The sequence below is a fragment of the Elephas maximus genome, chromosome 19 (genome assembly GCF_024166365.1).
Source record: "Elephas maximus indicus isolate mEleMax1 chromosome 19, mEleMax1 primary haplotype, whole genome shotgun sequence".
NCBI classification, from domain to species: domain Eukaryota; kingdom Metazoa; phylum Chordata; class Mammalia; order Proboscidea; family Elephantidae; genus Elephas; species Elephas maximus.
In genome coordinates, this window is record NC_064837.1 from 69790686 (window position 1) to 70036982 (window position 246297).

The window sequence follows — 246297 nt, forward strand, 5'->3', positions numbered from 1 at the left end:
GATGCTAAGGGCAGGTGGCAGGAAGCCTGTCAAGGTCCCCACGACACTGCTGGTCTGAGCTTTTTCTAACTGGCTTGTGCTCAGTGCCCTCCCGCTTGCCGATCCCCCGCAGGCTGTTACCTCCCTGTTCCAGCCCTCTGATTGCCAAGCAGTAACTGCCAAGCATTCTAAGAAATCGCTCCTGGGGTTTTCTCAGAGTCCAGGCGAGGCAGGAAGTCCCCTGGGGCTTCAGGGAGGTGGTGGGAGGTGGCACCTGGAGCCCTGGCTGGCAGCTCTCTTGGGGTCGCTTGTGACCCAGATTGGGGAAATGGGGGCAGGAGCAAGAAGCCAGCCAGGGGCTCCTACCGGTGGCCCAGGCTCCCCCTGGGAGGCAGAGCTCCCCCTGCCCTATTTGCAGACCTTGACCCAGGGTCACAGAGTTAGGCTGGTCAGGGGCTGGGCCTGTCATGACCTAGTCCCTGATGCCAGGGACCCAGAGCTGGCTCCCCATGAGGCAGGCGGCCTCCCAGGGTGCATATCTGCTGTTCAGCTGAAGCTGTATCTACCCCGCCCTGCAGCCCAGTCCTACCAGCCGGCGACGGGAGGGCGGAGACATTATGAACCTATTTTGTTTTTTAATAATTGAAAAAAATAAAAACATTGGTGTTTTGACAAATAACCAGGTATTTTCAATCCCAGCCATTCGAGGTGATGAAATCTCCAGGTGATTTGTGTGGGGCACTGCCATTTAGTGGCCCTCATTGTCTCAGTGGTGACCCCTGCGCCCCCCCACCTTACCACTTTCCCTGCCCCCACCCCCTCATGCTGCTCAACTCAAGGGCCACACTCTCAGCAACTCAAAAGATTAGATAGGAAGCCTGGGGGTAGTGAGTTTATGTCAATGGGAACAACTCAGAAAAGGAGGGTGATAATGGCTGCACAACTCAGAGTGTAATCAGTGTCACTGAACTGTACACACAGAAACTGTTGAATTACTGTATACTCTCCTGTGTGTATTCTCAATGGCAACAACAGAATAAATTTTAAAAAAGAGAAAAGGAAAGGGCCATGCGCTCACCTGATTTCCCCCAATCACAATGGGGTCCGTTATAGCTCCAAAGCTACTAAAGGGGAAAAATGGGTGGTGGTGGAGGGGTGTCCAGGAATTCTGCCGCGCCCAGGAGAGTGGCACAATCAGCTATTGTGTGTCAGAAGTCCCCTGGTGATAAGAAGGCCGTCTAGAAAGGCCGCCTTCTCAACTGATTTCAAAACAGCTCAGAAAGTTCAAGGCCGTGAGACAGCCAACAGCCTTCAGGGAGCGGCCCCTCCAGAGAGCCCTGGGCCCCTGGCTGAGGACACGTGCGCCCCTTGCATTCTGTGTCCATTTTCACAGGGATCCCAGGAAGAGGGTGCTGGCTGAAGACCCCCAACCCATCCCTTGCTCCAACCCGGGGCCCAGGATCCCGGGGTTTGCTTCCCACCCAGAGACATCAGAAATTTGAAATTCTTCTCTGAGGTAGCTGCCGTTTATTGACAGTCTTCTAGGCGCCAGGTCCCACACAGGTGCTTTATTTACCTGGGTTACTCCACTTACTCTTGACACCACCCTGCACCACCTTCCCATTTAATAGGCAGGCAAACCAAGGCCGGGGGTCCCTGGGTGGTGAAGACAGTTAATGCACTTAGCTGCTAAGCAAAATGTTGACGGTTTAAATTTCACCCAGAGGCACCTCAGAGGAAAGGCCTGGCAGTCTGCTTCTGAAAAATCAGGTGTTGAAACCCCCATGGAGACCAGTTCTACTCTGACACTCATGGGGTCACCCCAACAGCAACGCGTAAACAGAGACCCAGAGGTGGATGTGAAAGTGGACTGGGCGGCCCTGGCCTCACTTCCAGCCTGGTCAGCTGCCTCCCATTTATTCCACCAGACAGCCACTTTGGGTCTCAGGTTTGTAGGGAGGCCTAGCCGTGGCCTTGGGCTTTTTGTGGCATGTTCTGTTGCTGACGCCTGCGTTCTCTCTGGGGCACCGTCTGACGTGCGTTCTCTCTCTCGGGACGCTGCCTGATGGTATCTGTGGGGCAAGACCACTTCACAGTGGGGCCTCCCCTACGCCCCTCGCCTCCTCTGGCTGCTCAGTGCTCTCTGGGTGGGACGTCCCTTCCCCCCTGTGTCTGGCCCTGAATTTGTTCAGCCTTTCCCAGGGACCCTATCCGTGAGCTGTCAACCTCCCTTTGGTCATCAGCAACCTAGATAGTGAGGGCTGGGGCAGCAGTGACCAGATACTGGCTGTCAGCTCAGCTCAGAGGTGACAAGTGTGGGCTCTGGGGCCAGGCCGTTGGGCTTGAATCCAGCCTGTCTGCTATGTGGCTGTGTGGCCTCAGGCAAGTCAGTTAACCTGTCTGGGCCTCAATTTCCTGTGTCTCAAAATGAGGATAACAGCAGCCCACGGCATTCCTCATGGCCATGGTGGGGAATAAGCCAGAGAGCCTGGCTCAGAAAGTGCCAGCTCCAGCTGAGCCCTGATACTGTAGATCAGCTCTGGGCCTGGGTCTGCTCCCTGGCATCCTGGGCTGCCTGTCAAAGCTGGCCGGGGCACCGTGCTGTCCCTCTGCCCTCCAGTTTCCTGCCTCTACCCCCTGCAGGCACAAGCCACTCCTCGGAGCAGGCAGAGCTGGGGTCCCCAGGCTGAAGGTACCTGGTGTCACTGCCACAGGTGCCAGGACCCCAGAGTTCCCTATGAGTCCCTCCAAGTGGGCATGATTGTGGGGGCAGGGAGGGTCTGCGGTCAAGTCTGGGGCCTTGGGAATCACCCATTGGCCCCCGCTGCCCGGCACTCAGCACTGTGGGCCTGGGCATCAGTCCCTGTCACGGGGTGTGCACGGGGGCCTCTCCACTGGGCTGGGGCCTGGCCGAGCATCCCCAGCCTTCCCCAACTAGGGGCATGAGACCCTCCCAAGGCAGCCTCCCTCACCCAGCCATGGGCTCTGAGACCCTCCCTCTCCCCCAGCTGCCTCCACCTCCCCCAGCCTAGTAAGGCCAGCTCCCCAATCACTCTGCTGTGAAGCCCTTGCACCTCAGCCAAAAAGAAAACAAGTACAAGACCCAAATCCTGTGAAACTACCCAACTGAGGCACAGTGGCAGGTGCTGGCCAGGGCTGCAGGGTCTCTGCTTCCCAACCACCCACGCTCTCAGCCAGAGCAGGGTACACGGGGCCCAGGGACGGACGCTGCCTTGGGGTAGGACACCTGCATGTCACAGGGGTGCAGTGGGCAGGCAGGTCCCAGATTCCATCCTCAACCATGCTTGCAGTGACTCCAAGCTGTGGCCAGGCCCAGCTCGGGGACTCCCACCCTCCCTGCCCCTGCCCTCTGTCTTCTCAGCCCTCCGGCCAGGGCAGGGCACCACCACCACCTATGGCCCAAGCCTGGCCTGCCCACCTGCGCAGGTTTGTCTCTGAGCTGGAGTAGGTCCCTCTGGGGTTCAGTCAGGCTGAGTGACCTTAGCAGGTTCTGCAAACTCGCAGTGACTAAGTTTGTTCATCTGTGAGACAGCCCAAGCACAGTGCCAGCTGACAAGGGCACCGTTAGAAGTGGATGGAGGAAGCTGGGCCATTGCCAAGGCCCTCTGTGCCCTGGTCTCCACCTGTCACACCCGCAGTGGCCCAGAGATGGGGCTGTGTGTGATGGGGGCAGTGTGGGGCCTGTGCAGGGCAGCAAAGATAGAGGGACACCTGCAAAGTTAGGTAAGGCCACTTTCCAAAGTGGCTGCAGCTGCACCTGCACTCTCCACACGAGGCCGATTGATAACACTGCTGCAATTTGAGCACTTCTAATGCCCAGGCACACGTGGCACGCTTTCATTGTTACCAGTGCTTCATGCTTTTCATTTAATTCCTGAAATGAGCATCAGAGGTGGGCGCTGCTCTGATCCACATGTCACAGAGCAGCAAAGGGAGGTTCAGAGAAGCTAGGTGACTTGCCCAAGGTCAAACAGCAAAAGAGTGGTGTGATGAGATTGGAGGCTTTGATGGCATCCAATGTGAAAGACTGAGGTGTACAGAGAATTCCAGTGAGCAGTCAGGTCCTTAGACTGCTGAGAGCGGGATGTTCCTCTTTGCCTCTCCAGCACCCTTGGGGACAGGTGGAGCCAGCCTTCTGCTCAGGGCCTGCTCTTATCTGTCCCATCAGAGTCTGTCACAGCCTCATTTATGATCTGTGTACTCTGATGGGGTCCACATTGGTGGTGGTGTTCCTTCATTCGGGCAATATTTGCCGAACACCTTGGGGAGGCCCTGGTTTATTAATTTATTGTCCAGCAAACACCCCTGAGGTCTGCACAGGCTGACACCATGATGGGTGTGGGGGTTGTGGGGGGGCCTGGTATGGCTGCCATCTCTGGGACCTGTCTCTGTGGCCGGGGACTTGGGTGTTGGTCTCAGCGTGGTGAGGGTCCCACGGGGATGTCCAGGGTACGGTGGGCACAGGCAGAGAAGCTGGCAGGGGTCTCTCAGGCAGGGAGAGCTGAGGCTGGGGGTCGGGGTTAGGCTGGGAGAGGGGCAGGTTTACCCCACTCTAGGCCCCTAACAGCTCGGAGGTGGAGTCAGTGTCTGAGTTGCGGTCACTGAGTTTCGGAGAGGTCACAGGAGAGGTCACATGATATGCCCAAGGTCCCACAGCCCGATAGGACACCCGGCCATTTCCTGACTACTTCTCATGTGATTTTTGTGATTAGATGGTCTCTCTGGGAGGGGCCAGGTCCCGGCGGGGCCACAAGGGGAGGGCAGGGTGCTGAGGGGGATGAGGTGGACACAGGGCGAAGTGGGGAAAGGAAGTGGGGCGCAGGGCTGTGAGGAGGCCACTCCTGGCTCCGGATCTGCCTCTGACTGTCAGCGTGGATGGGGCTGGGGGGCGGTTGGCGGCTCTCCTTCCCCAGCCTGTGTCTCATCTAAAAAAATTGCCCTTTCTCGGGCTAGGTGTTTGGTCGCTATTATTCTCCCTGAGTGGGGCCCAATTTTACAGCTGAGGAAACCGCCTCCTGGAAGGGGGGCTGAGCCTCCCACCCTGTTTCCCCCACCCACCTGCACCCTTCCCCAGGCCAGCACGGCTGGAAGCTGGGTCAGGTGAGAGGCAGGACCTGTGTTATTTCAGAGTCCACACCACAGCTTCCCCCACCATTTTGGCCCCCAGGCCCCCTGGGATTGGGTGGAGCCTATCCCAACCCTGCAGGATTCAGGGGGCCACCCTCCCTGTTAGCGGGCATGAAGCTAAGGGCCCTGCCTCATCCTAGAGCTGCCCTGGGGGCCAGGCCTTCTGCTCCACCCAGACCTCTCCAACTTGGGGTCTATCCCCCATCCTGGGACTGACAGCCTGGGGCAGGAGAACTGGGGCCATTTCCAATGGGTCTCCTGCAGACAGACAGGGGAAGGGGGGGAGGCGAGCACGCTCAGGGGCCCCAGGCCCCTGTGAATGTGTGGAAGGGGGCTGCAGGCTGGCTCGGAGGGGGTGCACAGGCTGAAGACAGGGGACTCTTCCTGGCCGGTCCTGAGGTGCTGCACTGCAGGGTGGGCTCTGTGTGCAGACGGATGGGTGGCTGGGCTGGGTCTGGGGGGGTGTCTCCCTCCTTTTGGGGCCTCCCAGGGGCTGGCTTGTTCCTTCTGCCTCTCCACCAGGAGCGAGTCCTTGGCAAAGCTGCCAGTGCGCACCATGTCCTTTTAATTAGATTCTCCCCAATTCCCTCTGTCTCTAGGTTATTAATATTTATCTGGAGCACACCCGACATAATTCCATCAGGGGGCCCGGGAGGGATGGAAGGGCCACCCCCACCCATCCCGCTCCATTCCCACGCATCTCCCCGGGAGCCCCCTAGCCCCTGTACCTGCCTCTAGCCCCCCTTCCGCCCGCGCCCCCCCCTCACCCGGCTTGGGCGGGAACTGCGCGCACTGTCGCTTGGTGGTGTGTGCCGGTTGCGGGCGCATCCCAGCCGCCTCCCTGCGCGGAAAGCCCGCTGGGTGTGAAATCAAAAGCCATGGCCACAAAGCAGCTTCCCAAGAAAATGGAGCGCTCTGGATGGAGCCGGGCCGGCTCTCCGCTGCAGCAGCGGCATAAGTGCGGGTCCTACTGTGCGTGCGTCTCCGCCTGCGGACCCCGGGGTGCAGACCCGCCTCCTGCAGGCCAAGGGGGCGGGGGCTCCGGAGGCTGCCCTCCCTCCCAGGGGACTGGTTCTGGTATGAAGCCCACGACTTGGCAGCAACGCGAATTCGCTGCTGAAGCCAGTTCTGTGTCTCCGAGCAGAAAACACTGCCGGCATTCATCAGGACGCTGAAACAGATGCGGGGGTGGGGGTGGGGGGTGGGGGTGGGGGTGGGGGTGGGGGGGTCGGCCTGGCCTCACCTGCAGACTCCGGGCGCCCCCCAAAGCGGCCTTGGGGGTACCAGCCACAACCAGGTGGGCGGGCAGGGAGCAAGGGAGCCCTCCTGCCGGCTCCCGCTTCCCTCCTCCAAGCAGGCCAACCCCAGCTTTCCAAAGGAAAACACCACAGGGTCCTTGGGTAGGGGTGGGGGAAGGGGTAGGGGCGGGCCTTGGGGGGAAACCCTCGGGATCTGTAGGGGTCTGTAAGGATCACTCAAACACTTTCTGGTGGTGTGCTCCCTCTAATCGAATCCATGGCTGGCCAGATGCTTGGGGTTCTAGGTCTGTCTTGGGCACCTGTCCCGGCAGGAGGGGAGTCAGCACGATAAACCACTGGTTGAATTTAGGACCCTGAATTTCTTCAGGGCTGCCCTGACAACGGCAATCTGGCCCAGAGGGCTGGGAGGGGAGGTAGTTCTTTTTGTAGGATTCTGCAGAATCGAGAGGGGTGAGTGGCAGCTCCGGGGCCACCACAGCAAGGAGGTGCAGAGCCCTGGGGCAGAGAGGCTGCAGGCAGGAGGTAGGGGAACCAACTTTCGGGTTTTGGTTCTCAGTTTCACCTGTGGGCAGGTACAGCAGGGGAACACCTGTGGGGTGTCAGGAAGGTTCCTCACTGGGACTGCATTACCCTAAACCCTGAAAGGCAGCCCCATCAATACTAAGAGGTGTGCATTCCACATAAATCTGGAAGGGCTAGATGTCCCGTTCCTGCCTCTGGGAAGCAGTTCATTCCCCTGTACACTGCCCCCCACAACCCACCCACCCTCTGCTTCAGGGTTTGTGGGTGGGATTCCCTACAGGACAGCTGGGCCCTTGCCTGGTGTCTGAGGGTCTCTGGCACTTTTTCTAAAGTTCTTCAACATAGGAAGGAGGTGGGGAGAACAGAGGGTGAAGGGAGGTATGCACCCAGAATTTGAGAGGGGGGTCATTGCAGCCTGAGCCACTGGCCGTTCTCCAGCTGCACACTCCCACCCGTGATGCACATTCCCCGGGTGGGTTCTTGTCTCTGCTAGCTGTTTTTCAGGTATACTTCAATCTCCTTGTGTAGAAGGAAACTGACCCCTTAACAGAAGGCAGGTTCCAGCTGTGCTAATAGAAGCTAGGACTTCCCCAACGTGGTTTTCGCTTCCTGCAGGTGAGTGGTCTTCTGTGGTCCACCTTGCCCAGGGCAGAGCTCCTGTTAGTGACAGGACTCCCCACAAAGGTGCTTCCTGTGCTGAGAGCCCCTACACAGACCCCTGGGTTTCAGAAGGCAGAGTGGCCAGGACTTGAGAGGTCCTCCTGATGCCCCGTCCCTTGGCAGTGCCTCACTCAGCCATCCCCACCAGAAAAGTGGAGAATGGCTAGTTGGTGCCCCCTTCATTAATTCATAAACCCACCCATTGGCTCCACAGGAGAAAGACCTGGTAATCTGCTCCCGTAAAGATTGCAGCCTTGAAACCCCTATATGGCAGTTCCACTTTGTCCTGTAGAGTTGCTATGAGTCAGAATCGACTTGACTGCAATGGGTTCGGTAGGGGTTTAGACCATTGTACTTGCAGCCACTAGGGCCCTCACTGTCCTTCCCTACTGTGTTCATCATGACCAGGAAGCAGTGCACTCTATCAGTAAACGTTATGTCTAGTCCTTACTGAAGACGCACCATTTTGGTCTCTTGTTGCCTGAGGGGGTTTTGACTCTCCTTCTGCCTCCTGAGGGGCTGGCTGCTAGGCCCACCTTGTGGCACTAGGCCCCCATTGCACCATCCTAATTCCTGTGTCCAAACATTGATGCCGGAAACCATAAGTAATTCTCCCCAACAACGCAAAATAGAAAAAGCCTGCCCTTGTTCAGTGTAGAAGAGCTGGCGGCATCAAGGCGGTGAGTTTTCCCAGGTGGAGACGGAATGGTGTGTTTTCAAGCCACTCTGTATGAGTCAGAATCACCTTGACGGCAAGGGTTTGGTTTGGGTTTGGTTCTGTCTACATTACACGGCACATGCCCCGGGAGCCCAGGATCCGGTGATTCTCCCTCCAAGCAATTTGGATAGGAGGTGCCATCCCTGGAAAGTGTCAGCATGCCAAACTTGGAGCCATGGCCACAAGGTCCCTGGCAGGTGTCCTCTGGTCTGCAGGGGCATGAAAGTGGCCCAGGAGTGAAGCTCCTGAGAGCTGGCATGTGTGCCCAGGACTTTGTAGAGAAGATTCGTGTTCTGTTCTCACTGTTGTCTTTCCAAGCATCTCCAAGCTGCCCATCAAGCACTATGCTCCTTTATTTCCAGGTTTGTGCCCAGAGGAGGAAGGGCCCACCACTGGTGCTGGGGTGCAGGAGAGCAGCAGCCTGGAGCCCGGGCAGGGGCTGGCTCGAGGTCTTCCCCTTCTGCATATAGTAGGGAAACCTTGAGGCTCCCCCTCCCTGGGACAGGGTGGGGGACCAGAGGCAGGTGTGCCCAGCACCAGAGTCCCAGCCAAGGAGGCAGACCAGACCTCACAGGACTCTTTCGGTTTGGATGAGGGGTGGGGAACAGATGCTCCCTTAGCGTTTTGATTTGCATAGGCCCACCCACACCCTAGGCTCACTGCAGGCCCTTAGGTGGGTGGGTGGGGAAGGACAGACACCAACAATCACTGCCAAGGAGATGGGTCGACGAGGGCTGCTGGTGGGATCCATTCTGACTGAAAGAAAATAAGCGAGTGCCATTTCTTGCTCACTTGAGTGTTTGGACTATGAGTCACATCTGTGGAGAAGGGAGGGACACCAAGGCTACCAGCACGCTGGGTGTTCAAGGTCTGCCTGTAGGCCCTGAAGGCGCGGAGGTCCAAGCATCCTTGCTGGGAGCTGGCAGGGCAGCCTTTGCTCATTTGAGTCTCGGTTTGCAGTGGAGACCCTGGGTGGTGCAAATGGGTAAGCCCTTGGCTAGTAACTGAAAAGTTGGTGATTTGAACCAACCCAGAGGTGCTTGGGAGCCCTGGTGGTGCAGTGGTTAAGAGCTATGACTGCTAACCAAAAGGTTGGCAGTTCAAATCCACCAGGCGCTCCTTGGAAACCCTATGGGGCAGTTCTACTCTGTCCTATAGGGCTGCTATGAGTCGGAATCGACTTGACGGCAATGGGTTTGGCTTTTGTGTTTAGAGGTGACTCGGAAGAAAGGCCTGGCAATCTGCTTCTGAAAAATCAGACGTGTAAAACCCTACGGAGCACAGTTCTACTCCTGACACACATGGGGTCACCATGAGTCAGAATCGACTCAACAGCAACTTTTTTTTTTTAGGGTGTACACCTGCCAACCCCAGAAACTTGAGCAACCCACACTGCTCCTGCCTGGCCTCCCTGGAGCCATTCCACTGCTGTGATGGCATTCAGCCTCCCTGCCGGATGCAGAGTCGAGGCTCAGCAAATGCCTATTGAATGAATGATGTAAAGAACTCACAGCCAAAATAGGACTGTGGACAAGGATGCTTGGTCTCTCCAAAGTGAACGAGAACGTCCCTCTGTAGCCTCTGCCGCTGGCAGGGGTATAAAGACTCTGAATCACAGAGAGTGTCCGTTCGGTGGCACAGGGGACTTTCTGCCCTGAGAATCACAGGTTACAGAGGGCTGGGCCTTCCGAGGGCCCACCCCTAAAAAGCCTGGCTGGCTAAGTGGCACAGCCCCAGCCAGTGCCCATGACCACACGGGTATGGTCATGATAACGTGATAATGTGACAGCTAGAGCAACGATAAACCATGGTGTGCCTGTATCCTGGTTGTCTGCATCCAGGGACCCAGCCCTTCCAAGTCTGGAGGCCTTTCTGGGCAGGGCCAGGGCTGTTGGCAGTTCTTGCTGAGATGGGATCCCTAAGGCTCTGCCCGTTTGCAGTGCTGCCCTACATGGCAGGGCCTTCCCATCCTGAGGACAAGCTGCCCCCTGCCCTCAGCCTGGCCTTGGAGGGGTGTGATGTTGGGGTGACTTCCCACCCCTTCCCAGCCTCCACGTGCCATCAGCAGCTGTGCTGAGCCCTGGTCATGGCTGGGCTTTGGTTTCCAGGCAAGGATGGGGTTCAACACGTCCCACCTCTGCATGAGATGGATGGTACTTTAAACACCTCTGGCATTTTTCCTGAATGAAGCCCATAGCCCTCCTGGGCCTGGCCCATGGCATCTGCTCAGCTGGCCTCCAGCAGGGGCCACCCTGGGCATGCAGAGAGGGGGCGAAAGGGCTCTCAGACACCTGAGGCTAGGGTGGCAGAGGGTGAGACAGACCCTCAGACAGGAGGCTTGCAGTGGGGTGGGCATTCAGGAGGGCTCCCGTGGTCCCACCCTCGTCCCCGAAAGAGCAGGCAGTACCTAAGACAGCTTCGGTTAAGGGCCTGGAGCCTGCTGCCCTGCTGCCCACGCTGCTGTCTGGATGAACCAGGAGCCACCTGCCCCTGCAGAGCCCCAGTCCCCATGTAGCCCCCTCCCATGGTCCCCAGGCTCGTGGCCACAACTTTGCTGCCTGAGTTGTTCCCTTAACACTCCCCACCTCCCCCCCTCCAAACAAAGTCAAATTCACCTGTCTGCCTCCTCACAAAAGTCCACAGTTGCAAGACTCAGTCTTTCCTGAAACCACAGCCAGCAGCCGGGGTTCCAGAGTGCCGTTTGTATTCCAGCCCCCGGTGGGCTCGGGGCTCCAGGGTCCTTTCCCACGTGACACAACAAGTGTGTCACCCACCCTTCATCAGCCTCCCCAATCGCTGAGGCGGCTTCATGGAGGCGCCTTCTCTCCAGCCTGGCTGCGGCCAAGGCCAGGGCACCTGGGCACGCAGTGGTCCCCAGCCAGCACTGCTCGTCCCCTGCCCCACGGCCCCCATGCCAGCCCCCTTTTTTATGACGGAGGGGCCGCGAGGCTGGGCAAGTGGCCATATCTGTGCAGCTTGCTCATCCATGGGGCCCCTGCTCAGCAACAGAGCTGAATGCCTTTGATGTGACACACCCAGGGGCTCCCCCGAAGAGCTGCTGAGTAGACGTTTGTTGTCAATGCTGAGTAGACGTTTGTTGTCAATGCCATTTTATTCGCCTTGCAGCAGGACTGGTGAGAGCCAGAGGCATTGTTGGGGTCGTGGTTCAAAAGGGACCCGGGGCAGGGCCTGATGGGTGGGCCATTGTATTAAAAAATAAAAAAAACAATCCAACGGGGAGACCGATTAACTGGCTGTGGTCATCAATAATCTGTGTCGTGGTGGAACTTTTGTTACATTTTCCCTTCAGCAACAACAGAACTGTCCTCTGCCCCCCAGATGCTGGAGAAAGGATGGCCGGCCGTGTGACATGACCTCCCTGTGAAATTTCAATCTTCCTTCCTACCTGGAAATCCAACCCAGGGTCTTTACAAGGGCTGCCGACTGCAGGCTGTCTCCACCCCCAGGGCCCAGCGCTCCCACTTCCTGGGCTCTGTAATGCTGATCCCCAGGGCCCCGGCTCCCCTCCCCATACTCTATACTCTGGCCCAGGAGCGCAGGCCTCCACCAGGCCTCTACATCTCTGACCCAGGAGCCCAGGCGCCGAGGGTGAGACCCAGCACTGTCACCCCTCCCTGTAAAGAGCTTCACACAGGCGCCATGTTGACATGCTGGCTCTTCTGGCGGGGGCTGAGGTTATGCTACCTGGCTGACATTTCCTCGTGGTGGGGTTGGGGGCATGCAGTGAGCTCTTTGCTAGGGGCAGACAGGTCCACCCACGGGGAAACACAGCAAGTGGACGTCTGGGAGGGAACGGGAGTTCTCGAACTGTGCGTCCGACGAGGCCAAGGCCCAGTGGTCTCTTCCCTGAGTGATTGGTGAGTCTCTGCGAGGTGGGGGACCTTCCTTGGGCAGTGTTCACGTGAGAATTCCCACAGCAGCGACGTTGCTCTGCTTACAGGTGGGGAACTGGGGCTGGCCACATCTGAGTCAAGACCACACAGCCTGAACGGCGCTGCTAACTGGGCGGAACCTGAGGCAGAATGAGAATCAGGCTTCTGATTCCTAGGGAATCTCACAGTACTGTTTCTGCCCACCTACAGGGGGCACTGTGCTCAGACTTCGCAGACACAGGGGAAATTTGCTGTCATTTCTGGGCTGTTCCTTGCAGCTTGCTTAAAAAACCCAGGATTGATGAAATAGGACAAGCGCCCAGCCTTGGCTGGATCTGCCTGTCCCTCCCTAGCCCCACCCCAGTCCTGCCGCACCCCTGCACTTGTGAGTTCCCAGGGAGCATCTCCTTCTCCATCCCCGGCAGGGCAGCTGGTTCCAGGGCCTCTGCTGGGCTGGCAGGTGGGGGTGCTGGTTCCTCCCTGCCCAGGAGAGAGGGGAGGTTGGACAGAGGCATGAGGCTCCCCAGGGCACGGCCATGAGCGGGCTCCTACAACCTGGTGGCTCCTACAACCCTCACAACCCAAGTTATTCCCGCCAGACAGGAAGCAGAGGAGAGAGCTGGGGGAGGGGGAACCTCATGCCAACCGGGGTGGGGGGGAGCGCCATCGAAGGCCCCCAATGGCCCAGTCACCACCTCAATATGAGGTTATTAGGGAGTGGGCACCATCCCTGTGTTGTGGCCTTCCCAGTGGCCACCCACTGAAGGTCAGAGCTGAGTAACCTCTGTCAGCTCGCCAGGCCACGCAGGCCAGTTGACCGCATGGCCAACAGCCCAAGGAGAGGCCAGTTGACCCCAGGCTCAGGCATATTTCAGAACCAGCGTCTTCCCCGTCTGGCTGCCCCACCTGCCCCCACGGCGCTGCAGGTGGGCTTTGCAGAGAACTCAAAGGGTCAGAGAACAAGTCCTTCCCCTCCTGGAATTACAGTTTCACTTGGTCTGGCTCCTTGGCTGGCCAGGAACAACTTGGCGATGTGTGCTGATGGCATTCAAGGCCCACGCTGCCTGTAGAGCTGCCCCTTCTGGACTTCAGGCCTTCCTCCTTGGCAAAGGCAGCGGGAGGCCCCCCTCCTTAACTGGCTCGCGGACACCAATTCCCACGACCTGGGGGGACTTGAGTCGGAACTGGAACACCCTGCTGTCCCTCTGCCCCTGTGGTGAAGACACCCAGTCCTCCTTCCAGGCTGGGCTTTCCTTTCTCCACGCCCCATCACTGAGCACTAACCTGGCCCCCACCCCTCCATCACCCCAGCTTTGCGTCCCCTGCCCGCCTGAGCCACCTTCCCCCTGTGGCCCCTCTTCCTGGGAGTGATGGTGAAGTCAGTGAGGACCCCCCTGACTGGCGGGCAGTGAACCTCAAACGTGGGCACTCAACGCTGGGCACTGCCCTCCCAGAGGCCCTGCACCGCGTCCGGCTGCACAGACAGCAGAGTCGGGTGGCACTTATGAGAGCGCATGCGCATGCCGGCAACAACATGAAGAGCCATTTGAAAAATGGGTTAAATAAGCCCCACTGTGGAAGATGGAAGCGCGGGCCTATTAGCCTGTATTTGCACATTCGGGTGGCGGGGGGCTGGACGGCTAATGATGGAATGATCTCCCTAATGCCTCTTGCTGGTTGGGAATAATCCCGGGGCAACAGCTGCTGTGGGGTCTTCCTCTAATTGCACCCAGATTACAGGCGCTCTGCAGGGCAGGTCTCTCATCCTTGGTGGAGCGACATGGACCCAGGACATCTGAGGTCCCACAGCCTGGCTGGTACAGAGCCACCGGGCATGGGAGCCAACTCACTGGGCTGTGAGTAGGAGAAATGGACTTGAAATGACGAATTGGCATTGGTTGGGGTCAGGTCTTGGGGATTTAGGGCTGGGGGAGCCAGGAGATCCTGAATGGATGCTTCCCACCCAGGCTGCTCTCTGGGGAGTGGATTCCCAGGCCTGCCCCAGACCGAGATGGCAGCCTCAAAGGCACAAGGTATTGTGTAAAACGTGGGGCTGACTGCAGGACACCCTCCTTGTGCAGTGAGTGAGGGTGAGGGTAAGGGGAGAAGTGCCCCATGCCCTCTTCCGGGTCCCTCCAGGGAAGGTGGGGCTCCTGGCAGAAGGTGGGTTCAAGACAGTTTTATTGGGAGCGAGACTTTCGGTGGCCCTGTGCTCCCAGCCCTCTGTCACCGGCTGTGCTGCCCATCACTAAAAAGGAGGGGACCATTTCCCCACCCGTCCCTCGATGCTGAATCCAGCCAGGTGACCTGCTCCAGCCGATTGTGCAGCCCAGGCTTGGAGAAGTGTTTGCACGCTTCTGCTTGGCGCCTTTGCCTTTGCCAGGGCTGGGAGGGATGAGCGGTGCATGGGGGTACCATCACCTCAGCCCACAGCCTCCCCCTACACGCGAGCACCCAGCTGACCCCTGACATGTGAGCAAGCCCAACCGTGACCAGAAGAATCTCAGCCTGAATTTGACCCGCAGACTCGTGTGCTAAATAAGCGCATACTGCTTTAGGCTGCTGAGATTTGGGGCTACTTGTTACGAAGCAGAACTGCAGCAATGGATGAATGACATGTCTGCTCATGGGTCATGGCCTCTAGAGGGGTCAGCACAGGAGGACACACCTGGTTAACCTCTAAGGGATGAAATCAACTCTGCTCAGTCATCAGGAGGCAACAAGGGAAAGCCATCCTCTCTTCCTGGAAGGGAATAGGATGAGAAGCTACCCCACCCAGCCTGGACCCCCACTCCTAGACTATAGTGGTCTCCCCAAGACCTGGGCATTGATGGGGCTCCAGGATGGTCTCCCCGGAAATGCTCTTGGACAGAGGGACCCAGAAACTGGCATGTGCCAGTCTCAGAATCCCGTCTGCTGGAGGGCCTGTGTCCGTGGAGGAAAGAGAAGCTGGGGAGAAGAGAGGGACTGGGAACTTCATTTCTTGTTGATGCAGTGTCCACCCTTTAGTGAGAAAAGCAGGAGGAGGCCTCTGCTGAGGATGTGTCTCTGGGACAACTCTCAGCACATCCCTTCCCCAGAGGATGCCCTAGAGGACCCAGACCAGGACGTCTCCTGCTCTGCCAGCTCAAGGAGTGGTTTTAAACAGACCTGGAGCTCACACATTGTAGGGCAAATGCCCACATCTTGCCATCTCTAAAATCCCAGAAGGAGCAATTGACAATCTTTTGGAGGAGGGAACGTGTATGGGAAGATTCTGTTCCCACACAGGAAGCAGAGATGTCCCGTGTGCTGGCTACTTAACTGTGGCCACTCCTGCATCTGATCACTTGAGAGGGAGACCCCATTCACAGCAGAGCCGGGGTAAGTCTTCCTGGCTATTTTCAGGTGCCTTTGTCTTGGCTGGTCAGTTAATATACTAGCACATCCCCTGGACAATCTGTTTCGTCTTCAGAGTACCCTGCACACATGCACATGAACATTCACACATGTCACACACGCACATCACACACATGTGCATACACTCACATGCACACCACACACATGCACACTCATACATGTGTACACACCTGCACACTCACATGCAGTCACACACATACACTCACCTATGCGTACTCATGTCACACAAATGCACACACTCACACTTATGCATATCACTCACACATGCATGTGCACGTGCACACACACACACCCCTCAATCTGTTCAGACCCCGGGTAGCTGCTATATTTAGAAGGGCTGACCCAAACCACACTGAGGAACCTCAGGTAGAAAACCCGCCAGCTGCAGGAGACACAGCCCACACTTCTCCAACAGTCAAACTGGCCCGGGCTCCAGGGCAAGTGGCTCCTTCCCACACCAGGCATGTGAGACATTCACACGGACAGCAGTAAAGCCCCGAGCTCCACAAATCTCCCCCTGATCTGACACCTCTCCATCCCCAAACCAGACAGGCCTTTTGTTTATGGCAGACATCAGCTATACCTGTGCTGGGGGAGCTGTGGGGCGTGTGCTGGGGGAGCTGTGGGGCATGGGTTAGGCTTACACCGAGGGACTGAGGCCCAGCGAGGGGTGTGTCTGGCTTGTGAAAATGTCCCTGGGCCTGGACAGGATGCTCTGTCCTGCATCCTTCGGTGCTGGTGGGTGAACGAGACCATCTCCTGCCCTGGCAGGGCCATTTGGGGGCTCAAGAATTGGCCGGAAAAGAAGTCGAGGATTCTGGGACACGCTAACACCCATTGAGGGCTGGCAATGAGAGAGCGGACCTCCTGCTTCTGGACAGTGAGCCCAGGTGTTTGGTTCCAGCGTTTCTAGAGCAGCCTTTTCTCTGGGCAGGTGGCGGGTCTTCCTTCTGTCACTTCCAGACTCCAGTTTTGCAGTTAATACAGAAAAGTTCCCTTACTGTGTCCCAAATGCATTTTTTTTACGTTCCTACCTTCCCCGTCCCCTCACGCCTACCCCCACTCCCCCCCCACACATTCCAGGACCTCCACCGGAGCCCCCTCAACCCTTGTCCAGCATGGGAGGCCTAGCCTATCTGCGGAAGACGAAGGGTTCACGAGGCATCTTCGGGCCCTTCTTGCCTTCTCGGGGGAGCTTAGGTGAAGGTGTCTCCACCATGCCCCCGTAGGGGCAGCCGTCTGAGCCCACGTGGTGGCCGGAGCACTCCACGGCGGGGATGTAGCCACTGTCCCACATACCTGGCCCACACAACTTGCACAGGTCATGCAGGCTGCAGGGGACTCGAGGTAGGAGGCGGAACTGGTACAGCAAGCTCCTTGCCTGCAAAGAGAGAGGCTGTGAGCCGGTGGGGCAGCGACAGGAGCAACACCAGCCATACGATGCCAGCCATACAGCACCTGCAGGGCTCACTGTGTGCCGATGGCCTGCCTGTTGCATCCCACCCAGCACAACAGGCTGGGAGCCTGGATTCACAGGCCACTGAGACAGCACAGGCGAGGGCCTTGGAGCTCACATGTGGCTGAAAACAGAGCAGGCTCCCCAAGTGGCCTTCACTGGGAGATGAGCAGGGCAGCCCAAAGAAGCATGGGCCCCTGCCCAAGTTGGCCAGGACCAGCCTGTCCCCAGCTGGCATGACCCCACTCTGCCTGGACCCCCGCCCATGCCCTCTGTGCCACCAGACGCCCTCGAGCAGTTCTGCTCCATGGCTTCCTGTTCAACCCTTGCGCAGTCTGTTTTGGTCCATCCTGTGCTGGACCACACCCTGCCCCTACCCTGGTACCACCGACCCCCGACCCCCCAGGGACCCCTCCTCAACTCTTCTGTAGGAATCCCCAGGGAGCCTTAGGAAGCCTCAGGAAGCCTCATCCCCAGCAGGGGCAGGGAGGGGGACTGGGAAGTGGCGGCAAGAGCTAACACCTCCCCTTTTGCCAACACCTCCCCGCTGTCCTGCTGACCTTGGTGAGATGCCCCCACCCTCCCTGTCCCAGCCTCTAGGTGAGTCTGTTCATCGACTCTGGGGAGCTCGTTCACCCCAAGGGCCAGCATGGGGTGCTTTTTAGGTTGGGGGCCTGGTTGGGGTGGTGCCCCTGAAGAGAGCCAGGTTCATGCTGCCAAGACTGCCAGGCCAGGCTTGCCTGTATGTGGGGGGGGGGGGTGACCTGTGCGCCTGGGGAGGAGAAGCCTGCAGGGCCCTTGAAGTTGTGGGGGGGCGGGGTGCTCACCTTCCGGAGAACCAGCTCCCTGGTCATGTGCACAGCACCCCCCTCCCGCGTGGGGACACCCCCTCCAGTGTGGGGAGAGGGGGGTGGGGCACTCACCTTCTAGAGAACCAGCTCCCAGGTCATGTGCACACCCCTCCCCCTCTCCCCCGCCATGTGGGGCAGGGGGGCAGGGCGCTCACCTTCCGGAGAACCAGGTCCCCGTTCATGTGCATGGCCAGGTTTCCAAAGTGCAGAAGCATCTGGTCTGTGGCCAGCTGCTGGTCAATGACATCGTCCCCGTAGATGGCCACAATGGCCACGCAGATGAAAAGGTGGAAGTAGTCCGTCTAGGGGGAAAGGGGCGTGAGATGAGTGAGATGAGTTCGTCAGCCCCCGCCCCAAGCCTGGCCTTGGGAGGCGGAAGCTACGTGCAGGGGGAGGGCTCCAGAGAGAGGCGGCCTGGGCTCAGAGCCAGAGTGGGCGGGTCGTGGCCCCATGTGGCCTCTCTTGTCCTCAGTTTCTCCCTCTGCAAATGGGGCCAGATGAGTGCTTGGGACCACCATAACAAACGACCACAGAGTGGGTGGCTTTAAACAACAAAACTTTATTGTCTCAGTTCTGGAGGCCAGCAGCCTGAGACCAGGGTGCTAGCAGCAGTGTTCTCTCTGCAGGTCTAGGGAAGATCTTCCTCGTCTCTCCCAGCATCTGGGGCTGCAGGTGCTTCTTGGCTTGCAGCTGCAGCATAACTCTGGGGTCATGAGGCCACTGTCCCCCCATGTCTGTTCTCTTCTTTATAGGACTCTGCTTGGATGGGATTAGGGCCCACCCTACTCCAGTATGACCTCATGTTAACTGGTAACATCTGCTCGCAGGTGCCAGGGGTAGGACTCCAACAGATCTTTTCAGGGACACAATTAAATCCATAACAGGGGCCAGGGTTGGAACCTGCACCTAAAGGCGGCAATGACAACCGAACCCGATGACACTCAGGCTGGGCACCCTCTGGCTGCCATGGTTCTTTGGGGGAGCTCTTTGGGTCACCTTGTGATTTGGGGCAAAGAAAACCTCTCCTCTCTGAAGACTGGCCTACGCTTACGTTGATGTCTTATTTGTAAAGGCGCAGTGGTTAAGAGCTACAGGTGCTGGCAAAAGGTTGGCAGTTCAAATCCACCAGGCGCTCTTTGGAACCCCTGAGGGGCAGTTCTACTCTGTTCTATAGGGTCACTATGAGTTGCAATCGATTCAGTGGCAACGGGATGGGTTTTCTGAGACATGGTTTGTGTGGAAGCCTGGGTCAGAACGTGCTTGGTGGGCCATGCAACACACCAGCAAGGAAGAACCTGCTGGCACAGCCACTACCCCTTCTGTGTGTCCTCCTGCCTTCAGACTGAACGACCCCGATTGACCATACAGTTAGTTGCCACATTAGTCAGGGGTCTCCAGAGACACAGAACCAACAGGAGATACATACGTTGTTGTTGGTACCTGCTGGTGAGTCAGCCCCAACTCACAGTGACCCCATGTACAACACAGCAGACCATTGTGATCCACAGGGTTTTTCACTGGCTGATTTTCAGAAGGAGATAGCCAGGCCTTTCTTCCTAGTTGGTCTTAAACTTGTTGGAAGCTCCACTGAAACCCGTTCAGCATCCTAGCAGCACACAAGCCTCCACCTGACAGATGGGTGGCAGCTGCACATGAGGTGCATTGGCCGCGAATCGAACCTGGGTCTCCTGCACGGAAGGCGAGGATTCTACCACGGAGCCACCACTGCCTTCATCTATACAGAGGGATTTAGTCTGAGGAATTGGCTCATGTGACCTGGGGGGGCTGGCAAGTTTAAAACGTGTGGCCAGGCCAGCAGGCTAGAGATCTGGGTAAGAGTCGATGCTGCAGTCTTGAGAGTGAAATTTGTAGGACAGGCTGGAAATGCAGCAGGATTTCTACATTGTAGTCTCGGGGCGGAATGCTTCCTTCTTAAGGAAATCTCAGCTTTCCCTCTTAAAAACCTTCAACTGACTGGGTGAGGCCCACCCATGTTACGGAGGGTCGTTTGTTTTACTTAAGGCCAACTAACTATAACCACATCTACTAAGTACTTACCTAGCAGCACCTAGACTAGTGTGAGACCAGACAACCGGGCAACAACACCTAGCCACACTGACACATAAAACTGACCACCCCAGTGGCTAACGAAGGAGCCCTGGTGATGCTGTGGTTAAGCACTCAGCTGCTAACCAAAAGGTCAGTGGTTCGGACTCATCAGCCACTTTGAGGGGGAAGATGTGACGGTGTGCTTCCATAAAGGTTTACAGCCTGAAAAACCCGATGGGACAGTTTTCACTGAGTTATAACTCACTATGAGTCGGAACGGGGTTGATGGCACTGGGTTTGGTTTGGTTTAGTGGCTAACGAAGGGAGAGGAAGATCTCATAGAGAGGAGGACAAGACCACCACTGCCCTCCCTATAGCCTCTCTGTCTCTAACCCTCTGTCAAAAGCCGATCGAAGACGTCAAGTAAGGGGTGCCTTGGTGGCGAGGCTGCTCCTGACCGAGGTGCTCTCCTGCAGATGCTTCAAGGGCAGGCTGCCTCTGATGCAGGCTCGCTCCTGGAGCATGGGGAGTCTGTGTTTAGTCTCGGATGTCCACTGCCCAGACCAGGCAGAACCACACTCCCCAATCCGCCCTCAGAGCTTCGATGCCAGCAGATGGGATGCCCCACGGAGCCCCCGGGAGGGACCCAGGAGGCCCTGGGCTGCCTAGCCGCTTTCCGCCAGCTCGTCCGGCACGGTGTTGCCCTAGCTCAGAATGATGCTTTTGCAGCTACTGGAGCTCTGGCCAAGGAGCCCTGGTGGTGCAGTGGTTGAAGTGCTCAGCTAGCCAAAATGTCGGCGGTTTGAACCCACCAGCTGCTCTGCGGGAGAAAGATGTGGCCATCTGCATCCATAAAGGTCACCGCCTTGGAAACCCTACGGGCAGTTCTATTCTGTCCTATAGGATCAGTTTGAGTTGGAACCGACTTGATGGCAGTAGGTTTGGTTTGGTTTTGGTTTGGAGCTCCGGCTAGGGTGAGGAGACGCTGAGGAGTTCCAGGATGGGCGCTCCTCTTGGAGAGGAAGGTGTGAGGAAAGGGCAAGAATGTTCCAAACAGGGTGGGGTGGGGCCAGGCTACTCCCAGGCCACGGGGAAGGCCCACAGCCCCCACCACTGTCAAGTCGATCTAACTCATGGCGATCCCATGTGTGTCAGGATAGAACTCTGCTCCATGAGGTCTTCAATGGCTGATTTTCCAGAAGGAGACTGCCAGGCTTTTCTTCCAAGGTACCTATGGGTGGACTGAAACCTCTAACCTTTCAGTTAGCAGCCGAGCACATTTGCCGTTTGCACCACCGAGGGGCTTACTCCATCAGCAAACTAGCAAATAGTATGAGGATAAAATGGAGACTTTTCTCACTCGGGGTTACTTGAAATGTTTATAAGTATCACCTGAAAGTGACACTGCTTCTCCCCACAGGGCTCACTTCCAGGCAACATTGAACTGGCTAATCGACCCACCCCTACCCCTTCATCCTTCCAGCTGTCCCCCCACCTCTCATGTCGGGATGCCCAGGCAATGACTCAGGGATTTCCTGCTTGGCATTTACTGGGTTAGGATGAGACCCAATGTCTCCAGACAACATTGACTTGATTGGTGAACTCCAGACAAGATGGCAGCCACAGAGCTCTGCCAGTGGGCCTCCCTCCTGTAACGTGGGCTAGAGTTCATGAAAGCTGGGAAGTGGAGAGGGTACGGGTGGGAAGAGCCCTGAGAATTGACCCCGTCTGTTGCAGGGTACTAAGAGTTTACTCGTAGCATCAGCTTAAACGCCATGTCATGACGGTGCCCACCTGGCTGCTGGAAAATGCACAGTGACACCCCGCAGAGCAGACACGGCGTCTTCTCCACAATCTGGGGTTTTGGTCTCTCCCCGCCCCCGCTTCCTTTATTAGCGCTGATATTCCACTGTCACAACGCTGACGTGCTCGACTGTTAACCTAAAGGTTGACAGTTCGAACCCACCCAGCAGCTCCTCAGGAGAAAGGCCTGGCTATCTGCTCCCTTAAAGATCACAGCCTAGGAAACCCTATGTGGCAGTTCTACTCTGTCACATGGGCTGCCATGAGTCAGAGGTGACTTGACGACACCCAACAACCACGACGGTCGGAAGCGAGCCCACTCATCTGGCCAGGGTCCAGGAGAGAGTGCAGCAGGTGTGAGTTGATGATTTGATACAACGACCACGGCAGTACCAGCTCAGAATTTCTCCTGGTTCACCTTCAACAGCTAGAATCCTCCCGTGACGTCAGGAAGGCCAGGAAATGCTGGCAGGTGTTTCACATCTTACGGAAAGGTTGGGCTCGTCAAAGCCATGGGGCTGCCTCGTGGAGGACATGAGCGGTGCTGCTGGCAGGAAGGGTTGAGGCGCCTCCTGGATGAGTCAATACTATTTTCTTCAAAGGCTGCTACAGTCAAAGAGACTTGCCCATTGCTGAAAATCGCCGGCGTGTCCCTAACCTGGGCATTAAGGCCACATGACAGGCCTGGTGCTCTACTCCAGGGGACTTTTTGGAGGGGACTCTGGGGGGGGGGGGTGGCAGGTGGGAATCGGTGTCACTTGGAGGGGACCACGGGTGGGTCTGGGGCTGTAAGTGCCAGAAGGCAATAGAGGGTAAGCTGGCCCCACCAGGCAGGGCAGGCTGGGGAGGAGGGGGCAAGGCACCAGCTCCTTGGGGTGGACCCCTGTTGCTCACCCTCAAGGCAGGGCATCAGCCCTGCCCAAGTCTTTCACATCCACCCACTGTGAGGCAGTGAGCTTGGCCCGAGCTGATGATGAGCAAGGTTAGAGGGCAGTTTGCATCCATTTCAGCAACTTGGGAGGCGCATCTCAAGGTCTGGAGCCAGCCATAGGGGACCACACGGCAGTCACTGAGCAGGGGGATACCGGAGGGGACTCCAGGGAGGACACGGGGACCCCGGGGAGGACACGGGGACCCCAGACAGGTGCAGGAGGAGACCCTAGGAGGACACGGGGACCCCAGGGAGGTGCAGGAGGAGACCCTAGGAGGACACGGGGACCCCAGACAGGTGCAGAAGGAGACCCTAGGAGGACACGGGGACCCCAGGGAGGTGCAGGAGGAGACCCTAGGAGGACACGGGGACCCCAGACAGGTGCAGGAGGAGACCCTAGGAGGACACGGGGACCCCAGGGAGGTGCAGGAGGAGACCCTAGGAGGACACGGGGACCCCAGACAGGTGCAGGAGGAGACCCTAGGAGGACACGGGGACCCCAGACAGGTGCAGGAGGAGACCCTAGGAGGACACGGGGACCCCAGAGAGGTGCAGGAGGAGATCCTAGGAGGACACGGGGACCCCAGAGAGGTGCAGGAGGAGACCGGACCCCAGGGAAGAGGGCACACACTTCTGCCCCCCGCTCACCTGGTAGTGCGCCCAGCAGGCCTCCCAGATGCGCAGAGCCTCGGCCTCGGGGAACTCGCGCTTGAAGCACAGCAGCAGCCAGCGGTGGCAGAAGAGCATCTGCAGGCCGTCCTCGCCCAGCGAGACCAGGTGCTGATAGAAGCGCAGGTGAGTCAGCCGCAGCAGCTCCCGCAGGTACAGCTGGTGGGAGGCCAGGCCGGTCAGCCCTGCCCCATAGCCCACCATACTGGGCCTTCCTCCCACCCCCAGCCCTGAAGGGGACCTGTCCTCACCCCCCAGCCTTGAAGGGCACCTGTCCTCGCCCCCCAGCCCTGAAGTGCACCTGTCCTCGCCCCCCAGCCCTGAAGGGCACCTGCCCTCACCCCCCAGTCCTGAAGTGCACCTGTCCTCGCCCCCCAGTCCTGAAGGGCACCTGTCCTCACCCCCCAGCCCTGATGGGCACCTGTCCTCACCACCACCCAGCCCTGAAGAGCACCTGTCCCTCCTCCCCCAGACCTGAAGGGCACCTGTCCTCACCTCCCAGCCCTGAAGGGCACCTGTCCTCACCACCACCCAGCCCTGAAGAGCACCTGTCCTCACCTCCCAGCCCTGAAGTGCACCTGTCCTCACCCCCCAGTCCTGAAGGGCACCTGTCCTCACCCCCCAGCCCTGAAGGGCACCTGTCCTCACCCCCTAGCCCTGAAGGGCACCTGTCCTCACCACCACTCAGCCCTGAAGGGCATCTGTCCTCACCCCCCAGCCCTGAAGAGCACCTGTCCCTCCCGCCCCAGACCTGAAGGGCACCTGTCCTCACCCCCCAGCCCTGATGGGCACCTGTCCTCACCACCACCCAGCCCTGAAGAGCACCTGTCCTCACCCCCCAGTCCTGAAGGGCACCTGTCCTCACCCCCCAGTCCTGAAGGGCACCTGTCCTCACCCCCCAGCTCTGAAGAGCATGTGTGCTGGTGGCCGTCTCTACCTGCCCATTGACTGCCCGGGCCTATTTTCATTCTGCTGCTGGACTGTGGGTCACACCCATCTCTGCCAGTTTATCCCAGATTTAAGACTGCTCTAGAGGCTGTGGTATGGCCCGGAGCATCGTAAACAGCCATTAGGAGGGGAGCGGGGCTGAGCAGAAGTAGAGGGACAGAGCCAGCGGCCAGCACCGGGACTGTTTCTAATGCCCTGTCCTGGCAAGGTGGGTGACCGTCCATAGGACCCCAGCCCAAATGGCCTCTGGTGCAACCAGACGAGACTAAGGCTCTTTCTGGCCAGGCCTGGTTAGACGCCTGGCTCAGCTTCTGCTTCAGCCCCCCTGGAAAATCCTTCTCCAGCACGGTGTCCCTGGCCCCGGAGCCATGAGTCATGTGCTGTGGGGCTCATCGGGGACCTGCGTCAGAGCCGGCCCTGCCTCCGCTGCCACTGCAGATGGCTGACGCCACCTCCCACGCACAGGATGATGCAGCGAGCAGCCGGCTCCCCAGGGTCCACCCATGGCTACAGTGGCAATTTGGGGTCACCATGGGGCAAGGACTCCCATGACCCCCACACCCACGTCCTGTTCTTGAGACACACCAGTGGATGCTGCAAGGCCCTGTGGGAATTCACCCTGGGGCCCATCCTGACCCTGAGACCCCATCAGCACAGGTCAGTTTCTCCATCCTGGGCTCACATGGAGTCAAGGCCATATAGGTGGGTCACCCCCAGCCCCTGCTGCCATGGGGCCTCCCTGCCCCCTTCTCCTCTTGTGCTGTCTGCTTTCTTACCCAGCGTCTCCAGTGCTCCTGCACATTAGTCTAAAGGACCCTCCTCACCCTGGCATTTGAGGGCTCTGCTCAGCTCCACCCTCACCCAAGTGACCCGCCTGGGCCAACATGGCCTGGCTACTCAGGGCCCAGCTCCCTCACCTGTCTCAGATGACACCCACACCCAGGGCACCCCTCATCCCCAGATGACACTGGGGCATTCCGCACTCTCAGACGACACCCGGGGTGCCCCTCACTCCCAGATGGCACCTGGAGTCCCCCTCACTCCCTGGCTCTGTTAGGGGACCATTTCTGCATTGCTTTGTGCACTGGCTTCACTGTCCTTATACTGTCAGCTCCCGCTGAGGCCCTCTCCCTGACAGGAGGCCGAGACCGCGTCCGGTGCTTGGTGCTCAACGTGTCACGCAAGCAGAGAAGAGGTGCCAGGACTCGGTCCTGGGCAGCATGTGGGCCCTGCCGGCTCCCTGGCCCTGCCGCCCAGCTCTCCTGCTTCCCCACACTCAGAGGTGCCTGGTCTAGGCAGGGCTGATACCTCCCAGGGTCTGTGAGGGGAGTGCCTTCATGCTCTGGGGTGGGGGGACGGTGAGACTGCCCTCTGGGTCCTGTCCCCACTCAGGAGCCCTGGCTGCGTGGTGCTCTGCAGGGAGCACCTGTTCCTGCCCAGGACAGGTGTGACAGAGGCTGCCTTCCTCACCCTGCGCCCTTGCTGGAATGTAGGTGCACGGGGGCGGGGGGGGGGCAGCCAGCCTGGGAGAGTCCTGCACAGCACAGCTCTGGGCCCGCCGGGCAGCCTGGAGTGGGCGCACGCCCCTTGACCCAGGAGCCACATCCCTCCTGGAGAGGCCGGGCTGTCCCTGGGCACCTGGCACTAAGCCGATCACATCCCATCCACCACACCCCCACCTGGCTTTCCTGATGACCACCATCCATGCCAGCAAAGCCACACATTGCTGCCCAGACCCTGCAGCCAGAGGAGGAGGGCGGTGAGAGCCCCTTTGCGGTGCTCTCCACACGCATGCATGCACACACATGCACCCACACACAGAGGCATGCACACATGCATGGGTACCCACACATGTACATGCACCTACACGCATGCACACACACACACAGTCACGCACACATGCATGTGCACATTCCCGAGCCTCACCAGCTGCTTCTCCATGTCCTCGTCCCGAGGGGAACTGACGAAGATGGTGTTCTGCATCAGCCCAACGAAGCACCAGAAGGTGTCAGACTCGTCCAGGACCTCGGCCAGGATGGGCGCCACCAGGTCTGACATGCCCTGGGAATAGCCAATGGCCGGGTTGTACACCGCGTAGTTCAGCAGGATCCTTCTGGAGGTGCAGGGGTGGGGGAAGCAGGGAGGTCAGCTGGGTGGCCACGACATGCCTCACCCTTGCTGTCTTCCGGAGGTGCGTCCCCTGGCCAGCAGAGCCCCAGGCTACAGCCCTGGGCTCCCCAGGCCCCTGTTCTGTGCCTTCATCTTGGGGCAAGTGGCTCGTGCTGGGCAGCTCTGGGGATTGTCTCCTGAGCCCGCACCTTGGATCTGGACCAAGCGGCTCTCACTTTGCAAAAGGTGTTCATTGCCATGGAGTCAGTTCTGACTCACAACGACCCCATGTGTTACAGAGCAGAACCGTGCCCCGTAGGGCTTCCTTGGCTGTGATCTTCACGGAAGCAGATTGCCAGGGCTTTCTCCTGTGGAGTCGCTGCATGGGTTCAAACCGCCAACCTTTAGTTAGCAGTCAAATGTAAACCACTGCTTCTAGAGACCTTCTGCAAAAGGTAATGACCTGTAATTAGCAGGAGGGTGAGCAGGAATGCGGGTCTGATTTCCTTAATGGGCGGCTGCCTGCGACCAGGGGTGGGCTAGCAAGGACATGTTTATGGGCTGCTATTTTTGTGCAATTACTTGCCAGGCTGCAGCAGACTGTCACAGACGGCAGCCTCCAGCTCTTTGTGGCTTCAGGGTGGAAACCTTGCTGGAGGACCACCCACTGGGAGCTGGGGAGGCTTATTCACGGCTGGTGTAAGCCAAGCCAGAGGCGTCTGTGGGTGCCCAGCAGAGGGGTGGCCTTTTGCTGAGCACCCTGGGGAGGGCTTGCAGGGTTCCCTGGGGCACTATTAGTAGCATTAAGTAGTTAATGAGCCGCTGCTTGTGGGCACTAATTACATGAACCTGGAAGAATGACCCCTGTAGAAGGTTGCAGCTGGGCTTGTCCACCTTCCCGAAGGGTAGACTGAGGCCCCAAGGGGCAAGGTGGTGCTCAGGTTTGCAGATCGGGAGGTGGTCAGGGCAGATGGGTGCCACACCTGCCTGTGGTCCTCACCACTCGCTGGCCTGTGACTCGCCTACCCGGGGGAATCGTGCTGGCTGGGGGGCGGGGAAGGGGTGCATACCTCATGCTTTCCACGTTTGGATTGCCCTCCCCTCGGAAGAACTGGTTGCTCCGATCTGTGCGAACCACATCCTTGTCCACAGTGAACTGCACGCTGCGCCAGAACTCTCTGCGCTCTTCGGGCTTCATTGAAAGTCTGCGCGTGGAGCACAAGGCCTGGTCACAACATCAGTGAGTCGGCACATGCCGTCGGCGAGCAAACACACAGCGTCAGCAGGCAGACACACGGTGTCAGCAGCCACACGGCATTGGCAAGCAGGCACGCGGTGTTGGCGAGCAGGTACACGGTGACGGCGAGCAGGCACACGGTGTCACTGAGCGGGCACATGGCTTCACTGAGCTGGCACACTCATTCTAGGGATGGGCCCTGCCCTGTGCCTTCCAGACCCTGGATGGGAGCTGGGATGCTGCTGCTGGTGTCACCCCAGCGTCCCCTGACTTGGGTGGGTGCTGTGTACCCCAGGCTTTCCCAACCCTAACTCGGCTTCACAGGTCACAACTTCCCGAGAGGAGAATTGAGCGCAGCCTGCAGAGGTGGAAGCTCCAGGACTTGGGGTCGACCCTGTAGGCCCTGCCCCCACCCCATTGCTCAGTGGAATGAAGGACAATTCTAGCACCCTGACGTCGGAGCTAAAGACCCGTGGTTGTCGGGAGGCGTAAGTGCTGGGGTCGTGACTGCACTCACTGGCTCCATCACTCCCGTTCCTGGGAGACCCATTTTCCAAAGAAACCATGGGTCATGAAACATGTTATCAATGCTGAATTGCACCTCAAATTAACTTTTCAAATGACACTTCCACTGCGGTCAGCGGGGAGGGCCTGGGCTCGGGGTGGGCGTGCAGGCGGGCAGCTGGGCTCTGGCATTACCGTTTCTGCTGGATCTCCATGTATTCCTTTCGTTTCCGTGCCCGCAGCGCCTCCCGCTCCTCCGACGTGGACTCGTGGCTGTAATAGCGCAGCAGGAAGGGCCAGACCTCCCCCCGGATGGACATATCAATGCCGCCAAAGAAAATGGCCTGCAGGAAGCCGCAGCGGTTGGGGAGGGGAGAAACCAGGGCCGCTCAAGGACCCCCAAGCCCCCGAGATGGGTGTCGCGGTGAGGCGGTGGCTTTGGTTCGCTCTCCTGACAACTGATGCCTTGATTCAGATGGCGGCAATTTGCACATGTTTAGAAGGGGAAAGGACCAGCCCTCCATTCCCATCCGTGCCACAAACCGGGCTCATTTCAATGTCAATAACCCCCCGTGGGGCAGCGTTCAGAGTAACGTGTGGTTCTCACGTCGCACCCTAATCCCTGATCTCGGAATTGCAGGCTGACACCGGGTCCCCCAAACTCTCTCAGCATTTTGTTTTAACGCAGTGGCTTTGATTGCTTACAGGGGGTGTTCCTTCACACAGTGCCTCACACCAGGCAACAGGACCTCCCGAGGTGGTGGCCCGTGGACTGGGAGGTGGCAGCCAGCCCCGCCCCCATCCCTCCAGCTCCTGCCCTCCCAGGTGGGCGCCAGGCAGCCCTACCTTGCGAAGCTTGTATTCTTCCTCCACCTGGCCCAGCTCGTTGAGGTGGCCAAGCCAGGCCGTGACGTCCAGTCGCTTGTACACACTCTCCTCGGGGTGGGTCTCGGATGAGGGAAGCTTGGGACGCCGGATGGAGAACCGCATGCAGGTCTTCTCATCGGTGACCTGCTGGACAGGAGGACAGCTGGGGACAATTGGCGTCTCGAACACGCGGCTGCCGGCGCTGGAACCGCTTTTCCCAGGGCTGAAAAGCCCCTTCTGAAAGGCGGGAAGAGCGGCCTCAATGCCTGCAAAGGCCTTGCTGGCAAGTGTAATTGGATGTAATTAAAATGAAAATACCTTCATCTCCAAACCCGGCTCCCCTTGCTGGGACCACCGCCCCCCTACTCCGACCCCGGGCCGCAAAAGTGGGATTCATGCCTGGTGGGGTCCGCCTCCCCTTGGCCAGGAGGACTGCAGTAAATTACACGTGATTGGCGGCACACAAAGGGTGCGCTGTTCTGTGCGGGGAGCTGGCCTGTCGGGCCCTCTCCGCAGGGGCAGTCATGATGCCGGGCACAACTGCAGCTGACATTTCATTCAGAAATCAAAGGTTGTTCCGTGGCGGGGATGGGGGGGAGAGCCACGCTATTGTAATAAGGGCGAGCCACGGGGGGCTCGGTGGGAAGGAAGGGAATGTGGAAGTCAGCCCCGTTCTAATAAGCACATACCGTATCTAAAACAGATAATTAAAGAGCTCTTATCACGTTTGTGTGTAGGTTGAGCAAAATATGGCAGGAGGCCTTGTCAAAACATGACTCTCAAGTGCCCAGCAGAGACTTTGCAAAAGGTCCTGGGGACCCTTTTCAGATCCAAAGCTGCTGCTCTGCCAGCCCCCGACAACCCTGGGTTCCAGGGGCCCTTGGGCATCCAGACTGCAGCCCGGGCCTGGGAAGAGGGGATGGAAGGGTCTCAGCCACTGATGTCTTCCTCCCTGACCCTGTGGCCAGCAGGAGAGGGTGAGGACTCTCCATTCCAGGGCAGTGTCCACCTGTCCGTCCGTCCGTCCGTCCATGCGTCCATCTGTCCGAGGGGCTACCTGGTCCTTGAGGTGCGTCTCGGTGCAGTATTTCCACTGCTGGAACACGTCCGCCAGCTTGTCCAGGCCACCATGGTGGAAGTGGAAGATCTTGTACTGACTCTCCCGGCTGGCCACCACCAGCTGGCCGCTGCTGCAGGCCTCGTCACTGAGGGCCAGGGCACAGGGAGAGAGAGCTTGATGAGTGTGCAAACACGGTTTGGTCCACGTGTGAGCAGAGGCACTGTCGACAGCAGAGGCAGGAACGGGAGGGCCCAGGGAGGTGGGCTGCGGGCGGGAGGGTGCAGAATGACGCCAGAAGCAAAAGCCGTTGTCCCTTTGCTGAGGAGGCAGAGTAGCCCCGTCTGGGGGGCTGCTACTGGGAAGGAGGGCTTGGTTCCCTCCTGTGGGTCCTCTCCAGAGATCTGCCCAGTGACCTTCCCCATCATCTGCCCCTTTTCTCTGGAAGACCCGGGGTGGATGCTGGGTGCTGGCCGGCATTGGGTGGGACTGCCGCTGAGCCCAGGAGACAAGGTGGGGCGCACCAGCACACAGTCCCTCCAAGAGGACCTCCTGGAGGGACCACCTCTATCATACCTGCTGGCACTCTGGGAGAACATGCCGGGAAATTTGCTAAACATCCGGCAGTGCCTGGGCCGTGGCTCTGGACCTGGGCCCCCCCGCCCCCGGCGTCGAGCCTCCAACCCTGAAGCTCAGGTGCTTTCTCTGTCAGAAATGGGGCCATCTGGGGTATAAAGGAGGAGGGATTCCACGTGGTGATTTGGCAGGAGCCAGGCGCCATCAAGTCCACTCAGACCCCCGGCAACCCGTGGATGTTAGGCACAGCCCTCGGGCGGTGCAAATGGTTAACCAGCTCCGCTGGTGCCTGAAAGGTCAGAGGCTCAAGTGCACCCAGAGGCACCTTCGAAGAAAGGCCTGGTGATCTACTTCTGAAAAACCACCCACTGAAACCCCATGGAGCACAGTTCCACTCTGACACCCGTGGGGTTGCCGTGAGTCAGAGTCAACTAATGGCAACTGGTTCCGTTAGGCACTGGTGGTTCTGTGGTGGAACGCTCGCCTTCCACGCGGGAGACCTGGGTGGGGTTCCTGGCCAGTGCACCCCTGTCTGTCGGTGGAGGCTTAGGGTGCTGCTGTGAAACAGATTTCAGTACAGCGTCCAGACCGAGACAGGCTAGGAAGAAAGGCCTGGTCACCTACGTGGGAAAACCAGCCAACAAAAACCCTGTGGATCACAACAGTCCCATCCACAACCAATCAAGGGGATGGCGCAGGACTGCACAGCGTTTCATTCTGCTGACACGGGGTCACCATGAGTCGGGGGCTGACCCGACAGCTGCTGACAGCAACAATGTTAGGCAGGAAACTAGGAATGACCCCCTGTGACGAAGAAAGGGGGCCCTGATCCAGAAAGCCGTGGTCCCTGTCCCTCTCTGAAGCCGCCTGTTGGGTTTCTTCCCCAAGTCTGAGATCCAAGCAACAGCTGGGTCTCATCACCCTGAAGGCACCTGGCTAGAGCAGACCGTGATTGTGGGCACCAGTGTGGCAGCGATGGAGGGGGCCAGCCAGCGCCCTGCACCCACACCGGGAATTAAGCAGCCATAAAAGGGACCAAGCCCCAGCCCCACCCGCCGGCCTGGCACGCGGGCGGACTACAGGCCAGCCTCCTTCCAGGAGTAGCCGAGGGTCCTGACCTGAAGAAAAGGCGGAGGGAGCGCATGTGCCCCAGGTCCACGCGGAAGACGCCACAGGTCTGCTCCAGTGCACAGCCCCTCTGCGGCTCCTCCCAGCGCGGCGGTGGCAGGAGCCCGTTGCTCTCGGGGAAACGCAGGCTGGTGTCCGCGCTGGACGGGGAGCTGGTGGAGCAGGTCATGGGGTGGTCACACGTTTCTCTACATGCCAACCACGGGGAGAGGGTAGCGGGGAGGGCGAAGGGGAAACCAGGGACTCGTTTTAACACACGCTGAGCTTAGCACACACACTTATGCAGACGCGGGGGGACAGCCTCGCACAGACACCCGCTGGATGCATGTAGGAACCCCATTGCTGGTCGAGGGCATTTATACTGTGATGTGGATGGAAAAGTGTCTTCATGATCCAGTTCTACTTCAGTCCAACAGATTCCTGCTGTGTGACCTCAGGCAAGTCACTGAGCCTCTCTGAGCCTTTGTTTCCTCATTATAAAGTGAGGATAAGAACAGGGCTTTGTGTAGAATAAATGACTATAAAGTGCTTACCACAGTAACTGTTTCCTGATAATTTTAGACAGCGCGGGGCTCCTGTATGGGCTTAAACTGCTTTACTGTTCTGAAAAATTCTTGATTCACTGGAGCCATGGAGGCTGCATGAAGCCCTGAAACTATTGCCCTGAGATAATCTTTAAACCAAAAATATCCCCTCGAGTCTTCTCAAAACCGAACAACAGTTTAGCTTAACTAGTAAAGAATATCTGCCTTGAGCACTGTGCTCTTTTAAGGTCTGTCTATAAGGGTACAAAAGGACAATGGGAACTCGAAAGGTTAGATTGGAAGCTTAGGGGCAGTGAGTTTATGTTAAAGGCGGAGGAACGACTCAGAAAAGGAGTGTGAGAACAGTTGCACAATTCAAAGAATGTCATCAGTGTCACTGAATTTTACATGCAGAAGCTGTTGAATTAGTGTATGTTCTGCTGTGTATATTCTCAGCAACAACAAAAATAAAATATAAAAAAAATGTCCTGGTTCAGTCAGGAAACCCTGGGTTGTTATTGGTATAATAATAATGAACATTGATTGAACACTTAGCATGGACCTGCGTTAGCCACTTTTCACGTGCTTTAACTGCATGTGATCCTCATGAATACCCCACGAAACGAGTAGTGTTATTACTTCCATTGTACAGAAGAGGAAACGGAGGCCCAGAGAGGTTAATAACTTGCCCAATGTCACACAGCTAACAGGTGGCAGAGCCGACTGGCTTTGTGGCCCATGCACTTCCTGGCATACCTTACTGCCTGGAAGTCCAAAGTTTGGCAATACCTCCCCATTTATTGTTTGTTTGTTTGTTTTAATTCATGAATTTGTTTAGACCTCTGACTGCGAAACATTTTATTACGTGGATTCAGCCACACCTCAGGTTAAGTTCCACCTCTTGAGGCTTACTAGCAACATCTAATGAACACAAGATAAACTATGATCGAGCCAAAAGGCAAGTCTCTGTCCTGGACCCGACCCTAGCCTTCTACAGGGGAGCCGTCAGGAGCAGCTCTCCTGCTTCCACCTGAGGCACCTCGTCCTCAGCCGGGCTCCAGACTCGAAACGAAGCTACTTTGAATGGTTCGAGCTCAGTACCACCTCACGTGGCACCTCCTCAGAGAGAACGACTGGCCTTTCTAGAGCCTTTGTTTCCTCTAGAGTGTACCGGACCTGGTGTGTGAGGCTCGGCTGTTCTCCTCGTCTGTCTGCGAAGTAAGCAATGCCAGTTCTCCATTTCCGTGGGCCACCCGGGCTCCCCCAGGGAACACACCAGTGGCCGTGGAGTCGACTCCAGCTCGTGGTGGCGACCCCGTGTGTGTCAGAGTAGGACTGTGCTCCACAGGGTTCTCAGTGGCTGGTTTGTGGAAGTAGATTACCAGGCCTTTCTTCCGCGGCACCTCTGGGTGGACTCAAACTTCCAACCCTTTGGTGAGCGGGGGAACACTTAACCATTTGCACCACGAGGGACTCCTAGAAACACTCAGGTGAAAACAGCTAGAGAGGGCAGTACGTCGATGGAGCGTTTGACTGCGGGACCAGAGCCAAAGCAGACCAAAAGGCCTGGTGCCTGACCGGGTAGCACCAGGACGTCATTGTTTGCAAAACAAGGCGAGAGGCAGGTCTGAAAACAGTCCCCCACCACGCCACTTCATGCCGGGCTGCATGATCTGCTTATTGAACAATGAGGTAGCCCTGAGGGGAAAGCACGGGCTCCCTGGGCTCAGGGCTGGCCCATCCTCGCGCCTCCAAACCCGGCCAGAGAGGGCTGCCTGAGGCTGGTGTCATTTTCTGCCTCTGCCTCCCGCCCCCGCCACCAAGCTGCTCAAAGCACAAGTTCCTGGCCTGCACAGTTCTCTTCATTCTGTCACCCTATGGGGCATGCGGAGGTGTCCGGAAGCCAGATTGCAGCCTGAAGCTCCACCACTGTGGCCTGGGAGGGGTCCACCCACACCTTCCTGAAGCAACCTGCTTCCGGGCAGAGCTGTCATCATCGTTGTTGTTGTTGTTGGGAGCCATCAAGTGGATTCTCTACTCATAGTGACCCCATGTGACAGAGTGGAACTGCCCCATAGGGTTTCCTAGGCTGTAATCTTAACGGGAGCCAGCTCTTTTCCCTCTGGAGCCACTGGGTGGGTTTCAACTGCCAACCTTTCGGGTTAGCAGCAGAGCGCTTAACCATTGCACCACCAGGGCTCTCCTTAACCCGTTTTACAACTCATTTCCCATTTCCTTAGGGGTAAATTATTCGCATTAATTACTTGATTGATTCATTCAAGACACTATGTATGCTCGGGAGCTTCAGCTGGGGTTCCACGGGTTCAAGGCTAAGCAAAGTTGATAGGAACTCAGCTTTGTTTATTTAAGGTCCACATCATAGCAGATACCGAAATCCCCACATGCTGCAAATGGTTAAGCATTCAGCTGCTAACTGAAAGGTTGATGGTTCAAATCTACCCAGAGGTGCCTCGGAAGAAAGGCCTGGCAATCTACGTCCAAAAGATCAGCCATTGACAACGCTATGGAGCATAGTTCTACTGTCACACTTGTGGGGTGGCCATGAGTTAGAAACGACTCGAAGACAACTGGTAACAGCAACTGTTAGAGCAGATCCACCCTGTATGGTAATCTAGGGCTATGTCTGCTTCCCCGTGGCTGGCACAGGGTTGGGGGCTGTATCTTTTTGTTTCTTTACCCTCAGCCGCCGGCACAGGCCTGGCAGGGCACACACAGTCATTTAAAACTCGTGGTTGGAATGGAAATGAAAAATGTCTGGGAACTTTGAAGTCATCAAAAGAAAACTTTCAAAAGAAATAAAGTCTGGGGAAAATTTGAAATATGTACAGTTTTTGGTTTTTACTATCTTGTCACATATGCAGAGCAATTTGGTTTTAAGAATACTAACGTGCTGCATAGAATTTGATCTGTTTGTAAAGTTAGTATGTGTGGAACATTACAATTAAAAGGGTGGTTTATTCAGGCAGTAACTCTGAACTTGCTAGAAAGTTACGCATGTTTTACAGATGGAACTCGAAGATGCTCAACTTTAAGAAATGTATCATTTCTTAGTTTTGGTCATTTTCTGAGAATCAACAAAATGCAAAAAAGAGAAACCAGCAATCTTATAGCACAGAAGGTGAGGCGGGCTTTCCCTGGGCACCTGGTAACCCAGGCAGCGTCAGGTGCAGTCACTCACTCACCCCATCAAGAGTAGGGCCTGTTACTCCCTCCAGTCTTCTTAACACCGAAGGATAGTTTATCTTAACTAGTAAAGTGTGTCTGCCTTCAGCATCGTGCTCCTTTAAGATCTATCCATACGGGATCAGGAGCCCTGATGGTGCACTGGTTAAGAGCTCGGCTGCTAAGAAAAAGGTTGGCAGTTCGAATCCACTAGCCACTCCTTGGCAACCCCAAGGGGCAGCTCTACTCTGCCCTATAGGATCGTTACGAGTTGGTATTGACCGGATGGCAACGGGTTTGGTTTTGGTATATGGGATCGAATTGATAATAGTGACTCGAAAGGTTAGACGGGAAGCTTAGGGGGACAGTGAATTTATGTCAACAGGGGAGAACCAACTCGGAAAAGGAGGGTGAGAACAGTTTGCGACTGGAGGAAAGTAATCAGTGTCGCCAAATCACACCTGTAGAAACTGCTGAACTGGTGCCTGCTCTGGGGTGTGTAGTCTCAGCAACAACAACAAAAAACAAAATACATTACCAAAAAAATGGTGAGTGAAAAAGTTGCAGAAAAATATCCACAGGTTACCACTTATGTGTATTAAAAAAAAAAAAAAAAACTCACAACAATAAAATATATTGTTGTAAAAAAAAAAAGCCTGTGTCTTTTTACGGCCCTCCCCCACTTTGGGGCCCTGGCACTGCTCTGACCTTAGATGTGGCCACAGTGATGTTACTTGAGCTTGGAGCCAGGGTCTCCAGAAGCCTTGCGGCTCTGCCCTCTTCTCGCCCTGGTACCCTCTTGCCTCCGTGTAATGACAAGAGACCACGGGGAGGGAGACCCAGCTGACAACCGCATTAAGGTCCCAAAACATGCAACTAGAGGCCATTTCAGACCCTCCTCCCCAGCTGAGCCTCCAGATGGCTGCAGCCACCTGAGTAAACCCAGGAGAGACCAGCAGAACAGGTAGTTCAGAGGTAGAATTCTTGCCTTCCATGCAGGAGACCTGGGTTTGATTCCGTCTGTCTGTGGAGGCTTGCGTGTTGCTGGGGTGCTGAACAGGTTTCAGCGGAGCTTCCAGACTAAGACTAGGAAGAAAGGCCTGGCGATTTACTTCAGAAAATCAGCCAATGAAAGCCCGATGGATCACAAGGGTCTGATCCCAACTGATCATGGGGACGGCACAGGACCGGGCAGCATTTTAGTCTGATGTGCATAGGGTTGCCATGGGTTTGGGGCCAACTCAGTGGCAGCTAACAACAACAACGTACCTACCTCAAACTGAAGAACTGTGAGAGAGTAAAAGGCGATCGCTCCAAGCTGCTAAATTTTGGACTCACCTGTTACTCAGCCATAGATAATAGCCACATGCAGGCACACTGGGGAAGAAAAGACCCCAAAACTTATTGAATTGTGGTTCTCAAGGTCAAAGAGACCTCAGGGCCAGATTTGAACCTCTTTTAAATACCAAACCTCTAAATTGATGTTTGCTTTTCTTCACCCTGAGCCTTGTGAACCATCTGAACAAGTTGACGGTCTCTAGGTTCTAGAAATGAGAGGATCTCTGGTGGGGGAGTGGACCCTGTCCACTCAGTGATCTAAAGTCCCATGAGGATGGGATCAATTGTCCCCTAGCCCAGCCCCTCTCCCCAGGTGAGCACTGGACAACTGCTGTCTCTCCATTTTAATAAAGCCAGTTACCATTAGTCAGTTCCAACTCACGGCAATCTCATGTGTGTCGGAGCAGAACTGTGCTCCACAAGGTTTCCAGTGGCTAGTTTTTTTGGAAGTAGGTTGCCAGGCCTTTCTTCCGAGGTACCTCTGGGTGAACTTGAACAGCCAATCTTACGGTTAGTAGCCTAGCATGTTAACGATTTGTACTACCCAGGGACTCCCTCTCCACCTTGTCGTTGTTGTCAGGTGCTGTCCAGTCAATTCTGACTCATAGCAACCCCATGTGACAGAGCAGAATTTCCCCATAAGGTTTTCTAGGCTCTAATCTTCACAGGAGCAGGTCGCCAGGTCTTTCTCCCTCAGAGTCTCTATGTGGGTATGAACCGCCAATCTTTCAGTTAATAGTCGAGTGCTTAACCACTGTGGCACCAGGCTCCTTCTCTTCACCTTAACACCGTCCAAACCAACCTCATCATGTCAATGTCTGGTCTCCTGAATGCTGCGCTTCCTCCTTATTTTTGATAACAGGACCACCATCCTTCCAGGCCCCCAGGCCCAAGTCTCCAGTCATAGCCACCTCCTTCCTTTTAGCCTGCCCACACCTGTTAGCCCATCATTACAGCTTCTGGCACCAACGTCTTCCTCTCTAGTCCTGTGTCCCAAGGGCTGGCCTAACCTTATTATCTGTCTGCAGGTTTCTGCAACAATCTCCTTCTGAATCTCCAGGTGCTCCATTGCCCTGTCTGTGCATCACTTCCTGATTTATCTTGTAAAAGCATATTTAAAAACCATTAAAAAAAAAAGAAAAAACAAACAAAAAGGCCAAAGAACAAACTGGGACATATATATAAAGATTGACATCTTTACTATGTAAAAAGCATAGAAATCAAATCAAAACAAAAAAAAGAATGCCCAACAAAAAACAGCAAAAAGGCAAGGAAAAAAAAAAAAAAAAGCTGATTCACTAGAGAAAAAGATACAAATAGCCAATAAAAATCTAATCTCAAGAATAGTGAAATAAATGCAAATGGAAACAAGGCGGAAATTTGGAGGAAAATCCATGAAATCGTCACCAATTTAAAAAGCTATAATATCTAGTGTAGGCAAGGGTTTGGGGAAACACACCTTTGCAGAGCTGGCAGGGCTGTCAACTGGTCAAATTCCTCTGAATGCAACTTGGAAATAGAATGCAAAAGGCTTACAAATGTTTATACATTTGACCCTTTCATTTCTAGGAACTGATACTAAGAAAACAGACAGAGGTAACCACAAAAATCCAGGCATGTATAGATGCAGAAAGACCATTTGACAAGAATTCCACACTCATTCATGATGAAAACTTGCAGCAAGGTAGGACTAGAAGGGAATCTCCTCAAACTGATAAAGCGTACCTACAAAAACTCCACAGTTAACGTTATACTTAGTGGTATAGACTGGATTGTTTTCCCTAAAATCAGGAACAGAATGCGCCCAGCTGCTAACCAAAAGGTTAGAGGGTTGAGTCCATCCAGACGTTCCTCAGAAGAAAGGCCTGGTGATCTACGTCTGAAAAATCAGCCATCGAAAGCCCTACAGAGCACAGTTCTACTGACACACACGGTGTCGCCACGAGTCAAGGTCGACTTGACGGCACCTGGTTAAGGTCAGGAACAAGGAAGGTAAGGATGGCTGCTTCGCCACCTCTCTTCGGTGTTGCCTTGGGTGCTCCAGGCCTTGCGTAAGGCAGAGGAAAAACACAAAAGGCATAATGATCAGAAAAGGAGAAGCTAAATGGTTCCCATTTGTAAATGATGCAATTTTTTACATGAAAAATCCCATGGAATCTACAAAAAAACTATAGCACTAATAAGGAAACTTAGCCAGATTGCCAGATGAACGTTAATGTATTAAAATTATATCCTTAAACACTACAAAGAACAAGTAGAAAATGAAATTTAAAAATTCCATTTACAATAGCAAAAAAAAAAAAAAAAACCCGCATAAAATACTTAGGAATAAGTCTAACAAAAGATATTAAAGACCTCTACACTGAAAAATAAAAAAACATTGTTGAAAAAAATTAAAGAAGACCTAAATAAATGGAGAGATATACTATACCCATAGACTGAAACCTCAACATTGTGAAGGTCTTGGCAGTCTTGCCAAACTTATCTACAGATTCAACTCAATCCCAATCAAGAGTACAGCAGGATATTTTTTTTTTTTTGTCAAAAATTGACAAGCTGATTCTAAAATTTATATGGAAATGCAAAAGACCTAAAACAACCAAAACGATTATTAAAAGGAAGAACAAAGTTGATGGACCTCTCTAATTTTAAGACTTATTATAAAGCCACAGCTTGGTACTGGCAAAAAGACAGACTTTGGAATCAAAGGAAAAGGATAGGGAGTCCAGAAATAGACCTACACAAATATGATCAACTAATTTTTGACAGAAGTCCAAAGCCAATTCAATGGAGAAAGGATAGCTTTTCAACAAATAGCGTTGGATCAACTGGATATATACATGAAAAAAATTAACAACAACCCTTTCCTCACGCCCTACACAAAAATTAACTCAAAGTGGATCACAGACCTACATACAAAACCTAAAACTGTAAGCCAAGGTGCCACTTTGATGACTGATGTGTGCCTGACCCCAGCTGTGGTCTTTCCAGTTGCCTCGTATGCATGTGAAAGCTCAACAATGACAAAAGAAGACAGAAGACTTGACGCCTTTGAATTGTGGTGTTGGTGAAGAATATTAAATACACCATGGACTGCTGAGAATAAAAAAAGGCATTCGACTGTGTGGATCATAAGAGATTATGGATAACAGTGAGAAGAATGGAAATTCCAGAACACTTGATTGTGCTCATGCAGAATATGTATACAATAAACCAAGAGGAAGTCCTATGAACAGAACAAGGGGACACTGCATGTTTTAAAACTGGAAAAGGAGTGCATCAGAATTGTATCCTTTCACCATATTTATTCAATCTGTATGCTGAGCAAATAATCCAAGAAGCAGGGCATCAGGATTGGAGGACAACTCATTAACAACCTACGTTATGCAGATGACACAACCTTGCTTGCTGAAAGTGAAGAGGACTTGAAGCACTTACTAATGAAGATCAAAGACTAGAGCCTTCATTGTGGATTACACCTCAACATAAAACAAAAATCCTCACAACTGGGCCAATAAGCAACATGATAAACAGAAAACAGATTGAAGTTGTCAAGGATTTCATTTTACTTGGATCCACATTCAACGCCCAAGGAAGCAGCAGTCAAGAAATCAAATAGTGCATTGCATTGGGCAAATCTGCTGCAAGAGACCTCTTTAAGGTGTTAAAAGCCAAAAATGTCACTTTGATGACTAAGGTGTGCCTGACCCAAGCCGTGCTCTTTTCATTCATCTCATATGCGTGCAAAAGCTGGACAATGAATAAGGAAGACCAAAGAAGAATTGACACCTTTGAATTCTGGTGTTGGCAAAGGACGTTGAATACACCATGGACTGCCAGAAGAATGAACAAATCTGTCTTGGAAGAAGTACACGCAGAATGTTGCTTAGAAGCAAGGATGGTGAGACTTTGTCTCATACTTTGGACATATTATCAGGAGGGACCAGTCCCTGGAGGAGGATATTTATTGTGCTTGGTAAAGTAGAGGATCAGTGACAGCGAGAAAGGCCCTCAATGAGATGGACTGACACAGTGGCTCCAACAATGGACTCAAGCACAGCAATGATTGTGAGGAAGGCGCAGGACCGGGCAATGTTTTGGTCTGTTATACATAGGGTTGCTATGAGTCGGAATTCACTTGATGGCACCTGACAATAACAAGCTAGAAATACGAACAAATCACTCTTAGACGAAATGTAACCATAATGCTCCTTAGAAGCAAGAATGGTGAGACTTTGTCTTGCTTACTTTGGACACATCATCAAGAAAGATCGATAGCTAGAAAAGAACAATCATGTTTAGTAAAGCAGAGGGTCAGTGAAAACAAGGAAACCCTTCATTGACGTGGATTGACACCATAGCCTCAACAACGGGCTCAAACATATCAAAGGTCATAGAGATGGCACAATCCTCGGCAACATTTTGTTCTGTTATACTTAAAGGTGCCATGAATCGAAGCTGACTCAATGGCAGCTAACAATAACAACAACAAAACGATAAAACTTCTAGAAGGATACATAAGAGAAAACCTGCAGCCTTGTAATAGGCAAAGGTTTCTTATCCCAAGAACATATCCTTATCCCAACAGAACACAAAAAGTACAAACCATAGAAGAGAAACATTAATAAACAGGACTTCATAAAAAATGAAAACCTTTTTTCTTTAAAATACACCACTAAGGAAACTAAGAAGCAAGCCAAAGACGGGGAAAAAATATTCACAACACATACATCCAATAAAAGACTTGAACCTAGAATATGCATAAAAAACCCACTGCCGTCGAGTGGATTCCGACTCATAGCGACCCTACAGGACAGAGTAGAACTGCCCCGTAGAGTTTCCAAGGAGCTCCTGGTGGATTCAAGCTGCAGACCTTTTGGTTAGCAGCCATAGCTCTTAGCCACGATGCCATCAGGGTGTCCAGAATATGTAAAGAATTCTTACAGCTTAATAGTAAGATAGGTATTTCTTAAACATGACACCAAAACCATGATTCATAAAATTGAACTTCGCTAAATGAAAACCTTCTGTTCCTTGTAAGACACTGTTAAGAAACATAAAGATAAGCTATAGATTGGGGAAAGATACTGGTGAGACAAGTCTCTTTTACAACATATAAAGAACCCTCAAAAATTAATTATAAGAAAATAAACAACACGATTAAAAAAAAGGGCAAAAGAACTAGAGAAATGCAAATTAAAACTACGATGAGATTCCATCTCACTCCAACAAGGCTGGTATTAATTCAAAAAACACAAAATAATAAATGTTGGAGAGGCTGCGGAGAGATTGGAACTCTTATACACTGCTGGTGGGAATGTAAAATGGTACAACCACTTTGGAAATCTATCTGGTGTTTTCTTAAAAAGTTAGAAATAGAACTACCATACAACCCAGAAATCCCACTCCTCGGAATATACCCTAGAGATACAAGAGCCTTCACACAAACAGATATATGCACACCCATGTTTACTGCAGCTCTGTTTACAATAGCAAAAAGCTGGAAGCAACCAAGGTGTCCATCAACGGATGAATGGTTAAATAAATTGTGGTATATTCACACAATGCAATACTATGCATTGATAAAGAACAGTGACGAATCTGTGAAACATTTCATAACATGGAGGAACCTGGAAGGCATTATGCTGAGCGAAATGAGTCAGAGGCAAAAGGACAAATATTGTATAAGATCAATACTATAAGATCTTGAGAAATAGTATAAACTGAGAAGAACACCTACTTTTGTGGTTATGAGGGGGGGAGGGAGGGAGGGTGGGAGAGGGTTATTTACTGATTAGTTAGTAGATAAGAACTACTTTAGGTGAAGGGAAGGACAATACTCAATATACAGAAGGTCAGCTCAACTGGACTGGACCAAAAGCAAAGAAGTTTTCGGGATAAACTGAATGTTTCAAAGGTCAGCGGAGCAAGGGTGGGGGTTTGGGGACTATGGCTTAAGGGGACTTCTAAGTCAATTGGCAAAATCTATTATGAAAACATTCTGCATCCCACTTTGAAATGTGGCGTCTGGGGTCTTAAATGCTAACAAGCGGCCATCTAAGATGCATCAATTGGTCTGAACCCACCTGGATCAAAGGAAAATGAAGAACACCAAGGCCACACGATAACTATGAGCCCAAGAGACAGAAAGGGCCACATGAACCAGAGACTTACATCATCCTGAGACCAGAAGAACTAGATGGTGCCCGGCCACAACTGATGACTGCCCTGACAGGGAGCACAACAGAGAACCCCTGAGGGAGCAGGAGATCAGTGGCTTGCAGACCCCAACTTCTCATAAAAAGACCAGACTTAATGGTCTGACTGAGACAAGAGAATCCCAGCGGTCATGGTCCCCAAACCTTCTGTTGGCCCAGGACAGGAACCATTCCCAAAGACAACTAACTCATCAGACATGGAAGGGACTGGACAATGGGTTGGAGAGAGATGCTGATGAAGAGTGAGCTACTTGTATCAGGTGGACACTTGAGATTGTGTTGGCATCTCCTGTCTGGAGGTGAGATAGGAGGGTAGAGAGGGTTAGAAACTGGCAAAATTGTCACGAAAGGAGAGACCAGAAGGGCTGACTCATTAGGGGGAGAGTGAGTGGGAGTACGGAGTGAGGTGTATATAAGCTTATATGTGACAGACTGACTTGATTTGTAAACGTTCACTTAAAGCTCAATAAAAATTATATAAAAAAAAAAAGGCAAAAGAACTGAAAAGACACATTACCAGAAAAGATATTCAGATGGAAAATAAGCATATGAAAGAGTGCCCACATCAGTAATCATTAGGGAAATGCAAACTAAAGCCACAATGCAGTATTTGAAACACCATGTGATACCACCACACACTTAATAAAAAGAAAATGGCTAAAAACAAGCAAATACAAGCTGACGGTATTCGGGGCTGGCTGGCTAGGATGTACAACAACTGGAGTTCTCACACATTCAGTGGAGTCAGTAGGGTTGGTGTCACCCCACCCCATGGGCCTCCTCCTGTACCAGACCATACAGAATCCTTAAAAATGTTTTTTGTACTAATGCTACCCGTAAGCCATAATTCCCGTATATCACTCCTCCTGTTCCTTTAATTACTACTTCATTCTCAAAAAAGTTATTGCTATAAGTTCACAAATACTAATTTCCACAATATCGTAGCTAAAACACCAGAAAATTCGACCAAGTCAGTGACTATAAAAATGCCAACGGCAACGAAAACAACAGCGTGTGCTTGTAGCGTGTGCAGATAAAACCACGTGATTTGAAGCGTCATTGTAATTGGGTAAGAATGACAGTTCTGACTGGAGGGCATCAAAACCCAGTGAGGGCATTAGAAGTTTCAAAAAATAAAATTAGCATAGAGATTCAGCCTTGGAGGTATATTGATACGTGTAAGCTGGGCTTATGAAAAATGTTTTTGTTGTTAGAACTACGGGGATATTTTTATTAAAAGAAATAATACATTTCTGCTGAAACGCTGCACAGAAATCTTATAGACAGTCACCCTGGTGTCACCCGTCTGACAGTGTTGTCCAGTGCGGTCCGTACCCACCTGGTGACACCACTACGTACATAGTGGTGGGAATGCCAAGAGCCACTTTGGGAACATAGTTTGGGAGTTTCTTACAAAATTAAACATACGCTTGCCCTACTTGTGCCTCAGCAATTCTCTGAAGTACTCACTCAAGAGAAATGAAAAATGCTAACACAAAAAACTGTGTGTGTTTACAGCAGCTTTACTTATAATTGACCGAAATAATACAAACGTCCTTCAGCTGGTGAAGGATAACCAAACATACACATTGTATGTACACCCAATAAATGGAATACTGTTGTAGTTAGGTGCCATCAGTTGGTTCTGACTCCCAGTAACGGACTCATGGTGACCCAATGTACAACAGAACAAAGCACTGTCTGGTCCGGTACCATACTCACCATCATCGCTGCGTTTGAGCCCGTTGCTGCAACCACTGGCATAGTCAATCCAGCTCATTGAGCGTCTTCCTCTTTTCCACTGACTCTGCCAAGCATGATGTCCTTCTCCAGGGACTGGTCCCTCCTGATAACATGTCCAAAGTACGTGACACGATGTCTTGCCATCCTCACTTCTGAGGAGCATCCTGGCTGTGCTTCTTCCAAGACAGATTTGTTTGTTCTTCTAGCAGTGCATCCTATATTCGATACCCTTTGCCAACACCATAATTCAAATGCATCAGTTCTTCTCTGGTCTTCCTCACTCACTGCCTAGCTTCCGCATGCATATGAGGCCATTGAAAACACCATGGCTTGGGTCAGGCGCACCTTAGTCCCCAGTCGGATACTACTCAGCAGTGAAAAGAACGAGCTACTGGATAAATCTCAAGCGTATTATGTGTAAAGTGAAAGAAGCCAGACACAAAAAGTTACATGGCAAGACGCTCAACACCGTGAACGATCAGGGAAATGCAAGTTAAAACCACAAGGAGATGCTCCTACCCACCGATTAGAGTAGCTAAAATTAAGATTAACCGCAGCAAGTGTTGATGAGGAAGGCTCACACGTGGCTGGTGGGAAGGGGAAGTGGTACAACCACTATGGAAAAGAGGTTGGTAGTTTTTAAAAAATTGAGCATACACCTACCACGTGATTCAGCCATTTGACTCCTAAGTATTTACCAAGAGAAATGATAACATATACCCACATACAAAGACTTACACACGAATGTTCATAGCAGGCTTATTTGTAATAACTAAGAACTGAAAACGACTCAGTATTTATCAACAGGTAAAAGGATGAAAATACTGTGGTATACACATATAGGTATCACAATAAAAAGGAATTGATTATTGATAACACAACAAAACCTTTACGCTAAGTCAAAGAAGCCAGACCAAAAAAGGGTACTTACCACGTTGATTCCACTGACACAAAATTCTAGAAAATACAAATTAATCTATAATGACCAAAAGCAGATAAATCATTTCAAGGGCAGGAAGGGGGGCTGGATTATAAAAGGACATAAGGGTCACTATGAGTTGGAATTGAATCGACAGCACTGGGGGTGGGGTAAGGAAACTCTTGGGGGACGATGGTTATATTTGTTATCTTGATCATGGCGATGGTTTCACAGGTATGTCTACATCTATATCAGTGCAGGAAGAAGTCCAAGCTGCACTGAAGGCACTGGCGAAAAACAAGGCTCCAGGAATTGACAGAGTATCAATTGAGATGTTTCAACAAACAGATGCCGCCCTGAAGTGCTCACTCGTCTATGCCAAGAAATTTGGAAGACAGCTACCTGGCCAACAGACTTGAAGAGATCCGTATTTTGCCTGTACCCAAGAAAAGTGATCGAACCGAATGAGGAAATTATTGAAAATATCATAAATATCACATGCAAGCAAAATTTTGCTGAAGAGCATTCAAAAGCAGCTGCAGCAGTATATCCACAGGGAACTGCCAGAAATTCTGACTGGACTCAGAAGAGGATGTGGAACCAGGGATATCATTGCTGATATCACATGGATCCGAGCTGAAACCAGAGAATACCAGAAAGATGCTTACCTGTGTTTTATTGACTATGCAAAAGTGTTCATCTGTGTAGATCATTACAAATTATGGATAATATTGTGAAGAATGGGAATTCCATAACACCTAATTGTACTCGTGAGGAACCTGTACATAGATCAAGAGGCAGTTGTTTGGACAGAGCAAGGGGGGTATTGAGTGGTTTAAAGTCAGGAAAGGTGTGCGTCAGGGTTGTATTCTTTCACCATACCTATTCAATCTGTATGCTGAGCAAATAATCCGAGAAGCTGGACCATATGAAGAAGAACAGGGCATCAGGATTGGAGGAAGACTCCTTAACAACCTGCGTTATGCAGATGACACAACCTTGCTTGCTGAAAGTGAAGAGGACTTGAAGCACTTACTGATGAAGATCAAAGACTACAGCCTTCAACATGAAGAAAACAAAAATCCTCACAACTGGACCAATGAGCAACATCATGATAAATGGAGAAAAGATTGAAGTTGTCAAGGATTTCATTTTACTTGGATCCACAATCCCCAGCCATGGAAGCAGCAGTCGAGAAATCAAAAGATGCATTGTATTGGGTAAATCTGCTGCAGAGGACGTCTTTAAAGTGTTGAAAAGCAAAGATGTCACCTTGAAGACTAAGGTGCACCTGACCCAAGCCATGGTATTTTCAATCGCATCATACGCATGTGAAAGCTGGACAATGAATAAGGAAGACCGAAGAAGAGTTGACGCCTTTGAATTGTGGTGTTGGCGAAGAATATTGAATATACCCTGGACTGCCAAAAGAATGAACAAATCTGTCTTGGAAGAAGTGCAGCCAGAATGTTCCTTAGAAGCAAGGATGGCGAGACTGCATCTTACACACTTTGGACATGTTGTCAGGAGGGATCAGTCCCTGGAGAAGGACATCATGCTTGGCAGAGTACAGGGTCAGCGGAAAAGAGGAAGACCCTCAAGGAGATGGACTGACACAGTGGCTGCAATGACGGGCTCAAGCATAACGACGATTGTGAGCATGGCGCAGGACCGGGCAGTGTTTAGTTCTGTGGTAGATAGGGTCACTGTAAGTCAGAACCGATTCACGGCACCTAACAGCAACATATCTATCCTGCTGCTGCTGTTTTCAGGTGCCATTGAGTTGATTTCTTCCACTCACGTGACAGAGGTGAATCGCCCATAGGGTTCCCTTGGCTGCAATTTTTACAGGAGCAGGTCGCCAGGTCTTTCTCCTGCAGAGCCACTGGGTGGGTTCAAACCACCAACCTTTTATTTAGCAACAGGTGCTTAACAATTGCCCCACCAGGACTCCTTCCTATATGTGTGTGCACATCTATACCTAGATATGTGTCAGAGCTCATCAAACGTACATTTTCAATAGTTCAGTTTATTGCCTGTTAATTCTACTTCAATAGTATTTTAAAAATATGCCAACGTTCAACTCAGTGTTATTCTAAATGTCCAACAAAAGGGGACTGTTTTAATTTATTGTGGCACGTTTATATGATAGAAAAACATTAACCACAAGCCAGTTACTGTTGAGTTGGCTCCGACTCACGGTGGCCCCATGTGTGTCAGAGTAGAACTGTGCTCCACAGGGTTTTTGATGGCTGATTTTTCAGAAGCCTTTCTTCCAAGGCCCCTTTGGGTGGACTCGAACCACCAAACTTTCAGTTAACAGCCAAGTGTGGTAATGATATGCACGACCCAGGGACTCCTGTTAAGATGGCCAAAATCCAAAACCAAACCCACTGCTGTCCAGTTGATTCCAACTCATAGCGACCCCATAGGGTTTCCGAGGCTGTAAATCTCTACAGAGGCAGACTGCCACGTCTTTCTCCTGCAGAGCTGATGACAGCAGTGCTCCTCAAATTGATCTGCAGTTCAAGGTAATCTCATCTGACCAGGCAAGGAATCTGTGCACAGGCCACAGGGACTGATGAGGGAGGGCGAGGGGCTGGAAGGAAGCCCTGCTCACGTGTCCCCTGTGAGAGACACTTTGATTTGCTCTGGGGATTGTCTTAGTCATCTAGTGCTGCCACGGCAGAAATACCACAAGTGGATGGCTTTAGCAAAGAGAATTTTTTTTTTTTTTTTTCCACAGTGTAGTAGATTACTTGTCCAAATTCAGGGCACTGGCTCCAGGGAAAGGGTTTCTGTCTGTTGGCTCTGGAGGAAGGTCCTTGTCTTCAGTCTTCCCCTGGTCAAGGAGCTTCTCAGGCACAGGGACCCCATGTCTAAAGGATGTGCTTTGCTCCTGGTCCTGCTTTCTTGGTGGTGTGAGGTCCCCAACTCTCTGCTTGCTTCCCTTTCCTTTTATCTCTTGTGAGATAAAAGGTGGTGAAGGCCCTGCCCCAGGGAAACTCCCTTCACACTGGATCAGGGATGTGACCTGAATAAGGGTGATATCACAATCCCATCCTAATCCTCTCAACATAAAATTGCAATCACAAAATGGAGGACAACCACACAATACTGGGAATCATGGCCTAACCAAGTTGACACATATTTTTGGGGAACACAATTCAATCCATGAGAGGGATGACGAAGAGTTTGTGGAATATGTTCAGGAATGTCGAAAGAAGGGGTAGAAAAGGCTGTTCATCTTGCCTACCAAGGTGGCCCTCTCCCTGTTCCTTTCAGCTGCTTTCCATCTCTGCACTATCCCGAACCACCCACAGCTGCTGCATTCTTTACATTTAAAGAAGCCTCTGGAAGAAGCTGGAATGTTCCACCGTTTCTTTACTGTTCCTTCCAGTGCGTCACTGGGGTTCGTGTCACCCAGTGTGGTAACTCATCGCGTCACCCCCATAGGTGACCAAAGGGCTTCAGAAGGTTCAAAAAGTAAATGAGCATAGAGATTAAGCCTTGCAGGTATATTGATACACGTGAGCTGGGCTTAAGGAAACTGTTTTTGTTGTTATAACTAATTAGAGGGATATTTGTATAAAAAATTATAAATTTCTGCACAAAAATTTTATAGATAGCTGTTTTGGTGTCACCCCTTCTAATGGTGTCTCCTGAGGGGGTCCACACCCCCACACCCCCTAGTGACGTCACTGGTTCCTTCCCCACTTACAAGGTCCACAGAGACCCAAACAATTTAGCTGTCTACATGGGCTTTCTCCCCCTGCAGCAGAGTTTTTCTCTCTTTTAGCTTTTTTAGGAAGCAAGTGGTTTTTGGTTTTGTCCTTTTTTTCCTTCCATTTGTAAACTCGTTGTCAGGCAAGCCAGCCTGAGGATTCCAGGGGGGACAAAACAACCCCGCTCTCCGGTAATCCGCCCAGATCGAGAGGCCGGCTCTTTGCGTGCAGCCCTGCACACACTTGGCCCCAGCTGGCCGGAAGCCTTCCTCCAGCCCTCACCTCCTGTGTCACCTACTTAAAAGGCACTTCGGAGCCAACCAGGTGTACTTGAAGCCCTTGGGAAGATGCCTTGGTTGGTGAGACAAAAGGATTGCTTAAAAGAATGAGACCTGGGCAACCTTAGTGCTGTGAGAAAGTCCCCGACCTTGGGAGCAGGGGTTACAAAGGCTCAGTGACAAAGGGAGGGGCTGGGGCATTCAGAGAGCTGCTGTCCACACAGGTCAGCCCTGCGGTGGGGGAGGCAGATATCACCCCATCTCCAGCCAGCCTGCCTTTGCAGCCAGCCCTTCGCAGCCTTGGCCCAGCAGCCCCAAATCTGCTGAGCAGCTGCCCTGGGCTGCCGTGAGCTGGGTCCCCGGAGCCTGTGGTACAATTGCAAGCAATGCCTGCACCTGCCCATGGTGGGAGGAGCCCTGCCACTCTGGATGGCCCGCAGGGTCTGTCTTGCGGCCATTTGGACTGAACCGGTCTGTGCACAGACCTTCAAAGCCTCTGGCTTCAGGGCAACCGCACCTTGGACAGGCAGCTCTCCCGCTCATGAAGGAGTGACCGACCTTCACCTGCACAGCTCCTGCCTGTTCCTAGGCAAGGCCAAGGCTTGGGCATTCAGGGCAGCCAGGCAGGGTGCAGGGGACACACAGCTGTAACACTGCAGTGACAGAAATGCCAGGCACCTCAGCGTTCTGTTCTGCAGGGCTAACTGGTCAACTGGTGATCTTGCCCCTTCTAATGGTACCTTGCCCAGAGAGAGCCTGGAGGGGGGCGGGGGACGGGTGGAATCAAATAAGAGCCAACACGTGCACAGCAGGTTGGTTCCAAAAGGTTTATACGAGATCCCCACTGTGGCTCTGGCGGCAAACCCACTTCTCAGATGTGAAAACTGAGACCCAGAAGCATTGATTGCTCAAGGCCATGCTGTGCCCTTGAGTGCTGCACTAAATTGTCTTTCTCGCTGTAGGTCAAAGTGTCTCTTTATCCTCTATCATGCTCCACAGCAAGGGGCCCTGGTGGTGCAGCAGTTAAGCACCAGGCTGCTAACTGAAAGGTTGGCAGTTCGAACCCACCCAGTGGCTCCGTGGTACACAGACCTGGCAATCTGCCCTCCTAAAGATTACAGCCGAGGAAACCCCATGGAACAGTTCTACTCTGTCACACACACGGGGTCACTCTGAGTCAGAATTGACTTAATGGCACTTGCCAACAACAACGCCAGCAACATGTACAAGGCATTTCCTACAAAGGGCTTCAAACGCTGACTGACCCATAAACGTATCAGTTGCCATTGAGTAATTCCAACTCACAGCGGCCCCATGTGTGTCAGAGTAGAACCGTGCTCCATAAGGTTTCCAGTGGCTGTGATCTCTTGGAAGTAGATTGCCAGGACTTTTTTCCGAGGTGCCTCTAGGTAGATTTGAACTGCCAACCTTTCAGTTATCAACAGAGCACTTAGTCATTTGTGCCACTCCCAGAAGTAGCCAACTGAAAATAGGAGAAGAAGAGTTCTAAAGAGAATAAGGATATGGGAGAGACAGGTCACGGGAGTGTGTGCACACGTGTGTGTGAGTGTAAATACCTGAAGCTTAAGTCTTGTATCAATCATGTCTGGGTAAGCCACACTCTAGGCGACACAGACAAGCCCCAAATGGCCAAGGAAACAGCCCGTGGCAAGACTAGCTTTCTAGTGCAAACAGAGAGATCCAAGTAGCAAAGCCTGTAGCTAGTTATCCAGCTATGCCCTGGAAGCAAAAAGCCGTGTCTTCTCTAAGTCGCCATGGCTGGGGGTCGACTAGGAATGAACAAGCCAGGGGTTTCACTTTCTTCTCCTCCCCTGACAGTGCTTCTCCATTTGTCAGGAACAAATCTCGAGGAGGCTGGGCTCCACGCCAGCCCCTCCCCTGCCCTATCCTCTCGTCCCGTCTACCATGGCTCAGGTGCAGCCCACCTGGGTAAGGGTGCTGCAACATGGAGCCCGGGACCCTTTGGCAGGAGGAAAAAACCAGTGTTCGATTCAAGCTTTTTTGCTGTTCACAAGTTCCCACTCATTGTCCCACCTGCTAGAACATTCTAGCCTGCCCTGGGCCAACTTGTTTCTTCCCCAAGTAGAGCCCAGGTTCTGTGTTCAAAGCTTACCTGAAACCCACCTCCTCTGTGAGCCCCCTCACTAAGAGCAGTGATGGTACATGGAGCATGGAGCCCACACTGTCCTCATGGGAGACCATCCTCCGCTCACAAGCACTTGAAGATCACACAAATTAGGACTCATTTCGGCAACGTGTTTGAGCGCCCCCTACTGCACGATTTTGCACAGGGCACTTTGGAGTGTGACAAAGATAAATGAGATCCAACCACAAGACGCTCACAGAAACATGAAGGCGAGACAAGACATGTGAACATGTAATCCACCCCAGTTGTCGGGGTCAGGGCAAGTCAGAAAGCCGGAAAGATTCCGGCTCAAGACAGATTCTTCCAGCAGGGAGTCACCTCCACATGCCAACGGTGATCCTCCTTGTCTGGCCACTTCGCCACCTTGTGTGACTGTGGACTGACCCGAGGAGGTATGTTTGGAGCCCTAACCCTGCGCATGCGACCTTGTTTGGGGGAAACGGGTCTTCCTTTGCAGATGTGGTCAGTAAAGCTAAGGAGGCCAGGCAGGAGGGGGGTGGGTCCTAAACTCTTCTGGGTGGTATCTGATAATAGGGACACACACAGGGACGATAGCACATAAGGATCCATCTACAAGCAAAGGAACGCCAAGGATCGGAAGCCAGGAGAGAGACATGGGACAGCTCCTCTCTCAGTCTCAGGAGGAATCAATACAACCGACACCCTGGTTTGGACTCCCAGCCTCCAGAACTGTGAGACAACACATTTCTGTTGTGCAAGGCCCTCACTTACGTATTTGGTTGTGGCAGACCTAGGAGACTAGGACACTGCCCCTTGCTTGGCCTCCGTCTCCTCATCTGTAAAATGGTGTGATGGGAACAGGGCAGGCCCCAGACACGGTTGGTGGAGACACTACTCTAGCTGTGCCCACTAGTCAAGTTCAGATTGCCCCTCCCCATCAACTATCCTTGCAAATGTGCAGTCAGGCCCGACAGGACTCCCTCTCTGTCCCATATGCCTCGAGCTCTCCCTGTACCACCTCCTTGCAGCTGTGGGCTCCAAACTGCTTGTTGTTTTCACCCCTGATCCTAGGCCTTTGTCTGTGTCACACATCCCCACCCCCGGAATGTCCCCATCACCAGGTATCTCTCTGGCCATGTTTTTCTTACCCTTCAGAGTCAGATCAAGCAGAGCCTTCTCTGACCCCCATCCCCTCAGCCCAAAGCGCTTTCTGAGCATCTGTGCTGACCCTGGCGTGTCTTTCTCCCCAGCAGAGACAGTGTCTTAGCCATCTTCTTACCCTCACCCTACGAAGGCCTGGTATGAGAAGGCACTCAACACCAAAAGAGAAAGGAAGTCTCAAACTCTTTGTACCTTACCTTCCGTTGTGGGTTGAATTGGGTTGGAAAATAAGATGTTGAAGTCCTAATCCCCAGTCCCTGTGATTGTGGCCTTACTGGAAATAAGGTCTTTATAGATGTCATCAAGTTAGGTTGGAGTCACAGTGGGTTATGGGGCCCTGAGTCCAATGACTGGTGTGCTTACAAGGAGAGGAATTTTTGGAGACAGACACACAGAGGTAAAATGGTGATAGAGATTGGACAGAGGCATCTCCAAGCCGAGGATTCGGGTCTCCTCCAGAAGCTAGGAGAGAGGCATCTCCAAGCTGAGGATTCGGGCCTCCACTAGAAGCTAGGAGAGAGGCATGAAGCGGCTTCTCCTTCAGAAGGAACCAGCCCTGCCAACACCTTGATTCCAGGCTTCTGGGCCCCAGAACTGTGAGACGATAAATTCCTGTTGTTTTAAGCTGCCCAGTTTGCAGTACTCTGTTATGGCCGCCCCAGGGCACTCTTAACAACTTCTTGATCTGAAAAACGGTGGTAAGGGTGGCTGGATTCTACAGTCTCTAAGACCCCACGGGACTCTAAAATTCCAAGAGTTTCTAAAATGCATACTAAGCTAGCTGTTCCAAGTAAAACCAAAGGCATGTCTGCCATAATTAATTCCACACATACATACACATGCACACACTCGCACACACACCACATGCACATACACACATGCACAAGCATGTACACACAACACACACACAAACACCTCATGCATACACATGTGAAATTACATGCATCACACATACACACATGCAAACACCTCACGCACACATGCATGCACTCACATGTCACATGTATGCATGCACGTCACATGCGCCCACCCACACATGTCACACACATACACACATGCACACACATGTCACGGCATTTGATCTGCCCAGGTTTCTGCAGCTGCAGCAAAATGAAGCAGCGCTGACCACACAGAACGCCACGAGGCCCAGGCTCGGGTTTGCTCACAGAGCCCAGCTGGCCATGCACGGATGACAGTCAATCAATGTCGCTTCCAGGGGGACCTTCGAGAGCAATAGCCTGCTCGATTGCAGCGACTCTCGCTGCCCTGAGGCGGGGGGGGGGCTCTTGGAGCCGTCAGTGTTGAAGAGTATCACAGAGCCTGCCCAGGATGTCCTTTCTGACACACGTGGACAAGAAAACTTACTAGAGCCCCACTGATCCTATATAGTATTTCATCCTGGACACCTGCCCCATGGCCGAGCTTGGCCTATCATCCAGCCCTCACCAGAGACCAGCCTGGCTCTCCTGTCCAAACGAGAACCAAACTCTTTGCTGTTGAGTCGATCCCGACTCATAGCAACCCTATAGGACAGAGTAGAACTACCCCCATAGGGTTTCCAAGGAATGCCTGGTGGATTCGAACTGCTGACCTTTTGGTTAGCAGCTGTAGCTCCTAACCACTACGCCTCCAGGGTTTCCTTCTCCTGTCCAGGGGAGCTCAAAAGCAGCAAAGCCCCAGGAAAGAAGGAAAGGGCCCTGCACAGCAGTGGCAGCAGCGTGTTCCGGGAGTAGGGACAGCTCTGAGCTGGGAGACAGCGCCTTGGCACGGTGAGTAGCTCTCCGAGTGTTCCCGAGACCACGTGAGCACGTGCAGGACTAATTATGAAAGGCGTAAATCACAGAGGCACAGCGTGCGCACATGCATCAGGTTTACGACCGATGCAATTTAGAAAAAGATAATCAGACCTCTCGTTTTATTCCCCTCGGCCTTCCCAGGGGCTGGTCACGGCCTTGCCGGAGCACACAGCAGGTGAAGGGAGAGGAAGCACGCACCTTTGGGTCATATTTTCATTTTCCCTTCATAAAATGGAATGACACTGTCAGCTTTCTGTAGAAGAATAAACAAATCTGTCTTGGAGGCAGTACAGCCAGCATGCTCCTTAGAAGCCAGGAGGGCGAGGCTTTATCAGGAAAGAAGAAACGCTAGAAAAGGACATCATGTTTGGTAAAGAAGAGGGTCAACGAAAACAAGGGAAGCCCTCCCTGAGACGGACTGACAGAACAGCCACAGCAATGGGCTCATCGCATCAAAGACCACGGAGATGGCGTGGGACCAGCAACGTTCCGTTCTGTGCACATAAGGTCGCCGTGAGTTAGAGTCAAATGGGCAAGTAGCAATGACATCAGGTTTCTAAGAAAAATTAAGAACTATTTTACGGAACAAACCCAACTGCTGTCATTAGATTCTGCGTCTCCTGACATATGCGTTTGTAACACTTGTAACGGTGATAGAGTTAAACTCATCCTGTGCGTGTATACTGTGCTGGGCTCTTCTCCTTATTGTCATTAGCTGGTTTTATTCATTACAGGCTGGAAACGCTGCTGGCAGCAGACATTTGTTTTTCTTTCTCCCTTAAGGCGTTTGCAAATATGCTTATGGGCCAAGGGATATGGGTACATCTAATAAATAAAGCCAAATAATTAACACCCTACGCAGTCTAGAGACCATTCCTCATTGATTCTGAACTAGGCTTTTGAGAGTCAGCTCTGTTTCCATTCCTTCCCGACTTCATCCTTGGAACAGAACAGCAAAGAGACTCTTCTGAACTCAGGAAGAACGAGAAGTAAAGGGTTAAGCACCTTTCCAGATTCCACAGGAGCACAGTGCGGATGAATAGGATATTCCTAAACCAACACCCCTCATCAGCTCCACGTGCCTGGCCCATTCATTTAGGGCTTCACAGAGGAAACCCCGTGCGCCCTTGAGCAAATGAAGAGAGATACAAGTTCGGGCAAGAGCTCTCCTTGGCAAAGGCAAGGTCTACCACGTCCGCGACCTTGGCAACACTCTGTAAGCAGGCCGGAAAAACAAGAGAAGTCACGGTCACGTGGGGGCACACACCCACACACCCAACACCTAGCTCAGCCACATGCAGGCCTCGCTGGGGTCAGGCCAGGTACAGACACGTGACCCTTTCAGGTTAAATCGATGCCTGCCAACACACTCAAACCCAACACTGCTGAAGAACAGCAAGAGTTGGCTGAGAAGGACCATGTTAAGGGCTGAACTCTTTCCCAGTAAAAGATATGTTGAAATCCTAACCCTTACGCCTGTGGATGTGATCCCTTATGTTAATAAGGCCACATCAGCGTAGTTGTGTCCTAAACCTAATCACTTCTGGGCGGTATAAACAGCAACACAGGCCGCAGAAACGGTGGTATAGAAATGGTTTGCATTCAGCTGCTGACCTAAAGCCTGGTGGTTCAAACCTGCCCAGCGGTCCTGCAGAAGATAGGCCTGGAGATCTGCTTCCAGTAAGATTACAGCCAAGAAAACCCTATGGAGCAGTTCTACTCTGTCACGTGGGGCTGTCATGAGTTAGAGCTGACTTGACGGCAACTAATAACAGCAGCTAGACACAGCAGAGGTCCCTGGATAGTGCAAACGAATAGGGCTGTTTCTGTAAGGGTCACCGCCAAGAAAACCTTATGGAGCTCAGTTCTGCTCTATAACACAGAGGATCCCCCTGTGGTTTAAAGACACGCAGACAGCGAGCACAGAGTAAGGACAGATGCCCTCCGATGGCGACGGAGGCAGGTGTATCTACAAGCCCAGGAACCTCAAGGACTGCTGCAGCTACTGGAAGCTGAAACTGATGAGCAAGGGCCTCCTCATAGAGCCAGTGCCCTGGATTCAAATTCCCAGCCTCCTGAACGTTGAGAAAATCAATGCCTGTTCTTTAAAGTCACCCACGTGTGGTGTTCGTGTTACATTGCACGAGCCGAAAGAGACAGGAGAGGGCATGGAGGGAGGGCGCGGCTGTCAGGAACGCACCTGAAATTGTCCCTGTGCCTTGCCTGTGTGCCCATGACACCGACTTAGGGTCAAAATGCTATGTGGAGACAGGAAGGAAATCTCCATTCCACTCACAAAGTTACGGTTATTTAATGCAATAAAAGGCGTCACCTGGGGTGTTCCCCTCAATGCAATGACTAAAACGAGCTGTCAGCCTCCAAAAGTGGCCCTGGCGACCTGCCAGGGCTCTGGGTCACCAGGAGGGGAACGCCCTGCCGCCTCTTTCACTGTGCCTTTTCAAGGAACTTTTCTTCATAGCCACTCAAATCCCACTCCAGAACCAATCAGGGGTTGAGTCCACTGAATAATGCAGTGACAGGGAGCAGATCTCAGGGGCGGTTGGGGGCATCTAGGATGTCGCTGGCCTAGGGCCTGCATGGGTGTGTACATTTAGGTGGTGGCCCAGGTGCCCAGAGTTTGGGGTCCAGCGTGGGTCAGGTTATGGTCAAACTGGAAGACCTTCATCTTGCCCAACACTGCTGTGGGGACGTGCCCTCCCCTAAGCCCTGGGTCTTGCATCCCCGGGCGCAGAAAACTGCTCAAGGCCCAGGCACTGCTGACGGACTCATCTCAGAACCACGTGGCCTCCCTGTTCTGCAGAGACAGAGTAATCACCCCAGACCAGTGGCTTCCCAACTTTTCTGGTGACGTTCCCCTAAGGCAATTTAAAAATGGAACGAATACTAATAATAATTTGACTAAATTTAGGTGTTCCCCTTAGGCAGCTGATTAAATTTCATGAACTCTTTTTCAGACTTTCAGCCCAAATTCCCCTCCTCACTTGGCTTCACGGCTAGGAATCCTTGACCATCAGGTAGGGTCAGTGAACTCCCCTGCTGGCTGGAACTCTCCTTCCCAAGGTGACAAGACACTCAAGAGGTTTGGCAGAAGGGGAGGGACAGAGGCATGTTTGCCGCAGGGTCGATTCTGGCTCATGGAGACCCCACGCGTGCCAGAGTGGAGCTGTGCTCGGCAGGGTTTTCAGTGGCTGATTTTTCAGAAGCAGATTGCCAGGACTTTCTTCCAAGATGCCTTCGGGTAGTCTCGAACCTCCAACCTTTAGGTCTGTAGTTGAGCACTCTGCTGTTTATGCCATCCAGAGGCTCATCCCTATCCCCAAGAGCCACAAATCTGTGCCCCTCACAGTGACCTGCCAGCACCTGCAGGCAGGAATGGGAGCCCAGAGTGATGACAGCCACACCACACCAGAGTGACCCAGAGCAGATGAATCAAGGGTGGGGTCAGCAACCTTGGACTGGGGGCTGGATGGTCCTGGGGGAGCCATTGTCTGCGCTTCCTGCTCCCCACCAAAAACTGCAAAAAAACCCAAAAAACAAAACAAAATCACCTGCATTCTTTGATGCGTTCTTGCTATGCATTTGCTCTCAATTTATATTCCTTGAAATTCCATCCACAGTTTGACAGCACAACCCTGAATCCTGCACGCACAGCCTCCCCACGTGAGCAATGCCAGAGCAGTGCTCTTTTCGGGGGCTTTTCCTTCCCACTTGCCACCTTCTCACCTTCCACTTCTGCTTCTCCTGGGCCTCGTTCCGGGTTGGCTGGCAGCATCCATGGGCACCAGGCACTCTTGCCTTGGTGCAGAGCAGTTAAGGAAAGGCAGGATTGCGCCCCCGGTCAAAGACGAGTCTTACAGCAACATGGCGCTCACTCAGCCAGGGAGGACGGGCCTGGAAAGTCTAGTTCCAGGCTGCTTTTCTGGGTGGTGTTGCCATCCTTTCTCCATGGAGACCCTGGTCGGGGAGGTCTTTGCTCAGAGAGCTTGATGCCAAAATGTGTTGTCAGGCTTGGGCTTCCTAAGTCAAGTGCCCTTCCTTGGAGATAGTTTACCAGGTAGAAGGAACGAGGACAAGGATGCCAGAGCACCAATGGCTAACAGTCCTTGGGTGGTGCAATGATTAACATGCTTGACTGCTAATGGAAACATTGGAAGTTTGAGTTCACCTAGAGGAGCCTCGGAAGAAAGGCCTGGCGATCTACTTGTGAAAAACCAGTCACTGAAAACCCTATGGAGTCCCATCCTGTCCAGAGCAAAGGACAATGAAGAAAACCAAAGACACAAGGAAAATATTAGTCCAAAGAACTAATGAACCACGTGAACCACAGCCTCCACCAGCCTGAGCCCAGAACTAGATGGTGTCCGGCTACCACCGCCGGCCACTCTGACAATGATCACGATAGAGGGTTCCGAACAGAGCGGGAGAAAAATGTAGAACAAAATTCAAATTCACGAAACAGACAGAGTTACTGGTCTGACAGAGACTGGAGAAACCCCCAAGACTGTGGCCCCTGGACACCCTGGTAACTCAGAACTGAAGCCGCTGCCAAAGTTCATCTTTCAGTCAAAGATTAGGTCTATAAAACGAACAATAACACGTGTCAGGAACAAGTGTATGAGACCAAATGGGCAACTCCTGCCTAAAAGCAAGATAAGAAGGCAGGAAGGGACAGGAAAACTGGACCAATGGACTCAGGGAACCTGAGGTGGAAAGGTGGAGAACGCTGACACATTGTGGGGATTGCAACCAATGTCACAAAACAATTTGTGTATAAATTTTTTTGAATGAGAAACTAATTTGCTCTGTAAACTTTCACCTAAAGAACAATAAAATTAAAACAAACCCCCATGAAGCACAGTTCTGCTCTGACACACATGGGGTCGCTGCGAGGTGGAGCCAACTCCACGGCAGGCAAGCGGTTACACTTTCCTGGTAGATGGTGGTGTGTCTTTTCTGCAGTGTCTCCCTGACAAGAATTCCAAGATGATGGTGCTGGGGGAAGACTTTTGGTGTCCTCAGATGGAGGCTTAACACCTTCTCCTTTTTATGAACTCTTTATATAAAAAGCACAAAGACCCCAAGAGGTAAATGTGCCAACGGCATGTACTTCACAAAAGAAGAAGCAAAGTGAATAAACACACAGAAATATATTTGAAACTGTGAGCTGTAAAGAAATGAGAGTTACATGATTTTTAACCCATCAACTCAGCGACGGTTTATTTTAAAGCCAGTGTTGAGAGGTTTGCAATAAAACAGGCACCTCCCGCTGCCGGGGACAAGGTACACGGTCTTTACCTGTGGTCATTAGCTCTTCTTCAATAGTAAAAGAAGTGCACGCTTCTTGTTAAAAGTTCAGACAGTCAAGAAGTGGGCAAAGCAAAACCCAGCCTCCAGCCTGGGCTCGACCCGCTCCTTCGTGGGAAAGCCAGGTGCCAGGCAATGGCGGGCACACAACTGTCATTCACAGGCTCACACGCGCCTGTGTGCACACTCAGTCGTTAAAGCAAAGGCAGAACCACGCAGAGTTCATGAGGCCTCTTCCCTCTCCGAGTCCGGAACTCACCACAGCTCTTCCCGGCTGCTGCAGGTTGGCGCACTTACACAAACAGTTCCCTGCAGACCGAGACTCAGGATGCTTCTGGAGTTTACTTTTTGGTAAAATAATGTCACCTTGAACCCCTGTGTGTCTGTACACACATACACACTGAACCTCTGTGTGTGCATGCACAAGTATATGAATTTAAACTGTGTATGTGTGCACACACGTACACACATTGAACCTCTGTGTGCACACATACGCTGAACCTCTGCATTCGTATGAATTTAAACTGTGTATGTGTGCACACATGTATACACATTGAATCTCTGTGTGCACACACATATACACTGAACCTCTGAACCTCTGTGTGCACTCACATATACACTGAACCTCTGTGTGCACACATACGTTGAACCTCTGTGTGCATTTGTGTGCACATACATGCATTGCACCTGCATGCACACGTATCATTGAATCTCTGTGTGTGCATTGAACATGTATATGTATAAACTGAACCTCTGTGTGTGTATGCGCGCACACAAGTTCACACTAAGCCTCTATGCGTGCATACATGCATACACTGAATCTCTGTGTGAGTGTGTGTGTGCGCCCATGTATGCACTGGATCTGTGTGCACACGTGTATACATTGAGCCTCTGTGTATGTGTACCAGTATTCACTGAACTTTTGAGTGCATGTACATAAAATTGAACTTCTGTGTGTGCACATGTGTGCACATGTGTATATACTAAATCTGTGTTACATGTGTGTACACACATATTTATATCTTTGTGCACACCTGTGAACATGTCCACTACAAAACTCCAGTCTTTAAAGCAGCACTTTGGCAACCTGTCTCAAGAACTGACAGTGTGCCCCTCTTTGATTCTTTTTTGGGAGCCCACGGGAGGAATAACCCTCCATGTGGGCAGGCACTGAGAACAAACAGGTCCGTTGTAGGGCAAGTGGAAACCTGGAAACAACTTTGTGTCATGAGAGTCAAGACAATGTCCTATGTCTATGTGATAGAACATTATGTGGGGATTAAAAATGATGGTCATTATGATGACATAATAGCACGGGAAGAGGTTATAATAGAAAATGAATCAAAAAAAACAAAACAAAACAGGGTAGAACGCACACGGTTCTGGGGGAAAAACAAATGGCCCAGCCCCCTTGGAAACGGGGGGCGCATCTTATGACGTTGAACACACACACTCTGTATGTACCCCCAGAGGGCCTCTTACCCACAAGGACCAAAGATATGTGTGAGAATTGTCATGGCAGCTCCATGAACTACTGCCTCTTTAGCCTTGAGACCAGAAGAACTAGATGGTGCCCAGCTACCATTACTGAATATTCTCGTCAAGGAATCAATCCTGATCAAAAGGGGGAAAAATATGAGACAGAATGTCAAATTCTTACAGAATCCAGACTTACTGGGCCTACTGAGACTGCAAGTACCCCTGAATTCAATGCTCTGAGAAGCTTCAAGCCATGAACCTAAATTATCCCATGAAGTCAGCTTTAAACTAAACAACTCTTCAGCTTAATTAGTAAAGAAGGTTCACCATGAGCATTGTGCTCTCTTCAAGAATTATCTATACGAGGTCAGATTGTCAACAGGAACTCTAAAGCATGGGTGAGAAGTTTAGGGGACAGTGAGTCTATGTCAATGGTGGTGAAACAATATGGGTAGAGATGGCAAGAACAGTGTTACAACACGAACAATGTAACCAACGTTACTGAATTGTACATGTATATTGTCACTGAAATTAAAATAAAGAAGATAAATAAACAAATAAAAAAGAATTGTGCATAGAGGGAAAAACCACAATTGTCCTGGCACGGAGCAGCTCACAGCAGGGACGATAAATGAACTTGTGGGTCTGGAACACGCACAGCTGAGTCATAGGGCCGATGAAGTACGATGAGATTTTACAACACTCAGAGTCAGACAAAACTACACGAGGCACTGCTTGAGAGGTGCATAACCCATTGCTGGTTAGTCGATTCCAACGCATGGCAATCCTATAGACAGAGTAGAACTGCCCCATAGGGCTTCCATGGAGTGGCTGGTAGATTCGAACTGCCGACCTTTTGGTTAGCAGCCATAACTCTTAACCACTGAGCCACCAGGGCCCCTGAGAGGTGCATTTATGTGTGGGAAACCTGCTTTAACAGAACAAGGGGATGGTACACACAGCATTCCAGAAAGTGGTTCCATGTGGAGAAAGGGTCATGGGGCGGGGGAGGGGGGGTGACTGGGGGAGGAGGGGCCTAGAGCGGCTCGGTAAGTTCTGGCTCATATAGCTGAGCCGTGGGTTGTGAGGTCCATTTTATTATTATGCGTCGTGGTTCACACATGTTCCATACATTCTTTTGCATGTATCAAATATAAAAATAATTAAAAAAAATTTTAAGCCAAGAAAACAGATTTTCTATACAGCATGACTACAACTCAGTAAAAATAATTTAGGCATCGGAAACAAAATAAATAAATAAATACACAGAGGCCCAAAAGAAATACACCAAAATGCTAACAGTGGTTGTGTTGGGAGTAGGATTATAGGTAGGATCTCACCCTGTTTCATTATTTTCATATTTTCCAAAATTTCTCTAATGGGGATGTGTTGCTTTTATAATTAAAAAACAAAAACAACACCAAACATTGAAAAAAAAATTAAAGCAAAAAACCATCTTCCACAGAACAAAACATAACCCCAAACAATCAGCCCCCAATGTCAACAGGGAAGTAAAGCAAGTAGGTCAAAGACCTTGGCTGAGCCAGTTCTTAGGCAAGTCCAGATGCATCCCTCGGCTTGGCAGTGGACTGCTGGTTCTCCCCGACCCCAAGTGCTTCTCCAGCCTCTAACACCAGCCCCCACGCTGGGCCTCTGTCCCTGTGGAAGGAGGCGAGGGCTATAATATGGTGATACTGCCCAAGCGTCCAGAGGCCATCGTGACAAATGACCACAACAGCAGGGTTTGAGCTTAAATAACAAATATATTCTCTCAGGATTCTGGAGGCCAGGAGTCCAAAGTCAAGGAGGACCCTTCCTTGTCTGTTCCAGCTTCTGGTGGCTCCAGGTGTGTCTTGGCTTGTGGTGCATCACTCCAGTCTCTCCCTCTGTCTTCACACAGCCATCTTCTCTCTGCGTCTCCTCTCACCAGTCACTGGATTTAGGATTCACTCTGGGTGGGTCAAATGGTTTGGGCTCAATTACTAACCTAAAGGTTGGTGGTTCAAACCCACCGAGCAGGACCATGGAAGAAAGCCCTGGTGATCTGCTTCCATAAAGATCATAGCCAAGAAAACCCTATGTGGCAGTTCTGCTCTAACGCATGGGGTCACCATGGTGTGAATTGTCTCGAGAGCAGTGGGTTTTCTTTTTTTTTTTCCTTTTGGTTTTCTAATCTGGAATGACCTCATCTTAACTAAATCCGTCTGCGAAGACTCCGTTTCCAAATAAGGTCACATTCTGAGGTTCCAGGAAGACATGGATTTTGGGGCACACTATTCAACCCACTGCAGACACGGTTCCCAATCACTGAACATGTGCTTAACTAATTTTGATGACAGGGACGCTTGGCTGCATGTGGAAGGCAGGACAGTCTCTCGCGGCCAGGTGGGGGGCTCGGGGGCATCACCCAGCCTGGTGGTCCCGCCGTGAGGTGGCCTGCGCCCTTCCTCTCGGAGGAGACAGCTCCTGGAAATGCAGGCTTGTCCACCTCATGTGCCACGTGGGGTTCCTCCCCTTCACCCCGCTCAGGAGCACCTGCCCTGGCCCTGAGACCCTGCGCTGAGTCAGAGAGGAGGGGTTCGGTGCCAGGCAGCCATGGCAGCCATTTCTCGCTGATGTCCGTTTGCTTTTCAGATGTGCATTTCCCCATCGTAAACTGTGCTAAACGCTATTTAGTAGCTAATTAACTTTCCGTGTGAAGCCCTCTCTAACTGCACACGCGCCCCTCCTCCGCCCGGGTCCTCAGGGACACGAAGCTGTCCGAGGGCATTTGTTCTGCTCGGTCCCCCTCACAGGCACAATGTCAGGCTGACAACGAACTGCCAATCATGAATGCGGAGGTCAAGGGGGACTACATCGGGAGCGTGAGTCTCCTGCCAAACTTGCTTGGCGAAGCTTCATTTAAATGGAAAGCAAAAAGGTTATGGAAAATAATTTTTCCCAATGAAACTCTTCTCCAGGTGGCAGAAGGGGTGCCATCCTCTACTCCTGGGAAGACCTGATTTCACCTTTGAAAGGTTCCGGTGGGAATCTGTTTGTATTTTGATGGCACTGGCATCTGCCATCCATCACACCGAGAGGTAATCAGAAAATAAAAGCTGTTGATTAGCACTGGCATAAATCACAGCAGTGCCAGTTACTGTGTGGGCGGACGCAGGGGAGATGGCAGCAGCAAGGTGGGCCTTGGGTCCAGACTCCCCCGCTTTGAGCAGGATGGCATCGCTGGCTTTATTAACTGGTGACCAACTTTATTTCTGGGGCAGGCTGGGGCGTCTACTTTCCTGCAGAAAGCCAAGACGGCTCCTGGTTGTCCTCGAAGATGGAAGTCCAACCCAAGCTGACTGAGTTTCTGATCCTCATGTTCTTGTTGTTAGGTGCTGTCGAGTCAGCTCCAGCTCGTAGCAACCCCGTGTGACAAAGCAGAACTGTCCCATAGGGTTTTCTTGGCTGTAATCTTTACGGGGAAACCCTGGTGGCATAGTGGTTAAGTGCTACGGCTGCTAACTAAAAAGTTGGCAGTTCGAATATGGCAGGTGCTCCTTGGAAAATCTACGGGGCTGTTCTACTCTGCCCTATAGGGTTGCTATGAGTTGGAATCGACTCCATGGCAGTGGGTTTTTTTTTTTTTTGTAATCTTTACAGGAAGCAGATTGCCAGGTCTTTCTGCTTCAGAATGCTGGGTGGGCTCGAACCACCGAGGTTTCGGTTAGGAGAAATGCGCTTAGCTGTTTCCACCACCTGGGCTCCTTTCTCATCCTCATAACCAAGCCAAACCAAACCCCTTGCTGTTGAGTTGATTCCGACTCATAGCGACCCTACAGGACAGAGTAAAACTGCCCCAGAGGGTTTCCAAGGAGCGGCTTGTGGATTCTAACTGCCGTAGATGCATGGATTTTCACAACAGAGGAGTAGATAGGCTCCTTGCACCGGCACCGTCATCAAGGTGATGGTGGTTACGCGGTCCCTCAGATATTTCCAGGGAGCCCTGGCTGCAGAAGAATACGTGATGTCATCTCAACACCAAGACCATCCATTGGAAGGAGTCCGTGGTGGCACAAACAGTGAACACACTCTCCTGCTAACCAAAAGGCTGGAGATTCAATTCCACCCAGAGGTGCCTCAGAAGAAAGGCCTGGCAATCTGCTTCTGAAAAACAGCCAGTGACAGTACCATGGCACACAGCTCTGCTCTGACACACGTGAGCTCTCCATTCATCGAGGCTGACATGATGGCAACTGGTTTTCCATCAGAAAAACCAACAAGACCAGTGTCACCTCATGCCAGAGCCAAAGGTGTTTTCCACCTGGGCAGCACCTCCTGGGGTTCAAGGGTGTCGAGCAAGGGCTAGGTGGCCCTGACAGAGCTACGGAGTCGCCCACCTCCCCCATTTTCTTGCCTCTCGCTAAAGGGTGGCGCCCCCACCGGGGGGGTGGGGGAGGCGGGGGATAAGCTTCATGTCGGAAACCAATATCCTGGCTGGTTTTCTCTTCACCAAGAAAGGCTGGGTCACCCTGCCCCTGCTAGGGGTGTGGCAGGGCCCTAATCCAGCCCTTGACGCAATGGAAGATGGCACACCCTGTTAAGTCAACGGGGAAGGCTGGGGTGATTGAGCCCCAAAGTTGGACCCGAGCAGAGCTCTTCCAGGGCAGGCTGCAATGGCTTGGGGGGGGGCGGGGGAGGGGGTGAGGGAGCGGGGGTGGCCGTCAGGCAGGACCAGCATCTGTAACAGGATGACCTTGAGGCCAGCTGTCCCCTCTCGTCCTATGGTCTCTGCTGCTTTGTTTACTGGCCTCCATTCCTGCAGCTGCCTTGGAGCAAATCCATCTGGGATTTATTTTGTTCCCATAGAAGGACCCTGCTACAGATAGACTAGTGTCCTCCAAAAAGATGTGCCACTGTCCTAACCCAGGTACCTGTGAATGTGACCCTGTTTGGAAACAGGGTCTTTGAAGATGCTGTCAGTTAAGATGAGGTTGTACTGCAGTAGGGTGGGCCCTAACCCTATAAAAGAGAAGAGACACAGAGGCAGACACAGATGGGATGGCATGTAATGCCCAGGAAAGCCTGGGCCACCAGAAGCTGGGAGAGACTAGGAAGGGTCCTCCCCTGGAGCCCTCGGGGTCCAGCCGACACCCCGAGTTTGGACTTCTGCCTCCAGAACTGTGAGACAATAAATCCCTGTTCTTATAAGACACCAGCTTGTGGAATTGAATTACAGCAGCCGCAGGAAACACACACACCTCAGACATGAGGTGGTCCAGGCACCTCCCCTGAGGGCCGGACCAGGATGTGGGGCAGGGGCTGTGGCTAGAGGGGTAGCGTCCTTATCCCAGGCAGAGTTGGGCCTCCAGCAGGAGCAGGTGAACAGAAGCCCCTTTGCCTGACCCCAGAGCAGGAGGGAAATTACCTCAGAGTGGCTTGATCTGGGGGAGGCAGTGCGGGGCAAGCCCCTCTGTAAGGCTGGTTATTTTTAAAACGGAATAAACAGGTGCGGGAATATGCCAGTGAGCAGCAGCCCTTACTTTTTAGGAGCTTGCAGGTTGGGTGGGTGGAGGTGGGGATGTCCCTGCAAAAGCCACCTCCCAGCCAGGCAGTTTTTCTCCCCTCTTTGTGACGGTGCCCTTCTCTGCAGCAGGACCCTCAGGGGAGGGGGTTGAGCGAGTACGCCAAGGTTTAGGGTCAGTGGGGGAGGGTGTTTAGGTACCTCTCCCCTGGAGGGCAGGGCTGCATTTGCACCAGGTAAGTCTGCACACCTGGACGCCTGTCACCAGCTAGGGACGTCAGATGGTGCTGCTGTGTCATGCGTAGGTTGGGTCCAGCCCTCGGCATGGGCTCCAGGGCCAGCAGCATCTGAGGTTCTCAGAATAGCCTCTCTCTGCACCCACCAAACCACCTGGGCAGACCCAGGTATAGGGATGTGGGGTGACCTTTGGCTGAGCCCCGCCAACCTCACAGGTGACAAGGTGCTTTCATGTTGCAGGCCCCTGGGCTGAGAACACAGGGAGACAAGCCTATGCCATTGGGAAGGCAGGGTGCCCTAGGGGCAGTTGGCCTTTGGACCAGCCTGTACTCCCCACCCTGTTCTCTTCCAAGGCATTGGTCAGCGGATGGGGAGGCCAGCACTCTGGCTGGAGGCCATAGCTGGCACATAGGTACCTGCTCAGCCCCTTCCTACACACCAGGCCAATTGCTCCAGTGGCACCTGCTCCTTTTGCCTGTGGGTCTGATGCCCTTTGCCCCAAGTGCTGTAGGCAAGACCAAGAAACTAGAGCTTTAATTAAAACACACCAACCAGCTGGCCTCACACGGCACAAGGTGGGACGTGAAACACAGGCCTTTGCCAGTCTCACTGGGACAGCCACTTGGAAAGATGACCAGGCAAGGGGGAGCGGGGGCGCCCTGTGCCCAGGACCCATGCCAGGGCTGCCGATCCTGCAGGCAAGGAGCTGAGAAGCCAGAGCCCCTGACGTCCCACTTCTGGATCCCCAAAGTGTGAGCTGAGGGCACAGTGGGCCAACCTCCACTGTCTTGGGGGAGGGGGCTCAGAGGCACACATTAGGGAGCTGGCCCCACCCATGGGTGGCCCACCCCCAACAGCAGAGCACAGCTGCAAGAACGGAATGATCATTTCTCAATTCCCAGAAGAAAATGGGTGAGCGTCTACTTGCAGTTCATGGAAGCATTGGGAAAGCGTTATCTCCGAATCTAAAATTGGCAGGTTCTGGAAACTTCTCTGCAGCTTGGCAAGCCCATCAGAATAGAGCCTCTGGAGGGGCCAGTCTTGAGGGGGCCAGCAATGAGGTTTTACTCTCAGCTGGTGGGAAGCTTTAGATCTGGACTGAGCAGAGTGTGTTGACAGCAGGCGTCCACTGCCCAGGGCAGGGGACAGTGACTGGTCTGGGCCTCCCCACAACTGGCCCTGTGTGGTGGGGCCCAGGCTCATGATGGGTGCTCGGCCATGGCGCCCCGGCTGTCCTGGGTGTGGATTTCATTCTGGCCCAGACAGAGGTGGCCAGCAGCCATGTCCTAGCTGGCCCGATGTGCCCACAGCCGGCAGCCCTGGATCAATCACACCTTCATGGTTTCCCAGGGTCCTGAGTTCAAGACCAATCACTGGGCTCAGGTTTGCAGGACCTCGTCCTAAAGAGCCAGCTCTGACAGACCTGGAGAGGTCTACACCAGAGGTTGTTTCTTGGCTCCAAATGCCCTGGCGATGCTAACTTCTCTTTCTTTCTGATACTTCTATGTTCTTGTTGTCAGGTGCCATCAAGTAGATTTTGACTCACAGTGACCCCACGTGACAGAGCAGAACCGCCCCGTAGGGTTTTCTTGGCTGTAATCTTCACGGGAGCCGATGGCCAGGTCTTTCCTCCTGAAAAGCCACTGGGTGGGTTCGAACCACCACCCTTTTGGTGAGCAGCTGAGCTGGTTAAATCTGTGCCATCAGAGCTCCTTACAACACTTCTGTACCGACCAGGTATGACTTATGTAATAATAATGAAAAATAAAGGCAGGGTCCAGAGAGGACGGTGAGCTTCTGTGAAGGGTGATGGTGGAATTTAGGGATGGATAAAGGTGACAGTATATCGACAGGGAACTGCCAGAAATTCAGGCTGGTTTCAGAAGAGGACATGGAACCAGGGATATCATTGCTGATGTCAGATGGATCCTGGCTGAAAGCAGAGAATACCAGAAGGACGTTTACCTGTGTTTTATTGACTATGCAAAGGCATTCGACTGTGTGGATCATAATAAACTATGGGTAACACTGCGAGGAATGGGAATTCCAGAACACTTAATTGTGCTCATGAGGAACCTTTACATAGACCAAGAGGCAGTTGTTCAGACAGAACAAGGGGATACCGATTGGTTTAAAGTCAGGAAAGGTGTGCGTTAGGGTTGTATTCTTTCACCATATGTATTTAATCTGTACGCTGAACAAATAATATGAGAAGCTGGACTATATGAAGAAGAACGGGGCATCAGGATTGGAGGAAGACTCATTAACAACCTGGGTTATGCAGATGACACAACTTTGCTTGCTGAAAGTGAAGAGGACTTGAATCACTTACTGATGAAGATCAAAGACCACAGCCTGCAGTATGGATTGCACCTCAACATAAAGAAAACAAAAATCCTCACAACTGGACCAATGAGCAACATCGTGATAAGCGGAGAAAATATTGAAGTTGTCAAGGATTTCATTTTACTTGGATCCACAATCAACAGCCATGGAAACAGCAGTCAAGAAATCAAAAGACGCATTGCGTTGGGCAAATCTGCTGCAAAGGACCTTTTCAAAGTGTTGAAGAGCAAAGATGTCACCCTGAAGACTAAGGTGCACCTGACCCAGGCCATGGTATTTTCACTCACATCATATGCATGTGAAAGCTGGACAATGAATAAAGAAGACCGAAGAAGAGTTGACGCCTTTGAATTGTGGTGTTGGCAAATAATAGTGAATACACCATGGACTGCCAATAGAACGAACAAATCTGTTTTGGAGGAAGTGCGGCCAGGATGCTTCTTAGAGGCAAGGATGGCGAGACTGCGTCTTACATACTTTGGACATGTTGTCAGGAGGCATCAGTTCCTGGAGAAGGACATCGTGCTTGGCAGAGTACAGGGTCAGCGGAAAAGAGGAAGACCCTCGATGAGGTGGATTGACACAGTGGCTGCAACAATGAGCTCAAACATAACAACGATTGTGAGGATGGCGCAGGACCGGGCAGTGTTTCGTTCTGTTGTGCATAGGATTGCTATGAGTCGGAACCAACTCGACAGCACCTAACAACAACAACAACAAGGTGATAGCTGAACAACATGGTGAACTTAATGTTGCTGAACTGTATGTGTGAAGTGGAAACGGCAAATGCTTCGTTACATATATGTTTCCTATAGTAATAATAGCAAAGCAACACATATCCCTTGTAAAAGGGTAAAGGAACATAGAAAAAGAATTATCATTGTTAAAAACAATAATAATAACAAGGCAGAGGACCCAGCCAGGTGCACTCCGGACAAGGCCCTGCTTGAGACTTAGCAGGGGTGTCCTGGGTCAGGTGTCCACACTGCAGGGAGGGAGAAGGATGAGGACCAGGGTGTGTCCAGCTAGCCCCCACCCCAGGTCTAAACAGTCAGGAGCTTTGCTTTGGGGCTGGGGGCCAAACCAATCTAGGATGTCTCTAGTCTCTGGGGGGAGGGGGGTCGCAGTTGGCATAAGGCAGGGGGGACCAGGTCACTCTGGTGACTCTCCACCCACCAGAGACCCAGAAAAGAGCTGGAAGTCATGGGGAGAAGGGGAGCTGCTGACAGAGAGAAGGGGTGCCTGCCTGCCCCCCACAAGGCGGCGTGGCGGAGCTGGGCCTGCATCCCCTCACCAATAGTGTACCCCCACCTTATACCTGCCCCAGCCTCAGGCACGTTCCAGTTACCCTCCAAGCTAGAAAGGGTTTTAATAAAAACGTGTGGTGCAACAGGAGTTCTCGTTCACGGCTGCTGGGAATGCAAAATGGCGCAGCCACTGTGGAAGAGTCTGGGCGTTTCTTACACACAGGCCTTTCATGCAATCCTGCTATGGTGCTCCTAGGTATTTACCCAAGTGAGACGAACACCTACGTCTACACAAAATCCTGCACACGGATGTTTAACCCCACTGCTGCCAAGTCGATTCTGACTCCCTGCGCGTTACAGTAGAACTGTGCTCCGCAGGGTTTTCTTTGTTATAATTTTTCCAGACGCAGATTGCCAGGCTTTTCTTCCGTGGCACAGCTGGGTGGGTCAGAACCGCCAACCTTTATGTTAGCAGTCGAGTGCAAACCGTTTGTGCCAGCCAGGGAATCTCACAAGTCTTCATAGCAGCTTTATTCATAAGTGCCCCAAATTAGAAGCAACCAAGGCGTCCCTCAGTAGGTAAACAGATGAACAAACTGCGGCACAGTCACGCGATGGAGACTTATTCCTCCATAAAAAGAAAGGAGCTATCACGTCACGAAAAGACATGGAGGAACCTTAAATGCATACTGCTGAGTGAAAGAAGCCAGTCTGGAAGGCTACATACTATATGATTCCAACTATATGCTATTCAGGAAAAGGCAAAGCTAAAGACACAGCGAGAAGATCGGTGGTTGTCAGGGGTTCAGGGGAGCACAGGGCATTTTTAGGGCAGTGGAACTATTCTGTATGATGTGGTGGACACGTGATATTATACAAAAGGTTGGAGGGTCCAGTCCACCCAGGGGCGCCTTGGAAGAAAGGCCTGGCGATCTACTTCCAAAAAACCAGCCTTTGAAAACCCTGTGGAGCAGAGTTCTACTCTGACACACGTGGGGTCGCCATGAGTTAGGACTGACCCCAAGACAACTGGTACAACACAGAGTGAAGCCTAATGTGAGCTATGAACTTCAGTTAATAATTATGTATCCCGATAGCTTCATCAACTGTAACAAATGTATCACAAGAATGCATCCATTGCCCCTAGTTGATTCTAACCCCTAGGGACCCTTTAGCAACCCTATAGGACAGGGTAGAACTGCCCCCCGAGTTTCCAAGTCTGTAAATCTTTACTGAAGCAGACTGACACATCTTTCTCCCACGGAGTGGCTGGTGAGTTCAGACTGCCAGCCTTTTGCTTAGCAGCCAAGCACTTAACCATTATGCTGCCACTGTGCCACCAAGACATTAATAATAGGGGAAACCGTGTGTGGTGAGGGGCATAGGAAGGATAGAAGAACTCTCTATACTTTCTGTGCAATTTTTATGTAAACCTGAAACTGTCTAAAAAAATTTAACTTAGTGAAATTAATTTTAAAAAAGCACCCTAGAGGAGGCAATGAGGGGGCTAGGTGGGAACTGGGGAGGTGGGAGGGCAGGTAGACTTGGTGTTCTCTAGCGAGCCTGGGCCCCTCATAAATGGGGGTGCTGCGGGAGGGGCTACCAGGCAGATCTGGGAACAGCCTGCCATCTGCTGGGCGCCCGGGCTCCCTCCTCAGCTAAGCACCACCTCCACAATGCAGGGATTCAAGGCGTGGTGTTCCCACAGGCTCCTCCTTCCAGGATGCATGGGGGTGGCTCAGGGAACCCCCCCTCCCCGGGGGCATATCCTGAGGGGGAGGGAGTTGGCCACCAGAGTGCAGAGCCCAGACCCCAGTGGCCCTCTGCCTGAGCCGGGCCTCAGCGACCATATGCATGCTCTTGCCAGCCGTGTCCTCCGTGGCTCCCCAGCACAGTGGCCTGGATCCCCCCACAAAGCCGCCTCTCTGCAGGCCTCCCGCAGCTGCATGGCACACAATGTATCCTTTCACATCCAGGTGGCCCTGGAGCGGGGGTGACCTGGGGGGGTGTCCCCAGCCGGGCATCTGACCGCACAGGTTACTGCTTTTCTTGGCCCATCACAGTTTGGAGTTCAGGCCTGTCACTTTGGGTCTCGTCAGGGAGCCCTCAGGCAACTCTGTATCTGTGTGCTCACCTGACCCTGGAGGTGAAGGCCCAGGAGCTGTTTTCCACGCTTCCCCAAGGGGGCGACCCACCCAAACTCCAGCAGCCATGGATGGTGCCCCACGATCACTGGGGAGCTGGAGCTGCTGTCACTTGACACCCGCCCAGCAGCCCGGCAGCCCGGCAGGCCCAGAGAGAGGCTGTGGCCACCAAGAATAATCCTCCCGGTGTTTAAATATTTACAGAGGCAGACAGATCCTGGGGCCTTCGTGTCTACTGGGCTTGGCCCTGGCTGCCAGCCCCTGGCCCCCACATTTGCCACCTCCCTTTTCCTCGGCGGGTCCTCCCTCTCCCCGATTCATGGGGGCTCCCTCTTAGAGTGACCCACCAAATGTACTAGCCCTCTCCCTCCTTCCAGAACATTCCACCTCCAGCTCTTCACTCTCCTGCTGCCCCTGCCTCCACTCCTCTCCCACAGCATATTCTGGCTCTAATGCCCCTTGGGAAAGGCCACCCATTCTGAAAACTATGGAACAAGCTAACAGAAGTGGTCACTGCCCATCTGACCCCTTGGGCTGGTCCCAATGTCCCCCTCCTGGGACTCCAAGGGTCGGGGTGGGAGAGGTCACTGAGAAGGGTCTACCTGAGCCACAGCAGATACAGGATACCAGGAAGCCAGCTGCTGGGCTCAGGACGGTCTCATGGGGGGGACCACCTTGATCCTGGTACCCTCATCACACAAGGAGAAACCGAGGCACTGGGGGCATGTGGCAGGTAGAGCTGGGTATGACCCAGGGGCTCGGCTCCGGGTATGATTGCCACATCTAGAGACTACCCGTGTTTTCGCCTGTGGCCAAAGAAGGGCAATGGCTTGCCCAAGGCCACCCCACCAGCACCAGCAAACAGGCCTGCCTCCACCAGGCCCCACGGCTATCAGAGGGCAGGCGGAGTCGATCAGGTGGCTGGTCATTCTTAGCTGCTCTTGATGGTCACAGGTAGTAGTGTCACTAGGGGGGTGCACGGGGTGCAGAAGGCACCAGGTGACACTGTCAGAGGGGGTCACACCAAAATGACGGTCTATAAATTTTTTGTGCAATGTTTCAGCAGAAATTTATGATTTTTTATAAAAATATCCCTGTAGTTAGTCATAATAACAAAATTTTTTTTGTAAGCCCAGCTGACATGTACCAATATACCCACAAGGGTAAAACTCCAGGGTCACTTACTTTTTGAACCTTCTAATGCCCTCCGGTCAGAGCTGTCATTCTTACCCAACTACAGTGAGGCTTCGAATCACGTGGTTTCATCTGCAGGCGCTACAAGCAAGCGCCATTGTTTTCATTGCTGCTGGTGTTTGCAGTGGGTTGGGGGTGTTTTTACGGTGGCCGATTTTGTCACATTTTCTGTTGTTTTAGCTACAATATTGTGGTGGTTAGTATTTGTGAATCTATAGCAGTAACTTTTTTGAGAATGAAGTAGTAATTAAAGGAAAAGACGGAGTGATATACGGGAATTACGATTTACGAGTAACAGCACAAAAGACAGTACTGAGGGTTCTGCATGGTCTGGTACGGGAGGAGGTCCTTGGGGGTGGGGGGAGACACCATGAGGTACCACACGGGGTGACACCAAGCCTAGTGACGCCACTGGTCACGGAAACCATATCTTCAGGTTCCCAAGTAGAGTCCCAGGAGCTGGGAAGCCATGTCTGGAGGTCGGTGGAGGGGCCACTGGGGCCCTTTGTCCTTGCTCTGTTCACTGCAGGTGCTTCACACACACGGGTTGGATTAAACAGAAAACACAGGGAAGGTGCTCTTTCTGTTTACTTTGCTGGAACGAGGTTAAGGCAAACAGAACCCATAGAGGCATGTTTCAACCAAAAGACAAAAGGTCATGTCGCCATCTCCTTCCTGCACTTGTAAGAGGATTTCATCAGATGTTGAGATGCATTGCAACAGCAAGGTCTGCATCCCCCGGGCAGAGCATGGGTTCCCCGGCTTGCCTGGGAGGCGCACCACATCGCTGCCTCATGGCACCTGTGGCCTTGTGCTCAGATCCTCAGACACTCACACGGGGCTCCAGGCTGTGCCAAGCCCCCACCTCAGCTGCTGATGCAAGAGCCCGGGGTCCCAAGGGTGGCTCGGTGCAGACGGAATCGCTCAGAGCTCAGCCCCTGGAGAGCACCCACAGGCGCCAGTGGAACAAGCTGTCAGGGTTGCGTCAAGGACCCGAAGGAGCAGCAGCAGGGACTGCTGGCAGTATGGTTTCCTGTCACCACCCTTGCACATCCACCCCAGGTGCTCAGGGCAGAGAGCAGAGCCCCCAGGGAACACCACCTCTGTGGGCACCGGAATTCCTTCTGCTCAGCTGGGGAGGTTGATACATGACTGCCCTGCTGCCCTGACAGCTTTAATCGAAAAAGGCCAGCTTTGTAAGGAGTCTTAGGAGGGCAATAAACAAGAGCATGATTTCAAGGCTAGCCATCCGATGCAATCGCTCAGCACTGTTCCATCTCTTCAGAATCTGGCTTCCTTGGGTGGCATGTTTGGCCCATGACTTCCAGAATCCCCTCTCAGAGCCAGGGAGGGGTCAGTGCTGCAGAAAGCCCCTAGCAGGCAGGGGCAACGGGCCCCTCCCCAGATCCTCCCCCTGAAAGCTGCCTGACCGTCAAGAATGAAGGAAAACACAAACTCAAAGGAGAGGCCACAAGAAAGGGCTGGCCAGTGGGTGTTAAAGAAAAGGCCAACACCAGACAGTACAGCTTTGGATACTGAGCCATGGCTATGAGCCACACGTGGCTATCAAGCACCAGAAGTGTGGCCAACTGAAATGTGCTGTAAGTGTGAAATACACCAAACCAAACCTACCACCGTCGAGTTGATTGTAACTCATAGCGACCCCATACGGTTTCCAAGGCTGTAAATCTCTATGGAAGCAGACTCCCACATCTTTCTCCCTTGGAGCTGCTGGTGGTTTTGAACTGCCAACATGGGGTCTCAAAGACTTACAACAAAAATAGGATGTAAAATGTCTCTCAGCAGTAATTTTTTACACTGATCACACGAGGAATTGATAATATTTTGGGTATACTGGGTAATTTTTAAAACGAATTTTATTCTTTTTTCCCTTTACTTTTTAAAATGTGGGTATTAGACCCACATATCCCTGGGTGGTACAAAAGGTTAATGTGCTCAGCTGCAAACCAAAAGGTTGGAGGGTCAAGTCCACCCAGAGGCACTTCCGAAGAAAGTCTTGGTGATTTACTTCTGAAAAATCAGCCATTGAAAACCCTGTGGAGCACAGTTCTGCTCTGACACACGTGGGGTCACCATGAGTCACAGTCCACTTGATGACAACTGGTGTATTAGACCCACACAAATATGGCCAGCTGATGTTCGACAAAGGATCACCTTTTTAACAAATGGGACTAGAGCAATTGGATGTCCACAGACAAAGAAATGGACCTCAACCTAAATCTCACACCTTACACCAAAATTAACTAAAAATGGATCAGGGACTGATAAAAGAACTATAAAACTTTTAGGAAGAAATCTGTTGCCATCGAATAGATTTTGACTCATAGTGACCCTATAGGACAGCGTAGAACTGGCCAGTAGGGTTTCCACAGCTGTAATCGTTATGGAAGCAGATCACCAGGTCTTTCTCCCACAGAGTAGCTGGCGGGTTCGAACTGCTGACCTTTCAGTTAGCAGCAAGCACTTTAACCACTGTGCCACCAGGGCTCCTTTTTTTTTTTTTTTAATGAGTCGATTCCGACTCATAGCGACCCTGTAGGAAGAAACAGTAGTGAAAATCACCTGGATCTTGATAGGACTAGGTGAGAGTTCTTAGACCCAATACCAAAAGCACGGTCCATAAAAAGAAAAATTACTAAATTGGACATCATAAAAGTAACAATTTTTACTCTGTAAATGACACTGTTAAGAGGCTGAAAAGAAAAACTACAGACTTGGAGAAAGGTTTGCAAACCATTTCTGACAAAAGACTAGTATCTAGAATATATAAAGAACTCTCAAAACTCAACTGTAAAAAAAATAATAAACAATCCAATTAGAAAATGGGAAAAAAGACATGAACATCCATTTCACCAAAGAGGACATATAGATGGCAAATAAGCACATGAAAAGATGTTCAACTTCGTTAGGCATTACTGTCTTAGTTCAGTGCCATGGGGTCAGTTCCAGCTCATAGTGCCCTACGCACAACAGATGAAACACTGCCCGGTCCTGCGACATTCTCACAATCCTTACTATGCTTGAGTCCATCGTCATAGCCAGTGTCAATTCATCTCGTTGAGGGTCTTTCTCTTTGCTGACCCTTTACTTTTCCAAGCATGATGTCCTTTTCCAGGACGGTGCCCTCCTGATTAACATGTCCGAAATATGTGAGGTGAAGTCTCACCATCCTTGCTTCTAAGGAGCATTCTGGCTGTACTTCTTCCAAGACAGACTTGTTTGTTCTTCTGGCAGTCCATGGTACATTCAATACTCTTCGCCAACACCATAATTCAAAGGCATCAACTCTTCTTCAGTCTTCCTTATTCATTGCCCAGCTTTTGCATGCTTATGAGGCAATTAAAAACACCACGGCTTGGGTCAGGTGCACTTTAGTCCTCAAAGTGACATTTTTGCTTTCTAACACTTTAAAGCCTTTTGCAGCACATTTGCCCAATGCAATACAGCTTTTGATTTCTTGATTGCTGCTGGGTTACTGTGGATCCAAGTAAAAAGAAATCCTTGACAACTTCAATATTTTCTCTGTTTATCATGATGCTGCTTAATTGTCCGTTTGTGAGGATTTTTGTTTTCTTTATGTTGAAGTGTAATCCATACTGAAGGCTGTGGTCTTTGATCTTCATTAGTCAGTGCTTCAAGTCCTCTTCACTTTCAGCAAGCAAGGTTGTGTCATCTGCATATCATAGGTTGTTAATGAGTCTTCCTCCAATCCTGATGTCATTTTCTTCATATAGTTCAGCTTCTTGGGTTATCTGCTCAACATACACATTGAATAAGTATGGTGAAAAGATACAAACCTGATGCACACCTTTCCTGATTTTAAACAATGCAGCATTCCCTTGTTCTGTTCAAATGACTGCCTCTTGGTCTATGTACAGGTTCTGTATAAGCACAATTAAGTGTTCTAGAATACCCGTTCTTCACAATGTTATCCATAGTTTGTTCTGATCCACAGAGTGGAATGCCTCTGCATAGTCAATAAAACACAGGTAAACATCTTTCTGGTATTCTCTGCTTTCAGCCAAGATTCATCTGACATCAGCAATGGTAAGCTTCATTCCATGTCCTCTTTTGAATCCAGCTTGAATTTCTGGCAGTTCCCTGTCAATGTACTGCTGCAACAGTTTAATTATCTTCAGCATAATTTTACTTGTGTGTGATAACGATATTGTTCAATAATTTCCACATTCCGCTAGATCACTTTTCTTTGGAATGGACACAAATATGGATCTCTTCCAGTCCATTGGCCAGGTACCTGTCTTCCAAATTTCTTGGCATAGATGAGTAAGCACTCTCAGCTTTGCATCAGTTTGTTGAAACGTCTCAATTGGTATTCCTTCGATTCCTGGAGCCTTGTTTTTTGCCAATGCCTTCAGTGCAGCTTGGACTTCTTCCTTCAGTACCATCGGTTCCTGATCATATGTTACCGCCTGAAATGGTTGAACATTGACCAATTCTTTTTGGCACAGTGATTCTGTGTATTCTTTCCATCTTCTTCTGATACTTCTTGTGTCATTCAATATTCTGCCCACAGAATTCTTCGGTATTACAACTCGAACCTTGAGTTTTTTCTTCAGTTCTTTCAGCTTGAGAAATGCCAGGCACGTTCTTCCCTTCTGACTTTCTAACTCCAGGTCTTTGCACATGTCAGTATAATACTTTACTTTGTCTTCTCGAACTGCCCTTTGAAATCTTCCGTTCAGCTCTTTTACTTCATCATTTTCTTTCTTTCACTTTAGCTACTCTATGTTCAAGTGCAAGTTTCAGAGTCTTTTCTGACATCTATTTTGGTATTTTCTTTTTTTCCTGTCTTTTTAATGACCTTTTGCTTTTTTCATGTATGATGTCCTTGATGTCATCCCACAACTTTTCTGGTCTTCTGTCATTAGCGCTCAGTGTATCAAATCTATTCTAAAGATGGTCTCTAAATTCAGGTGGGATATACTCAAGATCATAATTTGGCTCTGTTTTCCGTAGTCTCTTTCCACAGATGTAGTCAATCTGAGTCCTGCGTATTCCATCCGGTGAGGTCCATGTGTATAGTCACCATTTATGTTGTCGAAAATGGTATTTCCAAGGAATAAGTCATTGGTCTTGCAAAATTGTATCATGAGATCTCCCCTGTCATTTCTATCACCAAGGCCATATTTTCCAACTACCAATCCTTCATCTTTGTTTCCAACTGTCACTTTTCAATCACCAGTAATTATCCATGAATTTTGATTGCACGTTTGATCAATTTCAGACTGCAGAAGTTGGTAAGAATCTTCAATTTCTTCATCTTTGGCCTTAGTGGTTGGTGTGTAAATTTGAATAATAGTAGTATTAACTGGTCTTCCTTGTAGGCATATGGATGTTATCCTATCACTGACAGCATTGTACTTCAGAATGGATCTTGAAATGTTCTTTTTGATGACGAATGGAACACCGTTCCTCTGCAATTTGTCATTCCCTGCATAGTAGACTATATGATTATCTGATTCAAAATGGCCAATACCAGTCCATTGCAGCTCACTAATGCCCTGGATATTGATCTGTATGCACTCCATTTCATTTTTGATGACTTCCAATTTTCCTAGATTCATACTTTGTACACTCCACATTCCGATTATTAATGGATTTTTGCAGCTGTTTCTTCTCATCTTGAGTCATGCCACATAGGCAAATGAAGGTACAGAAAGCTTGACTCCACCCACGTTATTAAGTTCCACTCTACTTTAAGGAGGCAGCTCTTCCTCAGTCATATTTTGAGTGCCTTCCAACCTGAGAGGCTCATCTTTCAGCACTTGCTCTGCTGTTATTCAGAAGGCTTTTGCTGGGTCCTTCTTCTCAGTCTGTCTTAGTCTGGAAGCCCCACTGAAATGTGTCAACCATGGGTGACCCTGCTGGTATTTGAAATACCAGTGGCATAGCTTCCAGCACCACAGCAACACGTAAGCCACCACAGTATGACAAACTGACAGGTGCTGGCATTAGGTGTTAGGGAAATGAAAATTAAAAACCACAATTAGTTATTACTACACACCTATCAGAATGAAGAAAATAGAAAATAGCCACAATACCAAATGCTTGTGGTGATGCAGAGAAAATGGACCACGCACACATTTCTGGTGGGATCGGAAGTGGTACAGCCTCTCTGGAACATGGTTTGGAGATTTCTTTTAAAACTCAACACGCAATTACCATACAATCCTGCATTTGCATTCCTGGACATTTATCTCAGATAAAGGAAAACTTACTTTCAGACAAAAACCTGTACATGGATGTTCACAGTTGCTTTCTCCCTAATAGCCCAAAGCTGGAAACTACTCCCATGTCCTTCTAAGTGTGAATGGTGAAAAACTGTGGTATATCCACACACTAAACTCCTCAGCAATACAACCAAGCGAGCTGTTGATACAGGCAACAGCTTGTACGTACTCACAGGAATTATGCTGATGAAAACAGCCAATCCCAGAAGGTCACATATTGTATGACTCCATGTACATAACATACTTATAGAAGCAGAGAGCAGATTAGAGGTTTTCAGGGGCAGAGAAGGCCAAGGGGTTGGGTGTGACTTAACAAGTGGCAGTAGGTATCCCTGTGGTGATGGACCAGTTATGTATCTTGCTTGTGGGGTGGTTACATGAAGCTACACATGTGATAAATTGCATAGAACTAAACACACACACACAAATGGGTGCCTATAACACTGGTGATGTACTAGAACTGTGGTGTTGGCAAAGTATATTGAATATACCATGGACTGCCAGAAGAACAAACAAATCAGTCTAGAAGAAATACAACCAGAATGCTGCTTAGAAATGAGGATGGCGAGACTTTGACCCCCTTACTTTTGGTTGAACATGTCATCAGGAAAGACCAATCACTAAAAACGGATATCGTGTTTGGTAAAACAGAGGGTCAGCAAAAATGAGGGAAACCCTCCATGAGATGGACTGACATGATAGCTACAACAATGGACTCAAACACACCAACAATTATAAAGATGGCACAGGACTGGGCAACGTGAAACGTAAGGTGGCCAACAGTCAGAACCGACTTGATGACAACTACAGCCTGGATGTGAATCTGGATGGTTCCAACGTCAGTGTCCTGGTTTTGAGAGTGTATACGGTTCACTGAGAGATGGAGCCACGGGGGAGGCTGAGCCAGGGTGCATGGGGCCTCCAGTGTCCTGGTTTCGAGAGTGTATACGGTTCACTGAGAGATGGAGCCACGGGGAGGCTGAGCCAGGGTGCACGGGGCCTCCAGTGTCCTGGTTTCGAGAGTGTATACGGTTCACCGAGAGATGGAGCCACGGGGGAGGCTGAGCCAGGGTGCACGGGGCCTCCCTGTACATTTTTTGCAGCTTCCTCTGGTCCTATGGTTATTTCGAAATGCAAAGTTTTAAAAAACTGTGGCTGCGAAAATTTAAATTGTACATGTGACCCACATGATGTTTTCACTGGACAGCGCTAGTCTAAACCAGGGGTCAGCCAACCACTGCCCGGGGCCAAACCCAATCCAGCGCCTGTTTTTGCACAGCATACAAAAATGGTTTTTACATTTTTAAATAATTGAAGATAAATGACAAAATATATCATGACACCTAAACACTAGGCGAAACTCAAATCTCAGTGTTCATAAATAAAATTTCATTGGTACATGACCACACCCAGTCGTTTTGTGTCACCTATGGCTGCCTTCACACTACAAAGGCAGAGTGGAGAAGGTGAGAGATCGTATAGCCCACCAAGCCAAAAATACTACCCGGCCCTTTATAGAAAAAGCTTGCTGACCCTTGGTATAGACAATCACAACACCCAGTTCTGAAAGGGGAGACAGATCACAGCAGGGCTACAGAGATCAAAGATTATAAATATTTTCATTATGCCTTCTCTTCCAAAATTTTCTAAAATGGACACATAGTACTTTTGCCACTTTCAAAGCATATTCCCAGGTTTGCCTGAGCCCCATCAATCTTTCTGTGGGCCCCAATCAGACTCAGCTGCCCAGCTCCACAGGGGGCTGACAGTGCTGAGCCACAGGGCGCCACTGACTTCCAGGGATGGCAGAAAGAAGAGAGCTTCGCAAAGGCTTGATATACACATACATTAAATCGCCATTTTACTCTCCCCCAGTCCCAGATAACCACTTCATGGGTTACCTTCTGTCTCTATGCATTTTCCTATTCTAGATATTTCATGTGATTGGGATCATACAATGTTTGTTCTTCTATGTCTACCTTCTTTCGCTCAGCATGTTTTCAAGGTTAACTCATATTGTGCCATGTACCAGGACTTAATTTCTCTTTATGGCTGAGTTAATATTCCATTGTGTGGATATACCACATTTTATTTATCCATTCATCAGTTGATGGCCACTTTGGCTGTTGTGAATAGTGTTGTTATGAACATGGGTGTACAAGTATCTGTCTGAGTTCCTGCTTTCAATTCTTTTGGGTCTATACTCGGGAGTAAGGGTCAGCGAAAAGAGGAAGAGCCTTAACGAGATGGATTGACACAGTGGCTGCAACAATGGAGTGAAGCAGAACGACGATTGTGAGGATGGCGCAGGACCAGGAAGTGTTTCCTTCTGTTGCACATGGGGTCACCGTGAATTGGAACCGACAACAACAACAACATGGCAATTCTATTTTTAACTCTTTGGTGAACTGCAAAACTGTTTTCCACAGCCGTGGCACCATTTTACCCTACCACCAGCAATGCACAAATGTTTCAATTTCTCCATGTCCTCGCCAACACTTGCTATTTTTCATTTTTCTGATAATAGCCATCCTGGTGGTATGAAGTGGTATCTCATGGTGGTTTTGATTTGCATTTCCTTATATGACTTTTTTTTTTTTTTTATATGACTAATGGCATTGAGTTGATTGTTTATTTTTAACTTCACCTGGTACCATGTATCTCAGCCAGTACCCTGACCTTGTACAAATGACTTGAGACCTCTAGGCCTCAACTTTCTCTAAAATGGGATAATAACAGAATCAATCATGTGGTGTTGTTTCGAAGATTTAATGTGTCCATACCCATAAGCCATGTAGTGGGTTGAATCGTGTCTCCCAATGACTCATGTCCACTTGGAACTTCAGAATGTGACTTTATTTGGAAACAGGGTCTTTGCTGACATGATTAGTTAAGAATCTTGAGATGAGAACACTGTGGATTTAGAGTGGACCCTAAATCAAATGACTGGCACCCTTACAAGAAGAGGACAAGGCCACATGACGATAGAGGCAAAGATTGGTGTGATGTGGCCACAAGCCAAGGAGTCCCTGGCGCCACTAGATGCTGGAAGAGGCAAGGAAGGAGCCAGCATTTCTCATTTTTAACTTTTAGTTTTAGTATTGAAGCCTTTCACATCTATTGGTGAATTTATTCCTAGGTATTATGTCAGTGGAAACCCTGGTGCCATAGTGGTTAAGTGCCGCAGCTGCTAACCAAAAGGTCTGCAGTTTGAATCCACTAGGTGCTCCTTGGAAACTCTATGGGGCAGTTCTACCCCGTCCTATACGGTCACTATGAGTCGGAATCGACTCAACGGCAATGGATTCATTTTTTTGGTTTGGTATTATATCAATATTGCAAATATGTTTTCTCGTTTTCATTTCTGCGTTGCTAAACCTGTTGCTGTCTCGAGTTAATTCTGACTTTTAGCAACCCTGTAGGACAGAGTAGAACTGCCCCATAGGGCTCCCAAGGAGTGGCTGGTGGATTCGAACTGCTGACCTTTTGGTTAGCACCCAAGCTCTTAACCACTGTGCCACCAGGGCTCCTGTTTGGCTAGTATACAGAAATATAATTCCTTTTTTGTATTGACTGTAACCTGACAACTTCACAAAATTCATTATTAACTCTAATAATTCATATCTTGTTTAAAACTTCTTTTTTCCTTTTCACTCCCCATTCCTCCTGATTTCCTGTTTCCCTAAGTGCCCCGTCTGTGGCTGCTTGTCGCGGTGGCCCCGGGCCACCAGCGCGGAGCTCTCGGAGGCGGCTGGCACCCTGTTAAGAACCACAACTGTGCTACCTGTTACTTTGTTTTCACAGCAATGATTAGTCACTTACTGTATGCCCTTTGCCCTTGGCACCCTTCTCCTCAGTCATCCTCCAATGGCCCCTCCAGCAGATGAGAACTCTGAGGCACAGAGAGCTCAAACATCTGCCAGGCTCACGCCCTCGGGATCATGGCTGGGGCTTAGGCTCACATCTGGCATCTGACCACAAAGCTCCACAGGCTCTCAGCCCTGGCAGACCCTCGCAGCCTCACCCTGCCAACTGGGCCAGGCTCCTCCTCCCCAGACAGCATGTGTGCGCCAAGCAGCCATCCGGAGCCGGGCATCAAAGGGCTGGCGCTGTTGAGACCCAGCCTGGATGCTCTGGCAGCCCTTCCAAGCCCCTGGAGGACCCTGTGGCAGTCACTGCCTGCTAATGAGCTCCCAGACCGGGGGCAGCTGGCGAGGGGGGCCTGTCCCTGCCCTGGGCACTGCCTAGCAGTGGGAATCTGGCATGAGACTGCATTCATGGCTGTGTCCAGCCTGCCCGGGGGCTGCAGGCAAGGCCACAGGGCTGGGAGCCCGTGTCGGCCACCCTCCCGCACTGGTAGGGACCCCTGCTATCTGCTGCCTTGGCTGGCGGTGCCGGCAGCGGGGCAGGGGGCACAGGAGATGCCTGTGCAGAGCCTGCCGAGTGCTGCAGAAACATCAGCCAAGCCTCGTCTTCAAGAGCCATGAACAGATTGCAGGGTGTTGGGTGATAGGATGTTTTAAAGAAATAAATCTCAGCTCCCAGTTACAAAAGCACAAACAAACCCAAACAACAGATCTTTGGAAGCCGCCAGCTTCCCGGTGCCAGGCTGCTGAGGGGGGCTAGGAGGGGGCAACAGGGGTGTTGGAGAAGCACCCGGAGTGGGCGGTGTACCCAGGGCATCCAGGGACACCTGGCCCATGGCTATGAACAGAGATGCCTCCTGAAATTTGGGAGGGTGGCAGATGTGTCTCCTCCCAGGTCTTTGCTGATTCCAGGCAACTCCAGGCCTGCATCTCTCTGGGATCCGGCCTGTCTCAGCACCCCCAACCCACAAGGCTGGCCATGCGGGCCACCCCTCACCTGGTTGTGGCGGGGACCCGCCCTATAACCTTGACAGAAGCAAATCACCAGGCCTTTCTTCCATAGCACGGCTGGGTGGTTTTGAACCGCCCTCCTTTATGTTACTAGTCGAGTGCAAACTATCTGCAGCACCAGGGAGCTGTCTCCACCACTGGGTGCTCATCTTCTGGACAACCCTCTGACCCTGAGCAGACGGGAGCAGGGGGTCAAGTCCTCCCCCCTCACCCGGCAGGTCTAATTCCTTCGCTCATTTCTGGAGACTTCCCACTCACTCCTCAGGCTCTCCTGCTTGCCCTGAGTTGGGTAGACAGCAAAACCCCAGCAATGACAGCAATGACGGAGGGGCTACGGGCTGGGAGGCTCGGGACGGAGACCCCCAGGGCCCCTGTAGACACTCCGTTCTGGCCCACCAGTTCCTTCTCAGAGCCCAGGAGTAACAGAGCGCCCCGTGTCTGTCCTTCTTGTGCTGTGGGGAGAAGCAGGGCCATGAGGCCCAAGACCAGCACCAATGCCATCAATAATTTCTCTGTTAACTGTGACACCATGGTGTCTTAGCGCCTTTTCCTCCTAAAGACAACAAGCACTTAAGTTTCCATTTACTCCCACCTCGCCTGGCTGCTGGGGGCTGGGTCAGCGTTGTCAGCCCATCACATCGGGTGGACAGTAATTCAGGGCTCCTCGTCACTGTGCCCTCACTGGCTGCCCCAGCTTCGCCTGTGGCTCCTGTAGCCTAAGCCCTCCTGCTGCCTTCCTGGGGAGCCAGCGCCTGGGTGGAGGACACTTGTTTGCTGCTCTTTGTCTTCTCTTTATTTATTTTTAATTGTAGTAAAATATATATAACAAAACACTTGCCATTTCAACCATTTTTACATGTAAAATTCAGCAACACTGACTACGCTGACTGTGTTGTACAACCATCCAAATGTTTCCACCACCTGGACGGACACTCAGGGCCCCCCAAGCAATGACACCCTCTTCTCTGCCTGCCGCTCGTCGGAACCACTAATGAGCTTGTCCCCAGGTACCTGCCTAGCCTAGATATTTCACGTCAGTGGAATCATGCAGTATTTGTCCTTCATGTCCGGCTTCTTTCCCTCAGCATGTTTTCAGGTTCATCCCTGCCGTGCTGTGTATCAGGAGGCTCATCCCTGCCATGGTGTGTCTCAGGACTTTGTTTCTCTATATGGCTGTGTGATGTTCCACTGTATGGACAGACCACATTTTGCTTATCCATCCCTGTTAAAGGACACTTGGGTTGTTCCCACCTTTTGGCGATTGTGGACAGGGCTGTAGTGCACATGGGCGCACACGTATCTGTTTAAGCCACTGCTTTCAAGTCCTTGGGGCATATACCTGGGAGTGGAATTGCTGGGTCATATGGTAATTCTATGTTTAACTTTTTAAGGAACTACGTAACTGTTTTCCACGAGGGCTCCAATTTCTCTACATCCTTACCAACACTTAGGATCTTCCATTTTTCTGATATCAGTCATCCTAGTTGTGGGCGTGAAGTGGTATCTCATTGTGGTTTTGATTTGCATTTCCCTAGTGAAGCCCCGGAAACCCTGGTGGCTTAGTGGTTAAGAGCTACAGCTGCTAACCAAAAGGTCGGCAGTTTGAATCCACCAGGCTCTCCTTGGAAACTCTATGGGACAGTTCTACTCTGTCCTATAGAGTCACTATGAGTTGGAATCAACTCAACGGCAATGTGTTTGTTTGTTTTTGGTTTAATGACGAAAGAAGCCCTGATGGCGAAGTAGTAAAGTGCTCGGCTGCTAACTGAAAGGTAGGTGATTCTAACTCACTTAGTGGCACCATGGAAGAAAGGCCTGGCAATCTGCTTCTATAAAAATTACATCCAAGAAAATCCTACAGAGCTCAGTTCTACTCTGCAACACATGGAGTCACCATGAGTCGGAATTGACTCAACAGCAATGGGTTTGGTTTGGTTTTGGTTCTCTGTGTCGGGTGGGTACTGCCATTTCTAAGACCCACCTTCTATTCTTTCAAAGAATGCCTCATCTAGACCTGTACTACCCAATATGGAAGTCCCTTGCCACATGGGGGCTATTGACATTTAAATTCAATGAAATAAATAACATTAAAATCCAGCTTCTCCATCACATTGCCACATTTCAATGGCTCAGTATGGCCACCGTATCGGACAACATCCTTCTCCGTGGATGGTTCCGTTGGACCGTGCTACTACAGGCAGACTGGTAAGACCCTCAGGAAAGCAACAGCTCTAGGCAGAGTATTTTAGATGCCACATGAGGGACCTGCACAAAAGGAGGAACTCAGCAGAGGGAAAATCAGTCCCCAGCAGGTGCCACAGAGAGAATCAGCTTCTCCACCTGCAGGTAGAGGGGGCCAGGTGAGCCTGCCTGCCACGGAGCTCAAGTTTGGCCCAAATGCACAGCTACATGGGAAGGAGCGGGAGGGAGGGCTGGACAGACAGGCTGGGCAGTGCACGCAGGACCAGTGGGCAGGTCGCCCTGCTCACCAGCCCACGCCCACCTGTGGCTGCACCTGGCTCACCTGCCTAGAGCAGGGAACCAATGATGCCAGCGTGAGGTCAAGAGCCTGCGGGGGGGGGGAAGGGGAGGAGCCAACTTGGCACTATAGACAGAACAGAACATGCCTGCAGAGTGGGACTACCTGGTCCATTCCATAATCTCCTGCGCCACCTTCCACTGGGTCAGCCACCTGGAGAACACATGCCAAGAATGACTGGTGGGTCTTATGAGAGACAGACCTTAAAAAAGAAGCATCCGAGGACACAGCTGGGGACTGATGGCGGCAGAGTCATTAGCATTGTTCCTTTGTAAGAACCTCACTGTACTGGGTAGCCCAATGGCTAGCCCTCGGGGCTTTTTTATTACCAAGCGTGCTTCACAGCAGACCAGGCAGAGCCAGTTCTGAGCCACGCAGGGGTCTAACTGCCTACATAAAAAAAAAATACTGCATATGCTGTATTCATCCATTTTGAAAACATTTTATGATGGAATTTTTCAAACATACACCGAACTGAAATGAACCCAATGGGCCATCAATCAACTTCAAATTTCCCACTCAGCCATTCTGGCTTCACTATACCTCCATCTGCTTTCCCCTTCTCCACTGGGTTATTCCAAACTGGCTTTTATGCCAACCAGTGAGTCCTGGTGGCTCAATGGTTAAGCACACGGCTGCTAACCAAAAGGTGGGTGGTTCAGACTCACCCAGCAGCTCTGCAGGAGAGAGACCTGGCGATCTGCTCCCATAAAGACGACAGCCCAGAAAACCCTATGGGGCAGTTCCACTCTGTCACACTGGGGTCACTATGAGTCAGAATCTACTTGATGCCACCTAACGACAACAACTTTGTGCTAACCAAATAGAGATTTAATGTCAGAACAAGGAAGGGTCCCCCAGGGTCACATTCTGCACTATTACAGGTTTGCAGTTCAAACCTACCCGGAGGTTCCCCAGAAGAAAGGCCTGGCACTCTGCTCCTGTAAAGCTCACAGCCAAGAAAACCCTATGGAGCAGTTCTATTCTGAATCACATGGAGTCGTCATGAGTTGGAATCGATCCCACGGCAACAGGTTTGTCTTTTTTAAAATTTTTTATTACACCCTTGGCTGCTCACCAAAAAGTTGGAGGCTCGAGTCTACCCAGAGGCACCTCAGAGGAAAGGCTTGGTGATCTACTTCCATCAAGTCAGCCCCTGAAAGCCCTACGGAGCATAGTCCTACTGCGACACGTGTGGGGTTTCCGTGAGTCGGGGTCAGCTCGACAGCAGCGCGTGGGGGATATACTCAAAAAACCATTTTTTCATTATAAAGTTAGTATAATCCCAGCATAATATTTTTGAAAGTGGAGAAAAGGAAAAAAATTACTCATAACCACATGACTCTAACATTTGGCCTATCTTACCCTAGACCTGCGCTGTCCAATAAAGTGGCCACTGGCCATGTATGCTATTTGAATTTAGATTTAATTAATACTACATAAAATTAAAAATTCAGTGCCTCAGTCACTGGCAGCATTTCAAGTGCTCGCAGACACACGTGGCTGTCAACATGGCTACCGTATCAGATGACAGATATGGAGTATCTCCATCATGGAGGGAAGGATTCTATGGGGAAAATATTAAACGACGCAGGAAGCATCAAAAGAAGATGGAAGGAATACACAGAGTCATTATACCAAAAAGAATTAGTTAACATTTACCATTTCAAGAGGTGGCCTATGATCAGGAACCGATGGTACTGAAGGAAGAAGTCCAAGCTGCACTGAAGGCATTGGCGAAAAACAGGAATTGACAGAGCATCAATTGAGATGTCTCAACAAACAGATGCAGCGCTGGAGGTGCTCACTCGTCTATGCCAAGAAATTTGGAAGACAGCTAGCTACCTGGTGAACCAACTAGAAGAGATCTATATTTATGCCTATTCCCAAGAAAGGTGATCCAGCCGAATGTGGAAATTATAGAACAGTATCATTAATATCACACGCAAGCAAAATTTTGCTGAAGATTATTCAAAAGCGGCTGCAGCAGTATGTCAACAGGGAACTGCCACAAATTCAGGCCGGTTTCAGAAGAGGACGTGGAACCAGGGATATCACTGCTGATGTCAGATGGATCCTGCCTGAAAGCAGAGAATACCAGAAGGATGTTTACCTGTGCTTTACTGACTATGCAAAGGCATTCGACTGTGTGGATCATAACAAATTATGGGTAACATTGGGAAGAATGGGAATTCCAGAACACTTAATTGTGCTCAAGAGGAACCTGTACATAGATCAAGAGGCAGCTGATGGAACAGAACAAGAGGATACTGCGTGCTTAAAGTCAGGGAAGGTGTGCGTCAGGGTTGTATCCATTCACCAAACCTATTCGATCTGTATGCTGAGCAAATAATCTGAGAAGCTAGACTGTATGAAGAAGAACGGGGCATCAGGATTGGAGGAAGACTCATTAACAACCTGGGTTATGCAGATGACACAACCTTGCTTGCTGAAAGTGAAGAGGACTTGGAGCACTTACTGATGAAGATCAAAGACCACAGCCTTCAGTATGGACTGCACCTCAACATAAAGAAAATGAAAATCCTCACAACTGGACCAATAAGCCATGTCATGATAAATGGAGAAAAGATTGAAGCTGTCAAAGATTTCATCTTACTTGGATCCACAATCAACACCCAAGGAAGCAGCAGCGAAGAAATTAAAAGACTCATTGCACTGGGCAAATCTGCTGCAAAGGACCTCTTTAAAGTGTTGAAAAGCAAAGATGTCACCTTGAAGACTAAGGTGCGCCTAATCCAAGCTATGGTGTTTTCAATCGCATCATATGCATGTGAGAGCTGGACAACAAATAAGGAAGACTGAAGAAGAATTGATGCTTTTGGCAAAGAATATTGAATATACCATGGACTGCCAACAGAATGAACAAATCTGTCTTGGAAGAAGTACAACCAGAACGCTCCTTAGAAGCAAGGATGGCAAGATGGCAGTTTACATACTTTGGACATGTTGTCAGAGGGATCAGTCCCTGGAGAAGGATATCATGCTTGGTAAAATACAGGGTCAGTGGAAAAGAGGAAGACCTTCAACGAGATGGATTGACACAGTAGCTGCAACAATGGGCTCGAGCATAATAACGATTGTGAGCATGGCGCAGGACTGGGCAGTGTTTCATTCTGTGGTACGTAGGGTTGCTGTGAGTCAGAACCAACTTGAAGGCTCCTAACAACAACCATCATGGTGCAAAATTCCACTGGGAGATGCCGTTCTAGACTGCCCCATTCATGCATCTTTTAGGCCTTTTAATATAGTTTAATCATATTGTGAGAAGCCCTGGTGGCGCAACAGTTAAGCGCTCGGCTACTAACTGAAAGGACAGCAGTTTGAACCCACCAATGGCTCCGTGGGAGAAAAGACCTGACGATCTGCTCCCGTAAGGATCACAGCCTAGCCCTAGGAAGCCCTATGGGGCAGTTCTACTCTGTCACATGCAGCTGCTATGAGCCGGAATCGATTTGACGACACCCAACAACAACCATATTGTGCACATAATTCGCTAGCTTTTTTCTCTTGATCTACTGTAAATATTTCCAGGTTGTAGCAGCACAGTCTTTATAAATACTGCACCCTCTCCCACCTGGTAGTACAGAGGTTCGGAATCTTTTCAGGGTCACAGACCCTTTAGGGAGTCAAATGGGGCCCCCTCTTCAGACAATGCAGGCCCATGAGCACACACAAAGTGGCATGTCTTAAGGAGTTCATGAACCCAGTTAAAACCCCTTGATCTAGATTGAACAGGCCCATGGAACAAAACAAGACTAAAAGGAGGCACCAGCCCAGGGGCGGGGACTAAAAGGCAGGAGGGGACAGGAAAGCTGGTAATAGGGAACCCAGGGTTGAAAAGGGAGAATGTTGACATGTCACGGGGTTGTTAACCAATGACATGCAGCAATGTGTGTACTGTTTGATGAGAAACTAGTCTGTTCTCTAAACCTTCATCTAAAGTTCAATAAAAATAAATAAATAATAATTAAAAAACAAACCTTGATCTAGTAGATGAACCTTTATTAAGGTACCTACTTCTCTATTGTCAGGAGTCCCTGGGTGGTGCAAATGGTTAAGCGCTCAACTACTATCCATAAAAGTTGTTGATTCAAACCCCCCCAGAGGAGACTCAAGAAAGGCCTGGCAATCCGCTTCTGAAAGGTCACAGCCTTGAAAACCACATGGAATGCAACTCTACCCTGCGGCATGTGAGGTTCTCATGTGTTGGGATCAACTCAACAACAACTGGTTTTCTACTGTTGGATAGTTAGGCTCTTTTCCCTTTTACCCCCGTTACAAAGAATACCATGATGAACATCTTTATGCAATTTTTTTTTTCCCCACCTCATATTTGGACAATTTATTAGGGTGAGTTCCAGAAGAAACATGACTTAGAGAGTAGGATCTGTGTTTCAGTTCTTCACATATGTCACCAATGACTTGTCTCTGGTCACATGGGAGTGCCAGTTATATGACACCTTCACCCAACTGGACAGAAACTAATGACAGGCTATCCACCAACTGTCTGTGGTCATCCTCATCTTCATCACCGCCTTGGCCTCGGTGTCTGGCATTCTGGGAGATGCAGGCCAAGAGAACAACGGAAACCCAACCCTGCTCTTTAAAAGCTTGAGCCCTCGGCCACTGGGGGTCCATGATGATGAGCCTGCGGCCACAGCTCTGCCAGCCACCTAAATCGGCCGCTTCCTCCATCCCCCAAATACACCTGGGTGCCCACTGAGTCAAGGAGGACCCTGTCCTTCACTGTGCCGGGGCCACAGGGGACCAAGAAGGAGATCCAGGACAGGAGCCGGGACTCCGCCTGCTGTAACCCACCAGAGAAGTTCAAAAGGGGCTAGTGTGAACGTGGAAAGCCCAGGGCCCGCCGCCATTTTTATAAATCACTCAGTCCTCCTGGGAACCACCTGCCAGGAGACACATGCTGGGGTGACTCTGGGATCCCTCACCATCCCCAGCCTGATGCTCAGGCTCCACGTGTAGTTCTCCAGATCTGCCATCAGAGAGGTCCTGTGAGCCAGCCTCCTACTGTCCCCTGTGGTGGGGTGGGGGAGGGGGATTCAACTCTCAATTAAACTGCTGTTGCTGTTAGTTGCCATCTACGCCTCTAGTCGGCTCTGACTCATTAGGAGTCTCTCATTCCAGGAATGGAGACCGTGGATGGTGCAAAGAGTTAACGTGCTCAGTTGCTAACAGAAAGGCTGGAAGTTTGAATCCACCCAGAGGAGACATGGAAGAAAGGCCTGGCAGTCTACTTCTGAAAAATCAGCCATGGAAAACCCTATGGAGCACAGCTCTACTCTGACACACGAGGTCACCATGAGTCAGAGTCAATTCAATGGCAACATTTTTTTATTCCAGGAGTAGCTACAGTGCCTGCCAGTCTTCCAGGCCAGCACTCCCCACCCCCGTGAGGCATGTGGCTCAGCTGGAATGCTGGTGCTTGGGGACCTCAGCCCTGGCGCCCCTCTCTGCCTGTGTCACACAACCACACCTCCCTCCCTGTTGTCTGGTCCACAGTGGCAGTTCTCACCCTGGCTGTACTTGGAACCTCCTGGGGGGGTAACAAAGGCATAGATGTCTGAGCCCCACCCTCAGGGACTTGAATCTAATTGGTCTGGGGGGACCTGGTCACTGGGATTTTAAAAGCTGCACGGGGGTTTGCAGGAGCAGCCCAGGCTCGAGCAGCCCAGGCTCAAGCCCCCCTCTATGGTGTCCATGCAGGCAGCCCTCTGGTCCATCTCTGCGGAGGGGCTAGGGGTCCAGAAGGAGCCCAGGGGTGCCCTTTGCTTCCAGGGTTTGCTGCCTGGTGGGAAGACCAGCATCGCACATGCTGCTATGTGAAGAACAGGAAGTAAGTGAATGTGCCCTGCATGGACTCACGTCTGAGCACCCAGACCTGGCTCAGCTCACGGATCCATCACCTGGGAAAATGCAGATTCCAGGGCCCGCCCAGCCCCTCGGAAGCCATATCTTCATTTATTTGAAAGCTCCCCAAGGCCTCTCATCCTGGCTGGGTCCAGAAGACCCTGTGTCTCCAGGTGATACCCACCACATCTTGCCTCAGAGAGAGGCTTTTCCAAGACAGCCCCCCAGGAGGAGGGAGGCCATCTCTCTCCATCTTGCTCCAACACAAGGCTGCTCTTGGCCTCATCTAGCCAGCCCCGCACGGCCCTCGGTCTGAGGCAATCAGCACCTCTTAACAACGGATCATTCTTTGTGGTGGGAGCTGTCCTGTGCCTTGCAGGGGGTTAAGTGGCACCCCGGCCTCCATCCACTAGATGCCAGCAGCTCCCACCCCCCAGTCGCAACAATCAAAACTGTCTCCTGACACTGCCGCCCATCCCTTGTGGACAGAACTGGCCCAGGTGAGAACCACTGCTTAGGGGCAGCGGGAGATCCTGGGCCTCAGAACTGCGTGAATGGTCCCCTGTCCCGGGGCAAGTCTCACATGCAGCCACGGTGGGGGGAATAAAAACGGGATCTAGGGGTAAATTTTCATCACCCCATAAAATGGATAATCCTATTCTCATTTTACAAACAAGGAAACTGAGGCTCCAAGCAGATCAGTCACCTTCCCAGGCTCACAGCCACCCAGCCGATTCCCAATCCAAGCTCCTGGGTGAGGCTGGGCTGCTGTCCAGAGAGATGAACTTGAAGTCCACAGCCTGGGTTCTAATTCTGGTTCTGTCCCCTGGGCTCTCAGTCAGGGGGACCCTGAGGGTGGTGCTGGGCTGCCTGCAGGTACCCACAGTACCGCTGCACTGCCCATGTGGCACCACCAGGGGGCGCTCTGACAAAGCCAGCTGGCCAGACCCTGAAGGGCTGGAGTTTCATCCCCAGCCTGGGTCCAAACCCCGCGGCACAGTTCAGCCAGCCTCATCATGGCCCTGGGGTCCTCGGTTCCAGCTGACTGAATGCGCTCTCAAATACTTCAGGGAAATGTTACCAGTTCACCCTTGGGCTTTAATGGACCAAATCTTAAAGGGATAAAATCAGGAAAGACTCCATCTCGAATTCCTTCCTGCTGAGCCACGGAACGTTTCGGTGTCCCCACACCTGGCTGCTTGCTCTCTGATTGTCCTCAGTCGGGCGTAACATTATGTGCTCATCTCTGGCACTGGACCCAGAGGAGCTCAATCCCAGCTCCACTAGCTCAGCGACCTCCGACAGCTACTTAACTTCTCCAAGCCTCAGTTTCCCCTTCTATACAATGGGGACAACATTAGCACCTGCCACACAGGGATGGTCACTGAGACGGGTCAACACCGAGCACATGCCCGCCCATAGCTTAATGATTAACTGCAGACTGACTAATGTCAGCTGTTACTATTGTTTATTGTTATCACCACTGTTTGACTAAGGAGAGCCATGGGAAGGGCTGGTGGAGGTCAGATGTGGCCCCATTGGGTGCTTGTTCTGGCTGGTGAGCTGGTGCAACCCTGTGGTTAACAGCATTGGGGTGCCCATCTCTGGAGAACCCGAGCCTGGAGAATCGCTGTGATACTGGGTGGTGGCCACCATGACGCCATAGCTCCCAGGGAGCCAAGCAGGGCAGAGGTCAACCCTCCCCCTCCCAGCAAGCAAGCCAGCGTGTTCAGGCGCTCTGCGCCCCCGGGCAGCGTATGGCCACCCCGAGTAGGGCAAACGCTGCCAGCACTTCCTCTGGGCCATGTTCCACTGGCCCAGCAGAGGTGAACAGCAGAACACAGACAGGCTAAGTTTCCCAGGGCCTGGTAGGCTGGGCCATGTGCCTGCTGTGGCTGCCAGGGGTGTGCCGTGGGGCCTGGGGTGGACACAGCAGCAAGACTGGGCCTCAACCACCCTCGTAAGCCCTCAGGCCGCTCCCCGGGCCTCTGGGGCATTTGCTTGGAGGCTGTGGGGTAACCACAACTCCCAGTCCCCCTGTGATAAGAGTATTACCACATTTTTATGCAAATATGCCAATTTTTTTTGGCATGTGTGTAACCATCGTCCCCTGCCCCCTGCCAAGGTATTTTCATGAGCATACCATGCTAATTTTTTCTTTTAAACAGCAACATGTAAAAAAAAATTGGCATAGCAGAGTTTACAAAAATACCTTGAGGCAGGAGGGAGCAGTTGGCAAACAAACATAGAAGGCAAGCATTATTTGCGTAAAAATACAGTAGAGCCCAGGACCCCTGGAAGCCTGGCCAGGGGCTTAGCCTCGGTCATGGGCTGGTGGGACCTGGCAGTGACTGTTCGGCCCTCCGTCAGGGTGTGGGGTTGAGACCCCTGCCTTGGTAGGGCATGACATCACGGGTACAGTGGTGCAGCCCCTCGGCCACCCTAGGGAGACCTGGGGCCTGGCGACCTGAGCAGCAGGCCTTCTCAATGGCCCAACACCCCAAGGCCAGGCCTATGGGGCCCACTCAGGAGCCCAAGACCAAAGGTCAAGGAACTCACCTGCCTTCGCTTTCCAGAAACACGGAGCTGCTGCTCTCGGCAAGCGCAGCACTGATGGGTGAGAGGCAGAAGGGCGAGGAGAATGCATCGGAGTCGGAGTCAAAGGAGCTGTCCCCGCTCACGCCCTCGGCCGACAGCTCCAGGGAGCCCTCCTCCTCGCCAGTCTCAGGTCGTGGCCCCTGCCCCTCCTCAGTCCCATCCTGTGAGCCGACTGTGGACAGGATGCCAGAGTCGCTGTGGGTGGGCTGCGAGGCCAGGAGGGCACCATCCACGCCCAGGCCTGGGGCCAGATTCTCCCCATCCCCCGATAAAGGGCTGCTGGGCACAGCATCCCGGGTGCTCTGGGCCACCACCAGGACATCCTCATCTTTGGGGGTCAGGGTTGGCCGAGGCTCCATGGGCGAGGCCTGGCAGGGGCCCTCCGAGCTCTGGGTGCGCCGGGCCCGTGGTCGGGGGGCCTTGCGCACGGGTGAGCTCTCGGGAGTGATGTAGCGCAGTGCTTCCTCATCCTGCCTCTGGATCCGAGAGTTGGGGACCCACGCGAGGATGAGGGTGGTCCCCAGCAGCTCGTCCTTCTCCATGTACAGGCACAGGTACCCTGTGAGAGGCCAGGGATGGCAGTTAGGGAGAGTGGCGTGCTGGCATGGACATGCCAGGGCCCTCAGCTTGTTTCTGGTAGAGCCCCCGCCCTGTTTTGTAAACGCATCATAAGGGCAGAACACGCAGCTTCAAAGTGCGCCAAAGCCATTGGCGTTTTCTAAACATACTCTCCTGAGGGCTCCGTTCCAGCATATCCAGGCCTGGGTCCCTGTGCAGCACCCGGCCCGGGGTGGGGCGGGGCCACCCTGTGTTCAGAGCTCCCCCATCCTGTCTGGCCCACTATCCAAGGGCCAAGTCCTGCCTGCCGTCCAGCCCCCAGCCCTGGGTCAGCATTGTTAGGAGGGATGAAGGCTGGAGACTTGCTTTCAATTTCATAAAAAGAAGACATCCAGAATGGCAGCGTTTGGGCTTCCCAGTCGGCCTTGGCCATCTCGGAGTGTTTTTTGGTTTTTTAATTGCGGTTTTTGGAAGAAGGGGTCATTTTTTAAGGTTGCTTGTTGAACACCGATGTCACACCCTGGGTCACTGACAGACGGGAGAGTGAGCTATCCAAGGCCAGTGGCTAGTCAGGGGTCAGTGACACTGTCAACCCAGGTGGGCTCTCTGGGCTCCTGGGCGCTCCGTTCAGGGGAAAGGGGCACAACCGAGCCATTCCAGGACACCCTGACTCCTGGGCCTGTCTCACCAATCCCGCCTCATCTCTACAGGAGTGGGGCATCTTCTGCCACATCTCTTGGGGTCCTGGCTCTGGGGGTAACCCCAGAATCTCCTTACCGCCACTCCTGCTTCCGAAGAGGCTGGAAAGCCCACAGAACATAAGCCAGTTGTGCATAAGTGTGATGTGAGAGTGAGGCCTATGGGGTTTCCACACCCTCAAATCACAGAGCTTTGACATCAGGAATCAAGCCCCAGAGCATTGCTGCCTGGATCATTGCCCCCCACCCCATCGCCACCCTAAGACCACCGTAAGACCACTGCCTCTAGGACCATGACTCCCTGGACCACTGCTCCCCAGCACTCTCTCTCTCCATCCCTCCACCTTCCACCGGCAACATGAACACCTCACGAATGTCTCACGAATGTCTCAAAGTCTGCTACTCTTATTTTTTGTTTTATACTCAGTCACGAACCTGGGCCCTCTGGCCCTCCCAAGCAGCGCACCTCCCCTGGGGGTGAGGAATCCACAGGATTGAGGGGACAAGCCACCCAGAGCCTGCCCCCGTTCCAGAGCACATTGCAGGTACCCAGGACCCAGAATTCCCTGCCACACATGCAAAGTCAGCTTCCTGGTCCTGCGTGGGGGGCTTCTGCACCTGAGCCATTTGTGGGGGCTACGGACAGACACACAAGCCACTGTCATCACAGAAAACAGCTCCCCACCTGAGCTGTTTGTGGGGGCTGTGGACAGATACACAAGCCACTGTCATCACAGAAAACTTCTCCCCACCCCAGGGACTAAGCAGTCACCATGTGTGAATGTCCCAGGAACGGCCCAGGAAATAGTGAACCCCAGTGTCAAGGAGTCCATGGAAAGGGCCCTCGTCTGTCCCCATTCCTGCAGACCCGCTGGGAACTGTCTTCCCTCATTCAGAGCAGTGGGGTGACAGGACAGAGACGGACAGGACAGACCATCTCACCAGGAATTCCACCCATCCCTCCAGACTCCAGTCCTGGCCCTAGGCTCCACACTGTTCTGATCTAGCCCTCTAGGCCGAAGGGGGAGAGTGGGAAGATGGGGTGGGTCGTGACTCCAGAACCCAGCAGGTGGGCAAGGGTGACACAGTGTCCAGCAGGGGAGGGGTCCCACTTCCCAGGTCCCGGGGCAGTGGGGCAACCTGCCCGGCCAGCCCTTTGGTGTCTGGCACCTTCTTCCCCTGGCACAGCTGCTGCCATCCCGCATGAGTCAGAGCTCACCGACCCCCATTACAGCCAAGCAAGTGAGCGCCAGAGGGGCGGTGAGACAGGACCCTCCAAGCTGCCCTCCTCCAGGCCCTGGTTCAGGAGGTGCCCCGCTCACCTGGGTGGTGCTCGCCTGGCCCCTGCAGCCCCTCGGGCAGGTGCACGCAGACATTGTTCTTGGAGTAGATGATCTCGCCACCTAGGACGGAGGGGGGCCCGCTGCAGCTGCCGCCGGGAGTGAGGGTCAGGAGGTCCGAGGCTTTAGAGGAGGCCCGGCGGAGGAGGCGGCCCAGAGACATTGCCAGGGAGATGTTTCCATTCTCCGCACACGTCGGCCCAGGTGGGGCGCGTCAAGACCTGCTGGAAGGACAGAGGAGATGCACCCAGGTCCCAGGCTTTGGGTGATGTGCCCAGGGCAGGTCCGTCTGCAGGGCATCAGCAGGCATGTGACGGAGGCTGGTTAACTAGGGGAGGGGTCCTGCCAGTGCAGGGCTAAACATAGGGCCAGCAGGGCCCTCGGCCTCAGCTGTTCTCTGCGGGGGCAGAGGCTGTCCTGGGCCCTGTAGGTTGTTTAGCAGCATCCCTGAACTCTGCCCGCTAGCTGCCAGTTGCATCACCACCCTCCTTGTGACACCCAAAAATCTTCCCAGATATTGCCAAATGTCCCCTGGGGTGCAAAATCGCCCCTCACTGAGAACCTCTGGATTAGAGGAATCCTGTTACCATCGTTGCTGTTGTTTGTTGCAAACGAAGTTAGCTCGGACTCACGTCGCCCTCATACATAAGAGAACAAAACACTGCCTAGTCCTGTGCCACCATGGCAATCTCATAAAAACCTTCAGGTTTCCTCTGTGCTCAGTTTTCAGCACTGCGTCCATGCAAATAAGCCTTTCCTTCCTGAACTTCTCACCTCCATTGCCATGGTTCCTGGGGAATAATCTGGTTCTCCTTCCCGTCCTTCCCAGCCCTGCCTCCATCTGCCACCCACCCTATATGCTCTCTGCTTCCCAAAGCCCAGCCTTGGCATCCCAATACACTGATGGCTAGTATCAGCTAGGAAGTATGTCTCCTTTGAGCCAGTCACATTTCAGTACGTTGTGGCCAGGAGTGGCCCATGGCCTCCATATTAGGTGAGACACAAATATCTGAAGGACCCAAGTTTACATGCAATTCTTTTGTTTGTTTGTTTTTAATTTTTATTGTGCTTTAAGTGAAAGTTTACAAATCAAGTCAGTCTCTCATACAAAATTTATATACACCTTGCTATATACTCCTAATTGCTCTCCCTCTAATGAGACAGCCCGCTCCTTCCCTCTACTCTCTCTTTTCATGTCCATTCTGCCAGCTTCTGAACCCCTCTGCCCTCTCATCTTCCCTCCAGATAGGAGATGCCAACATAGTCTCAAGTGTCTACTTGATCCAAGAATCTCATTCTTCACCAGCATCTTACATGCAATTCTTTTAAAAAGTAAATTAGAAGCAAAAGGATTAGTATGCAGCATATATAAAGAACTCCCACAAATTCACTGCAAAAAGGAGCAATGTCCCAATAGATGAGTGGGTGATTTGCAGAAGAAAACCGAAGAGCTAAGAAACATTACAAAGACGCCCAGCCTCAGTAGCAATCTGGGAAATGACAACTCAACACCCAATAAATTGGGAAATTTTTTTTTTTTTTAATTCTAAAAAGTCACATGTCAGAGAGGATGTAGGGAAAGAGAAACTCTCACGCATGCTGCATCTACTGTGTGGTAGAGGAGTGGTCTGGCTGTATCTGCACCGCTGAGGATGCCCAACCCAGAAAGTCCGCTTTCGGGAAATATCCTAGAGTCATTCACACTGCAGGTTGTGGCCCTAGAGTGGGTCATGAAATCAATGTAATGGGTCAAGACCAGCTGCTATGGATTGAACTGTGTCCCCTCAAAAGTTATGTGGAAATCCTAACCCCTGTACTTATAAATATGACTGTTTGCAAAGAGGGGTTTTCTTTTGTCATGCTGGTGTTCCTGGGTGGTGCAAAGGGTTAAGCATGTAGCTACTAACTGAGAGGTTGAGGGTTCAAACCCACCCAGAAGTACCTTGGAAGAAAGGCCTGCCAATCTGCTTCCAAAAGGTCACAGCCATGAAAACACTATGGAACACACTTCTGCTCTGCATACATGGGGCTGCTGTGAGTCAGAGTTCACGGATGGCAACAGTTTTTTTTTTTTCAAAAGTCGCGAGGTCAGATAATAAAGGTATGCAAAAAGAAATCCCCTTCCTTGAGAACAGCGACATGCAATAGAAATATAAAGTGGGCCACATCTGCCATTGTAAACTTTGTGGAAGCCACATTAAAAGAAAAAGTAAAAAGAAACAAGTGAAATTCATTTTAATAATATATTTTATTTACACTAGTATATCCAAAATGTTATCATTTCAGCATGTAATCGATATGAAAAAGTCAGTAATGCGATGCTTTCTATTCTTCTTTACATCTTCAAAATCTGGTGTTTTGCACTCCCAGCACATCTCCTTGGGACCAGTCACGTTTCAGTGTGGCCCGTGGCCTCTGCATTGGGTAAGACACGAGCAGGCTGGAGCCCACCTCCTCTGCAGCCTCAGATGGTATTACTTAGTGTGATCGTCCTAATTACCAGCCATGGCTGCAAACAACTCTTGGCTGTTCCCCAAAATCAAAACCATCTTTAAGTGACGATGTTTTGCCACCACTGAAGATAATCAAAAGAATGTGCTGGAAGTTTTGAAGGGAATTGTAAGACAGAAGTGTGAAAAGCATTTCCCTGGTATCATCAGATTTGAAACCTCATGGCCCCTCTGTTGATTCATCCTAGAAGTACAGTTTTGCAAACAAGTAAGCTGACTCGGACAGTGAGTGGACCATGAGCCTTTGTCCTCCCCGGGCAGAGTTCCGGCTCCTACTCCACCCAGGCCCCCGAGTAGACAGGACAGTCCTGCCCTGTGAGTGTCCTAGAAAGACAACAATGCCTTCTAATAAGTCAGGTCGTGTTTATTACATGTGGTTGACTCATGGTGACCAATGTGTGCAGAGAAGAACTGTGCTCTGTAGGGTTTTCAAGGCTGTGACCTTTCGGAAGCAGATAGCCAGGCCTGTCTTCCAAGGCATCTCTAGGAGGACTTGAATTTCCAACCTTTTTGTTAGCAGCTCAGCACACTAAGAAGCCAAAAGTGGAGATAAACAGAGTCATGAAAACCACACTATTAATCCAAAAGTAGGAAGAAAAAGAGGGGGGAAGTAAACAAAGTGCAGCTGGAACATAAACAAAACCAGCAAGATGGCAGACTTTAACCCAACCAAGCTGGTAATTACGTTTAATGTGAGTAATCTAAAGTTACCAATTGTAAGATAGAGAATGACAAATCATATTAAAAAAGACCCAACTTTGTGCTGTCTACATGAAATCCACTTTAAATACGATCTGGAAGACAGGTTAAAAGTATTTAATGTAAAAAGATACACCATGCAAATACCAATCAAAAGAAAGCTGAAGTGGCTATATTAATAGCAGACAAAGAAGACTTCAGAACAAGGAACATTACCAGGGACGAAGAGGGACGTTACATAATGACGTTGTCGCTGTTAGCTGCTGTACAGTCCATTCCGACTCATGGAGAGCCCGTGTGTCACAGAGAGCTGTTCCATAGGGTTTTCAAGGCTGTGGCCTTTTGGAAGCAGGTCTCTAAGCCTGTCTTCCGAGGTGCCCCTGGGTGGGTTCGAACTGGCAACCTTTTCAGCGTACCTGTGCCTACCTTTTAGTTAATCGTTGAGTGCTTAACTGCCTACAACCCCAGGGACTCCTGTTAAAACTTAGCAACAATCATTTACTATTTTAAGACCATTCTCACACTTTTTTTTGTTTTAGTGTATTTATTGTTTTGTGAGCCTATTTTATTTAAATCAAACCTGGTTCCCAACCACTGGTCTCCATCAAACTACAAGTAGAGAATCCTTCACCTACTTTTTGAAAACTTTTTTATTTTGTTGTTGTTGTTGTTGAGAGTATACACAGAACATACGCCAGTTCAACAATTTCTACATGTACAACTCAGTGACGCTGATTACATTCTTCAAATTGTGCAACCATTCTCATCCCCTTTTCCAAGTTGTTCCTTCCGCATTGACATAAACTCACTGCCCCTAAATTCCTGTCTAATCTTTCAAGTTGCTGTTGTTAATTTGATCCCACATAGGTTCTTTAAAAGAGCACAAGGCTAAAGGCAGACAGTCTTTACTAATTAAGCTGAACTATTATTTGGTTTGAAGAAGACTTCAGGGGATATTTTTGGTTTAAGGTTAAAACTTTTTTTTAAATTATAAAACATGATCAGAGAAGTATAAAGAAAAAAAATGTACCTTAAATCTCACAATTCAAAAATATTTTGGTATATTTTCCACTGTCTTTTATCTTTTAAAAAAGAAAGAAAGAAAAAAAAACCATGGGAATTATGCCATATCTTGCTTCTATTTAGCATATGTCTATTTTCCCATGTCATTAACAAATTTAAAAATTCAAAATGCAAACCCTCCATCTTAATAGCTGTACGTATTACATGGATGTCCTATTCGTGAGCCAGTCACCACTGTTGGACATTTGGGTACCAAACAGTTATTTAAATAATAAACCTCTACATTTTTATATATAAATCTTCATCTTTAATCTCATCGTTTCCTTAGGATAATTCCTGGGATTCGTAATTATTTCCCTGGGAAGATATGCTGGACTCCCGACACAGAATGCAAGTAGATTTCCAAAATGGTACCAGAATCAGCAGGGATTTAAATCTTTTCCACTTCAGTAATTGAAAAGTGGTTTTTCAATTATTAGTTCACTTAATCAGATTGTCCTATGTTTATTAAATATTCATATTCATCCTGTGAATTGTTATGTTACTGTGCTTTCTCAATTTTTCTGCTGGGGTGTCTTAGTCATCTAGTGCTGCTATAACAGAAATACCACAGTGGGTGTCTTAGTTACCTAGTGCTGCTATAACAGAAATACCACAGTGGCTGTCTTAGTTACCTAGCGCTGCTATAACAGAAATACCACAAATGGATAGCTTTAGCAAAGGGAAATTTATCATCTCACAGTCTAGGAGGCCAGAAGTCTGAATTCAGGGTGCAGCTCCAGGGGGAAGCTTTCTCCCTCTGGCAGCTCTGGGGGAAGGTCCTTGTCATCAATTTTCACCTGGTCTAGAAGCTTCTCAGTGCAAGTACCCCAGGTCCAAAAGATGCGCTCCACTCCCGGTGCTGCTTTCTGGGAGGTATGAGTTTCCCCTGTCTCTCTCCTTGCTTTTCTCTTTTGTATCTCATGACACAGGGTATTGGAATTCTTATTGATATACAAGTACTCTTTACATAGCAAGGATTATAATCCTTTGCTATTGCTGCTGCATGTATGTTGTCATGGATTGAATTATGTCCCCCCAAAAATGTATGTATCAATTTGGTTAGGCCATGATTCCCAGTATTGTGTAGTTGTCCTCCATTTTGTGATTGTAATTTTATGTTAAAGAAGATTAGGGTGGGATCCTAACAGCATCCTTACCCAGGTCACATCCCTGATTCAGTGTAAAGGTAGTTTCCCCAGGGATGTGGCCTGCACCATCCTTTATCTCTCAAGAGATAAAAAGGAAAGGGAAGTGAGCAGGGAGGGGGACCTCATACCACCAAGAAAGCACCACCAGGAGCAGAGCGTGTCCTTTGGACCTGGGGTCCCTACACAGAGAAGCTCCTAGTCCAGGGGAAGATTGATGAGAAGGCTAACAGAGAGAGGAAGCCTCCCCCTGGAGCTGACACCCTGAATTTGGACTTTTAGCCTATTTTACTGTGAAGAAACAAATTTCTCTTTGTTGAAGCCATCCACTTGAGGTATTTCTGTTACAGCAGCACTAGGTAACTAAGACACAGGCTTTACCTAATTTGTTGTTTGCTTTTATTGTATTATCTGTTTTTAAGTACAGAAGTTTTAAACTTCTATGTAGTCAAATTGATGGTAACTTTTCCTTAGTGATTTCTGTTATTACTTGTATAATTTATATAATGCTTCCCAAGCCAAAGATCCACTAAGCATTGGCTTATATTTTCTTCTAATTTTCTTATGGTTTCAGTGTCTAGTGACCCATCTTTGATATTTCAAAAACTCAAAAGCACACATCCGTATGAAAAGGCCAAACAGGTTAACTAAAGAAGAGACCAGCTCGTTGAATGAGCAGGTTTATGTTGTTTTTATTTACTTATCTTTCTTCTGCTAAAAGTAGGGAAATCAATTGTAGTTTAATAAAAGCAGGCTGTTTGTTATATAAAACTTTAAAGGGAGTTTAAATTTAGTTGTGGCTTTCGTCCTGGGCTGCACCGTTTCAGCTTGCCCGCCCTGCACAGGTGAGAACGAACACGGATTGCATCCTGGGTTCTCCCCATCAACGCTGGAGAATAACTCACACTGCAGTTAGGTCTCATCCAGAAGTGGAAAGGGCAATCACCCCTACACCCCATTGAAAGCACCAGTAATAAAATAATTTTTCACAAATCCAGGGGTTCACAGGACTTCCTTTCAAACTATCAATTACAGAAGACCCTCCCCCTTATTGGAGCAGGCAGCCCCACAGGGTGCACAGGAAACAGGGCTCTCCTTATTGGCTGCTGGACATGGCTGCACCCCAAGCCAGCCATCCTGTCCCGATTGTCCAGCATTTCCAGGACCTAGAATCACAGATTGCCCATTACAGCCAGAGGCAAAGTGGGCCAAGCTCTCCAAAGGCCCTGCCCTGCCCACATCGCTCCATGCTGCAGGTTTATCTCCTTCAAACCCCACTCTTGCCCTGTTTTGCTACTGTTGAGAGACGGTGACTGCATGTTGCTATTTAAGACACAGGTCCATTTGTCCAGATGCTTCATCCCCCTGGTCTTTGCAGGGCCTTCTCACTTCCGTCTAGGCCAGGAGAGAGCCTGCCTTTAGTCCACTAGCTATGTGGGGCTGGCTACTAAGCTCTGGGGCTCAGGGTGTGGGCTCCGAATGGGCCTGCTCCCCTTGGCCTCCCACTCTGACTCCACTGGGAGCACCCCCTCCTGGGCCCCCAACTCTACCATCACAGCCTTGTGAGGTACAGCAGCCATATCTTCCACCTCCTGGTAAGAAAGACGGACACACAGTCAGGAGAAGGAGAAGGCTGGGCTCCCCGCTTGGGGTAAACGTCCTCTCAGTTCCATAGCCCAGAAGGGCAGCTCCCAATCTGGCAGTTCTAGCCCTCTCTTCCCATCGTCACAGTGTTCTAGGGGCTGGGGAAGATAGAGCTGAGTGACTCTCCCTGCTGGAACAGAAGAGTCACAAGGAGAGCTGCCAGCAACCCCCGTGGACTGAGGATGAGCGGGGGCACAGAGCTTGGAGTGATGCAGTCAGCATGGGAGCCCAGATGGCTCCAATGTTTAGCCAAGAAAATCATCTGGTGCCGTGGGCCCCCAAAAGGGCTGATCATCAGAATTTCTTGGGGAGCCTTAAAAATACAGAGCAGACAAATCGCAGGACTTTTGACCCAGTAAGCCGGGCAGGGAGGGGAGGCACTCCCCAGGAGACTGACTCCCTCATCAGCTAAGGTTGGGACCTACTTGCTCCCCTCAGTCAAGACTGGTAGCCATGATCTACCGCTCCCTACTCCCCACCCCTCAGCTGAGATTTCCCACTGCTGACTTACTGTTCCCTGCTTCTCCTCAGAGGTCTGGAACCACCACCAACCTGCCTCCCGTCCCCTGCAGCTGAGACTGGGACCACCAACCTGCCCCCCACCTCCCCCCCACCACAGCTGAGACTGGGACCATTGACCTACCCTCCCCTCCCCCGGCCAAGATTGGCACCCATTGATTTACTGTCCCCCAAGTGAGATTAGGAACGACTGACCTACTGCCCCTCCCCATCCCAAAGGCAGAGAAGCTGGGGCAGCTGCTCCACAGGAGACAGGCCAGGCTTTCTGGCGTCTAAGCTGCACGGTCATCAGTGATGACTGTTCTCCAACAGAACAGATTAATCGCATGGCTGCTGCTCCAGGGCCCCCCACTTGTCACCCACTGGATGTTAAACAGAACTGGGGAGGGGAGCACCAGGCAAGGTGGATCCAGGGCTGCAGAGCACCCCCGCCCCATGCGCTCATCTGTCACTGTGGTCCAGCCATGTGTCCACCAGGACGGCAGGAACACGTGGTACGTCCTAGGTCATGAGCTCCACCAGGAACGGAAGCCATGCCGTCCACAGCCGCACTCTGGGGGATTTGAGGAGCAGGCCCAGAAAACACTTCCTAACCAGAGACCCTCTGGAAAGCCCCCAAGTGGGCTTCTGCGCACCCCCTGGTCCCTGGCTTGGGGAGACCCCGCTTGTCCCTGTGTGCTCTCCCTGCCCCTCGGTGTCCCTGTGACCTGGGGACCATGCAGTCCAGGGCTGATCTGCACCAGTGTCCCACGGCCCCCGTCATGGATGAGGAAGCAGAGGTGAGACTAGCGCTCCTCCTCCGCCTCCAAGTTCCTGGGACCAGAGACACTTGGTGGGAGGCAGGCCCCTCAGGGCCCCCCTCTAAGTTGTCTCTTCGATTTCCTAGGTGCAGGCCATCCTGGCTTCTCTGCCCACCTCTGCTGCTGGCCGCTCCCCTGTGAAGGGGATGAGACTGAGGCAGACGCAAACGGCAGGACTGGACGTTGGTCTGGGTACCTGCTGTGGGCAGAGAGAGAAAAGGCACCCAAAGGCCAGGGGGTGCTGGGGAGGGGCGCTGCCCCCCACCAGGAAAGGTCAGGGGAAGCTGGGGAGGGGCATCACCTGCCCAGGAGAGGTGGGGGAGGGGGGTTGTCATTGGCCCAGGAGAGGCTGGGGAAGGGGAGGAGGAAGGGGTGTCATCAGCACAGGTGAGGCAAAGGTGAGGTGTGCTGCCCAGGTGTTTCATAGCAGCCAGGGTGCACAGCGGCTTCCTCTCCCCTCACTGGCTATCCCACCAGTCTCTCTGCCCACCCTGTACTTTCTTGACCTTCTGCCAAAACTGCAGGAAGCCACACATGGCTCAGTCCTCCAGCGGTCCGCAGGCTTCAATAGTTTGCCTAAGAGGACAAGGGTCTTGGCTCAAATGGGACCCCAAACCCTCTTCCACACAACCCGAGCCCCCCTGGACCCAGCCTGCAGCTGCTGTCTGACCCCTCTGCACAGACATGGTCTTGTTCTGATCCTGAGACAGGAAACACACAGACTGGAAGTACCACCTGGGAAGCATTCATTTCAGCTCACCATAGGTCAGCGTGCCTAATCCTAACCCTAGCCCAGAAGGCAGGGGGAGTCGTCTACACTCACATTTACCAAGTCCTTGCTCCTCCACACCACAGGTCCAAACACACACCCGGGCAGGTGTATGCTGCACCTCTGCACTCGGAAGCGGGGGCTGGAAGGTCCTGTGTGGAGCACCACATAGGAGGAACTTAGGGGTAGAGTTCAAATCATGGAAGAGGGCAGAACACTCTTGACATCCCAAAGGGACCCATAAAATGGGAAAAAGAGACTGGTGTGGGGGGGGTGGGCCGTGAGATAATCAAGGGCCTGATACTTGTGCTGAGGGCACTGACTGACCTGAGGGCGAATGCAGATGCCAGCACTGTTTTGCAGGCACCTTAGTAGGCAAGTGAGTGTGGAGGGAGAGCTCTGAGCAGGAAGGGTAGGGGAAGGAAAAGGAGCTCGAAACTAGGGCTGTGCACCCAAAGAGCAGATGGAGGTAAGGAAACAGGCAAGGAGCCAGAGACAGGGACAAAGGCAAGTGGGATGTAGAAGAGGGTGTTGGGGTCCTGGACTGTGAGCCCAGGCCACCAGCAGCAAGGCAAGGCCTGGCAAAGATGGGAGGTTCTAATGGGGGACGTTCCTACTATCCTTGAATTCACAAGAATATGGCCTTGATGGTCCTTGCTCACACAGGTACAGAGCAGACTACATCTGTGGCCTCAGGGGTCCCAGCCCCCTACAGGTACCCCAGGGAACAAAGAAGACCATTCCTTGTGGAAGATCAAGAGGCTGGATACCACAAAGACTGTCTAGTTACCAAAGTGGGGTAGGGAGAGGCCCAGGACCTTCCTATGGGCCAGACAACTTATTCCTGTTATAACATGGAAAGAAGTGGGAGTCCCTACCAAACTTTAAATGCTGCCTTGTGTGAGCAAACGCACAAGGACACACTTCAAAGGGAGCTGAAGGAAAACTGTAGCAACAGATGTCTAACTTTCCAATCCCTAGTAAAGACTCAGAGCCCTGGTGGCGCAGTGGCTAACAGCTTAGCTGCTAACCAAAAAGGTCGGCAGTTTGAATCTACCAGCCGCTTCTTGGAAACCCTATAGGGCAGTTCTACTCTGTCCTAGAGGTTCGCTATAAGTAGCAATCGACTCGATGGCAACGGGTTTGGTTTTGGGTTTTTAGTAAGGACTCAGAGTGGATTAAAAGAAAATAGTAATCCAAGATGCTCAAAGCACCTGGTAATTTCATTACTGTTCTCTCCTCAAATCCCGAGAGATGAGGGTAGATGAAGAAATCACTAAAAACAGAGCCTTGACAACGATAAAACATCACTCCACAGGACTCACTCACCTCGAATGTGTTCACTTAGTGCTTTCACTTTAAAACAGTCACGTGAGAGGAATGGAAGATGGTCGTGGTAGGAGAACCAGTGTGTGTGGGGTGGGGGAGCAGATGGGAACCCTCTGGAATGTCTACAAGTTTTCTGTAAACCTAAAACTGCTCTAAAAAACAAAGTCTATTAGAAAAATAGCCATGGCACTGAGTTTTGGTTTATGGGGATGGGAAATTAAATTGGTTAAGGGTAGGGCTGCACAGCCAATTAATGCAATTGCTTAATAAGTTGATCATCTGTCAAAAGTTGAACTGGCAAATGTGTGTGATATAACCATGACCAAAAAAAAAAAAAGTAGCAGCTGAGTCTGTTTATGTACAACCAAACACCTCATGGGATTTGCTTCCTTGGTTTGGAGGTTTAGGGTCATGGTTTAATGGGACATCCCAGTTAGTTGGCTTAATAAGGTGTTCAGTGCTTCTGTTCTACCTCTTAGTTCATTGCGTAGAGCCTGGAGTCTTAAAAGCTTGCAAATGGCCATTCAAGGTACAACAATTACCTCTATTCACCTGGAACAACAGAGCAAGGAGAGTCAGCAATAGGAGGAGGAAATGGAAAGTATGGCTAATTGCCTCCATGAACATCTGCTTCCTTTGCCATGAGACCAGAAGAACTAGATGGAGCCCAGCTACCATTACTGAACACTTTGATCAAAGATTCTAAAGAAGAATTCAGATCAAAAGGGGGAAAACGCAGAACTAATTTCAAATTCTCATGGAACCCAGGTTTTCAGGAGCCACAGAAACTGGGTGAGCCCCTGAAACTCTTGCCCTGAGATAATCTTTAAATCTTAAGCCAAAAATATCCCCCGAAGTCTTCTTTAAACCAAATAACAGTTTAGCTTACTTAACTAGTAAAGAATATCTGCCTTCAGCACGGTGCTATTTTGAGATCTATCTATATGAGATCCACTGACAGCAGCAACTTGAAAGATTAGATAGGAACCTTAGGGGGCGGTGAGTTACATTAATGGGGGAGGAACAGCTCAGTAAAGGAGGGTGAGAACGGCTGCACAACTTGAAGACTGTAACCAATGTCACCGAATTGCACATGTAGAAATCGTTGAGCTGGAACAAGCTGCTGTGTATATTCTCAACAACAAAAATAAAACAAAACCTTTTTTTTTTTTTTTTAAATAGTCATATCTATGACAGTGTCGTTAATTTTAGATTGTAAGGCCCTGGGTTCGAGACATCTCTGAGAAGTTCCTGCAATGATGAGTCCACCAGTTGCTTTGCCTGGGCAGAGAGGAAGGATGGGAGCACCAACCTGGCAGCTAGCAAAGACGAAGACAGAGACGGAGTGAGGCTGGAATCTAGAATGAGCATCAGCTTGGGTGTACCCAAAAAACCCAAAGGGTAATAGTTTTAAAATAATACAATAAAAATGCCAACAGCAGCTCTTACGGCAGAGCCACAAGTGGACTTCTGTGCTGCTTTCAGCCAGCAGAGAACATGCAGTGGGGCCACCTTTGCACAAAATAGGCCACTGTGAAATCTGAAAGGAAAGAACAACTTGGCCTCCACTCAACAAAAATATATGCACACAGAAAAAAGAAAAGTCTCTGCAGAAGCTCTTCCACATGAGAGTCCTTCTCCATTAACCTGCAACTCTTTCAGAACTAGGATATCATCAAGAACCTTGGGTTCTCAGCAGTCTGGAGATCGGGTGGGGGAAACTGGCGATGAGGTTGGTTGATGAGGTTGGTTGAATTCCGCTTCCAGGGGAGAGGGGTTTTGAGGTGGTGGAGTACAGGGAGCTGCCTGGGGTGGGGGGGGGAGATTTGAGAAACCACAGAAAAGGAAAAGCCCCCCCCAAAAAAGAGAGAGAGGGAGAGAGGGAGGGGATGATGGAAGGAGGGAGGGAGAGAGAGCAGGAGAGGAAGGAAAGGGAGGGAAGGATGGAGAGGGGCAGGAGAGAGAAAAGCAGAGGGAGGGAGAGAGAAGGAGAAGGAGAGAGAGAGGAAGGGAGGGAGACAGAGAGGGAGGGAAAGAGAGGGAAAAAGAAAGAGGGAAGGAGAGAAAGAAAGAAAAAGTGGGAGAAAAAGAGAGGGAGGAAGAGAGAGAGGAAGGGAAAGAGAGAAACACCCTCCCCACCCCCCCGCACACACAGGGGTGGGGAGCAGATTTCCTATTTCACAACCCTGTTGGGAAGTGCCCAGCCAATGGGTTGAGCCCAGCGCCTGCTGTTAACCACCCAGCTACCCGTCACTGAAACCAGCCCCAGATGTAGCCAAGGTTTTTGTAACTCAGTGGCGGGCGGGGCGGGGAGGGGGGAGTCACCTCCAGCACATATTTACAGGGTGTAAAATTAAGACACATATTACCCAAAATCCAACCCCCAAGATTTGGTGCCCTGTACCCTAGGAAAGTTCAGCGGTTCGAACCCACCGGCTACCGTTCAGGAGAAACGCCTGGCAATCTGCTCCCATAAAGATTACAGCCTCGGAAGCCCTATGGGGCTGTTCTACTCTGTCTTATAGGGTCGCTAGGAGTCAGAATCCACCACCTCCCTAGGAAAGGGTACTCCCAGACACAGAGAGACAAAGTCACTGAAAAACCAGACAGGAGCAAACACTGATTAAGAAATGACAACCTTTAAATGGGCAACTCATGCCTAAAAGCAAGACAAGAAGGCAGGAAGAGGCAGGAAAACCGGACCAACGGCCACAGGGCACCTGGGGTGGAAAGGGGTAGAGTGCTGACACATTGCAGGGACTTCAACCAATGTCACAAAACAATGTGTGTATAAACTTTTGAACGAGAAACTAATTTGCTCTGTAAACTTTCTCCTAAAGCACAATAAAATAACAAAAGGACTGACGGCCTTTGGAAAAACCACAACAGTCTCCCCTCTGCGTCTTCAGAATGCACCTCCATTCCTCGTATATTTGTTTCCTGTGGCTGCTGTAACAAAGTCCCACAGACTCCGTGCCCTAAAACAACCCCAATTTATTACCCTACAGTCACGGAGGTCAGAAGTGGGAAATGGGCCTCACTGGGCTAAAATCAAGGTGCCGGCAGGGCCACGTTCCTTCTGGAGGCTCAGGGGCAGATCTGTTTCCTTTGCCCTTCCCAGCTTCTAGAGGCCACCCACATCCTTTGGCTTGGGGGGCCCCTCCTCCACCTTCAAAGCCAGCAATGGCCTGTGGGGTCCTTCGCACATCGCACCTCTCACTCTTCTGTCTCCTCTTCCATGCGTAAGGACACTTGTGATTACAGAGGTCTCTGGCAGCACAAACAGCTAATGTGTTCAGCTGCTAACCAAAAGATTGGAGGTTCAAGTCTACCCAGAGGTGCCTTGGAAGAAAGGCTTGGTGATCTATTTCCAAAAAATCAGCCAGTGAAAACCCCATGGAGCGCAGTTTTACTCTGACACACATGGGGTCGTCATGAGTCAGGGCAGACTTGACAGCAACCGGCTTTGGGATGACACTGGGCCCACCCAGATAATCCAGGGTAGTCTCCCCACCTCGAAGCCAGCTGGTTAGCAACCTGAATTCCATCTACAACCTTACATCTCCTTGCCTTGTCACATAACCTAGTCACGGGTTCTGGGGACTGGAACAAGGATGTCTTTGGGGCCATGACTTGCTGACCTCACCATACCCTGGACACTGTCAGAAGCTGACTTCTAGTTCTCAGTGAGGTTTCCATCTGCTCATCCACTGGCCATCTAACCCCACGCAGAGCAACCACCCCAGAGATGACACGGTATAGACTGAGGAGAGGACACTCCGGCTGAGAGCAGCGAGCGGGTCAGAAGACAGCTCCATGCTCCAGACCCAACACCTGTCCTGGTGAGGCTGCCTCTGCTCCAAGCCTTGGCTTTCTATCATGACATAAAGGGCTCCATCAGCTCCCAAGCAGGAAAACCAGCAGGAGCAAGGGTACAAAGGTCTCCTCTGGAGCCCTCCTGGGAAGATGAAGAAGCAGGCAGCCTGGAGCCACGGAGTGAAAGGCACCGTGCCTGCCCCTTGTCTGGCCCACGCCTCCATCCTGGGCTCAGTGCTGGGATGCAGCAGTCAACCAGACAGATGGTCCTTGAACCTCTGGGAGCGTGTAGCCTGTGCCCAATGGTGGCAGCTACTCATGGCAGGGGTGGGGGGGGGGATAATCAGGTAGGGAGCTGGGCAGGGGGGACAAGTGGTGGGACAAAGTCCACAAGTGGTCACCCCTAGCCTTGGCACTGTCAGACTGCTTGGGGGCCAATACCTTGAGCTCCGGTCACCTGCCACATGGCCGTCAGAAACCAGTTCATCTGCTTTGCCCTCAAAGCCCAAGCCACAAAGAGCAGGGACAAGGCTATGCTTTGTTAAATACAAGCTGCATATGGGCAAACAGGGATCGCTTTCCTCCCCCGGAACAGCTGCTAGCACACCTGAGGAGGCCCCAGCTCCCCTGACCTTCGCTCCCACCCTCCCCAGCACCAGGCATGCACCCCACAATCCTTCTGGGAACCCCAGGTTTTGGGGGTGAAGGAGCTGAGTCCTGTAGGCAGCCCCAATCACCCTGTCTTTGGGGCACACGGTCCTTCTGTCTCATCATCCAGGCAGACATGTGGGCAGCTGACATGACCCCCCTTGGTTATGTTTAACTTCCAGTTGTGGCATCGTTACCCATTTGCTGTATGCAGATATCAAGTTGTGGATTCCCACGGGAAAGGATGTGGCCCAAAGACAGGGCTGCTACGGACACAGCCTCATGCAGAAGTGAGAACCAGACAGCCTACCTGTATTTAAAACTGAGGAACTGAAGTTTAACATGCTCAGCTGCTAACTGAAAGGTCGGAGGTTCGAGTCCACCCACAGGCACCTCAGAAGAAAGGCCCAGTGATCTATCTCAAAAAAAAAATCAGACACTGAAACCTCACGGAGCACAGTTCTCCTCTAACGCACGTGGGGTCACCATGAGTTAGGGTCGGCTCGACAGCAACTGGTTTAAGGTTTGGGGCATAAACCCTAGTCCTGGAGACTTGAACTGGTTCCCATAGGGAAAGGGGCCTCTGAGAGGCTGTAATTGGACAAGACAGTTAAAGAATGAGGGCAAAGGAACCTAGCGGCTGCTTAGCTGTGACTTTCCTCTTCCAGTTGTCCAATTACCACTAGGATCGTCACCCTCTCCCTGGAAAACCCAAGGAGGAAGCATCTGCCGCTGGCAGGTGCCACCTTCCCACCAAATATAAACATCCTATTGCTCCCCAAAAAAGCTGAGGAAGCAGGGTGTGGGAGAAGAAACTAAACTTAAAGATAAGGCCAGGGGTAGATCCAAAGGAAAGGTAAGGGAAGATATAAATCCAGCCAGGAAACCAACAAAACGGGAACGGGAACATCTGACTTCTGCCCTGGACTCATAAATGTAATACCTACAGGCTCTCACCGTCCGCAGTAAAGGAGTAATAGCGGCAGCACAAAACAAAAACCAGGGAAGGACAGTGACAGTGGCCCCTGGAAAGCTGCACGGTGGGACTCGCTTAGGGAGAGTTTTCGTTACAGAAATCAAAGGTAAAAAGGGGCCAATGACATCTGTCAGTGTGTCTTTTCCTCGCTTCCAGAATGCTAGAGGGTGTGGTGAGCAACTCTATCAGACTGGTGGTAAAGCAGCTCACCAACCAGAGCAGGGCAGATTATCTACCTGTAAGGTAAGCATGGTGCTTATCGTGCTTACCAGATCATCTGTAGCGAACAATTTCACTGCAGATTAGTAAGTAAGCACAAGTAAGCCCATGCTTGCCTTGCTTACTGAGTCAGCCTCCCTGTCAGGGATTGTAAATTTGAAGAGACACTTTGATTCTGTAGGAAGTTGCTATGGGGTTGGGAGAGAGACAGATGCCAGCCATACCTAGAAGCAAAGCCTCTGATGGGGTAAAAAAATGTGAAATTGTTCACTACAGATGACCTGGTAAGCAAGGTAAGCACCAAGCTTACCTTGCCTATTAGATAATCCACTGTGAACCAGGGCGTGGGAACCAGCACGACTAGGGCTCTGAGTGCCGTGACATTATCATGGTTTCCCCAGTGGCCAATCCGGAGTGAGGATGGAAAAGATACCACTCCACCTCAGCATCGCAGCCAGGTAAGGCCACAGGGTCACTTACCAGGTACACCCACGTTCAACACCTGCACAGACCACCCCCACCCCAGGCTGAGCCAGAGTACGTGCGAAATGATAACGGATTGGGGTTCTTTCTGTCCCCTCCCTTGTGCGATCCACACAACAGAAGCAACTGAGGGCAGAAATGTAGCTGAGTTTTCAAGAGACTTGATTTCGCTCTCCCTTGAGGGTGCTTCCATAAGACCAAGGCAGCTTCCTAGGGCCCTCCTTCAGAGCAGATCTCCCCGCAGCTCATAGGAGCAGATTTATCAAATTGCAAGACCAGGTACCTGGAGGGCCGGCACATGGTCAACAGGATGAAAACCACTACCACTGAAGTGAATGGAAAAAGATTTTCTACATCATTTCCCCATATTTTGGGGGTAAAGAGGGCAAAGTTGTGTTTCCTTTCTTTGCATTGGCCTCATCCATGGGCAGCATTATAACAAACACAACCCCAGGTGTGTGCAATGATACAACGTACATCAGCAAGATCAAGCTCTGCTGCTACAAGAGTCACCCTCCTCCACACTCCCACACCGTACAAAACAAAGTAGCTAATCAGGGCCACCAGGAGAGGGCTCGGGCCTGTGGAGAACCCTGGTCCCTCAGCCCGGGCAGACAAGCTGAAATCTTTACATGAGGTTGAGTTGTCATGGAGCCCAGTGGGCCCTGGTCCCCAGCACTTAACCACTGTGCACCAGGGCTCCTCCAAAAAAAAAAAAAAAAAATTGCCTTAGAGTCAATTCCAACTCATAGCAACCCTATGAGACAGAGCAGAACTGCCCCATAGGGTTTCCAAGGAGCAGCTGGTGGATTCAAACTGCCAAACTTTTGGTTAGCACTCAACCACTGCACCACCAGGGCTCCCTCCTGCAAAGAGTAACCAAAAAACAAAAACAAACCTATCGCGGTGGAGTCGATTTCGACAACTAGTGACCCTATAGGACAGAGTAGAACTGCCCATAGGGTTTTCAAGGCTGTAAATCTTTATGGAAGCAGACTACCACATCTTTCTTCCACAGAGCATCTGGCAGGTTCAAACCACTGACCTTTCAGTTAGTAGCTGAGTGCTTAATCACTGTACCACCAGGGTGCCTCCTCCCAAGGGTAGAGGGTAAATAGGGTAAATATTTCTAAACAGCAGATTCCACTTCTGCCCATAATCAGTTTTCCACCTGATGGACTACACACAGGGTCCAAAAACAAAATGTTTTTACCAATTTGGTAAATTATTACCATTAACAAATGTGCAAAATCCCAGTGATGGTCACAGATAATCATAAAAATGAGAAATGATAACAGCTCTGACCATGTACCAGGCACTGGGACTCACAACAAGCCTCTGAGGGAGCTAGTAGTATTAATCCCATTTTACAGATGGGAAAACTAAGGCACAATGAAATTAAGGAAGGAGCATGTATCAGGGCTGGGATTTGAGCCGAGGCAGTATCCACCTTTGGAGGCCATGTTCTTAACCACTGCACCATGCCACCCAAAACCAGGGCAAAGAGACCAGCCCAGTTGTAGGTAGGTCATATAAACTCAAAGGAGCCCTGGTGGTGCAGTAGTTAAGCACTCAACTGTTAGCCAGAAGGTCAGCAGTTCAAACCCATCAGCCGCTCACTCCACAGGAGAAAGATGTGGCAGTCTGCTTCCATAAAGATTTACAGCCTTGGAAACCCTTGGCGTCAGTTCTACTCTGTCCAGTAGTGTCGCTACGAGTCAGAATCAACTCACTGGCAATGGGTTTGGTTTTTTGATCTGTAACCTCAATGGCTGTCTTCTCAAATACCCTTCCTCACACTGGAGACTGAGCTGATATGAAACTCTTTGCCTCTGAATTGAGTCCGGCTATTAGCAGCCCCAATGCTGTTGAGTTGATTCTGATTCATATTGACCCTATAGGACAGAGTAGAACAGCCTCATAGGGTTTCCAGGGAGTGGCTGGTGGCTTAGAACTGCTGGCCTTTTGGTTAGCAGCTGAGCCCTTAACCACTGGAATCAGTTCTGAGTCTCTCACATTCTTCAGGATCAGTTGGTGGAGTGAACCACATTGCCTTGTCTGAAAAGGTGGGGGCGGGGGGGGGCGGGGGGAGCGTGTGTGTGTGTGTGTGTGTGTGTGTGAATGATGGGGTCTGGTTACAACTGGGAGACACTGTGATATAGTGGTTTTAAGGCTCTGGAGCTGGAACACCGGGGGTGGTGTAAACTGTTAAGTGCTTGGCTGCTCATCAGAATGGTCACAGTTTGAGCCCACCCAGAGACATGTCAGAAAAAAGGCTTGGCAATATTCTTCAGAAAAAATCACGCCATTGAAAACCCTGTGCAGTACAGTTCTACTCTGACACACATAGGGTCAACTCAAGTCAGGATCCACTTGATGGCAACTGGATTTCTGTCACTCCTAGCTGCGTGAACTTGTGGATTTTTTTTTTTTTATGCCTCAGCATTGTCATCTGTAAAATGGGGGTAATGGCAGGGAATTTTAATGCATGATGATCAGGAGCTTTTTAGACAACAACCATAGTTGCTAGAGGGTTAAGTAATTCCACCAGCAAGAACTTTCTTTAGCCATATGCTGAGACCCTTTGCTCACTCACGGTCAACACGCACACACAAAACAGTGCCACAGAAAACACAATACCCGTACTTCGCATGCAACATGAAGCTCGTAGTTAATACTAAAAGGCACACCTCTCTTTAATAATCCTTTATTTGAAAAAGTTTTCATCGTTCTTGAACATGCTTAAAATTCGCTAATCAGTTCTAACACCAACTTTTCTAATGAAGGATTTCTAAAACGAAAGCCCAGATTCTAAAAAGTTCTCTGATCAGTCCGTGACAGAACTGGAATAGAATTCCCGAGTCCCAGCGTCTGCACCCACCGCACCACATGTGGGATCACAGCCATTTTTGCGAACCGTTTCCCTGTTCTTTCCATGGAGAGGAATCAGGTGCCTTCAGGCGGTAAAGACAGTCAGCGCCCTAAGATCAAGTCCTAGGAACCGGACCGAGGCAGGAAAACAAACTCCGCCACCCGCAATGAGAGACTAACTTTCCATCATGTTGTTTTCCGTTTCTAATCGGATCTGAACTCGGTTGTGGCCAGCACATGACACCAACTTCCGAGGCAGTGTGGGAATAACAGGGTTTCAAGTTTCGCTGCCTTCTGGCAGGTTTCCTATTAGCAATCTTAAATTGTCTTTTTCTTTCTTTCTTTTTTTTTTAAAGGAAAGACCCAGGGAGAAGAGCGCAGGCCGTAAGAAGTGAGTTTGCGGGCATCTGGCTCTTCAACAGCCCAGACCCCCCAACCTAAAGGCCCGGGAAGGCTGTGAGCGCGGGCGTTGCTGCGGGGGAAGCAGACTTGGGGGGCTGTGAGCCACAAACGCCGGCCCCCCACAAGTTCCGGTTCTAGTGCGCTCACAATCCAGCCAGACAAAGACCGCAAGTTCTCGGGTCCACGGCTCAGGCAGGCGGGGACTGAGTCTTCCACGAACTGGGCCTGCTCCTGGACCGCAGCGCCCGCATCGCCGCGGAAGGGGTACCCAGGGCCCCCCTGCGTGACCCGAGTTCCCCCACGCCACCCGGGCTCCTTCTTGGAGCCCTGCACCCCTTGGGGCTGCGACCGGACCCCGGCCCTCCCGGCCCGCCGGTGCAGGCCCACGTGCCCTGCGCCCACCACCCAGTCTCTGCCGAAGGGGTGCAGCCGGGTCCCCAGAGGCCCCTCGGCCCCCGCCGCCTGTGGCTCCTGGCCGGACCCCAATACTCACCCGGGTCCCGCGGTGCGGGCCGGATTCGGGCCTGCCCCTGAGCCGCCGCCGCTGCTGCCGCCGCCGCCGCCGCGACAGAGGAGCGGTGGGGCGGGGACGAGGCGAGGCCCGGCCCCCGGCCCGCCCTCCCTGCCGCCCCGGCCCTTCCCGCCCCGCCCCGGCCCGCCCTTGGCTGCGGGCCCCGGCTCTCCGCCGCCGGGCCCGGCTCGGCCTCGGATCCGCCCGGGTCCCTGGCTCCTCGGCTCTCCTTGGCCTGGGCCCGGCCTCCAGCCCTGTCCTGTCCCACTGCCCGACCTCGCCTCTCGCGTCGGCTGGAGCCCCCCGCAGAGCCCCCGGGATGCTCCCCGTGCGCCCTCGCCCTCGCCTGTGCTTTTTATTTTGTGTGTTTGGGGTGGGAGGGTAAGAGGACACGCGCCGGAGGCCACTGGGCACCCTTTCTCCCAGCAGTCACCCGGGGATGGCGTCCGAGCCCGCAGGTCCCGTAGATGGACAAGCTGGCACCGGGCGTGGGAACGGAGACCCGGGCGCACCTCGGGGGTCCCGACCCACCCGGGGGTGCAGCTGGCTCAGGAGGTCCCCGCTTGTCCCACCACTACCTGCCACCCGGTGAGGGCACACTGCCGTCCCGGGGTCCCCACGTGCCCAGTCCTATGTCCGTGGCTGCCCTGCCGGAGGCACTTGGACACTCTTCTCTCTTTACAGAAACTGAGTTTAAGCGGGGCAGAGCGTGGACACCGAGACACAGCTATTAATCTTCTATGTATTTACATAAATGCATTTTGTGTTTTATGGATTTCTCCGTGGGTATCAATGGCACAATGTCCGGAGGCGCCCCACTTCCCTCGGCCGCCCCCCCCCCCGCCTCGTGCGCCTGGTCCCCGCCACCCGCCGGATGTTGACGGCGTTGCCTAGCGACGGGAAGATGGCAGAGCCCGGCGACCCGGCCAGAGGGTGAGCGGGGCCGGGGTAGAAAGCGGTTCTAGCTCCTGAGGGGTACCCGGGCCGCTCCCATCTGCCGTCCGCGCCAGGGGTGACCTCATGTCCCCCTTTCTAGCCTTCTCGTCCCGCCTCTCCCATGCCCCTTTCCCCCACTTCTGTCCCTTCACGCCCCACTTTGGGAGCCATCCTCCTCGGTCCACTCCGCCCGTGCCCCTTCTTCCTGCCCCCCTCCTTCCCTTTGTCCTCCCTCCCAACCCGCCCTCTCTTCTCACTCCCAGCGCCCAACTTTCCCCAAAACCCGGGACTCAGGCGCCATCGGTAACCATGGCAACCACTAGGCTTGGCTCCTGCTTACCGGTCCCAGCGCAGGTGGCACACTGGCAACAGGGTCCACCGGGTACGCGCGTCGACCAGCCCAGCTCGTAGGCTCCGTCCTGACCCCCTTCACCCGGCGGGTGATAACGGGCAAGAGGCGGGATCCGCCCGCGACTCCTGTGAAAGTCCAGAGCGCTACATACGTGCAGTTTGATAAAGATCCCTGCCCCGAGGCCTCTTGGCTCTTAGGCTTTGTTAGAAAGGAGAGAAATTCCATTTTAAAGACTATGACCTTTTTACCTCAGGTACTTCTGTTTTTGTTTTGTTTTGAAGATAGGTCTTTGTGTGTAATGTGGAAAGATGTCCAAGTTTCAGTAAACAAAAGGGCTAAAAGCAGAATTCTGGGTAAAAGCAGAACAATACAGTATGACCTACTTTGGTATATACTATATATCTGTGGTATATACATTATGTACAATTTGGCATGTATGTGTATAGTGTATATATGTTTTTATCTAATTTGTAAGCATTGGGCTAGAGGTTCAAACTCAGTGGATCTGCAGAAGAAAGACCTGGCCATCTGCTCACATAAAGATTACAGCCTAGAGAACCCTATGGGGCAGTTCTAGTCTGTCACATGTGGTCACTATGAGTTTGAATCAACTCAGTGGAACCTAACAACAAATTTGTGTACATACTGGAAGAAGTACAGCCAGAATGCTCCTTAGAAGCAAGGATGGCGAGACTACTTCTCACATAATTTGGGCATGTTATCAGGAGGGACCAGTCCCTGGAGAAGGACATCATGCTCAGTAAAGTAGAGGGTCAGTGAAAAAGAGAATGACCCTCAACAAGTTGGATTGACACAGTGGCTGCAGTGGGCTGAAGCACAGCAACGATTGTGAGGATGGCACAGGACTGGGCAGCGTTTTGTTCTGTTGTATATAGGGTCGCTATGAGTCAGAATGTACTCGATAGCACCTAAAAACTATATATATAACCTGCTGCTGTCAAGTCAATTCCGACTCATAGTGACCCTACAGGACAGAGGAGAACTGCCCCATAGGGTTTCCAAGGAGAGCCTTGTGGATTCGAACTGCCGACCCTTTGGTTAGCAGCCATAGCTCTTAACCACTAGACCACCAGGGTTTCCATATATATATTTCTTGGAGTCAACTCAACAGCAACAAGTTTTATATGTATATGTAATATATATTACATATATACAATTTAATGTGTGTGATGTATGCACACACATATTTTTATTTAAATGGTTTTGTGCTTTAAGTGAAAGTTTACAAATCAAGTCAGTCTCTCACACAAAAACCCATATACACCTTGCTACACACTCCCAATTACTCTCCCCCTAATGACACAGTCTGCTCTCTCCCTCCACTCTCTCTTTTCGTGTCCTTTTCACCAGCTTCTAACCCCTTAACCCTCTCATCTCCCCTCCAGGCAGGAGATGCCAACCTAGTCTCAAGTGTCCATCTGGTCCAAGAAGCTCACTCCCCACCAGCATCCCTCTCCAGCCCATTGTCCAGTCCAATCCTTGTCTGAAGAGTTGCCTTCGGGAATGGTTCCTGTCCTGGGGCAACAGAAGGCCTGGGGGCCATGACCACCAGGGTCATTCTATTATGAGAATTTGGGGTCTGCATCCCACTGCTCTCCTGCTCCCTCAGGGGTTCTGTGTTGTGCTCTCTGTCAGGGCAGTCATCGGTTGTAGCTGGGCACCATCTAGTTCTTCTGGTCTCAGGATGATGTAGTCACTGGTTCATGTGGCCCTTTCTGTCTCTTGGGCTTGAAATCACCTTGTGTCCTTGGTGTTCTTCATTCTCCTTTGATCCAGGTGGGTTGAGACCAATTGATGCATCTTAGATGGCTGCTTGCTAGCGTTTAAGACCCCAGATGCCACTCTTCAAAGTGGAATGCAGAATGTTTTGTTAACAGATTTTATTATGCCAATTGACTTAGACGTCCCCTGAAACCATGGTCCCCAGACCCCTGCCCCTGCTACCCTGGCCTTCGAAGCATTCAGTTTATTCAAGAAACTTCTTTGCTTTTGGTTTAGTTCAATTGTGCTGACCTCGCCTGTATTGTATGCTGTCTTTCCCTTCACCTAAAGTAGTTCTTATCTACTGCCTAATTAGTGAATATCCCTCTCCCACCCCCTTCCCTCCCCCCTCATAACCACAAAAGAATGTTTTCTTCTCAATTTACACTATGTCTCAAGTTCTTATAATAGTGGTCTTATACAATATTTGTCCTTTTGCAACTGACTAATTACACTCAGCATAATGCCTTCCAGGTTCCTCCAAGTTATGAAATGTTTCACAGATTCCTCACTGTTCTTTATCGATGTGTCGTATTCCATTGTGTGAATATACCATAGTTTATTTATCCATTCATCCATTGATGGGCACGTTGGTTGCTTCCATGTTTTTGCTATTGTAAACAGTGCTGCAATAAACATGGGTGTGCATATATCTGTTCATGTAAAGGCTCTTCTTTCTCTAGGATATATCCCAAGGAGTGGGATTGCTCAATCCTATGGTAGTTCTATTTCTGACTTTTTAAGGAACCACCAAATAGATTTCCAAAGTGGTTGTACCATTTGACATTCCCACCAGCGGTGTAGAAGTGTTCCAATCTCTCCACAGCCTCTCCAACATTTATTATTTTGTGTTTTTTGGATTAATGCCAGCCTTGTTGGAGTGAGATGAAATCTCATTGTAGTTTTGATCTGCATTTCACTAATGACTAATGATGGTGAACATTTCCTCATATATCTGTTAGCTACCTGAATGTCTTCTTTAGTGAAGCGTCTATTCATATCTTTTGCCCATTTTTTAATTGGGTTGTCTTTTTGCAGTTGAGTTTTTGCAGTATCATGTAGATTTTAGAGATCAGGCGCTGATCAGAAATCTCATAGCTAAAAACTTTTTCCCAGTCTGTACGTAGTCTTTTTACTCTTTTGGTGAAGTCTTTCGATGAGCATAGGTGTTTGATTTTTAGGAGCTCCCAGTTATCTAGTTTTTCTTCTATGTTCTTTACAATATTTTCTATACTGTTTATGCCATGTATTAGGGCTACTAACGTTGTTCCTATTTTTTTCCATGATCTTTATCGTTTTAGATTTTATATTTATGTCTTTGATCCATTTTGAGTTAGTTTTTGTGCATGGAGTGAGGTATGGGTTTTGTTTCATTTTTTTTGCAGATGGATGCCCAGTTATGCCAGCACCGTTTGTTAAAAAGACTGTCTTTTCCCCATTTAACTGATTTGGGGCCTTTGTCAAATATCAGCTGCTCATATGTGGATAGATTTATGTCTGGATTCTCAATTCTGTTCCATTGGTCCATGTATCTGTTGTTGTTCCAGTACCAGGTTGTTTTGACTACTGTGGCGGTAGAATAGGTTCTAAAATCAGGTAGTGTGAGGCCTCCCACTTTGTTCTTCTTTTTCACTAATGCCTTATTTATCCGGGGCCTCTTTCCCTTCCATATGAAATGGGTGATTTGTTTCTCCATCTCATTAAAGGATGTCCTTGGGATTTGGATAGGAATTGCATTAAATGTATAGATCACTTTTGGTAGAATAGACATTTTTATAACGTTAAGTCTTCCTATCCATGAACAAGGTACGTTCTTCCACTTATGTCAGTCTCTTTTGGTTTCTTGCAGAAGTGTACTGTAGTTTTCTTTGTATAAGTCTTTTACATCTCTGGTAAGATTTATTCCTAAGTATTTTATCTTCTGGGGGGCTACTGTAAATGGCATTGATTTGGTGATTTCCTCTTCGATGTTCTTTCTGTTGGTGTAGAGGAATCCAGCTGATTTTTGTATGTTTATCTCGTGTCCCGATACTCTGCTGAACTCTTCTATTAGTTTCAGTAGTTTTCTGGAGGATTCCTTAGGATTTTCTGTGTATAAGATCATGTCATCTGCAAATAGAGATACTTTGACTTCTTCCTTGCCAATCTGGATGCGCTTTATTTCTTTATCTAGCCTAATTGCTCTGGCTAGGACTTCCAGCACAATGTTGAATAAGAGTGGTGATAAAGGGCATCCTTGTCTGGTTCCTGATCTCGATGGGAATGTTTTCAGGCTGTCTCCATTTAGGGTGATGTTGGCTGTTGGCTTGCTTTGTATAAATGCCCTTTATTATGTTGAGAAATTTTCCTTCTAATCCTATTTTGCTGAGAGTTTTTATCATGAATGAGTGTTGAACTCTGTCAAATGCCTTTTCTGCATCAATTGATAAAATCATGTTATTCTTGTCTTTTGTTTTATTTATATGGTGGATTACATTAATTTTCTTTCTAATGTTGAACCATCCCTGCATACCTCGTATGAATCCCACTTGGTCATGGTGAATTATTTTTTTGGTATGTTGTTGAATTCTATTGGCTAGAATTTTGTTGAGGATTTTTGCATCTACATTCATGAGGGATATAGGTCTATAATTTTCTTTTCTTGTGGTGTGTTTACCTGGTTTTGGTATCAGGAATATGGTGGCTTCATAGAATGAGTTTGCTAGTATTCCATCCTTTTCTATGCTCTGAAATACCTTTGGTAGTAGTGGTGTTAACTCTTCTCTGAAAGTTTAGTAGAACTCTGCAGTGAAGCCGTCTGGGCCAGGGCTTTTTTTTGTTGGGAGTTTTTTGATTAGCTTTTCAATCTCTTCTTTTGTTATGGGTCTATTTAGTTGTTCTACCTCTGTTTGTGTTAGTTTAGGTAGGTAGTGTGTTTCTAAGAATTCATCCATTTCTTTTAGGTTTTCAATTTTTTTTTAGTATAGTTTTTCATAGTAATCTGATATGATTCTTTTAATTTCAGTTGGGTCTGTTGTAATATTGCCCATCTCATTTCTTACTCGGGTTATTTGCTTCCTCTCCTGTTTTTCTTTTGTCAGTTTGGCCAGTGGTTTATCAATTTTGTTGAGTTTTTCAAAAAACCAGCTTTTGGTCTTGTTAATTCTTGCCATTGTTTTTCTGTTTTCTATTTCATTTAGTTCAGCTCTAATTTTTATTATTTGTTTTCTTCTGGTGCCTGTGGGTTTCTTTTGTTGCTCTCTTTCTATTTGTTCAATTTGTAGGCGTAGTTTTTTGATTTTGGCCCTTTCTTCTTTTTGGATGTGTGCGTTTATTGATATAAACTGGCCTCTGAGCACCGCTTTTGCTGTGTCCCAAAGGTTCTGACAGGAAGTGTTTTCGTTCTCATTGGATTCTCTGAATTTCTTTATTCCATCCTTAATGTCTTCTATAATCCAGTCTTTTTTGAGCAGGGTATTGTTCAGTTTCCAAGTGTTTGATTTCTTTTCCCTGCTTTTCCTGGTACTGATTTCCACTTTGATGGCCTTATGGTCAGAGAAGATGCTTTGTAATATTTCAACGTTTTGGATTCCGCTAAGGCTTGCTTTATGACCTAATTTGTAGTCTATTCTAGAGAATGTTTCATGTGCACTAGAAAGAAAGTATCCTTGGTTGCTGTTGGGTGGAGTGTTCTGTATATGTCTATGAGGTCAGGTTGGTTCATTGTGGCATTTAGATCTTCCGTGTCTTCATTGAGCTTTTTTTCTGGATGTCCTGTCCTTCACTGAAAATGGTGTGTTGAAGTCTCCTACTATTGTTGTGGAGCTGTCTATCTCACTTTTCAATGCTGATAGAGTTTGTTTTATGTATCTTGCAGCCCTGTCATTGGGTGCATAAACATTTAATATGCTTATATCTTCTTGGTGTATTGTGCCTTTAATCATTATACGGTGTCCTTCCTTATCCTTTCTGATGGATTTAACTTTAAAGTCTATTTCGTCAGAAATTAATATTGCCACTCCTGCTCTTTTTTGATTGTGGTTTGCTTGATATATTTTTTTCCATCCTTTAAGTTTTAGTTTCTTTGCATCTCTAAGTCTAAGGTGTGTCTCTTGTAGGCAACATATAGACAGATCTTGTTTTTTAATCCATTCTGCCACTCTCTGTGTCTTTATTGGTGCATTTAGTCCATTTACATTCAGGGTTATTATGGATAGGTATGAATTTAGTGCTATCATTTTGATGCCTTTGTGTGTGTGTTGACAGCTTCTTTTTCCCACTTGATTTTATGTGCTAAGTAGATTTTCTTTGTATATTGTCCTTTCCTCATATTTGTTGTTGTTCGTTTTGTTTCTGCTGAGTCTGTATTTTTCCCTTGTATTTTATTTTGATGAGTAGGATAGTTTGTCTCCTTTGTGGTTACCTTATTATTTACCCCTATTTTTCTAAATTTATAACTAACATTTATTTCTTTGTATCGCCGTATCTTCCTCTCCATATGGAAGGTGTATGATTACATTTCTTTGTCCCTCTTTATTATTTTAATGTTGTCTTCTTTTATATAATAACATCGCCATTACCCTGTGTTGGGCTTTTTTTTTTTTTTAATCTTGCTTTTTTTTTTTTTTTGGATTTCCCTGTCTGGGTTGACTTCTGGTTGCTCTGCTCAGTGTTCTAGTCTTGGGTCGATACCTGATATTATTATGAATTTTCTAGCCAAAGAACTCCCTTTAGTATTTCTTGTAGTTTTGTTTTTTACGAATTCCCTCAACTTGTGTTTATCTGGAAATGTCTTAATTTCACCTTCATATTTAAGAGACAGTTTTGATAGATATTTGATTCTTGGCAGGCAATTTTTTTCCTTCAATTTTTAAAAAATGTCATCCCATTGCCTTCTTGCCTGCATGCTTCTGCCAAGTAGTCCAAGCTTATTCTTATTGGCTCTCCTTTGTAGGTGACTTTTCTTTGATACCTCGCTGCTCTTATAATTGTCTCTTTATCTTTGGTTTTGGCAAGCTTGATTTTAATATGTCTTGGTGACTATCTTTTAACATCTACCTTATTTGGAGTTTGATGAGCATCTTGGATAGATATCTTCTCATCTTTCACAATATCAGGGAAGTTTTCTGCCAACAAATCCTCAACAATTTTCTCTGTATTTTCTGTTATCCCTCCCTGTTCTGGTACTCCAATCACTCGTAGATTATTTCTCTCGATAGAGACCCACATGATTCTTAAGGTTTCTTCATTTTTTTAAATTCTTTTATCTGATTTTTCTTCAAATATATTAGTGCCAAGTGATTTATCTTCAAGTTCAGAACATCTAGCTTCTACTTGCTCAATTCTGCTCCTCTGACTTTCTATTGAGTTATCTAATTCTGTAATTTTATTGTTAATCTTCTGAATTTCTGATTGCTGTCTGTTGATGGATTTTTCCAGCTTATTAAACTTTTCATTATGTTCCTGAATAATCTTTCTGAGTTCTTCAGTTGCTTTATCTGTGTGTTCCTTGGCTTGTTCTGCATATTGCCTCGTTTCCTTCCTGATGTCTTGAAGGGTTCTGTATATTAAAGTTTTGTATTCTGCATCTGGTAATTCCAGGAATGCACTTACATCTAGAAGATCCCTGGATTCTTTGTTTTGAGAGCCTGTTGAGCTGATCATGGCCTGTTTCTTTATGTGACTTGATATTGACTGTTGTCTCCGAGCCATCTATAAGTTATTGTATTAGTTTATGCTTGCTTACTGTGTCGTAGCTGCTTGCTTTGTTTTGTTTTAGTATACCCCTATGGGTTGCTTGAGTGAGCTAGCTTGATTATTTTCACCTTTGGAGCTCTGACGTCCTGTCCCCAGCTAGCTAGAGCTGTTCTCAGGTATATCAGTCTAGGAGTCCATTCAGTTTTCTTGTATGAATTCAGCTCAGGTTTCCAGGTAGCTGATCATCAAGTGTGTGGTACAGGCTCTGTCCTACAGACTTAGAGGGGCAGGGGTGATTGGCATATATACCGGTATCTGATTGCAGCAGGGGGTCACGCTCTGAACAAGGCAGGGGGCTGAGAACTAACCCCCAAGTGTCTCTGAGGAAAACGTGTCTCTGTTCCCTACAGCGTGCTGGTGGGTGGGCTCTGCAGAGGGACTATAAAAAAAACCAAAATTTTTGTTGTAAGGACTGGGAGGTGCCAGTTATCCCTGGACCCCTGTCACGGGTGGCTGGGCGACCCAAGTGGAGCCACCAGTCCTTAGGTCCCTGTTGTGGGTAGGTGAGGACCTTGTTTAATAGGCAAAGCAATGTCAAACATCAAACACCCACCTCTCCACCGCACTGCTGAAATGGTTGAAGTTTGCCAACAAGGGCCTATTCTCCTGAAATAGGCCCACACAGGTCCCTGCAGAAGAGAAAGGTGCCCAAGGTCCATGGATGGTTTGCCTGGACAGAAGCCGCTTCTGTCCTGAGCTCCCCCAGTTAATGGAGCTAGCATATTATCTTTTCCCCTCAGTTGCAAATTTTTTCCTTTCCCAAGGCCGGGAGGATGGCTCTAGTTGCTCACCGGGGTCTATCTCAGGCCCAGGGATTCAGCCGCTGAAGCCGGCCTGGGGGTTGGGGGCAGGGAGGGTAAAATATACGCAAGTACTTAGCTTTTGCCGAAAGCACCGTTCTCCTCAGGTTCCAGAGGTGTGAGCGGGCTGTGTGGCTGCTGCTTCTCCCTGAGGAAACTGAGGCCCAATGCTAGGACTAGCCCCCCACCGCCGCCACTCCGGAAATGTAGACTCAGGGCTTCCCGCTATTCAGGTCCGGCAACTCCTCTCCGCTTCTGAACCGTCTCTTCCTTCCCCTGCCCCTCAGTTCATTGTCTAAGCTTGCCTTTGATGTTCAGGGTCCCAGCCTGTCACAAATATACTCGTTTCACTTGTTTTTTCGGGTCTTTGTTGTAAAAAGGGCTCACCAAAAGCGTCTGTCTATTCCGCCGTCTTGGCTCTGCCTCTGTACATATATTTTTTATGTGTGCGAATATATATGTGTATGTGTGTTTAAATACATAGAAAACATTTTTAAAGACTATACACCTGAATGACCCACTGTTTTCACTGGTTATGTTGGGAAAGGGGAGGAAAAGTCTCAAGGGACATTCATTGTGCCACACATTTCTGTGTTTGACCTTTTCCTTTTACAGTGAGCTTATATTTTTAATTAGAAAAAAACAAAATTATTTTTAAAGTGTAAATCGTGGCATTTTCGTGCTATCTAAATTACAGAAAAAGGAGAGTTCTTAGAGTATTTGTCATTTTTTGCACAACTTTCTCATACCTTGTATTTTCCCAGCCTTGTCACAGATGCCAGCCTACATTTCAGGTGACTTTTCTGGCTTCACTCTTTCTTTAATTTTTCAATAACTGTGTTTTTCATTCACTCATGAGGCTACTATTTTGTGGCCCCCGTAATGAACACGACAAAGTCACAGAGCCGACAGCCTAGAGGGGAGACCGATAATCAATAATAACAAGATACACAGAATTTCAGGAGATGATAAATGCCAAAGGGCTGGAGGAGGAGCTATTATTTGAAACTGTGAAATTGTTTCTCTGAAACCAGGTCTCACCCAGAAGGTGGATCCACTTCTGACAGAGAAGAGGAACAAAATAATGAAGGTGACAGGGTAAGGCTGCACGTGGGAAGATTGCAGGCTTCAACTGGATAGTTTCAGTTTGCACCCCTGCTGATAATTTGCATTTCTAAGAAGTTCCCAGGCGATACTAATGCTGCTGGTTAGGGACCAACTCTGAGAACCACTAGTAGAACAGTGGTTCTCAAAATTTATTATACATAAGAATCACTTGGGGATCTTATTAAAATGTAGATTCTGATTCAGTATATCTGGGTGGAAATGCAAATTCTCAACAGGAATTCAAGTCTGAACAAACCAATTCAAAGTCCTGAGATTTATCCCAGGCTTGCATTTATAGAAATTCAAACCAGTAAGGACCTCTCAAGTAAATTGTATGATCCTGTTACCTTACACTAGAATAAACTCATTCAGTTGCAGAGAAACTGATTCTGCCTACACCCTACTGTAAAGTGTAGGCCACTAGTCAGGAATGTAATGGATAGTCTTCTCTTGGATTGCCCGGAGTTTTTCAGAACTCATTTCCTATAATGAAAGCTGCAAAATTATTGCCAAAAAAAACCCAGATAAGTAAAAGCATGAGACATTTTCTTTTGGCGATGTTCTTAAGAGCCTAAATGCAGTTTTCCTATCAGTGTAAATTACAACATTTAGAATAAAACCCCACTAGATTCTGTAGAGTTCTTTTTCTGACTTATTTCCCGGCTGTACCACTACAGGTCTTACCACTAGAGGATAGGAACGATCAGAAAAGTAAAGAAGCTATTGGTGCTATGGAGGATTCTGAAGGGGAAATCACGGCCCAACCGGAAGTTGCAGCTGATGGGGAAGATACAACCCAAGTGGAAGGCACAATCCAAGGGGAAAGCGCATCCCCAGGGGAGGGTGCATTCCAAAGGGAAGGTGCATCCCAAGGGGGAATTAGATCTGACGTGGAAACTGAATCCCAAGTGGATGTCAAATCCGAAGTGGAAGCCGAATCTGAAGTGGAAGTCGAATCCCCTGAAGCGAAAATCAGTGCACTATTCGTCAGTGATACGGATTTCAGTCCTGAGAAACCGTCTGAAGATGAAGTAGGTTCCACAAACCTGCATGAAGGAGTAAACGAAGGAGCTGATCTTAAAGACTGCACCAGTTCATCAGAACTGAGTGAAGAGTCATCTGAGCAAAGCGACCAGCTTAACAAATTGGTAAGTAGCCCTGAATTCTGCTTTATGCATCTTACTGCCCGTGTGGCTCATCGCCCTTACGCGAGGAACTTAGGGATACACTATAAATACAAATTGCAATCCCTGTTAAAAATGTCTTAGCAAACGGAGGTCTCAGGATCCACTATCAAATGCCGAGTGATCCTAGGCTCTTCTTCGGTGTGTCCAAAACCAAGGCTGGTGGCATTCCATACCACTAACCATGTCACTGCATCCAGGTTTCCAGTCTCTAGACCTGCACCGTCCAGTAGAACTTTCTGTGATGATGGGAACATTCAATACCTGAGCTCTTGATATGGTAGCCATTAGTTACATGTGGCCACTGAGTACTCAAAATGTGCCAAGCATGCTGGGGGAACTGATTTTTTAATTTTTTAAATACTCTAATTTTAAATTTAAACACTACCTCTTGCTAGTGGCTACCCTATTGGACAACACAGTTCTAGACAGTAAGAGCAATAACAATAGAGACTGGAACCAAGATGGCAGAGTAAGAAGCTACACATTCCCATTCTCCTACAGGGGAATAAAAAAAAAAAAAGCAGAAAATGACAGTACTAGCCTTGTTAGAACTCTGGTGACCAGCTGGGGAATCACAGTGGCCAGATAAAGTTTCGTCAGACTCTGAGACTTTTCTTGACACTGGCTTGAGCACCACCCCCACCCCTGCTTGGCAGTCGGCTTGAAGTAGCAGCCATGTTTCCAGCTTGGGATCTTGGCCCTTGGTTCTGGAGTGAGCAGAGCTTACCTTGTTAACAAAATATGGTGTTTGCCTGTTTGAATCAGTCGAGTGTTGACCTAAAGGACTAAAGCACAGCATTTGTCTCTGTTTCATCCATCTCAGAGGTCACCCAGGATGGAGGAGTGACAGGCACAGCCTGAGGCATTGCAAAGTGAACCGAGGAGCCTGTGGGCACATGGGACAAGAGAAAGTGATTGAGACACCAGAGTCAAAACCCTGGGGAGAAAATTTCTTTGGGAAATTGGGGCATTTAAAGGCACTTGAATGTGTATAATTCAGAGAGCCATGTGCATGCCCAGGGAAAGACACATGCCCAGAAATATCTGAAGTAATCCTAAAATTTTTCTTCAGATGGGTCTCCCCGCTCATTGTAAGCTGGTTAAGGATTGCCCCAGCATAGTGCCGTGCTGCAAAAATTATGAGAGGTGTGTCATGGATTGAGTTGTGTCCCCCTAAAATATCTGTCCACTTGGCTAGGTCATGATTCCCAGTATTGTCTGATTGTCCACCATTTTGTCATCTGATGTGATTTCCCTATGTGTTCTAAATCCTATCTCTATGATGTCGATGAGATGAGATTATTGGCAGTTACATAAACTTAATCTATAAAATTAATCTACAATTTAAGCCAATCTGTTTTGAGCTATAAAAGAGAGAAGTGGGCAGAGAGACAAGGGGGACCTCATACCACCAAGAAACAAGAGCCAGGAGAAAAGCATGTCCTTTGGACCTGGGGTCCCTGAGCTAAGATGCTCCTTGACTGGGGAAGATTGATGACAAGGACCTCCCTCAGAGCAAACAGAGAGATAAAACCTTCCCCTGGAGCTGGCACCCTGAATTCAGACTTCTAGCCTCCTAGACTGTGGGTGAATAAATTTCTCTTTGTTAAAGCCATCCACTTGTGGTATTTCTGTTAAAACAGCACTAGATAACTAAGGCAAGGTGTGTTCTCCAATGCTTTTTCTTCCATTTGTTTCTGCAAAGTAATTTGGAAAAGCCACTAATCTTACAGACTTCCACATCTTTCAACAATAGAAAAAGAAATGAAAGGAGAAAGAAAGAAAGCAAAAAACCTAGATAACCCTAAGGAAGGGGGAAAACTTGAGTTCTAGAACTACCACATAATACTATTCAAATGTTGCATTTTCAACAGAAAAAATTACAAGGCATATAGAGAAATAGAAAAGGATAGCCCATTCAAAGGAACAAAATCAACAGAAACCACCCTTAAGGAAGACAGGACAATGGATCTACTAGATACAGACTTTAAAACAACTGTTTTAAATATGCTCAAAGAGGCTTTATATAGATATATATATATACAACAAGATGGATTGACACAGTGGCTGCAACAATGGCTCAAGTATAACAATGATTGTGAGGATGGCACAGGACCATGTGTTTCGTTCTGGTTTACATAGGGTCACTATGAGTTGAAACCAACTCAACAACACTTAACAACAACATATATATACATATATATATGTAAAGAACTAAAGAAAATTTAAAAATGATATAGGAACAAAATGAGAATATTAACAAAGAGATAGAAATTATAAAAAGAAGCCAAAAAGAAAAAAGAAAAGAAATTCTGGAGCTGTAAATTAAAATAACTGAAATTAAAAATTCACTGAAGGGACTTAACAGCAGATCTGAACTGGTAGAAGAAAGAATCAGTGAACTTGAAAATAGGACAATTGAAATGATCCAGTCTAAGGAACAAAAAGGAAGAAAAAAAAAAAAAGCAAAATGAATAGAGTATAAGAGACCTGTGGGACACCATTAAGCAGGCCAATATGTGTATTATGGGAGTCCCAGAAAGAGAGGAGTAAGAGAAAGGGGCAGAAAGAAATAATGGCTACAAACTTTCCAAATTTTACAAAAGACATGAATCTGCACATACAAGAAGCTCTTATAGGATAAACTTAAGGAGATCTACGCAGATACACATTATAATCCAACTATCAAAAATCAAAGACAGAATCTTAAAAGTAGTAAGAGAAAAGCAAATGCGCCTATTATTTGATCCGTCAATTCATTCTAGGAAACAATATATGTACAAAGATTGAAGAATTATTTGCTATACCAAAAACTGCAAAAATCCTACGTTTCTATGTAAATAATACCGGTTAAATAATTTATGACACAGCCAAACAAAAGGAAACCTGCAGCCGTTTAGAAAGAATGAGACAAAATTTTGTTTGGGGGTGATCTTCAAAAATACGTTAAGGAAAAGTGTATAGTACAGAATAGTACATGTTATATGTTATGATGTATGGGGGAAGAGGAAGGTATACTTTTGTATGCATAGGCTCTTTCTGGAAGACTAAACGAGGCATTGGTAATAATGGTTGTCACTATGGAAGGGAATTGAATGGCTGGGATACAGGGGCAAGAGGGAGACACTGCACATTTTGGATTGTGTATTCAAAATAATAATTTACACATTTTGGATTTTGTATTCAAAATAATAATTTACAAAGATGGAGACATTCCATCACGAGAAGAAAAAAAGCCTGTTTCTCTCCCAAATTTTCCTTTCCATGGGTTCTTGAAAAGTAGTGTTGCTGGTTTGATGCTATTAATTATTATAATGACAACCTACTAATAAAGACAACAAGGGTCTGGTGAATCCTTAATATTCCACCAAAAGTATAGAGAATAAACAAATTAAAATTCTAGAAAATAAAAAAAACAGTGAGAGAGAAAAGCGAACCATCTTGTAAAAGGGAGCTCCAGTAAAAATAAATGTTGATTTCTCCTCAGAAACCATGGAGACCAGAAGGCAGGGGGATGAAAGGAAGCTAAGGCGCTGAAAGAAAGAAAGTTAAAAAAACAAACAAACAAAAAAAACTGACATTCGAGGATTCTGTACCTGGCAAAACTGTCCTTCACAAATGAGGGTGAAATCAAGACAATCTCAGATAAAAGCTGAGGAAGTTCATTACCACCAGATCTTCCCTAAAAGAAATGCTAGAATAGTGCTCCCATTTGAAAGAAGACACCAGAGAGTAACTTGAAGCTGTATGAAGAAATAAACACCTTTGGTAAAGGTAATTTCAGGGGCAAATATAAACGTCAGTTTTGCTATATTTTTTATTTGTAAATCTATTTGTTATGTTCTACATGATATAAAAGGCAGAAGCATAAATGATAATTATAAATGTAAGACACCAGGCGCACAATTTATAAAGATATGATTTGTTACATCAACATAAAGGACAAGGAAAGAGTAATATAGGAACAAAGTTTTGTGCGTTATTTAAGTTGGTATCAATTTAAACTAAATTTTCATAAATTTAGGATGGTAAATGTAAGCCCCATGGTAACCATAAAGAAAATTAAACAAAAAGAAATACAGAAAAGGAAATAGAATCAAAGTGATTCACTGCAAAATATCAACTAAACACACAAAAAAGGGCAGTATTCAAGGAAATAAAGGCCGGAAAAGGTACAAGACGCACAGAGAACAAATAGCCAAATGGCAGAATAAGTCCTTCTTTGTTGTTGTTAGGTGCTGTGGGGCCAGTTCTGACTTGTAGCTTCCCCATGTACAACAAAACGAAACACTGCCCAATCCTACGACAATTGTTGTTATGCTTGAGGCCATTGTTGAGGCCACTCTGTCAGTCCGTCTCGTTGAGGGTCTTTCTCTTTTTCACTGATCTTCTAATTTATCAAGCATGACATCCTTCTCCAGGGACTGATCTCTCCCGACAACATGTCCAAAGTGCATACGGCACAGTCTCGCCATCCTTGCTTCTAAGGAGCCTTCTGGTTGTACTTCTTCCAAGACAGATTTGTCCGTTCTTTTGGCAGTCCAGGGTATATTCAGTATTCTTTCTTCATCAACACCACAGTTCAAAGGGGTTCATTCTTCTTTGGTCTTACTTATTCATTGTCCAGCTTTCACATGCATATAACCACTATGGCTTGAGTCAGGCACAACTTAGTCTTGAAGGTGACAGTCTTTGCTTTTTAACGCTTTAAAGAGATCTTTTTGCAGCAAATTTGCCCATTGCAATGTGTCTTTTGATTTCTTGACTGCTGGTTCCACGGGTGTTGGTTGTGGATCCAAGTAAAAGGAAATTCTTGACGACATCAATCTTTTCTCCATTTACCATGATGTTGCTTATTGGTTCAGCTGTGAGGGTTTTTGTTTTCTTTATGTTGAGGTATAGCCAATACCGAAGGCTGTGGTCTCTGATCTTCATCAGTAAGTGCTTCCAGTCCTCTTCACTTTCAGCAAGCAAGGTTGTGTCATCTGCATAAAAAAGCAGGTTGTTAATGAGTCTTCCCCCAATCCTGGTACCTGGTTCTTCTTGATATATTCCAGCTTTTCGGATTATTTGCTCAGCATACAGATTGAATAGATATAATGAAAGTCCATCTTTATCGCTGATGAATTCTACCAAATAATTCAAGAGGAAATAGGAAAAAGTCTTCTCAAACATCCAAGAAAATACAGGATGAGGAAATACTTCCTAACTCATTCTATGAGGCCAGCTGATACCAACACCAGATAAAGATACAACAAGAAAACTACAGATCAATGTCCTTTATGAATACCGATATAAAAATCTTCAACAAAATACTAGCGAACCCAATCCATTTTAAAAGGATTAGACACCACGACCAAGTAGGATTTCTCCCAGGAATTCAAGGTTATGCTGCTGTCACGGCAGACGTGGCTCTTGCTCTGAAGACTCCGTTCTGAACCACAAAGCGATCCTGTCCCCTCCACTGCCCCGTGAAACCTAAAATAAATAGTTACTAACTTTGGAGAACAATTTAAGGAGCCCCCATTAAGCATTTATGATTACAAATGACAAACAAATGATCAGAACCACTTTTAAGAATTTAACAACTGAACATCTTCTTCACACCGGAAGACAAGCAGCAGATTTGAAGTGTAGGTCATTCCATCACACATCTTGAGCTGACACCCAGTTTTCATCATCAGATCTAGTTTCTAGCGAATCCACCGGGGAACAGTTTCCTAATGTGATCAACCAGAAGGGCACTCTGGGGGTGGTGCAGGGCAGGGGGTGGGCTTTTGACCCTGGGACCTCATTAATGTCATCACAGCTTTGGAATCCTCAGGAATCATCTCTGGAGTCAACACCGTCTGAGAAGACCGTTAGAGAGAGCATCGACTGGGGCCTAAGACAGCCCTGGTTTGGAAGCTGCCCTCGCTGGCTGTGAGAACTTAGATGAGCCCTTTTTCTTTTGTGAGGCTGCTTGCCCCTACGCATAACAGAAATGCTTAGTACCCCGCCTGGTGGGGTTATCATGAGGGTTGCAGGAGATGATTCTGGTACAGTGTTCTCTGGGGGTGGTAAGGCACTGCTTTAGACTTTGTTGTTACTAACTCCGACTAGCTTATCATCCGCCTCTCCCTGCGAACAATGGTAACTGCAAGAGTCTGTTCTAAGGCTAAAATGGAGGCAGGAATTTTTACTGAGGGGAAGATATTTTCTTACTGAAATTTCCCAAAAGTGGAGCAGTTTGAAAGAAGAGAAGAAGGACCCATCCTCTGGGAAGACCCTCATCTGGTTTTGAAGCTGTCTGGCATGCTTTTGTGGAAAGGCTGTGTAGAAATGCTGCTTCCCTGGGGGGTCAATAGTGGGGTCCACTTCACAGTCCTGCCCCAGTACCCACATGTTTTAGCTGCAGAGATAGAGCAGGCAGAATTCCCTGTATTCCCCAGGGAAGGTTTACATGTTTTGTATTTTGACCATTTGCCAAAGGCAAGCCATCTTTATACTCAGTTTTCTGTTGCTTGAACAACTGTTGAATTTGAACAATAGAATGAGTCAAAGTCAAATAGCTTCTGGGTCCTTGTTAAGCCCTTGTGAATTTGACCTGGGTTGTTTTTGCTGTAGGAAAAAGCCAGCGAAGACCCCCAGGAGCAGAAGTTCCCTATATGGGCGCGCCACCGCTTCCACCTGAGCCAGGGGAGCAGCATCGTGTCCTCTGATGCCGACGAGCTCCTCCTGAGCATGGAGACCCCCTTCATACAGCAGCCAGGTACCGTCTGATGGGGGTGCTGCCCTGGGCAGGTGATGCCATGCTTTCGTTACCTGGTGCCTCTTCTCCTGCACAGCTGGGAATCTCTCATTAAAATAAGTGGGTAAAAGTATTGAGCAGGCACTCTGTTTTATGTCATCTAACCCTTACACCAACCCAACATACAAGAGCCTGAGAGTCCTTCACTAACATATCCATTAAGAGGTGGAATGGGCCTTAGCCAAGATCCCATGATGCCAGATCCATGGTCCCCTGACTCCCATTTCTTAGTGCCTCCTGGTCTCAGGCATCAAAGGCACCAATTCTTCAAATGCAATTGATGCCTTTGAATTATGGTGTTGGCAAAGAATATTGAATACGCCATGGACTGCCAAAACAACGAACAAATCTGTCTTGGAAGAAGTACAGCCAGAATGCTTCTTAGAAGCAAGGATGGCGAGACTCTGTCTCATGTACTTTGGACACGTTATCAGGAGGGATCAGTCCCTGGAGAAGGACATCGTGCTTGGTACAGTAGAGGGTCAGCGAAAAAGAGGAAGACCTTCAATGAGTTGGATTGACACAGCAGCTGCAACGATGGGCTGAAGCATGGCAAGGATTGTGGAGGATGGTGCAGGACCCGGCAGTGTCCTGCTGTGTGTTCTGATGCACTTAGGGTCACTGTGACTCGGAACCGACTCTACGGCACCTGACAAAAACCTGGCCTCGGGGGAGGGGTGGGGCTCTGCAGACAGCTCCCCTAAACGTGTATCTGTAGTCCAAAGGTCTTCCTGGCACACCCCTAGCTTTTTACTTGGCTCTCATATTCCAGGAGAACACTGTGTACATGGAAGAGGAGGTATGAACTGTGGCTTCCCTATCAAAGTTCCACAAACCTGGTGGCTTAAAACAACAGAAATGCATTTTCTCACAGCCTGGAGGCCAAAAGTCTGAAATTGAGGTGTCGGCAGGCCCATACTCCCTTCAGGGGCTCTAGGAGAGGGTCCTTCTCTCCTCTTTCAGCTTCTGGTAGTTGACGGCATTCCTTGGCTTGTAGGTGCCCCACTCGGCTCTCTGCCTCTGTCTCCACGCGGCTGCCTGCCCTCTGTGTCCCTTCTCCTTTTTTAAATAAGGACACCACTCATGTTGGATCAAGACCCACCCTACCCCTGTATGACCTCACGTTAACCTAACTGATAACATCTTCAAAGACCCTCTTTCCAAACAAGGTCGCACTCACAGGTACTGGGGCTTAGGACTTCCACATGTTTTGGGGGGACACAATTCAGTTCATAAGAGGAATGTTTAATTTTTGAGTCACAAAGCGTAAGTTTGCTGTATTCCATGTGATAAAAATGCCAAGGACAGTCCTTGTTCATCAGGCTGTGAAGACAGCGCACGTCAAAACTAGTCAAAAAAAGAATGGGGGTTGCTCCAGCTTGGATGGGTAGAAAAGCTGGACCTAGAGCCTCACTGACTATTTCATTTCTTTTTAATCTTTTCAGCTGTTTCCTAATTTTTTTTTTTAAATCAAATCTAGTCCATCAGGAAGCAGTCACTTTCTATGGAGACCTGTATTTTTGTATTAAAAAAAAAATATCTACAAAATAAATTTCCTTCTTGTCTACCTTTAAAATTCCTTTTCTACAGAATACACTGAATCAATGAATTTACAGTAGAAAAACAGCATTCCTGAACACAAACCCATTTGGATTTTTTTAATATTGTGGTAAAAATATATATAACAAAATATTTGCCATCCAATAGTTTTCACATGTAGAATTCAGCGACATGAATTGCATACATGTTGCACAACCATTACCACCATCACCTGGACAGGGGCTCCCCTTTCCATTTTCCATCCTGCAGCACGAGGTTCATAAAGGCCTTTGTAGAGGTTTGAGATCAGCTTTGCCTGTTGACTTCCCCACAATAGTTACTAACCACTGTCTGCAGTAACTTCTCAACGGTGTCTGCTGCCCCCTCTCCATCCCCAGAGCTGTCGGAAGCCCACCCGAGGGAAGCAGTCCAGCCCCCATTCCTGGACCACCTCCAGCAGTTAAGCCCAGCAGAGGAAGGGGCCCTGGTGGAGCCGAGCGAGTCTGAGGGAAGCGATGAGGCCGAGAATGAGTCCCAGCTGGTGGTTTTGGACCCAGACCATGTAAGAGAACCTTCTCAGGGCTTGCTTCTGCCCTAGATGAAGACTAACTCAGAGATGCCTTCCCATGGCGTACAGGCCCTTCCATGGAGCACTTCCCACCACCCAGCTGCTGTATTCCCTCTCGCTGTATGTCCACCACCCTGCTCACCTGTGTGCTCTGTGATAGGTACCTTCATGTTCCTATACTTAGAGTCAGGGCTTCCCACCCTCGACATTGTTGGCATTTGGGGCCAGGTCGTTCTCTGGGATGGGGGCTGTCAGGTGCACCGTAGGATGTGGAGCAGCGTTCCTGGCCTCTACCCACTCAATCCCAGTAGCACTCCCCCCAAATCCGGCAGTCGTGACAACCAAAACTATCTCCAGGCATGACCAAAGGTTCCCCTGGGGGGGTGGCACAACAACCTCGTTGATATCCACTGCCCTAAGCCTACTGACCAGACCCCGAGTCCCCGCTTGGCCAACCCAGGAAAGCAAACCTTGATTGGATGTCCCAGTCTGGAAAGCGGTGCGCCAGTTGCAGCCGGAAGGAGCCGAGCATGCCCTGGGGAAGTTCTCTGAGCGCTCATTTGGCAGTGCTCATGGTGCCACCTGGACTGCGGCTCAACACGCCCCTGGCCCAGCCCCTTGTCCCTCTGCCAGCCCCGCACCAGCTGTCCCGTGCCAAGGGCGAGACCATAGGGTACCATGTGAGCTCCTAGAGCAGAAAGTCCAGTCAGACATGGGGGGCGCCCAGCGCGTGGGCCTTGTCTGTTCCAGCCCGTGGTGGCTTATGGTGCCCCCTGGACGGAGCAGGGAGTCTTAGCGTGTGGTCTCCTCTCTTTTCAGCCCCTGATGATCAGATTCCAGGCGGCGCTGAAGAGCTTCCTCACCAGACAGATAGAGAAGCTGAAGCTGGAGCTCCAGGAGCTGGTACGCCCCCTCCTGGATCCCAGTCCCCCACGGTGCGTCCGCGTCCCCGCGACCGTGACCCGCTTCTCTCCGCGCAGGCCGTGGCCGCCAAGCAGACGCACGCCCAGCGGCAGGAGGTGGGCGTGAGCCTCTACGGGGTCCAGCAGCAACTGGCGCGCCTGCAGATGCAGCTGGAGCGCAGCCACGACCGCTACTCCATCGCCGCCTGCGCGCGAAGGCAGAAGGAGGAGGAGCTGCAGGGCACGCGCGTTCTCTACGCCCGGACCTGCGCGGCCGCCAACGAGGAGCGCAGGAAGCGTAAGGCGCGCCGGGCCCACAACCGCCCGCGCCCGGGGGCGTCTGCCCTTGGGGGCGGGGCATGAGTGTCCCGGGGCTGCCAGAGCAAGGGGCCGCAAAGCGGCTCGCTTTAAACAGCAAAGATGCATTATCACAGTTCTGGAGGCCAGAAGTCCGAATCAGGGTGTGAGCAGGCCCATGTTCTCGCAAGGCTCCTGGGGCGGCTCCTTCCTCCTCTCTCCCAGCTTCTGGTGGCCCCAGGCGTTCCTTGGCTTGCGGCTGCGGTGTAACTGTCATCACGTGGATGTCTTTCCTCTGTCTCGGCCTCTTCTCTTTTAGAGGACACCACTCACATTGGGTCAGGGCCCGCCCTACTCCCCTGTGACCTCACCTTACTGATAACATTGCAAAGACCCTGTTTCCAAACAGGAGACCCCGGTGGTGCAGTGGTTAAGAGCTACCGCTGCTAACCGATAAGGTCGGCAGTTCCAATCCACCAGGATGCTCCTTGGAAATCCTATGGGGCAGTTCTACTCTGTCCTGTACGGTCGTATGCGTGGGAATCTACTGGACAGTAATGAGTTTTTGGTTCTTTATTTCCAAACAAGGTCACGTTCACAGGTACCCCCGGAGTTAGGATTTCAACATATCTTTTTGGGAACCAGCATGCAACCCCTAACAGAAGGGAAGGCAGAAGTATCTTAAACCAAACCAAACCAAACCAAACCAAACCAAACCAAACCCATTGCTGTTGAGTCAACTGCTGACCTTTTGCTTATCAGCCGAGCTCTTAACCACTGCGCCACCAGGTGTCTTGGAAGGGTCCTATTTAGGCAAAGGGAGTCCCCGGGTGGCACACGCAATGAATGCGCTCAGCTGCTAACCGAAAAGTTGAGGTCCAAGTCCACCCAGAACAAAGGCCTGGTGATGTATTTCCAAAAAACAGCCATTGAAAACCCCATGGAGCACAGTTTTACCCTGACGCACACGGTGTTGCCATGAGCTGGAGTCAACCCTTTGAAAACTGGTACTAGTAAAGATAAAGGAGGGCCAGACAGGAATGTTGGAAGAAAGAACAATTTGCTTACACATAGTTGGTTGTTATGGATTGAATTATGTCCCTCCAAAATAAAAAAAATATACATATAGGTGTTGTAGATCCTAACATCTATGCCTGTGGTTAGAATCTCATATGGGAATGGGTTGTCTTTGTCATGTTAATGAGGCAGGATTACTGTAGAGAGTGTTTTCAGTCAATATCTTCTGAGACATAAAAGAGATTAAACAAGCAAGCAGAGGTGGGGAAGAGAGATGCCAAGCCACCTGAGGATAGCCCAGGAGCAGGTCAGAAGAAACCAGGCTTCTAACCAAAAAGGAAGAAAACAAGCCCATTGCCGTCAAGTCGATTCTGACTCATAGCAACCCTTCTAGGCAGCACGAAAACTAGACTACTGAGCATGGAGAAACCCTGGGCCCTGGACAGCTCTTCAGTCCTGCTCCCCCCTGAGTGACCCAGGGAGAACTCAGAGACCACCGGGACCCAGCTCAGCCCAGATTTCCGATGTGTTTGTTCTAGGATGGGGCTAGGCACTGTTTGTTTCTTGCGTCTATTAGCCTTTCAAGTGATTCTCATGTGCACCCGAGGCCGAGAACCACAGATCTGGGGTAGCAGTGCTTACAGACTTCCAAGGAGGAAGGGTGAGCAAGGCTCCTTCTACCCTGGAACAACAGACTGGTTAGAAATCAACGACCAAGAGAAGTTCACACATGAAAACTTCTGGGTGCAGCCAAAACAGCTCAGGTCAAACCCGGGGCCCTGCGTGCTTCCATTTACAATGTCATAAACAAGACTGAGAATAAGATGTGGGATTTATGAAGCAGAAATAAAACAGACCAAAAGGCAAAGTAAACCAAAAGAAGTAGGAAAAAGAAATTAATAAAGATAAAAGCAGAAGTTGGTGAAATAAAAATTTAAAAACTAATTCACTTGATAAATAAAAATGCTTAGTTTTTTTTTTAAATGAGCAAGATTTCTGATAAAGAACAAAAAGGAGATGGACAAGTAACGAAAATGGGAAATCAGAGAAATCACTTTTTTTTTTTAATTTCAAGAAAACTGTGCGTCATGGTGATCATTGGAGAAGTTGAAGATGTCACCCAAAATCTATTTTTCCTAAAAGTACCAGTAAGAGAAGGTGTCATGGAAGAGTCCTATCAGCCTTTCAGTGAACAGACTTTTCCTATGGTATTCAGCTGTCCCAGGGAAGGGAAAAGTTGGGAAACTCTCCCCAGATTTGTTAAATACTTCATATAATGCTTACTCCAAAACTTAATAACGTATAAACACAGAAAACTATAAATCACTTATGAGGTACAAAAATCCTAAATAAAATATTAGCAAATTAACGTCAGCCATATACTAAAAATACCTAATAGCCACCTATTAAAAAAAAACGTTGCCATTGAGTTGATTCCGACCCCCTAGGGACCCTATAGGACAGAGTAGCACTGCCCCATAGAGTTCCCGAGAAGCGGCTGGTGGATTCGAACTGCCGACCTTTCCGTTAGCAGCCAAGCTCTTAATGACTACACCACCAGGGCTCCACCGTATAGCCAAGTAGGGTTTATTTCTGGAATTCAGGTATACTTTGAAATTTGGGGAGCTACTAATTTAATTCATTATATTCATAAGTTAAAGGAGAAGAAAGTTACTTTCTTGGTGGATGCCAAATGAGTGTCTGATAAAACTCATGGTCCATTCTAAACTAGGATAAAGGAAGCTTCTCTATAAGTATTTATCAGAAACGAGCAAGAAGAATTTATTACCTGGAAAGTCCTAGAGACATTACAGTAAAAACAGGATGACCTGCTAACACCACTGTTATTTGGCATTGTGTTGGAGGCTCTAGTGATGCAAAAAAACATACTGGGGCTGAAATGATGAAATTCTCTTTACCAGTGCATGGTTGTTTATCTAGAACACTCAAGATAATTAACGGCGGGGAAAAAGAGCTGATAGAAGCGTTAAGCAATCAGTGAGTAGCTGAATACCAGATCTGTTGTTTTCTTCTGTAGCAATAATAGCCAGTTACACCAAACCCGTCGCTGTTGGGTTGATTCCGACTCATAGCAACCCTATAAGACCGAGTAGAACTGGCGCATAGGGTTTCCAAGGCTGTGATCCTCACCGAAGCAGACTGCCACATCTTTCTCCTGAGCTGTGGCTGGTGAATTTGAACCACTAGCTTTTTGGTTAGCAGCCAAGCGCTTTAACCACTGTGCCACCAGGACTCCCTATAAGAGCTATAATAACCATAAAATACTTTAGGAGTAAGTCTAACAAGAAATGAGTGAGTCTGCAATGGAATACTACGCATTGATAAAGAACAGTGATGAATCTGTGAAACATTTCATAACATGGAGGAACCTGGAAGGCATTATGCTGAGTGAAATTAGTCAGTTGCAAAAGGACAAATATTGCATAAGACCACTATTATAAGAACTTGAGAAATACTTTAAACTGAGAAGAAAACATTCTTTGGTGGCTACAAGAGGGGGAGAGAGGGAGGGTGGGAGAAGGGTATTCACTAATTAGATAGTAGATAAGAACTACTTTAGGTGAAGGGAAAGACAACACACAATACAGGGGAGGTCAGTACAATGGGACTAAACCAAAAGCAAAGAAGTTTCCTGAATAAACTGAATGCTTCGAAGGCCAGTGTAGCAGGGGCAGGGGTGTGGGGACCATGGTTTCAGGGGACATCTAAGTCAATTGGCATAATAAAATCTATTAAGAAAACATTCTGCATCCCACTTTGAAGAGTGGAGTCTGGGGTCTTAAACACTAGCAAGCGGCCATCTAAGATGCATCAATGAGTCTCAACCCACCTGAATCAAAGGAGAATGAAGAACACCAAGGACACAAGGTAATTACAAGCCCAAGAGACAGAAAGGGCCACATGAACCAGAGACTACATCATCCTGAGACCAGAAGAACTAGATGGTGCCCGGCTACAACTGATGACTGTCCTGACAGGGAACTTAACAGAGAACCCCTGAGGGAGCAGGAGAGCAGTGGGATTCAGACCCCAAATTCTCATAAAAAGACCAGAATTAATGGTCTGACTGAGAATAGAAGGACCCTGGTGGTCATGGTCCCCAGACCTTCTGTTGGCCCAGGACAGGAACCATTCCCAAAGCCAACTCTTCAGACATGGATTGGACTTGAACAATGGGTTGGAGAGGGATGCTGGTGAGGAGTGAGCTTCTTGGATCAGGTGGACTCTTGAGACTAAGTCGGTATCTCCTGCCTGACGGGGAGATGAGAGGGTAGAGGGGGTTAGAAGCTGACGAAATGGACACGAAAAGAGAGAGTGGAGGGAGGGAGCGGGCTGTATCATTGTGGGGAGACTAACTGGGAGTATGTAGCAAGGTGTGTAGGTTTTTGTGTGAGAGACTGACTTGATTTGTAAACTTTCACTTAAAGCACAATAAAAATTATATATAAAAAAAAGAAATGAGGCACTAGAAGAAAACAAATAATAAAAATTAGAGCTGAACTAAATGAATTAGAGAACAGAAAAACAATTGAAAGAATTAACAAAGCCAAAAGCTGGTTCTTTGAAAAAATTAACAAAATTGATAAACCATTAGCTAGACTGACTAAAGAAAAACAGGAAAGGAAACAAATAACCTGAATAAGAAACGAGAAGGACCACATCACAAGAGAGCCAAATGAAATTAAAAGAATCATTTCAGATTACTACGAAAAATTGTACTCTAACAAATTTGAAAACCTAGAAGAAGTGAATAAATTCTTGGAAAAACACTACCTACCTAAACTAACACATTCAGAAGTAGAACAACTAAATAGACCCATAACAAAAAAAGAGATTGAAACGGTAATCAAAAAACTTCCAACAAAAAAAAGCCCTGGCCCGGATGGCTTCACTGCAGAGTTTTACCAAACCTTCAGAGAAGACTTAACACCACTACTACTGAAGGTATTTCAAAGCATAGAAAAAGACAGAATACTACCCAACTCATTCTATGAAGCCACCATCTCCCTGATACCAAAACCAGGTAAAGACATTACAAAAAAAAGAAAATTATAGACCTATATCCCTCATGAACATAGATGCAAAAATCCTCAACAAAATTCTAGCAAATAGAATCCAACAACACATCAAAAAAATAATTCACCCTAATCAAGTGGGATTTATACCAGGTATGCAAGGCTGGTTTAATATCAGAAAAACTATTAATGTAATCCATCACATAAATAAAACAAAAGATAAAAACCACATGATCTTATCAATAGATGGAGAAAAGGCATTTGACAAAGTTCAACACCCATTTATGATAAAAACTCTTACCAAAATAGGAATTGAAGGAAAATTCCTCAACATAATAAAGGGCATCTATGCAAAGCCAACAGCCAATATCACTCTAAATGGAGAGAACCTGAAAGCATTTCCCTTGAGAACGGGAACCAGACAAGGATGCCCTTTATCACCGCTCTTATTCAACATTGTACTTGAAGTCCTAGCCAGGGCAATTCGGCTAGACAAAGAAATAAAGAGTATCCGGATTGGCAAGGAGGAAGTAAAGCTATCACTATTTGCAGATGACATGATCGTATACACGGAAAACCCTAAGGAATCCTCCAGAAAACTACTGAAACTAATAGAAGAGTTTGGCAGAGTCTCAGGTTATAAAATAAACATACAAAAATCACTTGGATTCCTCTACATCAACAAAAAGAACACCGAAGAGGAAATAACCAAATCAATACCATTCACAGTAGCCCCCAAGAAGATAAAATACTTAGGAATAAATATTACCAAGGATGTAAAAGACCTATACAAAGAAAACTACAAAGCTCTACTACAAGAAATTCAAAAGGACATACTTAAGTGGAAAAACATACCCTGCTCATGGATAGGAAGACTTAACATAGTAAAAATGTCTATTCTACCAAAAGCCATCTATCTATACATATAACGCACTCCCAATCCAAATTCCAATGTCATATTTTAAGGGGATAGAGAAACAAACCACCAATTTCATATGGAAGGGAAAGAACCCCCGGATAAGCAAAGCATTACTGAAAAAGAAGAAGAAAGTGGGAGGCCTCACTCTACCTGATTTCAGAACCTATTATACAGCTACAGTAGTCAAAACAGCCTGGTACTGGTACAACAACAGGCACATAGACCAATGGAACAAAATTGAGAACCCAGATATAAATCCATCCATGTACGAGCAGCTGATATTTGACAAAGGACCAGTGTCAGTTAATTGGGGAAAAGATAGTCTTTTTAACAAATGGTGCTGGCATAACTGGATATCCATTTGCAAAAGAATGAAACAGGACCCATACCTCACACCATGCACAAAAACTAACTCCAAGTGGATCAAAGACCTAAACATAAAGACTAAAATGATAAAGATCATGGAAGAAAAAATAGGAACAACGTTAGGAGCCCTAATACAGGGCATAAACAGAATACAAAACATTACCAAAAATGATGAAGAGAAACCAGATAACTGGGAGCTCCTAAAAATCAAACACCTATGCTCATCTAAAGACTTCACCAAAAGAGTAAAAAGACCACCTACAGACTGGGAAAGAATATTCAGCTATGACATCTCAGACCAGCGCTTGATCTCTAAAATCTACATGATTCTGTCAAAACTCAACCACAAAAAGACAAACAACCCAATCAAGAAGTGGGCAAAGGATATGAACACACATTTCACTAAAGAAGATATTCAGGCAGCCAACAGATACATGAGAAAATCCTCCCGATCATTAGCCATTAGAGAAATGCAAATTAAAACTACAATGAGATTCCATCTCACACCAACTAGACTGGCATTAATCCAAAAAACACAAAATAATAAATGTTGGAGAGGCTGCAGAGAGATTGGAACTCTCATACACTGCTGGTGGGAATGTAAAATGGTACAACCACTTTGGAAATCTATCTGGCGTTATCTTAAACAGTTAGAAATAGAACTACCATACAACCCAGAAATCCCACTCCTCGGAATATACCCTAGAGATACAAGAGCCTTCACACAAACAGATATATGCACACCCGTGTTTATTGCAGCTCTGTTTACAATAGCAAAAAGTTGGAAGCAACCAAGGTGTCCGTCAACGGATGAATGGGTAAATAAATTGTGGTATATTCACACAATGGAATACTACGCATCGATAAAGAACAGTGACGAATCTCTGAAACATAACATGGAGGAATCTGGAAGGCATTATGTTGAGCGAAATTAGTCAGAGGCGAAAGGACAAATATTGTATAAGACCACTATTATAAGATCTTGAGAAATAGAAAAAACTGAGAAGAACACATACTTTTGTGGTTACGAGGCGGGGAGGGAGGGAGGGAGGGAGAGGGTTTTTATTGATCAATCAGTAGATAAGAACTGCTTTGGGTGAGGGGAAAGACAACACTCAATACAAGGAAGGTCAGCCCAATTGGACTGGACTAAAAGCAAAGAGGTTTCCGGGATAAAATGAATGCTTCAAAGGTCAGCGGACCAGGGGCTGGGGTCTGGGGAACATGGTTTGAGGGGACTTCTAAGTCAATTGGCAAAATAATTCTATTATGAAAACATTCTACATCCCACTTTGAAATGTGGCGTCTGGGGTCCTAAATGCTAACAAGCGGCCATCTAAGATGCATCAATTGGTCTCAACCCACCTGGAGCAAAGGAAAATGAAGAACACCAAGGTCACACAACAACTAAGAACCCAAGAGACAGAAAGGGCCACATGAACCAGAGACCTACATCATCCTGAGACCAGAAGAACTAGTTGGTGCCCGGCCACAATCGATGACTGCCCTGTCAGGGAGCACAACAGACAACTCCTGAGGGAGCAGGAGGCCAATGGGATACAGACCCCAAATTCTCATAAAAAGACCATACCTAATGGTCTGACTGCGACTAGAGGAATCCCGGTGGCAATGCTCCCCAGACCTTCTGTTGGCACAGGACAGGAACCATCACCGAAGACAACTCATCAGACATGAAAGGGACTGGTCAGCGGGGGGGAGAGAGATGCTGATGAAGAGAGAGCTAATTAAATCAGGTGGACACTGGAGAGTGTTTTGGCAACTCTTGACTGGAGGGGGGATGGGAAGATAGAGAGAGAGGGAAGACGGCAAAATTGGCACAAAATGAGAGACTGAAAGGGCTGACTCAATGGGGGAGAGCAAGTGGGAGAAGGGAGTAAAATACATGTAAACTTACATGTGACAGACTGATTGGAATTGTAAATGTTCACTTGAAGCTTAATAAAAGTTAATTAAAAAAAAAAAAGAAATGAGTGAGTCTGTATGAAGAAAAACAGTAAACATTTACTAAAGGCCATAAAGCAGATTTAAATAAACGGAGCACCCATGTCACTGGGTAGGAAGATGCAGTCATATACAATGATCCTGTATTAAAAAAAAAAAAAAATTAACTAAGCTACCTCCTTCAAGAGCCACCTATACAACAGTCACCCAGCAACCTTTCGATCACTAACTGAGTTTTCTCTTTGAATCTACCCACTGGAAGTGAGCAAGCAACAACCAGTGAAGCTATGGCTCCCAAAGAAATGGCTATTCTAGCTTTATAAAAGGAGCCTTGGTGGCATAGTGGTTAAGCACTCGGCTGCTAACCAAAAGGTCAGTGGTTGGAACCCACCAGCTGCTTTGCAGGAGAAAAGACCCAGAGACCTGCTTCCTCCCCAGCAATCTGCTCCCGTAAAGGTTAAACCAAAACCAAACCCAAAACCGGTCACCCTCAACCGGATTCGGACTCATAGCGACCCTCCAGCACAGAGTAGTGTTTTTCCAAGAAGTGGCTGGTAGATTGGAACTGCCAACCTTCTGTTTAGCAGCCACCAGGGCTCCCTCCCACCTCCCTGGCCTTAGGCCAGGTGAAAAGGTGTGTGTGATGGAATGACCGTTCCTGCTTCCTCCCCCAGTGGCAGCACTGCACGCTGAGGTGGAGAGCCTGTCCCTGAATCTCTTCTACATGCAGCACATAGACCAGGATGTGCGTGATGACATCTGCGTGATGAAGCAAGTCGTCAAGAAAGCTGAGATGGAGAGGATGCGGGCCGAGGTTGAGAAGAAAAAGCAGGTACCCTGCAGATCCACCACACACTGAGTCATCACCAAACCTTTAGTTTTCAAGAAGGTGCTCCACTTTGCCACTTGCTGGAGCTCTCACTGCAAAGGAGCCCAGGCAGCGCAGTGGTTAAAGTGCTCGGCTGCTAACCGAAAGGTGGGTGATTCAAACTCACCAGCCACTCTGAGGTAGAAAGATGTGGCCGTGTGCTTCTGTAACGATTTCAGCCTTGGAAACCCCATGGGGCAGTTTTACCCCGTCACATGGGGTTGCTATGCACTGGAACTGACTTGACAACAATGGGGTTGTTGTTTAGAGCACTACAGCCTGGAGGTCAGGGCCAGCCTTGGTATGTGTTCCCAAGTACTGCCATAACAAAAGTACCACAAATAGGTGGTTTTAAAGAACACAATTTTATTTTCTCACAGTTCTGGAGGCTAGAAGGTCAAATTCAGGGTGTCCGCAGGGCAAGGCTCTCTCTCTCTCCCTGTGGGCAGTAGGAGAAGGCCTTTCCTTATCTCTCCCAGCTTCTGGAAGTCCCGGTATTTCTCAGCATTCCTTGGCTTATAGATAGGTTCTCACACGGCGTCTTGCCCCTGTCTGTGTCTCTCTGTGTCTGTTTTCCCTTTTTATAAGACACCACTCAGAAGGGATTAGGTTTAGGACCCACCCTACTCATGTATGTATGACCTCATTAACATAACAAAACAAAAACGTATTTCTAAGCAAGGGCACATTCATAGGAGCAGGGATCAAGGACACCAACATATCTTTTGGGAGGACACAATTCAAACCATGGCAGTATTGTTGGCCAGCCCTCCAAAGGGTTGGCAGAGAATGGCCTCTAAGGCCTGGATGTGTCCCCACAGGCCATCTTCTCTTCTTGTTCCCCAGGACCTACACGTGGATCGGCTCACCACTCAAGTCAATCAGCTGGAAGAAAACATTGCCCTGTTTGAGGCTAAGTGTCTTGCCCAGGCTGAGGACACCCGGACCTTACGAAAAGCAGTGAGTGAGGTAAGAGTACCCCTTGCAGCTCTCCCGGGCAGAACCACCCACTTCGCTCCACCACACAGGGCATTGACCACTGACCTAAGGCCTGGCATGTGGCAGGCAGGTCACACATGCCACTGAGTGAAAGACTAACTAGTGGTACCCCAGTTTCTTACCCAGTTCCTTGAGGTGAAGAGCCGGGTCTCATCCATCTGTATGCCTCCTTAAGCATGTCAGTATTGCAACTTGGAGCTTGAATTTTTTCTTCAGTTCTTTCAGCTCGAGAAATGCCAAGTGTGTTCTTACCTTTTGGTTTTCTAGCTCTAGATCTTTGCACACGTCATCATAATACTTTGTCTTCTCGAGCCGCCTTTTGAAATCATCTGTTCAGCTCTTACTTCATCATTTGTTCCAGTTGCTGTAGCTACTCCACGTTCAAGAGCAAGTTTCAGAATCTCTTCAGACATCCATTTTAGTCTTTTTTTTGTATGTGTGTGTGTGTGTTTTTAATGACTTTTTGCTTTCCTCATGTATCATGTCCTTGATGTCGTCCCACAACTCGTCTAGTCTTGTTTGGTTGTGAGTGTTGAGTGTGTCAAACCTATTCCTGAGTTGGTCTCTAAATTCAGGTAGGGCATACTCAAGGTCATACTTGGGCTCTGGTTGGTCTCTAAATTCAGGTAGGGCACACTCAAGGTCATACTTGGGCTCTGGTTGGTCTCTAAATTCAGGTAGGGCACACTCAAGGTCATACTTGGGCTCTGGTTGGTCTCTAAATTCAGGTAGGGCACACTCAAGGTCATACTTGGGCTCTGGTTGGTCTCTAAATTCAGGTAGGGCACACTCAAGGTCATACTTGGGCTCTGGTTGGCCTCTAAATTCAGGTAGGGCACACTCAAGGTCATACTTGGGCTCTGGTTGGTCTCTAAATTCAGGTAGGGCACACTCAAGGTCATACTTGGGCTCTGGTTGGCCTCTAAATTCAGGTAGGGCACACTCAAGGTCATACTTGGGCTCTGGTTGGTCTCTAAATTCAGGTAGGGCACACTCAAGGTCATACTTGGGCTCTGGTTGGTCTCTAAATTCAGGTAGGGCACACTCAAGGTCATACTTGGGCTCTGGTTGGTCTCTAAATTCAGGTAGGGCACACTCAAGGTCATACTTGGGCTCTGGTTGGCCTCTAAATTCAGGTAGGGCACACTCAAGGTCATACTTGGGCTCTGGTTGGTCTCTAAATTCAGGTAGGGCACACTCAAGGTCATACTTGGGCTCTGGTTGGTCTCTAAATTCAGGTAGGGCACACTCAAGGTCATACTTGGGCTCTGGTTGGTCTCTAAATTCAGGTAGGGCACACTCAAGGTCATACTTGGGCTCTGGTTGGTCTCTAAATTCAGGTAGGGCACACTCAAGGTCATACTTGGGCTCTGGTTGGTCTCTAAATTCAGGTAGGGCACACTCAAGGTCATACTTGGGCTCTGGTTGGTCTCTAAATTCAGGTAGGGCATACTCAAGGTCATACTTGGGCTCTGGCGGATGTGTATTAATTCTCTTCAGCTTCAGCTTGAACTTGCATGTGAGCCACTGATGGTCTGTTCTGCAGTTGGCCCCCTGGCCTCGTTCTGACTGATGATACTGAGGTTCTCATCGTTTCTTTCCACAGATGTAGTCAATTTAATTCCTGTGTCTTCCATCCAGTGAGGTCTCCGTGTATAGTTGTCATTTATGTTGTTGAAAAAGGCTATATCCAATGAATAAGTCGTTGGTCTTATAAAATTCGATCGTGTGATCTCCTGCATTGTTTCTGTCATCAAGGCCGTATTTGCCAACTACTGATCCTTCTACTTTGCTTCCAACTTTTGCATTCTAATCACCAGTAATTATCAATACATCTTGATCGCATGTTTGATCAATTTCAGACTGCGGAAGTTGGTAAAAATCTTCGATTTGTCTTTAGTGGTTGGTGCATAAATTCGAATAATAGTATTAACTGCAATTCCTCGTAGGCGTATGGACGTTATCCTATCACTGACAGTGTTGTATTTCAGGACAGACTGGCAGACGGATGGTAGATCTATAAATATAAATAACCTGTAATGTAGTCCAAATCCAGTTTAATTTTTTAACTGACGAAACGATTCTTAAATTTATCTAAAAAATAAATTAGGAGGACTAGCCAAGAATTGTTTTGGAAAGGAAGATTCATGTAAGGTGACCCACCATCCTTGGTTGCCCGGGAGCCAAGGGTTTCCAAGATGCAGGGCTTTCAGCATTAAAACTAGGGAGAGTCCTGGGCACACAGGGAGGGTGGGTCGCCCAGCATTCCCCGACCAACATTAAAATGTATTAGAAAGATGAATGGTGAATGCTTTGCTGTGCATATTTTCACCACAATTATAATATATAGTAAAACATGTGAAAGCTGGAATCTTTGTGAGGCAGAAGCCTGTCAGAGAAGGAAAACTCAAATATTTTCCACTAAAATGAGCTACAGAAAAGTGTTAACACTGCACTCTCTAAAAGGTGGAAAACTCACGAGACCTGGGAAAACAAGGCAGTCCAGTTGAGTTCTCGCTCTCACAGGTTTCACTGTATATGTATTGATGTTGTGTGCCATGGAATTGATTCCTACTCATAGAGATCCTATAGGACAGAGAAGAACTGCAATTGGGTTTCCTAGGCTGTAACCTTTCTAGGAGCAGATGGCCAAGTCTTTTCTCCCTAGGAGCAGCTAGTGGGTTTGTACCATTGACCTTTCAGTTAGCAGCCAAGTGCTTAACCATTACACCTCCAGGGCTCTCCCTATATACTCATCTATGTATATGTATGTAGCACAGCCTTCTGCATGGATTATACCTCAACATAAAGAAAACAAAAATCCTCACAACTACAATAAGCAACATCATGATAAACAGAGAAAAGATTGACTCGATGGCACCTAACAACAACATATATATATGCATGCGTATTTGTTTATGTATGTATATATGTATATGAACGTGTATATTATATATGTGCACATATATATGTATGTATATGACAAAACTCTAAAAGAATAGTGTGTTCTAGAGATCAGGATGGATGGACAGACCACTGGAGCCTAAGAGAGAGCCTAGAAACAAAGGTTTATATAAAAATTGAGTAGATTATAAATTACTGGATAACCAATGAATTATTAAGCCAATGATGTTGAGACATTTGGTTAATCATTTAGGAAAAAAAATTAATTTAAATCTTTCCTCATACCCGACAGTAAAATAAATTCCAGATGGAACAAGTATTTAAATGGGAGGAAAGGTACCAGAAGAAAATAAAGAAAAATATTGATATAACCCTGGGCTGGGGAGTCCTTTCTAAGCATAACACCAAAAAGCAAAACTCTTTTTTTTTTTTTTTTTAATTTTTATTGTGCTGTAAGTGAAAGTTTACAAATCAAGTCAGTCTCCCATACAAAAATTTATATACACCTTGCTATTTTTTATATACTCCTAATTGCTCCCCCTCTAATGAGACAGCCCACTTCTTCCCTCCAGTCTCTCTTTTCTTATCCATTCTGCCGGCTTCTGACCCCCTCCACCCTCTCATCTCCCCTCCAGACAGGAGCTGCCCACAGTCTCATGTGTCTACTTGATCCGAGAAGCTCACTCTTCACCAGTATCATTTTCCATCCCCTATTTTTTTAGTCCAGTTCAATCCCTGTCTGAAGAGCTGGAAAAGCAAAACTCTTAAAGGAAAAGATGAGAAGGGTTGACTACACAAATCATAGCACATTTGTCCGTTAAGGACACCAACAACGAAACGAAAAGATAAGAGACACACTTGCAAGAGACAAAGGTACAGCCACTAGTAAACTTGGTGGCAGGAAGAGATTTTGAAAACCAGTACAAAGTGCCCTGTGCACGTTTATACCATAGGATGGTGGTATATTACATGATGCTGCGTAGTTTTCTTTTTTAAGTCTTTTTGTACTTCCTGCCTCTGTGTTGAGGGTGCCTCCACCAGGTCAGGCTCCTCTGTGTGGTGCTCATTTTTGCACTCCAAGCACGCAGAACAGGGCTTGGCCATAACAGGTGCACTGTAGATGCTGGTCTGGCACCCGGCGGGTATTGGAGCAAGGGCAGCCAGCATCCTCATCCCCCTTATCCTCCCCTCGCCTCCACAGCTCCCAGCACATCAGGGCCCCAAGTGAAGCCTTCTAGGTGCCTTTAAAGCTGTAGTTAATCTCGTTTCTATCCTCTTGCTGATGCACGGTAAAAAAAAAAAAAAAAGCGTCTTAGAGTTCTCTAGAGAAACAGAACCAGTGAGACTTGAAACAAAAACCCATTGCCATCAAGTCAATTCTGATTCATAGAGACCCTATATGACAGGGTAGAACTGCCCCATACAGTTTCCAAGAATTGGCTGGTGGATTCAAACTGATGACGTTTCAGTAGCAACTGAGCTCTTAACCACTGCACCACCAGGGCTCCAAGACATGAGACATAGGCATATATAAATAAAAGAGGAGCCCTGGTTAAGTGCTCATTGAAACCCACCGCCACTCTGCAGGAGAAAGATGTGGCAGTCTTGGAAACCTTATGGGCACTGCTACTCTTTCCTATAGGTTCACTATGTGTCTTGACGGATTTGACTCAACAGCAATGGGTACATATATACTGTGTGTGTATATATGAGACAGAGAGAGAGATTTACTTCAAGGGATTGGCTCACATAGCTATGGGGCCTGGCAAGTACAAAATCTGTAGGTCAGAGAGCAGGCTGGAGATTCCTGCGGGTTTTCATCCCAAGGTCCATAGGTCAGGTGATAGGAAGAGTACAGAGTGAAGAGAGAGCCAGGTCTGCCAAAATATCTATTTATAATCTTAAGGTAGTCCACACCCTAAGGACATTCCTCTTTTGACTTATTGATTTATTACATTACATTATGGAAGGTAATTACATTCCATTGGGTTAGATTACATTACGGAACAGCAACTAGTCTAGTGTTTGGCCAGACCACTGGGAACCATAGCCTGGCCAAGCTGATGCACAAAATTAACCATTGCAAAAAGCAAGGCGGAAGTAAGAGAAAAGATAGCTCAGGGGCGCTGAGGCTGCGGCGTTCTTCTGGGTCTGTGGCCGTAGACGAGATGAGACAGGTGTTTGCTTGGTGCCTCTCTGCAGGCCTGCATGGAAATTGACGCCATCAATGTGGAGAAGAAGCATATCCTGCAGCAATGGGCCACCAGCCTGGTGGGGATGAAGCACCGTGATGAGGCACACAGGACCATCCAGGAGGTCTTGAGGTGTGGGGCGCAGGGGTGCAGGGCGGGCAGGTAGGGGCCACCATGCAGTGCTCTACTTCTGTCAGGTGCACAGAGGGCCCTCCTGGCAGTGTCCCCAGACAAAGGCACACCTGGAGCCCTGAAGCAGGATGCCTCCTGGAAGCTCCCCATTTTTCTGGGATTCCATGCTGCTTAAGTCCTCTCAAGCTTTCCGAGAGGGCAATAGCACTCTCCTGCTCAGACTCCCCGGGAGGGTTAAAGGGAGACAGTGAGGGGGAAAGGAGACCAGGATGTTTACCTTCAGGAGCTATAGATCTCCCTTTGATGTTCAGCTTCACCACCTGTGTGCAGATATGCCCTCCCTTCGCCATTGTTCTGCCCCGGCCCAAACATGATCCTCTGTCTAAAGCCCCACGTGGACGGGCTAGGAGCCCCTTCCTCACCTGGGACTGTCCTGTCACAGCAGGGGATGGAAGCAGAGGGTGCTACCCAGCCCTGAAGTTTCCATGCCTTAATTCCCAAATAGTTGTCATCAAGTCGACTCTAATTCATGGCAACCTCATATGTGTTAGAGTAGAAATGTCCTCCATAGGGTTTTCACAGGCTGATTTTTTGGAAGTAGATCTCCAGGCCTGTCTTCCAAGGCTCCTTTGGGTGAACTTGAACCTCCAATCCTTTGGTCAGCAGCCGAGAGCATTAACGGTTTGCTCTACCCAGGACTCCTTGGCCTGTGCATGCAATGGAATATTACTCAGCCATAAAGAGAAATGAAGCTCTAATATAGCTACAACAGCATGGATGGTGAACATGATGCTAAGTGAAATAAGCCCAACACAGTAATACAAATATTGTGTGATCCCGCTTAGAGGAAACATCTAGAACAGGCAAATGCGTAGGGACAAAAAGTCATGAGTGGGTAGGAGGGTAGGCGGGATGGGGGTGCTTACAGGGCACCGAGCTTCCGTCTGGGGTGATGAGAAAGTCTGGAAATAAATAGCAGCGAGGATTGCACAACTTTGTGAATATAATTAATGCCACCGAATTGTACACTTAAAAATGGTTAAAATGGCAAATTTTAGGTTATATGTATTTTACTATAGTAAAAAAAAATGGAGGCATAGGCCGTCTGTGAGACAAGGGCAGCTTTGCCTATCACCCCACACGGGTGCGTTAATGCCCGGCCAGTTAGTGAGACCATCACCAGCCTCAGACCCTGAGCGAGGCCCTTCTGTGAGTATGGCACTCAGGTATGGCTCTCCTGGCTCACAGGCTGTGTCCCCACAGGGACCTCACGAGGCAAACACACCGCCATGAGCCCCCCCACACATTGTTCAGCCCTCTCAAGCCTCCAAGACTAATCCCCTCCCCACCCCCTCCCCTGGCCACTGGGCTAGTTCCTACGTGTCCCTGGAGACCCAGCTTTACCGTCACCTCCTCACTTCCCCTATTTTGATATTTAATCTTTTGTACAAGTCACTCGGTTAAAATTCTTTGAGTTTAGTACAGCAGAGCCTCCAGCCCCCCATCCTGCAGTCGCTGCTTCCCTCCCACAGGAAATGAGTTCCTGGGCCCTGGGCCTCCCCTCCCTGGGCACTTCCCGCATTTCCAGCAAATGCGTGCATTCCCTGCTGGCCTTCCTTCCTTCTTCAGCAATAATGGTGGCATCTTTGGAGATGAAACCTGCAGATGCTCCGCCCTCCTCTTCACCCAACCCTGTGTGGCCTTTGCCATTCAGGCTCTTGCTGCCTTGTCTAAGGTTGCTGCATTAACAATTATATTACCAGATAAATCACCAGACTGGGGCTTTGGGCTTTGGGATCAGGGGATGTTCATTTGCAGATGTGGTAGGTAGTGCCCAGTAGGACTATGACAATAACATCTGCCAGCACTGTGCAAAGTCCCGGCCACCTGGGTGTGCTAGTGCTTGGTTGGATTGTACCAGTCTGATAGATGGGAAGATGATATCTTGTTTTTTCAAATATGCGGGCATAGAATGTTTTAAAAACAACTTAGGGGCTGTGTCTGACCTCCTTAACTTCACAACCGGAAAGGAGAATCAAGATCTACAGCCCAAGGCTGATTCTTACGAGGCAGAGGTCAGACATGCCTCCTCTCTCCGCCATCTTTACCAATTCTGACACCAGCCATCCTCCCACGGCAATCTCTACTTCTCTGCTGGGTTGGATAATTTCGTTACAATGGCCACACAGAACTCACAGACCATACTCATGATTATGGGGTTTATTAGAGAAGTAACAGTAACATTTCAGGCTCAGGAACACTCAGGTTACAGTTCTTCCATCAGGACAGCCTCTTCCCAGCTGTGCTTGAAGGCAGTCCTCTCCCTGGCCCTGGGCCTCTGCCCAAAGGCACTCAGCCTTCTTTCTCCATGGGCCAGGAAGCCCACCACGCCGTCTCCTGCTGCAGGGCCTCTGCTGCCATCTCTCTCTGCCTTCGGTGTTACAGCTCTCTCTGTCTCCCTTCGCAGTGCAGGGACCCTGGGTCCAAAGGATGCACTCTCCACCCTTGGCTGTTCTTCCTTGGTGGTGGTGGGATCCTCTCTGTCCCATCTCTGGGGTCACTCATTTCAAGACCAGCAGGATGGCAAAACCAGCCAGTCCCTTTGGCAGGCCAAAATTATCCTATCACACAGTCCCGCCCAATCACGTGGGTGAGAGTTTCAAGACCATAGTAAGAGAGGCCACACAAAGGCTAGGCAATCCATTGCACTGCAATTGTCCATTGGATATTTTAGCAAAATACACACACCAGATACACATACACAGAAACACTCACACAGACTTGCACAGAGTCATTCACACACACACAAACTCACACACAGACTCATACAGGCTCACACACAGACAGCGCCCAGTTAAAAATGTGTCCCCGAAAAAGGGGCATGGACCAGGCCCTTTGAGGTTCTGTCCATTCATCCTTCCTGCTCAGAGAGCCCGATGTCCCTGTACCGGGCAAACAGGCACAACAGCTCTCAAGACTGCTGGCATGTCCACTGGGGACCGAGTAGTCTCTTTGGCCTCAGGGCTGGGGCTGGCGCTGCCCTCCCCAGGAAGCAGGATGTCTGGGTGAAGACAGACATCTCCCGGCCACGCTGACACTTGAAAGGCCACAGCTACCAGTGGGATTCTTATACTGTCACAGAACGTGGGTCCTAAGAAAATACGAGTAACTATGATGGAGACCCCAGTAAACACTTCCAGATCATACGTGTTCAAAGGGAACTGGCCGTTCCCGCATGAAACTTCTCAAAATGAGCCAGAATGCAGGAAGATTGTGCACTGTGGTGAGCTTGTGTGGGTGTTTGGGGGGCCACTCATAAAGAGCACACTCCTGGACCCCCTTGTGCCCTATTTTCTGCGTTTGTCTTACTTCTGACTGGAAATTCGGGGGCAGACAGGTGTCATTCCCGCCAGCCAGGAGCCCCTTTGGTCAAGGTACAGAGCCTTGGAGACCCTGTAACAGGTTCCCCAGCTGTGGCCACAGCCGGCGGGCAGCTGGTCAAGGGTCTGGGGGGAAGCGAGGTCCCACCCCATCACAGACCACTAGGCACCCCGGTGTGTCCTCTTCAATTGCAGCATCTGTGCCATATGCCAGCTATGTTTCGCTGATTTTCCAGTGGCGCCTATTATCAAGGAAGTTTTTAAGGTGTGTGTGTATGTTTTTTTTTTAATAATTTCCATCACAGCTAAGCGAGCACACCACCGGGAACTATGAAAAACAGAAGAAAGGGTTTAAAAATATCCCTACTCTGAAGCCAGCATAACTTGTCCAAGGCAAGGTCATGGAAGCGCCATAGACACATCCAAACTCCCTGAGGGACCAAATTACTGGGCTGAGGGCTGTGGGGACCATGGTCTCAGCGAACACCTAGCTCAATTGGCATAACATAGTTTATAAAGAAAATGTTCTACATCCTACATTGGTGAGTAGTGTCTGGGGTCTTAAAAGCTTGTGAGCAGCCATCTAAGATACTCCTCTGGTCTCACCCAGTCTGGAGCAAGGGAGAATGAAGAAAACCAAAGACACACAGGAAGGACTAGTCCAAAGGACTAAAGGACCACACTTACCACAGTCTCCACCAGACTGAGTCCAGCACAACTAGATGGTGTCTGGTTACCACCACCGACAGCTCTGACAGGGATCACAAAGAGGGTCCTGGACAGAGACAGAGAAAAATGTGGAACAAAATTTTAACTCACACACACACACAAAAAAGACCAGACTTGGAGGCGGAGCCAAGATGGCAGAATAGACAGATGCTTCCATGGAGCCCTCTTTACAACAAAGACCTGAAAAAAACAAGTGAAAGGAGTATATTTGTGACAAGCTAGGAGCCCTGAGCATCAAAGGCAAGCTTAGAAAATGAACTGAGGGGCAGGGGGAGGAAGAGACCGTTCAAAAGCGGAGAGGAGTTACTGGACCTGAATCATGGGGAGCCCTCAGGTATCATTCCTGGAGCGGCGGCAGCAGCGGGGTGCTACTAGCATTTCCTCAGGGAGAAGCAGCCAGCCACACAGCCCACTCACACCTCCGGAACCTGAGGAGAACTGCACTCTCAGCAAAAGCTAACTACTTGTGTATATTTTACTGCACCCCTCCCCCCGCCACCTCCAAGCTGGCTTCAGCGGCTGAATCCCTTGGCCTCCGATAGCCCCTGTTGAGCACCTAGAGCCATCCTCCCGGCCTTGGGGAAGGAAAAAATATCCATTTGGGGGAAAAGATAATTTGCTAGGTCCACTAACCAGGGGAGCTCAGGAGAGAAGCAGCTCCTGTCCAGGCATAAACTGTCCGTGGACCTTGAGCACCTTTCCCCTCTGCATGGACCTGTGTGGGCCTATTTCGGGAGAATAGGCCCTTGTTGGCAGACTCCAACCATTGCAGCTGTGTGGTGGAGAGGTGGGTGTTTGATGTTTGACATTGCTTTGCCTATTAAACAAGGTCCCCCACCTACCCACATCAGGGACGAAAGGACTGGTAGCTCCACTCGGGTCACCCAGACACCTGCAACAGGGGTCCAGAGATAACTGGTACCTCCCAGTCCTTACAACCAAAACCTTTGGGTGCCCATAGTCCGTCTGCAGAACCCGCCCACCTGCACGCTCTAGGGAACAGGGACACGCTTTCCTCAGAGATATTCAGGGGTCGGTTCTCAGCCCCCTGCCTTGTTCAGAGCGTGACCCCCAGCTACAATCAGATACAGGTATATACGCCAATCACCCCTGCCCCTCTAAGTCTGTAGGACAGAGCCTGTACCACGCACTTGATGATCAGCTACCTGGAAACCTGAGGTGAATTCATACAAGAAAACTGAACAGACTCCTAAACTGATATACCTGATAACAGCTCTAGCCAGCTGGGGGACAGGACGTCAGAGCTCCAAAGGCGAAAATAATCAAGCTAGCTCACTCAAGCAACCCATAGGGGTATACCAAAACAAAACAGAGCAAGAAACTACATACGACACAGTAAGCAAGCATATCTAATACAATAACTTATAGATGGCTCGGAGACAACAGTCGACATCAAGTCACATAAAGAAACAGCCCATGATCACCTCAACAGTCTCTCAAAACAAAGAATCCAGGGATCTTCTAGATGTAAGTGCATTCCTGGAATTACCAGATGCAGAATACAAAACTTTAATATACAGAACCCTTCAAGACATCAGGAAGGAAACGAGGCAATATGCAGAACAAGCCAAGGAACACACAGATAAAGCAACTGAAGAACTCAGAAAGATTATTCAGGAACATAATGAAAAGTTTAATAAGCTGGAAAAATCCATCGACAGACAGCAACCAGAAATTCAGAAGATTAACAATAAAATTACAGAATTAGACAACTCAGTAGAAAGTCAGAGGAGCAGAATTGAGCAAGTAGAAGCTAGAATTTCTGAACTCGAAGATAAATCACTTGGCACTAATATATTTGAAGAAAAATCAGATAAAAGAATTTAAAAAAATGAAGAAACCTTAAGAATCATGTGGGACTCTATCAAGAGAAATAACCTACGAGTGATTGGAGTACCAGAACAGGGAGGGATAACAGAAAATACAGAGAAAATTGTTGAAGATTTGTTGGCAGAAAACTTCCCTGATCTCATGAAAGATGAGAAGATATCTATCCAAGATGCTCATAGAACTCCACATAAGGTAGATGTTGAAAGAAAGTCACCAAGACATAATCAAACTTGTCAAAACCAAAGATAAAGAGACAATTATAAGAGCAGTGAGGGATAAATGAAAAGTCACCTACAAGGCAGAGCCAATAAGAATAAGCTCGGACTACTCGGCAGAAACCATGCAGGCAAGAAAGCAATGGGATGACATTTTTTAAAAATTGAAGGAAAAAAATTGCCTGCCAAGAATCGTATATCCAGCAAAACTATTTCTTAAATATGAAGGTGAAATTAAGACATTTCCAGATAAGCACAAGTCGAGGGAATTCGTAAAAACCAAACCAAAACTAGAAGAAATACTAAAGGGAGTTCTTTGGTTAGGCAGTCAGTAATATCAGGTATCAACCTAAGACTAGAAGACTGGGCAGAGCAATGAGAAGTCAAACCAGACAGGGAAATAAAAAAAAAACAAAGCAAGATTATATATATATATATATATATATATATATATATATATATATATATATAAAAAGATCAAAACAGAGTAACAGGGATGTTATTATATAAAAGAAGACAACATTAAAGTAATAAAGAGGGACTAGGAAATGTAATCACACACCTTCCTCATGGAGAGGAAGATACGGCAATACAAAGAAATAAAAGTTAGGTTTAACTTTAGAAAAATAGGGGTAAGTAAAAAGGTAACCACAAAGGAGACAAACTATCCTACTCATCAAAATAAAATACAAGAAAAAAATACAGACTCAGGAGAAACAAAATCAACAAGAACAAATATGAGGAAAGGACAATATACAAAGAAAATCTACTCAGCACATAAAATCAAGCGGGAAAAGAAGTTGTCAACAACACATAAAAAAAGACATCAAAATGATAACACTAAGTTCATACCTATCCATAATTACCCTGAATGTAAATGGACTCAATGCACCAATAAAGACACAGAGAGTGGCAGAATGGATTAAAAAACAAGATCCGTCTATATGCTGCCTACAACAGACACACCTTAGACTTAGAGACACAAAGAAACTAAAACTCAAAGGATGGAAAAAAATATATCAAGCAAACAACAATCAAAAAAGAGCAGGAGTGGCAATATTAATTTCTGACAAAATAGACTTTAAAGTTAAATCCATCAGAAAGGATAAGGAAGGACACTATATAATGATTAAAGGGACAATACACCAAGAAGATATAACCATATTAAATATTTATGCACCCAACGACAAGGCTGCAAGATACATAAAACAAACTCTATCAGCATTGAAAAGTGAGATAGACAGCTCCACAATAAAAGTAGGGGACTTCAACACACCACTTTCGGTGAAGGACAGGACATCCAGAAAGAAGCTCAATAAAGACACGGAAGATCTAAATGCCACAATCAGCCAACTTGACCTTGTAGACATATAAACAGTCCACCCAACAGCAACCAAGTATACTTTCTTTCTAGTGCACAGGTGACATTCTCTAGAATAGACCACATATTAGGTCATAAAGCAAGCCTTAGCAGAATCCAAAACATTGAAATATTACAAAGCATCTTCTCTGACCATAAGGCCATCAAAGTGGAAATCAATAACAGGAAAAGCAGGGAAAAGAAATCAAACACTTGGAAACTGAACAATACCCTGCCCGAAAAAGACTGGATTATAGAAGACATTAAGGATGGAATAAAGAAATTCAGAGAATCCAATGAGAATGAAAACACTTCCTATCAGAACATTTGGGACATAGCAAAAGCAGTGCTCAGAGGCCAATTTATATCCATAAATGTATACATCCAAAAAGAAGAAAGGGCCAAAATCAAAGAACTACGCCTACAAATTGAACGAATAGAAAGAGAGCAACAAAAGAAACCCACAGGCACCAGAAGAAAACAAATAATAAAAATTAGAGCTGAACTAAATGAAATAGAAAACAGAAAAACAATGGCAAGAATTAACAAGACCAAAAGCTGGTTTTTTGAAAAACTCAACAAAATTGATAAACCACTGGCCAAACTGACAAAAGAAAAACAGGAGAGGAAGCAAATAACCCAAATAAGAAATGAGATGGGCAATATTACAACAGACCCAACTGAAATTAAAAGAATCATATCAGATTACTATGAAAAACTATACTCAAACAAATTTGAAAACCTAGAAGAAATGGATGAATTCTTAGAAACACACTACCTACCTAAACTAACACAAACCCAGGTAGAACAACTAAATAGACCCATAACAAAAGAAGAGATTGAAAAGGTAATCAAAAAACTCCCAACAAAAAAAAAAGCCCTGGTGGATGGCTTCACTGCAGAGTTCTACCAAACCTTCAGAGAAGAGTTAACACCACTACTACTAAAGGTATTTCAGAGCATAGAAAAGGATGGAACACTAGCAAACTCATTCTATGAAGCCACCATATCCCTGATACCAAAACCAGGTAAACACACCACAAGAAAAGAAAATTATACACCTATATCCCTCGTGAATGTAGATGCAAAAATCCTCAACAAAATTCTAGCCAATAGAATTCAACAACATATCAAAAAAATAATTCACCATGACCAAGTGGGATTCATACCAGGTATGCAGGGATGGTTCAACATTAGAAAAACAATTAATGTAATCCACCACATAAATAAAACAAAAGACAAGAATCACATGATTTTATCAATTGATGCAGAAAAGGCATTTGACAAAGTACAACATTCATTCATGATAAAAACTCTCAGCAAAATAGGAATAGAAGGAAAATTTCTCAACATAATAAAGGGCATTTATACAAAGCCAACAACCAACATCACCCTAAATGGAGACAGCCTGAAAACATTCCCATCGAGATCAGGAACCAGACAAGAATGCCCTTTATCACCACTCTAATTCAACATTGTGCTGGAAGTCCTAGCCAGAGCAATTAGGCTAGATAAAGAAATAAAGGGCATCCAGATTGGCAAGGAAGAAGTCAAAGTATCTCTATTTGCAGATGACTTGATCTTATACACAGAAAACCCTAAGGAATTCTCCAGAAAACTACTGAAACTAATAGAAGAGTTCAGCAGAGTATCGGCATACAAGATAAACACACAAAAATCAGCTGGATTCCTCTACACCGACAGAAAGAACATCAAAGAGGAAATCACCAAATCAATGCCATTTACAGTAGCCCCCCAGAAGATAAAATACTTAGGAATAAATCTTACCAGAGATGTAAAAGACTTATACAAAGAAAACTACAGTACACTTCTGCAAGAAACCAAAAGAGACTGACATAAGTGGAAGAACATACCTTGTTCATGGATAGGAAGACTTAACATTATAAAAATGTCTATTCTACCAAAAGTGATCTATACATTTAACGCAATTCCTATCCAAATCCCAAGGACATTCTTTAATGAGATGGAGAAACAAATCACCCATTTCATATGGAAGGGAAAGAGGCCCCGGATAAATAAAGCATTACTGAAAAAGAAGAACAAAGTGGGAGGCCTCACACTACCTGATTTTAGAACCTATTCTACCGCCACAGTAGTCAAAACAGCCTGGTACTGGAACAACAACAGATACACGGACCAATGGAACAGAATTGAGAATCCAGACATAAATCCATCCACATATGAGCAGTTGATATTTGACAAAGGCCCCAAATCAGTTAAATGGGGAAAAGACAGTCTTTTTAACAAACGGTGCTGGCATAACTGGGTATCCATCTGCAAAAAAATGAAACAAAACCCATACCTCACTCCATGCACAAAAATGAGCTCAAAATGGACCAAAGACCTAAATATAAAATCTAAAACGATAAAGATCATGGAAGGAAAAATAGGAACAACGTTAGGAGCCCTAATACATGCCACAAACAGTATAGAAAACATTGTAAAAAAATGTAGAAGAAAAACTGGATAACTGGGACCTCCTAAAAATCAAACACCTGTGCTCATCGAAAGACTTCACCAAAAGAGTAAAAAGACCACCTACAGACTGGGAAAAAGTTTTTAGTTATGACATTTCTGATCAGCACCTGATCTCTAAAATCTATATGATACTGAAAAAACTCAACTACAAAAAGACAAATAACCCTATTAAAAAATGGGCAAAAGATATGAATAGACACTTCACTAAAGAAGACATTCAGGTAGATAACAGATACATGAGGAAATGTTCACCGTCATTAGCCATTAGAGAAATGCAGATCAAAACTACAATGAGGTTTCATCTTACTCCAACAACATTAATCCAAAAAACACAAAATAATAAATGTTGGAGAGGCTGTGGAGAGATTGGAACACTTCTACACTGCTGGTGGGAATGTCAAATGGTACAACCACTTTGGAAATCTATTTGGTGCTTCCTTAAAAAGCTACAAATAGAAATACCATAAGATCGAGTAATCCCACTCCTCGGAATATGTCCTAGAGAAATAAGGGCCTTTACATGAACAGATACATGCACACCCATGTTTACTGCAGCACTGTTTACAATAGCAAAAAGATGGAAGCAACCAAGGTGCCCATCAATGGATGAATGGATAAATTATGGTATAGTCACACAATGGAATACTATGGATCGATAAAGAACAGTGATGAATCTGTGAAACATTTCATAACATGGAGGAACTTGGAAGGCATTATGCTGTGTGAAATTAGTTGTAAAAGGACAAGTATTGTATAAGACCACTATTATAAGAATTTGAGAAATAGTTTAAACGGAGAAGAAAGCATTGTTTTGTGGTTACGAGAGGGGAGAGGGTGGGAGGGTGTGAGAAGGGTATTCACTAATTTGTTGGTAGATAAGAACTACTTTAGATGAAGAGAAAGATGGCACACAATACAGGGAGGTCAGTACAATGGGTCTAAACCAAAAGCAAAGAAGTTTCCTGAATAAACTGAATGCTTCGAAGGACAGTGTAGCAGGGGCAGGGGTTTGGGGACCATGATTTCAGGGGACGTCTAAGTCAATTGGCATAATAAAATCTATTAAGAAAACATTCTGCATCCCACTTTGAAGAGTGGCGTCTGGGGTCTTAAACGCTAGCAAGCAGCCATCTGAGATGCATCAATGAGTCTCAACCCACCTGGATCAAAGGAGAATGAAGAACACCAAGGACACAAGGTAATTACAAGCCCAAGAGACAGAAAGGGCCACGTGAACCAGAGACTACATCATCCTGAGACCAGAAGAACTAAATGATGCCTGGCTACAACCGATGACTGCCCTGACATGGAACACAACAGAGAACCCCTGAGGGAGCAGGAGAGCAGTGGGATTCAGACCCCAAATTCTCGTAAAAAGACCGGACTTAATGGTCTGACTGAGACTGGAAGGACCCCGGTGGTCATGGTCCCCAGACCTTCTGTTGCCCCAGGACAGGAACCATTCCCAAAGCCAACTCTTCAGACATGGATTGGACTGGACAGTCGGTTGGAGAGGGATGCTGGTGAGGAGTGAGCTTCTTGGATCAGGTGGACACTTGAGACTATGTTGGCATCTCCTGCCTGGAGGGGAGATGAGAGAGTAGAGGGGGTTAGAAGCTGAAGAAATGGACACAAAAAGAGAGAGTGGAGGGAGAAAGCGGGCCGTCTCATTAGGGGAAGAGTAATTGGGAGTATGTAGCAAGGTGTATGTAAGTTTTTATGTGAGAGACTGACTTGATTTCTAAACTTTCATTTAAAGCACAATAAAAATTGTATAAAAAAAAAGACCAGACTTATTGGTCTGAGAAAGACTGGTCCAGACACACTTACAGCTAAATAATGAAGTCACTCCTGAGGTTCACCCAAAGATTAGACAGGCCCATAAAACAAAACGAGGCTAAATGGGCACAGCAGCCCAGGGACAAGGATAGAAGGCAGACGGGACAGGAAAGCTGGTGACTGGGAACCCAAGGTTGAGAAGGGGAGAGTGTTGACCTGTCATGGGGTTGACAACCAATGTCAAAAAACAGTGTGTGTATTGATTGTTTATGAGAAATTCGTTTGCTCTGTACACCTTCATCTGAAGTATAATAAAAAATTGTTTTAAAAAATAAAAATCTCCCCACTCTGCCCCCCTTGGTGGCCCAATGATTATCAGCACTTTGGATTGCTCAAATCGTCCGTCTTCTCCCCACACATGTGCATTACTGGCTTTAAGAATTCTATCATACAATTATAACTGTATTTCTAAAAATGAGATGTTTTATTTTTATTCTCAACCTTTACACATTTGTAAGACTGCCACTTCCCTAAAAAGAAAATGAGTCATTTAAGGCGGGCTTATTGGGGATAATTTATGTACAGTGTAGTTTATCCTTTTTTTTGCATTAAAAAAATAATTAATTTTATTGTTGTTGAAAATATACACAGCAAAACAAACAGCAATTCAACAGTCTCTACATGTACAATTCCATGGCGTAGGTTGCACTCTTTGAGTTGTCCAACCAGTTTACGTTGATGGGGGAGGAACAGTTTGGAAAAGGACAGTGAGAATGGTTGCCCTTTTTTTTTAATACACAGTTCAGTGATTGCTGGCAAAGGGGCAGGGGCGTGTTACCACTTGTACACTCAAGATGTAGAGAATTTCCTTCATCCCAAAGGCCAGCACCCTCCCTCCACCTCCAGGCCCTGCCAACCACTGCTAGTCTCCTGCCCCCGTAGTTTTGCCACTTGTAGAATGTGATGTGAATGGAATACCACCGTCTGTAGCTTTGCGTGTCTGGCTTCTTTCACATAGCTTTTAAGCTTCATCACTGTTGCCGTATCAATAGCCCATTTTCTTTTTATTGATGAGTAGTCTACTGTATGAACACATCACCGTCTATTTCTCTTGGCCAATTGATGGACATTTGGGTTGTGTCTTAGTCATCTAGTGCTGCTATAACAGAAATACAAGTGGATGGCTTTAACTAACAGAAGTTTATTCTCTCACAGTCTAGTAGGCTAGAAGTTCAAATTCAGGGCGTCAGCTCCAGGGGAAGGCTTTCTGTCTTGGCTCTGGGCGAAGGTCCTTGTCATCAATCTTCTCCTAGACTAGGAGCTTCTCCACACAGGGACTCCAGGTCCAAAGGACACTCTCTGCTCCCGGTGCTGCTTTCTTGGTGGTAGGACGGACCCCATGCCTCTCTGCTCGCTTCTCTTTTATATCTCAAAAGAGGTTGGTTTAAGACAAAATCTAATCTTGTAGATTGAGTCCTGCCTCATTAGCATAACTGCCGCCTATCCCCCCCCCATTAACATCATTGTTGTTGTTGTTGTTGTTAGGTGCTATTGAGTCCGTTCAGACTCATAGCGACCCTATGCACAACAGAACGAAACACTGCCAGGTCCTGCACCATCCTTACAATCGTTGTTATGCTTGAGCTCATTGTTGCAGCCACTGTGTCAATCCACCTCATTGAGGGTCTTCCTCTTTTCAGCTGACCCTGTACTTTTCCAAGCATGATGACCTTTTCCAGTGACTGATCCCTCCTGACAACATGTCCAAAGTATGTAAGAAGCAGTCTCACCATCTTTGCTTCTAAGGAGCATTCTGGTTGTACTTCTTCTAAGACAGATTTGTTCTTCTTTTGGCAGTCCATGGTATATTCAATATTCTTCGCCGACACAACAATTCAAAGGTGTCAATTCTTTGGTCTTCTTTATTCATTGTCCAGCTTTCACGTGCATATGATGCAATTGAAAATACCATGGCTTGGGTCAGGCGCACCTTAGCCTTCAAGGTGACTAATTAACATCACAGAGGTAAGGTTTACAACACAGGAAAATCACATCAGATGACAAAATGGTGGACAATCACACAATACTGGGAATCAAGGCCTAGCCAGATTGATACACATATCTTTGCGGGACACAATTCAATCCATGACAGGTTGTTTCTGGTTGATGGCTATCTCGAGTAAACCTGCTGTGACCCTTCTTAGTGTGAACGTAGGTTTTCCTATCTCCTGGGTAAATTCCTAGGAGTGGGATTGCCAGTGATGATGTACTTAGCTTTATAACAAACTGCCAAACTGTTTGCCAAAGTGGTATGTTCCATTTTGCATCCCCACCAGCAGTATGTGCGATTCCCGGTTGCTCCACACCCTCACCAACCCTTGGCATTGTCCGTCGTTTTGATGTTAGCCATTAAACGTGGCCATTAGTGGACATGTAGCGGCATCACACTGAGGTTTTAATTTGCATTTCCCTGGTGACTGTGCTGCTGAGCATCTTTTCATGTGCTCATTTGTCATCTCTGTATCTTCTTTGGTGAAATGTCTTTTGCTCATTTTTAAATTGAGTGGTTTATCTTATTATTGAGTTGTAAGATCCCTTCATATATTTTGGACACAAGTCCTTTTTCAGATATACATTTTGCAAATATTTTCTGACAGGCCGTGGTTTTTCTTTTCATTCTCTTCATGGTGTCTTTTGAAAAGCAGATGTTCTAAACTTTGATGAAGCCCAATTAATTGTTTTCTTTTATAGTTCATGCTCTTTTTTTTTTAATTTTTATTGTGCTTTAAGTGAAAGTTTACAAATCAAGTCAGTCCCTCACACAAAAACTTATATACACCTTGCTGTACACTCCTAGTTGCTCTCCCCCTAATGAGACAGCACACTCCTTCCCTCCACTCTCTCTTTTCCTGTCCATTCTGCCAGCTTCTGACCCCCTCCACCCTCTCATCTCCCCTCCAGACAGGAGCTGCCCACAGTCTCTTGTGTCTACTCGGTCCAAGAAGCTCACTCTTCACCAGTATTATTCTCCATCCCATAGTCCAGTCCAATCCCTGTCTGAAGAGTTGGCTTCGGGAATGGTTTCTGTCCTGGGCCAACAGAAGGTCTGGGGGCCATAACCACCAGGGTGCTTCTAGTCTCAGTCAGACCATTAAGTCTGGTCTTTGTATGAAAATTTGGGGTCTGCATCCCAATGCTCTCCTGCTCCCTCAGGGGTTCTCTGTTAAGTTCCCTGTCAGGACAGTCATCAGTTGTAGCTGGGCACCATCTAGTTCTTCTGGTCTCAGGGTAATGTAGTCTCTGGCTTATGTGCCCCTTTCTGTCTCTTGGGCTTATGCTAGGGTTTAAGGCCCCAGATGCCACTCTCCAAAGTGGGATGCAGAATGTTTTCTTAATAGATTTTATTATGCCAATTATATAGTTCATGCTCTTTATGTCCTCTCTCAGCAATCTTTGCCTGGCCCAATGTCACAAAGATTTTCCCCTATTTTTTCTGCAAATTTTGGCTCTTACACTTAGGCCTCCGATTCATTTCAAGTTAATTTTTGTTATGGTGTGCGGTAGGATTCCAGGTTCATTCTTTTGCATGTGGATATTCAGTTGTTCCAGTATCATTTGTTGAAAAGACTGTCCTTTCTCAGTGAAAAACCATAGCACCTTTGTCAAAAATTAACTCTGTGTGTGTGTGTGTGTGTGTGTGTGTGTGTTTCTGGACTCTGTTCTCTTCCATTAATCTATCATTTGTTTATTCTTTTGCCAATTATCACACTGCCTTGATGACTATAGCTTTACGGAAAGTCTTAAAATCAGGTCATGTGATCTTTCACAAAATTATTTTGGCTGTTCTAGGTCCTTTAGATTTCCATATACATTTTAGAATAGCTTGTCAATTTATTTTTAAAAATCCACCTCCTGGGGTTGTGATTGGAATTGCATTGACTCTATAGATCAGTGAAGGAGAATTGACATCTTAACAATACTGAATCTTCTGCCCCCGAACTTGGTATGCTTCTCCACTCTCCTTATTTTCTAACCTGACGTTAGTTGTAGGTATTTGGGATACTGAGGGGAGAGAGTGGCATTGAAGTAACATCAATCAGATGCCCGTCACAGCTGCCCCATTTGCTGTGGACTTTGGGAAATTACTCTAGTATGCTGAGCTTCAGCGTCCGCATCTGTAAAATCGGATGACAATATTTCTTTCCTACGATCGTTGTCAGGGTTAAAGAGGATGGTATATGAACTCCTCCTGCCACAATGCCTGGCTGTGGAGTTACAGTCCTCCCCTTCTGTCTCCTTACAATCACAACATTAAAAGAACACCTAACTAGGACTTTAAGCAGGCAATTGTTCTACTAATGGTAGCCAAATTTGGCTCCTATGAAAAGAATTGATTTCCTAATTTCTCTCTTTACGTGGAGATTTCTGTTTAGTGAGTTTCCTTCAAGTAAGGACAACCACATGTGTTTTCTTTCTGAGTTCCTGTCCAGCACATAACTGGCTTTGCTCTCTTGATTTTGGCAGTGAATGCCAGCATCAAGTCAAGTCCATTGACGGGGAGATTGAAGCCTATAAGAAATCGATCACGAAGGAGGAAGAGAAGAATGAGAAGCTAGCAAGCATCCTGAACAGGACAGAGACTGAAGCCAACCTCATGCAGAAGCTGACTGCCCAGTGCCTGGCCAAACAGGAGGCCCTGCAGAACGAGTTCAACACCTACCGTCTTACCCTTCAGGACACCGAGGACATCCTGGGCAAGGCCCACCAGGTGCGGCTGCACCCCCGCTCAGGCTGGTGCCTCCGCGGCTGCTGTTGGCCTGTGGTGGTGCCTCTGTAACAGAGTCTGCCTTTCCGCTCTTCCTTTCCAGGAACACACAGCCCTTCTGGGTGAGCTGCAGACCATCAGCCAAGCCATCCAAAACGAGCTGGACACAAGGAGGAAGATGGAGGCATCCATCCTGGAGAAGCTGCAGGAGCACATGACCTCCAACAAGATGACCAAGTACTTCAGCCAGCTCATCGTCAAGCTGCAGAAGGAAAAGACCAACCTGGTACTTGGGGTCTCCTTGAGCTCAACACCAGCTCCCACAGGGCAGCTGTGGAGGAAGTCCCGCGCCTCAGCTATAGGAGCTAGTGGAGGAAGTCACGCCCGTCAGCTATAGGGTCTACAAGAAAAGGCCCCCTTTAGGTCCCAAACTAAAAAAAAAACAAAACCTATTGTGGTCAAGTCAATCTTAACTCATAGCAACCCTATAGGACAGAGTAGAACTGCCCCCACAGAGTTTTCAAGGAGCAGCTGGTGAATTCGAACCACCCACCTTTTGGTTGGCAGCTGTAACGCTTAACCACTGGGCCACCAGGGCTCCCTTTAGGTTCCAGGGTGGCACAAACAGTTAAGTGCTCGACCACTAGCCCAAAAGTTGGAAGTTCGAACCCACCCAGAGTTGCCATGGAAGACAAGCCTGGCAATCTGCTTATGACGGGTCACAGCCTTGAAAGCCCTTTAAACCTGTTCTACTCTGAACACACGGGGTCGCCATGAGTCGGAATTGACTCAACGGCACACAACAACAGCAGAAGTCCCTGAGTGGCGCAAACTGTTAACACACTCAGCTGCTAACTCAAAGATTGGAGGTTTGGGTCCACCCAGAGGTGCCTCAGAATAAAGGCCCGGTGATCTACTTTTGAGACCTCACCATGGAAACCCTGTTGAGGACTGTTCTACTCTGACACACGTGGGGTCATAGTGAGTCAGCGTCACCTCGACCACAACTGGGTTATTATATATTTTTTTACTACGTTCTAGGCCTGGGGAGGGAGGACCTGGGCAGCACAAATGGTTAAGAGCTTGACCACCAGCCAGAAGGTTGGCACTTTGAACTCACCCAGAGTCGCCACAGAAGACAAGCCTGGCAATCTGCTTCCCAGGGGTCACAGCCTTGAAGGCCGTATGGAGCAGTTCTACTCTGCACACATGGAGTCACTGTGAGTCAGAATCGACTCGACAGCAGCCAACAACAGGACAGACAGGGTGGGAAGGCAGAGTTGGGGTGAGCATGGGGGTTTCAGTGTGTTTATCCATTTTTCATGGTTTTTCTAGTTGTAGGAGCAATACATTTGTATTGTAGAAAACCTGGAAAGTACAGAAAAGCAGAAGTAAAAACAAATCAAAGACAGCTGTAATCCAACCAACGAGAGGCAACTTCTGTTAGATTTTGGTATATTTCCCCAGCCAAAGACCCTGTGCCATTCCTGGGCCACCGCGTGAGGTCGTCCGTGTATTACCACTGACGTCCAGCAGAGGGCAATAAAGAGCCCTGGTGAACAGATCCATCTATCACGTCCATTTTCCCACCCTATGGATCAAAGTCGAGTGTCTTGAAGAGGGGGCACTTTTTCCTAATTGCTCAGAAGTCCTGGGGGCATATCTGGGAAAAGGCACAGACGGAGGGATAGGTAGGGCCCAGAGGGAGGGCAGGCTCAGCCGACGTGGAGTGTCAGCTATGTGGAAGTACAGTTAATTCAGGGGCAGCACTGACGCCCTGGGTGGAGGGCCTGTGGTCTCAGCAAGGGGAGCGGACATAGGGAGCAGAGCTGGGGTGGGAGAACAACAGGTGTTCTGGCTCGTCTGGCTGGGGACAGTGGGCGTGAGATACAGAAAGGGGACGCAGAGGGGTGGGGAATGGGTGTCCCGTAGTCTGTGAACTTAGGAACGGGAGCCGGGGTACATACAGGGTGTCAGACTCCTCCTGAAGACCCAGGCATGGCTGGCCACCTTGGACGACCTTGGCAAAGGAGAGGAGTGACGAAGACTGAGCTCAGAGGGGCTGAGGGTGGGGTGGGCTGGCGTTGCCCTGTGATTCGGAAGCTGGAGGCTTCTGCTCCCAGGTGGGTAGGTTTGGGCATTGAAACGTCGAGCGTACCTGAAGCCACCATGGTGGCCGTCAGAGAGGCTGAGTGTGAGACACAGCCAACAGCTGCTTTGGGAGGGGAAGCTGGAATGAGCCCCGCGAAGGGCTGGGGTTGATAGGAGCCACAGAGCCTGTAAGAGCTGAGGCCAGGACTGGACAGAGCTGGTGGCAGGTGAATGCTGAGGGTTGGGTGGTAGGTCAGAGACCAGAAATGGAGGAGCTTGTCCCCAGACCCCAACCCTGGCCCTGTCCCCATCCCCGTCCCTGTTCCCTCAGCTTACAACACATCCTTCCAATTTGTAAAATGAGTCTGGCTACGTCGTTGCGCTGGGCTGTGATTTTTCATTTCCTTATAACAAACCCTCCAGCCATGAAATAATCTGAGTAAACCTCTGTCTTTTCTCACAAAAGACCCAACAAGCCGACCAGGGATGGGCTGGTCGGACCTCCAGGGTGACAGGAGGACCACGAAGAGCATTCTGCTCCTCCAACATGGGCCGATAGAGTGGCCCACCAGTGACCCGAGGTTATAAACCAGTATGTAGAGCTGTGATCCTATGGGTTTTTTTTGTTTTCGTTTTTGCTTGTTTGTTTGCTTTAGGCTATATATATATAAAAACTAGAGGGAAGGGTGGATTCCAAGTGGTAATGGCAGATAAGCATGTGGCAGAATTATGGGTGGTTAATGTTTTCTCCCCTTTCTTCATCCGTGTGGTCACACGCGTCGATTCTGACTCACAGCGACCCTATAGGACAGAGTAGAACTGCTCCATAGGGTTTCCAAGGAGTGGCTGGTGGATTCCGACTGCCGACCTTTTGGTTAGCAGCCGAGCTCTTAACCCCTGCGCCACCAGGGCTCCCATTCACCTACAGTGTATGTTAAACCAGTTGATGTCCAGTGGACTCTGACTCATGGGGACCCTGCTTGCGTCAGAGTAGAACTGCGCTTCATGGGGTTTTCAAAGGCTAAGTTTTTGGAAGTAGATCGCCAGACCTTCCTTCTGAGGGGCCTCTGTGTGGACTCAAACTTCCAAATTTTGGGTTAGCAGTGAATTTGTTAACCACCTGCACCACCTAAACCTGTTGCCACTGAGTTGACTCCGACTCGCAGTGACCCTACAGGACAGAGTAGAACTGCCCCATAGGGTTTCCAAGAAGCACCTGGTGGATTCGAACTGCCGACCTTTTGGTTAGCAGTTGTAGCATTTAACCACTATGCCACCAGGGTTTCCTTGCACCACCTAGGGACTCTATAATGTTATGACACTACTTGTTTAATAAGAAAAAGCTATAATGTTATTTTTCTTTTATTTGTAGGAAGTTACCACTTTAAGTAGGTTCTCCCCTTGAGATGGGTTTAAAACTACATCCTCCTCTCTTGATATGCATTTGGGATTTCTCCAGAAGAACCTTCAGATGTTGAAGGAAATGATAAACCAGCCACGCTCACCTAGAGGATTCCAGAAAAGAAAGAAAAAGAAGTTCAAACATATTTCCTTTTACTAATTCAGGTGACACATCTTTCCAAAATTGATGGTAACATCGCTCAGACCACCCTCAACATCACGAACACCAACTGCCGGCTAGACATGCACCAGAAGACGCTGGTCGAGCTGGACAAGGAGGTGAAGAAGGTCAACGACCTCATTACCAACAGTGAAAACGAAATCTCTAGGCGCACCATCCTGATTGAGAGAAAGCAGGGGCTCATCAACTTCTTCAATAAGCAGCTGGAACAAATGGTTTCCGAACTGGGGGTAAGTGTCCACGGGCTGGGAGAGGCCCCTGAGGGTGATTCTCTTAGTCTTCTAGTGCTGCCATAACAGAAATGCCACAAGCGAATGGCTTTGACAAACAGAAATTTGATCTCTCACAGTCTAGGAGACTAGAAGTCCGAATTCAGGGCACCAGCACCCAGGGAAGGCTTTCTCTCTCTGTCGGTTCTGGGCAAAAGCCCTTGTCATCAATCTTCCCTTGGTTTAGGAGCTTCTCAGCACAAGGACCCCTGGTCCAAAGGATGCACTCCACTCCCAATGCTTCTTTCTTGATGGCAGGAGGTCTCTTTCTCTCTGCTGGCTTCTCTCTCCTTTCATCTCTGGTAAGATAAAAGGTGATGCAGGCCACACCCCAGGGAAACTCCCCTTATAACAGATCAGGGATGTGACCCGAGTAAGGATGTTGCATCCCACCCTAACCCTCTTTAACATAACCTAATCTTGCCTCCTTAACCACAAGCAGAGGTTAGGATTTACAACACATAGGACAATTACAGCAGATCACAGAACGGAGGACAGCCACACAATACTGGGAATCATGGCCTAGCCAAGTTGACACATATTTTGGGGAGACACAATTCAATCCATGACAGTGATGTTTGTGCCTGGTGGTCGTTTCAGGAATTTCTTGTGGTGAGAAGTTAACTAAAACACAGTAAGAGTCCCTGAGTGTCAAAAATGATTGAGCGCTGGGCTGCTAACCTAAAGATTGGCGGTTGGAACTCATCCAGAGGTGCCTTGGAAGAAAGGCCTGGCACTTGTCTTCTGAAAAAATCAGCCACCGAAAACCCTGTGGAGCACGGATCTACTCCACACACGTGGGGTTGCCATGAGTCGGAGTAAACGCAATTGCAGCTGGTGGAGCGCAGTCCTTCCTTTCACTGCCCGTTTCACAAGTGAAGTCGCCGCGTGTGCAGAATGCTGTCGATCGGATGTTCCAAACCTTTTCTGCAAAGGGCCGGAAACCAAACCAAACCCAGTGCCTTCAAGTCGATTCCAACTCATAGCGACCCTATAGGACAGAGTAGAACTGCCCCATAGAGTTTCCAAGGAGCACCTGGCGGATTCGAACTGCTGACCCTTTGGTTAGCAGCCGTAGCACTTTACCACTATGCCACCAGGGTTTCCTCCAAAGGGCCAGAGAGTCAATATTTTCGGCTTTGCCAGGCCAGTTCTCACAACTACTAGTTGACACAAGCACTCGACTCTGCCTTTGTACTGAGAAAGCCACCACAGACAATAGGTAAATGAGCGAGCTTGGCTGTGTCCACCGAGGCTGCATTGATGGACACTGAAATTTGAATTCCAGACAGTTTCCACGTGGCAGGAAGCTTTACTCTTTTGATTTTTTGCCTGGCTCACAGCCCACACAAAGAGGGCCGGGGCCAGGTGGGACCTGCTAATGCGCTGGTTGACTGCCGCCCAAGGGGTGGGTGCATTCTGAAAGGTGTGAGGCCGGATGTCTTATCTGAGAGGGGCTTCCTGCCCCAGGGTGGGGTGGGCAGCTGGGGCGAGTGCTTACATGCACCCGACCGCTAGGGGGGCACTCTTTTCAAAGCCACAAGCTCCAGGGGATTCAAGTAACTGGTGACTTGTCTGCTGTAACAAAGGCAACTTGCAAAGCCCCTTCAGGGAATGCTGGAGCCCTGGTGGTGCAGTGGTTAAGAGATCGGCTGCTAACCAAAAGGTTGGCTAGTTCAGATCCACCAGCTACTCATTGGAAGCCCTATGGGGCAGGTCTACTCTGAGCTGGAATCAACTTGATTGTTTTAGCTTTTTTTTTTTTTGGTTGAGGAACAGCAAGTCCGCCTGCCCAGCCCCTACATCTGGTGGCTTTGTAGGGGGTTCCAGAGACCCCCAAAACTAGTACCTCCTACAGGAGGTCTGTGGCATGTACCTGGGGGCTCTCAAGGGCAGTGAACACAGTGGGTTCCCTGACCCTGCCTAGAGCCCATTTGAACCATTGTACAGTTTCACTATCCCGGGGGTTCTGACCAACCAAAAGAGAGGCCTTGGAGAAGAAGAAGTCTATATTTGGGGGGAGGGGGGCCGTTAAAGAACCGGAATTTATTTTCTCACAGTTCTGGAAGGTGGAAGTCCAAATTCAGGGCATCAGCAGGGCCCCGCTCTCTGTCTGCCGCTCTGGGGGATGATCCTTCCTTGCCTTCTCCCCCAGATTTTCCTGGGTGATCTTGACTTGTAGCTTCACGTGGCATCTGTCTTCACCCGTGTGTCTTCGTCTCTGTGTCTCTTCTCCCCTTTTATAAAACATCATAAACTAAAAACCCATTGCCATCGAGTCGACTCGACTCATAGTGACCCTATAGGACAGAGTAGAACTGCCTCCATAGTGTTTCCGAGGAGTGGCTGGTGGGGGTCGAACTGCAGACCTTTTGGTTGGCAGCCGAGCTCGTAGCCACGGCGATAAAACACCGTGAAGAAGGCTAGTTCTGCCTTCTGATAAATGCCACTTTCAGGGGGAAGAGGTCGGGCCCCTGGAGCTTGAGATCAAGAGGCTGACGAAGCTGATTGATGAGCACAATGCCAGCGTGACCCAGGCCCAGGTGAGCTGGCTGCGCCTGCAGCAGGAAATGGTCAAGGCCACTGAAGAGCGTGAGGAGCAGCTGGCGAACCTGAACATCTTCAGTAAGGAGATCCACATCCTGGAGCGGAAGAAGCTGCGGATCGAGAGTGAGTGTGCGCAGAGCCTGCAGGGTGCTCAGCCCCTGCCGCTCCTGGGGGTGGGCATGCCTTCAAATAAGGGGGGCTCATTTTATCTTGTTTTTTTGCATGGAAATATGCATGACAGATCACACACCACTTCAACAATTTGTACATGTACAGTTCATGGCACTGGTTGCATTCTTCAAGTTGTGCCACCATCCTTAACACAAACTCACTGGCCCCCTCAGCTTCTTGTCTATCCTTTTGAGTTGCTGTTGTTGATTTGATCCCATACAGGTAATTTTTCAAAAGCCTGTAATGCCTAATGCAGACATTTTTTTCTAATGAGGCTAAACTGCCATTTGGCGCAAAGATGACTTCAGGGAATAGTTTCGGATCAAAGGTTTAAAGATTTCCTCAGGGCAATAGTTTCAGGAGGTCATCACATTGGTTTATTTTCATGCAGCCTTAAAAAAATGCATATGTCCTATTCTGTAAACCACTGGGGTCCAACGGTCTGCCCAGTTTGCACACAGAGGATCTGTTGAGAAAATTTACTGAATTGCCCAAGTTCCTGAATGCTCCCGGCCCTGCCAGACACAGGGATGCCTGGCTGAACACGCCTGTCTTGGTCTTCTAATGTGGTAACAGAAGTACCACACATGGGCAGCTTTAAAGGACAGGGGTTTATTTTCTTGAACTTCTGGAGGCTGAAAATTCCGAATCAGGGTCTTGGCTGTGTGGATTCCTTCCTTGTCGTAGCCCTGGGGGTTCCTTGTTCCTTGGGTTGTAGATGACCCTCACGTGGCTTCTATCTTTGTGTGTGTGTGAGTATATGTATGTGTGTGTACGTGTATGTGTGTACGTATGTGTGTATGTGTGTACATGTGTATGTGTGTGTGTGTGTGTGTATATATGTGTGTGTGTGTATGCATGTGTGTGTCTGTGTGTCTGCATCTCTGCTGCTCTTTATGTAACTCAGAAGCGATTCAGTTTAGGACCCACCCTACACTGGCATGACCTCATTAACATAAGTAAAGAAAAACTATATCCAAACAGGATCACAGCTACAGGTATAGGGGTCAGGATTCCAACTCATATTTGGGGGACACAATTCCATCCTTAACAATGCCCCTGTCCGAAGAGCCTCAAGTCCTGCTGGGCAGCTCCCCTTGCTCATGGGGTCTCAGCAGGGTGTGCGACTCGGATAAGACCCTCTTTATTCCTCTCCAGCTGAATTTTGTAACTGTCCCACTGGGGCCCCCCACCCTCTGCCTTCTCCAGGTTGTATCCAAGTTCCAGGGCTCCCCCAAAAGTTCCAGGTTGTCAGGGGAGGGGAGGAAGATGTCCCTTCCAGGCCACCATCACTCATGTGGTCACCTACTGAGACCTCCTTGGTCCCACCTGGTCCTAGTTGTGGGTCCACGTGGGTCAGCCTGGCCATGAGAGGCCTCCAGGTTGGGCTCCCTTGGCTGCCGATATGGATGGAAAATGCTGCTTGTGGTTTGCGGCCCCCTCTGCTGCAACCCACCAAGCGCCCACCCACTGGCTGTCAGTTCCTGCAACCTGCTGCCTGATCTTGGGTCGCCCCAGCCCCCGTCTGCTGGAAATTCATTTCCATGGCTTGGGGGTGGGGGGAGCAGGGCCCCAGACCACCTTTCCTGGAGGCTGTATTGTCTGAGCAGAACCACATGTTCTTTGACAGGCAAGCACCTACCTTTGCATCACCGACCCTCTCCCACACCTGCTGACTGTCCACACATGGGGTCTTCATGTTCCTGAGAAGCACCAGGCTTTGCAAACGTAGCAGTCAGGAAAAGACCCCTCCCCTCTCCTTCTGGCCCAGCAGTGGCATGATTTGGGGGAGGGTAGAGGCCGTCAGGGTCCCTGGGTAGTTAACAGTTAATGAATTTGCTGCTAACCAAAAGGTTGTAGGTTCAAGTCCACCCAGAAGTGCCTCAGAAGAAAGGCCTGGCCATCTACAACCAAAAATCAGCCATTAAAAACACTATGGAGCACAGTTCTACTCTGACACACAGGGCGTCGCCATGAGTCAGAGTCGACTCAATGGCACCTGGTTTGTTTTGGTTTGTGGGGCACCAGGAAGGACAATGGGGCAAATAGGAACTGTGAGCAGAAAGAGCCCTGGCTGGTCTTCCAGAAAGTTGTGCTGCCATGGCGGCAAGGCCTCTGAGCCCCTAGGAGTCTGTCCCTACCACCGCTGTTCTCTGCTGCAGACAAGATCACGCAGGAGAAGAAGGAACAGAAGGAGATTGAGCGGCACATGAAGGACCTGGACAACGACCTGAAGAAGCTCAACATGCTGATGAACAAGAACCGGTGCAGCTCAGAGGAGCTTCAGCAGGTCACCATGGTGACGGAGACCGAGTTCGTGCGCTCGATCAAGGTTGGGTGACCCCAGCCACCATGGCCTTCACCCCCACCATCCCCTCTGTCCTGGCCCTGACATGCTGTCCTCACAAGCAGGGAGGGCTATCGGAAGGGTTCTGGCCAGGACGATGGAGGGAGGGCACAGGTCAGGGCACACATGTCCACAGTTGGGTGCTGGCACTGGGTCATAGCTCCACATCCTTGTGAGATGCTGGTGGCAGGGCCAGGAGTCTGTCCTGCAGCTCTGCATCCAGACTGGGATAAGGGAAATGATCCCCATGTCACACAGGGCTCCCTCCCTCCCTGCAGCCCCCTATAGCTGTTCCCTGCCCTCTCCAACCCAGGCCTCTGAGAGAGAGAGCATCGAGCTGCAGGAGAAGCTGAACCAGCTCCAAGAGGAGAAGATGGGCATCCTGAACAGCCTGGTGGAAGCAGAGTGAGCCCTGGCCCCAGCCCACGTTAACCCCAATGTCATTGCTAATCCAGGGCATGTGCCTGGTTCCAAAACCCTCCACAGCTCCTCCAGGGCTGGCTTGCATCCCCAGGGCAGCTCTCTCCACTGTGGCTATTTTTGGAAAGCAAGGGGCTTTCTTTGGGACAAATATTTTTCCAACATTTTTCGTGTGGTGCCAGATTATGAAGGTAAAACAAGCCCAGCGGTGAATGTTTTAAACTGTAGCCGTGTGTGCAGGCTAACATGCCATTCTGGCTCTCTTCCTTTCACAGAAAACCACTGGGTATGTGTATTCCTTTATTTTCCTCTTCCAAAAATGGGATCCTTTTCTGTTTCGGGGCTATCTTTCACGTCAGTGCAGGTGAACCTACATCTCCATCTCCGTGGTTGCTGAGTGGCTGCATGGATGCACGATGGGTTTGGCTGACCTCTTGGCCCCGGAGTGGGGACCTTTCTTCCTCTCTGGGAGATTCAAGCCCTGGTTCGGTGCCTGGGCGTTTAGATACACCGACTACGCCTTCACAGATAGGAGACAGGTGGATGCCCTTCTCCTGAGGGCCCCCAGGCACCATCCTGCACTTGCGCGACCCCCTTTCTGTGCACCCCCCCGTCTGGAGAGAAAGCGCCTCAGTTTCTCCAGCTCTCACACGCCCTCTTCCACCTCTAAAGGCACCAAATCATGCTTTGGGAGAAGAAAATCCAGCTGGCCAAAGAGATGCGCGCCTCGGTGGATTCCGAGACCGGCCAGGCAGAGATCCGAGCCATGAAGGCCGAGATCCACCGCATGAAGGTGAGGGGGCGGGGCTGGCGGGCGGGGCCTGGAGGGGGCGGGGTCTGTTTGGGCGGGGCTAAAGGGTGGGGCAGGGCCTGTGGGCGGGACCTAACGGGAGGGTGGGGCCTGTTAGGAGGTTGGGGCGGGGCTAGCAGGTGGTGCAGAGCCTGTGGTCTGGACCCAATGGGAGGTGATGGGGTGCCTGGTGGGAGGAGGCCGGGAGGGTATGGGGTGGAGACCTGGTTGGCATGGGTAGGGCCTGTGGGCGGGGCCTAGCGGGAGAGGTGGGAGCCTTGTTAGGACGCGGTTTCAGAGAGGGGTGTGGTGGGGGTCCTGGTGGATAGGACAGAACCTGATGGATCGGGTGCGGCGTGTAGGTGGGGCCTAGTGGGAGTTGATGGTGGGGAGCCTGGTGGAGGGGCGTGGGAGGGACTCGGTGGGCCTGTGGGGAGGATGGGCGGGGCCTAGCAGGCGGGGCCGGGCCTGTGGGCGGGGCCTAGCGGGCAGGGATGGGGAGCCTGGTGGGAGGGGGTGTGGGCGGGGCCGTGGGTGGGCCTGGCGGGCGGGGTGTGCCTTGGTGAGCGGAGCCTCGTGGGAGCCCACTCACTGCCCCAGGACCTGGCCGCGCTGAGGAGCCGATGGGTCAGCACGGCCAGAGGAACGGGACCTCCGGCCTTGCCCAATGGGCCATGATGCGGTTCCCAGGGAGGGCACCAAGGGACCCCAGTCCGCCCAAGCTCAGTGTCCTGTTCCTCTTGCCCTCCCTCCCGGTCAGGGTCCATGCAAGCTCTATTCTCGCCGCCTAGAAATAATCACAAAGCCACCCAGGACACACCCAGTGGCGTGTGGTCGACACCACTTTAGCCGCTAGGCCTGCAACCGGGGCGCTCGATGGTTTCCTGCTGGTAGTGACCATGAACTTCACGGCCCATAGTCAGCGAAAAGAGAGCCTCACACAGTAAAACGGGTCCAAGATCACACATGTGTTTTCCCTGAAGCTGTGCTTTCTCTCCACCGTCATCTTTAGCTAGATTTCACTACTTGGGAGATCTAGAAGCTTTGAGAAGGCTGGTAATTGAATACCTGGTTACCACTGAGCTAAAGGCTGGGGGCCCTAAGGGTAAAAATAAGGGCAGGTAATAAAAACGAAGGTAACATCACTTTGACAATGCCCTTTTCAGTAGCAATTCCTCTGGCTGTTAAGATCAAATACATGTGCTACTGATAAGTTGGATTTTGTTTTTTAATATATATATTTTTTAAATCCATTTAATTGACTTGTCAAACTGCAGAAGCCAGGCACGTGTGCAGCAGTGAGCCAAATCCCAGCAGGAGGGGAGCAAAGAGAACATCATCCTTCCACCCCCCAGCACCCTCTCCTCAGGGGCTCCCCACACAGAACTGACACAAACACACACAGGGGTTTCCGTCCTCCCTTCTTCCTTTTTTTTTTTAAACAAAAATAGGAACTCTGTGTGTGTGTGTGTGTGTGTGTGTGTGTGTGTGTGTGTGGCAGGGGATTGACTACGGAGAGGCAAAAGAAGACTTGTTGGGGTGATGGAAATGCCCTGTATCTCAGTTGTAATGGCACATGATTGTGTACACCTGTGAACACTGAATAAACTGCACACTTAACAGTGAATTTTACCGTTTATAAATTATTCCCCAGTAAGCTTGAATTTGAAAAGAAAAAAAAATAGGAACTTACTGTACGTATAACTGCAACTTTTTTTTTTTTTTTAAACACGTTTTTTTAACAGTTACAGAATATTCAGTGCTAAAGACATTTTGGAGCCCTGGTGGCACGATGGTTGAGAGTTTGGCTGCTAACCCAAACGTCAGCAGTTTGAATCTACCAGTCTCTCCTTGGAAACCCTGCGGGGCAGTTGTACTCCTGTTTTTTTGTTTGTTTTGTTTTAAGGACATGTCATTTCTTTAGACATTCCAGGCTGGTGGAAACTCTGGTTGTTCCCAGTTTGCCGCAGCAGTAGCTTTATTACTGTGAACGGACTTGCAGTAGCGTCCTTACTATTGTTCTTAATTTTTTTTTTTTAATGTAGACTAGATCCCCAAAAGTGGGATGACTGGGTCAAAGCGTATGTGAATAACTGACTATAATAGAGTCCGCCAGATTCTTTTTCCAAAAAACATGTGAGAATGACTATTGCCCTACACCATGGGCAGCTCTAGATGTCAGTCTAGAAACCCATTATCATCGAGTCAATTCTGACTCATAGCAATCCTATAGGACAGAGGAGAACTGCCCCACAGGGTTTCCGAGGCGTAATCTTCACAGAAGCCGACTGCCACATCTGTCTTCCATGCAGCCACTGGCGGGTTTGAACAACTGACCTTTCTGTTAGCAGCCAAACACTTAACTTCTTTGCCACCAGGGCTCCTTTGTCAGTCTATAGGTCTTTTTTCTTTCTTTTTTTTTTTTAAGTTCTTTATTTAACTCCCCATTCCCCCAGCCCCTGGTAACCACTTATTTTTTGTCTCTACGAATTTGCCTAGGCATTTCCTGTAAGTGGAATCACACAATATGTGCCCTTTTGTGTCTGGCATCTTTCACTCACATGGTGCTTTCAAGGCTCATCCATGCCGTAGCACGTGCCAGGACTTCATTTCTCTCTACGACAGAATAATATTCCAAATATGGATGGACCACACTTTGTTTATCCATTCATCTGTTGATGGGCTCTTGGGTTGCTTCCTCCTTTTGTCTATTGTGAATAATTTTTTTTTTTTAACTGAGGTATTAAATGAGTAAAAATTCACTCTTTTTGGTGTATGGCCCTATGAGTTTTGACAGATGTTTATAATCGTGTAATCACCACCACGTCCAGATGCAGAATATTTCCATCACCCCCAAATTCCCTCCTGCCCCTTTGAGTCAGGCCTCCCCATGCCCCAGCCCCTGACAACCACCAATCTGTTTCCGTTCACAAAGTCTGGGCTTTTCCAGACTGTCACATAAGTGGATCCTACAGTACGACGTGTCTTGGGCCTGGCTTTTTTTCTCTTATCATAATGCATCAGAGATTCCTTCCTGATGGTGAAATCCAGTCATTCAACATGTCCTTTTCTAGATCGTGCATTCAGTGTGTCACAGGAATCTTTGCCTAGCCCAAGGTCACAAAGATTTTCCCTTCTGTTTTCTTCTAGAAGTTTTTTTTAGGTTTTACATTTAGGTCTCTGATCTATTCTGAGTTGTGGTGTGAGTTTTTTGATATGGTATGAGTTGTAGATGAAGGTTCTTTTTCTTTTTGTATTTAGATATCTAATTGCTTCAGTTCCACTTACTGAAGAGATAACCCTTTCCCCGTTGAACTGCCTCTGCGCCCTTCCTGAAAAACAATTGACCGTATTTGTGTGGGGTTTTCCGAGCTCTCTATTCTGTTCCATTGCTCTATGTGTATATTCTTTCACTAATACCACACTGCCTTGATGACTGTCGCTCTACAATTGTGTGATTCTTCCAACTTTGTTCTTCTTTTTCAAAAATTTTGTGGCTATTCTGTATCCTTTGCCTCCCCATAAAAATTTTAGAATCAATTTCTTGGTTCCTACAAAAACTCCTGCTGGGACTGTGATGAGGACTGCACAAATCTATAGGTCAGTTTGGGGAGAATTAGCATCTTAATAGCGTGAGTTTCCAATCCATGAACACAGTACGGCTAATCCCTGACTTATGGCTGAGTTCCATTCTGATGAATTCATGTAAGTTGGTTCTGACATAAGTCAAATACCTCTTCTTTCTTTTATTTTCATTATTACTGCCTTTTATTATCAGTACCTTTATAAATCTGATTTTTATTTGTTTTGGGGGGTTGGGAACATCTGAGAATGATAACATCAGCAAATCACACACTGCAGCATTGCATATAGTACATATTGCTAATGATAAGATGTTAAAAAAAAAAACCAACAGTCATGAGTGTGGTTCATCGTAACTCAAATACGTCATAAATCAGGGACTACGTGTATATCTCCATTTAGTTAGGTCTCCTTTGATTTCTTTCATCGATGTTTTTAGTTTTCAGCACTTGTTTTCTTAGATCTATACCTAAATCTTTCATATTTGTTTTTTGTGCCCTTGTAAATAGTGCTTTTTAATTTCAATTTCCAATTGCTCGTAGTTAGTATATAGAAATACAATTGATTTTTGTATATTGACTTTCTGTGGCTTTGCTAAACTCAATTCTTTTCATCAATCTTTGTAAAGTTTGACAGCTTGGTACATAAAAAGGGGGTATCTTTCTGTCCTGTGGATTTGTGTTGCTGTGTATAACCAAAGGGGGGACTGAGTATCCGTGTGCATGTACGCCTTCATGCATGTGTGTGCATGAGTGCATGCTTGCGTATGGGCACACGTGTGTGTGTGAATTGGCGTGTGTGTGTTGGCATTTGCATTTCCTCGGCTGTGAGTTGCCTGTTTATATCCTTGGCTGATTTTTCTGTTGCGCAGTTTGTCTTATTTCCTAGCAATTTGCAGGGGCTCTTTGTATATTGGGGCTTAACCCCTGTCTGTCATGTCTATTGCAAATGTATTCTCTAGTTACATGGTCACCCTTACACTTTGTTGAAGGTTTCTTTCAGCACACAATTTTTTTTTAACTGTACTTTAGATGAAGATTTACAGAACAAACTAGCTTTTTATTAAACAGTGCAATACTTTTTTTTATGACGTTTGTTAACAACCCCACAACATGTCAACACTCTCCCTTCTTGACCTTGGATTCCCCATTACCAGCTTTCCTGTCCCCTCCTGCCTTCTCATCCTTGCCCCTGGGCTGGCGTGCCCCTTTAGTCTCGTTTTGTTTTATGGGCCTGTCTAATCTTTGGCTGAAGTGTGAACCTTAGGAGTGACTTCATTACCGAGCTAAAAGGGTGTCTGGAGGCCATACTCTCAGGGTTTCTCCAGTCTCTGTCAGACCACTAAGTCTGGTCTGTTTTTGTGAGTTAGAATTTTGTTCTGCATTTTTTCTTCATCTCTATCTGGGACCCTCCACCGTGATCCCTGTCAGAGCAGTCAGTGGTGGTAGTCGGGCACTATCTAGTTGCACTAGACTCAGTCTGGTGGAGGCTGTGGTAGTTGTGGTCCATTAGTCCTTTGGACTAATTTTTCCCTCGTGTCTTTGGTTTTCTTCATCCTCCCTTGCTCCAGACAGGATGAGACCAGTAAAGTATCTTAGATATCTGCTCACAAGCTTTTCAGACCCCAGGCACTACTCACCAAAGTGGGATGTAGAACATTTTCTTTATAAACTATGTTATGCCAGTTGAGCTAGATGTTCCCCAAGACCACGGTCCCCACAGCCCTCAGCCCAGTAATTTGGTCCCTCAGGGAGTTTGGATTGTCTATGGAGCTTCCATGACCTTGCCTTGGACAAGTTGTGCTGGTTTCCCCGTATTGTTACCACACAGATTTTTAAAAAAATTGTTGACATTTATTAAGACCTTGAATCCACCTGGGATTTATTTTTACCTATGGTATGAAATAGGCACCGTTGCCCCGGGTCCCGCTCCTAGCAACCCTATAAGACAGAGCAGAACTGCCCCATAGGGTTTCCAAGGAGCAGCTGGTGGATTCGAACTGCCAGCCTTTTGGCTAGCAGCTGTAACTCTTAACCACTGCGCCACCAGGACTCTGTATTCCTTATATGAACCTTAAGGTCATTTTGACCAACTGATGATGGCTGCTGACTTCTGGAGGCGCAGCTCACTCCATCCCCCTCTGATGGTCCAGTGGGTAGTATACTTGGGGAGCAACCTCTCCCCTGTGTTCCCCAGCCCCTCTGCCCTGTGTCCCCAGGTCAAGCACGGGCAGCTGCTGAAGCAGCAGGAGAAGATGATTCGTGACATGGAGATGGCCGTGGCTCGCAGGGACACCATCATGGCCCGGGCCGAGGGCCAGAGCAAGATAGACAGGAAGTTGCTAACCCGCACGGGCTTCTACCACAAGCAGGTGGAGCTGAGACGGAAAATCAGGGACATTCACAAGGTAGGGGGCAGCATCAGACAGAGGAGAGCTTCAAGTCATGCCCCGGGGAGTGAAGGAATATTCCAGAAAGTGTTTCTGCACAGGCTCAATGTCTGCCTTCTTCAACCCCCTCCCTACCACCCCCAGCACGCTAAGGGCCTCCCCCCAACCCCTCCCCAGCTGACCTCATTTCCCCCCCCCTTCCTGCATCTCTCTGCAAGTCCTTGTAAGACTCCACCGAGGGTCCCCCACTTCCCACCAGCCCCCCGGCCAGTTCCCTCTCTGCTCTGAGCATCTCCTCCCCGCCGTTGGCACCTGCATGCAGAGCTGTCCCTGGTCTCCATGCATGAGCAGGCAGACTGGCTGCAGGAGGAGCCCCCAGGACTGCTCAGCCCCCACTCTCCAAGCCACGCCCACCTCAGGGCAGCAGTCAGCCCTCGTGTGTGTCACGGTGCCCACCTTTCTGGATGATCCATCCCTGAAGGGCAAGGACCATTGGGCGCCTCTCTGGGACCTTCCCCCCAGGGTCTCGCTGAGGAGTGGGTGTGTAGAAGGCCCGGCAGCAGTTACAGATGGATTCTTCTAGGCCCCCTAAGTAACCAGGGGACAGGCCAGGACGCTGCTCTCTCTCTGCCAGGCCACGGAGGACTGCACCAAAGCTGTCTCAGAGCTGGAGGAAAGGCAGAAAACCCTGGGCGACTCCCTGATGGAGAAGCAGCAGAAGCTGTCGGCCGTGCAGTCCGACTCCGACCTTCTTGACGCTGACCTCGAACGGCTCATGGCCCTCAAGTGGCAGGTAGGCGCACCTGGAGGGGTCACTAGGTGGCAGGCAACCTGGGCCTCCTCGGACAAAGGACTTCTCTCGGCTCAGCTGAGACCAGGTGACCACAGCACCGCCCGGCCCACATCCCTGTGGCTTCGCCATTCATTCTCTCATTAAGCAGTTACCGAGCATCTCGTATGGGCCAGGCGCTGTTAGGTACTAGGGCTAAAGAAAAGAAGAAAGAGAGAAAAGTCCCTGCCCTCCTGGAGGTGAGGGGTCCTGGTGGCATAGTGGTTAAGAGTTTGGCTGCTAACCAAAAATGTCGGCAGTTCGAATCCACTAGCTGGTCCTTGGAAACCCTTTGGGGCGGTTTCACTTAATGGCCACAGGTTCAACAGGCACTGCCTGGAGGTGATGTTTGGGGAGACGGATGATAAACTAATAAGAAAAGAAACATTATGTGTTAGATGGTTGGTGGACAGTGCTTTGGAGAAAAAAAAAGCTGGGAAGGGGAGGGTTGGGGTGAAAGGGGGCTGCAATGTGAAATTTTTTTTTAAATTTTTGTTGTTGCTGAGAATATGCGCAGCCGAACATACACCAAGTCATCAGTTTCTCCATGTACAATTCAGCGACATTGGTTACAGTCTTCAAGTTGTGCAGCCATTCTCATCTTCCTTTTCTGACATTGACATGCACTCTGCCTCCTAAGCTTCTTTTTTAATCTTTGGAGTTGCTGTCATCAATTTGATCTCCTACAGACAGGTTTTTAAAAGAGCACAGTGTTCAAGGCAGATGTTCTTTACTACGTTAAGCTAAATTATTTAGTTTTAGGAAGACTTCAGGATGGTATTTGTGGTTTAAGATTTAAAGATTTTCTCTGGGCAAGTAGCTTCAGGGGTTCATCCAGCCTCCATGGCTCCTACCCAACCCCATTGCCCTGGAGTCGATTCTGACTTACAGTGACCGTGTAGGACAGAGTACAATGCCCGTGGGGTTTCCAAGGCTACAGTCTTTATGGAAGCAGACTGCTGCATCTTTCTCCCACAGAGCAGCTGGTGAGTTCAAACCAACAACCTTTCAGTTAGCAGCTGAGTGCTTAACTACTGTGCCACCAGGGCTTCTTTTCATGGCTCCAGAAAGTCTAGATTCCATGAGAATTTGAAATTTTGTTCTGCACTGGGGGCGGGGACGGGGGGAGCTGCAGTTTTAAATGGGTGGTGAGAATAGGGTCACACAGAGACAACATTTGAGTGGCAGCGTGAAGGGGCTAGGCAGGGAGCTCTCCAGGTAGCCGGGCAGCCAGGTGAGGTGGGAGCTGGACAGTGTCAGGGGGCCAGGAACCTTCGAGGCTGGAGTGAAGTGGGGAGGGGGTGAGGGCGGAGGGACCTGCCCGGGCTGTGCGAGGCCTTGCCACGGCAATGACTTTGGCCTTCTCTCTGAGTGAGGTGGGAGACGGAGAAGGGTCTGGAGCTGAGCAGATGGTGTGACAGGACCACCCGGCTCTGCTGTTGAGTATAGAAAGGGGACAAGGAAGGAAGCAGGGGCCCATTGGGGGCCATCACAGGACTTCGGGGGATGGCACGCATGGCTGGGGAGACTCAGATTCCACATGCTCTGAAAGTAGCCCCAAGGGGATTTCCCGCTAGGCTGGATGTGGTGTGAGCGGAAGAGAGGGGTCAAGTGTGAACCTGAGTTATGGCCTGAAAAGTTGGAAGGAGGGAATTTGTGGTCACCTGAAATGAGAGATGAGACAGGGAATGGCATTGGCTCCAGGCCAGCCCATGAACTGAGTCAAAGATGTCCCCTAGGCAGTGAACGAGGGACAGGCTGCCAGCTGATGGGTGCCAGCCCTTCCTGTGGACTCTGAGACTGAGCAACCATCTCGGGGCGGGGGGGGGGGGGTTCTCTTTGGTAACTTCTCATGTCTTGAATCTGAGTTGGTGTGAAGTCCCGGGTGGTATGAATGGCTAACACACTGGCTGCTAACTGAAAGGCTGGAGGTTCGAGTCCACCCACAGATGCCTGGGTAGAAAGGCCTGGCAATCTCCTTCCAAAAACTCAGCCATTGAAAACTCCATGGAACACAGTTCAGCTCTGACACACATGGGGTCACCGTGAGTCGGAGTCAACTCCAGGGCCACTGGTTTGGTTTTTGGTTTTGGAGTTTGTGCGGGGCAGTGGGTTCTCTAATTTCCACAGCCTAATTCCTTGTCTTTTCCCCCAGAACCTCTCAGAGATCGTGACTTTGCAGACGCGCCTGAAGCACCTCCAGGCTGTGAAGGACGGGAAGTACGTGTCCCTATTCTGCTCTGAGCAGTCCCTGCAGGCGGAAAGCAAGCGGCTGGACAACCGGCTGGCCATCATTGGCGCCATCCTGGACCACGTGAAGAATGAGTACCCCCAGTTTCAGGAGACTCTGCACAAGCTCAGCCAGACCATCGCCACCAAGCTGGAAGCGTAGGGGTCTCCCAAGGGGCAGCCACCACGTGGACGAGATAGTGATAACGTTTTTCCCCCAGACATTAGCAATCTTTTTGTGTGGCCAGAGCCATGCTACCCTTGGAGAATGAAACAGATCAGGAGAAATAAGCAGGCCAGCACTTTTTTTTTTTTTTAAACCATCCAGCAGTTTCAACTAAAATCCCAACATTTCCCATGGTGTTTCCATGAGCTTGCGCCTTCTGTATGCAAAGACAGAGCTGGGCACACAAACCCATATTCCTACGCGGGCCTTACTGTTTGGTGGAGGGTCCTCCCGGTTCTGCACGTGACTGTGCTTCCTCATAACAATGAGCGACTACTGGCTCAGAATCTGGGGCGAGGAAACAAGAACGGACCCCCCAAAAAACGGGGCATATCTAGGCAGCATGGCCTTGAAGATGCACTTCACCTCACCCCTTAGCTTTGTCTACTGCGGTGCATCTGAAGGGCCATGACCCACCCCGTTTTCCACAGCTGCCCCCTGGAACTCAGGACCTTTCTCCCACTGCCACTCCCAGTTTAAATTAACTCCAGGTTCACAGCTTGCAGAAGGTTAGGGACCTCAGGACATCAAGGGAAGTTCTCGTGGAGGCGAGACCCACTGAAATGAGACCTCCGCGTCCCATCTTCCGCCTGCTTATCTCTTCTTGCTTATCAGCCCCACACTGTGGCTCCCACACACTTGATTTCTGAGTACCTGTTACCTTGTGGCTTCTCGGAAGTTTAAAAGGAAAATGTTCTATGAAATGATTTCATTTTCAAACTTTTCAGCAATAAATTAAAAAAATTTTTTTTTTTTCCTGAATTTGAGTGCTGTTGTTAGCTGCCATCCAGTTGGCTCCAACTCAGCGGACCCCAACGTACAACAGAACAGAACGTTGCCTGGTCCTCATTTCTGTCTTCATGTTGACACGCTCAAGTCCATTATAGTGGCCACTTTGTATTTTGAGTGCCTTCTAACCTAGGGGGCTCATCTTCCAGCACTGTACTGGACCATATTCTGTTGTGATCGGTATGGGTTTCATTGGCTGATTTTTGGAAGTAGGTCACCAGGCCGCTCTTCCTCGTCTGCCTGAGTCCGGAAGCTCTGCTGAAACCAGCCCACCATGAGTGACCCTGCTGGTATCTGAACTACCAGGACATAGCTTCCAGCATCACAGCAACACATGCAAGGCACCACAGCGTGACACACTGACAGGACACAGGGAAGGCCCTTAACTCCCCCCCACCCAAAGGTAACAGACAACCACTGCTCATGTTTGGGCCGACCCTGTTGCAGACTTTTTCTATGCATATATTTTCTTCATAAGTTAAGGTCATACGGTGTAAACAGTTTTTATATTTCACCTTTAAAAACGTGCTCATCTTAATACAAGCATTTTTAGACTTCATGACAAATTCTTTGCAAATGTCATTGAATTTTTATGGGTTATCACAACGTTCTTAACGATTCCTTTACCATAGGCCCGGTATTAAATTGCTTCCAAGTTCTATTTTTAACATCTCCGGGAGGACCCCTTTGTGCGTGAGCGGCTGTCCACCTCTCCGGCTGGATTTGCAGGAGGGGCATTCCTGGGGCTAAAGGCGCGCCTTAACAGCTGCGGGGATAAAAGCAGGTCGAGGGACGCACCTGCCCCTTACCCAGCCGGGAAATGGCAATTTCAGCCTCCCCGCAAGTGCGCGCTTCCTCGGGGTGTCCTCGAAGTCGCAGCGGGCGCAGCCGGGCGGGAATCAGGAGGAGCCACGCGGGGCTGCAGACGCGCGCCGCACAGCCCCAGAGGCCCGCGCCACCAGGGGGCGCTCGGCGGCCCGCACCCCTCCCGGGAGACGGCGAGGGCTGCCGCGTCACGTGGCCCGCCGTTTGAGCGCCGCTGGCCGGTCACGTGCCCCTGCCGTCACGTGCCCGCCAGGGCCGGACCCGGGTGGCGCTGCGGTCCGGGCCGGTACGGAGGTGAGCGGCTGGGCCAGGGTCGCGGGCCCGGGCTGGAGCGGGGAGGCCAGGGCCCTGGCGGAGGCTCCCTCCGTGGACAGGGAACCGGGCGGTCGGTAGTGACCCCGAAAGCGCTGGGCCAAAGCCATGACTCCCTGGATGGAGAAGTCAGCAGGTGCCACCGGGCCAGCGCGCGTCCCGGCTGGGGAGGTGTCACGCGTGGGTGAGGCCGCGATCACGGCAGTGTCTCTACTGAGCGGGCCCGCCTCGCGGGAAACTCTCCAAGTTCCTCATTGTGCCTCCCAGGATTCCTTGGGGAAGGTCCTGTGGTCCTCATATCCGGGGGGAACTGAGGCAAGGAGAGGATGAGCCCTCTGGGTCACTGGGCCGGGGTTTGACCCGGCTGTCCCCCTGCACCAAGCTGCATTAGGGAGCCATTCCACCGACCCACACGTGACCCCTGACCTTTAGTGCCTCTCTATTTTTCTCTCCAAATTGTCAGGCCTGGAGATGGCCTTGGAACCGCCCTGTTTCCTGGGCGGCAGGCAGCCTCTTCTTTTCTAGGATCCCTTTCCTCATCTGTAAAATGAAAGCTCTTGCTGGCTATGCCCTGGGCCCCACCTGCCCCGCAGATCAGAGCCTCCAGGTGGGAAGGTTCTAAAACTTGGAAGGCGTTCCTGGGGCATCTCAATGCCTGCCCTGACTGCCGACCCCCAGACTCAGCCCTGAGTCTCCCGGTTTCTGATTCAGAGCCATCGCAGGTGTGTCTGGAGGGGCCAGGTGGGCTGGGACTCTCCTACCAGTGGCCCACAGGGGACTGCGTGTACTGCTGCTACCAGGTTGTCCCCAGCAGACCTGTTTGTAACAGGTTCGGACCCTGAGCCTATGCTTACTTCTGCCTGGGTGGGCGTGGGGCTGTGAGGATGTGCTTTGCAGACCTCCAGGGCCCCAGCTCCTGTGTTCTGACATGCAGGCCTCCCGGCCCAGAACTGAGCCCGTGAGGGAGATGAAGGCAGGCCCATTCCTGGTGTCCAGGACTCCTCTGACAGCCACTGTTGGCTCAGGGGCCCACCATTGAACTTGCCGAGCCTTCCTGAGACTGCACAGGGGCCAGGAGGGGGCTGGGGGTTTGATCCACCATCCTTTCCTCTCCTTCCCTGGGATCAGACCTGCATCAGCTTTGCTGGTTCTCAGTCTTCCCCGGGTCCCCACGTCCCTCCCCATCTTCCATCACACAGAGGAAATGAACACCCAGATGTAGTCCTTGTGCGATCAGTCGCATATGGTGTCTGCTGCTCAGAGGAGCCAGACTGACATTCTGTTCTTTACAGAATATTTAGCACTTCCCCCAAAGCAGCCAAACCTCTTGCCCTGGAGTCAGTTCTGGCTCATAGTCACCGTCTCTAGATCCTGCGTTCATTAAGCAAAACAAAATCACTTCTTAATCTTACCACCTTACGCAGCCCAGACGCACCTGCTCATCAGCTTTGTACCTTGTTGGTATCTGTACCAGGGAGGTTCTGGGTGCTGCTGTCATGGAGCCCCTGATCAGTGGTGGCACAGACAGAGAAGCCTGTTTCTCCCTACGTCACCAGGGCCCAGCCCTTCTCTCTCTGGCTTTGCCATCCCCAGGGGCTTGCGGTACTTCAGTGCCTGAGACCTCTCGCTGCCGTGGGTTCACATCCCACTCAGCAGGAGAAGGACGCTGGAGGCAGCAGCGTGGCCCTCTAAGGCACACACATCACTTCCACTTGCGTCCTGCTGGCCACGCCCTGATCTCCCGGCCCCTGTTTCTGCACCTGTGCTATAAGGCACTCGTTCCGCTCCCTGTCTGTCACGCCATCTCTTCCTATTGTCACGTTCCTGTACCGTACATAAAAGGTATCTCACTGGTGACCTTTGAAAGGACTTCACAGCACACAGGATTCTCCAGGTGCCGTCGAGTCGTCTCTGACTCATGGTGACCCCACGTGTGTCAGCACGGACTGGGGTTTTCATTGGCTTGTTTTTCAGAAGCAGATCACCAGACCTTTCCTCTGAGGTGCCTCTGGATGGGCTCAAACCTCCGACCTTTTGGTAGCAGCTGAGCGTGTTCTGCACCCCCCAGGGACTCATTTGCCTTTGTCTTCCCCTCCCCCACCTCAGTATAAGCAAAGCTGCACAGCACCGTCTGTGACCCTGGAGAACTCTCCCCTCCTGCCCCCAAGCCTTCATCAGTGCTCTGGGGAGGGTCTGCCCAGGTCCCTGGCCCCCACCTCACCCTCCTATGCTCAGTCCTCCTTCCCTGCTGACCCGGCTCCATCTCCCGCAGGCCTCTGCAGCCCACGCTGCTTCGTCACCCACAGCCAGCTGACCATGGGCACGGACCGGCTGCCCTGCTCCTGGCACCTGGCCAGGCCCCTGCTAGGGGCCTGTGCCTTCACCCTCTTGGCCACAGCTGCCCTCATGGGGCATGTCCTGCTGCGTGATTTCACCATGGTTCCCCGAGAGCTGGCCGGGCTCTCCCAAGGACTGGAGGAGGCTTACCAAGCTCGCAGCCAAGGGCCCCAGCACTCCCGGGAGCACAGCGACAGGCCAGGGCCAGTGCCTGCACAGTGTGACGTGCCCCCCAACAGCCGCTTCGACTGTGCCCCCGAGGCAGCCATCACCCAGGAGCAGTGTGAGGCCCGCGGCTGCTGCTACATCCCAGTGCGGCAAGGCCCCCAGGGCCCCCCAGTGGGGCAGCCCTGGTGCTTCTTCCCCCCCAGCTATCCCAGCTATAGGCTGGAGAACCTCACCACCACACAGATGGGCTACACGGCCACCCTGACCCGCGCCACCCCCACCTTCTTCCCCAAGGACATCCTGACCTTGCAGCTGGAGGTGCTGATGGAAACTGAGAGCCGCCTCCACTTCATGGTGGGTAGGGTGGGGGCTGGGCAGAGGCGGAGACTAGTGGTCAGAAGCAGAGAAGAGCTTCAGGGGTGGAGACAAGGGGTTGGGGCAGAGACCAGGGGTGGGGCGGGGAGGGGGCAGAGACCAGGGGTCGGGGTAGGGGGGTGGGCAGAGACCAGGGGTGAGGGGGGTGGAGACCAGGGGCGGGGGCAGGGCAGAGAGAAGAGAGGGTGTGTGGACAATGACAACAGCACATTCTACCTGCATGTTCACTTGCCACACAAATGTTTCCTGTGCCCTGGCCACCTGGGATGTGAACTAACCCCTGGTCTTCAGCATCACTTGTTCTGGGGGTGAAGGAGAAGCGGAAAGGTATGGGGATGGCCAGGCTGTCCCATGAAGGGCCTTGGACCATCTCTCTCCCTCCCTTTCTAGATTAAAGATCCCGCTAACAGGCGCTATGAGGTCCCACTGGAGACCCCGCGTGTGCTCCGCCGGGCCCTGACCCCACTCTACAGCTTGGAGTTCTCGCAGGAGCCCTTCGGCATGGTCGTGCGCAGGAAGCTGGACGGCTGTGTGCTGTAAGCGCTGGTCTCCGCCCCGGTCCCAGCCTTGACGGGAGGTCCCAGGCTGGGAGCTTGTGTTTGCCCTGCAGGGCCTGAGCGTCCTGACAAGCCTGCCTGACAGAGGACGGCATCGTCCCACAGCTCTGGTCCATGCAGACCCTGCCCCCTCCTCACTCCACCCCACAGCTCTGGTCCATGCAGACCCTGCCTCCTCCTCACCCTGCCCCACAGCTGTGGTCCTCGAAGACCCTGCCCCCTTCTCCCTCTACCCTACAGGTCTGCTCTTTGCAGACCTTGCCCCCCACCCCCATTCCACCCCACAGTTCTGGTCCTCGCAGACCCTGCCCCTTCCTCACTCCACCCTAGCCTGGTCGCTGTCCTTCGATGTCAAGCCCTACCTCATACCCTGGCCTCCCTGGTCCCTCCCCTGGAGTGCTCTTCTTTGGATCCGGTGTGGCCACCTCTGTCCCATCTAGAGAGGCCTCATGGCCATCCACCCAGGGTCCCCAGCTCTCTGGGAAGATCCCCTCAGGCCCCCTGACCTGCTGGTGCAAGGAAGCCCTGTTCCTCCAACAGGCTGAACACGACGGTGGCCCCCCTGTTCTTCACTGACCAGTTTCTGCAGCTGTCCACCACCTTGCCCACCCCGTATGTGGTGGGCCTCGCTGAGCACCTCAGCCCCCTAATGCTCAACACCAACTGGACCAGGGTCACCCTCTGGAATCGGGACATGGCCCCCGAGGTAGAGGGCTGGCCAGCAGGGACACAGGCGGGGGCTGAGGGCTGTGGTGGGGTCTAAGGTGTGCAGTGATGAGGTGGGTGGGGGCACGAGATCTCCATCCTTCTCTGGAGGGACCCCCCCCTCCCCGAACCCTGGTCCCTGTGTGTGAGGTCAGATGAGAGCTATACAGTCTCCAGGGAGCACAGTGTCTGCGTCTAGCCCCGCTTGGGGGCCTCAGAGAGGCAGCGACGGGAGCCTCCCACTCTTCCAGAGACCCTGGGACTCTACGCCAGATCGAGGTTTCCTCAGAGGACTTCCTGCTGCTTTTGGAATCCCGAACTGTGCGCAACTCCACGTCCACTCGGGACCCTGAAACACATACTAAGCAGAGATGTTAGGGGTTCAAGAGGCTTTTTTAAACTCCCCATTCCCCATTTTATTCCCCATCCCCCCAGCCCTGGTATCACCAGTGTACTGTGGTCTCTGCATATTCGCTCATTCTAGACATTTCACGTAGTATGTGCCCTTTTGTGTGTGGCTTGTTTCACTTGGCATGGTATTTTCAAGGTTTACCGTGTCATAGCGTGTGCTAGGATTTCATTCCTTTTTATGGGTGCATGGTATTCCGTTGTATGGATGGGCCGCGTTGTGTTCATCCACTCGCCTGTTGATGGGCACTTGGGTTGTTTCCTCCTTCAGGCCATTGTGAACAGTGCTGTAGTGGGCACGGGTGGACAAGTTTGAGTCTGAGTCCCAGCTTTCAGCTCTCTTGGGCGTATACCTAGGAGCGGGATTGCTGGGTTGGGCGGTAGTTCCATGTGTACCTTGCAGAGGAACCACTGCCACAGCGGCTGGACCGTGTTACCTTCCCACCAGCCGTGAACAAGGGTTCCAGTCTTTCCCCTTCCCCACCAACGCGTGGTATTTCCCGTTGTTTTTAATCATAGTTTTCCTAGTGGGGTGAAGAAGCATCTCACTGTGGTTTGGATTTGCCAATGGGCTTGTTGAGAATTTCCCTGCCCGCCCCCCGCAAAAGTAGACCCCCCTAGTAGGCTGACTCCCCACCCCAGACAGAATCGCCCAGGAGGTATGCTCAGGACCCTCCCCTCCCGAGGTGTGGCCTGGCGCAGCCTCATAACAACCACGACGGGGAGAGGTTTATGGATGGAAATCCAGAGTCCAGAGGCCGAGCGGCCTGCCCAGGACCCCCAGCTAATGGGTGGTGGGCCAGGACCGAAGGCCAGAGATTTTATTACCTGCTTCCAGAAGGCCTGGTGTGGGACTTGAGCAGGGAGAAGCCATCTTGAGGGCAGTGGGTCAGGAGTGGCGTCCTGGGAACTGGCCGGCCGGGCAATTGGGGTGGAACGTGTCATGTACGCACCCTATCCTGGGGTGAGCTTGTCTGCAGGGCCGTAGCTCAGCACATGTGGCTATGGGTTGGTAGGCGAGGGGCTGACAGAACCGTCTCCTGCCCCAGCCTGGCACGAACCTCTACGGCTCCCACCCCTTCTACCTGGCCCTGGAGGACGGAGGCTCGGCGCATGGGGTGTTCCTGCTGAACAGCAATGCCATGGGTGAGTGAATAGGTGCCCACCACAGCTGCCACTGGAGCCCCCAGCCCTCCAGCCAGGGCCGCTCCCAACCCCCAACCCCCAACCCCCAGGCTGGCAGCCTCTCTGGGTGCAGCAGCGCCCCCTTTCCCAAGGGGGACAGCCTGGAAAGCGTGGACATGGATGTGGGCTATGATGGGGGCCAGGCCTTGTTTTCTCAGCTGAGTCCATGGGCTGGGGCTTCTCCCAGCTCTGCCCTTTGGTACCCCCACGGTGGGCTCTGGGATCCTGGCCTAGGGGATGGGCAGAGGCCAGAAAGGGGAGTCCCAGGGACTCAGAGCCTCAGCTCCTGGGCTCCCTGTGGGAGTCCACCCCCCACCCCTGCCCGGCTGTGGTCTGGCCTTCAGTGAGTGCCGAGGGCCCTTGAGGGGGGAATGGGTGCTGGTCCCTGAGCCCAGAGTTGTTGTCTCTGCAGATGTGGTCCTGCAGCCAAGCCCGGCCCTCAGCTGGAGGACGACCGGTGGCATCCTGGACATGTATGTCTTCCTGGGGCCAGAGCCCAAGAGTGTGGTGCAGCAGTACCTGGCGGTCATCGGTAGGCCTCCCCAGGGGTGTGCACGCCTGCCCCCAGCCCACGCCCCCCACTCTGCCCACTCATGCCTGCATGTCTGCAGGGCACCCATCGATGCCGCCCTACTGGGCTCTGGGTTTCCACCTCTGCCGCTGGGGCTACTCCTCCACGGCCATCGTCCGCCAGGTGGTGGAGAACATGACCAGGGCCAACTTCCCCCTGGTGAGTCCCAGGCTGGGCAGGGGTGGCGTGGGGGTCCAAGGGGTCTGGGCGCTGCCCCCCACAACTCAGCGGCTGGGCCCTGTGGTCGGCCACAGGACGTCCAGTGGAATGACCTGGACTACATGGATGCCAGAAGGGACTTCACCTTCAACAAGCACGGCTTTGAGGACTTCCCCGCCATGGTGCAGGAGCTCCACCAGGGTGGCCGGCACTACGTCATGATTGTCGTGAGTGTGCTGCACCTCCTGTGCGTCCATGCCTTTGGAGGGTGGGCCTAGAGGCTCCTCTCTCATCCGGCTTCACCCTGTGTCTGCTGTTGTCACCGAGGACGTCCTTGGAGGGTCTTCTTGGTACTGAGGGAGCCTTGAGAAATGTACATATGGCCCCTGCTGCTCAGGCTTAAAGGTCCCTGTGATGTCACACCAGTCCAGGGAGATTCCACTTCCCTTCCCTGATCAGTCCAGCCCTCCATTGCCATTGCAGCCATCTGTCCCTAACCCCGACTCACTGGGGCCAGGTCAGCGGGCACCACGCCCCTTCCCCATTTACCCGGGGCCAGGTCAGTGGGCACTGCCCCCTTCCCCACTCACCTGGGTCCAGGTCAGCGAGCACTGCCTTTTTGTTTCTTAAGGCTGATGATCTGTCAAAATGATTGACAGACTGCAGGGAAAGCAAAATTATTGACAGACTGCAGGGAAAGCGCTATCTTTAATCTAGAAGAGAAAAGGATACAAACAAGGAGGGTAAGGTTCAGGGGGGGTGTTGGCACATACTTACCCTCCCAAGAGTAGAAGGTTCTGCTGGCCAACCAGGGAGCTCCTGTGAGCCTACGTCTTCCGGGGCCTTCACTGGCCTCACCTCATGCCTGCGGCTTAGGCAGCATCAGGCCCCCAGCTGGTCCCTCCAGTCAGGCGGGCCTCACTCATTGGCCTCAGGTGTGGTCCAGCGCTCAGAATCCAGGACCAAAGGCCAACTTGGCTTCCTGCAAGAAGGCTCCACACTTCGCAGCCCCAGAGACACTTGTGCTCAGGATTCTCTCGTGTGTAGATTATGTGAACTGGCTTATTGCAGAAAGTGGGGACGATCAGCTAACGTCCCCGAGCACTGATAGGGGCAGCAGGAACAATGGGAGCCACCTGTCCCCTGGCTCTGCCTCCCCTCGGCTCTGTGATGGGAGAGGCTGTGGCCGAGGGCAGCCCTGCTCACATCCCTAGTGCTGGCACCAGAGGGGACAGCTCTTTCCTCCAGCTCTGGTGAGAAGGGAACCCAGGGCAGGCCTCTGAGTGGCTCAGCATGAAAACAGAGCCTTCCTGGACCAGGTCCCCCAGCCAGAGGGATGGGATTCAGGACCTGGGTCACATTCCCGGCCCTGCGGCCTTAGGAGGGGTCTGAGAAGCTAAACGGTCACCACCATGGAGCCCCGTTAGATGGAGGAGGTTCAGTTGCCGAGAGTTTTGGGGTTGTGCTGACGTAGCCTTCTCAGGGCTACAAGCGTTAGTGGCCAGTTGGAGCAGAGGGCAGACGCGAGACCCTTTCTTTTTCGGTTTTGAAGATTGTTGTAAAAGGTAAATGTTTGCTGTAGGACGTTTGGGAAAGTCAAGTAAGCTTAATCAGCTGGTCCCCTTCTCTCCCATCTTCCAAGCAGCTGTGTGCACATACACATGCGATTGTGCTGTGTGCATACACGTGGGTGTGCTGTGTGGGCAGCTGTGCTGTGTGTGCAGGCGTGCTGTGTGCATACGTGTGGGCATGCTGTGTGTGTGGGTGTGCTGGGCACATACATATGGGCATGCGGTGTGTGGGTGTGCTGTGTGTGCAGGTGTGCCGTGTGCATAAGCTCATGGGTGTGTTGTGTGTGTACACATGGGCGTGCTGTGTGTGGATGTGCTGTCCTTAAGTGCATGGGTGTGTTGTGTGTACACGTGGGCGTGCTGTGTGTGTGTGCTGTGCGTGTACACGTGGCGTGCTATGTGCGTAAGCACATGGGCATACTGTGTGTGTGGGTGTGCTGTGTACACGTGGGTGTGCTGTGCGTGTGGGTGTGCTGTGCGTGTACAGGTGGGCACGCTTTGCGTGCAGATGTGGTATGTGCATACGCATGGGTATGCTGTGCTGGGCACGGCTTCCTCCCTGCCTCTCCCACAGGTTAAGGCGTGTTCTGAGGTTTGTCCCGTTTTCCCAGTGGTTGGCGCCCAGGCTCCAGGCGGCTTCCTTCTAGTCCTGACTGGTTTCTTACCCTCAGGATCCCGCCATCAGCAGCTCGGGCCCTGCCGGGAGCTACAGACCCTACGATGAGGGCCTGAGGAGGGGAGTCTTCATCACTAACGACACTGGGCAGCCGCTGATCGGGAAGGTGAGGGGCCCCAGGGGCAGAGGTTAGAAAGCAGGGGTCTCTGGCCAGTGGGAGCAGGCAGCTGCTCAGGAACAAGGGGATTTCAGCAGTCGTTGCCATCCAGTGCGCAGTGGCACAGAGTGGGGGAGGGGTGTGAGTCAGACCTGGGGGTGGTGGGGGCCCCTGACAAGGAACACCACTTCCAGTCCTTCCACCAGAGGCCCCGTGGCTCATCGGGCAGCCGGGTCCAGCCCAGGAATGAGCTCTGCAGGCCCTGGCGAGACTTCCTGGTCCCCTTTGTTCCCCGAGACCTGGGAGCCTCCTGCCAGTTCCCGGGCCTTCCCATGGGGAATGTGGCAGGCCCAGACCTCCCCATTGCAGGGTGTGCCCAGAACCGAGTGGACAGGGCACCTGGCCACGGAGAAGGCTGGGAAGACACCCTGAAGTGCACATGTGTGAGACTTGGTTCTAGGTCCTTTGTGTCAGGTGGGGGCTTGGGTGGGTTTCTCTCCCAGCCCTCTCCCATGACAGTCCCTGGTTCTGTAGTCCATCTGTCCATCTCCTAGGGGACGTGTCTGGGATGGCCCCTGGCTTGGCCCCCAGTACCACTGCTCATCCTGGGGTTCACACTGTGGAAACGTGCTTGTGGGCCCCCAGGCCCACCCTCTTGGGTCTGACGTCTCGGGTCTTATTGAGCATGAGGCTGCAGCTCTGCCTGCTCAGGAGACGCGCAGGACCTCGGGCAGGTTCTGGACGAGGCTGAGGCCTCCCCTCTGCCCTTGTCTTCCAGGTGTGGCCCGGAGCCTCCGCCTTCCCTGACTTCACCAACCCTGAGACCCAGAGCTGGTGGCAGGACATGGTAGCTGAGTTCCATGCCCAGGTGCCTTTCGACGGCATGTGGATCGTAAGTGCTGGGCCCCCCACTGTGTGCTGTCCCACCCTCTCCTCTGCATCCCCCTGGGCCTGCACCTCTGAGCAGCAGTGCCCACTGCTCGGGCCTCTCTTGCAGGACATGAATGAGCCGTCCAACTTTGTAAAGGGCTCTGAGGCCGGCTGCCCTGACAATGAGCTGGAGAACCCGCCCTACGTGCCAGGTGAGCGCCCTATGGCCCTGTGTGGGGGTGGGTCCCTGCTGGGCTGGTACGTCAGGATCAGGCCTCATGTGGCTATGTTGCCAGCCTAGAGGACCCGCACCCACTGGGCGCCAGATTGAGGATTTTCTAACTCACGTCAGGGATTTCCATCTTCGGTTCAGGGTACCCAAAGTTCTCGTTTCTGAGAAGCTGGTAGCTGGGAAAGGGGAGGGGACCCCAGGATTGAGATTCAGGGTAGGGGAGAGGCCACCAAGCAGTGCAGACACCCACAGCTGAGGCTTAGACAAAGGGACAGGAAGACTTAAAATGGGCCCAGACAAAGTTTTGAAATCTGGGGGTTTGTGCCTGTCATTGGTGAGAGTGCGGGCTCTTCAGGGGCACAGCCTGAGCTCTGGGGGGTGACCTGATGAGAGTGAACAGAGGAGAGTGCCAGATCTGATGTGGGGTGGGAGGGGCTGTGTAGGAGGCAGGGTGGTCTAGTGGGCTGGGACAAAGCTTCATGAAAACCAGCCTCCTTTCCAGGCGTGGCTGGCGGGACCCTCAGAGCGGCCACCATTTGTGCCTCCAGCCACCAGCACCTGTCCTCCCACTACAACCTGCACAACCTGTATGGGCTGACCGAGGCCATCGCCTCCCACAGGTGAGGGGGCCACCCGCCCGTGCCCAGGTCTGCCGTGCCAGCCTGTCCCACCATGGGGCCGTGTGGAGGAGGCCCAGAGAACTCCCGGGGCCAGCAGGAGGGCTGAGCACACCGCCCCTCGCTCCCTCCCTGCACCTTCACCCCTAACAGCTTGCCCTCCATGAAGTAGGATCCTGGGGGTGAGTGGACAGGTGGGTCTGGGTGACCAAGACGCTGTTATGAGTGGGGGACATAAGCCTTCCACGTGGCGCAGCTTGTCCTCAGGGTGGGTGAGACTGGCTCAGCGCCCACTGAGCTGCGGACCTTGCTGGTGCCCCGCGTGCTCCCCTGGCCTCCAGCTCACCCAGACAGCACTGGGTTCTCGAGGCCTTGGACCGTCAAGCGGGCAGCGGGGTCACTGGATGGGCCTCTCAGCTCTCTGTCCCCCTGCCCCACCCAGGGCCCTGGTGATGGCTCGGGGGACACGCCCCTTTGTGATCTCCCGTTCAACCTTTGCCAGCCACGGCCGATATGCTGGCCACTGGACAGGGGACGTGTGGAGCAGCTGGGAGCAGCTTGCCCTGTCGGTGCCTGGTGAGAGCCTCTGCCGGGAAGGTGCCGCCCAGATTAGGGCTGGAGCCTGGGTGGGGAGGTTCACCCGGAGCTGGGGCCTGGGCTCAGCACAGCCCAGAGGGATGCGGCTGCAATGGCGTGGGGGCCTGCTGCCGACTCGTGTAGGGTACAAGGCCCCCTGGCCCCTGCCCACCTGTGCAGGTTTCCTCAGGTCTGCTCACCTGTGTAGCTCTGCCCCCCTGTGCAGCTCTGTCTAACTGTGCAGGTTTGCTCATATATGCAAGTGTGTCCACCTATGTAGGTCTGCTTTTGTAAATCTACCTACCTGTGCAGGTCTACTGACCTGTGCAGGTCTGGTACCCTGATTTCTGGGTATCCCTGTCTTTGTCTCCCGCTGGCCTGTGCCCACAAAACTGTAGGCTCTCACCTCTTCTGGTGGGCGGTGCACACCCTGAGCTGTAGGGTACTGGAGGTGGGCACAGCAGGGCCTGGGGTCAGAGGGCGGCAGAGCTGTAGGATACTGGAGGTGGGCACAGCAGGGCCTGGGGTCAGAGGGCCTAAAGAGCTGTAGGATACTGGAGGCAGGTGCAGCAGGGCCTGGGGTCAGAGGGCCTGCAGAGCTGTGGGTTGGGGTTGCTGGGCTCTGCTCCCCTCCTTTCTGGTTGTCAGGTTCTGGTTCTCACGTGAACTGCTGTTCATCAGCAGAGTCCACAACACAGTCCCTAGAATCTATCTTGACACGGAGAAGTCCCCAGGCCCCAGTCCTGTCCCCGGCTCCCCACTCGGGATCGTGGTTCCTGAGGAGTCGTCAAGGGCAGTGTGGGGCCAGCCCAGCACAGCTCTCTCCATGTGTCCCACTGAGCGTGGGGAGTGGGGATGGCACCAGGCCGAATGTGAGATGGCCCTTTGACAGCCAGGGAGCGTCACGGGCACATCTGTTGGGTGCCCTGGTGACTGGTCCTGCCCCAGCAGCCTGGCCCGTCCTGGCTCTGCCCTCACAGCAACCCTGCTCTTCAACCTGTTGGGCGTGCCCCTGGTTGGGGCTGACATCTGTGGCTTCCTGGGCAACACTTCGGAGGAGCTGTGCGTGCGCTGGACCCAGCTGGGAGCCTTCTACCCGTTTATGCGCAACCACAACGACCTCAACAGCCTGGTAGGCGAGGATCCAGGATGGGTGACTGCCTGGTGGCCTTTCGTGTCCGCCTGAGGGGTATCCTTTGTAGGGTGTGTGCTAGCAACAAATTCTCACCGACCTGAGACCCTGCCTAGAGAGTCCCCCAGCCCTGGGCTGTGGCTTGCTTCCCTGACTGAGCAGCTCGGCCCAGGTTCAGTGCCGCCATTTGTTGCCACACGCTGGGTGGTCAAGGAGTCCCCTGGAACTCCCAGGTGGAGATTCTCAGGGACCGGCCGTCCCGAGCCCACATACCTTCTCCACTCCCCTGCCTCCCCGCCACAGCCTCAGGAGCCATACAGTTTCAGCGAGACAGCACAGGAAGCCATGAGGAAGGCCTTCGCCCTGCGCTACGCGCTGCTTCCTCACCTGTACACGCTGTTCCACAGGGCCCACGTCAGGGGCGAGACGGTGGCTCGGCCCCTCTTCCTGGAGTGAGTGACCCAGGGAGAAGGAGGGCCTGACCACGAGACTGCTGACATTCCGGTCCCTCCCAGTGCTCAGGTCCCCTGACCCCAGGGCAGCCTGTCGGGCTACTGGCTGTGTTCCCAGGAACCCAGCCAGGAGCTGATTGCAGCTAACTGAGATGGGGCCAAAACCTGGGCCTCCCCGACCGAGATGCCCCTGGGCCCCCAGTCCCTGCCCCCCACCCCTTAGATCTCAGCTCAGGGCTGGGGGTATTTGAGGTAGGGAAACCCAAGCTGAAGAAGACCGAGATGGACTAAGTGGTGAAGTATGAAGCGTTGTGGTTAGTCTGGGAGTGGCTTAAGAGAAAATGACTTGAAAAGAAACCTCATCATGTTCTCCAGACAGGACTTGACCTGTCTTAGTTATCTGGTGCTGCTACGGCATAAATACCACAAGTAGGTGGCTTTAATAAACAGAGACTTATTTTCTCACAGCTTAGGTGGCCAGAAGCCTGAATTCAGGGTGCTGGCAGTAGGGAAAGGCTCTTTCTGTGGGCCCTGGAGGAAGGTCCTTGTCTCTTTCAGCTTCTGTTTCTTGGTTCCTTGGGGATCTCATGTGGCCTGCCATCTGTCTTCCCTGTCGGTGCTTGCTTGGTTGGTTGTTTGCTCAGTCTGCTTTTTTTATATCTTAAGAGAAATTGACTTAAGATGTAGCCTATAGAAATTCATTAACAACAAAGAAAACCCATTCCCAAATGGGATTATAGCCACAGGTATAGCAGGATCTGGGTTTTTTTTACTGGGTGTAGCAGGATTTACAACACACCTTTTGGAGGGACATCGCAGTGTGCATAAGAAGCTGCCACGTGATAAAGGCAGTCCCTCACACGTGGGTTAAGGATCGCCCAGTCATAGGCGTCTCCCGCGGTGGGTGACAGATTCCTCAGTCATAAGCATCTCAACGTGGTGGGTTACAGATTGCCCAGTCATAAGTGTCTCAACGCGGTGGGTTACAGATTGCCCAGTCATAGGCGTCTCACACGTTGGGCTACAGATTGTCCGGTCATGGGGTGGTGAGCTATTTGGAAAAGTCCATGTGCGTACTTTTTCCTCACACCATGCAGATACGTAAGTTCCAGGTGGGCTAAATAGTTAACGTCAGGGATTAAGGTGTGGGAAGTCTCCCTGGACAACAGAAGTGGCGTCCATGGTAACTCTGGCTGCCAAGGGCCAGGACGGGGAAGGAGGTTGGAGCTGGATAATCAGGAAACAAGTGTGCTAAGCAACCAGCTGGCCGCTGCTGACTGCCTTCAGACACCTGCCCCACTCCATCCTGGGCATGTGCCAGGGATGATGATGGCCAGGGGAGGAGGCTGTTCTCAGATCTTGTGTTGACTGTGTCAGCCAGAGCAGCCTGGCCACGTCTCACCCGAGTCCCAGCTCCTTGAGCCCCTAAGATGGGATGCCCGCCCCCCGTATCGCCCTGTGGGCCCCTCAAATGCTTCACAGCAGGGGGGTCACCTCTTTCCCTGGTCCCCAGGCCCACCTGCCCCTCTCTCCCATGAAGGTTCCCCCAGGATCCCCACACCTGGACCGTGGACCGCCAGCTCCTGTGGGGGGAGGCCCTCCTTATCACCCCGGTGCTGGAGCCTGGGAAGACCAAGGTGACCGGCTATTTCCCCGCAGGCACGTGGTACAACTTGCAGACGGTGAGCTTGGGTCCCTAAAACCTGGGGGAATTGGGGACCAGGGGTCCCTCTCACTGGCCAGGGTGGAGGAGACAGTAGAAAGGGGAGCCTCTGCAGTCAAGTTCCTCCTGCGTGCTCTGTGCATGTCACCATTGGGGCCTGAGGTAACCCATTTCCAGATGAGACCGAGGCCTGGCAGGGTCACTGCCAGGGTTGTGCAGTCCCCACCAATTGTCCTCTGGCCGCATGTGGCCTCCTTAGCTGCTGCGTGCCTTCAGCGTCCCCTGGCCTGTCCCACCCTGGCCCTGGGCCTGGGCCTCTCAGGCTCTGGGCCCCCACTATGTGGCCGGATTCCTGCAGGGTGCCCCTTCTCTGCCCGAGGCCATGTCCCAGCGAGTCTCTGCTTGCAGCCCTCAGGAGACGGGAGGACGGCTCCTGAGGACAGCCGTGGGACTCTGGCATTGCCCGGGGCCCTGCTGACATGAGCCCTACCCTCCAGGTGCCAGTGGAGGCCCTGGGCAGCCTCCCACCGCCACCTTCCACACCTCTCACATCAGTTATCCGCAGCCAGGGACAGTGGGTGAAGCTACCTGCCCCACTGGACACCATCAACCTCCACCTGCGGGCCGGGTACATCATCCCCTTGCAGGTACCTGGGCACCATGAATGGGGGTCCGCTGGGCCGGGCACACCGTCCCCCTGCAGTTTTCTGGGCCACCAGGAATGGGGGTCTGCTGGGCCGGCACACTGTCCCCTGCAGGTACCTGGGCCAGGCGCTGAGTCTCCATGGCTACTGTGGAATAGGGGCTCCTGAGGAGTCCAGTCTGAGAGGACCGGGGTCTGAGGGCTGAAGGACTGGACAGAGAGGGACCTGAGGGCAGCCAGGCATCTCCCTCATGGCCTGGGCTGGGCGGTGGCTTCACTTGCTCTTTCCTAGGGAATCCTTTGTGGGCCTTCTGCGTCCTTTCCTTCAGGGCCTCTGCCTGGTGCAGAGATGTGACAAAGATGTGGATGCTGCACTGTGGATCTGCGGTAGATGCCAGGACCTAGGGAGGGGGATTGGGAGAGACATCTGGAGGTGGGGCGCCCCTGAGGTAGGAGGAGACTGAAGTCCAGCCCGCTTCGCTGTCGGGGATGAGGGAGCAGCATAGGCAAAGGCCCGGCCCCTCCCTGTGGGGGCTGCAGATGAGGGACAGCATTGAAGTGGGAGGGCTGGGCCAGGGTGGCTGCTCAGCCCTCCGGACTCTGCTGTGGATCCTGGTCTCTCCGCAGAGGAGACCAACCTCCCATTACTCCCCTGGGTCTGGGGCCCTTGCCCAGGGTCCAGGTAACAATGTGTGTCCACACCCTCAAGGGCCCCGGTCTCACCACCACTGAGTCCCGCAAGCAGCCCATGGCCCTGGTGGTGGCCCTGAGCCCTAGCGGCGAGGCCCAGGGGGAGCTCTTCTGGGACGACGGGGAGAGCCTGGGAGTGCTGGAGCGTGGATCCTACACCCTGGTCGTCTTCCTGGCCAAGAATGTGAGTCCTGAGTCAGGGGCCGGCCAGGAGGGAGAGTCAGAGGGGGCACAGCCTGGGTGATGGCCCCCATGTGCTGTGCCGTCTCTGTCCAGAGTGGGAGAAGGGCTGTTTCCCAGGGGCTGTGGGTAAAGCACCCTGGCAGGAATCCAGTGGCCTCATGCCTCAGGGTCTACACAGAGGGGAGCCATCCCTGGGTGCCCTCCCAAACCCATTCTGTTCTGGTGGGGCTTGTGCCCACCACTTGCATCTCTCTCTGGGTGGGGCCAGAACACTGTTGTGAACAAGCTGGTGCACGTGGCCAGTGAGGGAGCCAGCTTACAGCTGAGGAAGGTGACCATCCTGGGTGTGGCCACAGCCCCACGGCAGGTCCTCTCCAACGGCGTTCCAGTCTCCAACTTCACCTACAGCCCTGACACCAAGGCAAGGACGCCCTCCGTGGGCACCGCAGAGGGGGTGCCTGCAGGGACTAAGGAAAAGAATGGCCAACCAAGCCAGCCTGTCAGAACCATCGGGGGTGGGGGGCTCCTGATAACAAAATGCCAGCTGAGCCTTCTGTTGCCCAGTAGAGAGAATGTCATCCTTGGGGTAGGCACAGCCACACATAGCCAGCCTCTTCTCTCCGTTTGGAGGGTGATGTGGTCAGCTTGGAGACTCGTGAGCTGTTGTCTAAACAGCACCTTATTTTCCAAGCTAAGATGGCAAATGCTGAGAGCCTTAGTCCTGAGTCAGCCGGGCAAGTACCAGAGCATGAATCCTCCCCAGGGGCTGAGGCCTGAAACCGTATCTGCCGCCCACCACGTCCAGCACCCATCACCTGAGTGCCTGGGAACTGCACTGACGCTGGGTGCTGTTTTTATTTCTCCAGATCCTGGACGTCCCCGTGTCACTATCAGTGGGAGAAGAGTTCCTCATCAGTTGGACCTGACTGGGTGCCAGCGACACCTTCAGTCCCCTGCCCTCTGTGACAGGGATGCCTTTAGTCCCCTGCCCTCTGTAACAGAAGCGGAGCAGGGAGTGAACCCGCACCACTCGGTCAGCCGTGTTTGGGCCTGGGAGCATGTACCGTGAGCCTTGTGCTGACTGTCCCTTGCTTGTTGTGTCTCCTGACACATCTTTGACAGTTTTTCTCCCCAGATTTCAGAATTGGGTCAGTACCCTTGAGGGCTGCTCTGTCTTAAGTATGTCACCTCTCCACAGCATGTCACTGGAATGCATGTAATGTTAGCAGCTATCAGCTAAACTATCCGTGACAGCAGAGAAAGCGATGCGTGGGGTGGAGAATGTCTTATCTGCACCGGAGGTCATGGTCCTGCCACGCGGCAGCTGCTGCTCTGACTACATGTCAAGGTGGGAGCTGGGCCGCTGCCCCCCGAGGACAGACAGGGCTGACTCCTAAGTCTGATGACAGTGAGCCCAGGGAACTGAGGAGAATTCACAGGACTTGGGACAACTGTTAATCTTAAGTACCGTTATTAATAAAACGGGTATTTGGAATCAAGCTGCTGTAGCTCTTTCTGGGACTCAGGGCAGGATGTGTCCAAGGGCCACGGAATGGAGGCAGCAACCGTGTCCCTGGTGTGAACCCCAACTTGACCAAGTCAGCATTCTAGATAAAGTCTCTTCGTGAACTGTACATTTTCAGATGCCTTACGTCACAATCAGTAGATGAATCTAAAAAATGTCCTCGGGCCACCCCCTTGGAAATTTAGATTGTTATGATCCCAACCAATTTAGTTAAGGAAGGAGGAAGAAGAACTGCCACTTTGTTTAAAAGATTAGAAACGGTTAACTGGCCTGCCCAGGGTGACCCAGCAAGTGACTAGAAAAGCCAGCGGCACCTTCAGAAATCCAAATGAGAGCTTATGGGAAAAGCTTTATGTGTTTAATGAAAAAGACCTACAGCAACACATTATTTACACGTGGGTAAGAAAAGATAGCTGGAAGCCCCCAAGATTCTGTTGGGGTGGGCTGCAGAAGAGTTCACACCAAACTCCATTAAATAAAAGCTGCCCCTTAATGCTTCCAAAACGTGAGTGGAAAATCAGTAGGCAGTCGGCAACATGTCAGTACAGCAAGGCTGTTTCTTCAGATTAGATCAGCAACTGGAAGCAGAGAAAGGTATATATTAATGAATATGACAAACAAAATGAAAATCTGTAAATTTAAAGCCCCCCATAGAGTTTTTCTAAGAAAGGTCCCCCGCTCTGAGGTAGGAGGCTCCCTCTCAACCGCTGAGGCGCCGTGAGCATGCTCACCGTTCATGGGCATCTCGTCTATCTGGGTGGAGTAGTACTGCTCAATGTCTCTGAGGATACGGATGTCGTCGTTCTTCACAAAGTTAATGGCCACACCCTTCCGGCCGTATCGACCTGACCGCCCAATTCTCCAGGAATAGAACACATTTACTTTAGTAAACGCAGCAGAAGACCTTCCAGGAAATGCACCACAGGGAGGGAAAGCACTCTAGCCCACCCCTTACCTGTGTATGTACAACTCTCTGTTGTTGGGCAGGTCGTAGTTGATGATGAGGGACACCTGAGGGACATCCAGCCCCCGGGCCCAGACGTCCGTGGAAATGAGCACTCGGCTGCAAAAACAAAGTTAGGTCACCAGCTGCCTGAGTGTAAAACCCCACAACCTAATGGGTCCACTCCTCTTAAGCCCAGCTAAGAGCCCAGAGCACCCAGACATGAGGTCACTGTCACACAAGCCCTTGACAACACAGTGTTAGGAACAGCACCGGGAATCCATTTAGATAGACTAGGAGGGAGTGCTGTGTAGTTGTATTTATTAGATCATGCGTTCTAGCTGATAAAGGAGTTAGATATTGTCGTAGATTGAATTGTGGTGCCCCAAAATGTGTGTCAACTTGGCTAGGCCATGATTCCCAGTATTGTGTGGTGGTTCTCCATTTTGTGATCTGATGTGATTATCCTACGTGTTGTAAATCCTAACCTCTATAATGTTAATTCCCCCACGAGTCTGTCAGTTTGTCGTACTGTGGGGGCGTGTGTGTTCCCGTGATGCTGGAAGCTATGCCACCAGTATTCAGATACCAGCAGGGTCACCCATGGAGGACAGGTTTCAGCTGAGCTTCCAGATTAAGACTAGGAAGAAGGACCCAGCAGTCTACTTCTGAAAAGCATTAGCCAGTGAAAACCTCATGAAGAGCAGGGGAACACTGTCTGATATAGTGCTGGAAGACGAGCCCCCCAGGTTGGAAGGCACTCAAAAGATGACTGGGGAAGAGCTGCCTCCTCAAAGTAGAGTCGGCCTTAATGACGTGGATGGAGTAAAGCTTTCAGGACCTTCATTTGCTGATGTGGCACGACTGAAAATGACCTGCAAAAATCCATTAATAATAGGAACCTGGAATGTACAAAGTATGAATCTAGGAAAATTGGAAATTGTCAAAAATGAAATGGAAGGCATAAACATCAATATCCTAGGCATCAGTGAACTGAAATGGACTGGTATTGGCCATTTTGAATCGGACAATCATACAGTCTATGCTGGGAATGACAACTTGAAGAGGAATGGTGTTGCATTCATCATCAAAAAGAACTTTTCAAGATCTATCCTGAAGTACAACGCTGTCAGTGATAGGATACTATCCATACGCCTATGAGGAAGACCAGTTAATACGACTATTATTCAAATTTACACACCAACCACTAGGGCCAAAGATGAAGAAACAGAATATTTTTATCAGCTGCTGCAGTCTGAAATTGATTGAACATGCAATCAAGATGCATTGATAATTACTGGTGATTGGAATGCGAAAGTTGGAAACAAAGAAGGATCAGTAGTTGGAAACTATGGCCTTGGTGATAGAAACAATGCTGGAGATCATATGATAAATTTTGCAAGACCAACGACTTCTTCATCGCAAATACCTTCTTTCACCAACATAAACGGCGACTATACACATGGACCTCGCCAGATGGAACACACAGAAATCAAGTTCACAACATCTGTGGAAAAAGACGATGGAAAAGCTCAATATCATCACTCAGAACAAGGCCGGGGGCCGACTGTGGAACAGACCATCAATTGCTCTTATACAAGTTCAAGCTGAAACTGTAGAAAATCAAAGCAAGTCCACGAGAGCCAAAATATGACCTTGAGTATATTCCACCTGAATTTAGAGACCATCTGAAGAACAGATTTGACACACTGAACACTAGTGACCAAAGACCAGACGAGTTATGGAATGACATGAAGGACATCATCCATGAAGAAAGCAAGAGGTCACTGAAAAGACAGGAAAGAAAGAAAAGACCAAGATGGAATGCAGAGGAGACTCTGAAACTTGCTCTTGAGCGCTGAGCAGCTAAAGCAAAAGGAAGAATTAATGAAGTAAAAGAACCGAACCGAAGATTTCAAAGGGCGTCTCGAGAAGACAAAGTAAAGTACTATAATGACATGTGCAAAGAGCTGGAGATGGAAAACCAAAGGGGAAGAACACGCTCGCGTTTCTCAAGCTGAAAGAACTGAAGAAAAAATTCAAGCCTCAAGTTGCAATAGTGAAGGATTCCATGGGGAAAATATTAAACGACCCAGGAACCATCAAAAGAAGATGACACAAAGTCACTATACCAAAAAGAATTAGTCGATATTCAGCCATTTCAAGAGATGGCATATGGTCAGGAGCTGATGGTACTGAAGGAAGAAGTCCAAGCTGCTTTGAAGCCACTGGCGAAAAACAAGGCTCCAGGAATTGATGGAATATCAATTCAGATGTTTCAACAAACAGATGCAGTGCTGGAGGTGCTCATTCATCTATGCCAAGAAATATGGAAGACAGCTTCCTGGCCAACTGACTGGAAGAGATCTATATTTACGCCTATTCCCAAGAAAGGTGATCCAACTGAATGTGGAAATTACAGGACAATATCGTTAGTATCACACGCAAGCAAAATTTTGCTGAAGATCATTCAAAAGCGGCTGCAGCAATATATCGACAGGGAACTGCCACAAATTCAGGCCAGTTTCAGAAGAGGACGTAGAACCAGGGATATCATTGCTGGTGTCAGATGGATCCTGCCTGAAAGCAGAGAATACCAGAAGGATGTTTACCTGTGTTTTATTGACTATGCAAAGGCATTCGACTGTGTGGATCATAACAAACTATGGGTAACATTGGGAAGAATAGGAATTCCAGAACACTTAATTGTGCTCATGAGGAACCTTTACATAGATCAAGAGGCAGTTGTTCGGACAGAACAAGGGGATACTGATTGGTTTAAAGTCAGGAAAGGTGTGCATCAGGGTTGTATTCTTTCACCATACCTATTTAATCTGTATGCTGAGCAAATAATACGAGAAGCTGGACTACATGAAGAAGAATGGGGCATCAGGATTGGAGGAAGACTCATTAACCACCTGTGGTATGCAGATGACACAACTTTGCTTGCTGAAAGTGAAGAGGACTTGAAGCACTTACTAATGAAGATCAAAGACCACAGCCTTCAGTATGGATTACACCCAAACATAAAGAAAACAAAAATCCTCACAACTGGACCAATGAGCAACATCATGATAAACGGAGAAAACACTGAAGTTGTCAAGGATTTCATTTTACTTGGATCCACAATCAACAGCCACGGAAGCAGCACTCAAGAAATCAAAAGATGCACTGCATTGGGCAAATCTGCTGCAAAGGACCTCTTCAAAGTGTTGAAGAGCAAAAGTGTCACCCTGAAGACTAAGGTGCGCCTGACCCAAGCCATGGAATTTTCAATCACATCATATGCATGTGAAAGCTGGACAAGAATAAGGAAGAGCGGAGAAGAGTTGACGCTTTTGAATTGTGGTGTTGGCGAAGAACATTGAGTATACTGTGGACTGCCAAAAGAACGAACAAATTTTTCTTAGAAGAAGTGGGGCCAGAATGCTCCTTAGAGGCAAGGATGGCGAAACTGCGTCTTACATACTTTGGACATGTTGTCAGGAGGGATCAGTGCCTGGAGAAGGACATCATGCTTGGCAGAGTACAGGGTCAGTGGAAAAGAGGAAGACCCTCAACGAGGTGGATTGACACAGTGGCTGCAACAATGAGCTCACGCATTAACAATTATGAGGATGGCTCAGGACTGGGCAGTGTTTCGTTCCGTTGTGCACAGGGTCGCCGTGAGTCGGAACTGACTAGACGGCACCTAACAACAACAACATACTGTTAATTAGGTAGGATTACAGGCAATTTACGCTCCTAGACCAGGGGAAGACTGATTACAAGGACCTTCCCCCAGAGCCATCAGAGAGAGAATGCCTTCCCCCCAGGAGCTGGCACCCTGAATTCGGACTCCCAGCCTCATAGACTGTGAGAGAATAGATACCTTTGTTGAGGCCATCCACTTGTGCCATTTGTTATAGCAGCACGTGATGACTGAGACAGATACCCTTTACTACATTTAACTTGTGTAGTCAGCCCCATAGCAGTAACTGGGAACAGCGCTCTACTTCGCCTGGCAAGAGCCTGGATAAGAAGAGGAACCTCGCTGACTTTGGTGCATTCCTACTATCTTCACACACTACACTGTCTGCTGTGCTGGAGACCTGCACTGTCCACGAAGAGCCCTGAGCCACAAAAAGCACATGCAAACGTCTACTGATATTGATTACATTTTGAAATGATAAGACATATTGGGTTAAATATTAAAAACCATCTTCGTTTGTTTCTTTTTACCTATTTTAATGTGGCTGCCAGGAAACTTTAAATTACCTATGTAGCTTGAATTATTTTTCTGTTGGACACTGCTAGTCTAGAGTCTAGTCTGAAGGGACATCAGAACATCCCATGTAACTGGAGTCCAAAAAATGGGGCAGAAGTAATATCTGAAGAAATAAGACCAAAAGATTAAAAAAAAGTCCTACAAATCCCAAACAGGATGAAGAAAATAAGATCTGCACCTAGGCACACTGGAGTATAAATGGCTGAAAACAAACCACAAACAAATCTAAAGAGTAACCAGAAAAAAAAGAAAAGTCCTGTTTTTAGAAGAGCAACAATTCGACTGGCAGTTGACTTCGAAACAGAAACAATGGAAGCCAAACAACAATGGAATTACATCAGTAAAGCATAGAAAGAAAATCACGGTCAACCTAGAATTCTATCCCAGCAAGTATCTCTGAGACACTCAAGGTGAAAAAGACGGTGCCAGACAGACTACAACAGGTGACCTGTCACCAATACATCCACACTCCACACTAAAAGGAAACACAAAAAGACACTCTTCAGGCAAAGGGAAGTTCAGACCCAAGTTCAAAGACGAAGAACAACAGGAGTACCAAACACAGCAAGTGTGGGTCTAAGTAAATGTTTTATACAAAGTAGTAACGTCTCGTGGGGTTTAAAAGATACATGAACTAAAATCCATGACACCAATGATACGTAAGTTTGCGAGTGGATGGACTTTCAGTGTTTTAAGGTCCCTGTCCTGTCTGGGAAAACAAAGCACCAATTAATTATACATGGGATCCATGTTGTAATCTCTAGGGTAACTACTAAATATTAAAGAAATATATGCCTTCCAAACTAAGGAAGAAGGAAAATGTAAAAATTTAAATTTCAAAATACATGGAAACACAGAAGAGTCATGACAAATAATATGCACTTAGTAAGACAGTTATGCTGTTTCCAAGAGAATCCTCTAAAACTCAGGGCTACAGAAAGGATGGCAGAGATGTGCTACGTGAGCGCTAAGCAAAACGAAGCTAGTGCGGCTCTATCAGCTAAAGGAGACTCTAAGACAAACAGCGATAGCAGAGATGAAGGATGCTTCAATAATAAAAGAAGTCTCCAGAAACACATAGCAATTCTAAATCTGTATGCATCTAAACACTGAGGCTCAGAATATACAAAGGAAGAACTGACAGAAGTACAAATAGCCTCTTCCATGGCTCTGTCAATACAGAGAGGACAGAGGAAAAAAACCCAAAAACTAAACCCATTGCTGTCATGTCGATTCCAACTCATAGCGACACTACAGGACACAGCAGAACTGCCCCACAGGGTTTCCAAGGAGTGGCGGTGGATTCGAACTACTGACCTGTTGCTTGGCAGCTGTAGTGCTTAACCGCTGTGCCACCAGGGCTCCGAACAGGGGAAAGGGTAAAAAACCAGTAAGGATGCAGATGATCTGAAAGTCCCATTAGCAACTGAAATCTAATGAGTATACAGAGGGCACTGCAACATACGTTCTGTTTAAGAACTCACGGAATATTTTAAAATAACCGTATGTTGGGCTATAAAGCGAGTCTTAATAAATTTCAATGGAAAGGCATCAAACAGCACATGTTCTCTGACCGCAGTGTTTAAGTAAGCTAGAAACCACTTCCAGAGAGGTGGGCTGTCCCCACTGCTACGGAAATGACGAAATACATTTCTAAATAAAGCAGCCCATTTAAGTGAAGGCTAGTTATCCTCCCCCACCTCCTAGAAAGTTCCTTGATCTCCCTCAGCCTCAGGTTAAGAGGACACACTCAGAGCCAGTTTGGGGGCAATGGGCTCCAGACAGCACACACAGAGTGCTAGCCCCCCGAGTGGGCACACGTGAAGCAGGCCTGGCAAACGCTGACTCGACCAACCTGGCGCCGGATCTGAACTCCTTCATGATGGACTCGCGCTCCTTCTGAGGCATGTCTCCATGCATCGACGAGACGGTGAAATTAGCTTCTCGCATCTTCTCTGTCAGCCAGTCAACCTACAAATCAAGGCAGCAGAGGCTGCTGAGTGCACACCAAACCAAACACCTGTATTCGGACTGTGTTTCCATTACTGCAGAACCAGAAAAAATGCTCATAGAAAAACTGCTTTAAAACCCAGACTAATCTCAACCGGTGTACGGGAAGCTTAATTTTGCCCAACTCACTTAAATACTAATTCATTTGTTCCAAGTATTTTTCTAGTTAAAAAAGGGGGGACGGATTCCTTATTTGGAATTTAAATTCAAAACTTTTTAGAATGTAATCCAATTCTTTTTTCTTTTGCAAGTAAAGCTGCCTGCACATGAACATCACCTGGGACACTTTAAAAAACTCATTTCTGAGTCCTACCTAAAACCAACTAAATCTGAATCTTTTCAGGGTGGGGCCAGCATCAACATTTTTTTTAAAAGCTCCTCAGATGATTCTTATGTGCAGCTGAGGCAGAGAACCACCCCAGATCCGGGTCAGCCCAATCTGGCCCATTGCCTGTTTTTGCAAATAAAGTTTTATTGGGACACAGCCACGCCCAGTCATTTACACACTGTGACTACACAGTCTGTCGTAACTACTGACTCTACAATAACAGGGTACTTATGGCAGAGACTGTGTAGCCCGTACAGCCCAAAATATTTACTTTCTGTCGCTAAAGTAAAAATCTAAGTTAGTAAAAGAATCGATCTTTGATGTTTCCCTAATAAGGATATTAAAGAAATAAGGTAGTTACACATACCTTCCTTTTGGTATTACAGAAGATGACTGCCTGAGTAATGGTTAATGTGTCATAAAGATCACACAAAGTGTCGAATTTCCACTCTTCTCTTTCTACTGCCACAAAGAACTGCTTGATGCCTTCTAGAGTCAATTCATCACTGGAGGACAAAGAAAACTTCTGTCATCACTCGTGTGCCAACCAAGCCCCGAGGGTGCACCACTGGCAGGCACATCTCTCAGCACCGGGGACGGCCGTGAACGTCACAGCAGCTGGCAGAGGTGGGTCACTGCAGCCACTGCGCTCCCTCCCACCCACCCACATCACCTCCTGCCATCTACTCTGCATCGCTCTGAAGAGTTAGCAGTGTGGTCAGATCTTCACATTTTAAGAGACTCCAGAGATCTGAATTTTTACACAAAATCTTCCGATCAAAAACACGTTCTGAACAACACATTCACCTTTCCAGTGGCGTGCGCGTTTTACTCCCAGTAACTGAAGATCCAAGTAAACGCTGTCAGCCAACATTTTAATTAAATTTGGAAATACGGGGTCAAAGGGGAGTGAACATATAAAAGCTTTCATAAAAAGGAATTAAAAGAGAATTTCCATGCTTTAAAACCCTTTACAAATACAACTCCAGGTTTTCCTAACAGCAAGAAGCAGGGCACTTGTACCGTTTCACCAGGATGCGGATCGGGTCAGTCATGAACTTGTTGGTCATCTCCAGGATCTCATGCGGCAGTGTGGCACTGATGAGAACCACCTGTGTGGCTGGGGGCAAGTACCTGTACACGTCATAAATCTGTTCTTTGAAACCTACGAGGAGAAGTTGAGACACGCACATGTTTAAACACAGATTGCGTATCAAACGCATACATTTAACCAGACGCAACTGTTATGGCGAGGTACAGCATAAGGGATAAACAGCTGCTCAGCAGGCTCATTCTTAGAAGTGACCCAAATCTGCACGTTTTTCCCTCCTCTCCCGCTCTCTGCCCCACCCTGGTGTTCCCAGGCTAAGGGACCCAATTCTCCCCTCTGGGCATCGTGGGCTCTACACCCACATGCCCTGGACGCTGGAAGTTAAAAGCATCAGAATCCCAAGGCCTCGATGGCCCCGACCTCAGGGCCACCAGGCTGGCCACGGCTCAGTCCCGCAGCTGCTTCTGTGTGACAGCTCAGGTCCAGGGCTGCCAGGTCCTCCTCATTGTAAGAGGATCCAGACAGGTCCATTTTTATATAGAATCTTCCAATAAAAAACCATCAGCAACTAGCTCGTTGTTTTACTACAGTATAGGCTGAATAAAGCACACCAGCAAGCGGGACCTGGCCCTGGTCCCCAGATGGCAACCTCTCCCAAGCCTGGGCAAGACTGGGCAGGAGCCGGGCAGTAAGAATGACCAGGGGATGACCGGAGGGCCAGTGAACGGGCTGCAGCCCAGGAGCACGCACTTCTAACAAGTGCGCAGGCGACCCACCGCTGGTCGGGACACCTCACTGTGAGAACCACTGCCCTGTGGGGAGGAGCACAGAGAGCCACCCAGATACTCAGCTTTGTATCCGAGGGCTTCACAGTGACTGTGCCTTTAACACAACCAAAAAGCAGGGCCTGCAACTCTGGTTCCCATACAGGCAGTCAGTCCTCAGGGTACGAACCAGTTCCGCTCGCTGTCTGTCTTTAAGTGGAATCTGTATGTTATGTCGGAACAGTTAGGTGTGGTTCATTATCTAATGCTGGTTAGGCAAACGTTTGTCTTAGTATATAGCGTACCTTTCTATGCATTTAAAGAAAAAAAAAATCTCCAGATACACTAACACATCTTTCACACAGTAATAAAATGTTTTCATGCGTGTCGTCAAGTAGCGCTTGTTTGTTATTACGAACTGTTGTATGTACCTTGAATCTTTAATATAAAAGGCTTTATGGAGGTTGGTCCATAACTATGTAAGTCAGAGGTTCATAACCTGGGGACTGCCGATACACGGTTATACCCCGGCCCCTCCCAGAGGGGTTTCTTTGAGCTACATCTCAGCTCTGCTGTAGTCATCAGTGCTAACCCACCAGACACAACTCTCGGTGCCCTGCCAGTCTGTGCTGTGGTATAGTCTTATAAACCCCTACCGTAAAAAGATCAGAGTAGGAGTTTTATGTTTACAACTGCTCCCAAGGCACAGTTACTTCCCATGAAGAAGACACCACTCATACTCAGAACACTTTCATCAGTTGCACATTCCAGTCTCACACTGTGAAAACCCAAGAATCAGGAGTTACATGTCAGTAGGAAATTCTCGTCACTCACACCTTTATTCAGCATTTCGTCAGCTTCATCCAAGACCAACATCTTTATAGCTCGCGTCCTTAAACTCCTGCGACGAATCATGTCTATAAAATTAGATTTTAAAATTATTACACCTTGAGGCAACGTGCGAAGGGCCAGCCATTTCAGTGGGTTTTCACGGCATTTCAGAGACTTTTCCTCCACTTCCTACAAACTGTCCAAATGTACAAACCCATTGCGCAGACACCAAATTGAATGCTGTCCTATGTCACTTAAGCCCTTCTTACAGACACTGTTCTGCAGCAGTCGTGACAAACACACTTACCGAAGACGCGTCCGGGTGTGCCAGCAACCACGTGCTGACCGTAGTCCAGCTTCCTGATGTCCTCCCCCACGTTGGTGCCCCCGATGCAGGCGTGGCACTGCACGTTCATGTAGTCACCAAGAGCAAGCAGGCCCTGGGGACAAACACAGGCCTTGTGGCTTAGGCTGGTGACACACAGGGCCTGCCTCAAGACCACTAAGGTCCGAAGCACCCGCATTTCCAAAACAAAGAGCGTTCTACTTCAAGTTAAGAGCACCACCAATTATCATTTATGTGTACCATTAAAACCACAAAGAGCCTAACTCTCCTCCTCCACGCAAAGAAAGCCAGTTAGCTGGTTTCTGATTACAAAAGCAATACGTGTAATTATAGAAGAATCAGGAAAGAACAAGTAAAATTCATAACCCTACCCACCCACAGACAATTAACACCTTAATACATGCCCTTTCAAAGTATTTCCGATATGAATGAATACAAAATAGTTATAACCATTTTTATTAACTTGAACTTTTTGTTTAAAAAATTACAATTCTAAAGACTACAAAAACCTGCTGAAAGAATACAATCTACATTAAAAATGTCTGAATAAAAACCAACAATTCATGAGATACACAAAAATTTATGGGAGTGTTTTAGGAATCGGGAAAGAAATTTTGAAGGAAGAGTAAAGTATGATTATATTAAAAAAACCCCGTTGCCATCGAGTGGATCCGACCCATAGTGACCGTATAGGACAGAGCAGAACTGCCCCATAGAGGTTCCAAGGAGCGCCTGGTGGATATGAACTGCCGACCTTTCGGTTAACAGCCATAGCTTTTAAGCACTATGTCACCAGGGTTTCCATGATTATATTAGCCAGTTGATACTTTACAAGTGAATTACAAAAGTCATGCTTGCGAATGTGACGCAGCCATCTTATCTGTAATTGTCTCACCTTCTGAATCTGCACAGCTAACTCCCTCGTGGGAGCCAGGATCAAAGCTTGGGTTTCACGAACCTGGTAAGCCAATCAGAACATAGACTCCTCAGTATTTCCAGGCGGATTTCAACAATCCAGACAGGGAGGTCTACCTTAAGCATTATCTAATGCTAACCATACCTCTAATTTCTAACAGAAGCTAAGTAAATCTTACTGTTATTTAAATGGCAAATACAGCAATACTAGGGTGCATCACTCAGGATTCAAGGTTGCAGACAAGAATTTTCTAACTCCAAAAAACTCCAAATTTAAATAAAAAGGAGTTTGTGAACAGGTATTAGTTCAGATATTCAGTATGCTGTATTTGTCGATTGAGATTCTCTTTAAAAATTTGTTACGTACAATTACAAACCAAAACAAAACCAAACCTGTTGCCGATGAATCACTTCCGACTCACAGCAACCCTCTAGGACAGAGTGGAACTGCTCCATAGAGTTTCCAAGGAGTACCTGGTAGATTTGAGCTGCTGACCTTTAGGTTAGCAGCTGCAGTACTTAACCACTACACCACCAGGGTTTCCAAGTACAACTCTAGAGAGTAAAAAATGAGTACTTTTTGAACACTGCAGTTATAGACCGAAGTCTTTTCTAGGATTAAAAGGAAGTCTGTTGTAAGAGCAGCAACTTACCTGAATATCCAAACACTGGAGGACTGAAATACTGAACGTTGCTGTCTTGCCGGTACCAGACTGAGACCTAGAAAGGGAAGCATGGGTTGTACCTGTCGTCCCTCACGCCCGGCCCTCCCAGTGCTGCACAGGGACAGTGGGCTTCAGAAAGACACGGCAGCCTCCTCTGAGCAGATGTCCCAGCACAGGCCAACAGCACCTTCATCATGGGATGGGGTGGGACATCTGTCCAGAGGTGATCAGGACAACTGATGTGGCTCTTGCATAGGGGGCCTTGGGCAGATTCTGTAGCTTCAATAGGTGTTTTACAGGTCACAGAAAAAGGAGGCCTCCTTTTTGTATAAACAGTTCTTTTCTATGATTTTGAACTAAAATTGTCCCCTAAAAAAAATTTTTTTGGGGGGGGGTAAATAAGTCTCTTTTAAAACGAGGCAAACTAGGAATAAAGCTATTTAAAATTAGAGTATGAGATACAATTCCACATGCCAACTGACAGCTAAGTAAAGCCGGCTAAAAAAACTAAAGGCTTCTACAGTAGAGGCCACAAGCAAACCCTGCAGTTATAAAGTCAAGGAAAGAGCTGGCAGAAAGTACGAAAAAAAAATAAAAACACGAAGCACGTAACTATCGTTTGTTTTGCTAACTGATGCCCCACTTCTCTCTGTGCAAGTACACAGACTTACTGTGCAATGACATCTCTTCCTTTAATTATCTGCTTGATGGCTCGCTGTTGGATTGCTGATGGTTTCTCAAAACCTGCGAACAAGAGCCCAAAAAATTAACTCTAACCTTCATGCCAGCAGGTTTACAGGCATCTACTGTAAACTCCTCGAGGGCAGAGACGGTTTATCTTTCTTTTTGTTTTGCTGCCGCCAACCCCACCAACACCCCAACCTAACCCAGTGAGCAACACAGTAAGCTCACAAAAGTAAGTGGCCGAATGACTCAGGCTGCGGAAGGTTTTTAAACTAGCATGGTAGACTACTTATACGAAGTCTCTGTAAAGGGAACATCAAGTTGCAGAAAATACAGAGACCATGGATTTGGGTAAAGATAAAATTTCTTGCGGGTGCAATATCTGGAAGTATGGGCACCAAATGTCATTGGTGGTTAGCCCTGGAGAGGGGCATGGGGGGAGGGGCTTACTTTTTACTCAAGAAGCCATGGTGATGCAGTGATTAAAGTGCTTGGCTGCTAACTGAAAGGCCGGAGGCTCAAACCCACCAGCCACTCCATGGGAGAAAGATGTGGCAGTCCGCTCCCATAAAGATCACACCCTTGGAAACCCTACAGGGCAGTTCTACTCTGTTCTATAGGATCGCTGTGAGTTGGAATCAACCCAACAGCACAGGATTGGTTTTCATATACAAAACTCTAGTTATTTTTCAGGAGTCTTTTAAAACATAGTACAATTTCACATCTTAACATAAAAGCAAATATAACAGGTCATTTAAGCCCCCCATGATGACCAAGGACATCACTGAGAAACTAATCAGTGCTTCAGAGCCAGGGTGCCCTGAGCAACAAGAGGCAGGTGGTTGGTCAGTACAGTGTGATGGCTCACTTCGACATGGCCCTCCTCACCACGGTCTTCTAACTCCCAGAAAATGAATCGATGGGCTTATGCAAATAAAGTGCTTGTGGCCCACCAACGGGATTGGGTAGATTGCTAGTAACGCAAGGCATTCTCAAAGGGGGTGGGACCATGCAAATAAAGTGTATGGAATCCTAACGAGGGGACTGGTCAGTTTTGCCATCCCACTAGGCTTAAAACGAACCATTCCATAGGCAGGAAGTGGGGTGGGGCTCACTACCACCAACAAGAAGAGATGGGAGCGGAACAGAGCACATCCTTCAGCCCAGGGTCCCTGTGTTGAGAACCTCCTAGATTCAGGAGACAGAGAGAGAGAGAGAGAGAGCTGACACTGGAGAAGGGCAAGATGTTGAGAAGCAGCAGCAGAACCAAGAGACTGACAGGAAACATAACTGTAAAAATGGCACAGCGGGGGCTTCTGACCTCCTCTAACTTCACAAGGGGGAAGGAGAATCAAGATCAACAGCCCAAGGCTGATTCCTATGATGTGGAGGTCAAACGTACCTCCTCTGTCCAACCTTTTTACCAATACTGACACCAGCTGTCCCTCCCAGTGCACCCTCTACTTCTCTGCTGGGTTTGATAATTCGCTGCAATAGCCACACAGAACTCACAGACCATACTCACAGTTAAGGAGTTTGTTAGAGAAGTACCAGGTTACAATTCAGGATCAGGAACAATGACTCAGGATACAGTTCTTCCATCAGGACAGTATATTCTTAGCCATGCCCAGAGGCAGGCCTCCGCCTGGCCTTCCTGCCCCACTTGGGTAAGTGTTACAAAGCTCTTTAGCTCCGCCAATAACTGCCCGGGGACACCCCAATCCACCAGCAAGCCAGGCCCAAAGGTGCTCCCCAGCTTTCTTGCTCCACTGGCCAGCGCACCCACTGTAACTGCCTAACTCTGTGGGCTGGTAAGGCCACTGCGCCATCTCATTCTACCTCGTGGTTCTGCTGCTGCCATTTCTCTGCCACCACTTCCTGCTGTCCCTCACATTACAGTTCTGTCTCCTGAGTCTAGGAGGTTCTCAGAGCAGTGATCCTGGGTCCAAGGAACAGATTCCACGCTCATCCCTTCTTGGTGGTAGTGACGTCCCCCCCTTTCTGCCTCTGGGATGGCTCATTTTAAGCCTAGCGAGATGGAAAAAACTGACCAATCCCCTTGTTAGGGTTCTATACACTTTATTTGCATGGTCCCCCCCCCACACACAAGGATGCCATGCACTTTATTTGCATTATTAGCAAGCTATCCAATCCCCTTGGTGGGCCACTAGCAACTCATTTGCATAGTTCCACCCGATCATTTGGTGGGAGTTACGAGACCAAGCAGTGTTTTGCTTTATTGTACACACGGTGGCTACGAGTCAAAACCAATTCGAAGGCACCTCCTAAGACCATGAAAAAAAAGCCATGTAAAAGCAATCTACTGCACAGCAGTCAGCCTCAGCACAGGCCCTGCTGCAATGCTGCCCTTTCACCCCGGGGCCTCAGCTCTGCCTCTTCACCGTCTGATTGGTGTCATGTCGCTGAAAACAGTCTGGATAAAACACGTCTCGGTCCCATGCTTTGAAAACAGACCACCTACCTTGTTCACTGATAACTCATATCCACATGCCCACCCTGACCTCTGTCCTGGGCTCCAAACTTGCACAGACAACAGCCCACCCAACACCCCAATGGATGGATCCTAGGCCTCTCAAGGTCCCCACATCCAAGACAGCATCCCCAGTTCTGCCTCCCTCAAGGGTTCCCCACCTAGGCAAGTGGCACCATCATCCACCCTGTTCCTCAAAACACCGAGGAATCAAGCTCGAGTCCTCTTGCCCTCTGCCACTTACATTCACTCCATTAGCGAATCCAGTCACATTGGCTCTACTGGTCTTCTCTGTCTCCGTGACAACACCATCACCTCTCACAGGGACTGGAACAAAAGCTTCCTAACTCATCCCCTGCTTCCACGCCTACCTTACCCCCCCAACTCCCAGAACATTCAGAATGCTCTCCTAAATTAAATTCAAGCTCTCTATCACATCACACAATGCTCTCCACAACTGCCCCGACTACCTCTCCAAACTCACCCCTGGGCTCCCTTCTGTTCCTGGAACACTGGCCTCAGTCAGGCTTCTGGGCCTGGCACCGGCTGTGCCCTCTGCTGGGAATGCTCTTCCACAAGCAGTCTCCTCACGGCCGGCTCCTCAACTCAGGCCACACCTTAAGTGTCACCTCCTGCTGGAGACCTCTTACCTATCTTCTCTTTTTTGACTAAAACTGCCCTCCCCTCCCCTCCCCCAGTCACTCCCTAGTCAATCACCCAGCTTTATGTTCTTCACAGCAATTACAACTGTCTGAAATAGCTTCAGTTATTGTCCCTCTCACAGATACAATTAAAGCCCCCTGACGTGGGAACGTGTCTGCTTCTCCACCTCCCCAAAGCCTACATTGGCGCCTGTTGCCTAACACTTGCTGTTGCTGGGTGCTGTGGAGTCAATTTCTGCTCATAGCGACCCCATGCGCCAGAGTGGGGCTGTCCCACAGGGTTTCCTAGGCTGCACTGTTTACCGGAGCACATCGCCAGGCCTTTCTTCCAAAAAGCCGCTGGTCTTTCAGTTAGCAGCCGAGCGCTTAACCACTGCGCCCCCAGTTCTTTGCCTGACACCTAAAACTAGAAAAAAATTCTTTGCCACACTGAGTCTATTTTGACTGATAACGACTCTACGGGGCAGCGAAGAACCGCCTCCATAAGCTTCCCAAGGCTGAAATCTTGACAGAAGCAGACTGCTACATCTTTCTCCCGCGGAGTAGCTGGTGGGTCAGAACCGCCGACTTTTCCGTTAGCGTCCGAGCGCTTAACCAATGCGCCACCAGGACTCCGGCCTAACACCTAGTGGGTGCAATGCACCCAGAACGGCTGTGAGGTGCTTACTGGACCGAGCACGGCGCTCAGCACTGAGAACTGTGTGAACCGACACCGACGCTGCTGGCGGACGCGCTGGGGGCGTGGAATCGCGCGTCCCGAGTCCCGACCCCCGACCCCGACCTCTGGGGCAGGTCCGGAAGGCCCGTCCGCCCTAGTGCCCCCGCTCCGCTCCGCTCCGCAGCGCGCCAGCCCCCCGTGCGCCCCGCGGCCGCTCACCGTAGGCGTAGATGCCGCGCAGCAAGTCCTCCCGTAGGCCCATGGTGTCGAACGTGGGCGTCACGTCCACCTCCTCGCTCGTCTCGAACTCCACCTTGGTCATGTCTTCTTCTTTGAGCAGCCGCTTCCGCGCGGAGCCCGAGGTCGCCATCGTGGCCGTGGCCGCCATGATTGCGAGTGAGCAAAGACGAGCGGGCGCGCTGCGACGGCGGCTGGTCCGAGGCGGCAAACGGAAGCAAAGACCCGCTGCGGCCTCCGACAGGAAGTGACGCCACCGCTCGCGCCTGCCTGTGCGTGCGTGCGTACGAACGCGGAACCGGGCCGCGCCTGCGAGGGGCGGGGCGCTCTCGGTCACGTGAAAGGGGCGGAGTCGCTGTTCTCGCGCGCTCTGGAGATCTCGCGGAAAGAGGCAGTACAAGTGGCTCGGAGGCTGCAGGAAGTGGGCCTGGCGGTGCCCGGCGCGAGTGTGTTGTGGGTACATTCCTACCCAAGGTGGGGCAGGGTCGCGTTAGTGGGCTTACCCGAGCTGCAGGGTGAAATTGCCCTAAATTACGGTCACTACGTATGGCAGCCGCGAGTCGGCGTGAGACTGGAGACCCTGGAGTCAGGCAGAGGGTCGGCACCCGGGCACTTAGGCAGGGTCTCCCGGTGATTCCGCCTTGAGCGGAAATAATTTGAGTATGACTCTCTAAAATATGTATATTTACTCGTTTATACGTTTTAGGCTGATGTTATTACTGGCTAATATCTCACCGTGTGAAATTATTACCAAAGCCAGATGGAAATCCATATTTCAAATCGCTGACATTCGGAAACTTTTTGAGTTTTTAAACTGCCTTTTGTCAACTCTGGTTATGTTGCCATTTTTTAATCTCCTAATGCGACTGATGAAAGCTCCTACCAGAGTTTAGTTGCTGTTGAGCCAACAAAACGTTGCTCGATTCTCCGCCATCTTTTTGACCGTTGATTTGTTCAAGTCCGTTGTTGGGGCCGCTGTGTTAGGAGTGCCCTCCAACCTAGAGGGTTCATCTTCCAGAGCTCCCTTTTCACTATACCATTCAGTGGCATTAATTACATTCGCCCTGTTGTGGAACTGTCACCACTATTTGTTTCCAAAGCTTTTTCATCACCCCGAGCAGAAACTACCCCTTCAGTCGTAACTCCCATTCTGCCTGCCCAGCTCCTGGTAACCACTAATCTGCTTCTGTCTGTATGCATCTGCTGATTCTAGATATTTCCTATAAGTGGGATTGTATAGTATGTGTCCTTTGAGGGTACCGTTTGTTCATAGAAAAACCCTCTTCTTTTGAGAAGGGCCCTATTCTCCCCACAATTACTCAGACCCATCTGTCTTGAGTGATGACAAAAATAAAAGATCTGTTTTCTACTATACGAACTTCTAGCTCTGAGTTCCCTAAGCATGGATTTATTCTGCTTGTTACCCCTGGGCCATTCATCCCAGCCTCCTTGATGTCTCAAGAGCAACAGACACCCGGGTCACTGAAGTGGACTTACCCATTATGTTCAGGCTCAGCACCTTCTCTGTCTCTTGCCCCTCACTCTCCACACAGCTTATATTTTTCGAGGGGCAGGAGGTGTCTCACCTGATTAGACTAAAGTCAGGAGGACAAGGACCGGGTATGTGTTGCTCACCATTGTGTCCCAAGCATAGAGTTGTTAGGTGCTGTCTTAGGCTGGGTTCTCTAGAGAAGGAAAACCAATGAAGCACACACACACGTACATACATATATTATAAATATAGAGAGTGAGAGAGATTTATCTCAAGGAAATGGCCCTTATGGTTGTAGAGGCTGGAATGTCCCAAGTCTATGGGTCAGGCTGGTTGCTTCTGACTCACGTAGCTGCAGGGGCTGATAAATCCGAGATTGGCAGGTAAGATGAATCCAAGATCGGCAGGTAAGAGCAGGCTGCTGGCCCAAGTCCCAAGAACTGGAGGTCAGATACTGATGAGCTGAATGCAGGGTCCAGGGAAGAGCAAAAACCAGTGAGCTTTGCCAGAAAGTCCACATATATTGAACATAAGGCACACCCCCAAGGAAGCTCCCTTTCAACTGATTGGCTACTTACAGCAGATCCCATCACGGAGATGATCATATCGTATCAGATCTCATCATGGAGGTGACTACATCATACAAATACCATACTACATCATAGCTCCCAAACCACTGAGAATCATGTACCAGCCAAGTTGGCACAAAACTGTAACCATTCCAGGTGCCTTCCAGTCAGTTCTGACTCATAGCAGCCTTATGTACAACCGAATGAAACACTGCCCAATCCTGTGCTGTCCTCACAATCATTATGTGTGAGCCCATTGTTACAGAAACTGTGTCAATCCATCTCGTTGAGGGTCTTCGTCTTTTTCACCAACTCTCTTTACCAAGCATGATGTCTTTCTCAAGGAACTGGTCCCTCCTGATAACATGTCCAAAGTACATGAGACAAAATCTCATCATCCTTGCTTCTAAAGAGCATTCTGGCTGTACTTCTTCCAAGACAGATTTGTTTGTTCTTCTGGAAGTCCATAGTATATTCAATATTCTTCACCAACACCATGATTCAAAGGCATCAATTCTTAGTCAGTCTTCCTTATTTACTGTCCAGCTTTCACATGCGTATAAGGCAATTAAGAATACCATGGCTTGGGTCAGGAGCACCTTCATCCTTAAAGTGACATCTTTGCTTTTTAACACTTTAAAGAGGTCTTTTGCAGTAGATTTGCTCAATGCAATACATCATTTGATTTCTTGACTGCTGCTTCCATGGGTGTTGATTGTGGATCCAAGTAAAATGAAATCCTCGACAACTTCAGTCTTCTCTCCGTTTATCATGATGTTGCTTATTGGAGCTGTGAGGATTTTGTTTTCTTTATGTTGAGGTGTAATCCACACTGAAGGCTGTGGTCTTTGATCTTCATCAGTAAGTGCTTCAGGTCCTCTTCACTTTCAGCAAGCAAGGTTGTGTCATCTGCATAACGCAGGTTGTTAATGAGTCTTCCTCCAATCCTGATGCGCTGTTCTTCTTCATATAGTCCAGCTTCTCAGATCATTTGCTCGGCATGCAAATTGAATAACTGTGGCGAAAGGATATAACTCTGATGCACACCCTTCCTGATTTTAAACAATGCAGTATCCCCTGGTTCTGTTCAAATGACTGCCTCTTGGTCTATGTATATGTTTCATGTGAGCACAGTTAAGTGTTCTGGAATTCCCATTCTTTGCAATATTATCCATAATTTGTTATGATCCAGATAGCATACACTAGTACTCAGTAAATGCTTTTTGGCTTGCTGACTGTGTGATGCACAGGGCGAGAGGAAGGGGGGATACAGGGCACTGCCTCAGGAACTTCGTGAACACACACAGGGGCTGTGGGCAAAGCGGGAATAGCCACGTGGCTCCACCTCTCAAGAGCTGGCTGTCTCTTTTCCTGTATCCATGTTGACTCTTGGGATCTGGTGGAGAAGGTTAAGGTGGCTGGTCCTGTCCAGAAGCAGCAAAGATTTGAGTGTAGTGCTGCTCTCTGCGCTGCGTTTTGCATGAGTCATCACTGCACGAGGTGATGCCCTAGATAGAAGTAACCTTGACCCCAGAAGATGTCCCCACTGCATGACTTCCTGCCATAGGTCCCTGCCCACCACGGGGTGTTGAAGGACAAACACTGTTCCTTTCTAGGCTCAGCCCTCTCTAAACCCATCTGGCTGGGGTGGGCACCTTACAAGGCACTGACTGAACCCACCTTGCTTCTGCCCCAACTTCTGCACTCCTGCACTTGCATGAGGTCACTGGGTGGAACAAATGGTTTGTCCTCAATGACTAATTGAAAGGCTGGCGTTTGAACCCACCCAGCAGTGCTGCGGAAGAGAGGTCTAGCGATCTGCTTCAGTGAAGATTGCAGCCAAGAAAACCCTATGGAGCAGCTCTACCTGGTAACACGTGGGATTGCCATGAGTCAGAATCGACTCGATGGCAACAAGTTTGGTTTTGGTTTTGGCCCTCGCGTAGGTCAACCATCCAGGCAACAGTGACCCATTGAGCAGGCGCTGTCCTGGATGCTGGACTCAGCGGTGAACCAGACGGACGGCACCTTCCCTCACAGCACATACATTCCAGTGTAGGGCAAGACTGACAAAGCACCCAAACAAATAAGATTGCTGCAGGTTCCATAATTACGGGGGAGAAAAGGCAATAAGGTGAAGTGGAAGAGAGGAACTGGGTAGTCAGTTTATCCAGGTGGCTGGAGGAAGGTTGACTTGAGGGGTGGTGGACAGAGTGTTCCAAACAGAAGGAGCCATGGGTACAAAGACCTGGAGACAGGCATGAGACGGGACATACACCCAGAGGGTTGTGGCATAGTGAATGTGGGAAGATTGGGTGGGGGCATCAGGGAGTAAGGGAAAAGTGAGCAGGGCCTGATCATAAAAGATTTTATAGCCTATAAAATGGAGTTTACATTTCATCATGGTTGCTGTATGAGCCACTTGGTGGTGTTCCCCCGCCCCACCACCTCTTTGGGAGGAGGGGTTGTATTAGTTCCCTAAACCCAAAACAAGCAAACCCATTGCTGTCAAGCTGATTCCAACTCATAGTGACCCTATAGGGCTGCCATAACAAAATACTACAAAGTGGGTGGCTTACAAGAACAGGAATTTCTTGTCTCAATAAATTAATTGTTTTAAAAAAACAAAAAAAGGTTTATTCTCTCACAGTTCTGGAGGTCGAGAGTCCAAGATCAGGGTGTTGGCCACACTGATTGCTTCTGGGGCTCTGAGGAAGAATCTGTTCCCGCCTCTTTCCTGGCTTCTGGTAGCCGCAGTCCTTCCTTGACTGCAGCTGCAGCATCATAACATGGCATCCTTCCTCTGTCTCCTGTCTCTTCTCCTCTTTTATAAGAACGCCAGTCACATGGGATTGTTGTTGTTGTTAGGTGCCGTTGTCGAATCAGTTCCGACTCATAGTGACCTTATGCACAACAGAACGAAACACTGCCCAGTCCTGCGCCATCCTTACAGTCGTCGTTACGCTTGAGCTCATTGTTGCAGCCACTGTATCAATCCACCTGTTTGAGGGTCTTCCTCTTTTCCGCTGACCCTGTCCTTTACCAAGCACGACGTCCTTCTCCAGGGACTGATCCCTCCTAACAACATGTCCAAAGTATGTAAGATGCAGTCTCGCCATCCTTGCCTCTAAGGAGCATTCTGGTAGTACTCTTCAAGACAGATTCATCCGTTCTTTTGGCAGTCCATGGTATATTCAATATTCTTCGCCAACACACAATTCAGAGGCGTCAATTCTTCGGTCTTCCTTATTCATCGTCCAGCTTTCACATGCATAAGATGCGATTGAAAATACCATGGCTTTAAGACCATCTTACTCCATATTACCTTATATTAACCTGACTGCTACATCTTCAAAGACCCTATTTCCAAACAGGGTCACGTTTACAGGTAGGAGGGCCTACAGCTTCAGATTATCTTTTTAGGACATGCAATTCAATCTGTAGCGGGAAGGGGGAGGGTGGCTTTTGGTAAACAGGTAGAAAGCTCCCCTGGCTGTGTGGTTGAGGATGGAGTGTGGGGTGCAAGAGGGGGCAAGAAGCCCAGCTGGAGACATGGTGGCAGCTGTTTGAGTTGTCACATGGAGATGGCGCCAGGGGAGAGATCAACAGGGCTGATGGATGGAATGGACAGGTGGTTAGGGTTCGAGGAGTATGAAGATTACTCCTGGGTTTCCAGTATGAGCAGTTGGGTGCACCATTATGGGATGGGGAAGGCATGGGTAACAGTGTCATGATGGCTTTGGAGCAAAATCATTAACCAGTTGTCCTGAAGTCAATTCCAACTCATGGTGACCCCATCTGTGTCAGAGTAGAACTGTGTTCCATAGGGTCTTCATCAGTTGATTTTTCAGAAGTAGATCACCAGGCCTGTCCTCCAAAGTGCCTCCGGATGGACTCGACCCCCCAGCCTTCCAGGTAGCAGCTGAGTGCCTCCATCATGTGCACCTCCCAGGGACTCCAGGTCTGACTTAGCTAGTCTGCACCTGAGAGGTGGCAGGTGGGCAGCTGTGTGCATGAGGGTGGTGCTCGCTCAGTCCCTTGCTCGGGAGTGAGCAGCAGCAGGGAGTGACCCGTTCTACCAGCTCTTCTGGAAATAGCCTCTTCCTGCTCTTCCTCACCCCACTCACCATCTTGCTGCCAGGGCTGGGCTCCTCCTGTTTTCCTGCGGTAGAAGAGCCGTGGTGGGGGCTGGAGCTGGGTGTGGAGCTGGAACCCCCAGGTCAGGGAAGAAGACAAGCCCCAGAGCTCCACCCGGCCCCACCTGAGACACTCACTCAGGTGGTTGGGAACCCATTTAGAATGTTGTGGAAGAAGTCCTGGAGTCTTTCCAATCACTAGTTACAAGAGCGAAGAATCATAATGCTCCTGTGTACATATCCTGATCTTCCATCCAGTTCCTGCCCACAGCAGGGCGATGGGTTGGGGTTGTCTTCCTCATCTAAACTCCTATTCTTGGGAGTTCCCTTTTATAGGCCTGACTTGTACCTACAGGGCCACCACCCATCTGTCAGTTTGTCCTACTGTGGTGGCTTGCGTGTTGCTATGATGCTGGAAGCTATGCCACTGGTATTTCACATACCAGCAGAGTCACCCGTCGTGGACAGTTTTCAGGAGAACTTGCAGACAGACTAGGAAGAAAGGCCCAGTGTTCTATTTCCAAAAATCAGCCAGTGAAATCTCTATGGATCACAAGAGAACATTTTCCAATATAGTGCTAGAAGATGAGCCCCCTAGGTTGTAAGGGGCTCAAAATACACAGTGGCTGAAAAAAACAGTGGACTCAAGCATACCAGTGATTGCGAAGATGGCACAGGACTGGGCAGCGTTTTGTTTTGTTGTGCATGGGGTCACTATACATTGGGAGCTGACTCAATGGCAGGAAACAACTACAGGGTCTTTACATTTACGTAAAGCCTCCATCTCACGTGGAGCAAACCCCATGATTTCAAGGCAAATCCAGGAGCCTCTCCCCAGCCCCTTAAATGTTATGCGTAAATAAAGTATGGCCCGGGGGAACCCTATGGCTGGCCCAGGTTCCAGTTCTCATCAATAAGCCTTCATTGATCGTTGGCCAAGGAATGAGGGGCCACTAGATGGCGCTGTCACAGTACCAGCTACAGCCCAGCCCCTTGGCATTTCCGCAGGTGATGGATACCCTTTCACCCTAGCTGGGTTACCAGAAAACTGTTTATGGACTTTCAGAGCATGTCCCAGCTGCAATCTTGTGTGATACAGAACAACAGTGGGGTCCTCCCAAGGACACAGTGGTGACTGGGGTACAGTTTTTGCCCTCAAGAAGCTCAGAGTCCAGGAGGAGATTTCCTTAACTCTGTTTCTATAGCTCTTGGTCATTCAGCGGTCATTTTGGTCTTAGCGACAGAGACTTTGCAAGGCTCCTTCCACCTTCAGTACACTCTGTCAGCTCCTCTTTCCCCCATAATGATGGTGTCTCTGTGTTCCCTGTGGTTATCTAGAACACTCTGTATGCCAGGCGTGGTGACGAGTAGGTACCATTGTCAGCCCTTTGGAGAGGTCAGGAAGCCAAGGTTCAGTAACTGGCCAAGGCAAGGGGGTGCTCTGCGTGACAAGCCGGGGCTCTGCTTGAGCCTGAGTCTGGGTCTGCCCCAAGATCCGTGTCGCTGCCCAGCAGCTACAGCCGTACCTGCGTCAGCACCAGGAGAGATTTGGGTTCCTAGGATTCTTCCAAGGATCAGAATTATGCTGAACTGGGTTGACTGTTCACAGAAGAGAGTGGATTCTCCCTAACTAAGATCCTCTGTTGTTGTTAGGTGCTGTCGAGCAATCCTATGTACCACTGAAGGAAATACTGCCCAGTCCTGTACCATCCTCCACCATCTTTGCTTTGCTTGAGCCCATTGTTGCAGCCACTGTGTTAATCCATCTTGTTGAGGGTCTTCCTCTTTTTCGCTGACCTTCTACTTTATTAGGCATGACATTCTTCTCCAGGGACCAATCCCTTCTGATAAAATGTCCAAAGTATGTAAGGCAAAGTCTCACCATCCTTGCTTTTAAGGAACTTTCTGGCTGTACTTCTTCCAAGACAGACTTGTTCATTCTTCTGGCAGTCCATGGTACATTCAATATTTTTCACCAACACCATAATTCTAAGGCATCAATTCTTCTTTGGTCTTCCTTAAGATCTTCCAGTATCCTCTTAATCAGCACCTTCTGTGGGCTGACCAGATAGACAGGCAGGTCTCCGATAGTTCTGGTTGCTGTTCTGCCACCAACTAGCTATGTGGCCTTGGAAACCAACCCACCTTTATCTGTCTGAATGACCATCCTTGAGTCTTCCCTGCTGAGACAGGCCATGACTCGATGGATTTCCCTTCCTCCTGGTCAGCGTCATTGAGAATCAGGCCAGTATTTACTCAGTCGTTCATCCAAGACTCATGAAGCACCACCATCCTTAGGGTGGAGACACAGCAGAGAACAAGAAAGACAAGAGTTCCTGTCCTTGTGGAGGAAGTGACATGCCCACAGTGGGGAACCAGGCAGGAAACCAGTAAGGAATCAAAATACATGGTGTGTCAGGGGATGATACATTCAATAGAGGCAAATGAAACCTGGAAGGGCAGGAAGTCTGCAGTTTTATATAGAGCCACCTGGAAAGGCCTCTCTGGGAAGGTGACCCTTGAGTAGTGTTGTGAAGGAGGTGAGAAAGGAGCGGCATGGATACCTTCAGGAAGAGTGTTTTAGACAGAGCAATCAGCAAGTGCAAAGGCCCTGGGGCAGGAGTGTGTCTGGAACATTCAAGGACTACAAGGAGGCCCGTGTGTCTGGAGCAGGTGAATGAGGGAAAGGGTGATGGGCGAGGAGGTCGGGGGGTTCCAGATAAGCAGGGCCTCACAGGTCATGGTGAGAACTTGAGGACTTGTAGACCAGAGGCTGACCTGACTCAGGCTTTCATGGGATCCTATAACTGCTGTGTTGGGAATTGACTGTGGGGAGCCTGGGAGGAACCAGTTAGGGGGTCGTTGCAGGGCCAGGCAGGAGATGATCAGGGCATGGCAATGCAGGTGTGAGAGGTTATCAGCTGCTGCAGACCTACAGCCAATGCTTTCCATCTAAATTTAAGTAGTAGTCATCAAATGTGGATTTTTGAGAGGCCCATTGGAACTGATGCATTTGAATTGTCATCTTGGCAAAGAATATTGCTGCCAGAAGAATGAACAAATCTGTCCTGGAAGTACATATGGAATGCTACTTAGAAGCAACTTTGTCTTACCTATTTTGGATGTGTCATAAGGAGAGACCGATTGCTGGAGGAAGACATTAAGCTTGGTAAAATAGAGGGTCAGCAGAAAAATGGGAGACCCTCAATGAGATAGACTCAGACAGTGACTGCAACAATGGGTTCAGACATTGCAACGATTGTAAGGATGGTGTAGGACTAGGCGATGTTTCATTCTGGTATACATAAGGTCACTATGAACTGGAGGCAACTCGACAGCATCTAACAACAACAAAACATTATAATTAGCTAAATACCACCGGTAATTAATCATGAGAACCAAAAACCAAAATACCAAACCTGTTGCTGTTGAGTCGATTGCAACACATGGTAACCCTATGTGTTATAGAGTAGAACTGAGCTCCATAGGGTTTTCTCGGCTATAATCCTTGCCAGCCCTGGCACTGCTGGGTGGGTTTGAACTGCCAACCTTTCAGTTAGTCTAGAGGAGCCCTGGTGGCTCCATGGTTAAGAGCTGTGACTGCTAACTGAAAGGTTGACAGTTCAAATCCACCAGCCACTCCTTGGAAACCCTATGGGGCAGTTCTACTCTGTCTTATAGGGTTGCTATGAGTCAGAATCAACTCAACAGCATTGGGTTTGGCATTTTGGTTTTTGATATTTGTTTTTTTGGTTTAGTGTAGCCAATTTTTGCCACTGAGGGCCCTGAGAACCAAAGAAGGGCTCCAGAATCCAGCCTTATCTTCCTAAGGCTTTTCCAAGGGTGAGAATCATGATGAGCTGGGTTGACTGTTCACCACCTAAGATCCTCCAGCATCCCCTCTTGAGAGTCAGCCAGGTGGACAGCCAGTTCTCAGGTGGTCCCGGTGGCTCTTGTGGCGGTCCCGCGAAACAGACTCCTCACACACGTCATCCTTGCCATGGGGATGTGTTGGCTGATTCAGGTGTGTGTGGAGGTGCCATATATGGCTCTGTGGGCAGGGCCCCCGGTGACATGTCATCAAACTGGCTTGTCTGCTACTGTTTGGGCAGCCCTGTCAGCCCGAGGCTGAAGCAGGCTGGTCACTGCTTCTGAGGACGCCGAGGCACCCTCATGGAGTCTGTCCCACGGAGAGCAGGTCAGCATGTGGGGGCATGGGGCTGCTGTCCCGGGGGAACAAGGGGGTAGCTCTCCCTCATGAGGAGTGAGGGGCACCTGGTGTATGAGAGAGGTGAAAACAACTGGCCCCATTTTGCTGGGTAAAGTGACCTGTGGAGCTCTCTGGCTGTGAAAGGCCACCTGACAACACCTGGCTGTGAGAGATAATCACCGTTCTCCTGCCCTTGCCTTCTCACCCCACTGTCACCTCAGGACCCAGGAAGAGCGAGGAAGGTTCCTCAGTTCAGGTAGAGGGTGAGAAGGACCAGCAGCATGGTGTTGGTGGGAAGGACAGAGCTAGACATTCAACATGGTGCTGTGGTGCCTGGCTGTGGTCGAGGTGGGCAAGAGATGCCACTTGGCTTTGTGCTGGTGACCATCTGCCCTAGCTTACCATGTTTATGGACCATCAATTTCCTCAGCCTTTATGTAGATCATTCCTTCCTTTCTGGAGTCCTACACGTGCTTGGGGGTATGTGCATGTGACATTGTGCCAGCATGTACATGCGTGTGTGTGCACACGTGTGTGCATCCACTTATGTGTATGCGTGTGTGTGTGACCCTTGGGCATGGGGAGGGGTCAAATAGCAGTGACCCATCTTAGGTGCTCAGGACTCATGGTCCCTAGCTCTCTAAAACTTCTGTAGGATTAGAAGAAGACCATGGAAGACCTCTATAGGGTTTAGAATATCCTTAGGGACCTCCGAGCTAAGCTTTCTCTACTGTAGAACTAACTCCAATTTAAGTTGGGGCCAACTAGTTGCAAAGAAACCCCGACATTTCTCATTGCCATTTGGGAATGTCTTGTAAGCTGGTTCACTACAAGAAGCATGGACTAGAGAGACTGTTACTTGGCTACTCTTGCTTGTACTAAACCCCAGTATGGCTTTGGGGACCTCGGGACCCTGGGGGAAGTTGGGGTTTGGAGAGTCCTAGAGAAAGCTCTGTCTTCGTGCCCTGGTAAGGCCCCTCTGGCTTGAGTGGCCCAGACTTTCTGAGTTGACTTTGGTGGGAGGAGAAGTCATCATCAAGGTAGGTGCTATTGCCCTGCCCTGGGGTCTTTCCATGGGGAGATGCTCTGGTTGAGTGTGTGTGTGTTGGGGGGGCTGACAGTTGGACTAGAAGACCCCCCCCAGAGAAGCTCTGCAGTCCCTTAGGACTTGCTTCTCAACCAGTCCTGGTCCTCATGGCATCCTCAGAGACCTGGGTGTCTGGAGCAGCCAGAGTTTCAGCTGCAGATGGCCCCTAGGCATCTCTATAAAATACAATACCCAACGGCAGGCCATTTGCTAGAAACAAAAATTCATATTCTGCGAGCCCCAGTTTTGGGGTCATTAACTCCCTGGAGCCAACTTATTCACAGGGTCATTGACCCCAGACAAAGGAAGGCCTTGGGGTCACAATTCAGGCCTGTCTGTATTTCTCATCTGTTTTTGAACCTCCAGGCTCAGGTTCAATGCCTATTAAAGTGGATGTTTGGGGAGAGATTTTTAGGGAAATATGAGGGTTTCACGAAGACGCTTTCCTCTATTAAGTGGGAGTAAGGCAATGCTGTCCCAAGGGTGAGAAAGAGTTACCCTTCCCACAGATAGTATACGGTCCACCCAAGTCTTCCCTTCCCCTTCCTGTGGCTGTTTCAGAACTTTCCACTTCAGCCAGTGCTGGTCGTTCCCTGGCCTGCCCCCACCCTCTCCCGTACCCACAGCTGAGGGGAAACAAGAACAGAGGCTCTTCTGGGGAAGGAGGTTTGGGGGGCTGGGCCTCTGGACACCTGTGACCCCTTTGCTGTGATAATTTATCTCCCCCACTGCATCATTCTGAGAAAGAAAGGGGGGTGCTGTTAGTAATGACACCAGGACAAGAGGCATAAACCGAGACGGTCCAGGCACGCCGGGACCCAGGGGTGTCTGGCCCATGGTGAATGCTTCTGGGATGACACCTGTGTCCTTCTCTGTTGGATCAACTGAGTTAATTGTTTTCTGAAATAATGCCTTTATGGCTTTTATCAGATTCATGTTTTCTTATTCTAAAAACTTTAATACCAAAAAAGAAGAAAGCAACAGATTCCCTAAAATTCTACCACCACAAATATCAGGTATTGGTGTAGGTGAACAGCATGCAGACTCTGCCAGGGTACTCTCCCCTTCTTTCTCTCTCTCCATCTCTCTGTCATTGTATCTCCCTCTCTCTTCCTTTTCTCTCTCTCTGTGTCTGTCACATGTACACACACACAGGCACGTGTGCTGAAGAACAGACAGACAGACGGACAGATTAGATGGACAAATGGATAGGTATATAGATGGAGAGACTGCTAGAGAGACAGAGCAATGTCGTTTTACAGAAAGGGGATCAAGCCGTAAAAAGTAATTTCACTTGACTTTAACTGAAGAACAAAATGATGGAATTGCTGAAGGCAATCTAAGTGTTCCGTTTGTAGCTGCTGCTGCTGTTTTCCTTCACTTTTTTTTTTTAAAAAAAAACACTTTTTGGTTCATTTAGCCAGGAGCTGGGGGCAAGGGGTTCTGTGAAAGCCTCATGCGTGCTCTTTACGATTGGGATTGACTTTATGTGCTAAGTTTCAGCTTTACGTAGTTGGAGGTGGCCGCACTCATTGAGTCGTCAGCTAAGGAGCAAGGGAAACCCCCAGATGCCTCTGCACACGGAGAGGCATTTCTGGGGGTCACAGCGTGAACCAGGGGGAACGGAGTGCTGGAATGAGGGAGTGTCAGGGACAGAAAGGACAGAAACAGGTCCCGCTCCCCACCTCTAGGGCAGAGAACAGGAGCAGACAGGGGTGGGCACCCATGTGGGCTGTGACACCCGGCTGTCCGGGTGCTTGGCTGTGATGGGAGCCTGGCCTGGGAAAAAAGACAAGGGAGTGCGAGGGGCCCCACATGTCAACAGCTGGCACAGGCCCCAGCATGGCAGGTCCAAGCTGGGCCCCCAGTGGAGGTTCCTCCTGCCACCTCCTGCGTCCTGGCGAGACTGGAGCCAGAGGAAAAGCAGGCATGTCACTGACAGCTCTGGGATCTTTTTGTTTTAACAGCCTTATTGAGATGTGGAAACGCTGGTAGCCTAGTGGTTAAGTGCTATGGCTGCCAACCAAAGGGCCAGCAGTTCGAATCTGCCAGGCACTCCTTGGAAACTCTATGGGGCAGTTCTACTCTGTCCTATAGGGTCGCTATGAGTCAGAATCGACTCAACGGCACTGGGTTTGGTTTTTGTTGGTTTATTGAGATACAATCCACACACCACACAACTCACCCATTCAAAGCACACAGTACAGTGGCTTCTGGTATATCCATGATCAGTCTTACAACATCTCCATCGTACCAAAGAGAAGTCCCATCCCTTAGCCGTCACCAGCCCACCCACCCCCAATCCCCACTGTTGTTGTTGGGTGCCATCGAGTCCATTCCGAGTTGCAGCCACCCCACGTGACAGGGAAGAAATGCTCCATGGGGTTTCCTAGGCCGCAGTCTTTACGGAAGCAGATCGCCAGGTCTTTCTCTCATGGAGCTCTAGGTGGGTTTGAACCACCAACCTTTCTGCCAGCAGCCAAGTGCTTAACTGTTTGCGCCACCCAAAAACTCCTTCCCCAATCCCTAAGCAACCAGTGATCTACTTTCTCTGTATATGGATTTCCCTGATTCTGGACGTTTCATATATACGGGATCCTACAATACGTGGCCTTTTGGTCTGGCTTCTTTCACTCAGCATCGTGTTTTCAAGGTTCATCCACGTTGTAGCATGTATCCGCACTTTATTTCTTTTTATGGTTGAGTGGTGGCACAGTGGTTAAAGTGCTCTGTTGCTAACTAAAAGGTCAGCAGTTCAAACCCACCAGCCGATCCTCAGGAGAAAGATGTGGCCATCTGCTTCCATAAAGATTACAGCCTTGGAAACCCTATGGGGCAGTTTTACTCTGTCCTGTAGGGTTGCTGTGAGCTGGAATCAACTGGAAGGCAGTAAGTTTGGGTTTTGTTAATATTCCATTGTGTGGGCAGACCACATGTGTATATCCATTCATCTGTTGGTGGACTTTTAGGTTGTCCCCACCTTTTGGCTCTTGTGAATGCTGCTGTGTGAACATGGGTGTACAAAGCCCTGGGATCTTTCGGCTCCACAACTGGGGTAAGAAGCAAGAAGAGCTAGTTTCCACAGCTCCAGGTAGAAAAATCCTGGGAGAAGATCCCCGTTGTCGTCTTGGGTCACCTTGAGCAGGCGCTGGGCTGGAGAACCCAGGGGATCTTATTGCCATTCCACCCTGTTTCCAGGCAGGAGCTGGGCAAGCAAAGATGGAGGCCCTCGCCAGGCAGGACTGGACCAGGGAAGGATGCTGCTGGAATTGTTGCCCGTTCTTTGGTCCTTGGTGGTTGACCAGACTCCCCTGCTCCAGGTCACCCAGAGGCTGAGTAATTAATTCCCTGGGGCCACAGAGCAAGCCTGTCTACACTCCTGCCCTGTTCTGGCTCCCAAGCGGTGTCACCCCAACAGCCACAAGAAAGGGGTCTCCACTTGGCACTCCAGCTCTCCCCTGTGCTCCAAGGCCCGACAAGCCCACCAACCCCAGGTGCCAGGGTGTGGTCTATTCCTCCCAGAGCATAGCAATGCCCATCACAAAAGAATCACCTGGACAAGGGAGGAACTTAGATTTACACCCACCAGGTGGGACAAGGTAGAAAACCATGGTGGTGTTCAATTGCTAAAGGATTGATGTAAGACTGGACCAATGCTTGGTGTGTATAATTTAGTATGTAGGGTTTTTGTGCTTTTTTTTTTTTTAAAGTTCAATTTTTCTCCTTGTTTTTGCCTTTATTCTACATTTTTAATTTTTGTTACTCTATATAACAGTAATCTGCCTCATTCAATGACAAGTGTGAAGGTTTTCCTCCTTTTTAAAACCTTGGCTCAATAAATAAGTTCATTATTACCAAAAGAAAGGTATACATCAGATATTTGGGGGCTGGGAGAGCCCCAGGCCTTGCAGAGCAGGGCCTGGCCAGTCTCATAGGTGGGGCTTTATTAATACTGTGCTGTCACCATCTTGAACTCTGAATGCTTGGTAAACCCGGGCACCTCGTTTCCGCTCTGCACTGCACCCTGCAGATGTCACTGCCCGTTCTGCAAAAACAATCGCTGTCTCATCAGGTCTGACTCCCGGCGACCCTGTGTGTGTCAGAGTAGAACTGTGCTCTAAAGGGTTTTCTTTTTAATTTTATTTATTTTGTTGTTATTATTTAGAATATGCACAGCAAAACATACACCAATTCAACAGTCTCTACAGTTCAGTGACGTTGATTACATTCCTCGAGTTGTGCAACCATTCTCGCCTTCCTTTCCCGAATTGTCTCGCCCCCATTAACTCGCTGCCCCCTAAGGCTCCTATCTAACTTTTCCAGTGGCTGCTGTCAGTTTGATCCCCTGAAGATAGTTCTTAAAAGAGCACCATGGTCAAGGCAGACATTTTTTACAAGTTAAGCTAAGCCATTATTTGGTTTTAAGAAGACTTCAGGGAATATTTTTGGTTTAATATTCAAAGATTAGCTCACAGCAATAGTTTCAGGTGTTCAGCCAGCCCCCATGGCTCCAAAAAGTCTGGAGTCCATAAGAATCTCAAATTCTGTTCTGCATTCCCCACCATCCACTGCCACCCCCTGCTCCACAGGGTTTTCAATGATTGACTTTTCAGAAGTAGATTGCCAGGCTTTTCTTCTGAGGCACCTCTGTGTAGTCTCCAACCTCTAACCTTCAGTTAGCAGCTGAGCACTTAGCCGTGTGCACTACCCAGGGAACTTGTAGGGTGTAAGTTGTCTTGATTCTGAGGGGCACACCCATGATGCCAGCTCCTAACTGGGTGGTGATTCAAGGAGCTCCAGGGCCTTCCATGCAAGCACACAGTATTAACAACACAGTCTTGGAGGCCAGTGGGCACTCTAGAACTTTGCCAATTTCCAAATCCCCAGATTCATGAGCATCGATCAAACTTGCCCCTAAAATAAGCAGAAGCGAGTGGCTTCAAGACAGGGCTCACCTAGTGAAATCTCCAGGCTCTTTCCCACCCCCATCTCTCTCTCCAGCAGGTCCCTGTCTCCAGGTAAGGAGTCTGGGGGGTAAGGTGTTAGTAGGGCTGGCCCGTGATGAGGGTCCCAGACGGGCTCGGGACACAATGGGGGACTACTGTGCTCATAACTCTTCTTCATACCTGTCTTAGTTATCTAGTGCTGCTATAACAGAAATACCACAAGTGGATGGCCTCAACGAAGAGAAATTTATGCTCTCACAGTCTAGGAGGCTAGAAGCCCAAACTCGGGGTCCCAGCTCCAGGGGAAGGCTTCCTCTGTCGGCTCTTGGGGAAGGTCCTTGTCATCAATCTTCCCCTAGTCTAGAAGTTTTTCCCAGCAGGGACCCCAGGTCCAAAGGACGCACTCCACTTCTGGCTCTTGCTTGGTGGTATGAGGTCTCCATGTCTCCCTGCTTGCTTCCCTCTCCTTTTATCTCTTGTAAGATAAAAGGTGATGCAGGCCATACCTCAGAAAGCTCCTCTTACACGGATCAGGGCTGTGATCTGAGTAAGGATGTTGTATCCCACCCTGATCCTCTTTAACATAACCTAATCTTGCCTCATAAACCACAGGCAGAGATTAGGATTTACAACACATAGGACAATTACATCAGATCACAAAATGGAGCACAACCACATAATCCTGGGAATCACGGCCTAGCCAAGCTGGTACGCATTTTGCAGGCCACAACTCTATCTGTAACAGCACCCTAGGGCTGAAAGCCCAGGTTCAGCCCAGAAACCTGTTCAGCCCCTCAGAACTCCAGGAGTCACCAAG

General features: G+C 49.7%; 4 protein-coding genes across 11 annotated transcripts; 2 read left to right on the forward strand and 2 right to left on the reverse strand.

Annotated features, from left to right (window-relative positions):
• Positions 1–16653: 16653 nt before the first annotated feature.
• Positions 16654–119495, reverse strand: TBC1D16 (TBC1 domain family member 16). Of its 7 annotated transcripts, none has more exons than XM_049859124.1 (12): positions 119411–119495; positions 99005–99243; positions 96388–96985; positions 31754–31915; positions 30060–30207; positions 28982–29146; positions 28331–28479; positions 27465–27599; positions 26212–26398; positions 23317–23496; positions 18041–18187; positions 16654–16959 (listed from the first exon to the last, which is right to left on the reverse strand). In XM_049859124.1, exons 2-12 carry the CDS (start codon positions 99183–99185, stop codon positions 16711–16713), a joined length of 2301 nt encoding a protein of 766 aa, XP_049715081.1. In that variant the 5' UTR covers positions 99186–99243; positions 119411–119495; the 3' UTR covers positions 16654–16710. The 7 variants fall into 7 exon arrangements, with proteins under 7 accessions (XP_049715081.1, XP_049715082.1, XP_049715083.1 ...); XM_049859125.1 differs by having other exon boundaries at positions 28331–28437; positions 28982–29149; XM_049859126.1 differs by having other exon boundaries at positions 23317–23448; positions 28982–29149.
• Positions 119496–119627: 132 nt separating this feature from the next.
• CCDC40 (coiled-coil domain containing 40) lies at positions 119628–193592 on the forward strand. The gene is made up of 20 exons (XM_049860939.1): positions 119628–120361; positions 130069–130132; positions 130819–131289; positions 137935–138079; positions 140056–140219; positions 141045–141128; positions 141206–141425; positions 150400–150557; positions 151440–151562; positions 156699–156820; positions 173158–173401; positions 173502–173684; positions 177056–177301; positions 179797–180010; positions 182221–182390; positions 182719–182810; positions 183498–183618; positions 189416–189604; positions 190221–190379; positions 192571–193592. The coding sequence occupies exons 1-20, from the start codon at positions 120183–120185 to the stop codon at positions 192805–192807; spliced, it is 3585 nt and encodes a 1194-aa protein (XP_049716896.1). The 5' UTR covers positions 119628–120182; the 3' UTR covers positions 192808–193592.
• A 1119-nt stretch (positions 193593–194711) lies between these two features.
• GAA (alpha glucosidase) lies at positions 194712–212162 on the forward strand. 2 transcript variants are annotated; one of them, XM_049858980.1, is made up of 20 exons: positions 194712–194778; positions 197069–197655; positions 198067–198212; positions 198774–198939; positions 200396–200492; positions 200944–201063; positions 201143–201261; positions 201357–201488; positions 203504–203614; positions 204384–204497; positions 204603–204687; positions 205210–205327; positions 205767–205900; positions 206881–207032; positions 207336–207484; positions 209025–209166; positions 209645–209794; positions 210500–210664; positions 210932–211084; positions 211530–212162. In XM_049858980.1, the coding sequence occupies exons 2-20, from the start codon at positions 197113–197115 to the stop codon at positions 211587–211589; spliced, it is 2856 nt and encodes a 951-aa protein (XP_049714937.1). In that variant the 5' UTR covers positions 194712–194778; positions 197069–197112; the 3' UTR covers positions 211590–212162. The 2 variants fall into 2 exon arrangements, with proteins under 2 accessions (XP_049714937.1, XP_049714936.1); XM_049858979.1 differs by lacking the exon at positions 194712–194778 and adding an exon at positions 194785–196833.
• A 362-nt stretch (positions 212163–212524) lies between these two features.
• EIF4A3 (eukaryotic translation initiation factor 4A3) lies at positions 212525–229282 on the reverse strand. The gene is made up of 12 exons (XM_049858983.1): positions 229023–229282; positions 224980–225052; positions 224297–224363; positions 223624–223686; positions 222690–222822; positions 222388–222468; positions 220760–220901; positions 220104–220242; positions 219254–219369; positions 213144–213251; positions 212920–213047; positions 212525–212766 (listed from the first exon to the last, which is right to left on the reverse strand). Exons 1-12 carry the CDS (start codon positions 229189–229191, stop codon positions 212750–212752), a joined length of 1236 nt encoding a protein of 411 aa, XP_049714940.1. The 5' UTR covers positions 229192–229282; the 3' UTR covers positions 212525–212749.
• Between the last annotated feature and the right edge of the window lie 17015 nt (positions 229283–246297).

Coding starts and splice junctions, on each gene's coding strand:
- GAA (XM_049858979.1), top strand. CDS start 196,809: ATGGGCTCAAACCTCCGACCTTTTG. Junction 207,033..207,335: donor ACAACGACCTCAACAGCCTG/GTAGGCGAGGAT, acceptor TCCCCGCCACAG/CCTCAGGAGCCATACAGTTT. Junction 209,167..209,644: donor CGTGGTACAACTTGCAGACG/GTGAGCTTGGGT, acceptor CCTACCCTCCAG/GTGCCAGTGGAGGCCCTGGG.
- EIF4A3 (XM_049858983.1), bottom strand. CDS start 229,191: ATGGCGGCCACGGCCACGATGGCGACCTCGGGCTCCGCGCGGAAGCGG. Junction 223,687..224,296: donor TCCAGTGTTTGGATATTCAG/GTAAGTTGCTGC, acceptor TTGGCTTACCAG/GTTCGTGAAACCCAAGCTTT. Junction 213,252..219,253: donor GAGTTCAGATCCGGCGCCAG/GTTGGTCGAGTC, acceptor TTGTTTTTGCAG/CCGAGTGCTCATTTCCACGG.
- CCDC40 (XM_049860939.1), top strand. CDS start 120,183: ATGCATTTTGTGTTTTATGGATTTCTCCGTGGGTATCAATGGCACAAT. Junction 173,685..177,055: donor AGAAGGAAAAGACCAACCTG/GTACTTGGGGTC, acceptor TTACTAATTCAG/GTGACACATCTTTCCAAAAT. Junction 189,605..190,220: donor AAATCAGGGACATTCACAAG/GTAGGGGGCAGC, acceptor TCTCTCTGCCAG/GCCACGGAGGACTGCACCAA.
- TBC1D16 (XM_049859122.1), bottom strand. CDS start 99,185: ATGTCTCTGGGCCGCCTCCTCCGCCGGGCCTCCTCTAAAGCCTCGGAC. Junction 28,480..28,981: donor AAGAATACAAGCTTCGCAAG/GTAGGGCTGCCT, acceptor GGCTTCCTGCAG/GCCATTTTCTTTGGCGGCAT. Junction 27,600..28,330: donor ATGGAGATCCAGCAGAAACG/GTAATGCCAGAG, acceptor CTCCACGCGCAG/ACTTTCAATGAAGCCCGAAG.